The sequence below is a fragment of the Cygnus olor genome, chromosome 4 (genome assembly GCF_009769625.2).
Source record: "Cygnus olor isolate bCygOlo1 chromosome 4, bCygOlo1.pri.v2, whole genome shotgun sequence".
NCBI classification, from domain to species: domain Eukaryota; kingdom Metazoa; phylum Chordata; class Aves; order Anseriformes; family Anatidae; genus Cygnus; species Cygnus olor.
In genome coordinates this window covers 52988243-53244060 of record NC_049172.1, presented here as the reverse complement: position 1 = coordinate 53244060, position 255818 = coordinate 52988243, and the positions used below count along the sequence as shown (strand labels likewise).

General features: G+C 42.8%; 3 protein-coding genes across 32 annotated transcripts; 2 read left to right on the top strand and 1 right to left on the bottom strand.

Annotated features, from left to right (window-relative positions):
- Positions 1–38712: 38712 nt before the first annotated feature.
- Positions 38713–60583, top strand: NSUN7 (NOP2/Sun RNA methyltransferase family member 7). 6 transcript variants are annotated; one of them, XM_040556992.1, is made up of 15 exons: positions 38713–38868; positions 38996–39078; positions 40219–40282; positions 43304–43663; positions 44055–44113; positions 45707–45837; positions 47163–47315; positions 48644–48827; positions 50787–50997; positions 51681–51824; positions 52578–52679; positions 53204–53357; positions 56512–56629; positions 58332–58973; positions 60125–60583. In XM_040556992.1, exons 4-15 carry the CDS (start codon positions 43351–43353, stop codon positions 60137–60139), a joined length of 2226 nt encoding a protein of 741 aa, XP_040412926.1. In that variant the 5' UTR covers positions 38713–38868; positions 38996–39078; positions 40219–40282; positions 43304–43350; the 3' UTR covers positions 60140–60583. The 6 variants fall into 6 exon arrangements, with proteins under 6 accessions (XP_040412926.1, XP_040412929.1, XP_040412928.1 ...); XM_040556990.1 differs by lacking the exons at positions 38713–38868; positions 38996–39078; positions 40219–40282 and adding an exon at positions 40950–41293; XM_040556991.1 differs by lacking the exons at positions 38713–38868; positions 38996–39078; positions 40219–40282 and adding an exon at positions 40952–41293 and having other exon boundaries at positions 53204–53318.
- A 568-nt stretch (positions 60584–61151) lies between these two features.
- On the bottom strand, positions 61152–233414 carry APBB2 (amyloid beta precursor protein binding family B member 2). Of its 25 annotated transcripts, XM_040556974.1 has the most exons (19): positions 233205–233355; positions 215422–215561; positions 179163–179261; positions 166971–167080; positions 158148–158216; positions 152889–153689; positions 125181–125389; positions 120637–120699; positions 120144–120229; positions 119970–120030; positions 106623–106769; positions 102154–102281; positions 80233–80238; positions 70866–70980; positions 68174–68261; positions 67040–67123; positions 66445–66560; positions 65529–65708; positions 61152–64977 (listed from the first exon to the last, which is right to left on the bottom strand). In XM_040556974.1, exons 5-19 carry the CDS (start codon positions 158164–158166, stop codon positions 64810–64812), a joined length of 2271 nt encoding a protein of 756 aa, XP_040412908.1. In that variant the 5' UTR covers positions 158167–158216; positions 166971–167080; positions 179163–179261; positions 215422–215561; positions 233205–233355; the 3' UTR covers positions 61152–64809. The 25 variants fall into 25 exon arrangements, with proteins under 25 accessions (XP_040412908.1, XP_040412897.1, XP_040412900.1 ...); XM_040556963.1 differs by lacking the exon at positions 158148–158216 and having other exon boundaries at positions 233291–233414; XM_040556966.1 differs by lacking the exon at positions 158148–158216 and having other exon boundaries at positions 125181–125386; positions 233291–233414.
- Positions 233415–244583: 11169 nt separating this feature from the next.
- Positions 244584–249327, top strand: UCHL1 (ubiquitin C-terminal hydrolase L1). Its single transcript, XM_040556996.1, has 9 exons — positions 244584–244730; positions 244826–244837; positions 244982–245107; positions 246144–246294; positions 247606–247691; positions 247767–247814; positions 248198–248267; positions 248635–248693; positions 248906–249327. Exons 1-9 carry the CDS (start codon positions 244698–244700, stop codon positions 248990–248992), a joined length of 672 nt encoding a protein of 223 aa, XP_040412930.1. The 5' UTR covers positions 244584–244697; the 3' UTR covers positions 248993–249327.
- Positions 249328–255818: the final 6491 nt, after the last annotated feature.

The following is a 255818-nucleotide window of genomic DNA, read 5'->3' as shown; positions in this document are numbered from 1 at the left end:
GGTATCAGATGTGCAATAAATATTTTACAGTTTATCACCACTGCCAAGAGCTGACTTTTCTGCAGCAAGAAACCACTTGTTCAAAGTTTGGTGGCTGCATTTCATTCAGGAGATTATGAACCCCCCTACAGGTTGTTTGTTTGTTTGTTTGTTTGTTTTATATAGTGGGAAGCTATGGAGATCATGAGTGCAAGGTGTGTTACCCAATAATGAAATGGTTCTAAATAAGAGAAAACTAATTGGAGAGGTAAGGAATATCTGTTATTCTGTAATACTAATACTAATACTAATAATAATGAGGTTAAAAAGCCTCCATTTCAATTCTATATTTTTGTTTTGTAACACAAAATGTTTCCTAGTGCATGATTACAGGTTAAGTATTTGTACACAATTCAGTAAACAAACACAGTCTGCTATTAACCTTATATTTAAATCCTGCAGGTTTTTTTTTTTTTTTTTTTTTTCCCCAGTTAAAGCTGAAGGCTGGAGGACAAGAATTTTTGAAAGTAGTCTGTAATATATGGTGTTTTCCTAAGTAAAAGATCTCAGTATGCCTGAGACACAGCAATTTCTCCTCTAGAGAGGTCCTGCGTGGAAGCCCATAGGCATTTTGTCTTCTGTCTAGGAGAAGCATTAATGTGGACACCACCAAACGCATATGGGCAAAGTAGATAGACAGGGGAGTAAACTACATTTTTTTTTAGGTGAACAGGAAGTTCTTTACCTTGGTGATGCTGGAAGAAGGAAGAGCTGTGGGAGTGAGGGAATACCCAATCCCACCTCTTGCCTCCAGAGCCTGGAGCCCCGGACGATTACAGTGCTGCAGAGAGATGCATCCTGCCACATTTCCATGGAACTGCATTTCTGGGGAAGAAGAGGTGAGAATAGAGGAGGGGAGTGGAAGGAAAGACACCCAAGGAAACCCTTCGTGAATCTTCAGTCCCCTCCCAGGGACTCTTCTGTCCCATCAGCTTGCCAAGCCCAGCATGGCCAGAAGTCATCTGTTTGTCAGCATGGCTGCTGCCTGCAGGTTTAGATGCCTCTTTTTGACAAAGATCCCAATATCATGAATGCTCAGCTCCTCCTCAGAACATATTTACAGGTTTTTCGCTGCTGGTACCAGTCCAGAATTATTAAACTAACTCCTATCACTTGGGATGTGCACAGAGATGTCATGGCCTGGACACAACGCCCTTTGCTAACTAAACCAGCTTGCCTTCAAATCAGTTTCCACTGTGTCCAAAAGAGTGTAATCTGAGAATGAATTTCCTTTCACATGTCAAATCCAGACACATAATTTCATAAACAACATCACACACTTGCAGAGAAGAGTCTGCTCAGAAATATTTTATGGGTAGGATAAAAGTCTCGTCTCTTTTCCTCATGTAGGAGAGGAAAAGAGCTACAGCTAACCCCACGTTAACAAATATATTCCCCAAGCTAAAAGTAAGAAAAGCTACAGGTGTCTTCTTAAATTCTTCACTGAGCAAGCTGCAGTGCCTTTGATAGGAGCAGCTCTATTTTGTCCCTGATGCAAGCCCTTCACCCCAGGAAAATGGGCATGGCAGGTATGTGCTCCTGCTGCATTCAGCCACCAAATGCTCCTTGGGGGGCCCCGGAGCTGGAGAGGCACATTAGGGCATTTTAGTTCCCTAAAAGGGCCCTGTGCATGGTACACCTCTGCTCCATGTAAACATGCCCTTAGATAACCCTCGCTGCACCTCTAACCTCAGCCCTGGAGGGAGCTGCAGCACGCGGCTGCTCCTCAACCCTCCTGCTTTTAGTGAAGCTCCGGAGGGAAGGCAGCTCTCTACTTCCACATACCTCTTACAGCACAGAAATAAGAGTAATGCCCTTGCTGGGGTTTTTATGCTGAGCTCTCTCACATACGTGAAATGATTTTTCAGCCCTTACAATAAAATGAGAACCTGAAAATACTCAGATAAAAGCCTCTGAAGGTAGCATTGCTTCTCTCTCAATTTCCCAGATGAGAAGAGCGGATAGTTTGCACTATCTTGGATCTTGGAGATGTCTTCTGCCCTGTGAAAAGTTGTACATTCATAGTCTAAGACTTGGGCACAGTCTTCAAAACTAGTAAACTTTTCTCTAGCTCAAAACTGGAAGCTGTAGCTGGTGAAATCAGAAGCTGGGTCAAATCACAAGGCGATGTGGTTAGATTTAACCCTGGTTAAGAGGCGTGCTGAGCACTGGTCTGGTGTTTACTCTGCAGTCACTTCTTTTTGAAGGGAAGTGAAACAGGCAAAGTGCAGCAGAAGCATTTCAGCAGGAAATTATCGTTATTTACTGAAGCAAGCTCTAAGAACAGACAAAAAAAATCAAGACAAGAAGAATTCAGTCATTTATTAATCCCTGCAAAGGGGGAAAAGAAAACAAAAGAAGCTGTCTAATTTCACAATTTCTGTCTCCCAGAACAAGAGGCCCCAAGACAACAGCAGGTATTGCCACAGCACATGCACACACTTGTGTGCTCAGTGGGTGTGAGCTTGTGCAGAGGTCAGGGGAAGGAGAAGGAAGGTCTGCGCCTGTGGAGGCAGGGGGTGTTCACACACATCCCATAATAGTCACGGGTGGTTAGCCAAAAAAGTACAGGCAATTGACTCAGTGACTCAAAAATAATGAGAGCTGAACCCCTTCCACTCTCGGATGGATAGAAGTGCTCCAGCACGGCGACACGTGCTGCACACAGAGCCAGTGCACACACAGGCAGCAGGGCTGTACAGCAGGAAAACGGGCCCATGAAACAGGAAGGTCACCCAGATAGAGGGGATATATATTCCACACAAGCCTTATATTAATATTAAAAGGGTCTTAAAGTTTTTGTTTGTTTGTTTTTTATTTACTTATTTTTTAATTAGCATTTGCGATAAAGCCAGGAACATTTATTGCAATTCAGATTACTTGCAAGAATATACAAATGCATGATTTCTTGGACAGAGGAGAAACCTAACGATCACAAAACTGTCTCTCTCCACTTGCAGCAAGAGATCACACCGCAGCAGAAGGCCTCCCCGCAGGCTGTGGGTATGACTGTCCACCTGCAGTGCTGCACAGGGCGAAGTGTTTCCTTGTCTGTCCCGTGTATCAGCTCACAGCTCCTGAGCTGGGTGGTCTCCAGTCCGCCCAACCACCCTAGAATGACATTCAGATGAAGGACGTATGCCCAAAGATGAATTTCAGCAGGAAATTATCATTAACTTGGCTTTCAGCACAGCTCTGTGGTGATATTTGAATTTGTAACCTGCTCTTGTTTCTATTACCAGTCGTCACACAGGGGGCTGAAAGCCTCTGATAACCACCTTCAGGAAAGGGTGGCAGGCATCACATACCACCCTCCATGAGATCTAACTCCCTTTACGGTAATTCCTTCAAATATTCACATGGGGCACAGAAATCACACACTGGTCATGCAAGAGGGGAGGAGGAGGAGGGAGCAGGCTGCTGGGAGAGCCAAGCATCAGCAGTGGGTATGGATGGAGTGACTAGACATGACAAAATATCCACACACCTCGATGCTAAGCAGGGACAGAAAGCTGTATGACAGGGAAATTTTCAACCTCACAACAGTTTCTCTGTTTTCTCTTTTTTTTTTTCCTCCACAAAACAAACAAGAACTGCAAAAACAATATATATATGACGCTGAAGAACAAATTGTACCACAAGCCATTGTTAGAAATGGATTTGCACAGAACAAGCAAGCTGTCTCAAATCAGGTATAGCAGAGCTAAAAACACCCTGATTGCTTGTCAAGCCAGCTTGAAGCCTGGGGAGGTGACTAGCTCTGGCAGGAGTTCTCTGAGGAGCACTGAAATCCAGTTTTGCTTTGCCTCCACCTGCCCATAGAAAAATACAAATAAACAGTTTGCATCTGATTTTGAAATGTTTGGTACCTCTAACTTTGGTCTCCAAACCATTTGATTATTTAATTATTTGATTATTTATTATTTTACAACTGAACATGTGAGACAATGCCGGTGATGATTATATCACAACAACATAGTGTGTCTTGTCCCAGTACTGAAAGACCGCTAGCTCACCACCCCCTGTACACTGATGACAAGATGAACACGGATATGTGATTTTATACCAAAAAAAAAAAAAGTGTTTTTCTGTTTATTTAACTTTTTGTAGCATCTTGCAGTAAGCTAATGATGAGCATCTGTACGTTTCTATTTTTTCCTCTTTTTCAATATTTCCCAGCACCTTTTCAGCTTAATCTGAGGGTTCAGACAAGACTGCTGTAAAGTGGTATTAAATCCTCTGTGGCTGAAAATGTATTAAAAATGTGTAGTATAAAAGTGAAATACACTCAGCCAGTGTGAAAACTGCACGCTGTATATACATAAACAAAAACCACAGCCCATTAGTACTCATTCATTGTTTTAGACATAGGTGCAATGTTCAAAGCAATTCACTGTTCTTTAAGAAATAAACCTAGAAGCAATGATGAGGATTGTACATAACAAGTCATACATAATAACAATAAGATCAAAGTAAAACTATTGATTACACATACATAGTAACTGGAAGAATTTGTGGCACAGTCACAAACAGTGTCATGGACATCACTGGTCTGACTTTTATATAAATGTAAATATTAACAAAAAAGGTAATTCTTGTTGTATAACATTTCCAGTCCAGTCAAGTACTCTGTCCTGAGGAAGACTGACAAAGAAAAAAGACATTTTCTATTCAGAAGATAAAATCTATGGGGAAAAACACAGGATGTGATCCACATTTCGCAGCATATTGCGCAGCACCTGATCCGTGACCTAATGCCTCCAGCTCTCCTGCAGGACAAGCTCCATTAGTGGTAATGATAACCATGAGCTCTTCTCTAGGTTCTCCCGTCAGAAACCCTAACAAAATATTTGACAGCATGATTAATGTGATTTTCTAGGAGAGAAAGCAGTCTTAGCAAGAGAAGGACAAATAAATCTCTGTGGCCTAAAATTGCCTGTTACCAATGAATGTGGTGCTACTTTGGCAGAAGCACTGTTTCATACGTTGTTCTTTTGGTCCTGGCGGTGGAGTGGTGCACCACAGGCAGATATATAGTGGATACATGCAGAAGATGATGAGGTCAAGGAGTTTACATTTAACCTAGCAGTTCAGAAAGAAGACAGTACTAACTCATCTGTGCTCATTCACTAGATTAGCATTTATATGTGTTCATTAAATCAACCAGAAAGAAACCTAGAGCAGGAGGAATTGCTTCAGCTTAGTTATTGCAGACCTAATACTAATCAGTGCTCAATAGTTGAACATCTCCTTCATCTAGGAAACCAAACACAAATTAAAAACTACCTCTTATTATCTTGCCATGACCAGTCTCCCGGCTCCCCTCCCAGCTCTGCTCGGCAGTACGAGCTGCCACAGTCCTGATGACTTACACTGCTTGGAAGCGAGCCGGGAGGGTAATGGACTCCACCATCCCTGCCAAACTGCTCCTGCAAAAACAGAGTTTATATGAATTTTATAGGCCTTAATTGCTTTTTTAAATGGTATTAGCTTGGTAATTAGTGGTTTGTTAATAATAACTTTGACAAAGCCAAAACATCTACTGACATTACAGACAGAATTTAAGCAAGAGAGACCGAGAGGAACGTGGGGCACCCTGAGTCAGAGTTGCCTCCACTCACACCACTGTTGGCATGGCAGTGTTGTTAGCAGCACTTGCTACTACAATGGTATTGTGGTATTGTTTTTTTGTTGTTGTTGTTTTGTTTTGCTTTGTTTTGTTTCGTTTTGTTTTGTTTTTCCTCCTGAGATGTACTGTACTTTCCTCTATTTTTTTTCTTCTACTTCTGTAATTTTGACCATGTTTCACTTTTTTTTTTTTTTTTTTCCCCCGGCATATCCATCTAGCCCCATTTTATCTCAAAATTCACTTGTTTAATTTGGAGGCAATGGAAATCATAGACCCTCTGTGGTGAAAGCAGTAACAGATGTTGTGCGAGCAAGTGGAGACGACAAGAGCTGGGCTTTGAGCATCCATGGAAAGGTTGCAAACAGACAACACAAAAACCCAGAGGACTCCAAGAAGTACCTGTTCCCTCACCTGCTACCGTGCCTTTAGTACAAGTTGAACTTCAGGCAACAGAGAAAATCATGTAAGCACTGCCAAATGCAGTTCAAGTAAAGTCTTTGAACTCAGCTTAAATAGCCCTTGATACTGCCAGGAGCAGCAGGGGAGGTATTGCCCCGACATCAAGGCACAGCACCCACGTGGGCACACACCTGACCATGCACATGAGGTGCTGCAGCAGCACCAGCTTAGCACCATCACGCTTCTGGTCATACCATCAGCAAGCAAAGTTTCACTGTGTGAAATACTTGTTTCTCCTTTAGAAATGAGGATCTTTATTCAAAAATGAAATTTTCATTAAAGCGCATACTTGTTCTTAGTTTTCTGGTGGAAAATAGAAAGAAGAGTAATGCTGACAATTGTTTTACCTAAATCTCTAGAATTTAATTCTTCTCTAACATAGATTTTCTTCCAATGAAGCACATAAGGAAATAATCATTTTACAGGGCATCGTTGGGTTGAATTCTAACAAACAGCATTTTTTTCTCTAAACTAACGATGCAGAAGGATGGCTACTGTCATCCAGGCTCCAGTTCCAGGCTCATACATTACAGCTGTTACAAAAAAGCATTATCTTGAACAAGGAGCCTGTCGTTAGCGAAAAGCCTCATAGTAAAAGTAAAATGTGGTAAAAAGCCTCATAGTAAAAGTAAAATTTTTCTTCCTTTGGAATAAAATTGTCAAATATTGCTGAAAATTTTACATAAAGTGAAAACATTATTTGGGACCACAGCAATGTGGTTTTCCACACCTACCAATGAACTTTGCTTGCAGGCAGAAGGATGCTTTTTTCCTTAGTTGATTTTTGGAGTCCTGCAAAGAGCTGACTTAGAAAACCAAGCTGGGGTCCTTTTCTCCTCATGTTATCACATATTCAGAGTGCTGGAAGGGACTTCCAGGGAGATCATCCAGTGTGTTCCCTGCCTAGAAAAACATTGATTATTCACACAGTTTCTGACAGATACTTGCCCACTAGTTGTTCCTGTTGATAATGATCCAGGGGACCGCCTTGTGCCCACAGTGCTCTTAGTGGGGCTGTGCAGATGAACATGATTAGGATTTATGAAGCTCCTGCTGATGTGCAATATCATAAGGAACAGGATCCAACTGCCAGTTCCTTACCTGTGTTGGCTCAGAAGAAGAAAGATATACAAAGGAGAGGGAAAGGAAATGATTATTTACACTAGCAAAGAACCAGGATTCTGAACACGAAGGTACTTTGTCTTTTTTTTTTTTTTTAATTAGGATCACGGTTTGCTATAGTGATCATGGGAGCAATTCATGGCACTTCCTAGAAGAAATTACTCAAATTCCTTCAAAATTTTTTGTAGTATGCAGTTCTTTTGAGCATAATTGGCTTATACCCACAAAATTGCTCCTTGAAAGCTATCAGGACCTATAGCTGAGAGATTCAGAGGCTCAGGAAGAAAGGTTGACTTGCTATGACTTTGATTTCTGCTTCCTGGGCACCACAAAAAGCCGTGCAACAACCATGTGTGCATGATGGGTCCAAGCAGGAGGTTTTGCCATACCCATGTGGCAGCGCTGGGTGCTGCTGGGGACCTGTGTCCATCAGCTTTGGTGGTGATGGTTTATGTACAAGACGTTCCTCGCTGGCAGCTGGGGGCAGCCAAACCAAGAGGTGTCTGCTGTTCTGAATAGTCCCAGGAGCTGACTATGCGAGAGAGTAAATGACAGTATGAGCAGTGCTAGGAAGGTTGTCAGAGGTCTGAAGAAATGTCCTTTACAGAAACAGAAGACCTAGTGATGAGGGAGAGGAGGAAAGGAAGGAAGGTGAAGTGGCTTATTCAGCTTCTTCTGTCATTTTGGATAAGAAAAATATTTTTTTGTGTCAAGTCAGCAAAAGCATTTCCTGACATCTTGCTCTCTTTGCTTTTTTTTTTTATTTTTATTTTTTTCTCTTCTCCCCAGCTAAAGCAGCTTTCTAAAAGCATTGTAAGTGTGGGTTCTGGTCAGGGGAACATGTTCAACAAACTGACTCCAGGTCTCATGGTGACTCCGTTACCAGAGTACCCTTCTGCTTCCTACTAGCAATGGTGTCTCTGTGCAGAGGCTGAGATTTGCTTACGCCAAGCACTGGGGCAGGCGGGCGCACGGGGGGAAGGAAATGCAGCCCCAGAGAACCCAGCAAGCTGGGAGCAGGAGCAGAGGGCCTGCTGTGGGTGCCTGATTTAAATCTAACCCTGAGGCAGCTTTCACAGAACCACAGGATGGCAAGTCTGGCAGGGCCCTCTGGAGGCACCTGATCCAGCCCCTGCTCCAGCAGGGACACCCACAGCAGGGTGCCCAGCACCACGTCCAGGCGGCTTCTGAAGACCTCTGAGGAGGAGACCCCACAGCCTCTGTGGGCAGTCTGTGCCAGGGCTCCTCACCACTGAAAAGGGCCTGGCTCCATCTTCTTCGCACCCTCCCTTCAGGTATTTATAGGCATTGATGAGATCCCCCTGAGCCTCCTCTTCTCCAGGCCCAGCTCTCTCAGACTTTTCTGACAGGAGAGACGCTCCAGTCCCTTGACCATCTTGGTGGCCCTTTGTTGGACTCTCTCCAGTATGTCCATGTTTCTTTTGTTCTGGGGAGCCTGGAACAGGGCCCTGCACTCAAGATGCAGCCACAACAGTGCTGAGCAGAGGGGAAGGACGGCCTCTCTCGACCTGCTGGCAGTGCTCAGCCTAATGCAGCCCATGATATGTTCTCTGCAGCAAGGGCACTTTGCAGGCTCACGTTCAGCTTGGTGCCCACCACAACACCCAGGTCCTTCTCTGCCAGGCTTTCCTTCAGGCATCCAAATCTGATTCACGTTATGTGACTGGGTTGCTGAAGCAAGCGACCATACCAGCGCAGCTTGAACACACTGTGGCTTTCATCTCGATACGTATCCCTTGAGTGTGTACATAATTTCATGCTACAAAACCCCCAGCCAGCCACCAACAGCCAGCCCATAACAGAAGGGCACAGTCTGTGCCCACACCCCGGCTGTCCCCGCTCCCACTTTGATTCCCTCCTCGCCTCCAGGCCATCAGGGATACTGGGTACTCTCCGGGGTCTGCTCACCACCGCGTTTTAGATTCGTTATGCTGCATGAAGCAGCAGAGGAAATATTTCTGGGAGTGCACCAAGCAGCAAGGGGGGCGTGAGGCGGGATTTGCCTCTGCTGTTTCTGACATGGGAAAATGAAAGGGGATTTCTCCAACATTGCACTGGGCATAGAAAACCTTAACCAGTTAGAGCTGATTTTACTTCAGTAGGACGAATTGTAAATCATTTCAAACTTTCCTGGTTATGCCTTTTACTATGTTTTTAGTGAGAACAGGTGAACTTTTGCAGTGCTGTTGCCTAAACTGAAAAAATCTGTTTGCACAACTCCAAGAACTCTAGGAAAACAAGCTTGAGAAAAAACAGTAAATATTTTTAATTAATGTAAACTACTCCACTCACTGGTAAGGCTCAGGCCCATGGTTCACGCTTGCTCCATGGGACACCCAAAGCTGAGGCCAGCAATGAGGACATTTCTGGGGGGGAGGCTGGAGGGCAGGGGGTGCATGGGGTGGCTGCTGAGGGCACCAGGAACCAGGCACAATGCTTTTCAGTGCTGCACAGCTATCAGCAGTGTGTTGTTTGGACATGGGTAGCACTGACGCACCTTTACAACCCTGTGGTGAAACTGCTGTCCCTGCATGCCCTGAGCCAGAGCAGTATTTCTAGTCTGGATTGCTAAGCAGTGAACATCCTCTCTGCCTCCCCCACACGACAATTTATGCAATTATGTCCTATTAGGACACTCCAAACAGACAAATTATTATGAGCACACGCAGTGCCCTGGATGACCCAAGTGAAATCATCTCAGCAGGCTTTTATTTTGTTTCTCAGGGACGTTTAATACTCTTTCTAACACTGGACAGCAAATGGCAGCCGCAGCAATTTTCATCCTGCTGCTGAAATACAGTATTGCTAATGCATGTTGTGCGACACACACGTTCCCAGGCTGATTCTGAACTTGGAGTGAACCTGGTTCAACCGCACCTTCGTGCTTTGTGTTATAAAAAAAAATGCTAGGCAGCAGTGCCACATGACCTGGCGTTTTAAGGAGATGGCCATCAATGAAAAAGTCTAATGAAGAAAACAGCTTCCTCCAAATCTCTCCATTATGCACTGATTCTTTTTTATGTTCTCAAACTATGTTTCTTTTCCCTGTTGCTAATGAGCACTTGAGAATTTGATTTAGGTCCCTGGAATGACTGCCACTCACCGCTAGAATGTTAATCTGCCTAAACCCATTCAGCTCCACTTACTTGGAAGTCAATCACCTGGAGCCTGCATTTCAAAGAGGTGCTGGCTAACGCAGTCACCACAGCGGAGATGTTCTGGGGCAACTCCTACAGTTGGGAGTAATCTCGGAGAGTCGAGGCTACTAGACAGCAAATAGATCTGTGTTGATTCCCCACGATAAACAGAACTGGAGTCATCGCTGTTGGAGACTGGGAGCACCGGGAGACAGAAGACAAACACAGCACTGCTGGTCACAGAAGGGATGCTGCACTCGCATGTTGCATCACCTCCTCTTGGGGACAATCTCTAGCTCATGGTGAAAATACACACAGGGAGGATGTAGGCAAACAAGCACAGTGGAGATATGCTAGGACAGAGCCAGAGCTGTAGCTTTAGGGTGTCAAAGGAGGAATCTGGCTTTCCAGAGGTATTTAGAGATCTGATATATTTTGTTTTGTACTGGCCATTTTTTAACCCCTGTTTAGAGGGGGAGAAAATGCTATCTTGCATAAAATGTGTCATATAAGCCAAGGGAAGAGATTTCCTGATAAAGAGACAAAAAGCAATTACAACAATTTAATAGGAATTGGTTGCTTTACTGTTGCTGTAGAGGAGGAAACTGGGCCAGCGTGAAGAAGCACACTTGGGGAAAGAGGCAAATATTCAGAGTGGCTAGTTGCTCTTTGGACAAAACTTTTAGTACTTTCTAAATAAGGAATGTATGTTTAAGAATATATCTCTAGAAACTTTGTAAATGAAGATGTGCCAGGAAGGTAACAGCCTGTGTTCTGTCAGCATTTAAAATCCTTCACCAAGACAGGCAGAAAGAGAGCCGTGCTTTATTCAGGTGCTCAGCTGGCCTGTTGTCATATTTCAAAAATGGGAGAACGTATACAATTATAAGTTGAAAACATTATTGATTTATAAGCGAAATGGAAGATTATGTACATAAAGCTTAGAAATAGCATCTATACTGTGACCTAATGTTATAATTTCTTACAAAAGAACTTTGAAAAGAAACATGAGTGGCCTTATATACTCATTATAGAGTGTGATCAGAAGTATAATTTAGCTGGAGCCTATAAGGCTGAAGTATGCAGGCACTGTAATTACCTGGTACCAATGTTTGGAAGTAAACTTTCTTAAAATTACTTATTAGTTAGCAAAAGAAGTTTGAATTAGGATTGAACGCAGCAATGGCAGCATGGTTTCAAATCCTATTCTAAAAGTTGTTCACTCCAAGAGAAAAAAAAATGTAAATTTACTTCTAATTTTCCATCGACTTCAGGAAGAAAAACTGTGAGACCAGTGTTTTATCCTTTGTGTGAATTTCAACAGAAAATGGTGGATTCAAGACTGTGGAGTTATCAGCAACACCACCGCTGCCAGGTCTGGGGGGTAAGGCCCGGTGAACGGTAGCACCAGCAGCCTGCTATGACCAGGCCCAGCAGCCAGCAGCCAGCGCACGGCCATTTTGTCTCCTTGGCTGCCAGGACAACTGCAAGAACAAGATGTCTCCAGGAGTGAGGCTTTGCTGGAAAAGAGAAAAAACATGAAGTGCAGTGACTACCTTGAGCTAACGTGGATTGCTGGCTGTGTTTTGCAGAAGGCAGAAAAATCCACCCTTCACTGTGTTGAGGCCATATTTACATTGCAGCAAAAAAGCATTTCTCTCCTGTGAAGAAATGAATGCCTTCTCCGTTTATTCATATCAATTCTTGGTGAAGGGATGCAGAGATCATAGATACTTACATGAATACACAAGTTTTCTAAACTCCAAACTACAGAAGTTATTTTTTTGGATTAATTTACCTTCAGCGCACAGGTCCCTCCCCAGCAGTTCCTCCTGCAGCCACCCTGCCAAGCAATGGTCCCACCACAAGTGCGGCCCTGTCATCAGAAAAAAGAGTAGGAAGTCCAACTACATTTGGGTTATCCAAAACATGGCCATATTACAGCCTGCTTCAGCCAAACCATTTACTTAAATAAGAAAATGAGGCCTATGTGATACATTTTACCTGCAGATGCTTGGAACAAAGGCTGATTTTGAAGGAAGGCATACTGTGAGGGCTACTAGGTATTCTGAATCATTTGCATCACTTTTTTTTCCCCTCATATTCTCAGGATTTTCTGATGTTCCTGCTTTATCTTTTAAGTAAGTACAGGCACAGATGGTGCTTAAAGCTCTTGACAGCTTAGCTATGTTGTAAGAAGTGCAAAATTAATGACTTACCCTGTGCAAGAAGAAGCCAGTTGGTTGGCAATGATACCAGCAAAAGAATTCTTTGCTGTCTATTAGACCATATACTATCTATAGACAGTTTTCCTCAGCTTATAAACTATGCCAGCAATGAAATATCCCAACTATTTCAAACTACATCAATAAGAGGACCTGCGACTCAACAAACGACTCTTTCCTTCTAATGCATGCAAGACTTTAGAGAGGAGGTCACCTGCCAACCGTCACTCTGCAAGGATATTTGAGGTATCTAATTTTGAGGATCTTTAAAAAGTATGTCAGTCACAGACTTGATCTTTCAATATTATGCACCAGCCCCATTCCCTGAAAAGTAGTCGTTTGTTGTTAATGATGGTTGTCAATGACTAGGGTTAAGCTGTAAGCTGATCTGGAATTTTTTTAATAAAGTGCCTATTATTTGTGGAAAACTGCTGAGTAAGGCAGTTCATTTATATAATGCCACCCTATATTTAAAAACATCATAATAATGAAGAGCTAGCCATGCATTTAACTGTGAGGTCTTGCAAAGGGTATGCATCAGTCAAACTCCAGCAAGCAGTACAGATACAAGCTGTATTCCACTGAACCTGTGGGGCTGTTACAAGAACTGAAACCCCAGTGCAGTCAAACGTGACCGCTTGCAATTTGCACATATATTCTCCAACTCCAAGCAGTTTCTGATGTCTTGAAGAACAGAAAGATCCAGCAGCGCTGTCTGAACATTAAGTGTCTCAAAGTCTTCATATTGGGAAATTGTCTTCCTGAGTCTCAGCTGACTTACACGTCTGGATGCAAACTCCTTCCAGCTGAACCTGATGTCTCCAACACAAACTACTCAGCTGTGGGCCTGTAGTCTTCTGCTTATACAAACCTCATGTTTGGAAGCTGACCTCACTTGTATTACCTAAAGAGAAAGGCATTCTGGAAAAACAAAACAAAAAACAAACCAGAACCAAACAAAAAACCCAACTGCTGCTGTAGTTTTCTTCCATGCATTCTAGCCTGGTGGTTTGAAGCTATGGGCCAAATACCAGCTATTACCTTTGTGAGGAAAAAACAGAAAACCACAGACTTTCTGAAAAGTCTTATATTCTTCCTTGGGTTGCTCACCAAACTGTTACTAGCAGACACGAATGATGCTTGTTTTGGGATGTAAAACTTCTGAAGGAAATAAATACAAACAGAAACTGGTAAAATCAAGAGAGAAGGGAAAAGGCTTAGGAGGAAATATAAAACCCTGGAAATCCCCTTATTCTAAATGTCCCCTTGCTGGTGACACATGCAGGGAGAGCACAGAGGTGTCCAGGCTCAAGCTCACCCTAGAGAAGAAGGAATGGCAGGTACAGCCCAGCTGGAGCAAGCCGAGCTCCTGGCCCTCCAGCCTGATGGGAGAGTTGTGGGACATGTGAGGATGAGTTGTGGATGCAGGCCCACAGCCACCAAGGTCCCCTGTGCAACCTCCTCCTCCTGGTGGCACGTGTGACCAGCTTGGCCAGGGCCAGGAGGAGGCTAGCTGGGGGCTCCTGCAATGCTACAGCTGCCAGACACTAACATAATGAGATTTTTTTTTTTTTTTTTTTTTTTTTTTTTTTTTAAGGGTCTAAATATCCCCTCAAACCCTTTAGCAGACCATGGAAAGGCCTTTCTGCCCTGCTGCTATCCCAGGTGATCTCCCATGAACTCCGAGGTGTAATTGTATGGAAGAGTAGGACAATCCTCTTGCTTTCCTTCTCTGAGCTGGAAAAAGCTGTCTGGAAGAGAGAGATACAAAGTTAAAAGCTCTCTTTTCCTTTTCCCTACCCTATCTGATTTTCGAAGTGAATATTAGTACTGTTTTATTACTTCAATGGCATGGCAGAGCTGCTCAGAAGCAGCAGCTGCCTTTGTGAGTTCTCAGCAGAACATGAGCTCTGACAACGTAATGATGAGGCCAGAGGACACCCTTCAAATTTAGACCCTTTCTATTCAATACAAAACTGTTAAAAATTATTTGCATGGATTTTTTATGGCCTGTTAAGTTAGACTTACTAATGCTCTGCAGAAAAAAAAACATAGCTTACAAACTTCATGTTACAGGGAAGTAACCTTCTCTTCCTCATAATGAGCCATATCCCATAATAGTGATATAACTCACTTAGGTGACAGGGTAATCGAAACCAAGAGTGGTGCGTAACACTTAGTATTTTCTTTACATAAAGCTTTAAAATGATCATTCTTTGCTTTTTCTGCAGGCATTCAGTATACCCATAGCCAACTAGCCAATCTGATAAAGCGCGTGACTGACAGAAATATGGTTCTCATGAAGGACGAGAGACAAACAAAACAGGTGAATGAAAGCTTGTCAGGGCCCTCTTTGGCCTGATAGCTCTGTTTATAGATAGACAGGCTTTTGTTTAGGTTCTTGGCATTTTGCAACGGAGTGAAAGGGATCTAATATATAGGAAATCTAGAAGGTGGGGTTTTCTTTCTCTCTTTCTTTCTTTCTTTTTTTTTTTTTTTTAAACATTTTTAAAGCATTCCAAAGCATTGACCTGGATATAGATCACCTCACCTACATCAAACAATGAAAACACAACCACACAAAAAAAATCCCCCATTGTAAAAAAAAACATTACTTTTCAGTGTTGCAACCACATAATTGTATTAAACAATAGTGTCAAATTCCCCAGTTAAAGAAAGCATTTGTAAAGTATTTGAGGAAGCCTCGGTGAAAGAAAAACTTAAGACATACAAGACCTAGTCTATTAAGTTACTTCTCAGGGCTATAAAAAATACGCTGTTACTCTTTTCTTTTTTCTTTTCTTTTCTTTTCTTTTCTTTTCTTTTCTTTTCTTTTCTTTTCTTTTCTTTTCTTTTCTTTTCTTTTCTTTTCTTTTCTTTTTTCCTTTCCTTTCTTTCCTTTCCTTTCCTTTCCTTTCCTTTCCTTTCCTTTCCTTTCCTTTCCTTTCCTTTCCTTTCTTTCCTTTCCTTTCCTTCCTTTCCTTTCCTTTCCTTTCCTTTCCTTTCCTTTTCCTTATCTTTTCTTCTCTCTCTCTTTTTTTTTTTTTTTTTAAGCTATGGTTTTGCAGACTGTAACCATGCTCCTCAGACCCCTCAGCTGGCTTTAGGCTATGTGCTCATTTTCACTGAACAATAGGGGAAACTTCTAACCAGCAGCATTACTTGGCTTCTTTTCTTTTGTGCTGATTGTTGAAAGATCGATGGTGAATGCAGACAAGCAAACTATTCAAAGACAGCTCTAGGACAGATTCCTCCAATCCAGTGGAGTAGCAAAGGTCTTATAGCACCTCCTGCACCATCCTACACAAATTTGGGAAGATAAATATAGCTAGGGTTTAGTCTGATGGAAGAAGAGCGTGTGCTGGATCTAACAACGTCAGGCAAAATGTGGGCCCAGAAAATGCAGGTGAGACCATGTTCAGAAAACTGCATGTGTAAATGTGTCCAATATACACAGGCAGGTGAGAGGTTTCCTGCCCCAAGGTATCACTCCTGGTCACACACAGTCAATGGAAGAGTGCTTTCACAGGTCCTTGAGTGAGTCAGGCAAGCTAATATTTCTCATTTCTTATTTACATACGGGCATAATGCTACTTTAATTAGTAGTATAACGGTCTTTACTTGCTTATGGGGTTGTTATGTCATCTAATGAGGAAATTTTTGCTATAATATAATGCTGACTGAATATTCCTGAATTTTGACTTAAAGTGACCTAATTGTTTTCAAGAACCCACCAGATTTGATGAGCTGAAAAGTACCAAGCACTGCAGTATTTCAGGGAATTTCGTGAAAGTCACTGTGGGGATGAGATGGAGGAAGCTGCTTGCACCAGCATGAGTCCAGGAGAAATGTCCTCGGAACCATGGCCTAAGGGGTGACAAGATCTTTCTTCCATCTCTTTTTTGGGCTACGATAAGCAGAATGTAAGCACTGACACCCCTTCGCTTCCCTCTCTGCCTGACCGCTTGCCTACCTGCTGGCTGAATCCAGAAGGAATACATTTAAATGCAATGAGAAATTAAAATCTCTAAAATAACAGGTATCATCAAGCACAACTTTTTATAGCTGATGCCACATTTCTGCAAAAGGAAAATCTAAAATGAATACTAGGTCTAATTCAAAATTTCTATTCCATTAGAGCTGTGCTGGGTTGATTCAGAATGAAAAATACAAAATTTAAATGTAAAATTCAAAACGTGAAATTTAACTTTCACTGTTTAGGTAATTCTGCCTTGCAACTGAATTTCAAAACTTTACCAGAAACACAGTTCTTACCAGGCATACACTACACTGGTGAAATAATACTAATCCTCATTTTATTATCTTTCTTTGTCAAACAATGGATTTTTTTTTGTCTGATACTAGAATATTTAAATAAATTCATATTTTTAGAGAAATCTGTCATAACCATGTAATGCAGGTCTTCTACTTCACCAGCAGCAGATCACAGACGATTTAAACATATAGGAAACCAGGCCTGCAGATTTCTGAGTGCAACGTCAGGTGCCTACATTTGGTCCCTGGCTTGTATAAGCTTACTGAACAGGTCTGCCTTGGTTCTCCAAATGAGAAGCCCCTCCTATTTCCCAAAGACACATATGAACGATGCACTGGATGAGAACTTTTTTCAGCCCATCTCATTCAACCTCCTAGTGAAATCGAGCAGTTACTAGCAGTACTTGGCACTATTTGCGACTCCTTTATGTACCGCAGATCCTCTGGAAATCAGCGCAAGATTAGCTCTAGTCCAAGGCTTCAAAGCAGGGCTGTAGTGACGTGCAGGTAAAGGATGCAAAGACAAATAGCTATGGGTAAACATGGGAATACAGTTTAGTTTTATAATATTCCACTGTATACACAGAAACAGGCAGAGAGATTTACTAACTAACTGGGATCAACCAACAAAGAAGTTCCTGGGCCTATCTTAGTGATAATCTTAAATTCACCACACACAGGGGCAGAAAAAGGTCGCAAGGTACGACTTTCATTTATTTGTCATGGAATAAAGGTCCAGGGAACAGGACAGCAAGAACTAGATGGCATGAACATTACAAGCAGTGAAGAGCTGGCTTCACTGAAGCTGGCCCAAGGAAGCACAAACATCACGTCTTTCAACTCGCAAAGCCTCTGTTGGCCTATGAGACTTCCAGCTCTCAAATTGTTGAGCTTGCTCCTAGGAGCTCGATTGCATATGGCCCCGATATGAGGTGTATGGATCATTCCTTTTTATTTTTATTTTTATTCTTTTTTTTTTCTTCCAACCTTTTTTCCCCTGATTGTCTCTGGCTACTACCACTGGTTTCCTGAGCCCTCTTCTCTTCAGCAGAGGGGGTTATAGCTGGTTTACAGTTTCACAACTTCTGAGCAGTTTCTAACCACTTCCTCTTGATCTGGAGAGGAGGCTGGCTCTCCCTTCCTCAGGAATTCTCCATTTGTAATGCCACCATCACTGGGGACCTCCAAAGTTAAAAGCTCAAACTACTCCAATTTGGGCTACGGCAGCAGTGCTTACAGGATCAGCTGCAAATTTCTGGACACAGGGGAATGGACGCATAACTTCTTTTGGAAGCACAGTGGGTTATGCTGTATTGATTCACACCTGATTACTAATGACTGCTTTGGGAAACCGCTCTGAAGCCTGCCTTTCCTGCCACATCCAGGTCGCACTGCCCTGTGTTGCAAGCTACCCCAAAGAACCCTGCATGGCAGCATTGTGCCTCTTACACAGCCGAGATGGCTGGAGCATGAGAAGTGAGGAGCTGCTGGCACCCAGCCCTGCTGCCAGAGGAGAAAGGGGAGCTGGAGGATTTTCTGAAGGGCACCGAGTTGCACGGCCACACGCAGCACATGTTACCTGCAAACAAAAGCAATTCGTGGCAGAGGCACCACCGGTCTCTGGGGCACGGGGATGAAAACAGAGAACAGGGACAGCAGCAGGAAGCTCCATGCAGCACGGAAGGGGGAAAAAAACCTGCCATACATCAAGCAAATCTATGGCTTTGCTCTGTGGGAATGTGAAACAAAGGGAAATGCTTTGATGCTCCGCTTTATGTACCACTGAAAGCATCCTGGGAGTCACTGTAATTGTTCTCCCCAAGTTCCAACCACACGATTAGTGCTCTGCCTTCCCTTAATGTCAGCAAGGTGTGGCTTGCTAGTTTTGCAGCACAAAAATGAGGAGGCATGTTGATACAAATGGTGCACAAAAAGTGCATCTGAAAGTTCAGTAGAGATTGTTGTTATTAGGCACATTTTAAAGTTGCATTTAATAACAAGCGGCATTTCAATGACTCCTACTAAACTAGCAAAGCCTTTTACCCTCATGGATGTGTGCACGTGTGCGTGCATGTGTGGCTGCAATGATTTAAGGAATGGATAAGTGATTTTAATAGTTTTCAAGGACATGGCTGTATTTTTGACAAAGACAGCATTGTGCTTCTCGTTACGTCAGAGCAAAAGTGCAAGTGCAAAAGGTTATGAGGCAGATCACGAAACTAACTTTCTTGGTTAGCTACTCGAGTAGCCACCTAAATACAATTAAGAAAAAAAAATAGGATGCAGGATTTTTAATTGTGGTCCTTACTTAGAAGACATTAATGTTCAACTCAGCTTGAGAAGTCTGAAGAATGATAACCTTGCTCTTAAGAATAACTTGGAAAATCAGGTCAGGTACAGTCCAGATTGGCTATGATTCCCCCAAGAGTAATGTTACAAATGAAAATAATCCCAAACCCAAATTTATTATTAATTACCTATCAATGAGTTAAAGGGCACACAGTAAAGATAATGAAAAACTGCAATAAATACACAGTAGTAATTTATCATTTTCAGGGAAGAAAAAGGATTAGGGACTCTCTACCATTGAGCAGAGCATTGTCTTTCTTATTCTAGCAAAAAATGATAGAATAAGACTCCATTATAGATGGAGGTACCCTTTTACTACTTGAATATGTATCAAAACAGAATAGTTTCGCTATTCTTTCACTCAGTATTAAACCCAAGCATTCCTGTTTTGTTATATCTAGACAGTTTTTTGCGAGCTTGAGGAACATAATGATATGTGTGTATATATAATAAATATAAATATATCTAGCAATATTTCTTCAGAAATTTGACACGGTTGACTTTGTAAATTCTCCCACTCCTACTGTACCTTAAAAAGATTCAGATATTCTTTCCTTAACAATATTACCCATCAACGATGATGAACATATATTTTATGGCTTTTATTTTGTGAAATTGAGCAAGATAGAAGCCAAATTCATAGATCATCAGACATTCGATGATACATTTCTTATCTTTTCAATCAGACACCATATTACACTCACTTTTTTCTACATTTATTTTTATTAGCCATGGAAAAAATACTTCCTGTTTACATCCACATCTTCAATACAATTAGAACATCAGTGATGAAAATACTTGTCCAAACCCTAGACATTTTAGCCAGCAAATTTGTAATCCTTATTCTTAATTGGAATCTTACAATATAAATAATTATATTACAAAGATGGACAATTACTGACTGCAGACCTTTCAAAGCTACCTATACTGAAGCTAAGTCCATGGAGCAGGATTGCTGTTCTTACTAGATGCTAAAGCATGCTCTGTAGTGATCTCAGTGGAAGCCTAGAGCTATACTCAGATGAAGACAACTTATCCCGGCTTTCAAGCTGGAGATAATGTGGTAGTTGAAAAAATACAAGTGATGAAAGGGGAAGGAAAATCAATTTCTTTGTAGTCTGAACAGGGTGGCAGATAAGTTTTGTTTCAGGAGAGAGTAAACAAAGGAAGGGCTCTCAGAAAAATAGTGTGAGGAAGATAATGGCTCACATTCACCTCTGGGTTTCAACTAGACTTTGAAGTAGGACCAAGTCCCTGCATTTTCTGATGGCACATTAACTCAGGCACAGAACCTGGAAAAAGCCAAGTTGCCCTGACTTAAAAAAACTGCAGATATAAGGTGATCTCTAGAAGCAGTGCAACTCCTCCCCAGTGGTATCAAATGTAGATGCACTAATTTAGATCCACATATTTGTTTCACATTTTCAAATACCTGCATTTCAACACCTGGCCTGTTTGTGTGCGTGCAGTTATCAGGGTGCAACTGCACCGTATTTATGCCTCAAGCTTCACCTTTCTGTTTACAACCTAAGATTCTTGCTTGAAGGTGATCAGAAATGTTCCCCAAAAAAAGATGCCATAACCACTGGACCTGCAATTTCCTACTGAAACACAAACATCCCAAACAGTTTCACGGTGTTTTACATATATCAGAAACATGGGCAGGCAGACATTGGGGAGTTCCTAGAAACCCTTCAGCATGACATTTCTGAGCCATGGTCTCCCTACATCAGCTCCTGCTGCAAAAGCTTGGTGATTCTGCCTGGTGAGGCTGAGGAAGCCACGACCCAGCCTCCATTTTCTTCCTTTTCAGTCCCAGACTTGCACAGCTCTGCAAAGATTGCTTGTGGACTGGCTCTGCTTGTGGTTATCCCGTGTGACTGTCTCCCATTTCCACTTGATTGAGTAGCTCTAAACAAATAAACATGTTCACAGCGACACATGCTAAAAGTCCATCCTTTTGATTAAAGGAAGCAGAGGGTCTAATGTTATCACCTAGTATGGCATGGAAAGCTTTCAGGATAAGCTTCTGGCCTTTCCTCACCTATTCTTTGCATGGAGATTTCTCTGCCCCAATCTGACTGGAACAATTCCTGACTGTGTGTGGCAAGACCCACATAAATTTATCACCAGCCAAGTGGTTGCTAATGCATCTTTTGATCATATGAGGAAGTAGGCAGATAAGAAGACAAATTTCACCTCAGTAAAATTCTTTTTTATCTGGATTTAGGAACATGCCAGGCTGATATAACCAGTAGACAGGACAGTATAGCTGGAAATGAATATATTCTGCTGATTGTCACTTTGAGTTTTATGTCCATGTCCCTGGAGCTTTGAAGAAGTATTGGGCAAACCACCTGAAAAAGTCTATTTCAGAGGCAGCATTAACTGTAAAATTCTGGATCCATATCTTAACCCAAACTTTGCTAAAATACAGATTTGGGTGTTTTCTATCTGGCCTTGGGGCTTCTTCTGATCTACGGTTTAGATACACACCTAAGGAGGGAGGTCGTAGTCTAACACCTCTCCCAGAATTAGAAGACCTAGCAGAGTTGCACACCACATGGCCATAAAAGGCATTCAGGCAAAAAGTGTAAGTATCCAGTCACAGTGGGCCTCAAATCAATTTATATTCATTCCTTGTGCATGAATGTCAAATGCTTTTAGGAGCTGGACAGTTATTTTACTGTTTACTAGGGTGCCCAGCTTGCTGGATGAAAAATAAGCCTTGGTCTTACAAACACTTAATGAGAGAGGGAAAAAAGACCAGTGTGACACTGCACAGTTAGGGATAGAGTCATGAGGAACAAAGATAACTACCAAACCAGCCAGCAAAACCTAGCCAGAGGGAAGTTATTGGATAAACCTGATAAGAATAAGACCCACATCCTGCAGAGAGCTTTGTACTTACTAACTTAAAGCAAGTAAGTTGCCTATTTGCTGCCATTGTTTCCTAGGTCTACTCGCATTCCTAACACCCCACAAGTACAAAAGCGTTGGCAGGTACAGGTGTAGGACTGAAATCAAACCCACATAGACAACTTGTTGCAGGATCTGACCCCGACAGAGTACTACCATAAGGTAAATGAACAGTAAGAAACAAACATCCATGAAGGAGATCCAGGGTAGAGGCCAAGATATAACAATAGAATTAATACATTTTAGTAACGAAATGGACCAATATACAGATAAGGTAGGGGAAAACTGTATGCTGATGTCTTCTAGATTACTGATAGTAAATATCTATTGTTATACACGGGCAATGATTTTAAGCTGCCATTTTAAATACCTTTGCTTATGGCACGCTATTCTCTTTGTTTCAAAATACTCCAATAAATATGTAAAAAACAAACAAAATTAAACTTTCCTTTCAACCATATTCATAACATCAAGTCTCTTGTACCTGGATTGCACAGATGTCATGTACAGAGTTGCTGATGATTGAAAGCGAAAACAAATAAAAAAAATAGTACCCATAAGTACTGGAAAATCCTAAGTTCACAATGTATCTTGTACTCCTCAGCAAAACTGAGAATAGATCAGCAGACAGTAAATGAATGTCTCATAAATGTCCTACATTTGAACTATTGTATAGTACCTTAGAAAAAGGGGAACTCGCCTTACTAATAACTGCAGGTGTTTTTCTTGAGGATTAAGTCTGGGAGAAATTGGCTGCATTGTTCCTACAACTCCCCTTGCTGGACGAGCTGTAGAGATGCAGGGTCAAAAAAAAAAAGGTAAAAGAGAGTCAGTTGCTTCTTGCTCTCTGTGCTGTAAGCGACTGCCAAGACAAGTCATTTTCCCCAGCTGAAGGAAGCCTTTCATCATTTAATAAAGGGAAATTCCTGAAAATATATGCAGCCATAACGCAGAGTTAAAATAGCATGGTTATATGCCTCAGTCCTTCTGGCAGAAATATGTTGCCTTCTGGCTGCATGCTTGCTAAATACTAGGAGATGATACTATGGCAAGAAAAAATACTAAAATGAATTGATAATTACATTGATACATTCATCAGTACCAGCCCAAACATTTAGTTTCACAGCACTCAGATAAGTTGAAAAAAAAAAAAAACAGCTCAAAAGTCATCATCAATAAAACACCTATTCACATCGCAATAATTTTCCAATGATCAGTGGGACCCTGGATGTTGAATTGTTTACCCATTGAGGTCTTTGAATCTAGTTAAATTTAAGTTCATGATCCACATCCAGGAAGAAACAATGTCTGAGAAGTTTTGACTCTTAACTAGCATTGTGATTTCTGCTCTATTTCAGAAATAGCAGACCCACAGGTGTCTTTTACATTTAAAGTGTGCTTAATGAAAAGATGGTGAAAAGTGCTGAGCTGCCAGTCCTAAAGACTGACATATAGTATTTACCCAGAGGAAAAAAAGCTTCCAAAAATGAGCTTTAGTTTTGCCATAATACATTACAAAAATTTCAATAGATTAGTTTTTACTTCGGGAAACTGCATATGAAGCTACTGATACAGGAATTCTAAAATGCTGCCATAAGTTCAGGTATCTTTTTCTATCTTAGTATGTTTGCCTAAGGTGTTCAAATACATAGAGACCCTCAGCATGCCTTCTAGTTTGAAGTCCTCACATAAGCACTCTTTCTGTGATAGAGTTTGCAATGCTTCTTCCTCCAGTGTAGTAAGGCCATGGGAAATTATCTTCTCTTCCAGCATGCTGCCTAGATGATGAGTTTCTCTGCAGCTAGGGTATCTTTTGGCCTCTATTTGCCTTCTTCTTCATGTCTGCAAAATGTAATTTAAAAATCTAATTAAATGGCTTCTCTGCTGCTGTAAAACTGGGCATATTCATGCAACCAGAGACACAGAAGAAAGGCTACATAATGGCAACCACAGTATTTTTCTACTGGTTTTGTTGTATTTATTAACTACTCAGCACTTTAATGTTTTGATATATTTCTGAGATTTAAATAGAAAATGCATCTGTAAAGCTGTAAGGGGAAATGCATTTTCCAGGCTTAATGTTCAAATGTTTCATACCCAGGAAGTCGAGGAAGACTCAAACAAAAATGGTAAGTCTTTCACTCTACTTTAAATGAGACCAAGCTCTATGCATACTTTTGTTAAAAGACCCTAGGGAAAGGGGCCATACCAAAAGACAAGGTAGAAATCAGACAGAAAATAGTCGCAGAAAAAAAGTATCAGAGATTCACACTGCTATGGCTCCCAGCTGTATGTTGCCCTCTCTGAACGTGTTCTGCTGATTGAAGAGAATATGTGGCCATTTCCTGTGCATCCATGCAAAACCATGCAGTGTAGCTTGAACCACCTTCCACAACAGATAAAGTTAAGCCACCAGACTTTGCACAGACTTTGCTGTGGCTGAGGAGTGTTCGCTCATGCCATCCCACCAGGGGTATCTGGTGGAGCAGCGGTAATACATCCTGGGTGAGAGGTGTGATATGGCATTAGCTCTAACTCATTTGTTAAACATAAATCTAAGCCTAGCTTTATTTCTGTGATGGACACGTGGTGTGTCCCCAACACATTTTGGTTACATAGAATCACAGAATCACAGAATTGAAGGGGTTGGAAGGGACCTCGAAAGATCATCAAGTCCAACCCCCCTGCCAAAGCAGGTTCCTTGGAGCAGGCTGCCCAGGTAGGCGTCCAGACGGGCCTTGAATATCTCCAGAGAAGGAGACTCCACAACCTCCCTGGGCAGCCTGTTCCAGTGCTCCGTCACCCTCACCGTGAAGAAGTTCTTTCGCATGTTGGTGCAGAACTTCCTGTGCTCCATCTTGTGGCCATTACCCCTTGTCCTATCCCCACAAACCACTGAAAAGAGGTTGGCCAAATCCCTCTGTCTCCCACACCTCAGGTATTTATACACATTGATGAGACCCCCTCTCAGTCTTCTTTTCTCCAGGCTGAACAGACCCAGGTCTCTCAGCCTTTCTTCATAGGGAAGAAGCTCCAGGCCCCGTATCATCTTTGTGGCCCTCCGCTGGACTCTTTCCAGGAGATCCCTGTCTTTTTTGTACCGGGGAGCCCAGAACTGGACACAGTGCTCCAGGTGAGGCCTGACCAGGGCAGAGTACAGGGGGAGGATCACCTCCCTTGACCTGCTGGCCACGCTCCTTTTAATGCACGCCAGGATGCCATTGGCCCTCTTGGCCACGAGAGCACACTGCTGGCTCATGGTCAACCTGTCGTCCACCAGGACCCGCAGGTCCTTCATAGGAGAGTGGGACAGATGGAGAAGCAAGGGCAAGAAAAAGGAGGCTGTAGACCACTTCCCATTTGTCTTGGGTACTAGAGAACAAATACTGAACTTTGTTTGGAAGTGAGCCTGCAACATGAGGCGGATGGCTGAGGAAGTCCCTCAGGCAACGATGGCTACCCAGCCCATCTCGGAATTTGTAATTCCAGTGCGGTCTGGCAGCATCGCGCTTAAAGTCGACACACACAGAACACCTTAGCAACCTTCCCTAAAGGGCATACACCACAGCAACACCGCGGGCAGTCCCGCGGCGCCTGCCACACCGCCCACCCCAGGCTGTTTGGCAATGGGTAAGGAAATGGCCGCCCTGGCCGAGGCCGGGCCGCCCAGGCCGGTGTCCCGGCAGCCGCCGGCAGGTGGCACCGCAGGCACGGCCCGCGGCCTGCGGCCTGCGGCAGCTCCCCGGGACAGGCCGCGGTGCCCGGCTTGCACCCGAGCCGATTACAGTGAGCACAAAGCACCTAGCTACTTCTTCAGTACCCGAGGAGGTTTCTGAACCAGCTGCTGTTCCATTTGATTACAATCACCTGGAATTTTCGCTTAGCAATTGAAGCAATACGAGTGGATCAGAAATCTAGGGAAAACAAAACCACCAACCAAACAAAACCCACAACGAATTGGAATGTGGGGCTTGGAGATGCTCTGATTAGATTAATTTCTGTCAGAAAGAAGCTTAAGGCTTTTTATCATGTTTAAAAATTACATTCCAAACCTGAAAAAGTTGCGGTTTTCATTGTGAGGCTGAACATGAACACTAACACCAGGAACGACGTCATTAATTCAGTTTCATACAAAGCTCTGGACTGCATGCGTTGCCCCCTAACTCTGCCGTTACCATGTGCTGCCTCCAGTCATATTTTCTTAACAGCGAGATACAGCTTACCAAAATGTGTGCTTTTTTACTCTCAGAGATCACAGCTGTCATTCATTCCTTTGATCCAAGACTTTCAAAGAGTTAGGGAAATTCTCTTATTTGACTCCAGGGCTTGGATTTCAACAGGGAGAGATACAAAGACAGAACAAGGAGAATTTGGATACATAGCATTAATGCAATCAGATAACTGAGCTGTCTGATCAAACATTGCCAAATTGACCGTGTCGTCTATTGAATTTATATACATACTATGTGTAGTAAATTTAGTGCAATGTTACAGAATTTTGTTATAAAGTTTAATTAATTAAAAAAAAAAAGGTATTAATCTGGCAAAATTCATTTTTGGAATAATGTTCTTTCCTCTGGAATTTCTTTTTATGCTAAGGAATATCAGGTAGAATATTCCCATTTATACATGCTTCAGTTCAGGTATCAGGATGTAACTGTGACTCTAGCTCTGCAAAGTAAACTTGAAGAGTGTGAATACTGCCAGGGAGTACTAGAAACATCAAAAACTCAGCATCACACAGAATGTGATTTTAACTACCTTTACCTGTTCTCTTGGTTGTAATGAAATTACAACACAACCCATTTCTATAAATCTTTCAGACCAGGAAGCTAACTCCGTACTGCACAACTGTCCTCTCCACACATGGTGGCAGCTTTCACATCAGTGGGGGTTATTGCCACGTGTCAGAGCTTCAAACTGCTAAAGGAACATGAGAAAATTTGCCCTAAGTTCTGAATCTGTCACCTGACTGTTCACGCTGTGAACTTTAAAGACAAACTTGAGATAGTAAACCTGGAAGGTTTGTCAAGAGCAACGTGATGCCTGTTTAGAAGGTTCAGGTTAATCACTGGAATATCACTGAAATTAACCTTGTTGTAATTATTTCTCATTTTTACTGGTAGACCTCAAGTTACAAGGCACTAATTAAGTGGCATGAAACTGCTGGGTGAATCTCCTCAGGCAAAAGTAAAATGCTTTTCATTTGCTATAGCAACATTTATCAATTTTTGTAAATGCCGGTCATCTGAATGAATAAATTAAGAAATGGCTCGATTTCATGTAACAAGGACATGTTTAAGTCAGACCTTTAGGTAATACAGTTTTAGCTCAAACTGGGTGAGCTAATGCAGTATTTTGTCTGTCCAGGGCTTGCAATGATCAGTCATACACTGCTGAAACCAAGGGGAGGTGATCTGAATGGACAAGATAAGGATTTAATAAATTAGAAAAGAAAGATTACAAAATGGAGGTCTTGTTCTATAATTTAGGTATAAACTTATTTAAGATCTTGTTTCAGAAAAAAAAATAATGCCTCGACTTGCATCCTTTTCTTTTCCATTCATTGAGGTTCTATAGACAAGGGGAAATTCAGAGCCACATATAAAACTGCTGTTAAGAACAAAACCTTCAAATTAACAATAAATAAGTAAATATCAAACAGATTCATTTCATCATCAAAGTCGAAACTCAGAGCCCTGCATTAATACCATCACTGAGCTTTTTAACAACTGAAAGAATAGAACAGCAGCAGTTTTCTATGTACTTTTACAAGTTCATGTTATGATATGCTTCACTAGTGTAATGGAACAAGCTCTTCACAAAGAATTTGGTAGAGGCAAAGTTTTGGAAAAAGGAGAGGGATGGTAACTGTGCACTGTGCTTAGTCTTTTATTTTCTTACTCTTTATTTTGGTATATTCCTGTTAATTTCCTTGAAGTATTTTGAATAAAACCATTTTTTTCTCCCATCAAAAATCTGATTCTAATGGCTTTATGGGAACCCGTAATGTTCAAGACTGGTTACTCAGTTGTGAAATGCTCATGCACACAGTGTTCTTTTGCTTGAACCAGATCAGCATACAGATGCAGAATCAGTGAAATTTTACATGAAGCCAAAACAATGTAGTTGCTTTGATTTAGGACAGATAAGCTATATTTCAGATATTTCTGTTCAGGAAAGTTTTGCTCAGAGAGCTAATATGATCACAGTGGTATGCAATGGGATTCAGCAGCACTAGCTAATAATGCTAATGAATTTAACTGCTCAGAAAATGCAGCCTTATCACCAACATCAACTGAGTAATACAAAAAAGCAAATATAACATGAAGTGCAAGGTTCCATACCCAGGCCAGTCCACAATAAGAACAGTAAGAGACCAACAGCGTAATTTTTTTTATGCTAAAATCACAGGCAAGAAAATTGTCTTCTTCATTCCATGTTGGCCAGCCCAATACTGAATTGATGCCTTTGGCCTGCACAGAATGAACTGAAACCTGAAAATCTGAAATCAGCAGCTTGTAAAACTGGTTTTCTGAGCTTATCTGTATGTCTCCGTACTTCAACAGTGTGGTCACTTACATGTGTGTGGCACATATACTATTCCTCGCCTACAAGGCTACTATTAGATGCACGAAAGCAGTTGGAAGGTTGTGTTTTCTACACCTGCCTTATTTTGCAGAGTACTTAAACATTGCAGGATAGAGGCTAGGGAAGTGCCAGACTTTCTGTTAGGCCACTGCTGTTTGCTCCCTGAAAGAAACTAGACTTACAGTGAGGAACATAAAGAGAGGAAAGGATAGGCCCTGTGAAGACAGGGTCTAAGCCTTAGCAGTATCTATCCTAGATATCCTAGACAACAAAAAGCCAAGTCTGAAAGTCATTGGGGTATGCAGGTTACATGTTTCACAGACAATAGGTCTAAAAAGAGACACTAATCTGAGCTATGTCAGAAGGGAACCAGTGAAAAGTTTCATCTAATTTCAGGTTATATCCTGAACAACACTGAACTCCTGCAAAAGGCCAGAGCACAAACTGTGATCCCCAAACTCTGCGCTTCCTCTTACCAACTTTGATGAATACTCTTATGCTGCCTCTGCTTGTTGAGTGAATTAATTTCTTTTCATCCCTGGTTGGGAGAACTATTTCATTTTTGTTCACTCAGGAACATGAAAATGCAGCTGTGACTTGTCAGGACAAAGCATGTGCATTTTCATTATCTCTGTTTGCTAGGTATTGGTGAAAGTACTTATCAGAATGCAATAGACATTAAAAAACTTGTCAATTCATGTTATTAATGGAGTATTTTGTTGTTATTGCTCGAAAACCATGACAAATAATTTCGAAGGGAAAAATCCCATGCAAGGGCACTTCAAGTGAGCTGCAAACGGTAAAAACAACAAACAGTAGCACAGTGTGTTTCTTATTCCAATGACTGCATAATAGATCAAGCAACCTCATTCCCAGCCAAAGATTTGATAACGCATATGCACTGCCACAATAGCTGCATTGAAATTGTATTGCTCAAGAAACAGTTTTCACAAATCTGTTTCATATAAAATATATTTGAGAGGTAACTGAATGATCTTGTGAATAGGGCTGAGTTAAGTTAATTCTGAGACTTAAAATGGCTGGCATTATTCCAAGGAGAGTTAGACTCTTGGCTTTCTCTAAAATACTGTTATCTGCAGAGCAGTGCCAGAGATTTCTGAAACAGGGCTGAGCTTCCTCACCAGAGAAAAATATGTACAGGCACCACGATGAGCACTCTTAATCAGGAAGATAGTCTATAACAAAGATGTCCTGTATCTTAAATGGCAAAGTCAGCATGTTGACATTCAGTTGAGACTTAGCTCTTCAAAAAATAATTTCCAGTAGGCAAAGAAAGCAGGAAAATCATGACAAAGACGCCCATTTTCTGCCTTAGTTGATAGTTGAGAGCCTGATCCTGTGAAGTCTACTGGATTGCAAGAGGATTTCTTACAATAATGTGCCAAACTAGCTGAGGGTTTAAGCCCAGCAAATATGAATCTCCATGGTTTTAAGCTTCACAGATTTGTTTTATAACACTTCCTAATATATGACAAACTTTTAAAAGACACGTGAAAATAGCCTTGGCTGAAATATGTGAAAAGTATGTTGCTGGATGGTAATGAGTCACAGGGAAGATCACTGGAATGCAAGGGTCATCTGCTAAATCACCCCAACATCAGGCATGGGTGCCCTGGACAAACAGGAAAGTTGTTTGATCTGGCAGACAGGTCCTCTTAGCATTCTAAGGAAAAGGCTGGAGCCTCAGTTGGAGATGGAAGGAATTTGAAAAATTATTTGGGACAAATGCCATAATGCAGTAAGGATCTCAAAGCTGACATAATTGGTGGACATTAACTGGGCAGAAGCATGAGGCAAGAGTCTTGATCCTGTATCCCTGAACTCAGTAGGAGTGTTTAAATTTAGCTCAATGGGTGTAGGTTGTGAGAGGGAAGGGTGCCAGGACCCCACTAGCTGAAATCTGTTCTGACTTCTATTACTACCAGTGTGGGAGTACTAGAGAAGAACAAAGGGGTCCACTTCTGTACATCTGCTCTGTTTGTCCTAGACACTTGAGGATTGTCTCTGAACCTGAATTATAGGAGAAAGGAGCACAACAGACAAAGTGTTGTGCACCACATTAAACACATTCCACAAAAATTTTACTAACAAGGCAGGTTATAATTTTATTTGCAATTCTAGTAACACAAACAAATCTTTTGAGCTTCGCTTCTTCATGCGTTTATAGCTTCAGGGCCTTCCATTCTGTATAGATGTGCTTGCCATTGTACAAGATGAAATTAAATGTGTTGTTTATGTCACTAAAACCTGAACATGTTGTCCCTGACAGGTGAAAGAATGTTCTCTCTTACACCTTGCCAAACCACACGACCGCTCCTTTTTGTGTCAAATTATCTGACTGTGCTTTACTTCTCTTTACTGGATCTCTTTGTGTTCCTGGCTGACATCTTTGCAATTTTATTAGCGTATACATAAATCAATATTGTCTCACACAAATGGTTTCTATGAAATGTATGCAATGCTTTTGTTTTTCATGATAAACTATGAACATTGGCAATTGATGTGACATAGATTATATCTGTATTTTTGAGCTGTAATGAGATTACAGGAAGAAATATTTGTACTGGTTATTGTTCTCCTGTTCTTTACTTCAAGGACTATTATTATAAATGTAGCTACATTTATTTTAAGAACATCTCAAAGTTTTTTTTTTTTTTTTTTTTTTTTTTTTTTTTTTTTTTTTTTGGTATGGATAAGCCAAACTTCAGATTTGTTACACAAAATTATGTTGGGAATTGTCTACTTATGCCAACAGGAGTTCTTGCCTGTGATGGAAATGTTTATGAAAAGTATCTGTGAATAGAAAATCACCGTTGAATCCTAATGTTAGCAGCAATGACTGCCATATTAGCTAAAGGTCATAACCGTCAGGAACAAGGAACATAGCCTTGCATTTTTCTTGGTAAATAAGCACTTACATAACTTATAGACCAATTAAATTAAAGAGGATTGTTCCATGAATACTCTGACTACAGCGTTTCTACCAAAAATCTTAATCATACCCTTTGAAGACTTGGAAAGCTAAGGTCACTAGTGCCAAAATACATTAATCACTACTGCAATTACAGCCATTTTACCATGTTTCTTTGTGACTAGAAGCTGTGTTATTCTTCTCTGCTCCTTTTTCGATGGCCTCCGGATAACAGCTTTGGCTCTATTTGCTTTCTTACTCCTGAAGCAGTTCACTTTCCTCATCAGTTTCACTTCCTCACTAAGCCTCTACTCATCTTATGGGTAGACCCAGCAACTATTCCGGTGTCTCATGTTCTGATTTCTTTCTGAGATCTCAAATCAGCTTTCCTTTGTCCTTCATGCTTCAAATTTCTAAAATAGGGTTTTATTTATACTACTGTTTTGTAGCAGGATATTCATAAATCTTAAGCCTTTTCATTGTTCTGAACTGAGAACAAGCCAAGGTCCTCCAAGCTGTAAAAGAAATGGTTGTAAGAGTGAACAGGAAAAATTATGACATTCTGGATCAAAAAAACTTTTTTATTAATATTATAACACATAATCCAAGATTCTTGTAATCATTGTAAGAGAAAAAGTAAGTGAAAGCACAATGGCTGAGTAAATAACATATCTGGGCAACCATTTCAGTGAGCAGTTGACCACTCTGAAGCTGTTAGCAATTTTTGGACTTTTTTGGCCATTAACTTAAAAAAAAAAAAATTCCAGACAAACTGAATGTCAAAAATTGTTTTGACATTTTTAAAATGAACCTCTAACATATTTTGGCTGGATTTGCAAGTAGGCTGGAAAAGCAAGGGAGGAAGATTTGTTTTATCACCTTTCTTTCCTTAGTCCTATATTCTCAGCTTAGTTTGGAGGCCAGGAATTAGTTTATGTATGGTTGAATGGTATTTAAGGTTGAAGTTATTATACTGTATTCAGATTAACTTCTAACTCTAATGAAATACCGACTCTCTGCTCCAGTACTTAAATATTCCACCTCTGAGGTAGGAGAGCTGACCCTAATCAAGATACCAAAGTATATTTCAGAAATTTATAGTAAGTGTAATGCTTCAACAAGAAGTAATGGCATAAAAAAAAAAAAGGAATTTAAAGTAGTTCTCATATGTCTTTCCCCACTGTAGCTCCTTGAAGGCTTTAAATTTAAGACACAGTTCTTGTTAAATGGTTTGAAAGCAAAACAGACATCTTTGAGCCACCAAAACATTACAGTGACTCTCAGTTTTGAACCATCATATTTCTGAAAAATTCTGTAACAAAACTTGTTTTCAGATTGACTTAAACCACAGTTAACTCACAAGGCATTTACCGAGACAAAAAAAACCTTAGTTCTGTTAATAACTTTCTGTTGCTATATAAATAGATCTGTTTACAGATAAATTTTGCGACCTGTGTTGGGTCAGATAAAAATGTTATACTTCCTCATAGGTTTAACCTGGTATGTCTGACAGAGCTACCAAAACAGAGCAACAACACAAAGGGTCAAGTTCGATAACCACCAAGAACAATGTGATGCTAAATGCAGACATGCCCATGTTACACATGGCACTCTGGTAGCTAATATTAACAATGTCTTATTTACTTCAAGTAAACTATATACCGATCACTCACTATTAACAAGTTCACAACCTATTAAACGCAAGTTCCCATGAATGAAAAGAGTCATGAAACATCTCTTCTAGCAGGTGAAAGACGTGGATGATTGGAAAGTCACATGAACAGATCTCTTAGGTCTCGATACATTGTCTGCACCTGCCACTTCGTTTGAAAAATCAAATGTTTAGGGTTTCTTGATTTCTTTGGGAAATTCAACATTTCACAAATCAGCACTGACAAGAAGTCTGTGGAACTGACCAGTTTGGCAGATTTGGGTCTTTTTGCCTTTTTTTACCATATTTTGCCATATTTTACTGTACTTGGACTGTAATTTCGAAACAACAGGGATAAAAATGTCCCTGCACGGAAGAATGATTGGTGAAAAGATAGGAAGGGGAGATATAAAGGGAAGTCACCAGTGGAATTCTGCAGTAATTCATATTGGGATTTTCTTTTGTGTTCAGCAACTGTCTGGAAAGGGAGGGAAGCAATGAGATAAAATAGTTTGCTTATATATGAAGACATTAAGAGTAGTGAGGATGAGGGAAGGTGTTAGAAATGAAAGACCTTGTAAGACTGAGTGACCAGTCAATAAAATGGCAGATAAAATCAGTGCAGGTAAATGATGCACACAGGAAAAAGAGTCCTTGTTTCAAACACAGGCAGATTGACTCTGAGCTGGAATATGCCACTCAGGAGCAAGGTTTTATTCCCATCATTGACAGTTCCCATAAAAATATCCACTCAATGCACGGCAGCATGGCATTCAGAAAAAAAAAAAAAAAAAAAAAAGAAAAAAAAAGAAAAAAAAAAGAGAGAGAGAACAATAAAAATTAGCAGGAAGAAGTAGAGAACAAAGAAGAAGAAGAAAGACTTCCATGCCCCAGGCTCCATGGTTTGCCGACATCATTAAAACTACGTTTCTGATTCCATCCATCTCCAAAAGTATACAATATGGGAGGGAAACAATAAAATAAGCAAATGTACAAGATAGGACTTTTTATCCTGGAAAAAATTAGTCTTAGTGGAGATGCAAGGTTTCCAAAATCACCACAGGCATAGGCATAATGTTTAGAGACTAATAACAGTCTATTGCAATAGAAAGGAACGGGAGGAACCTACATCAGACGGAAGAGGCTCAAAGCAAATAAATTGCTCTTCAGACGATATGAAGAATCTTTGCTGTAGATGCTGGTGGATGCTAAAAGTTTCCATGGGCTTAAGCAGAGTTTGGAATAATTCTTGGAACTGAAATCCAATGAGAAATATGTAACATAAAATAGCATTGATGGCTCAAAGAGTCCTGAGCTGCAAATGGGTGGAAGAGCAGGAAGGTATCCAGGGGAGGTATTATGTGCTTGTCCTATTTTTATTCTATTCTCTAGACAACTGCTTTTTGCTGCTGTTGGGTACAGAACAGCGGAGCAGATGAACCTTTGGTCTGACCCTGGGCAGCTATTCTTCTGACTTTAGCATTGTTGCTCCCTTTTTGACCTGTGCAGTAAAGATGAAGTTTGGAGTCTCCTGTGTATATTTTCTGCAGTTTTGTTATGAGCTGAAATTGGTGATGGAGAGATTTTTTAAAGCAATTTTGCCTATTCATAGGTGTTTATAAAGTCTTGTTTCCCCTGCTAGTTCTCTTTTTCAGAGCACCAAGATTCTTACAACCACACTTTAGCCAAAAGCTCAGTGTCTCAGTCTTTTCTTAGGGACAAATTACTAAAGATTGTGTAGCTGTCTCATACACCTCTCGCTGCTTAATTTCTTTCTTTATTTTGCTACATTTTCTCTCTTGCAGATAAACAATTGCACTGTCCATTGCCATCATCCTTTTATTATATAGATCCCAGGGAAATCCTTGAGCCATCAAGTTCACATTTTACCGCATGCAGTCCTTGAATACTACCATATATAGTTTAAACCATCAGCTTACATAAAAAAGCCTAATGGCTTACTAATACTCATCTGGAATGAAACAAATTCAAGTAACAAGTTTGCTGTGATTTAAGTTAAACACATTTGAGTATTACAACTTGTGTAGGAAGGAAATGAGATTTAACCTTTTATTCTGACTCTTAATGTTCCATTTTAACTGTTAGCAGTTCATTCATATACCATTGAGGGGTCTGAGCCTGCAAACTGGTAAACCAGTTTAGCTTCCACTGAATAAACCCTAACAAGATTACTCAGCTTCCAGGAGATGCTAAACTCTGTGGAGAAAGGGCTCAGAAGAAACAGAACAATATTTCTACTTCTTCTCTTTTTAAAATTTTTGATCCGTGAATCAGCTGAAAGTACCCAGTATTCAGATTATTTTCAAATGTTAACAGCAATTTAGAAAATACTTCAGTGGGCTCCTGGGGAATAATATTTTCTGCAAAAGAGGAAATACAGGCTTCCTGACCTTTTTTCTCTGTCCATATGTATGTGGCTTCAATTCATATGGTCTCTAAGTTTTGAATTATAACACAGGCAAACAAAAGTATGACAGACTCATCCATGCTAATATAAGAGAAATAAAAATTAGTAATATTGCATCCTAACAAATGTAAAACAATATCAATGATTACAACATTTCAAAAAGGCACCTTCAAAGAAGTAGTTTGCATAGGTTAAATTATTGTTGTAAGATCTTGCACTTCCAATGTTCATCTTGGTAACTGTTTACAGAAACAGTACTGTGTATTCAGTTGACTGAACTGTGGCTTGGTATCAGAAAACAAAACTGTCTTTATATTCATGCTTTATTTCTTTAACACATAAATAATAAATGCCACAGGAATGGAAAACTGTTACTTGAATCTTTTATTCTGTGTTTACTAGTCCAGATAATGAGCCGTTAGAAGGAAATCCTCTCAAAGCATATTTCATTTTCAAACCAAGATGCTTCATTAGTACTTGATATATATGTATATAGAGGTACATGATACATATGAGTTTAGCAGTGTCAATAAACAGTATCAAATGAGGCTTTCTCTTTGTTCCAGAGAAACCTAAATCCAAGGTCTGGAGTAAAGAACGTTCAGGCACACCCCTCAGTGGGTGCTCAATGCTCAAAAATCACGTACGTTCAAATTTAGGATACGGAAGACTTAACATCCCACTCTGGCTCAAAGGTCTACCATCAGAAGCAGCAGTGCTTTTTTAAGTTTTTGTGTGCAAATAATCAGGAGACTGAACACTGCAGTTTAAAGCATCTTTCTCTGCCTAAGCTACTGCAGTAGTACTTTAAAATGTGGACATTAGGTTGTCAGAAAAAGAATTTTTAGATCCTCATCAGCCTCTCTCTGCTGGTTCCACTGTGCCCTTCTTCATTTTGCTTTAATTTGAAAATTTGTAATGATTTCATATCAGGCATTTCAATAGGAAAACTATTTCTTTTCCCTAAGACTTTTTCAATTTTCTGCTCATATGAATCTAAAGAAATTATTTTAATACTTTAACCATTCTGATACTTGCAAATGATTTGGTGTCTCCATTTAAAAGCATGTTTTTGATGAATTCTGGAGGGGCTTAATCCTCTGTTTTGTGTACAAGAAGAAATCCTATTGCCTTTAAAAGGGCAACTTGAGATCCATCAGTGCACATGGAGATCTTTTGTCATAAAACGAAAGGTGAACAAAAACTGGCAGGTACCTGCTAGAAGTATGGCTGTTACTGGAAAATTTTGCTATGGACAGAAAGTAAGCACGTAGAGTGCCCCAAACTTAAGAGAGCAGCCAGCTTTAGCCAACATCCAGTGGTAGCTACCTTGGTGAAAAGAAAAGCATCTGCATGTAAATGGCAAATTTTGAATGTGAAAGAGCAGTACGGAAGTGAAATCAGGCAGTGATTTCCAGTTAGGCCTTTTAGAACGTTCTGCCTTATTTATTTTGGCAAAAGGAAATAGCACAAAAAATAATTTCCATCTATACCATAAATAAGATAGTTTCCTACTGATCCAAACAACCTATTAATCACGTATTCCTGCTCTTCGTCAGAAAGGATTCAATATTTGTTTGAACTTCTGTATGCAAAATTTACCCAGCCTACTTGACTGACTTTGTAATTGCTGCTGTCGCAATTGCAGCACTGTTTCAGGAGCACGTAGCAGATCTGAAACAGTAAATCAATTGAAGTATCAGCAAACTAAGGATTATATTCATTTTTTAATGTCCAATTTTCTTCTAGTCTTGATGCATGCAGTTGCACAGAGCCCCAGCTTGGTTTAATTAGGTATCTGACAACACTGACTCCAGAAAAAGATCTGTCTAACGTCCACATTTTTGGCAGGGATAACAATGCTTTAATGAAGCTAGTTCCCCAAAAGGTCTTGGGCCTCAATTTGTAAAAATATGTATGTGCTAGATTTGTGCTAAGCCTTACTAAATATACTGTCAACCTAGACCCAAACCCTGGTTACTGTTTTTGTGCAGCACTACTGCAGAAGTGAGGCTAAATAACTTTCCAGCACTTCTGCGTGTGGCAGATGCTTACGTAAGGTGCAGGAAAGGACACACTGTCAGGCATCGTAGATTTTAACTGAATCACAGGGGGTTTTACTGTTTTCCTTTATTCAGCAGAATTTAAGGATTGCCCATAACAGCACTGATGTAACAGGAACGAGGTTTATGGGGATGAAGTAGATTTTTGACAAGGTGGTGGCTCAGTTGTTAGGAATAGTTTCTAAAACTGTTTGTGGGGGTAAACAATTAAAAAGCCTGGAAGTAAATAAAAGCCTGATCCATTTAAGTGTATCAAGGTGGAATAAAAAACGAGGTTGAGGTAGTTAAAAAGTTATCAGAGCACCTTGTTAATTTCAAGTGCAATTGAATAGTGAGTGCCTTATCTGGGCGGGTAAGCGGCGTTATGCGTGGATATCCAGCAATTTCCAACCCTGTGACGGGTGGTGGTTTTGATGGAGTAAAATGTGTGTGTATGAAAGATTTATATTTTAAAAGGAGACATTGAGTTTACAAGAGTTTGTGCTGTATGGGGATGTAAACGTTGAAAACAAAGCAAAACAAACAAAGAAACCACCACCACCCAAAACAAAACAAAACAATAAGTTAACCCCCACCCCAAAACCAGGAAGGAGCACACGGAGAGCTCTCGCTGCCCAGAAATGGGGCTTTTCGCCGAGGTCCAGTCACGGGCTCACGGCTCACACAGATCCACCCCCGCCGTTGCCAGGGCGGGTCCCGGCCCCGCTCCGTGGCGGTGTAATCCCTCACGCGGCTCGGGGAGATCTCGGGCTTTAAGGACGGCTCAGCCCGGCCCCGGCAGCCCGCTCCCGGCCGGCCCAGGCCCCGCCAGCCACCACCGGCAGCCCCGGCTCCCCGCCGCTGAGGGCCGGCGAGCGGCGAGCCCCGGCCCGAGCCCAACGGCCCCGGGCCGCCCGGGGGAGCTCGGTGCCCGCTGCCGCGGGCGGGGGCCGGCGGCGGGGCTTACGGGGCCGTGGGGGAAACTGCCCTGAGGGCTGCTGCCCTGAGGGCTGTCCGGCGCCTGGGGAGCCCATGGGGTGGCTGTGCAGGTGGGTAGCGTCCTGCTGGGTGGGTCTCTGTGCTTTCTGGCTCGGCATGTTTCTTGCGAAAATGGTGCTCGGTGATGTTCTTGTGGCAGGCTTTGGTGGTTTTTAACTAATCTTCCCTTACCTCCAGCTTCATTAATGGAGATTGGGATGGCAGGAAGCTTGGCAGTCTGTAGAAGCTCTGGGACAGACGGTCTCAGCTGATACTAGCAGGTATGGTCGTGCATACCTATGAGATTAAGAGGGTAAACTACAGTAGATAGCTGCCAAAGATTTTCTCTTGATGTATAAGGAACCCTGTCACTGCCCACAGCCACTTTGCATGAATTCCCGTTAGCATGAATTCCCAGTAACATGAATTAGCTTTGGGTGTCCTGCCTTTCCTGGCATAACACAAATGCAGAGGGGTTGCTTATTGCCTTTTCTGAATTGAGTCTTGGCATAGGCTTCCAAAAACAGGTGATAACTGAAGAAATAGTGAGTGTATTTGAGTCTATTGTGAGTAAATGTTATAGTTCTGTTCACTTGAGTTCATAAAGTCAAAGCTGGAGCTATCTTAAAAGCCAAGTGTTTATGTTACACTAGTTGACTTCAGCTCTAGGTGAAGTTACATATAAACTGGAAGTATTTATTTTTCTGATTTACTCTTCATATCGATCTATATTGTGTGCCACAAATAGTGTATTCGTCTAGTGCTGTTAATTCAGTTTGTAATTGCAAGACTGCATGGGCTTTGGGCAGCTTTGCTTGAAACAGAACATTCAAATAAATGAATCTAATTTTTCTTCATTGGTAAGCCGCCTGGTGGAAAGGATGGTGTGTACCTCTGGTGTTGGGAAGTGATAACTGAAAAATCTCTCAAAGATTTAAACCTGTTGGCCTTGAGACAGTTGTATTTGGTAGATATCCTGTGAGGGTACCTGACAAATGTTTGGTGTATCATTCTTTCCCAAATGGTGTAGAGACTGAGGGCAAAGGCCACCCCAAACTTGTTGTTCAAGAGCTTGAACATAAAGGCTTTATTCCCTCTCACCCACATTCTCTTTATGTGCTGTTCCTGGGACTTCCCTGTGGGCTTAGTCTTAGAGATGTCGAACCCTTCAAATATTTGAGTTTGCGCAGCTGAGGCCTCTACTCAGTCATTGGGAAAAAAAGAAAAAATGTTATTCCTCCACCGTGAACACCACCAAGCCTCTTAAGGTGCGCTGCCTGGCAGAAAGGTTATGTAGCTCAGTTCCCCAGCTGCCTTATTGCTCAGTGCTTGCCACGTTCCTACTCTACTACTGGAAACCTGCAGTCTTCTTATCTTCATTGCTGTTGTTTGTACTTAGATAACAGTAATTTGTGTTACAGGAGTCTGCCAGCTTCCATAATACAGATGTTTTCAGAAGAGAGGTATTTACATCCCTTTGCACAGGTAATGGACAAAATCAATACCTTTTTTACCTTGTGGTGCTACTGGTAGTACTCATTGAACTGTTGTGCTAACAGTGGGCTTCTTGATCATTGTTACTGATGTAGTGGATTATGACTTGGAACCAGAAGTGAGGAGATACTTTCCTGCCTGTTTTCAGTGCTTTCACAACCTGTGTTGTCTTGAGATGCATCTTTGGGATCTTGAGGGTTTGTTTTTTCTTTCCCCTCAACCGAGTAATCTGTTGCAGATTCATTTCTTCCATAGATAAATGGAATGGGTCTTTTCGCTCTTCTCTAATTCCTCCCAGCAGAGCTTCCTATTAATCAAGCTTGGTGTTCTCTGCTTGGCACACAGTTCAGTAATCCAAGCTATGATTAACAGTACCGCAACAATGCGGTGTGTCTGCACAGGGTAGAACACTGTCATCTCATCTTTATTAAGATGACATTTGTCTTTGGGGAAAGTGTATTCATCGAATCATCTTAATAGCAGTGTCAGCAAAGGCAGCTCATCAAAGAATTTACAAACAATAATCAGGAATTCTACAAGGCTTGAAAGTCCTGACACCACAAAAAGTGGTTCACCTGCCCCTTATTCTCAAAATAAATATTTTGTGTTCAGCTGGAGGAGGGGCTTGAGCTCCAGGTCCCTGTTAGGTGCTGTCCTCGTTTCTGCGAAATTAGGGATCAAATCAAGATCAAATCAAATCCTCAGATCAAATTAGTACAAAGTAACTTAACAACATTTCAGATTTTTCTTCATTCAAAATACAAGAGTTCTGGTTTCATTTAGGTAATCTGAAACTCTACTCTAGCGAAGAGTCACAGCTTTCTTCTGGTAGAACTACTTGCTAGGTTTCAATATGACATCATAACATAAATTTACATTTGCTCCACAGATCCATCAGTGCCGCCCCTAACACTAGACACGTTGGTGCTTGACTCTCAACAGACAGACATTCGTCTGAGCCCAGGATCTCTGTGAATAGACAGTACAAGATGCTTCTGCAGGGTTAGCAGCTTTCAGCTTTGGGGTACAAATAATGCATCCTGGACAGGAGAATGAGAAGTGGCGTCCCCAGATGAGCTGCCAGAATTCAGGAAGCAACACTGGTCGTTTGTCAGGAGAATTAGGGATTGCACTGGACGGACACTGACTTGTGCCCGTCTTGGAGAGATCAGGCGGGGATGGTCTGACTGTCACCAATGCTGGGAAAAGAGAGCTTGAACTGGGAAATGCTGGCTTAGCGTGGAGGGTATTTCATGTCTGCCTGCTGGAGAAGTAACAGTTTGTGTTCCTCCTTTATCCTTCCAACCCAGTGTGCTACTATCCTCATTCTCCACTATGCTTTGTGTGAATGGGTGGAGGAAAGGGAAGAGGTTAAAAAGGATGTTCTGCAAGTATTTTTTATCATGGGAGAAGAGGCATGTAAGTTGTACTGTGGAATGTGAGGGAATATGGGGAAAAAGCTTGAGAACTGTTGTACTAAACTAACTTACGTAACAAAAGATAAGATGCTTTCTGTTTGGTCAGGATATCACCTTTTTTGGATTTTTAGGCTGGCAGAAGAACAAATTCTCCTACTTTGTGCTGTCAACTCTAAAATATGCAGAGCTGTTTGTCAGCACCAGATCATGCCTAATTTTCGGTGTTACAGCTGCTGAATTCCTCATGTTTCTGTTGTATTCTTCCCCAGACAGGAAAGCTAAATATATATAATATATATATCTTGTATACATCTTATTTGTATCATGTACATAAGTGTATGTGTGTATATATATATCATTTTGTGTCTACATTTGTCTTGGCATAGTTAGCCCTGTTCTGAATGTTCAGCCTGACTTCTAAGTCTACAAACATTGTTACAAATGTGTGTTAGCATCCAAAACAAGTCGGGTAAATCAAATCTCTCTATACAATCTCTTTAGGAGCATTTTTTATAAAGCACTGGCCTCTTTGAAACAAGTAACCAGTTTTCTTTGTATCAGCATTAGCAAAAATAAATAAGGTAAGTGAACTATCATAAATACTTCTACTATATTTAAGATGATGTATCTTTTTAAGGTGTTACATATTTATCGGTGATCGGGATGAGGTGATTGAGTGCACCCGCAGTAAGTTTGCAGACAACACCAAGTCAGGTGCGAGTGTTCATCTGCATGAGGGTAGGAAGGCTCTGCAGGAGGATCTGGCTGGAAAACTGCCTGGCAGAAAGGAACCTGGGGCTATAGGTTGATAGCCAGCTGAACGTGAGCCAGCAGTGTGCTCAGGTGGCCAGGGAGGCCAACAACATCCTGGCTTGTATCAGAAATAGGGTGGCCAGAAGGGCTAGGGAAGTGATTATTGCCCTGTACTTGGCTCTGGTGAGGCTGCACCTCAAGTACTGTGTTCAGTTTTGGGCCCCTCACTACAGGAAGGACGTCGAGGTGCTGGAGAGTGTCCAGAGAAGGGCAACGAAGCTGATGAAGGGCCTAGAGAACAAGGAGCAGATGAGGGTACTGGGTTTATTTAGCCTGGAGAAAAGGAGGCTCAGGGGAGACCTTATTCTGCTCTACAGTTACCTTAAAGGAGGCTATAGTGAGATGGGAATCAGGCTCTTCTCCCAAGCACCACGTGGTAAGACAAGAGGAAATGGCCTCAAGTTGCAGCAGGGGAGGTTTAGGTTGGATATTAGGAAAAATTTCTTCACTGAGAGGGTTGAGAAGTATTACAATAGGCAGCCCAAGGAGGTAGTTGAGTCACCATCCCTGGAGGTCTTCAAAGCACATGTAGGTGTAGAGCTTAGTGACATGGTTTAGTGGTGGACTTGTCAGTGCTAGGTTAAAGGTTGGACCGGACGATCTTAGAGGTCTTCTCCAACCTAAATGCTTCTCTGATTCTATGATAGACTTACACAAGTACATATGTATTTGCAGAATTAGAGCCTAGAAACAAATTCTATTGAAAATCTGAAAATGAAGGTAAAAGTGTGTTCTACTGAAAGAAAATTTCATAATTCAATGCAAACTTTGTTTTTTGCAGAGGCAGCAAGACAGCGACTTGCACTTGCCCAATCAACAACTGGAAGAATGCCACGTTCTAAAAGTAACTCGGTGTCTTTTCATGAGGATGTTACAAATGATACTTCACACTGGAGTGAAATGAAAATTTCGGATGTAAGAAGATCTGTTGAGAAAAGAACAATGACTCTGATTGGGAAGAATGGCTGTCATGACTCCGTCTACATAAACGCCGCTAAGATTTTTCAAGGCATTCGTGATAAAAAGCCTAAAGATAAGATGTTAGTGCAGTATGGTGATGACTCAGTATCTCCTGTGCTAACTTTTAAAGATGAGTATTCCCAGCGTGTGTCTTACGAACTAGCTTTCAATGCTCTGAAATGTAAGTACAAAACTTTTCAAAGAATTGCCAACAAAAGTGATGTAGCAGGGAAAGGTGTGTAAAATCTAGGTGTTTAGTTTCTGCCTGGCAGCAGAGATTTGGGTAATTTTTTGCAAGTTAAGTAGTAGGTTACTACTAGACTGGTAGTATCCCTCAAATATTTAAGTATATCTAAGTGTCGGTAGTGTTTTGTGGAATCAAGCGTTTAAAATCCATGCTTTTTCATGTAAGGTAATTATGCTTAGAGTTGTTACTGTTTGTGAGTGAACTTGGCTTTAATTTTCATGATACAAACTTTCAGGCTTTTCTCTAGTAATTTATAAGCTTTTATTTTTCTTGCATATAGTAATTGTGTATTTTATAGTATAACTTGTGAATATTTTTTTTTCAGATCAAGAGCTCCTTGAAGAAATACTGCTGGACAGTTGTGTTTACCCATGTCAGTCAATAGTAAGTGAACATTTTTTTAAGGAAATGTATTTTGTATTTTCTGAGTTGATGTAATCAGAATCTTTTCAGAGGGTCCTGACTGTATGATAGCCTGAGGCTGAAATACCGCTGTCTTTATCAGTTAGTTGTCTAAAGCATTAATCTCGAAGCTACTAGATGAGTGTTGTACCTGGATGCTGGGAATTAAAAGCTTCAAAGAAAGAAACCAGGAGAGTGAACCATAATACTTACTGCAGTGTATTACCTGCTCTGTGATGTTGTCCACGAGCAAGGAAGAGAATACTAGAGATGATGGCACTCGACCAGGAAGTTTGACTCCTGGGTTGTGTATATTTGTTGTTATGAGGCAGTTCAAACTCATTTGCCACTTCCCAGGAGCACCCTGAGCAGCCCTGCAGGCAAGGATCCTTTTCTCTTCTTCCTCTTAGTGTGATGCTGCCTGTTGAATGCAATGTATGGCTTGTCCAGTTTTAGTGGGTTCAAGAGCAAGGTTGGCCCAAGGACAGAAATCAGGGCTTTTGAAGAAAGAAGGGGAAACTTTTGGATTCTGATTTAGTTTCTCATTGTTTTTACATTGAGTGATGCTTTCAGTAAAATAAATGACTTCCCTCTGTGCTTTCCTTCCCACCTGCATCCCCTTGTGAGTGGAGAGCATAGAGTAAACCCTACCAGACAAAAGAAAGCACTGAACCCAAGTTTAATTTCCTGGACAAACTGCATCGTGTACAACCATTGTACTTGTTCCGGCAACAGTAGGTCCAGCTTACTCTCTCATCATACTTCCCTGCTGTAATGAGAAAAGAAAATCTAGAGGTGGCAGAATAATCTGCTATTCCTTCTAGTTTAGTCTTCGATGCCTTTTGAAAATTACAAGATGAATTTGAACTGATGTTAATCATGAAGATTGATGTGAGTAGGCAAATGATCTAACACTAACGTTTGATTTTTCAGCTTATGCTTGTAAGGAAATAAGGAAATGAGACTTAGGTAATCACGTGTTATGTTTCACGGTGTGTCCCTAGTAACTTGAGTTTTCTAGCTTGTTTCAGTCATATTTATGTGAAAGTAAGATGTAACTGAAATGCTTCTAACTGCTGTCTTTAAGGAGATGTTGCCTTATTCAAACATTTAGACATGGGAAAGAAATCTTACATTTGTCCCAACTGCAGAGTTGTTTGAGCTCATCAGTTGCTATGTACCAAATAATCCCATAAGAGACAAGTTGTCAGGAAGTTTTTGTTACCTCAGTTACCTCAGTTCAGAGGGAGCTACTTTACGAGAAGAAAATAACTTTCAAGTTTAAATTCTGATAACAGTGAAAGTTTTTAAGATATCCTATGTTACCTGTGTGTATAAAGGATGTTCTTAGTTTTGATAAGCTACATAACACTGATTTTTTTTTTTTTTTTTTTTTTTAATTTTTGGTAGTTTACTAATTCTTCATGAGGAATTATTTTCATGTTCTTAGAAAGAAGTGTTTCATTGGAGTTTTTATACTTCATATGTGGGAGACTGCTGTTTGATATGAATCTTTTTGCAGAAGTAAGGCAAGCTTTGTGCCATGTTCTCTATCCAGTTGTTTTTCTGTTGCAGCCAGATGAATTAACCAGCTTGCTTGTTGTGATGCTCTATGACTTCCAAGACCGAAAGTTTGAAGCACGAGAGATTTTTGATGAAGAGGAACCTGTAGCAGAAGTTAGGAAGATAGAACATTTTCTATACAGGTATGCATGCTAAGAATTTCTTTTTTTGTGTTACATATTAGCAGAAACATAGGTTTTTATAACCACTACCTTTTTTTTTTTTAATTTGTGAATATCACAGATGCCTTTCATCTTGAAATTTTATGGACTTTGTTTTTAATTTTTGATGAGAAAGTGGTTTGAAGGGAAAGTTTCATATTCTTGTAGTTAAGAAAAATATTGCTAACAAACTATCTTTATACTTTACTAGATTATTTTACTAGAAAAAGTTATGTTATTTTGGAGTTGTTGAACTTTTTTTTTCATACAATTTTAGGAAAGAAGAAATATTTAGTAAACATTCATATTTGAGTCAAGAGCCAAAGTGTTGTGTAGTGGAATAACATACATTTATTTAGCTATGCTGCTATTTTGAAACTTCATTAAATATATATTATTTTAAGTAATGAGAGAAAAAAAAGACAATAGGTACAATAAACATTTTAAATAGTGTTAAAGTATTTGTTTCCTAAGTCTGTTGAAGAAATCAACTGGTATTTGGTAGACAAAATTGTTTTGCTGCTGGATATAGAGTAGCCCAAAAAGTTTGTGAACACCCTAAATGCAAGGTATTCCTGGAAGGCAGTAAGCAATATATCTTAATATTTGAAGTAGCTCACCAGCGATTTTTATTTGGTTTGAAGTATCATGCATCAAGATTAGGCATAAAGCTTTTAGGAGGAAGAGACCAGGAATATTTCATCTGACATTTCATTTAATAAAAGAAGAAAAGTTTTGGCTGCCTTATCTCTGGAAGTGTTTAAAGCCAGGTTGGATGGGGCTTTGAGCAGCCTGGTGTAGGGGAAAGTTTCCCTGCCCACGGCACAGGGGTTGGAACTACTATGTGGTCTTTAAGGTCCCTTCCAACCCAGACCATTCTATGATAACAAAACTGACTCCTGCTTTCCATCATAATTCTATTGTTTCTGTATGTGTTTAGAGGTCAGCTTTTTTTCAGATGCTCATTCTGTAAGTGCATGTGTTTGTCATTAAATATCTAACAAAAATGTGATTATATTCCACAGATTGCAGTTCCAAAACATGTTTGCCTTGTTTTTTTAAAGCTGAGAAAATTGTCTTGTTTTGGAGTCACCTGTCATAATTCCAGTCCTGTGTGTATTCAAATAAAATATTCAGCTATACCACTGTATAGTAAAATGCCTCTAACTATGTATTTTCTGTAACAGCTTACAAAGCACGGTCTCACTGTTGGTCTCTGAGCAAGATCCTATTGTAATGGAATTATTGCATGTCAATACTTGGTGCAAACATTGGTAAAAACTTAAGCCTGTGACTATGTTTTGTAGTTTTAGGATCAAATTGGCAGCTGCACTAGCAAGATGTCGCATCAAACATGATGCTCTTTCAATTGAATATGTTCTACCGGAAACCATACGGAAGCATGAACAAAGGGCTTCTGCCTTACCTTTATGTGTCTGGATAAATACATTTAAGACCAGGTAACATCTTAAAAGTATCACATAGTATTTAAGTTTTTACATATGCTATCATATAGGTCGTATACACTTGTTTTAGAATTTTCCGGTTATATTATTACCGGTAACTTAAGTTTCTTCTAGTAAATGCTGCTTAGTACAGTAACATTGCCTTATGCTTTTTTGAAGTTTTTATATGTTACTGTAATGGTATTCATAAACTGTAGAGTTTGCTATATTCTGTTGCTTTAGAAAGTTAAAAAGAATTATACGGATGAGCAAACTATATGATGAAAAATAGAGAAACAGGAAAAATTCTTTAAAAAGTGGGTGTATTGCTGTAAGTGATAACACTGTCCGAGGGAGCTGAGACAGATGCAATACTTAAAACTGGTGTTTATTCTGTAAGGGTAGCATAAATGTGAAATAAAAATACACTTCTTAAAATCATTAATCAGAGTATCACTCCGTATGTACGCTGGTGCTCCCAGACCAGTAGTGATAAGTTAACCATACTGGGTTATTTTGTTAACGCATTCTGTTATACAGATAATGCATTTCGTCATATTTTTAAGATTTTTTTAATACATTTGTCTTGGATCAGTATTTTGTGCTTATGTTACAGGCTTTTTAAGATAAACAGGTGTTTTACACCAGTTGTAATTTTGTAAACTTTAGCTAAGATTAAGCTGAAAGTTGCAGTGTTGAATCCGCATTTAAAGTACTATATGAGTTTACAGCACTATCTAAAATTGCATTTCAACAAACAAGTCTTGGTGTATATACCTTTAAATCTTCATTATATTTGAATTGCAAACCTCAGCATTTCTAACTTCATTATGTTTACAGAAGGATTACTTCAGATATTAGCTGTTAAATTCATTGGTGAGCTGAACTACTTTGAAAGCAGTTGAAAGAACCAAGCTATTTCAGCAGTAAATTTGCTACAGGGTCTCCAGAGCACATGGACGTTTGTGTATTGATGCTTTGAATCATTCTCTGGAGACACGTGCATCTTTCTTCATTTATGTTATCAGACTTACTCAGACTTACTAACTTAAATGTTTTGAAATGGAACTTAGATGTTTTAAATAGTGTGAATTCCCCTCCTGCATTAGGCAGTATTACAATTTTATATTTTTACATGTATGTATGTGTTCGTGTGTCTAGTCTGTAAAAATATAGGTTTTAGATACACATATGTGTTTTACATGCCCGCAGGTGTGTGTCTATATATAGTTACATATACACTAAAGAAATAAAAGGCAACAATGCAGATCATCAATATCAATGTGAACTATACTGCTTAAATAAGTGTCATATATTTAATGGTCAGGGCTGTATGTTGACAGCCTTCAAGATGTCATCAGAGATTTGAAGAATAAGGGATTCACAAAAGTTGAATCTGTGTCAGACTTCAACCGTTACACTTACTGTATGGACCAGCATTGCCATGATGTATTGTTTTTTCCTTCCTCTCTTAAAGAAGAACTGCTTAATTCAGATCTTTTTGCAGATTGCAAACTCTTACTACAGGTGAGTTCATGTCACTTTTGAGTGAGTAATACTAATCTGCAAACTAAAATAATGTATTAGAATGAAGTCATGTATTGTGCGACTGTCCTATTCAATCGGTCAGGCAGAAACACACTCTCAAAAGGTTTCTGATATTTTTAATAATCAGAAGTTCAGAAACCGATTCACTTATTAAATTTAACATGCAAATACTAGTGCTTATAGTTCATAGTTATAATTAAGTTTTTTAGTTTTAAAATTAATTTTAAAACTGTCAAAATAAACTTCAAAAGTGGTTGAAGAGGCTGCCTCACTTCTGAAAATGTGAAGAAGAAAGTTTCTGTGTAACTCAGCATACATTACCCCCACTTAGTAGATAGTGGTATGCTAATATTCATAATATGTAGTTGAAGGGGAATATTATGAATATTTGTAATGGTATGTTCTGTTCTGTTCATCATTATTCCAAGTTGGAAGGGGACCCACAAGGAGCATAGAATCGTAGAATGGTTTGGGTTGGAAGGGACCTTAAAGACCATCCAGTTCTACCCCCTGCCACTCCCACAAGACCAGGTTGCTCAAAGCCCCATCCAGCCTGGCCTTGAACACCTCCAGGGATGGGGCATCCACAGCTTCTCTGGGCAGCCTGTGCCAGGGCCTCGCCACCCTCGTGGCAAAGAATTTCTTCCTATCTACTCCAAACCTACCCTCTTCTAGTATAAAGCCATTATCCTTTGCCCTATCACTACACTCCCTAACCAAGAGTCCCTCCCCGGCTTTCCTGTAGGCCCCTTTAGGTAGTGTAAGGCAGCTCTAAGGTCTCCCTGGAGCCTTCTCTTCTATAGGCTGAACATCCCCAGCTCTCTTGGCCTGTCTTCATAAGAGAGGTGCTCCAGCCCTCCGGTCATCTTCATGGTCCCCTCCCCTGGACTTGTTCCAACGGGTCCATGCCCTTCTTGTATTGGGGTCCCTAGAGCAGATGCAGCACTCCAGGTAGGGTCTTTGGAGAGCAGAGCAGAGGGGGAGAATCACTTCCCTTGACCTGCTGGCCACGCTGCTTTTGATGCAGCCAAGTTACAAAGTAATTCTGAATATCTCATTTTCAGTATGGATTTGAATATTTCTGTGAATAATAGATTCACAGAAAAGAACTGTACGTGACAGCTCCATAGGTCATGGAAGAAAATTCTGAATGTTACTATTTAAAGATTTTCAAAGTGAGGAAACAGAACCTTGAAACGCTCCATTTCTGTCTAGTGGGGGGACAAGGTGGTTCTTGATTGATGTGTGTGTGTATATATATAGATACTAATGTGAACTTAAAGTGCTGCTCTCCCATCCCTAACATAAGTCTTCGCAAGATTTGGTCCCAAAGTTTGCACCTGTGCTTCATGTTTTAACTCTGCCATTTCAAGGAACTTGATAGAGATGTTTGATATATATCACTTTCCTCTTCACATCTGTAGTATGAGATTATTTGCACTTGTTGTCTCATCTTTCTGTGTGCAAATCTGTCTCTGTGTTGTCCAAATTTAAGCAAAATCTTACTCTTTGGTCTGTAAGGGCTTCATTTCTCCTATATAGCTCTCCTTCAGGAGCTGCCTGAATGGCTTTTCTTTGATAAGTTGCCCCTGAGGATGAATTTTGCATATTATGAACCATGTTGTCTTTTCTGGAGCTGTCATTAAGAGTTCCCTCTTAAGGGGGTAATACGCACACATTTCTTTTCACCTATAGATACTATGTTTTATTAAGCATTTGAGTCAAACTATTTAAGTTTAGTGAGTTTGACTTCAGATATTTGAGTTCGTACTTTTTTTTACGTTCTATATTAGCTATATCTGATTATTTTTTCTCCTCCCCTCTTTCCTGTTTGTCATGAAAATAGTGAAATAATTTCCTAATTTGGAAAAGAAGGGTGGCACTTTTAGAAACCAAATTAGTTGGTCGTATTTAATTTTTTGTCTCATTATTTTGTAGGATAAGTCTCGCAGTCTTGCTGTACACTCTGTGCAGGCATTGCTGAATACGGATGGTGACATTATAGTGGCTCATGTAGGTTCCCATCTGACCGTCGCCCATATGTCAGCGCTGAGAAATCACAGCATGTCCAGAGTTTTTGTTTGTGGTGTAAAATCTTCAGCAAAAGCAGATGAACTGAGGAACTTGTTCAATCATATGGGATGTGAAAGTATGTGTTTAAACAGTTGATTTGCATAAGGTATTGCTATATAGATGTGATACCTATCTATATATGTGAGATCTGTGTACGTTATGTTTGTGATAGCCATAAATATGACAATTCTATCAGAATTCAGGATCACTTGTTTGAGGATTTGGGAGGGTAGTAACAACTTATTTTTTGTCACAAGGTGAACTGAGAACTCTTCAGCTACAATCAAGCTCATCAAGTTTGCAGATTAATCATGTCATAGATTCAGACTCCTGATAGGTCATGGTGAAGTTCTCCACGTGAGCAGTTAATATATAATGGTTGGTGTCTGGGAAATTTGGAATCTGAGTATTTGGTGCCTTGGCTGTTGTTTTCAGGTTGATTTATACCTGTGAGAATGTTAATCCAAAATCCACGCATTTGTCCAGCTTACCCAGAGGACGTGATCAGAACAGACTGTAACAAGACTGGCACCCCATTATCAGTCTCTTCAGGGGAAGAATGTAAGGCCTAATCCTTCTAGCTGTTTGAAATCAGCGGGACATATTTGGAGGATCTGGTCTAGCAGGCTGTAGCTCTATGGAGTTTTGTGGAACACCATTGTTTCTTCAACCTTACCACATTAAAATTAGGCAGGCTTGCTTTCTTGTGGAACCACCGAGTTTCCTCCCTCCCACTATATATTTTTTTTTTTCTTTCAGATATTCAGTTGTTATATGAAGATTTTACTGAGATTCGACCAACAGATCCCAGACTTCAAAACGCGAAAGTGATTTTGTTGATACCACAATGCTCTGGACTGGGTTTTAGTAATCCAATAGATTTTATTTTAAGTGAACATGGAGGTAACTTTTAATACCATAGATAGCACCACATACTTGCTGGTAGAAAGAGTATTGAAGTATTGTGATCTGGACATAACAGCTGCTTCAGTAAATTGTATCATTTAAAAAACAAAGCAAAACACCCCCTTCCCCCAAAACTTCCTTTTAGATTTCTAACTACTATAAAACTTATATTAAATGACTTGCATAATTCTGTGTGTGTAACGGATTTCCACAGTAGTCTACTTGTACAAAAGAGAATAATGTAAAATCAATTACGATTTTTCCACATAAAATGAGTAGGAGTGTATTTGGCCTAGCTTAAGATTCTCAGCAAGAAAAAGAAATCCTTCTGTGTGGCACTGAAGGATTAAGAGCATTTTGTAAAAGCAATTTCAAGTCAGTAATATGAAGTTTGGGGGTTGTTCTGGGTGGCAGAGTATATACAACTTTTCCTAAAGTAAAAAGACTATAGGCAGAAAAATTTCATTCGATATACCAATGAGTATATAGTTTTCCATTAATCATGTTCCTTTATTGACTTTATATAAGTCCAAATTTCATTAAACAGAAACAAAGAAGAGGCAGTAGTAATTAGAAGTAAACTTGAGAGGGAAAGAGTTGTTCAGGCACTCCTTGGTATTGTAATTCATAAAGCCTACCTTCCCACTGCACCTGTAATGATAAAGTTTGTTACCAAAGCTTTTTCTACTAACTGAATCTTAAGACGCTAATAGCAGTAGTATTAATAAATTTACAACTCTTTGCATTTAGATGCAGGATTGCTAAGAGACCTTTTACAAGGATCTGTGTCTAAGGATAAACTCTGTAGTCTTGCTGAGCGGCAGCTTACCGAGTTGATGCATGCAATGAAATGTAAGTGTGCTAGCTCTCAGGCTTCTGAGGACGCCTGGTACTATCAGCTTCATTGTACTACAACCAGTTGTAATATTGTTAAAGATATGCTGATTATTCTATTAATTAACAGCAAGTGTGTAAGCAAAACCTCTAAAAATGATACAACGCTAAGGGTATTTCTGTTCTGTAATATTCATCAGCCATTAATACAACAATCTTCAGGTTTGTGTAGAGAGAATGGGCTGAGTCATACTTGATTTTGGAAGAGTTGTAAATGTAGTCTGACTCCATGCCGCTACTTTCTTCCCCCCCTCCATTAGCAGCTGTGAAAAGACTGGATGCAGCCCTGAATTTGTGCTGAAATCTGCAAATACTTGAAAAAGTTTTGATTATCCTCCTGCACATAAGTTTTTTAATATACTTTATTGGTAAAAGTGAAATACAAGCATAATTTTCATGTTGCTTTTGGTTCTTACTAAATCACTGTGTGTAGGAAGAATTTTAGCACTTTTTATTATATATATATATATTTATTTTTGTAGTTAAAGTACAAGCTATTGTTTACTGCACTTCTTCGGTTTACCCAGAAGAGAATGAACTAGTAGTGAAAAAAGCACTGGAATCTGGTGTGGAAGGACATAAACTAAAACGATTTAGGTATGAAATGAGTTGTTCTGTCTATGGAAACCTTAAAGCGTAAGTTTAAGTTGTAGCATAATTCTTGTCCTAGACTGTTCTGTCTCTTCTATTAGATTAACTTTTAAAATAGTTTTCTGCTGCCTCTGATTCTGTTCCTTTTGATGCTATGCAAGTACTAAGTAGTACTCAACTTTTTCGTCTATTGCTTTCACCCTGTAAGTAGCTTAAAGGAGAAAGAAGCTAGTTTAAGATAAAATGAGACTAGAAGTCAAGGAACTTGCTAGTTTGCTCTCAGCTTCTTACCCAGAATGATCAGTTCTAGGAAGAAGGAAAAGGAGAAAGAAGGTAAGTCTTAAAATGAGAATATAATATAGAACGAGAACCTCTGCTGCTCAACAGTTCGTGCCTGTATTTAGAAGGGTTGACTTTTGAGGGGGAAACATGTTCCAGTTACAGAGCATCCTGTGTAATCTTAATAAATGCAAATATATATAGATGAAAAAAGTATGTGTGTTTGTGTATACTGTATATGTAGTTAAAATGTGTCAGCTGTCATACTTGTCAGCTGAAGAAGTTTTTGGAAGTCTGATGGATGTTTTGATTTTCCTTTTAGTCAGTTGCATAAATGCAAACAGTTGGTACTTGCTTGCACATAGATAAAACAGTTGATTACAGGATGCAGGTTGAGTTTTTGTTGCATGAGAGAATAATACTGTATTTATTTTATTTATTAAACTATCCTAGATTAAGCTAATGATTGGCCATCCTGGGGAAAGGTACTGTGGTTCAAGATAGCATTCAGTGTATTTACATTTTGTATGATTAAAATGTTAAATGTTAACTATGGCCAGTCCAAAGACTTTTAAAAGAAAGATGTTACACATACTAAGATACAGTACAATAAAATGCATCTTTCTTGCAAGTCACCAGTAGAAAAGAGCAACCTGCTGGAAACTTTACTCTAAATGGTATGAAATCAGGGCATGTCTTGTCAGTGGTGCTGTGCTAGTCCAAAAGTGTTTGTGGACTCCTACTCTAAATTACCTTTTCCTTTAGGATTTGAAATTCTATTAGTCTGTCATGTCTTGAAGTCTATGCACCTATTGCTGCAGGGGAAGTATGAGGACCTTGGAACACAAAGGTCTCCAAATTATTTGAACATAAATAGTACATAGTTCTGTTATATAAATAATGAATTTAATATTTTTTTTTAAAAAAAAAGGATTCTTTTTTCATGAGCTTTGACTTTTTCAGGAAAAAAATCCCCCTTGTCTAAGACAAAATTCCCCCCCAAATTTTTCCCCAAAGTCAAAAACCTATTCTGTGTTTTACAGAAATGTCATGAAACTTGTCGTACCAGCAAATTACACTTTTACTTTCAAATCTCAGATGGTAACAAAGGGAAGGTGAAATTACATTAGAATTTTTGCAGACCTGAGCAAATTTGTGAGTGAAGACTGATGGGACTTCATAAATGACAATTCCAGAATCGGTTCATCCTTCCTTGTCATGCACAGATCTTGGACTTTTTTCATGCACAGTTCTTGTTGTAATAAAGCTGCTGGTGGCCATTGTAAACAGAGCAGTAACAGAACGCCATAGATAAAATACGTAGTGTGAACATACTTGTCGTAAGACGAAAGCTGGAACTGTTTATTACTTATGACAGTTCCTTATGCACCTTCCTTAGAATTAGTTAACGTTTGACTAAAATAATGCAGGACAGAATGAAAAACTGTTGCAGAACTCCTGGAACCTGTGCTGGGAGTAGTGGCTTTGAGAGAAACAAGTTATCTTAGTACAACATCCAATGGTATCTTTGCAGATCTACTTAGTACTAATTTTGTTTTCCAAGAAAATGGAGGACTCTCGGGATACTCTTAGGCCAGTTGCACTTCTGTGTGTTACATGTTTTGGAATTACTCTGCATTGCTGGAGTGGCGTCAAACAAAATGATAAGGCCATGCTGGAGTTTGGGGGTCACGCAGCCGGTCTAACGGCTGTGAAAATGTAAAGGGCATTTTCAAACGTGTCCCCACTTTTGACAATGAGCTTACTTTAAGGATATAGTTCATAGCAAAGGCTCTGCCTTACATAAGAGTACACATCGCAAATAGGTCTATGGAGAGGAGACTCTAAACCATTCATGGCTTTTTCCTTTGGCCATACAAACTTTGAGTCAATTTCTGCATTGATTTTCATGGTCAGCTCATCAATTAAATAGATTCATGGTAACAGTGACCTGTATACAGCAATCAGACTAAGGATTAGCACTCTTTGCATTGGATGGCTAGATCTAAAAGCAAGAATCTCCTATGGGTAATAGGGCATAGAGTTTTATTTAGTAATGCAAGGGGGTGGGCTGTGAGCCTTCTCTCTTACTAAGTTCCAAGTGCTGTACAAAAAAAAAAAAATCTAGGTTACGATGAAAACTTGGGAATAGTTTTAGTGTTCCCATTAGAAATGGACAGGCCAACCAAACGAGGATATTGCTTACAAATATTGAAAATACTTCCCCATAGATTATCTTTGAAAAAAGCTCTGCCTCAAGAGGATCAATGAGGAGGGGCTGTATCTTACCAGTCCACAGCAATGTGAAGAAGAGAAAAGTAAAAATTGCATAAGGACACTTCATCACATATTTCTGTCCTACAACACGTTTGCTCTTGACCTTACAAGCTAAGTCGTCGAGTCCTGTTCATAACAGCTGGACATCACTGGAATATAGGAAGAGCATGGGAAAAGGCCATTTCTTCCTTCCTCCCTCACTGACGTATTACAAAACTGTAATATCTGAAAAGCTGGAGCACTGGTTGTTGAGGATTAAAAATAAGCAAATCTTTCTAACCTATGATGTTTAGCTTACATATATTAAGAGCGTATACTTAATGAATCAAAGTTAACATCTTTACAATTTCTGCGTACTGTTGAGTGTTTTGAGAGCATTCCTAACTTCCTGGACAATGATCCAGGTATTACAGATCTAAGATGGAATGTAGTTGTTAATTATGTTTATATATATTTATTTATTTGGTGGTTAATATAATTAATTCTCATGTCTGTCTTGAATTGCCTTTTTTTGTTTTAAATTGAAAATAGGCTTCATAAAACTGTCATTGCAAGATACAATTCTGAAATTGCTTTTAATATATAATTTACTTCCTTTAATATCCTTAATAACATCTCTTGGTCATTTCTTTATTTTCTGCAGGCTTATTCCTCCTGTTTTTTCTACGTGCTCCAATCCAGAGTCCTGCACTGACTTTTTTTTCAGAACAGAACTATCAGAAATTTCTAGTGGCTGTTTCCTAGCTATTATAGCAAGAGAGGTAAGCTAAGAAAATTACAATTTAAAAGCACTACACCAAAAAAAAAAAAGAGTATTGTCATTTTCCACAAAAGAATGTATAAAATGGAACAGTTTAAACACACACAAAAACAAAAAAAAACCCTTGCTCATCATTGGATGTCTCAAAAAGACCAAATATCAGGGGAGCAATGCTGCAGATTTTCTAGAGGTAATTAATTGAAACGTGCAACTCCTAGGTTTTTATGCTGTGCACAGCTTTCCAATGTGCTTTTTATGTCAGAGCAGTCTCTTAATCTAGGTCTGTGTGAGGAACATGTTTAGAGGAAATACACTGTTGTTGTCACACCTTGGAATAGAATATACAGCTTGATTGAGAATCATGATAAATGGTGTCTAGGGAAGTTATTTGTTAGGTCTGTATGTATCACCAACATTTGCCAGTATCAAAGCAGGCAATGTCAGCAGTAGGGATTAAAACTTCATTATAATTTTACTAAAATAGGTATGAACGTTTCTTTCCAAAACTAAGACATGCAGATCTGGGTTGAAAAGCAGGAGGCTTTTGCTGAGTAAATGGAAAAGTCTTGGCGTGATTTCCTGAGGTAAGGCCTTATAGGGATGGTTTGTACCTCTTAGCATCAAGCTCTTCATCTTGTGGCTGAGGAAAGTAGGACTTTCTTCACCAAAAGAAGAAAGCAGGGGGAGCTACTTAGAAATTCCATTGAAAATTAACAATATGAAATCTTGGTTATTTGTTCCACTTTCTGTCATACTCCAATTCCAGTGCTTGAAAGAAGCTTGCATCCTGGGGATTTAATTAATTAAATTAATTAATTCCCCTTTAATTAAAAGGGGAATATCTTATTAGAGTGAGAGAATCACACTTGAAAAGCCATTCAGGTTATCTATTATTGACCTCTTTCCTTTCAATTTAGAATATTTTTTTAACCCGCCTTTCTGAGCTAGTAAGTTTTAGTTAATCATGGTGTGTACATCTGTCTACCCTATTCTATTCTCTCCAATCAGAGAAAGAAACACTTGTTTTAGGTAATTGATTTGAACCATTTTTCAGTGAAATTCTACTGCATGGAACCAATTACCCCTAATGGCAACAGTGGTCAAATTTTAGGTGACTCTAGAAATGAGGGTTTTCTAACAAAACTTAGCCTAAGAAGTTAAACGGCAGCCTCTGTTTTTCAGGTACCTACCCTTCTTGTGTAGTTTTAAATAGTTTCATCACCATTGCTTCTCTTCCAGTGTTTGGCTATTGACCTAGCTCCTAGTTAATCTAGTTTGTGTTCTTTGCTTATGTATTATGAGCAGAGAATTTCATTATCAAGAAAATTAGTCATGCTTGATATTATTGATAATATTTCTGTATTTTAGTAATTATTTTTGACACACACACACTATTATACTGTTATAGATACGTTACAGAGCAAATCAATAAGGGAGATGCATTAAAAAGTCCAGAATTAATTTCTACTCTTCAGGCCTGTAGAGAGCAAAGTCTGTGAAGAGCAAATGTTCAGATACCACTTTACACAACAGTCACGTTACTTATTTCTTGAATAAACAGTTAGTGTTTATCAAATGTGACTTAAGTATTTCTGCTAGATTCTCCCATACCTTTCTTGTGGGTAAATTCTGAGGAATCGGATCAATGGGTTGAGTTTACAGCTGTGGCGTAGATGTATTATTGTTTCCTTTGAAATTTTCAGAAAGATTCTTCTGAAAATGTGTCCGTTCAAGACGTTTTGGCTCGTGCTGCAGCTAAAGGACTACTGGGCAGCATTGCAGAAAAAACAAAGGACAATGAGAACAAGCAATGGAAAACAACACAACATGGAAATGGCGTTACTGGTAGCGGTACAGAGCCTAAAAGGGCCGAGTTCCCTCACCATAAGGATATATCTAATATTAATGCTGTGGTTTCAGTATCTAAAGTAGTAACTAAACTGAGAAAAAAGAATGTCAACCAACCAGTCAGTTACGTTCAGCTGAAGAAACCTGTCAGCCCAGCTGCAGGCACAGGTCTTCCTCGAGTGCTGAAACACACAGCTCACTTGCCGGCTGTTGGCAAGGGGCATGGAAGACAGATGCTTGCCAGAAAGGCGCGTGCAGAACGTAAGAAGGTTGTGTTGAAGCCTGTGCAAATTGTTTTGCCTCCAGTGATATCACCATATGTACGTCCCCAGCCTGGGATGCCAACTTCCAGTTCCTATTTTGACCGGACTGGAGCAAAGAGCTTGAGTGACAGGGCACTTCCACCGCCTCTGCCTAAAAGTGGTCACACCAACCGTGCTAAGGAATCGACCGTGGCTGTAAGGGTCCTTAAACTTTCCTCCAGATTTACAGAAAAGGTAAAGATTCCTGTATATATTCATTCACACACTTACATTACCGTTTATCTTTATTCAGGATAATCTTACTATGGGAAACATTATGGGATATCTGCATGGAAATTTTAGTCATTTAAAATCAGTAATTACATTTTTAAGTGAATGCAGCTCAGCTGCATAAAGCTGGTAGACCACTGGGGGAGTGAGGTAAAAACTACTACAGCTTCTTGCTCTACACTTTAAAACGAAAAGTTAAAGCATACAGTTTTCTTTTCCCCCATGACCTGCATAGATCTGCATGAATATTAAATATATATTTATATATTTAAGTGAACCTACATTTAGTAAATGATTGGTTCTGTTTACAAGTGCTAGAAACCATTTTTGTAAGTTACCTTTTAGACTGTGACACATGGAAACTAAGCCTTGCACAGTAAGCCAGTTAGGTCAGCTTTATTTCTAAGACTGGATGTGAAATTTTGTACAGCACCTGGCCAAACACACGGCTTGCTTTCTAATATTTATTCCTTCAGTTTTTACTCCCATGTGCTTAAAAGCTATCATCAATGGAAACTAGATAAATAATCTGATACTAAAAATAATTGTCATAATAATGTAATGTCAGACAATGCTCATGTTAGTTGTCAGAGACTCTTCTTAGTTGAAAAGAGGCATTACTGTCAAAGCAGGTTATTTTTATAAATAGTATTGCTAATCATCTGAATAATGACTAAACACAGAGTAGTTTCTTTCCCTAGAAATTAGCTGTGGGATTCTAACCAGCTCTCTGTTGCAAGCAAATGCAGAGTAACTGGTAAACACCTACACTTGTTTTATAGTCTGAGCATGGCATAAAAGGGACGCACACTTCTAATAAGTGATTTATTGTTAGATATGGACAATGTAAGTACGAAAACAGCAAACTGACAGAATGACTGTAAGAGGTAATTTGGGAATTGTTAGATTATATTGTTGCAGAAATGAAACAAACACAGCACAGCAGTCTAGAAGGGCAATGGTTCGCTGTGGCCCAGAAGAGAAACTTTCTTCTAGGCAACCATTTAATATACTCAGTCTGTAAAAATGCCTAGTGTCAGCAATATGATATGGAATCGTAAGGATTTAGACCCAAACCAGAGAAAGTGTTTTAACATCTGTATTTTTTCCCTTAGCACCAGCCAACGTAGCTGGATGAGCTTTAGAAGAAAGGATGTATTACACCACCAGTGTAGACAGCTGCCTCGTGTTCATCACGTAAATATCAGTGCCTCACCGAATCAGTGAACACTTCTTAGTGTTTTTAATCTGCACCAGCTGTTGTACTCGGTCATCACTCACCTGCTGTATATCCTTGTGTACCCATGCTCCTTACCTGTTCCAAGGAAAGGATAAGCTCTGTTTCTGGAGAAACTGTAAGGATGTATCTAGACCTGTGTGCTTGTAATGTATAGAACTGAAAAGAAATCCCCATTTTATTTCAAAACCATCTTAAAGGAGGATTCCACGCTAGACAAAAGGAAAGGAAAGGAAAGGAGTTTTTTTTTTTTTTTTTAAATACTGTTGTTAAATGCCTTAAAACTTAAGAGATTTTGTAGTTAGAGAAGTGAATTCAAATTAAAAAAATATATATATCAAAATCGGTGTCACTCATTGTCATTGAAATGACTGCAAGATGAACATGCGTTTGTCTTATGACAGGCATGCTGGGCTACTTACGTAACAACAAACATCATGATGTTCAACGATTGGCCTTATCTTGCTTGGCGAGGTTTGAGTCTCTGAAATGTTGTGGAGGCTAAACCAGTTATGAACTTGATCTTAGCAAAAATATCGAAGAGCTGGTAGAGAAGATTTTGATTGCGCAGGTCACCAGCTTACGCTGTAAGCACTGAACATCGCATGGTGGCAATATCTGGGGCTGACTTCAGATGTCTTGCAGATAGAAGCCTGAATGCTCAATTAACTACTTTAAAAGTGACTTTTTATGGTAAAATTGTATCTTATATAACTAGTTTTCTGCAATCTCGTTACATATTTGTAATTTTCAACTAGTAACTGTTAATTCAGCTTTCGAGATACAAGAAGTTCTATTGCCTCTAACCAACCAGTCTGTTTTTCCCTCCCCTCAGTCACAATTTGGAACAAAAAGAGAGAATTTCCCAGTTCCATGGACCAGTAACAGTTGAGACAATCATTTTATGCAGCTAAATTTATTCTCAGAACAGATTACATTTTAATGTGCAGAAGTGGTCAACAGCAGGGAAAATTATCCTTTTCAGTGTCAATTCGGTGCTTTATGCAAGACTGAGCTCTGCTAATAAACAGTGGCTGTTTCCTTCCTTCTTAATGCTGTTAAAATAAATCAAACTTACTTCTGCTGATTGTACAGCACAAGTTTTAGTAACGTATCGACCTGCCCAAGGAAGGAGTCATGGCATTACTGCTAACGCTGTAAAGGCTGAGCCCCGATTAGCTGCTGAAATAAGAAAGTTCCGTTTTCCGTGGGTGCTTTACTAACAACTTCACATCCCTAATCAAACATCTATGAAATGCTTGATAAAATTAAAAGAAAAGGGATGTAGAACTCTCAGCAAATTACACAGAACTGGCATAAGCTATTAGATACTCCACAGCTTTTCTTCCTATCACAAAAGGGCCTCTTGTTTCAAGAGGTACAAGGTGGTTCTGCACACAATGTTTATCACTAAGAACTCCTTTTATTGTGAGTGGATTCTATGCCCCTTCCATGCAATTTTTGTTACTCCCACTTAACCCCCCTGTAGGTGGCCTCTATGGCCTTACATCTCCCGCATCCCATTTTTCCCCTTCAAATGAAATAGTAAGTGGCTTAAATAAAACCTACAGCCAGCACTGCAGATTTCAAAAGAAAGGCTTTTATCTCTAGTTTTCAACTGTGAATATAAATCTCCTTGCTTCTGCAAGGGAGCACATCAATGACATGACTGACATGTGATACTTACCTCTAACTTACTACTTGCATTGAAAAAAATTAAGAAATTAGCTTTGCTTTACATGATTTTTCTACAGACTTCAATAAAAACGTGACTACAAATAATTACAAGGCTTGCCTTTTTAGGCAACCTATAGTATACAGAGTAGAGAATGTTACAAGATCACGTCCAGTAAAGACAATACATCAACATAATAATGCAGGATATTTCAGTAAAAATAGAATAAATAAAATAAAAATATTTTAAGCTGTATTTAACAGGTTAATTTAAAATATGGCATCAGACATACAAGGCATACTGAACATGGCTGCCTGCCTACAGAATCACTAGGTATTATAAAAAAATGCATAGATAACTGAAGGGTTGCTAGAACATCAACTAAAACAGTAGCAATTACTCAAGCACACGTATGGCATACATACATTTTTGGCCATGGTAAAAGTGTCTTAATATATGTTTAACAAAAGGTACCGGGCTTTGCAATATTAGGTTCTGATTTTGCAAACACCTGGGTGTGTTTAATTTTTTGGAAAATAAGAAGGTCTACTGCAACAGAAGGGCCAAATGTATTCAGACCATTTGGCACACTGCTTGGATATTTGCAAAATCAACAGCATTTTGGTAACACAAAACTCAAAACATATATTGGCAAGTGACTACAGCTTTTCAAATACCTGTCTTCTCCTTCAGCCCTTCCTGCAGCTGCATATTTTGCTAGTGAAAGCTAACTAGATGTTCTAGCCTTGACAACACAGATGTGTAAAGATTCTTCACCCAGGTTCTTACCTTTACACTGCTGTTTCCTAAGTGGTGGTTTAGTTTAAACACGGAGTCTGTATCTCTCCTGGGGAGACTCAGCACTGTGTAGATACAACTACCAAACTGGATTATACTGTTTAAAATTCTTTGTAGAACAGCTGCAAATCCAAATCCTAAATGGGGTGGGTTTGCCTCCTCTCACCTCCAGCTTTCTCTGTCTGCTTGGCATTACCTGTCATCTGCACGGCCAAGTAGCCAACTGGATCAAATTCAGAGACGTGGGTGATTTCTCTAAGTTTCTTCACATTAGGCTGATCTGAGTTCTCTTCCAACTGTACGAACAATAGATGTGGTCCAAAGGAGGCAGCAGGAAAGGAAAGAATTGCTCCACTGCCATGGGTGCAGAATCCCTGTCATACAGAGATCAGAGGAGGATCAGCTCCTCCAGTTTAGATGGCCATAGTTGCATAGTTAGCCTTCACCTACCCCTGCTCATACCTCAGGCTGGCTTTACTTTAATAGTTCTACATTTTCCATGCAGAAATGTCTTGAACCATCGTTCTTTCCTCCTTTATTCTCAATTTGCTTTGCCCAGGTGTTGCTGTTGATTTCTTCCAATAAGAAAAAAAAATAGCATTCTTTGTTTATAACAACCTAGTATAGTAAAATAAAAAGTTCTTGTAAAAACAACATTGACAACGTTCTTTTAGAATTACATTATGACCAAATTTACACACTTAGGAGACAGATACAGTTTGGAACATACCTATAAATGGAGGCAAAGCATTTTTAACGCTACTTAAAAATATCTTTAATTTTCCATTTCCAAAATTTGTACCAATCTGCAGGTCTAAAGAGAAGATGGCAAAGGGAGAAACTAAAGATATGTAACTGCAGTTGAAGATTAGCGTGAAGTACAATTTTAAGGGGCAATACTGTGCTGACTTTGTCAGGATCTGCACTAGTGTGTGGATCAAGGCAATTACAGGAGGCCTTTGGAGCAAAAGCATTGAAATTAAGTTGTCCCACTTGAAGCACTGTCCTGTCAGAAAACATATCTCCCATTATTTTGTCACATAGCATTAAAAGTAAAAGAAATTTCATTGAATTGTGCAAATAAAAATATGATTGTTCTTTTTGTGACACACTAAGTGTTCAGCAACAAAACTGAGGGGAAGGGGGAGTTGTGCAACCAGATAATTAATCGAACATATAATCAAACACTCATATGGAAAAGGTAGGTAACATTTTAGTCTCTGTAAGAGTTTTAAGACAGTAAAACTACCGATTCTTTCTTATTCCTGGTTGGTATGAGCTCTATGTGGAACAAATTGTATTTTTGATGGATTAATGACAGATTTGGGACAATGAGTTTAACAGCCAACATTTGCATTTGTATGTTTAAAAATGAAAAGCTTCAGTGGGTCACCCTGTACTCAATTACTGAAAACACTCCTGGATTTTTCAGCATTGGTTTGGTATCAAACATGATTCTTCTCTACAACCATAATGTATAAACAGGCGATCAAATGACGCAATGATTCAAAAGCATGTCAGGGAGATGGTGCAGTGATTGCTAGACCAATGCTGACAAACAATTTAAAACTAACAGGTGTAGTTCAGTAAAAAATAAAACTTGGTATTTAATCTACAGTAATTCAACGGCAGCTGATCCTTGGTACCTACTCCAGTGTTGAAAACTGAGCAAAGTGCGGTAGGATTTAAGATTGGTTTGTGGCAAATCCAGCTCGAGACGGTGAACCTATCAACTCTGGCATCATTCATTCCAAGGACTTTAGCATGAGTTCACTGGGAAGGACGTGGCCATATTCTTTTTTTTGTGTGAGTTTTGGTAACGTTCATGTATTTACAGTCAAGCAGACCTTCCATCGCTCATGGTGTAACTCAGTGACAGCAAAAAATTATTCATGCTTCTTTTCATATCACACGATGGTGGCAAGAACGAGAGAACATGCTTGTCTAACATTGTTTTGATAAGGATAAATTCTCTGAAGACAAAGCATCAGCAATTTGAAATGGAAGGCCAAACATTGTCAGTTCATTTTCCTTAGTGTAGCTACTGTTATCTGCAGTTAAATGTTAGGAGAATCTTCTCTCTTACGCAGCTAGGGCATCTCAGTGACAGGGCGTTTCTGTTTCAAAGTGTCAATGAGGGACAACACTCCTCTTTTCACATTAGTTGTAACTCTTCTCGTCACGGAATCTGCAGGAGGTGGGGGTGGCCGGACTTTCTGTGAAGGTGGTCTGGCTACTAAGCACTTCTGATACCGTAACTGCAACAGAGCAAAAGCATTCTGCAATCCTCATTGTATCCAATTCTTTCAGAGCATTTAGAATACATTTTTAATACTTTCCCACGAAATACAGTCAAACCTCTACTGTGACAAACAGCCCTACCGAAGTCAATGGGACATGGGTCTGTCAGGCTCCTCTTTAGCACGTGACAGATGTGCTATACTAAGTCATAGGAACAACCCTTTGAAAACTGAAAAGTAAGTTTCCTGGATTCATCTATTCTTGAACAAGGATTATTTTTCAGTGCATTGTATAACACAGCTGGGAGCACAATGCAGCATTAGATAACTTCTGTAACAAAGGAAGAGATCTCTACCTTACACAGGCGTTGAAGAAACATCGGTGGAGGTAAGGTGTTAAAGGGGCATTGCTCACTAAATTGACATTTCAAACTCATTAAATAGATCAGAATCCCAATGTGTGTGTTCTTTCTACCTCAGAAAATTAATAGAATTGCAAATTTGGAAATACATTTATTGAGCTAGTAGAAAATCTAAGTACTGTTAGGTGCCTTTTCAAGGTCACTTACCATACAAGCAGCCTGAACAGCTTCTGATACGTTGCCTGCATTTGGCTCACACCAAAAAACATGGCACTCAAAATGCTGGTTTCCTGTATCCATAATGAAGGCAAATGTGTGAACATCCTTGCCTACTCCCATGAAGGACAGGAACCGTACACGACACTCCACCATGATTTCCTCTTCATTCTGGTTATGAATGAAATGACTGTGCGTTACTATGGGATATTCTACAGAACTTTACTTCCAACTTTAGGTTGAAAAAATGGGGAGGGAACACTGATGGAGTTCCTTTTATCTGTCTACGTATACCCAGTGTCCAAAGGCCTGTGCTGGATCTCCCCTTCTTGGCTATCAGCAGAGCACAAGGGCTTTGAGCGTCAGCACGGAGCACCTTGTGCATTTTAAGTACTGCAAGTTTAAAACTGATGTGGCAATTTCGTGAAGAATGTATGGCTATTGTGACTTCAAAGACATTCCCTTATCACTGGTGTGTAGAAATGTTGCTTTAGGACCTCATCAACAGATGTAGATAAAAGGACAGGATGTGAAACAAATTGTAGTATTACCTTTGACTTCCATACCAAGAATAAAGAATAAAGTAGGATTGCTACTTAGGGCTTACCCTGCAATATTTTAGGCTCAAAACTTCTAAAGAGGATAACACTGAGTTTGTTTTAAGTATCTAATGAATACTTATATTTCTGAGGATATGCTTGGAATGGTAAATAAAGCCAAAGCTGACACAAGCAGTAACAGCCTCTATAAAACAGAGATGTGTGCAGACTCACAGCCCTGGAAAGAAATAAAATGCAAAACAAGCAAATGAATTCTAGTAAAAACAAATACTTTCTTCTAGAGCTTATATGTTCCTGGTTTTCAACACTCATGTTAAATATGTTTTAAATAAGACAGTCTGCCTTACTCTTTCGTTGATGACTGTGACAGTAGCGTCAGCAACATTCATGGTAACTGGCATCCAGTCCTCCCTGCTAGAGGAAGCCATCAGACTTTCAATAGCACTGTTCAGAGTATCCATCCCTGAAACAGAAGAAAATGTGTGTAAGTGAACAATAACAATTTTATTTGCACATAGTAGTACAGAAAGCACATTGTTTTGGAATCATTAAAAAAAATTTGATGATGGGTTGTGAAGTTAGTTTTCTTCATCTGCAAAAGCAAAACAGGTGCCTCTGGCTTAGAAAAAAATGGGATAGCATCATGTTTAGCTGCTGCACCACTTCACTTCTCCAAAGCCCTTCTCATTAGTAGGAGAGCTCATATTCAGAGAAAGCAGTAGAAAGAAAATGCTTTCTTAGCAGCTCCCAAAATACCCTGGTTGCAAAACACACATTTATGTGAAGCATTGAACACTAGATGTCTTCACGTCTGGCTGTTATGACTGAAGTTCAAGAATTGCTACCCTTTGAAAATCATACATTTACACTTGGAGAGACAGAATCCAGCCCTGAGAGTTTATGGGAGTTACCTTTGAAGTCAGAAGTAACAGTGGTACATACCCACAGGTTTAGCTACAGGCAGCATGCCCAGGTACTGGACGTGGAACTTCTGCACCAGTTCTGTCTTTGGTGTTGGGAAATCTACTACATGGAAACAAAGATTTCTGTTTATCACTACTCACAGCTGGGAAAAAGACTTTTATTTCATCAATAGCATAAAACAGTTTACCAAGTCATTATACTCTGAAGGTATTGTATTGATTAAAACAAATCTACACTTCCTCTGACAAGAATAATGCCAAATAATTTCTAAGCGAATTAGAATGTTGCATCGTCCAATTCTTTACTTCAATTCTTCTTCATCTACACTAAAAATAGGGTCACATTATATTGCTGACATATTAAAAAACACACAGAGAATATAAATGAATGCACCTCTGAGACATACAGACACGAGTTTCACTGCATAACCATATAAAGTCTGGAAACTGTTTTAACCATCCCTGTTAATGTATTAAACACAGGCTACAAGTAATCAATACTTCTGTCTGAGCAGAAAATTACACAAGTTGATGGATTAAGAGTAAGGCATTTAGTGTGAACTGGTGGATCTAAAAGCATGTATTTTCCTGCAAGCTAACACATAGTACATTTGTTCTCATGGAATACTTTCAAAACAGCAGCTATCCAGCTACAACTAACAAAGGCATGCAAAGGCAACTTTCTTTTACCACGCAGTAGAGTGTGCAGAAGACCCTTAGGTTGGATGACAACCCACTTGCACCTCTTGCCTTGGAAGTTGCTAAAATTGATGATAAAACCTAGGGGGAGGAGTCCTACAGCTCTTCTGAATCCATGTGATTAACTGGAGCATAGTCTGCTTTTAGGGCATATTTGGCCGGTTTGTGCAGTCTATAGCCAAGAGTGTTTTGATGCGAGCAGGATATACATGCAAGTAGCCACAAGTAAGATTTTGTGTTTGCAAAACTCATATTTTGGAATGCACAAGCTGTTATGACTGCATTACTATAAACACGACCAAGAATTAGAAATGTCTAATACAATACCAGCTTACCAGATAGAGTAGTTAAGACAGGATTACACTCTCCATGCATTTTGGTCAAAAGCAGCAGCAGAAATGAAACATATCTAAAATAGCACAATCCCAAGGATTTGAGCTGTAATATATAGTACCTTGCAGAGGAACATCAAGGGTGACGTTACTCCTCTCTTGTACTGAGCTGCAAGCCATAGCTTTCGCATTCTTCCGTTCAGCCATAATCTGAATAAGACAGTGATAACATGACATTTTTTTCAAAAATGTAGTACAGTAGTAACTCCAGGCATAACTTTACTCCTATTCCAGAAATTACTCCCTCATTCCAGAAATTAGTCAGGAGTTACATAACTAAACAGGTTATACTTTGTAAAGAACTTTAATTTGCTGCCAGTTTATTCACCATTCTTCATCTACATCAAGAGCTTAAGAGACGCCCGAGCCTAAGTGAGAGACAAATGGAAGAGGAAAAAAAAACATAGCCATTTTTATCAACAGAAAAATTGCAGGGAGGAGTAACAGAGCAAGAAATATAAATATTTAATGTACAAAGAAGTGTGTTCATTATTTATGTTCCTCTCTGATCTATCTTCTGCTACGTGTCATTTTTTCCTCCATTTTTATGTTTCTTCTGGACTTAAAAATCCCATGCAAAATGCAACATGTTCCTCCCCAAAATGTGTACTACTAGCACTAGATGAAAACACTTCAAAATAGGCACTTTGGACGATTATTTCCTAAAAACGTATGACTGAGGAGGGACCCAGGGAAGCTAAGGGAGTTTTTCCAAAGCTCATGTATGAAACATTTTATCTGCTTCTTTACACTGATGACTATTAATTGCAATTAAGCTGTAGAGATAACTAGTGTTCCAGCAGATGACACTTGGTCTGAAGATACTTCTGGCAAATTTCTTTTTTTTTTTTTTTTTTTTTTTTTCCTTCTAGGTTTCATATTTGGAAGTATTTTCTGTTACAGGGACATATGACAGTACTCCCCACGAGGACGAAAAATGATACGCACTAGCTTAGGGATAAGCCCTGACTCAGCAAAGAGGTCCAGTGTGCCAGAGAGCACGTGCCAAGTGCTTGCTGAATCAGGATTCTACCTATTGCTGAACTACGAAGGAACAGGCTCTGCCCAACAGCACAATCCTATTGCATTCCGTGTTACACTTAGCTACAGCTGAAAACGCTCAGTTGCTCTCTGATCCCAAATTATTGCTGAGAGCTTTATGTCACAATTACACACGTGACAGCTCTGCTGCCCCGCTGACAGCACAGTCAGATACCCCTGTGTATAGCCGCCGTGGCATTTCCCAGCTGCTGTGCTGACTGGATAGAAGCAGCTGTGGCAGGGCCCACGTAGCGCTTCTTTCCCTGCTAGACTCGCTAGAAACACCTGCGAGAACCGAGAGCTGGAGAAGGACGAGGGACACAGCAGGTCCAGGCTTCCCCAGGCTCAGCCCCTGCAGCTCCCTGCCAGATCTGAGCATGTCCCCAGGCAGCTTCACACACCAGCAGGACGACCTTCTGCTGCTGCCTCGGGCAAACCCTGCTGCCCGGAAGGTCACGGTAATATACACAGTGTAAATTTGCACTTTGTTGGTGTGAAACATCACAGATTCTGTAGCCATGTCTGCAGCGTTGCAAAAATTAAAACTTTTTAGACTATACAGCTGGCTACAGGGAGGAACTTGACACCCCTGACCTTCATTCACTAATGCGAAGACAAAATGTAAAAAGCAAACAAGCACAGGCATAAAATAAATCAGCAGAATTTTAAAACCCAAGGGTTTAATAATGAGTTTTTCTGGAAGAGCCGTGACTCATGAGCAGGACAAGTTACACAGGGAGAACTGATCGTGTTCTTCTGTCCCCACTGTCCCCTCTTCCTCTGGTGCAATCTGACATGTTTTAAGGAAGAACAAAATGAGCAGCGTAATATTTTTAAAAAAGCAAATATAGCCTCAAGTTCACCACAGCTCAATAATAGAATTTAAAATAGTTTCAAGCAGTCTGGTATAAGTTTCTTGCTATAAAGCCTTTCAAACAGATTTTCCTGCTGTAAAGGATGTGCTGCCCTAACACTGCATGAAATGACCGTACAGAGGACACTCGTGAGCTGACCATTCAAGAAAACCAAAATTAGTAACCAGGGAATGGTGGCAGATATGTAACGTGAAATGACTGAAGAGCACAGTCCTCTCCAGTACTACAGACAGTACTACTACAGGAACCAAGATCCTTCATTTATTTGTAACTACAGTAGCTTAGCTCCCTCCTTCTCACTGATTTTTATTTTTTTTTAATTCACAGAATCATTTAGGTTGGAAGAGACCTCCAAGATCACCTAGCCCAACCTACGACCTAACACTACCAAGTCCTCCACTAAACCGTATCACTAAGCTCTACATCTAAACGTCTACATCTACATCTAAGCTCTAACTGAGCAGCATCATGTTAGCAACTGTTTTCATGCTTGAAGAATACCATTCAAACAAGGTCTGATATGAAGTTTCATATCACCATTTCTCATTCACTGAAACTGCATGTTCTTTTTCCATTTTGAACCTACATCTTTTATTACTCAAGAACATTTTCAGTCTGTATACACATTTGTCAAATCAAAAGCAAATATTACCCTCAGCTCCAAATGCTCACCCTTCCACTACTCCCATTCGTGTCCTTTCCTTTAGAAATTCTCTACACCATTTCCTATTGCCAGAGATAAAAACTAAACCAACAGTGCGTAAGATCACTGATCATACATGTATTATGCTCAGGGACCTCTCAACAGACTAATGCAGTTGACTTTAAATCCACTTGCCTTTGAACAGATTTCGTGTAAACTTGTGGCGATGGCTTTTGCTGGTGTGTCACATCGAAACACATGACATTTCAGAATTCTTGTGTCTTTGTCTCTTGCCACATAAGCAAAGTCTCTGCACAGACAAAACAAATTAACACGTTAGAAACAGTAGTACCTGCAAAACATTAAGTCCTGCTTTAATTTAACGAGTGTTACGTCTCAGCTGCCAGAGAATAAAGCATGCCTTAGAGAAAGCAGATATACAAAATTAATAAATTGCATACCCCTAAAACATGGGTAAGGTTTGATGCTTAACCTATATAATTAAAGAGCTCATTACAGTTTCATAACACTGGCAATTTATTGAACTTACAACCTGTAATTCCAACTGCATTTGTAAATACATAGAAAAATTTACTCAGATATTTTATTGAAGACAAAGGAGAGGAGAGTTGCAGAATAAGACAAAAAAGAAAACACACGAAGCTCTTAAATGATAGAAAAGCTGAGAAACAGCATACAGCATTCTAGGTAGAGAACAATGTATTTCACAGGACTGTATAAAGTGTTTAAAATATGCAGATAATAATTAGAGATCTGGTTGCATAAGGGAGATGTGAACCTGCTGAGCTTTGCTCACACTATAATTGGCCTAAATTTCTGACCTTATTTTTTCAAAAGTTAAATAAGGATGCCCTACAAAAGAGATTTTTCGCACTGTACCAACCAGTCACCACAACATGGTATAGCTGTCTAGCATGGGGGACGGAAATGCCAGGAGTATGCTTACTTGTTCTCAGGCTGTTTAAGAGTTTGAGCTCTTATCAAGTCAAAGGGTGAGCATGGTATAAAGAAAGCATCAGGGTTTTATGATACATTCCAATTTTTTGGCTACCAAGTTCAGGGCTGCCCCTGCTCTGAGAGCCCATCGCCATGGCCCCGTGTTACTTATTTGCCTTCATGACCCTCCTAGGCCAAAGACATCCATTAACCCCTTCACAGGGGGGTGCCTGAAGCTGGGTCCGCAGCATGGGAAGGCATGCAAGCCAGGCAAAGCCAGGCTTCTTCCCAACACTTCTTGCTATCTAGCCATCTTTGTTCCGTACCAGACACTGCACTCCCTGGTTTTGCAGCTCTGCCTTTTCATGTCCTCTGAGCAGCCACCACCCCATCCTACTTTGTGACCCTCGTGCTGTCTGCAGATTTCTTTGGGACTTGGCCTCTCTAGCAGAGTGATGGTGAGTAGCTAACTGGAATTAAACCTGGCCAGGGAAGCTGGAGCCCCCAGCAGCCTGTTACACCCGAAGCCTCTTTTCACTGCATTTCCTCTTTACATATAACCAATTGCCAGCAATACCCTAACTGGTGAAGAAATAGGAAGGATATCCCATGTGGACAAAAAGAAACATAATGTCCCTTCCCTCCTAAACCGTGTGATTTGTATATAGGAATATTTCAGACTTTAGTAAAGTTTGTAGATATCCCTAGCAGGGTTCAACTCAGCATGAATTGCCGATTTCTTCATTCCCTCTAGAAGCTAATTGAGTTGAAGATGTTTGTCCTGAAGTAATCAGGGAAAACCAGAGACTGTGGTTTAGTCCAGTGTAATAGTCCCAGAAGGTGCTGTCTATTAAGGAGGATGCCTGGAGCTTTCCTAGCTCCAGCCTCACGCTTGACTACCTCAGCCACAACCCGCAAGAGCCTCCCAGCACCTTCTTCCCTTGCACTGCACTGCAAGCTCACTGAGGCACTGAGTGTCCTGGAAAACAATGATGCTTCTTTGCTTCTCTGCACGTGTGCCAAGCCTTGCTTTAAAAGGGTTTCTTTCCTCCCCTTAAAAGGGTTTCCTTTCCTAGCTGGATGGTTCAAAAGCAAAACGAAGATTCCCAGCTGGACTCACGTGCACGACAAACTTGCTGGCAGTGACCATCGCTGCAGGCTAACGAAGATGCACAGACTGGCAGCCTGCTGCACACACCTCACTGCTGCAACAAGCTTATTCTTTCAGAGGACAGATGTAACAGCTGAAACCAGTGTTCACATTAACTTAAATAGCACTGAAAGTCATCTGCGGTACCATTAGTTACACGGCTATTTATTACCATTTACGAGCATTAACCTCAAATCAGTAATATTCCTTCGAGGACACGTAAATCAGTGATTTATGTGTTCCTTTACAAGATGATCCCAGGAGAAGCAGCCTGTGTTGTTTCGCTGAGTTGCTCGTGCTGTGCAACCCACTTAAAGAAGCAGCAACCTGCCCAGCCCCCGGAGCACTGTGCGGTACCAGGATCAGACAAAGCCATCACCTCTGACAGGCCGCACAAATGCCGAAGATAACTCGCACCTTCTGGTAGCCCGAAAGCCATCAGAAACACATCATTATTGAAAAACAAGATGGGACAAAGCTACCAAAGCAAGTCACGGGGGCTTGGAAGACGTAATGCATTGCCAGCAACTCAAGTTTTAACAGCCTCAGAAACTGACTGTGACTGCCACAACCAACTACCCAGCTCAGCAGCAGGACACCAGGCCAGGCAGGGCTCTGCCGCTGTGCCACCCAGCCCCTGGTGGGTTTTGCAGACCAGCCCCCACAGCCACATGAAATCTCACCCCGCAGACGGTTTCTCTGAGGCCCAGGATCAGCTGTGAGGATTTCAGGCCTTAAGGGAGTCTGTAAAGTAACACTACATGCATTTAGCCAGCACCTCACCTCCCAGTGAAACGCTCCAAGCACTGCAGAGGTAAAAATGAGCTGAACGATGAAAACGGTGTTAAAGACTGAGTTCTGTCAGGATCAAAGACAAGATTTCGGTCATGAAGGAACAACAATCACAGCTGTGCCCTGGAAGTGGGAAACACCTTAGGTGAGAGTATTTTCAACAGGCTTTTAAAGGGAGAGGCAGGGACTGGAGGCAGCCCGCTGAGCCTCACTTCTCTCACAAGCATAAATTCAGTTTTCAGACCAAAGGAGAGCGGTGTGGAAGGAAGACAGCACTGGCACTTAATGAGCATGCCTGCTTTTCAGGGAGAGAACCAGAGGTGGCATTTCTTTGTCCCTGCAGGCCTAACTGCAGCCAAGGGACCAAACTGCCACACGCATGGTGAGAGCAAGGCGAGGGGGCCTGGCTACGCACGTGCTGCCTGCAGCGGGACACGCTGGGTGACAAGGAGGCTCACCTCCCTCTCTGATCCTGTTGTCCCTGTGACAGAAGGATGACAGCAGTCCTGAGGGGAGCTCGCCAAAGGGCAAATACTGCCCACAAAAATGCTCTTTTTAGTCAAAACACAATGCTTTCATTTTCTGACAGAGCTGGTAGCAACCCCAGGTCACCTAACACTCCCCACCACGGACTTCTTGAAGAAGTGTTAATGCCTCTCCGATCTTTGGCCTGGGAAGCCCCCTAAGCTGTGAGAAACATCTTTTCTTTGTCCTGCGAAATCCCGCTCACACTCTGTCAACCTGAAGAAGTGCGAAAAGCAGCACTTCCCGATGTGGATACTGCCGGTGGGTGCCGGGATGGAGCTGCCAGGAGGGCGCTGACCCCCCCCCCCCGGCTCAGGAAACGCGGCCTCCACACAAACACTTCTCACAAGCATCTCCCGACTCCGGCGTTTGGTCCTGCTGCTTCTGTAAATATTTCTGTGTGTAACAGCATGAATGTGCAAACAAGGCGGTATGAAATTACAGCACCATTAGGGCAGCAAGTGAACCACCAGCTAGTACATCAATTTTGACTGAGCTAATAAAGCCTGCAGAGCGGTGTTTCAGGCGCACACGCCAGTGTTTCACTTTAAGTACCTGAACAGCTTGAACAAAGTAAATCAGCTAATTACATATGGTAATTGTGAATATGCATAAATCTTTAGATGATCAGGGCCCACGTCTGTAAATCTGCTGAGACAGAGGAGGAAATTTGAGTTCCTCAAAACCGGCGGTAGTGCATCATCCACAGCCCTGCCAGCACCATCTGCTTTCAAGTCATCGATCAAAATTAGCTAGCAAGCCACCCTCTTCCATTTTGACAGCATGCAAACAATACTTCTGATTTCCTTAATTCCTGAAGTCACCCCGATGCCACACTCCCAGGAGCACCCCCCCAGGGCAGGCCAGCAGCAGGCACCTGGAGAAGGCTGCACAGGCTGGTGGCTCCTCCATCCCCAGCAGCAGCCTTGCTTCAGGCATTTCTGTGTGCAGGGAGAACAAAGCTCTCCTGGCAAACGGCATGGCTCTGAGCACTCTGCAGTATCTGTCCCAGCATCATCGGAAACAGAATAAAACTTGGGAAAAGCCTTGTTTTCCCTACATAGGGCCAGAAGGCAACCAACAGCTTGTCCAAAGCCTTGAGTACCAAGCAAGCCCTAAGACTGCTCTCTGATACTTCTTTCGCTTCAGATCCCTTCTGGGTCGCTTACTCTGTAAGCCTTCATTCGAGGGCAGCTCACTTGAAGCTGATTAACATTTAAGTGAGATTTATGTGCAACCAGCCCCTTTGATAATGAAGAAGTGCCAAGTAACATGTTTGTAATAGAAATTTATGGAAAAGGGCAAATGCCTCCTCTTACCATTCTCCTGCCTTTACACCTTGCTAGGAGAACAAGAAAAAGAAGAAAATGAAAAGCCTTTATAAAACCCGTTGCTCGATACAGATTACAGCACAGGAATACAGCAATAGATCACATCTCATCCAGCTGGAGTCTTACCCATCTCAAAAGGATGCGTGCGCATGTGAAATTTGCAGATTTGAACCACAGCTCCTGGTAAAAGTCCCTTCATATCAGCAAGGAGAACAACAAGGGAGTTTAATGGGAGAATAGTGTATTTCATTGCAGCAAAAAGTTCTATATTTACTGAAAGTTCACAACACAAACACACTAGCTCTGTTGGTACAGGATTATAGAGAAGGGGACTGCATAGATTGGATTATGTTTTAATCATTTGCAAGTGTAGAACAAGATCCACCGGTATCTTTCAGGATATAGGAACTGGGTGTATATCAGTACTCTGGAAAAAAAGCCAGAAAACCAGAAAAGTAGGTGAGAAATTTATTTTGCTGCACAAGTGGGTAAGACTGGCTCTGCTGAACAGTTAAAAAATACAGCAGAAATTTCTTATTTTTTCATAGAGTGCAGTGCTACCGAGAGACATTTTAAAAAGCAGTTTAGAGAATTGCAGGGGCAATGTAAGGTGCTAAGTAGAAATGAATTTCATTTTTATTTGCTCTTTTAACCTCCTTAATTGTTGAATGTCTACAGTAATTGACTGAAACTTAGATAGCCATACCTATTTAACACCTGGCTAGGCATCACTTAGATGCTTAACCCTGGATGAATATCATCACATTAAATGTGATTTATGCTAATGCTGTCCTGTCTGAGTAGCAGTCACGGCCATTTGCCACTATTAGGCTGAAGTCCTAGGAGACATCCCAATTAAGTACAGCCTGAAAGAGCAGCACATCCTCCATTACCTTCTCACTATAAATTTACTTTTCCAAAGGTGTGTAGAACTGCATTAACCCACTTTTTTTTGTTTAATAATAACAATAAAAAAGCTAAGAGCCTAGTCTTGAACCCTGAAATAAGGAAATTTTTACTTTTATCAATCAAAATTGAATTGCGTCTATTTTAAACAACTGCGTTAAAATGATACCCATGCAAAAAATGTAAATTGCTTTGCAGATTTATGTATTGTAACAAGAATCCTCAAAGCAGAAAATGATATCCTCTGGGCTTGGCTTAAAATTGATTCCAATTCACCCAAAAGAGCCTACAGAAAATGACTGTTGATTTCTATGTCCCGGTGTGCACCACACACGCGCCCATGAGTGTGGGGCCACAAAGCACAAGACCATGCTCGTTAGGTTTTTCTGTGACACACAAATATTCTAGTATCACAAACAGCAGAGACGTTGAGGTGCAAGCAGCTGTGCAGCAATATATATGACAACAACTAGAAGGCTTCTGGATTAACGCTTTAAATCTTTTCCCGAGACTGCTGTTTCACATAGGATGAAGGGAAATGATTTATAACTGAAACGAAGTGTGGGATGCTGCTCAGGCCAGTTGTTTTTAGCGGGCTCACATCAAGTAGTTTGCAATGTCGGGGAGAAAAATCCAAAGGCAAGAAACCAGAACTAGATGAAACAACATTGACACAAGCTGCAAAATCTCTTTGTAGAAGATTTACTGAGGACCTTTCAACTTCCATTTCACCTACCAGACATCAGACACTGAATGAGACCATTGCTTTCCTTCCACTCCCTTCAAAGGAAACTCATAACCCTCTTCACCAAGTAATTATATCATCTACTGTGGAATGAAATCCTGCGTGAGAAGGAAGAAAAAACCCCACTCACGAGTCTTCTCCTTCCCATTTCCACCAGACAGTCTCTGTGCATTTAACCACATATATTCCTCTCCCCTCAATGACTAGAGTTGGAAAAATTGTGGGACAGGAGGAATTTTCCCAAAGTTCCTGATAGTTGCTGGCAATCCTAAAAATGTACAAAAGCCTTGCAATTTCTCTTCACTCCAACAACTCCAGCCTACAGAGCTCCTGTGCCTGTTTGGCTGCTCCCCAGTTGCAACCCAGTATGGCAAGCTTCTCCACCATTACGTGCCCTGGGCATTCATTTCTGGCCTAGGTAGTTAAGCAAGCAGAGACTTCTAGGAGACTTCTTATTTCAATCCTCACACAACTTGAAGAAAGAAAAAAGAAAAAGAAGGGTTTCCTTGAAGCAAAACATCAGTTCTGCACTTATTAAATTCTCCTCAAAGGGTCTGGCGCTGACAGAGTGTAGCTTGTTTTTCTAATTCATGCATAAAATGTGTAGTGCAAATTATCCCCTGCTGGAAGGCTGAGTTTGCTTCGTTCCTTGATAACGTCACTTGCCAGCTCTTGAAGAGGAGCCGTGGCTACTTTGTGCGATACTCAGAGGCTTTCATCTGGCAGACCTAAAACACAGCCTGCCAGTTACTCTTTGATGTCTTATCGTTGCCACCGTTCTGCGCCCTTCCAAGTTAGTTTGTTAAAACCCCATGGAGCCGATATACGTCTGATACCCAGCTCGGCCCTCTGGAGCCCAGTTCTTCAAGCCTGAAAGCATTTGCACGACTTTCAGTTTTCTTTCCGGCACGTTGATCCTCACAAAGCTGCAGAAGAAGCCCCGAGACGTGTTCCCACATCTCCAGGCTGGCTGCCACCTCCTCTTGGACAGGGCTCCCCTCAGACTTGCTGCCACTGCCTCCCCAGCCAGAGGATGGCTCTGAGATGTTACAAACCCTTCCCATTTTACTACCAAGGGCTGCAGAGGACCACAGATTTACATATACAGAGCCATGCCAAGGTGCGGCGTTATATATGAGCTCTCCAGATCCCTCTGCTGTGCCGACACAGGAGCAGCAATACACCTCGTAGAGCCAAGATTCATGTTCCATGCTGGTCTTCCTTCCCAACCTCACCTCACAATCATACAGCTGAAGCACTACTTTCATGAGCAAGGCGAGAAGGATTGCCTATCAGCCGTGGTCACCACCAGGACCACCCTGGAGACTCCATCTCGTAGTGCTGGCAGTGTGCTGGTGAGAGCAAGCCCCGGGGTGCCAAGCACCTCCACCAGAGCATGCAGGACCCCCATACCACATGCCTGCAGGTGGCCACCAGACTGCCACATTGGGCTCGGGGGGCAGGTGGGGCTCACAGCTGCTCTCCAGCTGCTGGATAACAGGGCAGGCCGAAAAGTCAAGCAGCAGCTCAGGCATCACTTGGTTTTTAAAACGAACGTAAATGAAGACAGAACTTCAGGGACAGATCCCATGAAAACCAGTGGAGACAATGACCACTGACACTGTATTTTATTTTTCAAGGTGATTTTTTTTAATTGCTTCACAGCGTTTATGAAATATGCTTGGGCAGGGGGCTGCCTTCTGACCCTGCGCAGCGTGACTCTCAAGGAAAGCACACAAATGAGGAAGCTTGTCAAGCCCGCTGCAGTTGCTGCTTCTCTTTTGTAGCAACACAAACTGTTGGTTTAACTCCTCGGGATGGCCAGTCTATCATATTTCATGAATGCTGTATTTCCTTAAAATAGACGAATGTGTTGTTATGCCTATGAACCACTTAACAGCCTTTTTGCAATTGATCCTGTAAATTTGATTTCAACAAATTAGTACTTAGATATTTTTGACAATGCTTCCGTCTTCCAGATCTAATTGGAAGATGTAGGCCTCTGTTTACAGGGAATATTTAACGATTTAATAAAGAAATACATCAAGTTGAGATGCTCAAAGCACTGCTGCGCATTTAAGTGAAGACAGCAGACTACACCAGAGCAGTTTATCTCTCCACTGAGAATCGTTTTATAAGCAATGCTCGCTGGTTCTCCCCTGCTCTTTGTTATGCAGACAGAGAACAGAGCAGTCATGCACAGACACTACGCACGAATCCGCTTGCAGCACATTTCTGCCAGTGTTCGTCCGGGAGGATCATCGCTTCCCACACGCATGAAATCTACATTAGATTGCAAAGCCATCATCAAGAAAGTTCAAACATTTCCCTAGGCCAATGCTGCCTAAAGAACTGATTAAAAACCAGCCAAGCCCGGAAAGCGTCCTCTTTATATTCCACAAAGCAAACCTGAGCAACTGCTTGCATCTCTAAACCACTCTTCCTCCACCCAGTCCCGGCATCAAGTCTTAGCAATTTAGAAGAGCAAACAAACCCACATCTCATCCGTGGGATACGATTCCATCAGCAGGAGACTTTGGCGTGGCTGCAGCCCTTGTGCTGCAAAGCACGGGACTACAATGCCTCGCTGTGTGCGCTCCCACACACGGGAAGCATTGTCCAGGATCCCAAACGGTCCCTTTGTACGTCCAAACAAACCAAACGTACCGGTGAGAACTTTTCGTCCTGCTCTAAGGACAAGCGACCGACCCAGCTGCATCCGAAACGAATGCAAAAAATGGGAACTAAGTATCAACATTTCCAGCTGCCACTACAATTAGCTCTTATAACCCCTTGCTCTTAACATCACACTTTTTATTTTTTTAAATGAAGGATGGTATTATAATATAGCTTTTCTGTATTTCAGATTACAGAGAACAACAATATCTACACCAAAAGCCAACATCAAAGCCCACTGTATTGCATGACTTTAAACTGTGCTAATACTTGAGGGTTTGGGTCCTGGAAAAGAAAGAAACAGTCAATTCAACTCGACAGTACAGTTAATAGCAAGCTGAAAAGGTGACAGACACGTGAATTCACCTCGCTGAAGTTTAGCTTCTGTACGACAGCGTTCACAAGCAAACTGATACAAGCACTGTTTGGTGCATGCCAGGAGGATAAACAGAGAATAACGGGAAAATGAAAACCATTTACCTCTCTCTGAATCCGGGAAAGCATGAAGAAAGAGAAAGAGCAAGTTAGAAAGCACTCACGCAGACAGATCTCCAGCATACGATGAGACAGGGTAGCTGTAAAGTGCTGTACATTTCATATTCACCACTTGTTTGTAGCACAGCGTATCCAAGTGTCCTGCAACTATTTCCTTCCAACACTTATTTTGGTCGAATCCTGTTGCTCTGAAGTTCGTATTTTTGGAAACATGCCGTGAAGCCAACAGGCATCAGCTGAATTTAGAGAGGCAGCACAGACATATCAACACTGGGAGGTAATGAAGCTTAAAATACCACACACAAATAGGGGAAGTAGTACGCGGTAAGCAAAAATGGACAGACAAAGTGCACGAACCCTCCTTCTTCTAAAATAACTCTACTTAAAGAAGACACTGACAAAACAAACAATTTTTCAGGCTCTGAAAACCTTACAGTTGTTTAAACTGAAGGAGTATATAGATCTGCATGAGTACTTTGAATGCCTTTTCCACAAGCTCATGCTCTGCAGTCGCTTGGACTGCTCCGGAAGGCGCACCCTGCAGAAGTTGCAGCCTGGGGAACCACCTCGCACAGGCACTGAGCTGACGGTAGAAGCACAAAATCCCTGCACACCTTCATACCCGAGGCACCACAGCAGACACCAACTCTTTGCACACCCCCTTCCTGAAGGCGGGCAGGACAGGGACGGGCTTCCCTGGCTGGGGCTGCAGCCCCTTGGCTGGGACACGGCTCCCCAGCAGCCTGCAGATGGGGCAAGAAAAGGCACAGGACCTTGTACTTCCAGGGGTGCCACGTGCAGAAAGCAGGTGGTTTCACCTGACATTTCCACAAAGCAGTAAGTGCACCGGGAAGCTGGGTGGGTTGCTGCCTGCTTCTCCCCACCTCTCCTTGAGAACAGGACAGAGCTTCCTGCAACGCACAGTGCCACTACGCAGATAACAGCCATTGTGGAGACGGGAGCTGCTTTCTGCTCCTTCAAACGCTAGGGAAACACAGGCTGAGAAGCCATATTTGGCAGAGCACAACCGTGTATCCAGCTTTCCAACAGGTCCTTGCAAACAGTCTCCATTTGCTATGCGGTCCGGTCCTCCGCCCCCATGCACCACAGACCTCAGGTCTCTTAAGGATTCATCTCCAGCGACCATCTGAGCAAGACTCACACACAGCACAAAAACTGTGGGACTCTACTTCACCCTAGTTAGTTCTGCCTCTGAGAAACGAGTAGTGGAGTGGAAAAGTCACCCTGTCTACTTAAGGGTGGGATTAAAGACAGAACACTCTGAAGGGAAGGGATCCAATTCCCATTAGACATCTCACTTTAGCAAGCTTCTGCAGCTTACACGCGTTGATCTGTTGCTTAGAAATGGCTTAGCGAGTAGATCTGGAATAAACATAGGCTTTCTAAGCCAGGTTTTAAGTAAATGTGCATATGGTTAACGAATGCGCCCATCCAACATGGGAGTGCAAGCACACATGGGTGCATATGTCCAGAGCGAGAGGTTTAATTGCTGGATATGACTCCATGAGCCTTCTGCAAAACTAGCTGTGGCACTTATATAATGTTTAAAGGAACTGTTGGATTTTAAAATTTTAAAAATTTTAAAAAGACAAGAAACACCCTTTAAATGTCATAGCCTGGAATATAAAACTTCAGGCTTACCAGAAACGCACAAAAGTCTGCTTCAGCTATGACTCTTGAGATGAGCTAGTGACAATACCTATGCAAAAAGGACCTCTACAGATCCTATCTTCTACACCTGGCAAATCTCAAACTATAAAGCATGAAGTTCTACAAAGATTTCATATTCATGCCTTAGAAACATAGCACACACGCATACATGTCCTTTAAAGTTGATGTTTTATATCTTAAATGAAGCATTCAGTACATCTGAGTACTCAAGCGTAGTTTATCCTTCTTGTTTTTGCCTAAAGAAGGAATCCATTTTACCAATGTAGTACCTAGATTGTTTGGGAAAAACAGATACACTCACTCCAGAACAAAATTCGTTAAAAAACAAGCAAACAAAAAGCTTGACTGGTGCAGTTCCTAACGCTCGACCTTAAGAACTGTTGAAAATCTAGATGTTATGATTCTTACCCTCCCTCACTTAAGTTTATTTCCATTATTTTACTCATTTCTGCCATCACAATGGCAAACATAGGTACCTGATAGAAGTAACATCCTTGGCAAAAGGATTATTGCTTGGATCATAAACATTTTTACCAGGACAGCACAGCAATATCTACAAATCCTAGTACGTTAACTCTCTCCCAAGTTTTCTTCAAACACTTTTGTAGTATTTTTATTTTGGCACTACTTGAGCACGTGCATTTTAAAAGCTGATCAAACTTGTCACACACTGCACAAACTCCAACATATCTCAGCAAACACTCCAAATGTAGGGATGGTCCTTCAGAGACTGCTGCCAAGTGTCAGTGATGATGCAGGGGCGAGCCAAGCTATAATGCAAACCAGAACTGTGACACAGCAAGCAAATGGCCAATGTGAGCTAGGACTATTCACAAAAATAGTGTGTGAAAGTATGCACAAAAAAGAAAGTGTACCTAAGAACTCCTCAGCCTCTTTTAACATACCCCACCCTTTTCTTTTTTAAGGCAAAGGGCAAAGACCACCTTGCCCCTCTCCCCTGGCACCTTGGCTGCCACACTCTTGTTGCCAAAGCGCAGGGTCCATAGTTTCAAACATACTGAAAATGGCCTGAAGCATCAGTTTTTCTTTCTCAAATGAAACCTTGTGATCAGTGTCTTCTCATTCCTTAATATTTTATTTCTTCATGTGCAGGACCCACTTTCTGATCTCTATGTTTAAGAACGAATCCAGGCTTCGTTTTTCTCCCGGACTCGCTCATTCCGTTTTGTGCAGAGGGCCAAGTTGCCAGTACAAAGAAAGGCAGCAACTCCTTAAGCTGCTCGCATACTGTTGCAGTTAAAACACAATTCAGCCCTGACCTATTTTCCTTGTCAAAAGAATAGAGGCTGCTCCTGAGAGAAGCTGATGACAAATTGCTCTATAAAGGCTTGATTCAGGCATTTAAATAATTGTTATGGTTTCTTTTTGATCCTGTAATGGATTTTTTTTTCTACTTACAGACTCCCTCATCTTAGTATTACTGCTTTCAGCATAAACAGAGTAGTGGTGTGCCTTCCGTTGTCCAAAACACTCCACAGCGTAGCTAATGAGAGCAGCCAAGCTGGACACAAGATCCATATTTATGAACATAGCAGACATCCCCAGAAATGTTACAGTGGAAGCACAGGCCACAGTCTGGTTGTAAAGAAGAAATAATACAGGGCCCTCTGCTCTGCTTCTTTCCAGGTGGTGAACTTGGGAGTTCTCACTTTTTGATAGCCAGTGGTGAGTGACCTGTGGAGAAGTCCTCGAGCAAAACCCCACTCACACCTTCGCTCCAGCTCCACGGGCTTTCAGCTGGGCTGAAAAGGATTTCACCAGGCTACTAGCACGTAATAAACTAAGAGGTTAGAAGTAGATCTCTGTACTGCAAATACTGAAAGTTTTTCGAGCACAGACAGCCCTTGATTCTGTATCTCAATGCCAATTTGAAAATCAGAATAAAAGAATAGTATCATTTGTATTCTCCAGGAGAATACAGTCAATGTGTCCAAGCAGTATGAGCAGCAGAACAGGTATCACCTTCTCCACGCATTAACCACTGGCTTTATATGAAGTGGACATGGAGTGATTGCCTCTCAGAACAAAGCTTTATATTGGAAAAATCTTCCAGCAATTTAGACACAATGTGCTAGGGAAAGAAAAAAAAAAAAGAACAAGAAGAAGAAATGCCTTGGACCTAGCAGGTTTTGAACGTAGTACAATTAAACACAAAACGTGACCTGCTGGTGCAAACTCTTGAAGGGAAATCCGTTAATTTCCCTGTCATTGTGCAATATACACTTGTACAGAACAAGCACACTGCAGCTGCAAGTGCAGACAAGCAAAACAAAACAAAACAAACAAAAACAGAGAAGGAAATTCAGGAAGGTGAGAAAAACACAAGCAGTCAGGCTGCCGGACTTCCCCAGGCAGCGAGGAATGAACAGGGCTCTGGCTGTGGGATGCACACGCATCCAGCAGGGCTGCATCCTGCTTCTAATCAGTTAATTACAGCTTCCAAATTAATCCAGTAGCTCTTCATAGAGTGCCTTGCAATTAATGAATTAATTTCAAACAGAAGACTATTTGCCTGTGTTCCCTTCACATTCTGGTAGCTCAAATACAGTTGATCATTTACCTTTAAAAAAAAAAAGAAAGAAATGCACCCCAAGGATAGAAAGCAGCCATGGAAAGTTTTCAGTTTCCTGGCAGATTTTATTGATGGCTCTAAGTGCCAGAAATGCCATGAGAGCAGCTGTGCAAGTTCCTCAGTACAGTGCTCTATACATTCTTTTCCAAGCTGACTGAGTTAAAAGGGGTCAAGCCAGAGCCTGCCTATATTGGGAAGATGATACCTAGAAAATACTGTCAGGGCTGCTATGCAGCATTTGAGATTCATTTCTGAGGGGAAAAGGCCAAGTCCTCTGCGGAAAACAGCCTGTTACCTCCCAGCCTTCGGGGATGTGAGGAAGGAGCATCCCTTCCAGGGACAGCCCCCAGGGGATGCTTCCTCCCTGGGAAGGAGGTGATGATCTCTGCCAGGCCCATTTATTCTGGGTTGTTTTCTGACTTCCAAGACAGCACACTGCAGTTCTGCCAAGGGTGCCTACTCCCCGATCACCCCCTTTCATCCTCTCTCCTTTCGCACAGCTTCGGCGCAACGCGTCCTTGTCCTTGCCCGTCCCAGGAGTGCAGAAATGCATCAACCCACAGCCCCTGCTGAGTCTCCTGCTTCAACAAAGCGGAGCCACTGTGCAATGGAAAATAAACCACGGCGAGAAACTTAGCAGGTTTTGCTCTTGCTGGCATCTCTGGTAAGCTACTAAAGAAGCAAGGTAACGCTGCTCTGATCGAGTAATGCTTTTGTGGTCACTGCACTGCAAGTGAGAGCAGTAGGAGTCTACCTCCGTGTGCCCGGCAGGGTGAATTTAAGTACAGCCTGACCACTTGGGTGTCTGACACATTCAGCTAACAGGGCGAAGAGGTTAACACTTGACACATCTTCATTCCCGTAGCTTCCCCCGGAGCCTGGCTGACTGCAACTCCCCCAGTTATCTTTTTTGAGCAGATCAGAAAGGAATCAGGCTGCCACGTGTCGCCTACGCCATGCACAAGTACAGAGGTCTGCCCTCCGACCTCCACAGCCCTCAAACATCCCCTCGTGGGACTACACACGGCACAATCTGCTCTGGCCATCTCTCAGAGATAATGACCAACCGAATTTTCTTTGCTTTCAATTACTGGAAGATTTTATTTCCAGGCACATTTTACTTGGTTAAAAATAATGATGCGTGGCACAAGCCTTTCTTCTTTATTTACAGTTGTAAGTACCCATCCAGGCGTACCCTCTGAGGCACAGAAGAGGCCCTACTCTGGTTTTCTAATTTGTAATTACGAAGTGTAGGAGCACTTTATGTAGCAAAACGTTTACGTAAAATTTACTTACACCTCAACAACATAACATGATCAAATAAAGGAAACAGCCTTCATTGCCATGCATTTGGAAGTCTCTCTGTCGCTTAGAGAATGATTATGTCCTTCCACTTATGTATGCTATTAGAAAAATACATTTGTTTTTGCTGAATGTAAAATGTCAGCAGCTTACAATATTTCTAAGGGTTCAGTAGCTCCTTAACCTTTTTTTTTTGTAAATGATCCTTAGGCTTTTTGTCTTCCAAAAAGTATCGGACTGTTCCAACAAACCGTGGCCGCTTGTTTCTGGGCCCCTCTCACCACCAGCACAGAGGCCGAGTAGAAGCACAGCTCAACCCTATAGCAGCAATTCCCTGTTCACCGTGGGCCAGATTGTGCCATCAATTTTTAAGCAATTCACTACTGGTAGCAAAGAAGGTTTCTGCTTAAAAATTGATGGCTTGATCTAGCCTTCTGTTGCTAATCATATATTATGAAGGCTGCAATAACCTAGTCAGGTTCTATTTTTAAAAGAACAAGAAAATACGAGGCAGCCTGCCGCATCAAATGAAACCACGTTTTGTAATGGTTGAACTCTACCCTGAAGACCAGAGGCTCTGAATCTTTAAGTCCCACAGTTGGTTTGGGTGCTAGACTTCACATTGGCATCTGACAGGCAAGATGATTCCTTGTTACTCCTCAAGCCCAAACCAAAAACAAGCACAGAGCAACCCCAGGTCACTCTACCCCATCTTCAGGGCTTCCCTCACCTGTGCACAGCGACTGAAGCCCTGAGATGAAAGAGATGCTGCCCTTACAGCCTCCTGCAGCACACGGCCACCCCAGGCACTTGCTCACCTGATATAAGCCTACACGGGGGGGGCTTTTTCTAACCCACTGCAGACCACTGCCCTCCCTCCCCTTGGGAAACTTTATGTTTGGCTTGTTAGGAACCTGGCAGCATGAAAAGAACTTTGAACGGCAGGCCACTGTTCCCACAAATCACTAGATCACCATTTTAGACAGATCAGTTGGGTAGGAGATTTTCTGTTTTAATTTTTATAGAATTATTGAACCCAGCCAAAAAGATATGCCAGCACATCCATTTGGAAACTTCTTAAGGTACGTAGAGAAGAATTTAATATTACCTCAAAATACTGTAAGAAAAATGGGTATGTTTTCTTTGGCAGACACCAAACCAAATTCAGGGACACGCCACTTATTTTCTAAAACGAGGACATGAAGCTGAGCACTTATTACTGAATTGATATTCCCTGATTTAAGTTTTTGACCTGGCTTAACTTCACCCAGAGAATAAGGGCATTTCAACCTATCTCAAACTCCACTGGAGCAAAGTCTGCACTCGATCGCTAATTAAAGGTCTACAGAGCAGCTGAATCAATATTAGCACTCATATCAATTAGATCAGAGCGGTGTCCACAGTAACACAGAGATTTCACGTCATGAAACACAGGAAAGTCTGCATGGCAAACCAGAACGGCCTGCTGCACAGGATGCCCAACGGCCTGTACCAATGCAGAGCCATCCAACAGACACACCACTTCCTCACCCAAAATACTAACTCACACAGTTTGTCTGATCCTCACCTGTATTTCAACTGAGCGGTGTTTAAAATAACTTCATACACAGGGTATTTAAAGTATTTATATACATCCACTGCTGTAGAAGGGAAAACTAATCTGTACTTTAAAAAGCAAATCTAACTTGCGTTACATAATAAAGCCACGCTATCCTCCTCTTTCTTCTAAATCCTTATGAAAATAAACAAGTCATTTTTTACTGAGAAATGCTCCAGGGCTAAATAATATCCTTTTCCTCACTCCCAAGTTGTTATATTTACATTAACTGTGAGGCAACAGCTACACAACCGTAATTAAAGCCATGGTTTTAAGCGATTAAACAGTTCATATATTTCACTAATAAAGATCAAGACTCAGCAGTGTTCAGTATCCTTTAAGAAATAAACCTACTGCCCAAAACAGGGAGAGCAACGAAGCTCCATAAGGTGTGAGAGACCTAATTTAAGAGTGAAGCTGCTGAGTTTAAAGAAAAAGATTAATGTGCTTGTCTCTCTTCCCTCCCCTCTGCACCCAACGTAACGAGGATTCAAAGCTATATATCAATTAACAAATCAATGAAATTCCTCCTGCTGCAAATTCTTTATGAATACAGATAGGATTAAGCAAGCCCAGAGACCTCAAGGCAGTATATTACATTTACATCACGAAGTTTCCTCTTCTGTCAAAAGAGCCATTAACCATTTCACTTCAACTAAACATATTTTTACATGCACGTATCCCTACACACAGCGCGACACTTCTGTCCTAAAAAATGCTTAGTTCTTTTGGACTGCCACAAAGATTTCACATTGAATGATGCCCATTGACAATTATGGGCTGAAAGAAGAAAGCCCAGACTAGCTGGCTAGAAGTTAGCTGGGAATTACACAAAAATCATTACATAAGCACTGAACGTTTGAGTTAAAACATAGGGAGGTTTCTTCTTTTTCAGTACACGAGGTTTCTGCTATTCACAACTACAGCGCCTATTTGCCCATTAATGCAACATTAGCAGTGAAACCAAATTATGATTATCCTCTACAGACTCAGGCTGGTCAATATGCAGCCAGTAACTGCAGCTAGCTCAGGAACAATTAATTTTGAACTGAATACAGACCCCCCCCAAGCCCCTTAAACACCAAGGTCCATTACTTACTGCCTACTGCTCAAATGAGCGCATCTGAAGGGAGAGCAGCATCAAACACTCACCGCTTTCCACACAGCCCAGCATTTCTGCTACAGTGCTCTCCCGAAGGTCGTTAAGCGGCAGCTCTTGGAGAAAAGAGATCTGACTTGCCTTTGTCACGCCAGGAGCTGCAATTTGCCTCGCAGGCATCCACGCAGAGGCTTTAGGCTGATGGACCGCGGCTTTGAAAATACAGCTAGAGACAAAGGCTACTACCAACGCGAGATTGTTGTCTGTGAGGGGGCGGATTTTTCTTGCCACTTTTTAAGTTTCTTACCTTGTTCCTGCAGCGAGCAGGAGCGGAACTCCAGGCAGGTGGCACGCGAACACCCAACCCAACGCTCTGCCCGCTGCCGCTCTCCCGCAGCGTGCGTCCCGGCGTCGGACGATGCACAGAGCACTCGATGCAGCCACGCAGCGGCTCTCCATCAGCGGGGGCCGAACGCCCCCGAGAACAGCAGCTCGTTCATTTTGCAGCGGGCCTCAGCACAGCAGCCCGGCTCCCCCTCTCCCGACGGACTGGGCGCGCTTGTGTTCGCCCGCTCCAGCCGCGAGCCGGCGGCGCTTCCCCCGAAGGGCACCGCTCTTCTCCTCCCTTCCCGTTGGCTTCACCGTGGGCTCCGACCCCGAAGGGCACCGCTCTTCTCCTCCCTTCCCGTTGGCTTCACCGTGGGCTCCGACTCGACGAAGGAGCCGCTCTCCTCCCCCGGCACCACGTTGCCAGCCCGTGAACTTCCGAGGGCGATGCGCTCTGACAGCGGCGATCTTCTGGGGGATGCTGAGGTGCGCAGGGACTCTTCCCCCGCAGTTTCCCCGACCCAGTGCAGCGCGTTCACAACGTGACTCCAACCGGCTGCGGCGGGGAAAGTCTCTTTAAAAGGCCGCCAAGATTTACTGCCAAGCCCGAGAAATCCGGCAGAAGTACAACTGTGTTTACTTCAATGAAATTACACCTGCTTATGCTCGGAGTGAGATTTATCCCTGAGCCGTAAAAACAAACACGCCAAATAATTTGATTTCCCGAACTGCCACACGCAGTAACAGTAAATCTAATTTAGAGGGGCTGCTTTGCTCTAAAGGCGACATGAAAACCAACGTCCTGCAGCTCCGGTTTTTCTTCTCTTTTGGCAAACCCCAAAGAGAAAAGTGGGTGCCTGGGGGACGAATGGCACCAGGACGGGGGGCTCATGGGGCCCCCAGTGCCCTGTGGCAATGCTCCCGCTGGCTGTCCCCCCACGGTGGGTGCTTGAGCCCCTTCCCGGGGCATTTAGCAAGCATTCACAGGTAGGTCCACCACGGCAGCCCTTGGGCGTCTCACCTTCCAGACACAGGGGTGGGTCATCTCCCTGCACCTCGCTCTCTTCCACCCGTGGGTCTTTCTCCTTCACACATGCTGCTGGTGGGATCCCCCCCTGCCCGCCTCATGCCCGAGGAGTTCATGGACAACACGGCAAATGCCTGCCACCCACCCTCTTACACCGACTGAGCTGAACGTGAGTGCCAGCAGGGCAAGGAACACAACCGTGGGTGTTCCCCCCAGCAGATATGAGGGTGAAAAGCAGTCAAGGACGGCTTGCCGGCAGGCGTTTCTTCCAGCCGCCCAGATCTTTTTGGAGCAGGATGTTTGTTCGCAGCCTAAAAATACCCTGACAGTCTACAGAGGTTCCTTCCTTCCTTCCTGTGTGCCATCAACAAGGTTTGGCGGGATGAATTATGCAACGTGTGCCATCCCGAAAGCTTTCTGTTGATTTCCATGGGAATAGCAGGTTGGAATTTAATAAACAAAGCTGTCCATGCTGCCTAAGAAGAAACAGACCCAGCTCTTTCTTTCTTGGATGTGCTGGATGCCCAGCACTAGCAAGAATTCAAGACTAGATAATAATTTTGGCACTGAAGTAAACAAGTTATGGTAAATCTCGATACCAGTATGGAACACATTTGTGGGGACAGAAAGGGGCATTTTCATGGACAAGCAAAACAGCACCTAAAACTAGTTAAATGCTGTACTCTTTTTTTAATCCAGGTTGCAATACATTTTCAGCATAGCTCATTTAAACTTGAAAATGAAGACAATTAATCTGATAGCGATGACAACTACTCTCTGCTGCTGTTCCCCTCCTTCACTCTCAGCAATTAGAGCACTACAGGCCACGGTGTTTTTCCAGCTGGCCAAAGGACAGTGCTTGTGAGAACAACGTTAGACACCAACTTGAAAGTCTTCTAAGGACAGAAGCCAAACTTTGCTGTTTTAATATGCTGAAACAGTTTGTGGGAGAGAACCACTGTTCCCCGAACTTTGAAAATGTGTAAAAATTAGCCTAATGAACACCACATCCCAGGTTTCAAGTTTCTAGCTGGCTATCCAGTAAATGAACTGGGACCAAATTCTAATCCCTCGTTGGTTTTTTTATTTTGGTACATGATAGTTACGGTCTGTGCACCTTTCAGTAAAGATATGGCTACGTAGGAGCACGCTGGCTCCACTTCTGAGCCCTGGTATCAGCCTTTCAGCTTCCCTTCCCCTAGCCCCACGCTCTCTGCTCTAAGTTTGTGCCTGCTAGTTGCTGTCTGCGGAAAGAGCAATGGGTTCACCTCTGCCACCAGCAAGAGGAAAATCTCCTAGGGTTTGGCCAACAGGCAGTTTCCAAAATTGAGAAAGCAATTTGGGTCCATCGTCTTCCATTTTGTGCACACACAGCTTGCTTAGGAACCACAGCCATACCTCACGCTCACAGCTCTGTCAAAACCTAACTTTGCCAATCCTCAGTACAACCCGAAATTGTGAAGTGACTAACCTTAGACATGAATTTAAAATTCCGTATACATGCTTTGGAGGGTGGCGATTCTCCAAGGTGATTCCTTAGAGTTCATTCAGTCAAATACATGCATTCTGGAAATGAAAGGCGGAATTCATACAAAAGTTTTCTTTCACACGCTGGGTTTTTAAGAATACTCATCAGTAACCAAAATTTTGACACAACTCATGGAAGTTGCAGCGCTCAGCATCAGCTGCTGCTGTGTTTGGCTGACAGGTTTTCCCAGCAGCAACAGCTATCATAAACCACAGGAGCTATCACAAACACTTCTAGCACAAACTGCACCAAGTCCTGTTCCCCACTGCCAGCCAGAGGTGGGAGCTTGCACCCAAATCCCTCATCAGGAAACGGGAGGGCTGTCAGTGGTCCACTTTACCTACAGGCAGCAGGGAAATTGAGCTTGCAGCACATAATGGGTCAACATGTTCCCCACTTCCCAGGAGAGCTCTCAGCACCCAACAAGTTCAATTCCTGCACTGATAAATGTGCTAAATTCATGGCAGCAGGGATGTTTTGGGGCATGCCTGGTATGTAAACTCAACACGTCGTTCCAGCCTCTCCCAGCTATCACGTGCCCCCTCTCCTGGGTCTCCAGTTGGGTTATATATCCCCAGGCTGCTGTGTTCCTCACTGGAGATAAGGTTCAGCCAAGATAACAGTGAGGGAATGGATATTTAACAGGGAAGAATCTGGGCAGGTCTCCATGCACTTGGCAGCGGTGACGTGCCCAACTCCCCGGTTAAACTGGCAGTGAACAGCAGGGCAACCGAGCAAACGAACTTAGCTTATGCTCCAGGCACAGGGACGGGACCACATTCTCCCCAGACTGATCAAATATTCCTCTTGCACAGCCAGAAGCTGATTTAACTCGGAGCAAAACACCACGCATCCCAACGCACACAGCTCCGTAATGCCAGCAGAGCCGTGGCTGGACTATAGAAAGGCAAACAGCATCAGCAGCCGAGATCCTTGCTGCACCCACCCTGGAGGTACTGGCAGATCTTCAGAAGACATGGATTTGGGGAGCGTTGTAACACACGGCTGCAAATCCAAAGCATGGCGGATCTGGAGCCCTATTCTAGCACATCTATCTAGTTTCATCACAAATTATCAAGCAGCACAGCACAGCCAAATTTTACAATTTATCTGAAATTTCATATTGCTTTCAAAAAGAGCAGGGAAAAAGTAAGGGAAAAGCGAGGGAACATTTCATAAAGTTTAAATCCTGGATGTAGACAGGGATCTAAGAATCTCCTTACACACTGCAAAACAAACTTCCAGCATCCATGGATAGATGAGGGACGTTTGAAATACTACCTTTACTCCTAAAGGCTCAAATGTGACAAAATGATTACCATTTGTGAATGCCTCAGTTGGCAATATCCCAAAATCCAAAATCCCCCCAAAAATTTGTTTGCTTTTTTACGCTGATCCCCCTGAAGCCACGTATGTACTTCAGAAATGAATGGAGGCCACGAGCAAGCGTTCAGTTTGCTTTGTCTAATTCATCTCATTATGCTCCTATTCGAAGTTGAGCGATAGCAGAGATTAAAAGCAATTTTCCTAATTAAATACACACAGTGCCAAAAAAAAATCTTTCTTAGTGCATCTGTTTTCTTGTGGGTTTGGGTACTTTTTATATCAAATGTGTATCTACATTTTTGGAGACATACACGTAAAGTTTATTTAGACTCTTCAGACCACACCAAAAGGAACAGACAGAAGATAAAAATTCTCAATCAACAAAGACTGATGATACACAACTACAAAACAAAAGCAATTCAATAGATCCTTAGCCAACTGAACTAGACCTGCTGTCGGCTTGCCCGAAGACTTTCACCATTAAAAGACTGCCTGCAAATGCAGAGGACAGGCCATAATGACCCACATGGACCCTTCCAGTTGGAGCTACTAGAAAAATTATTCCTTAAGTAATCTACAATTCCTCTTTATGCATCTTCTTGACAAACACAGCATCACACCAAACACTGCCATGTGTCAGTAACAGGCATCCCTGAATAGAGGCAAGCTTAATTTCACAGGTGCTTGGCTAAAGCAGAAAAAATCACTTACTTCATCCACGTTAAACATAAGGTCAGCAGGATACCAGGTCAAATACTGATGCCAGCCATCCTTCCTGACCTTGCAGACCCCAAGCTCCTTTGTACTCTTTTAAGATTCATCGTTTGCTCCTTTCTTTTCTACCAGTTATTTTCTGCTATTACAAGAACCACCCTAGCCCTGCAGGGAAATAACAGCTAAACTATCCTGCTGCTCCCCGAGGTATTACATGATTGTACTCAGCATTGCCCAGGGTTTCCAGGCCCGCACCTGTAAGTTATGGACTAACCCAACTCATGTTGAAGTTAATGAAAGACTTCCCATTAATTAAAAGGGGAATTTGGTCAGACTCAGAGGGCGCAAGGGCGTACTTCTAGGCAGCTTTGAAATTTATCACAGTGCAGAAAGGGGAACTTCAAGCAGTACATTTTAGAGGCATTTGAGTTCTGTATTTAATGCGTCATTCAAATTATAAATTTAACTTATTTTTAAAGCATTAGATTCAATTAAGATGAATAGCATTTATGTGAAATATGAAAGATATAATGTACAGATTTTTCAGCGTCATCAAATTTTCAGTGTCATCAAGCACAATTTTCTTCTTGCAAAAACACAGACGTTCACGTAACACTAAACACAAAACTGAGTCAGTCAGTAAAAAAAACACTAAATGTTTAAGACACTTGAATCGTCTGCTGAAAAAATCTTTTAGTTTACTCAAATTAGTGTTTAAGTTTCTGCTAATCAATTTGCACATATCAAAGAGACTTGAGTAGGCTACCTATCCCCATTGCCGGAGGGCGAATTGTGCTGAATACCACAGCCAAAGGCCCTTCCCCTGTGGAGGCAATATTAGGAAACAAGCCAACACATCCTTCTCAGAACTATGAGCCTGAAGTGAAAACGGTTTCTATGTACACGTAATGGTTAAGGCTGTACATGCTCCGATTTACATAAAGACGTACTGCATATAAATATTTGAATCGTAATCAGCTAGTAGCGAACAGGGAAAGGGATCCTGAGGCAGACACAGCGTTTAAATAATTGAAGTGGTGAGCTAAGAGCTAGCACATCCTCTTGTGTTTTAGAGGCACGTTCCAAATTATTATACCGGTGCACTTCAGTAAAGTTTGTGACAGTGCTCCGAGAGACAAAATACAACATTTAGAGCTTATTTTACTCTAGCATATGTTGAATTTCAGAAGACCTTCAATGGTTTACAAATACATAGGCATTTCACAAGTTCCCTTGATATCAGAGTATAACACTGATGCAAACTTTACAAGTGTGTTTATGTAGGTGGATGTAAATATTTACACAGTGAAGGCACATATAGAAACGTCCCATCTATACCTCTCCAGTACAGTACGTGAACTGCTTGAAGACCAGAGACAAGCAGAGAGAATCAAATTAAACCCTTTCTACTGCCCAGGAAATTTGCTCCTCTGAGTTACTTCTCCAGAAATGACTTGCCCAGTACACTAATCATTTTTAGGAAGTCAAGTTTTTGCCTACGACACAAAACAATGAGCGAAGAAAATCTGTCTTACAAAACGTTGACCTTTTCAAATAAGCTCCCGCATGACAGAGCGTCTGTTACTGCTCACACAGACATGCTGTAATCAAGGTAACAGAGAGCTGTGTTGGGCATTTCAGCCAGCATGGGGCTTTTAAGTATTCTTAGCATGATTTTTCTTAAAACACTGCTCGTTTCTTTGGTGACCTATGCTCTCTGCGCCTTTTCTGCTCAGAAGTTTTTCACGTGCCCATCTTATTAGTAACTGAACAGCTTCAATATAAAATAGACCAGCGAAATGAAAGCCACTAGTGGACTCGTTTGATTTTGTCTTATCTGCTACAGAAACCTCAGATCATGCAAAGTGTTGAGATCAGAAAGAAAGAATACTGTACATACTTTTTTTTTGGGGTTGTTTGTTTGTTTTGTGGTTTTTTGGAAGACAAATATTATCAAATTGGGAGGGTTTGCAGCCCTTCATAAGGCTGTCAAAGCCCACTTCTCCCGTGAAACTTTATTCCGCAGGTGGCTGCCTCTGTACACAGTCTCTAGTGTTCACGTACCATCTCAGGGATGTACAACTAACAGTGCATATCGAGTGTGTGCTGCTGCAGATGAAGGGGTGAGAGGCAGGCACCTTCAACCGACTCTGGCTGGCTTCTGAAGGAGGATGCTATTTTTTAGTGCAGTCTCTGCACGTGCAACTGATTGCACGTGCACCCATATGCATGACAAGGCAAAGTAAATAAATTCATTTGAAATCACCTTTAATTAGCACTTAAGACCCAAGTTTCTAGTCGGTGTTGAAAACAAGGGGGATTGCAGAGAGCTTGGGAGCGGGACGGTTTCTGTCCCATTGCTTTCCTGGAGCAACGGAAAGCAGCTGCCTTCTGCATCACTTGCATCAGTGTTTTGCCATGGAGTTAAAATAGATAGATATAGGAATTCAGCCTGCATGTAGCACCTGTTTGAATAACATACAGAGAAAAGAATAACAGAAGAATAACAGAAGCATCAGATTTCTACCCTACAACAGCAGACAGTAGCTCTCCTGAGCCAGAGACACTTTTCACAGGCAGTCCAGCTATTATTGAGGGACCTGAGAACTTCCGTGGCTATCACACAGATTACCCTAGTTGTATCCTAAATCCTTTGAGTTTAACAGCTGGAATCACAGGCAGTGCATGGAGATTTTCTAGCACAAATCTGTACAAACACACTAAGCCATACTAAGTCATTTCACCATCTTTTCTACTAATTGAGATAACCTGGCTGCATCGCTGTGGCTATTTGTAGTCCAGGCTCAGATAGACAATTTGACTTAACTGTGAGTAAGATTAGCAGTTCAGCAGTTCCACGTGTCATTTAAAAAGTGTAACATCCAAAAGAAGCGCTAGATACAATTCCCAAATTATATGCGATATTTCCTATTAGTTCTAGCAAATAAATCTAGAATACTAAAGACATGCTATAATAAAATACTTAGACATGGTTCTGTTTACAGTGACTAAGCATTCAAGGCCATGCTCTGCCACTAATGCAGCAAGTGACACTTTTTAAATGGTGCCTGGTTGTTTTTCCTAAAGAGAAGGGCAGCCTCCTGCCATCTTTGTCACTTCTTCCCAAGCCAGTGCCACAGCACTGTCCTAAGCTCTCCGCCCCCACAGAAATCCCTGCAATTCTCCTCTTCGGTGTTTGTCCCAGTTCCCTTGCTCTGCGAGACTTCTCTGCACTTTTGCTAACCCACTGCTGCTGTGCCTCTGAGCTGCTGTTTCCGCATTTAAGCTTTTCAACGATTACCAAATATCTACAGCTCCACGGCCAAGATTCTCCCCAGACATATCCTTTTTTCTCAGCTGTTATCAAAGGGTGAATCCGTTGTTCCCAAGCACTTGACGTGCTCACAGGCGTGTCAGAAACAGAAAAATCCCTTGTTGTCACACATAATCATTTTTCATCCCATTAGTGGAACTAGGCAGAAGGGATATTAGAGATGCTGCCCTAACACAGTGTAAAGCACTACTGATACAAAACCACACATTAGTGCAAAACTACTGATGCTTATTTCAAGTTAGTATGGCCCTACTTCAACTCACCTTCAATGTACTATGCCTTTTAGGCTAAAATTCTGAAACTAAAAGCACACCACTTTTGTTAACCAAAATAAGAATGCACACATTCAGCTTTTTGACCCCACTTTTTCTTTGAAAATACGTTTCCCTCTTCACAGCTGCATTGTTTCCTTACTCCTTCTTACAACACACTGCACCTGCAAATAGTCATGACAGGCCTTATGGGCATTACCTGCACTTTTGTACAGAAAATCATCTAAACTATTGTATAGTGAGAGGAAAATGCTATCAAAATACACACACAAAAAAAAAAGATATTCAGATGCAGTTGGCTTAGGGAAAAGGAGAAAGGAAAAGATTACTTACAACAGCCAGCAAAGAATACGGGTCAGAAAAGCCAGAGCAAGCCTTTTCCCCCTCATGTAATCCCTCACCTGTGCCCTATTACCTGATTCCTAACTGCACGCTTTGTCCTTATTCCAAGGTTACGCGGCCCAAGGGGAACAGGCAATATTGATTCACGGTGTCTCCGAGTTTGAAGAGTTCAGCTGGAATTACACATGCTTTGAAGGGTGTTATCTTCTCAGAAGAGCAGGTGCATGCACCATCTCGGTTTTAATTTATTTTATTTTCAGCTTTTCTTGACCATGCCTCTTTATGCGGAAGAGAAAGTTTATTACTTGTTATCTCGCACAGCTCGATAAGCTTCTCGCACGGAATTGGAGAAAGACTCGACCCCAGAGCACATTCGGGGTTTTAATCACCACCTTAAAGGAAAGGCAAATCTAAAGGGCCTTCAACACCTCCCTGAACGATGCAATTATAAGCCACACTACATCACTGGAGCCTGATGTTGTGTTGCTTGTACACAAAATATTTTCTGAAAGGGGGAATGATAAGTTACAGATACCCCAGGATATCCCAGGCACACTAAACTTACCTTTATTGTACACACTTAGCTTTAAATTGCCTAATTAAGGCCACATACCCCTCCCCAAATCTCATGCCTATGTGATAGATGTGCAGTGGGGCTCATGCCAGGTAGTTCACGTAAATACACAGTCTCAGCCAGGAAATATGGGTTATAACTCCACGAGAAGCCACCCTACCTGCAGCACAGCCTCCAGGTTCCCCAGCCTCCCCCTTCTCTCCTCTAATGAACCAATTCTTGCTCAAACCTGTCTTCATCCCTCTTAGCTTGACATGCACTCACAATAAAAAATAAAATGCTTAACCTGCTGTAGCAATGTTGTTCAAGTGAAAACTTCAAAATCTGGCCATCTAGAGAAAGGTTCCTCAAGCTGTATTTAGCAATTTGATTTTCAAAGGCACTGCATACACACAGATCCCCCTGAAGTCAGTGGACAGTGTAGGTGTCAAACACCTCTGATATCAGGCCGTTTTTATTTAGCTATTGAAACAGCAGGATACTTTTTATAATTCCCCATATTTTGAGGAATCTGCAACATCACTTTAGGCCACATTTCCTCCACATCTTTCTATTGGTTTGTCCCATTTTCCCACTTGCATAACTCCAACTATTTTCTCAGCTCTTGCCTTGTCAGCTCCAGAGGTAACCAAGCTCTGGTAGTTCCTCGTTTGTTGTTACAACTTTCTTCTCTTCCAGCCTTACAGGATTATTCCCATCTGACTTGGGGTGTCCATTCATTTTGCTGCCTACCTCCCATCCTGAGGCTGACTGTGCCTTATTTTCAGTGTGTGCATCGTGCCACTTTCTCCAGCCTGGTCCTCCCCTCTGCCCCTTTTTGATTGCCAACCTAATTTTAGTCCTGATATCTAGGGAGCAATAAACCACGAGCAGTCCAAAGAAATGGGGGTATGGATATCCACACAGCTGCAGAGATCCTCGCCACCACCACCTGCCCAAACGGGTGGTGTTAGGGCAGAGGAGGCAGCACAACACTTTGGCACTGTCTGCTCATGGATCGTAAGACCATAAAGCCCCACTACGAGAATCTCCACCATTTAAGAACCAAAAGCTACTGCCCTCCCTTCTCCGCCTCTGCAGAAACACACAGACCATACCATAAAAACAAACTCTTGAAAGAGGTTTTAAAAGCTGAGCTGGGCTTTGGGTTGGTGGAAGAGCAATGAAGATAGAGGAGGATTCAGGGGATGTGCTAACAGAAACTCTTTTACAAAATGGATGGGCCGTTACCTCCCTTACTTGTTAGAGCGGCTCAGAAAGCAAAGGGCATGCACCAGCAGTTGAGAAGGGGACACAAAACCCAACCTAAAGCATGATTAATGTACAGTCCTGCAGCTCACAACTGAAAAGAACAACCCTGGCACAGCTTCAGTAGGCTGATCTTTTCCACGATGCTTTTAACGCCCAGAAAAGAACACGCCATGGCCTACTTGTTAAGAAGCGACTGTAGCACTGACTATAATTCTGGTACACCTGTGACACCACCAATCCTCTGTGTGACAATGACCTTACTGATCCTGAAGTCACACAATTTAACCAAGTGCTAGGATTTTTCCCTTATTTACAAAATAATATTAAACGAAATATCACGGATCTTTGTGGTACAGGCAACAAAATACAACGGCTTTTACTCTTAAAAAAAGTCACAAGATGTTGCCTAAGAAACAGTCTGCCAAAAGGATGGCCAGATACAGTATATTTATTTTCCTTCATTGCCCATATATGCATATCAAACACAGGAGCTCAGAGTCTCCACATACGGACATGCATGCATAACCTCCAGCTTAGCTTCTCTGGTGGGAACCTGCTTTGGTTCACGATTTTATGAAGGCACTCTGGTCTTTCCTAAGGTCAAACATACCTTACTAAGTGATTAATTTGAAACAAGGGATGCTACTTTTCAAAACATAAAATCACCACACAGCTTAGGTCAACAAAATGATGGAGCCTTTGCTTATCACACAACTATTTTGTGTGTTTTTTTTCGCTCTTTTTTTTTTTTTTAAAGTAACTCTAGAGGTCATGATAACAGTGCAATGTATGGAGAGAATTATTACAGCCTCCCAGTAGATGTTTCTGCCTGAGGTGAGCTGGCTGACATATCCTCAGATTAAACTTTCATCAGCAAATCGCTGTATTTCATCAATCTTTCATTACGGCATTGCTTAGAAAATCATCTGGTTAGGTGTCATTAGAAAACCTTTTCATCTTGCAAAGCAAGATCTACCCAAAAAAAATTACTACAAGGAAAATGCAGTTAAAAATGAGGGCCAGTGGGCCATTACAGGTTTCAAGAAGGTCAAAAGAGAAGAAAACATACATTTCTACAGTATTTAAACACTGCCTTTCAGAACAAACCCAGTTAATTTTATTATATGGACTCTTGGAACACAAAAAGTAGCTAATTAACAACTTCCACGTGCAACAACTTCTGGGCAAGTTTCATGCCAGAAAGTGGGATTTTGTCACCATATCAGACAGTTAATCCACTACAAACAGCAAGGTGTTCCCCTTACTTTTCTCTAACGATGAGAAACTCATCATCAGGGAAAGCTGCTGTTGCAGTTCGTGAATGACTCTGGTGTTTCTTACCTCAGGACCACAGCTAATTTTAGCAGGATGAACCCAAGGACTGCATTCTAATGCGTACAAGAAGAGAGATACAATGCAATTTCCCTTCCAACTCAACAGTGAGGTTTTCTCCTACCCCCAAAAAGCAAAACAAAAGCTGAGATGATGGGCTCTGTTTTGGCCTTCCATCACAGCTCAGGTTCTCTTCTCACCTGAAGCGTTTTTCTTGCGTGTTGGCACTTGTTGAGCAAATGTTACATCATTTATGCTACCCTCACAAAGTGTATTTCCCACACTGACCCTCTCTATATGCAGAACACATTGTACATCTGACTGCTCAGTCAGAAGTTTGTACTTTCTGCTTGTCTTTTAGATCTTCTATCTGTTAATTAACATCATGTGCAGTCTGAGTCTACTTACAAATAAAGGACGCTCAGTTTTTCCAACTATCCTTTTTTTTTTTTTTTAAATGGGTTAATAAAATGTTAAATGAATTGCATTTCAAAAAGCTTGGGCTCCAGTCCCGAAAGCCATAGTGGACACAAAATATACATTAAAGAATCCATCAAAAATTATGAAGGAGTAAGAAAAGGAAATCTGAAATCAAACTTACTCTGGTGAAAAAAAAGAACAAAACACAAACACAACAGATTCCAGTAAAAGTAGTGTGTTATGTCTCAAACATGGACACAAAAAGCAGCAGCTCTTTAGCATGACTCAGTCCTTACTACCTGGGATGGGTACTGTCTGAAGATCCTGGAATTGCTCTATGTGAGTGGAAATATTCTGGACAGATCAGAAAGCTCAGTGGGACAGGAAAACAGTTTGCTATCCTGCTCTAAATGAGGCACCTTCACGATCCTGTTTCCACAGCTGATGTTGCATGGAAAAGGATGCTCCCAAAAGGTCAGTCAAGAACAAGAGCTAATGGAAGACAGGCTCCTGTTCAGGAAGGCCTTTAACCACGCATTCATGGTTACTCCCTAGGGCAACGGAGAACTTCAGCTCACTGTCAGTCAGGTGTCAGTGAAAAAACTCACTTTTCTGCAACACGCTTTGGAATTTTCTTGCATCAGAATCTTTAAGCAATAACCATGGAGTAAAACCATTACTTTTCCCTCAGTCAAATCAAACATGCCAAGAAAGTGGAAACAAACGCACACAGTCATGGAAGAATAAGGAGCACAGTTAATTTGCAGCAGCAGGAAGAGTTTTTTTCACACAGCCAGGAGAACTATATTATGGGCCCTATTTGAAAACATGGTTTAATATAAAATGGTATTAAATACACAAACGAAACAAAATAATATTGCATGTGCCGTTTTATGTGCCTAGCTGAATTCATTTGAAATGTTTCCCAAGCACAGGTTTACCAAAACAGGATACAAGTGATATGCTATGAAAAGCAGAGATTTAAAAAAAAAACCACATAACATGAGTAAGAAAAAGAATTTACCCATTGTCTCATCATCCCCAGGACACAATGACCCAACCAAATGAATAGCTTTGATACCTAACTAACTCCAGATATATCCGCACTCCTGTATGTGTATGTAGCAAGACGTGAGAAGCACCAGGTCAATAGGAACAAGGACTGTGCAGACTCACCGGCCGTTGTCGCGACCCACTCCCCACACTCTGATGCTCACGATGGGCTGCGAGTGAAGAACTGTGCGATCCATGGGGTCGATCAGGTTCAGCATGTCGTTCTCCAGGATCAGATACATGTCTTTGCCCTGCAACTCCAAAAAAGGCACAGTTACAGAGTACGTCCCCATCTCAAAACTGGGATCAAGGTGCTCTGCCTACACTGCTAAGCCTACATCTTCTTGGGACAAACTGAAACTCAAAGTTTGTCCCGCTGAAACTCAAAGTTTCAGTTTGTCCCAAGAACAATCGAGAACCAGCTTGTTCACTTCTGGTGTGAAAAAGATCTACAATAGCATTTTGCTACTATTATATTTTTGAAAGATCCCGATTACAAAAACCTTTGATATCTTTTAAATGCAACTGTTTGACTCATTCAACCACAAGCTATTCAGTTACTCAACAAATTATTTGTTTATCCTATCTCTAGTAAATTCTTCTAATTATAACAGAAGAACTGTGTTAATAGTAAAGGATTGCATCAAACCCTATATACTCTTAGGGCAAAGTTCCCTCCTTCAAACAGTATGTGCTTTGTTTCCATAAACTTTAGCCAGTGGGTCATGGGAACAGACAGCAGTTTGTATGTGCCAAAGGATCTATAGGATACTCTTTGAAGAAAGATTAATTAAAGGGAAAAAAACTAGCATTAAGACATGAACACAGATTCTGCCAGTGACTGCAGAATCCCAGAGCCAGGATTTCTCCCTAATTTTTCTGGCATGTAAGAACATGGAGAATCCTTTTTCCCTTCAGAGGAAATAAATTTATGGACCATTTTCCTTTGGATGCTAATTCACAAGTGCTAATCTTGCTCCTATCGCTAACATCTGCAGAAAGGCTGTTGCTTCTTCTGCCACATTTAATAGCTCTCTTCTCAGAGGCTGCAGACTGTGGGATCCCATGGAAATGATCCTGGACTTATTGCCAGAGACACAGACAAGCTCCTGCTGATAAGAAGGTGGGAACTATCAGCTAAATATAGAGTAGTTTGTTTCCCCTCTATTGTGCCAAAGTCTATAAATGAACAGAAAGAATGGAAAGGGTCTGACTTCCCACTGAGAAGTATTTCAAAAACGACCTTTTTCTTCACCTCAATGACACAGAAACCCTCTCCCTGCCTGGTTACAGTGGCTCAAGTTTTAATGATGTCTAATTTTGTGTTTGTGTATGACATATATTGATGTCACCCCGCCCCCAGGGTTTCAAGGCCAGGCAGCGAGGGGCAGGCACTGCCCACTGATGGGGGAAGGTGGTGAACCACAGGGACCCCAGCCTAAACCTTCTGCCCCACGTGGGGCTGACCACCTTTCCCCCCCGAAATCCCCTAATAAGCATTCAAACTGTGGCTGTGACACAGAGCTGGCAACGTGAGCTCTGAGAGGGCTGTGGGAGAGGAGGGGGAGGCAGGCTGGTATACCTGGTGTCTGTACAAAAACGTCGTTTAGCTTTGATAACCATGCACGTAAATGGGGCAAAACCATGGGAAATAAAAGACAGAAGCCAGGATAGCGTAGGTAGACTGGGACGATGGAGGAAACAAAACTGAGAACAGATTCACCGTAAAGAAAAAAGGGTGAGAGGTCAGAAGCAGTAAATAGTTTGTGTAAAAAATGTTACCAAGTGCCACAAGATTGCTTTTTGGACCCATTTTCTACTTATGTATTTATTCCAGAAGAAAATTATTACACAAAGGTAAAATCGGTTCATCATGCAAAATACACTGGGATTAGGGTAATAAAACTAAATCCAAATTAGCTGGAAAAGATTGGAAAATGGACAGATAAGGAACATAAATCACAGGAAATTATCCTTGCAATGCTCGAGGGACAGCTTGGCCACAGCCAGAAGCAATATATTTTGCTAAGCTTTGTTGCTTTATTATATGAAAGCTATTTTAAAGATGGAAATACCACACAGGGCATGGAGAAATGATTTAGACACACGCAGAACCTGATTGTCTCGGATGGCTGAAGAGCTCCAGAGACCTGATGCTCCAAGCTGAGGAGGGCTCTCGCAGGAAGGACCACAAAGGGAAAGGGAATAAAGGAAAGTCTCAGACCCAAAAGCATTTCAGGGACGTGTTATGTATGGTGGTATAGAGGCCAATGGCATCAGTACATCTTCACTAAAGTGATTTTGTAAGGTAAAGGGATATAATGCATGGCAAAGTAGCGATACAAACAGGTGAGTTGCATTTTTTTTCCTTAGATTCTAGAGAAGCGTGAAAGTTGGAAATTTATAGGGAATTTGTCTTGGAAGGAGGCATGAAATCCTGTACCAAAGCCAGTGACAAAGCTTCTGTAGAGTCAGAATTTTATGCAGGGTGGTTTGTTTTTCTATTCCTTTATTTTTTATTCATGAAAATTTGGGGATAGTCCTAGTCCCAATTTCACTTTCATTACATTCTAGCTAAAATAAATCTTAAGGCAATCTTAAAACCCCTATCTGCAGTCATCAGTTCTAGCTTTGTAATAGATTTCTGCTGTACGTGCTCTGATATGACAATGACAACCACATTTTTCAGATTCCTCACTAAACCATGCCTCTTCCAATCACTCTTGAAACACTACATTGCCAGCAGAAAAATGTGGTTGTAATGATTTCTTTTAAAATCAAGAAGACAATTTACTTCAGGGGCCACCTACTCAAGCACAGCATCTCTACTGCTTTGTCGTGCTGATTTTTATTTTATTTTTATGAATATCATGACGAATTAAAAATTCTTTTCCAGGGAACCAAAACTTGTCACCCGTTTGGCTTGAAAACTGGGAAGAGTTTTGAACAAAGAACAATGGGATTGACAGAGGCGAATAAGGAAAAATCTGAACATTAAATTTTAAACAATATAAAACGCATGATTTCAAAGTATTTCAAGTTCATCAAAGTTCTGTTTTCTTAAAAATAGATGGGATTACACACATTTGAAGAGAGTGGTGGTTTTTTTTTTCACCCCTGCCAGGAACAGCAGTAAGCCCAAAGTCTACAACTGACTCATCTCTATTTGCTTGTCTAGGTATGTTAACTGAATAAAACCATTTCCAGAAGTAAGGAAAAGGGAGACCAGAGTTATCTTGCTTATTTGTATGCATAATACACATTTCTTACATTAAGAAAAACACATTCTTAAATTACTTTCTATAGATGGGGCACTTTAAACGTGTGCCCCTGGAAATATTATATTCATTTTTAAACAGGTTCTTCCTCCCAGCTGCTCCTCTGAAGGGTCTCTGTGTTGCTGTGGTTGAGCCGGGACTGAGAACACAAGCCACAGTCTGTAGAGAATGAAGGATTTTTCCCCAATTCATTTCTTTATTTAACCCAAACAGGCAATTCTCTTCTTTTTGGCAGTGCTGTTTCGCTACGATAAATACCAATGAAGCTAACAACATTCATTCTTGCATCACTTTTGCATTCAGATCTCGTGTAGTAAATCCACATTACTGTAACTCCCCGGAAAACAGGCCAGGAAAGAGGTTGAAGATGAGATGTAACTGAAGTGTAAGGATGTTGTTTCATGAACAATCAAACAATGAAGACTGATTTCCTGTGGGTTTGTCTCGTGCCCTCTGTACATCCCACCAACACAACACCAGTTTTTCCTGTTTTCTTATTTCATCTCCTGATTCCTCCACACCTTTGGCTCTTTCATCCGACCCCAGCACACCTGCTCTCCACACCACACCACCTCTGCCTGCCTTCATGTTTTCACCTTAGCTCCCACTGCGTTACTCTGTATTTGCTGCCACTCCAGAAATACAGCACAGACCTTGCAGCATTCAAGTTGATGAGGGCGTACTGCTTCATCAGCAAACCAAAGCAGAGGAGAGCTGAGCTCTCTGATTTTCCTTCAGTTTGTGGGAATTTGACACCCTTCAAAATTGAACAACACCGGTCAACGCATTCAAGAACTATTAGAGAGGAACCAAGAGACAGACTGGTGAAATTCATTTCTTTCTGAAAGACTGATAAAATAATCATCCTAAAATAAGCCATCTGTCCATCCCTCTCAACCTTCTCACCCATGTTAGAAGCACAGGTCACACCAGCCAGGGTTTCCTTAAAGCCCTTTTGTCCCTGGGAAACACGTGAAGATGCTGTTTCAAAGCATCACATTAAAACCTCTGGTCAAGAGAAGGATTTAAACAGTTTTTCTTGCATGTCCCCAACTCTGATATTGTACAGGCGTGTACTAGTAAAGATGTAAATGTTAAGGTGAGGTCTTTGGGGCCCCTGCTGTCCTGAGTGGTTTGGAACAAAAATATGTCATCACTGTCATTGAACCCTTTCGTGTTTTCTAGCCGGGTTAGCTGGGATAGGGATATCCCAAACACAGAACATGGATATATTTGCCTTAGAGTTCTTCTTTCGAGCTGTTTTAAAACTTGACAGGGATGTTCTAAGAGGACGACAAGTTTATCTGTTCTTACCTCTCCCCAGATGCCAACGGTGTCTCTGATGTCGTTTTTACAGTAAGAGAGTTGTCTGATGCAATTGTTCACAGCAACACTGCTTTTTCCAGGAGCAAGATCTTCTTCTGCCATTTCTACCCAGCCCAGAGAGCGCACAGCAAAGCACTAGAAAAGAAACCAGAAAATATCTGAACACGGATCACAGCACACAACAGTGACTGCTGCAACACAATCACAGACACACACACACAGAGGGAAAAAGGAAAAAGCCCAGATACAATAGAAGGAAATTTTAGCAAGTATCTTGAGCTCTATTTGACAAGAAAGAAAATACTATTGGATTACATCTGCTGTGAAATTCACGCTCACAGTATATCTCACTGACTGGCTTCTATCTGGATTTTTTTTTTTTGTGTACGTGTGGATTACAGCAATCACTTTTTACAGTAAGTTTAATTAAAGTAGCCAGCAATAACAAAGTTAAAGGACTAACAAAATGATAAGCTACATAAGAGGAAAGCAGGCTTTTCCTAGAAGAAATTAAAAATGACCTTTAAATCCAAACAATTTAATTATGCAGTTTTTTAAGCAGAAGGATGTTTAGCCAACCAGAGCACGGAGTTGGCAGAACAATCCAAGGCGGCATTGCTTTACACATATGGTGCTTTTTGCAAACAAAACAAAATGAGAGAAATTGAATGGCACTATTTTTACCCTACATTTACCAGGGTAGAGATTAAACAAAAACAAAAAAAAAACACCTTTAACTTTTGAAAAAGAAATACAAAACCACACCGTATTTGCTCTCAAGGTTTTACAGCAGGTGAAGTACAGACTGCACACTAAAGCAATGGGAGCTTGTCTATGAGACTAAGATTTGATCCAGAGAACATCATGAGCATTTCACTCTCATGTTGCACCACACTGCCAGCAAAGGATGCACAACAGATGTACCTGCTTAACAGATACACCAAACTTTTATGATGGTCCCAAGAGGTTCACCAAAAATAGCTCCTGAGCCACCCCGTATACAATTTCTGCTCCCTTCTCGGCATTTAATATGGCAATGGGCACCAAACACTGCCAAATCAAATCAGATTCCATCTCTGCACTCCAGTTTCGCCGGAGTAACATGAAAAAAATCTTTATTCAAGTCAGATTTGGTAGTGCCCCAGGACTGATGCAAGGCTGCACTCAGTTGCTGCATTCAAACCCTCTTTGCCAGCCTTGCTGCCACCTGTGGAGGTGCAGGATTTGGCAGGCACAAGTTACAAAAGCAAAGGTGAGACAATGAAGAATTAATCACTGAAAATCTGCCATTGTCCGTCATCGTTGTTCTTTCAGCCTCAGCCTCCTCCTTCCAAAGTGGGTCAAGGATTAACATTAATCAGCACTGAGCCCTTGGTACTCTGCTTTCCCTGCAGTTATCCACGTTTCTTCCAAAACGGTAAACTGTCCTGAAATACTGTGTTGTTCTGACTTCACTGACGGTGAAGCTGGTGAGTAGATCAAGGTGATATACCATCACCGGTACACCATTTGGAACCAACGTCCTCAAATAAATAAGTAAAATACCAGACCCCCGAACACGTACAGAAAATGTCAACTTTGGCAAACTAAGGATGAATAAAATCCACCACTGGGTAATGAGATTAATGACCTTCTCCCTCCTTCCCTTTCAACTTCTCTCCTCCTCCAGCCTGCTTTCAGCTCACACAACATCCAGCAGACTTCAGCCTCACCTGCCAGCTGTGCCCGCCCAGCAGCACAGCACAGAGCCTGCCTCTCGCACCCCTGAAATTACTCCAAGGACTCACGAACGATGCTTCTCATCTAAGGCAGCAGACAACAAGCGCACTGTGCAAATTGTGCTAAACTCCTTTGTGAGCGTGGGTGAAAAATGAAAGCCTCCCGTGCCTCCACATTTTTCTTGTCTTTTATTTTTTTGCCTCAAAAAGAAAGAAACCAATATGCAAATTCTCCTACACAGCCTGCTGCCTGACCCAGCTCTGCTGGGAACCCACAGAGGTGCTGGCTTTCAGGTTCAAAGAGAGATGAGGAAGAAGGTGAATGAGGAAACAGTGGAGGGGTCACCACTGGGGTCGGTCCTCTTCACTTCAGGGCTATACAAGCTATCAGCCCCCCCCTTCTTTTTTTTTTTTAAGCAATTATTAAGGTCATCTAATCTTAAGATTGCAGAATTGTTTTTGGCACATCAGATGCTCATGAATCGCGCTAAAAGTGCTGTGATGCCCATTCGGGTATTAAATATTTATCTTCGCAAGCTTTTTAAATACAGATTTTTTTTTACTGGGCCAGAAGGCTTTTTTGTTTTGTTTTGGCTTGGGTTTTAATACCAGTACTTCAATATTGCACTGAGTATAGGATACTAGCAGCAAGAATAATTTCCTAAATTGGCTGAGGAGAAATGAAAAGCTAAATGTATGTAATAAGCATATTGCTTCCTCATTATTCTTCATATCTCAACAACATCTGCAATCTGTTAGCTGATTTCCAAACACAGAGAGAAATTCAGTCCTTGCACTGAACAGAGTATGTATCTTAAGGCCAAGAACTGCTGAAAAGCAACCAGCTCAAATTGACAGCAGGCACAGCTCTTATTAGTAAAGAAGGTGAAGATGGTAAACTGTTATCTTTGTTTTTTTCCTTCTCTTAGACATTATTATTCTATGTTTTAAATTCACCAGTGGTGGCACCTACTGCATTTCTTTCCCTTTGTAGCCCGCTGACATGACAGCACAGCGAGCTGAAGAGGATACTCTGCTGTCCATCCCAAATATTCCCCTTCACAGGGGGAGCTTGGCATCCTTCCTCACCTCCAGTCCCTCTCAGTGCTTCCATGCCAGGTAGACAAGAGAAAAGCAGGCAGCTTCTGGCACCTGGCAAATTTTTGTGTGTGTGGTTTAACTGAATACACGTGCTGGTCTGACTCTGAGGCAGGGACAGACTTTTCAGTAGATTTCTGCATTAAATAATATGAGTAACATGCGATGCATACCCTGGTTTATTTATCATGAGTGTAACAGATAACAGAAATATATATACATGCACCTGTACAAGGGGGAGGGCAGTAGAATAGAGTATGTTCACGCATGCTGCATGCCCCTCTTGTGTATTGCTAGTAATTGTAGAAAACAGAAGATCCACTTGAAGTTTTATCATTGGTGGTTTTTTGTTTTCTTAATTATTTCGCTCAGAAATACTTTTTAAAACAAAAGAAACAAAACACAGCATGAGCAACCCGCCCAGTCTCTCCAGTTGGGTACGACCCAGTCGTTAAATCAGGGTTAGCTGAGTTGGCCACAGCAGCAGAACTGCTTCATTAGCTAGCACAGTGTCACGGCATCACGGTTCCCCAGCTCCCCCCAGCCACACTCTCAAACCAAGAGAGAAAGTGCTTCCTTGAGCTGAGCGAGCTTTGCTAATGCAGCCTCCTTTCCCCTGGAACTAACATGTGGAGTCAAAACCAGCCGCACCGAAAACCAGAGTGCGGCCCTCCCTGACTAAGAGCTTATGAGCTCGTTAAAACAGACATCCCTGGTAATGCCAGCTAGGTAAGTCCCTCTGCTCAAGCCTCACAGCTAATTATTGGCAAATGATAATTTCCAGGTAATCCAGATGCTAACTTTAAGCCTACAGAAGTCTACCTCATTATTCCCCCCTCCTTCCTTAGGGAGTAAACAAACAGCCTGTGTGTCATGTTACATGTTTTCACCATTAACTTACAAAACAAAATCTTAGTTTTCTGTGACTGGTCAGGGCTCTCTGCATTATCTTAATATCAAGTCCCTAAAAACGATGGTTTAGAAAAACATATCTGAATAAATGAAGCATGATTTTCCTGCCTGCTTGAATCTAATGTCCCTAGACTCCTTCCAAGTCTTCCAAGTTTTCCAAGTGCTGGCAAAGACAGCTAAGTCTGAAGCAAACCAAAGAACACATACATAGGAAGAACGACAGGTTTAAGAAGGATGTACTACATTGGAATCATTTGGCCATTGCTGTTTGGGATGGGGAGAGATCAAAGATACTACCATGAGCACTGCGTGTCTGAGGCAGCTAACTGAAATGTTTAAATCACATTATGGCAACAACTTTGTACCTTCATCTCAGCTGGAGACTTCACGTCTTCTGCTAGGCTGCATGGGATGTTGTGCAAAGAAAACACACAGCAAAAGAAAGCCACCTGAACTCACACTGCCCCATGAAAGGACAGGTGAACAGCAATGAAAACGCAGGTATCCCTGGTCAGTTTTCCAGTTCCAGAGAGCATTTGTTTGCATAGCTGCAAATCCAATTACTGTTTAAGAGTTAATGGTCTGTAGTCAAAGAACCAAACTCATAAATGCTGTAATCCAAACCCTGTAAAAGGCTGTAAACCTCTCTCACAGTGCAGTTCTGACCTAAAGCATCACATAAAGCCGGATAGCTTTAGAGGTTTGAATGAATTCAGTGAATTGTGGTTTGCCCTCCTGCTCTTTAGCCTCACAAACGCCTTCACAACAGGGTACGGTCCCGCTCTGCTAGAACTTTTCCAAGAGGATCATCAGCAGGAGTTTTTCCAGGAATGTAGGACTGTGACATCTCTGCACGTAAGCAAACACCACGTTCTAGCTGTTGCCTCATGTAGTGCTAAACAGGCAGAGTTATTAAAAAATAAAAATAAAAAACCCAAAGGAAATGCAATCCCCTGCTAGGCAGAGGACAATTACACAAGACTGAAATCAGAGCAGTATTGGGACACAGGTAGACAAGACCCCATGACAAGGAAAAATTGCTTTAGGACATCAGCTTGAGTACAACAAACTAAGGGACATGTTGAAAACATAGACTCATTGTTTTTAGGTCACACAGCTGCTGGTACCCACTATAAACTCGACCGCATTTGGGTACGTGTTCCTTGGTGATTTATATCTATGCTACTGATTTCTTCTCTGCTTCTAGAGGACTTTAATTTGAGCTTTCTTCCTTCATTTCCCTTTATGTTTTTCCTTTTTAAAGGCTGTATCTGTCTGCAGATATACGTAAATCACTACAGTGTTCAATAAGGCCTTTTATCACAGGCCACTGAGCAGACTTGTGCCTGAGACGCAGCATGTAGATCACATTATTAATCGCTTCTTATGCAGCCAGCACAATCTTGAAAATTCCAATTACTTTGTCTTTAATAGCTTCAAAATAAAACAAGCTATCTCATTGCTTTATGTTTTGGAAGTATCATAAAATACAGCCACGGCATCCTAGGAAAGAAATACGTTCCAGTATGTTTGCCTGCATCCACCAATTTGCATCGATTTCAGATGAAAATATTGGAGATGATCAAAGTCAAACCGAGTAACAAAAGAATAAAGAGATGCTGCTATGCAATTAATGAATAAACAAACACTTCCATTTAATTGCTGCAAATAGACTGCGTTGCATCCATTTTCTCATAGAAACACTCAGTTGTCACATAAAAATTCTTAATTAACAAAATTCAAAATGCAGAAACAAACCCATACTATTAAGCTTTTTCACCATTTCCAGCTTTCTGTTGCAGTTCATGTGGTATTATCTGAACTGCTGAAAGTGTGTATATCACACAGAAATGCACACACATGTTCAAATCACAACAGGATTCAGAAATCCACTAGTAATTGCTATTGCAAGGAGATGGTTATAAATTCAACTCTTGCGGAGTACAATGTGAGGGCTTTACAAATACTGTAAATTAACTTTTTAAATAAATTATATCTCTAGAGCATGTCAGTATTGAACTCTCTGCTTTGTCAGTCCCTTGCTCATTCTCCAAGACACTACAGCCTCATTTTTTCCAGACACTCAGACTCCAACGCGTAGGATGACAGAAGTGGCTCTCTTCTTTTCAGTTTAATACTTGTCTCAGTGGTGCCTACTGGCTCACAGCCAGAGGTCAAATCTACTCTATCAAGACAAGAAAGCCTTGCAGGACCATCGTGCTGGTTCAAGATTTTTATGAATCCCATTTTTTTATTCATTACTACATTTCTGATCAAGAAAAAAGCCTAGTCAGTTGAGCAAAATGGAATAGATGCTATTATTCTCAACTGACACCCATTTGCTAAATACAGTTCTGAAGAAGAAATTAAGATTGCCTTTTCTCTGGTCTTCTCAGTAAAGAATAGGCTTTGATTTCAGATGCTTTGCAGATACCTTAACTTCTTATCCTAAAAGGCTGGGGTTATGGACTTTGTTTTGAGCTACTGATGATGTTTTGGGTTTTATTTTAATATAGGGAAATAACAAATACGCTTCCTCTGTGAAGAAAAGGCGGTCACTTTGTTCACCAGAAACTAACAAAGGATGATTGTTACAATAATGCTCAAGTTAGGATCTATCTTGCAGAATAACTGACCTGTAAGATAACTCAAACAGGTTTTATTATTCTGCTACACACAAAAAAAAGACACCAGCAAACACATATTTACATTGTCAGTGAAGACAAGCCCTGCAGGAGTTTACAGGTTATGGAAGAACGTGTGTGTTCATTTTTTCAAAACTGATGCTCTGCAGTTGTTATCTTTAACCTTAAGTGTTATATAGTTATTCTTCTGATGAGGGCTCTTGTGCAGGCTGATGGATGTAAGAGGTTCTAACACAGCCAGAAGTACTTTATTCAGTACTGTTGTTGTATATAATTTCAAAGGTAGTATGCAGGACATCCAACTAAAAAAAAAAAAAAGGATAAGCCTTTAGGTGAACTCTCAACCTTAATGAAACAATGGCAAAAAAACCTGCCTTCAATACAGTCAGGATTTCAGGTCTCTTTAAAAGCAACATTGTTAAGAGTAATTTGTTTTCTGCAGTGATTACATTTAGGACAGGACACAAAGTCAGTGAAGTTCAATCACTGCTGATTGATTTCACTCTTTTCTTTGAAAGCGACTGAAATGAAAATGAATCCCAAGTCCAGAAATCTCGACTCCCAAACCCTGGTGGGCCTCCCATATCTGAGGATCCACTTACTGTCCCACTGCCTCCCTGCGGCACTGCGGAGCTATCGTCTTCAAGCATATGGAATATTGCATATCTGAAAATGTAGCAACACGGCACTACAATGTATTGCATATCTCATGGTTTTACATCTCTTAAGTGGTAAATGTTACTTCCTACTCCCTTTTCTCTTTGCTGAAATGCAAGAAATGTTGACACCGAAGACCTCTGCTCCTTTAAAGTGCAATCTAGAGCTAGAACTAATACCAAAATAAAAATGCACACAGGTTAGAACTATCTAAATATTGCTCTGTCATTCAACGCAATGTTCCATTTAAATTGATTTTTAAATTAACTTCCTCCATAAATCTAGCTTTCAGCAGGTCCACTATAGACAAATAACCTACCAAAGTTTTACCATGCTGCTTTCAAACTGTGTATAAATAATATATATTATGTATATACATAACATACATAAATATATAATGCATATATATATATAAAATATCTCAATATGCACTCTGTGTTTTTTCATTAAAAATCTATGTAACATAATGATAAACTTCGTGACACTGCAGACAAGCACGGGCTGCTTCCCTGAGCCGCCCTAAACTGGCAAGCTAATATAAATAATTGAAGAGAAGCACAAAAATATCATCTGATCAGTTCATTTTGTAGCAGCAACATGATGAACAGATATTCCAGAGGCAGTTCACGATCAACAGTCTCTTCTAAAACTGGAGCTGGTGGAGGCTATATATTGTTTTAGAGGTAAAATAATCAGTCTCCAGTGGGGAGTATGAAGGGCTGCAAGCTGTGATTACTTTAGCAGTGTATTAACAAAGCAATACCAGCAGAGGCTGAGCTAAACGGGGAGCTTCCCGCGTACCAAATCCATCGATCTGCAGAACAGCAAGAGGAGCTTTCTGCCATGGGACATAAGTATGACGAAGATTGCTTCTTTCCCCAGTTTCTGCCCATTCCCAAGTACTCCTTATCAGTCACGCATACAGTACTGCTGGCCCAGGAAGAGTTTATACTGTGTTGCGCCCCACAGAGCACTGAGTAAACTGTGATTAATTAAAAATAAGAAATAAAATAAGAAACATTAAAATAAAACCCACGACGCTTATGTCGTTGCTTCAAGGGAAAAGTATAATATGAGACAAAAGGGTTCTCATATTTTATCTTCTCTTTTCCCACTCCTGTAGAAATTCAGCAGCCTATAGTGCAAACCCTTTGTCCATTGTATCTCAATAAATAAAACACCGATAGTGTCCCCAAATTCAAGACATTATTATTGCTCTACAAACCTGGAGACTTACGGTAGATTTTAAAGCACCTTCCATTCTCGCTCCCGTGAGGAATGGCTTTGTGATACCTTTTTCTAAGAAAGGCTTCAAGAAAATCTCTCCCTACATATCTCTTCTGCTGTTCAGTCACCCATGTCCTGATCTGCCACAGCTGACTCGCATCTAATTAGATCCCAGAGAGAAGCTGGATTTCTAGGAGTGAAAGACATGTAACATTTTGCAGGATCTAATGATAAATCTCAGTCTTGAAGGGTTCAAGAAATTAAACTATATTATCCCAGATAGTTATATTATACGTATATTACAATAAGCATATTGTAGCTATGTGTACCACTAAAAAGTCAGTCGCTGAGATTTGGGTAAAACACTGTCTTCCTCTTTCTTGGGCTAATCTTTGTGTTTGGTTATAACTAAGACCCAACTTAGGGACAAGGTGGGAGAAAATATCCCATAGATGGAAATCCATATTATGATGCATACCACATCACAACATTATCACTTATAACATCCCCTAATGACACAGTAGATATTAGTAGTATTTATTAAGACTTTATTTCCAAATTACCATTCTTCCCTCTGAAAGTCTAAAATAAGCCAATACCAAAAGGAAACACATTTTTGGAAGTACTTAACTCTTATTCTAGTTCTTCTGATTTAAAACATTCCCAAGTATCATTTAAGGAAGATCCATGAGCACTGAATATAATCTTTTTTCCTGCATTTTGAGCTACCATTTTTATGCTATTTCATCAAAAACAACAACAACAACAAAAAACAACAGCCTTTCAGCCTTTTCAAAGATGTCCTTAGGTGTTCTATTGGCTGTCATTTAGTGTTGAAAGAACTTTGTACATACTCTTTGGGCTAACCCCCCCAATACAAATTTCTGCTGTTCACAAGAAAACTTCAGCTTCTAGCAAGATTACTTGAAAAAACAAGGCTCTCCCCCCCAAGTGATACTGAAATTGAGAACTTTTCTTCCGTTCCCTCATCTGACGAGCACTTATAAATACTGCCTATAATTATGGCTTAAGTTGCAATGAAAGGGATTACAGGCAGAAGCTGAAAATGTAAATGGAATTGCATATCAAGAATTGCCCAGTAGGGAGGATGGCTATTTTAGATCTCCTCTACAAGGTATTGGAAAAAAATCCATGCAAAGTAACAAACCAGTTCAGCTGTAGTAAAAATTAAAGGCAGAAAACAACAGAGCTGCTACAATAGTCAGGGAAACAGGCACTCGTCTTATAAGAAGATGGCAACCTCAGATTTTAGTTGAGATGGACTAAATCAAAGCTTTTTGTAGAGTTTCGTGTGCTCATGAGAAGTTTATATACAGGACTGTGAAATTACTGGAAAAGCACTGAATGCTCCCTGTTTATACCAACAATTTTAGAAGCTACTCTGAATTTGAGAGAGAATTATAGACTTTAACGTGGAAAGATCATCCTTTCTTGTAATTACTTGACAGAAACTACTGCTCTCTGGTTAAGTATTCACTTGCATGAGAAATCAGACTCATCTCCATCATTAAGGAGACAGGCTGATTGCTAGAAGTCCTGTGTCTAGCCAGGATATTTGCTTCTGGAGAAGATGAGAAGCAAGCAAGAACAGGGTGTCTCCAAACCACATGTACCTACCTCCACAGCAAGAGAAGCAGCACAGAGATGGAGACTAATTCTTTGGGGGCCACTTAGTATTTTGTAAAAAATATTTCAATAGTACTATTTACAGGCCACTTTCAGGACAGCCACAAGTGGCCTGACAAGCCACGTTGTCAGAAACATCCCTCGCATCACTCCAAAAGGCCCAATTGCATAATCCTTAATGCTCAGGTAACACATAGGAGATCACCATCAACTCATTTTCTGTGTCTTCAACTGAATTTTCATTCTCCTGCAGGTAAGTCATTAGATTGAAATACTTGGCATCAGCATCTCCTGCCTCTGCCCAACTTAGAAATGATCTCCTCTTCCTTTCTTTTGAGATCCTGAACATTTACTGATGTCTATATTGGAAAACAGACTTTTGGAGCAATCGCCTAGCACTTCAGCAGGTATAAACACTTCTTCCATTTCTTAGATATCGATACATAGCTAGTCTAAAATGGCAAAGCTGGAGAGCAGAGCCCTGCTGAACAAGCTAATGTAGACCGGGAATTCGAAAATCCATACAGAAAGACTACATTAAGCCTAAGCAGAAAACCACATTTAAATGGAAAAAAATAATAGCAAGTCCAAACGTCAGGCCAATTCTGTTCAGATTTCAGAGAAATCGAGTCCTGCTGCTCTTCCATCTTTCAGCCCGTCCCTGGGGATGGAGACAGATTTCCCGTGAGGTTCAGTTTCTTTGCGCCGCCACAAGGAAAAAATTTAGTATCTTTCTACTCTTTTACACACAGCCATCGTATTTTACAACACTGTAAAAAGAGACAGGCCAGAGAAGTTTACAGTCCAGGACTGGTAAAAGTATCTTTTTACCTCCCTTGAAACTCAATTAGGAAGGCACAGGTTTCTCTATAAATTAACTAGGAAGGTTATGATCTGTCTCCTGGGAAGTACCAATTCAAAATTCATTTCCAGTTGTGCATGTTTCACATGCAGAATTAGTATCCCTGTCAAGCGCAATGAGCCATCTCTTCAAGAAATTCCTACCAAAATAAATCACTGAAATTGAGAAGCTGGATGTAATCATCCTCCCCTTCCTCCCCCTTCCCCTTCTCTTTTATGGTCTTGTGCAGACAACCTGCACCAAATGCCAAGGATCTGAAGCTGAGAACTGCACCTTGAACACAGGATATATGGGGAAATGTTTGTTTATTCACAATTTTGAATGCCTGACTGCATTGCTGTGTAAACCACTTTTCTTACAGGAACTATGCGAATTCTATGACACACTTTTCGCAACACTGACATTTTTGCAGTGCTACAACCTTTACAGACTCTGGGGAAGGTAACTACTTGAGCTTTCCACAAGGTGGCACAGTTCCCTTTGCTGAAAGATAGCTTTACTCAGTGCCACAGAGGGAATTTATATATTTTTTTAAATGTACCGGCCATTACCATGAACAGGTTTAAAATCTCCAAAATATCTCTAACAAGGTTTATTTTAACAAATTCTTCCAATAGAGAGTTCAATGAGTTAAAAAAAGCTTCCTTCTAGGCTGTAATGAAAGAAAAAAATATGTGCTTGCTGCCACACAAAAGCAGGCATCAAACAAATACATTTCAGGCAAGTCATGTGGCAGAGGAGAGGTTAAAATTCTGATTTATACAAGTGTCAGGTCATCAGTTTCAAATCTTATCACACTTTTTACTCACAGTATTTTGGGTACAATGGGCTAGGCAAGGAATTCACCTACCACACACCCTTACCACCCGTGTGAGCATTAAAGATCCCACAGGTAATGGGATCTTCCTGTTGTTTCCTGACCATCTCCCGTCCCTGCAAAATACGGCTGTGCAGCAGCTGCTTGTCTGCAGCTGCAAGCTCTACCCACAGCCTCTGGTGCTGCAGAGCAAGGCCCAAGCTGCTGACCCCCACTGGCGGAGCCACACGTTGTCACTGCTACACAACAGCCCCATCGGGCAGTGACAGGTAGTCCTTTGAGTCAAGAGATTTAGAAAAACATACAGTACATGTGTAATTCCTCCTCTATTTCTTGTCTTGCTCCTCTCAGTCACTTCTCCCGTGAATGTTTCAGTGCTCAGCTATTACTCATTTAAGTGTCATCAGCATGGTTTGGCCTAAACAGGAGGAACACGAACAGCTTGATATAGACAAGCTTTTGGCTTCAACCCATTTCACAGATACCGGATGGGTATCGGTTCCATAAAACTTGGAGTTAAAAAGCTAGCCAGACAGGGAGGAAGATGCTGACACGAGTATTCCTTGTCCACACAAGCACTGCCACAGTTCTCCATGCAGGAGGGCTCCCTAATCCTACCCTGCACAAACCACCTGGTAAAGAATCAGACTTATCAAAATACTGCTTCCCTGCAATGCTTTCCACACCCTAAGACTTATCTTTTAAGGGACAGCTTTCTGGTTCTGAGGACCGGTACCTAATGCTCATCACTCCCCCACTCCACTACTGTGCCTGTCATTATAACGAGCACTGCTGAAACCTTGCTTTTTAACTGCCAGCCTGCTGAGCGGAGCACGCTTATTTACATCTGATTTAAACATCACAAGCCAAATAATCAAGATGACAAAGACGTTTAAGTACCCTGATCAATCTGTTTTCTCTCCTAAAATATATCATTAATGCTATTATAATTATTAAATCTGTTGCATACTGTCTTTCTGCATATAAGTAGCTTCTGCTCCTGTCAGTCACTGCAGTTACATGGCACAGCCAAAACACTTATTGAAATTACTTGGATTTCCAATTATAGCATTTCACATACATCCTTAAAAATGGATGCAAGCACATGGCAAAACTGTCAACAAGACAAATCTGGAGATATGTATGCAAGCATTCAAAACCTTCTGCTACTTCTTTCCCCTCAAAAAGTTTAGATTACATCAGTAAAGGCCCTGATTTAATTATGGTACTTGCTCACATAGTAGTCTCATTTTCCTTTACAAATTTTATCCTCAAACTAAATTGCATTCTCTGTTCTCTAAAATACAAAGTTCCTTGTTCTAAAAAAGCAAATTCCCTGTTACTAGCTGAGAATTCAAGAAGCCACATGAACAAGAGTATTTAAAAAGGGGACCGACTTGAGAATACAGAACACTGTCACGGAAAGCCCCAGGAAGCTATCCAGCCATGACAAACTACAGATCCCTCTCATATTTAGGACAGAAGACTTGCTTGGTTGTGCAAGGGGTCATTTCTTACTTCTGGACAGTAGAATCTTCAGCTGTAACACTGTCACACTTTCCTGGCCAAACTGAATGAAGCAAATCTGCAAACTTCTTTGATGGAGTAAGTCTTGAATGGTCAATCTACACTGTGCCAAAAGGAGGAGTGTATTTAACTTCGCAACCAAGGAGACATTCTGCAGCGTGCCAAGTTATGTTCACAATTGCAAATTTTTAATCATTATGCCATTTTGTGTATCTTGTTACAGACCTTGGCTTCTGGATCACTGTTGATGCTACAAGAATCATCGTCATCAGATTGAGGAGCATTTCTGTTACAGAAAAAAAAATAAACAAAAAAATCAACCTTAAAATCACAAAAAAAAATTTACAGCAAAGCACGAGATGGATCTGGTCATTCCAGAGACTTCTGAAATCACTGTACCTGAGCTTCAAGGAGGCATAGCGCAACGTTGCTCCTTCAAACTCTTTCAGACTTGGGTCTGGGTTCACAGTGGCTGCATGCAGATCCTAGAGATAAAGGTAGCATTGTCAGTATAGTATTAAGGACACCACCACGTTATTTCTTATTTCAAAGGGAAATTAAATCCTCCCTGCAAAGAAGCGATAGTATTTCTGGCTGAAGTTGAAAAGAGGCATGCATACATAGTCTCAAGCTGCATTTCATTCAGTGCAGGCATCTTATTCATTACTTCATGGCAGTTGCCCTGCAAGTTTAGACTGAATCCATTCCAAGTGGAAAGATCAGAAAAAGCAGCATGTTTGTGAGCTAGACATCCCTAGCAGTACCCCCATTCACTTCAGCCTAGGTTATGAATGACATTCATGGAAAAATAAAAGGGGAAAAAACAGCCACTGCCATGCAAAAAAACAAGGGTAATAGTATTAAAGGTTCTAAAATCTGACAATATACTTGCCTTCCAAATGTCACTATTAATCTTTCCCCCATTCAGTACAGCAAAATCACTCCATGGCTGTTTCTAGACACATAATTATTCACACAGGAAGAAGCACATTGATAAAAAAAAAGAAAAAAGAAAAAGAAAAAAAACACAAGACACCGTTGTTAGCATTGATATTTACAGGATGGGTTAGGGAACAGATCACCTCAAACTTCAGATAATTACTGTATCGTGGCATTTGGAGGAAAGGGGAGAGAAGACATGCCTCTAACAGTTACTTACCAAAACAAATGATTGAAACAAGGGAAGTTAATATAAATTAGGAACGGACAATGAAATTACTCTTTAACTATGATCTTAAAAGCAAGCAAAATGAATCTGAATATGAATGTTGGCCACAGCTGCTACAGCCTTTGATAAACAGCAATTAAGGGGAAACATTAGGAATTCCATTTGATTGGCACATTTGTTAGAAGACTAACACTACTGGAACTAGGTATACTGAAACACAACGATATATACAAGGATAAGGTACATACAAGGTAAAGATCAAACACTTTCTAGAGAAAAAGCACAAGAAATGGACAGTGAAGGGAAGGAAGATTAGTAAGGAGTACAGAGAGATTTCTGGCTGAAGAAGTAGTTTTGTAAAGTCTACCAGCCTTTAAAAACAAAAACAGAACAAATAATAAACCAACCAAATAAACAAAAAAACAAACCACCCACCCTCTCATTTTCTATTCAATTTTCTTTAAGTTTCTGGAGGCCTTCACTGGTGCAGTCAAGAGAGAGGAGCGGGTTTAGCACCACAGCAACCTGAGGTTTGCCCTCTGCAAAGCCTGGGAGGAGCAGCTGATGGTGGAGCTGTCCCTCTGCTTCCCCATGAGGACAGGGAGCCCCGAGTCCTGAACAAGAGCCGGGTGGGACAGGAGATTTGGGTGCTGAGATGCCCCTCTTCATAGCTCCCCAAATCCTCGGGCAGTCACTGCTGTAGCTAACGGCCCTCTCAAGATGAGCCCTCCCAGGTCGCCCAGCTCTGAGCCTCTCACCTCAGAACAGTTCTCAGGATATCCCCCCGGAGCAATTATTTGAGAAAAACAACTCCCATCAGTAACTCTGCCCAAACACACCTCTGAATTACTTAACAGTTGTTAGCTTTTCCTACCAAGCCCCTCGTTTTTAGTTATTAGCTGCTAGTAGCTATGTTACCCACGGAAGAGCTTCTAGAGGTGATGCAGGCCTGGGATGAGTCAGACTTTAAGACGACTGACTACGGCCACCAAATCGGGCTGGGACCTCAAAGAAGCTCTTACTGGAAATTAAGGCCCATGTCTCTGCACAGGAGATGGGGAGCAGGCAGAAAAATCTCCTCTAACCTTGGGAAGAGAATGCACAGAAGACGAGGATTTACAAAGGAAGTCATCCAGCGACACAGAGGAGAAAAGAGCCAATTAAAGCTAAAGCAACTTTAACCAGCTGTCCAAAACCAACATACATTTTTCTGCTTTTAAGGCAGAGGAAGGGAGGGAATGCTCCAGGTTATCCATATTTAACATTTATTAGCATTTCTCTTAAATATGCAGAAATTCTGCATAATGCTTAACCCGTACTTGGTTTGGATTGAAATTTACTGATTGTCTTGTAAAGAAAAATTGTTTTGCAGCCTGTGCAAAAGTAAGACATCTTTGTATTTTTCCTTTTTAAAACCTGTTTGCCATTTGTACACATTATGGCATCATTTCTCCCTATTCATTTTTTCTGATTCTCTGTGCTAAATACCCATAAGAAGGTGAGGAATAAAACTGTCTGACTTTATCTTTGTTGACCACCTTCAGCTGTGAGCCACCTTCTGCCAAATGAAACAAAGCTTCTGTATGTCCTATCATTTGAGAGACAGGGACACAAAGTTCAAAATAAAATAAAATAATAAAATAAAAAGAAGGAACAAGACAAAGGGTGAAAATAACAGTAGCCTGGGAAAAAGAAAAAAAAAAAGTGTTTCTAAATGTTTATTTGACAAACCCAAAAGCTGAAATAGCCCAAACAAACTCATCTCAGGTCTAGGACATGATGCTTCACAGAAAAATGTGAAAAGGATAAAAAGACTTTTAGGGACTCATGGAAGCCTACTGGGACAGGTAAGAAATGCTACCCATGCTTCAATCCTAGATTATAGTCTTCCATCCCTCTAAAACCTCAGTTTCCCCAACCTTTTCAGAAGAAAGCAACACAAATTCCAGCACATGGGAACGAGCTAAAAGAGCCCTTCCGAAGCAGACGAGCTCAGAGCACAGGCTTCCAACAGCTCTGTGGGAACCAGCAGAGCACAGCTCCCGCAGGCTCCAACTTCGAGCTGGAACCCGTCCACCACAGCTGCTGCTGCCAACGGCAGCACCAGGATAAAGATGCTTGGGAGCCCCTATCCTAGATCAAAATCCACATCTTTTGTGACGTGTCAGATTGGCCAGACCACAAATTACCAGATCAATCCTATCAGTCTGCTGGTATTTTAGGGCAATGTTATCTTAGGTAATGTCTAAGTCAAAAAAAAAAAATCAGTATTATTTAAATAATGGTATGTTAGAAGCTTATAAACAAATGCTTTGGCCTATACCTACAATTTAAATAACCATACGATATTATCATATTAATATAAATATTAGAGACTTGCTTATTTTCTGCATCATCTTTTAAACTGCAGTGTATGGTGTTGATGCTGCCAAAGATCTGCATATGCATACAGGGTGGCTGGATCTAATTCTCCACTGCATTAGCACTTGCACATCAAAACCTAAATGAGCCTACTGTGTACTCATATATACCACGTTTTAGAATAACTCCTCAAATGTATTATTTTATACATCTGCACTGTATTAAAATCTATGTTGTTACAATTCCTACGTTTCATACTCTTGATGGTAATGCTGAGAATTATCGTTATTTATAATGACAAACGATTCTCTTTTTAAAGCAAACAAAATGATAAAAGGTTAAAGGTACATCTGCCACATTACCAGCAGGTCTGACGTTTTCATTGTAAAGACATTTTAAACAGGGGTAGAAAAATACTTCAAATGAATATATACATTCTCCCTCTGCAGTTTTGCCAACCAAACTGATTTCCGGGGGCTCTTGAAAGACATCTCTAACTTACAAATTGAAGCCCTGTTGTCCATATCCTACAGTACAAGAAATACTTAATGGTGAAGTTATATCCCTCACTTAAACATTCCAGGAATTTATATTGGAAGAATGTGCAGCACTCTACATTCAGCATTTCTGGATATTTTTCATGTTCTCTACGTGACTGATACAAATTGCTGTCTTCCTCCATGAACCTCTCAGAAATAATTTCCAATGTGTTTGGTGCACAGTGCATTCCACAGGAGCTCGACTGTGAACTGTAACTGAAATGTTGTGGTTGTTTGTAACCTTATGACTAACGTTTATGAACATGTGGGAGCATTCCTTCTGAAATAAGCAACAAGAATGTACATGTTTAAGCCTATCTGGGATAAGGGTCAAGACTGTAATACATACTTAGATGTCCTTAATTGCTCTCAGCTTTCATTTAAGTTATTTTGGTTCATGTATCAACAAAATCAAGAACAGAAGAAATGTCATATCTAAATACATTTAAAAAATAAATAAAAATCAAGGATTGCCTGGTCCAAAAATCAAAGCTAGTACAAAGACTTCCATTGATTCTGTAAAAACTGTGCACATTCTTCTGAAAGGTTAGTACAAAAAAAAGATTACATTTCAAAATAATTTGATAGTGTTAGTACTTCAGTCCACAAAAATCTTCCCAACTTATAAAACTAAAGTGATAGCACTTTTTGAAGCATACTCTTCTTTCTGAGGATTTATTTTATATTTCTACATATACGACATCAATCAACCTTCTGGATTGTGCCTACAAGGATTATTTTAAGAGGCTGTATCATCTATTGCTCTTTCAGCCCATGTGGAAGAAAAGAGCATGTTTCTTTCTGTTTTTAGTTAAAGACTGACTGCAACACAGTGATCCACTTGTGCAGATATTTTGTACTCATGGGATGTTAAGAGGCTTATACTTGAGAATATTTGACGTTTAGTTAATAGAAACTACCCTGTAAAGGAACTGGTGCCTCAAATGATGACTCAGGTATCTTTGTGTGCTATTCCTACCACGTGAAACAGAAAGAAGATATAATTACAAACAGTCTAGCAAAAAAAGACTGCTATAACATGCAAAAATTTTACGTATCCTGTACCCATATAATGGAGTAATGCTTCAGCACATGCTAGAGAACTACAACCATTTCACATCAATCACATACTAGGTAATTTATGTGAGATGTCTGATTTCATCCTACGCATTCAAGGTTTAGGATGCTTCATGAGGCACAGCTAGTACAAAATATACATCAATATATCATATATCAACAAATAGCTATGCTTTGGGATAATATTAGGCCCCATATTCTAAAGTTCACTTTAGGTAACAACATGCGATTTCACAAAAAAATTGACGTAACTTTTTGTAGTATGTAGCACATAACAGGACAGTGTGTTACCTCAGTTTCTGGAGTAGGGGATGGAGTAATGGAACCAAGTGATCCTTTCCGTGAGCCCTGCAGATCTGTTGGAATGGACACCGGACGTTGCCATTGAGTTGTTCCTGTTGGTATGTGCCAGTAGTAGATCCCAGCAATGTCATTGATCTTTTTCCAGCCAGGTGGTAAGTCGGGGTCTGTCTGAAATGATTGATCACTCCATATATCTGCTGGGAACAGAGAAAGAAAAAGGAAAAAAAAAAAAAAAAAGAAAGAAAATGAATCAATGTTATGAAGATATGAGCAGTTTTTTCATGGGCATTCCCCGTGATGCAAACAATGCACAGCAGGTCCTGCTGATGTACTGCTCTTGTGAAAATGAATACCAGAAAAACTCACTGAATAATTGAGTCTCACAATATGGTGACAAAGCCTGCATGGCTTCAATTAGGCTATAAAGAGAGGGAAATCTTACCAAAGAGCTATTCCAATATGGGGGTTACCTAATGCCATCAGATAAACTAGTTCTTCTAATAAGGTTTAGCTGCAACAACAAAATAACAAACAAATAAAACAATAAAACAATTGGACAACCTGCACTGGCTTTACTTGCAACGTCCAAGAGACTGCTTGCTCAAAACCATGTGAATAAAAGAACACACTGATCATTTTATACATGACCATGACTACCACAAACATACTAGTTTGAATTGGTTTTATAATGGGGTAAGAAAAAAACAAAACTCATCAACAGTGCTAGTGCAGGGAAGATATACTGGCTCTTCTGGCAAATCTATAAATTTAAGAATGTGCCAGCAATTCGTTATCATGGTCAGACATTCCCAGACTATTGTGGGATTATAGATGCGCATATAAGAGATGTCACCAGTGGAAAAAACAGTGCTTTTTAGAAAGGCAGGGGCACCACCTGTGTGCACACCACAGGACAATTGTCTTCTGAGGGATATGTGCTTTCCAGAGGCTGGGAAGGGAGCCAGTGCTCTTCTAAACCTCGCATCTAAACTGCTTTGGATGTGTCCTTATGTTTAGTGCTATCAACCAGCTGCTATGCTGTACTCCCAAGAACTGCCAAGCTGCAGGGAAAGACAAGTACCCTCCTGGACATTTCACCAGCACTCAAGCAGACATGATGAGGACTGATACTGGCACTCTGAACTGAGCTAGTGAGAGAAGAGAAAAAACAAAAAAAAAGGAAAGAAAGCAAGCACCGTACCAAGGAGCAGTGGCTCATCTAGTCCAGCAACTTTTCCAACCTTCAAAGACAGTCCTCAAAACACCCAGAGTGGAGGGCAGATGAATAACCTGACTGGGGAAGAAGTCCACCCCATCAGAAGCACTGGAATTCGTTTAGGAAATTGTTCTGAAGCTGATAGGAGAAACGTTCCATTATTTTGACTCCTATTAAATTTATGGAAGCTAATGGAAGGTCAATAATTTAAAACTAATGGACAACACATTCTACAGAATGTTTTCTTGCATTTATTGTGAAAAAAGGGCCAACAGGAAAAGACAACAGAACACCTTAATATCCTGATTTATACCGTTTTATATCTCTTTCATGTCTTTTTTGAATTAAAAGTTTCTTGTTAGTCTGACCTCAAGTCTCTTAAGTGCTTTAGCACTTCTGTTGCCCATTTCTGAATCCCTCTCATTTCTGCTATCCATGTTTATGCACTTGCAAGCACACAAACAGCATGATAGCCTGATCTGACTCTTATACTTTACGACACAACCCAGGTTATTTCTCCCACAAAGCTACTTACAGTTCTTAAGTTACTGATTTACAACTTCTAGACTAATCTTAGAAAGCTCTGCAGAGAAGAAACATGACAGCATCATTACACTTAAATTCAATAATGAGCCTCACAGACCACAATTCATGGCCCAATATCTGAAAACAGTGACATTCAAATAATCAACTCCAAAAACTCCCAAGCATAGCGAACACCCACTTCTATATGCCCCCCCCCCTATATTCTCTACTGCATTCACCCATGTAGTTCCTGACTCCAAGGTCTTACATGTTTTAAAGCCCCATTCACCTTCAGTCTTGCACGTTTTATTTTTCCAGTCGAACAGCTTACTTGCACTTTTCCCGACCATACAAAAATAAAATAAAAGCAAAACACTTTCAGTAATTTGACCACATCAGGCAAAAACTGCCAGGTACAAATACTGAATGTCTAAATATCACACCAAAGTTTGTGTGGTGACATCTGCAAATCCGTAAACACGTGGGTAAGTTTAAATAACTGGTCCATGGAATTCCAAAATATCACAATAACGCCAGCGTTCACAAAACATACATATTGGGCCTTTCAGTGCATGCTGGAACAGGAAAATAATAAGCCTTTGTTATATAGAGAGGAGAATTTCAGATTAGTTCAGGTTCATACAGTTTATGGTATTAAACAATCATATTTCAACACTGCCATGACATGAAATGCCTTTTCCTTGCTTTAAGGTAGACACTGTTTCTGTCCCTGTTATACAGATATAACCGTGTACACACGTATTTACACATACAGTTAGCAAAGTGTTATGCTATGCCTGTATTAAATTATTTCTTTCAAACCAATCAACCAAAGATGCAGAGGAAACAATGAACTTATTTATTCTAATAACAGTACCAGACAGACCTAAACAAAATAATTTCAATTAATACAGCCCAGGACATTCAAAGAGCTGTACTTCCCACACAAAACCACGATGTATGTCTGTGGGTGAGACACTCGTTGCTCGTGTCCAGGTACTCCTCGCGCAGAGGTACTGGGCTCGGACCACGCGATGAACACGGCTGAACGGGACGAAGCCAGACCCCGTGTGTTCACACCGAACCACTATTTGCCAAACCAGTCAGCTAAGGGAATAAAAGCTGTGCAAACCTACTTGGAAAAACGCAGTGCGCCCTCCACCTACAGCCTGTTTGTGAACACACTCGGGGCAGGCGGCCTGACAGGGCTAACCTTTTCACGAACTACAAGTTACTACCAGCACGAACTAGAAAACCTGCCTAGTTGAGTGACTGCTCTCGGAGATGAAAGCATTCATCGTGCAAGTCAAAGGCAATGAACCATTGCAAGAGATACAGCACATGAGAGCTGGAAGTAAGAGTCAACATACAATCTGACAGGGCATGGGGACGCACTGTGGCACCAGAGACCTACTACAGGACACCAACACATTTTCTTTACTTCAATATGGAATTTTAGGTAGTAAAATATTTTTTCTCTGAATCCCAAAGACCTCGTTAAATAGCATGACTTCGAGTCAGAAAGTCTACTATTTCTTGCACGGGCCGCTGTAAGAATGGTTCCTTACCAGGGCACAGGAAACATGAAGGCACCATACTGATACCCTCCTACACCCAACGGTCCTTTCAGTCCCAATTTTCTTGTAAAAGGGAAAGTGCCAGCCACAAGACAAGGGAGAAAGGAAGCAGGTATCTGTATCTATTCAAGCCAATTCTGTTCACTTGGCATCAGGCAACTTGCATGTAACAAAACCAAGAGAAAATATAACCGAACACCCAGAACTTCATCCGAAACTGAGAATACGTTTTGCGCCTCCAAGGTTCTGGAGCTTAAAATATTACATGGAAACAGTTCCTTCTGGTCTCTGCACTGATTTGCTGATGAAAGGTTCTGGCTTTGACTCCATATACCAGTAACTGTAGACCGCCGATACAAACTCTTATATCCTGATGACATATGGTACAATCGTGCCTTCCAAAAGGCGGATGTAAGGCCAGAAAAGGTAAATACGCTCCCTCTAGAAAGACTTTTTGTGAAACTAATAGCTGAAATTTCTTCTGTAAAACAGAAACGAAGCACGCCCATCACAGTGAGAAACAAAAAGCACAGATATGCTCAAAGAAACAGGACTATGTGTGCTCATAAAGCCTCCGTTTTTGGAAATTGTTGTTGTTCTGATAATATGAAAAGCATGGCTTATAAAACAAAATTAGAAGACAATTCAAGAAAACGTGTGTCCTTTTGTACCACGGTTGGTTTATTTTCCAAGCATATTACAGAAAGCCAGGATCTCCTAAAAGGCTATACTGGAAGAGGTTTCTTGCATGAAATGCGTAAAGCAACAGGAGTAAGAAAAACAATTCTGAAATAGAGTAAGGGAAAGCCACTACAGCTGAACTGCAGGAAAATATTGATAAAATATAAAGGAAAATAAAAAAATATTGAGTTGATATTGAGTTTAAGAAACCTGGCTTCACATTACCTCTATAGCTTGTCTCTCTACAGCAAGAAAGATTCAAATCCTGATCAGTGGAAAGACAGCTTTGAGAAGCAACCATTCCACAACTGCACAAAAGAACGAGCTCTATCTTTACCTAAGCCATGCAGGTTCACACAAGGCAGCAGATCTTTGAAACCTCCATAAAGACAAATACATTTAGCTGGTAATTCTGGCTAGGAGAGCTTTGTGAACACATTTTGCATTCTGAAGAAGATACAATAAAGCCCATAGAGTGTACTATACTGCTGCTTGTAACTCCCTTTTCCAAATGTCAGCCTCTGCCAGTTACCTGACAGACAGCACTAATAAATTCCATGCTGTAGCTACAGTTCAGATATTAAGTCCGGCACAGCAATTAGAAAATTTAGTAATTACATTGTTATATCAAATTAAAACTATTTTATTATCTGGTGCTGATCTAGGAAAACAGTGTTATGATACTGAAAAGAGATGGTAACAAAGAATACATTTTACTGAAGAGCATATGCAATTGGTGAGGAGGTTCTTTTGCAACAGTAGTACTTTCAGCATTTATTTCACCGCTGTTTCAGGGGAAAGAGAGTATTAATCAAATCGCTGGCATTACGAATCACTCTTTAGCCCTCGTTCGATTACCATTCAGCAAGATCCTTCAGAGCAGACAAACTTGTGCAGTAAATGGAGGCCATTTGTTTCTCCATCCTTTTGCAATGCCACAGATGCGACCATTCCCTCGCAGCAGTCACCCCATGCGAGGCCAGGGGAGTGCTCACCGAGTGCAGGTCTTATCGGTGGCACCACAACAGATGCAAACAGTACGCCCTGAACCTAAACGCAGCGCAGCCTTCCAGCTGCTGCTCCCGACTCTGCTGACACTGTTTGCTGTCGGTGTGTCATTTGTGGACGTTTCATAATTACTAAGAGGCCAAGTGCCATGAAGCAGGAGCAGCTTTTAACTAGTTCAGGCCTTCTGCAGGCAGAGCTAGGAACCACTTTCAGTGGAAACCCAGGCAAGTCGCTTAGAAACAAACACAGACTGGAAGAAACTGGCTGGAGCTCTGGAGGAAATTTCTAGAAGAGCAGGAATGCAAAGGTGCAGCACAATATTTGTTAATTAAAGAGTAAGTTGTGTTAAAGTTTCCGTTATATATATATATCTTTTTTAAGAAAGATCTATACTGAAGTAAAATGTTCAATCAGGGATGATCTGATGCTACAACAAAGGTGAAATAGGGGAACATTAGCCATACACTTGATTTCCTATGGACCACATTCTGCTATCCAGTAATCCAGTATCTCCCCTGTCCCTTGTAAAGCTGGTATTTATCAGTATAAAACAAGCCAAATACTTCACCCACCACTGTCGTCAGTTGATTTATCACCAGCCCAGTACTGAAACTCAGGCTGTATGGCATTGTGTTTGTGCGAAATTAAATAAATCTGGATCTCTTCTTGACAAAGGCTAGAAATACCACCTCACTTCAGTAGCAAATCTCAGCACTCCTGGCTGGAAAAAACAATCTAGCTCCTTCCCTTCCAGAGGTAAGGTAGAGGAAGATGACTGGTATATTTACGGGTTGCTTAGGCCTGGAAGAAAAAGATCGCATTTCATGATACAAAGAAAATCTGATAATTGATACCTCAGGGGAAAATCCACCAGCAAGGAAACCGTACATGAACATAAAAAATAATTTAAAATAGACTAGAAGCACCTCTTCTGTTTTCCTTTAGATAAACCAGTCAAAGATGGATAAAAGCAGCAGCTAGGTGTTATCTCCATTTCAATGAAAACTTGGTGGTGATGATAAACACGGCACTGTGGATGGAGACAAAAGTCAGTTACTAATTTTTTTATTTTTTTTTTAAAGGGATTCACTTCCATAGCCATCATTTCTTGTACTTGGAAGCAGCTGATGATGTAAACGCAGTCACCAGCTGATGCAAATGCAGCTCCACTGGAATCACTACAAGGGCTTGATTTTCTGTCACTCCTTTCACTGTGTGGCAGCTGAATGACCCAGTGAGACCGTGTGCCCGCAAGACCCAACAATACCTGCAAGCACTTGATCCTCATTATCTAAATAGGTTAGGAAATAAAATACCCGTACTGTGCGAAGATAAAGATGAGAGATCTCACTTTTCTCCTTTCAGAAAGTAGGTACTCCTGGTTTAGCTCTCTCAATTCTTGTTTTGTATCGGCTCTTCCTAAAATAATCCTCCAAAGAAAAGGGATACCATCCAACTGCAGGACTTGATCTAGACTTTGATTACCTACCCCTCTCAAAAGCATATTTCCACACCGAAAAGTTAATTGAAAAGAAAAGGAGTGTTCAGTGTCCAGGCTGGAAGCACAATGGTCCAAACAGGGACACAGTCAGATTTCTCCAAGTCTAGAAAAGTAATCTGGCCACCAGTAAATCCACAAATCCATTTTTTCAGTCTCTGGCCCTTCCATTGCTCACATCCCAGCAAATACATTGTACACGAAGGAATTCAAACTATAAAGGCTCATTTTAAAGCAAAAGATCTGCAGCAAAGTTCCTAATGGCAAAAATTGCAAACAACGGGATGGGGACAAGATCCAACAGCGTGCTGTCCCAGCGTTCAGGCAGCAGTGGGAAACAACTACGTAAAACCTGATGGCTTCCTTCGTTGCTGGGGTGAAAGCATAAGGAAAGAGCAGGCTCATAACGTGATGTGTGTGTCGCAGATACTGTACTTCTGGGCATGCAAGGAGAATAGGGAAGTGGGAAAGACAGATTTTATTAAAAATGACAGGAAGGATAGAAAGATAGAAAGGCTTTATTAAAAATGAGGGGGGTGGGGGTGGGGGAAAGCATTTCTTCCTCTTCAGAGCTTCTAGGATCTTGAAATAAAAAATGTTTTCCTTCTATCTCCTGGGCCTAAACAAAGGAAAAACAACAAACAAAAACCACAAACTCAATTTTCTTGAGAAGATCCCACTGATTTCAGCAGATTTGGCATTTGACCCTAAAGGAAGTGTATTCATTCCCCCCTCTGCCTACCCCATGTTCACACTGAAGATCAAGAAAGGCTTCGGAAGGGACAGGAAGACGTTGAATTAATGAGTGAAGGCAAAAACAAACGAGCATCCTCCATTAAACAGCACGACAGAAAGAACACTGCCCCTGAATGTTTTTATCCCATTCATTTCCTGTAGCGGGCTCAATGCGCGAGGTTCAGCTGCTCGGGTTTGACAACGAAACACACCCAGAAGACAAATTTTCTCCTCACTCCACAGGCATTACAGCACTGCTGATGGTACCACCCGTCCTCGCAATTCGCAGCAGCGATGGTCGGCAGGTAGCCACTCCGAGCATCGCCGCGAGAGGCACGAGTGTTATCTCAGAAACAAACGCGGCAGAACCGCAAGTCACTGGGACGAGGGATTATAAATCAAGCAAGCCTGCCTAATTTGGGGAGCGTTGCTCGACGAGGAGTGATAAACAGGCAGAAGCCGGTCATTCGGTGTCATCTTTCCTCGCAGCATGCAGCTGGTTGGCATGACAACCCCGTCCTCCTCCTCGCAGGACCGCTGAGCCAGCCGCCTGCGTTTCGGGAGCTCAGAGGAGGGAGATTTCCAAACGGGTTCGGGAAATGGTGCTGCAAGGTGTACAGGCATACCTGTACCCAGGCACGATCCGCGCCAAAAGGAGCTGCCATTTTGGCCACCTGTGATATGAACCATTGCCAGAAAAGGCTGATGATTTAGAAATCCTACGGAAGCTTGGGATGAAGTGCTTGTGCTGTTCTCTCTTAATAGGCTTTTAAAAATATGATGTGATCTTTGTCCTGCTATATAAATAATGAGTTACTGCAGGCACACAAGGCGTTCAAGCAGAGATGACTAATCTGAGGGAAGAGAGAGGAAAGCAGATTAGTCAACATTCAGAGGGAAGAAAAAAAGCATTAAACCCACTTGTTTGCAGGTCCTGCCTGGCACCTTCTCCCTTCCAACCACCGAAACCTAAGCTGTTGACATAAGAACCAAAGTAGCCACACAATAACAGAGGAAAACCAAGGGCAAGTGACTTGAAGAGAGAAAAAGCTACACCTTCCAAAGAGGGATGGAGATAGGCTTGGGGAATTACTGTTCAGACAGTTTTCCTGTTTAACAGGAGCCCGTGAAACCATGGGGCAAGAAAGCCCCAACCAACAGCATCTGCCTAGAGGATGTGCGTGCACATCCTCTGTGTGCATGCACACTGTTTCTGTCTTCACTCTGTAGGATCGTGGAAGGATTTGGGGGAAGAAAGCTTTGGGGTCCTTGAGATATCCGTTGATGGTGGCTCTGGATGAATATCCAGGGCAGTACCGCCTGTCCTGAGTAAAAGGGAGAATTCAGGGGCTCTGCGAGGTCTCTGGAGAGGGGGAACACAGCCTGAGGGCTGGAGGTGAAGCTGCGAGGAACCAGCCCCTCTGCTTGTTACTAATAGAAGTAGCAGGGAAAAGTGCCTCAGAGACACCGCAAGGAAATGTCCATGTGCTCCCTACAGGAAAATGGGCCAAAATAGGTAAGAACAGGAGGACTGACCCATTGGTTAACAAGAAATCGCCAGCCACAAAACCAGAGTCTGGCAGAGGTAGGAAACGAGACTTGGGGGTGCCCTGAAGGGCTGCTGTGGCAGAAGCTGTGGTCCAGGAAGAAGCAAGCCATGATCTGGGAAGGCTCACCCCACCTGCGGGGAGGAGGAAGAGGAGGATGGAGTGATGGTGGCACAGCAAGGCACTGGGAAACTGTGGCATGAGGATGGAGCACCTCAGCAAAGGCTGGTGAATCACTGCTTGAAGGCGCTATAGCGGGGGCACCTCCTACAGCTCTTGCAAAAACGTCTGCATCACTTGATTCATTGCTTTCCTTCGCTTATTAAACCGTCTTCATCTTGACTCACGACTTCTTCTTGGTTTTGCCCTTCTGATCTCTTCCTCACCCTGCTGGGAGGTGAGCAGTGGCGTGGCTGCCAGCCGGGGTCAACCCAGCACCGAGACACTCAAAGCATGCTGCCCAAGCCCAGCAGCAGACACAGGGGAGCGAAAAGGAGCCCAAGCAAGAGAGCAGCACACAAACAAACACCCTTTGTTCACCAGCTTTGTGCTTAGATGAGATACAGCCCTAGATAACACGTGAACAAAATGCTCCATCACCTCGGAAGAGTTCTGCTTCTAAATTCCACATGAAATTAGAATAATCTGCTACTGTTTCAGCAAGTTATCCGTGCATGTAAATACACTTTGTATATGACCAGTACGAGCGGGTTTCTCGCTTAGTTGAAGTGCTAGTTTTTTTCCACTAGGTGGCAAAAGCTTTTGCTTGAAAAAATAACAATAGGTCAGCACCCAGCAGAGTCTACCTCTAGGTCGCTCCAAATCCATGGTGAGCGTGCATTGTGCTGCGCCTCAAGAGATTATAAGCAACTAAACTCATCCAGACCAGCACCTTCTTCCTCAGCAGCAAAGCAGTAAACGTGGTCCCGTGAGTTAGCTTTCAGGGCTACGACAATCCGGCAGCAGCAGTTTGCATCTGCTTTTCTGATTTTTGGCACAGTATCTCTCCTTCCTACCCCTTTCCCCACAAGATTGCAGCATGTGCTCCCGTGTTCTGGGTTCATATCCCATTTAACTACTTTGCATTGTTTTAGAAGGGGGTTTTGCCTGGTCGAAAGACAAAAAAAACGATCAGCCATTTGAGAGAAGGGACTGCAGGACTCAGGCAGCAGGGTTCCCACTTGCCCTGCCGCACCAGCGGGCACCCTGCCCAGCACACCCAGGAAAATCAATCCGTGCATGCACAGAGCCCAGCCTCCTCACCTGCCCACCTCCCCCACCCCCAGAAAATTCATCTGTCTCAGCAACTGCAGCCAACTCTTTGGCAGAAAAAGCAGGGAAACATCAGCTTGGTGGCACCTCTGAATTTATGTGTTTCTCTGCTAAAAGACAGCCTGCGTCTCCTGTCTGATCAATGTGAATCCATATGTTAGTGTCCAGCCATTCAGAGAAGAAACCATTAATGATTTAATTTCGGGCAACGAACAAGTATAATCTGGGATAAGATTCAGGCTGTAAGTGCTGACACAAAGAGCAGTTAAACACAGAGGCCTTTCTGACTGCAAGATGCCCGCAGAGGGGAAGAAGGCGCTGTGCACAGAGGGACCGTGCTTGCTGCAGGCAGCGCCTTGGGACTGCCCAGCAGCTGCTGCCGCACCGTAATAATGCTTCATTTCCAAGTAAAACCCTGTTTTACAAGTGCCAGACATCACCGAGTTCAGTATCTCCTGACCCCTAACTCTCTGCTTACCTGGACTGGCTGCGGGCACCAGGGGGCCTGCCTTAGACCTCCTGCTAGCTGCCAGCACTGCTTACCCTGCCGCACAGCAGGAAGGACGGATCTTAGTCCCTTACCTCGCTAGGATACACCTGCCATCGAGTACTGAAGAAGGGCAGCAGGCGCAGACTCCACAGTTTAACAGATTTGTTCCAACTGAGGAACATAAGGAGCCTCAGGAGTTTAAATTTGGTGGCATTAGCGAATCTCTTTTTAATCCGAATGAGAGTAAGTTAGAGCATGGAAGAAGGGATCCAACACAGTCAGCACTTTCTTCTCCCATTAGAATATGAACTGCAGAGGAAAAAAAAAAAATGGCCTAAGAAGCGAGGTGCCAGGCAACTGATAATTTTCTTGATGTAAAATACAAGGAAGCCTACCAAATTCAGGGGGGAACGAGGCACAGAACCAAGGGCAGGACTGTACTTCTCTGGAGAACGTATTGTATAAACACACTGACGTAGCCCGAAATTTTAAAGAAGTCCTCATTAGCGGGTTTTGTGCCTATGATTGGCTAATTAAGAGCCAGTGAAGTTGGCCACTGGAACAGACAGTTCAGCTTGGCCAAAACTGCTTTCCTTTGACGGCTTCATTCACAGCCCTGTGCAAATGCACTTGAAAAACCTCTTTTTCTGAATTTAATGATTCAATGAAAACAGAACATAAAATTGAATTACAACCGTGTTACTCTCCGAAATTAAATGTTTCTCTTGAAGAAAAAGTAAAACCTGCAAGAAGAGCCATTTCCTTCCTCCGGCACAAGGTCTGCACATCCTTCAGTCAACGCGGATGCATGGCAAAGCGTGGCGGTTGTTCCAGAGCACCACAAACGCAATGAGTTTATCTTCATAGCAGCAGAGCGTGAACTCCATTTTAAACACAGTGAGCAGAGGTAGGAGGAGAGGTCTGAGATACACGAAATAGCTTGCCCAGAGCCACGACCAGGCTTTGTATGCAGGCTCCCCACACCCCAAATCCAAGCAGGACATGAGGGTACACAGCCACAGACTGGTGTGGTGGTTTTAACCAGCTGGGCAGCTGAGCTCCACCACAACTGCACAACCCCGTCCTCAATGGAAAAGGGGGAAAAAATATGATGGAAAGGGCTCAAGGGTTGAGATAAGGACAGGGAGATGACACAACAATTATCACTGCTCCTTCACGGTCACTCTGCCCCTGCTCCACGTGGGGTCCCTCCCACGGGATGCCGTCCTTCCCGAACTGAGCCTGCGGGGGCTGCCCACAGGCAGCAGCTCTTCAAGAACTGCTCCCACACGGCTCCGTCCCACGGGGTCCATCCCCCAGGAGCAAACTGCTCCAGCACGGGTCCCCCACGGGCGGCAGCTCCCCCCAGACCCCCTGCTCCTGCGTGGGCTCCTCTCCACGGGCTGCAGCTCCGGCCCGGGGCCTGCTCCTGCGGGGGCTCTCCATGGGCCGCAGCCTCCTCCAGGCCAGAGGAAAGCACGCTGGTAGAGCAAATGGGGCTACCATAGCCTGGAGGTTTAAGTATTTCCCGTCTCTACATCATTATAAGATTTCTATTAAGACTTTATTCATAGCATCCAGGTATCTTTAGGCATTAAGCAAACTCAGAGAAATAAATCATCTCTGAAAGCATCCATCCAGCACAAGCAAAGTCATTATTTGCATTCTTGTATCTATTTCACGTCACCCCAGCACTATAATTTTGTATTTATTTTTCATAGGGATGGATTTATGGACATAATTGAAGCTAGGTTCAGAAATCCAGACATAAGGACACAGAACTGGTATCAGCGAGATAACCACCAACAAGAATTAGAAGAAAATTCAGAAAAATAACTTGTGTCACAGACTGTCCTGGCAAGTCCAACAATAAATGGTAGCCAGGAACAAAGCTAACACCTATCAGCTGGAGTCTTATGCTGGACAAGCACTTGAGAGGAAAAAAAGAGAAAGGTGAATTCTGCAGAATCACAACAGAATTTCGCTTGCAATTTGCACCTCCTGCTTTCTTGTTTGATGCAACGTTTATCATCAAAACAGCTACTCGCTTTGAAAAATTGGGGACAAACTCTCCTTAAAGCTGCACATGCCCAGAATAGAACAACCATCGAAAGTCTTCTTCATTGCAAAACCTGAGCTAGAATCTCCCTCCAACCAAACACCTGCCTGGTAAGAATGTAAAAATGACAAGATACAGTAAAAACAATACACAAAACATCTCCAGCATATGACATACCACAGGCCATCGAGATCTATTAGCACTATGGAAAAAACATGGCTGATTGTCATCCCAAGTTGTCACAAACAGTGAAAGATCAAGATATGTATGGGGAATAGCGTGGTCCTCCCCTAGCTGAAAACATTATCTGACCTTCGGTGAATATGCTGTAATTTGTGGATGAGCCAAAGGGCTGCAGGGGCTCAAGGGAAAGCCATGGTTGTGTAGGATGAGAAGTTTTCCCCTTCTGGATTTATATTTACCTGGTTGCTGTGGAAAAACAAAAGACTGCCGAAAGGCCCTCCAGGATTAGGACACACATGGCTTCAAGAGCAGCTTTTCTAATGCGCAGCCTTCGGTCTCCTGACCAGATGGATTTCCAGGTCCTGGTTTTTATTAATTTCTCAAAGTTCCTTTACTGTTACTCTTCTGTTCTGCTACTTAAACTGCTCATACACAGTGACAGGCAATCAATTACCTTCTGCCACTCTGGAAGGACCAAGGTCACTGACAAGCTCTTTGAAAAGAGCAGCGTGACTGTGTGTTAGGAAGGAAGAGCAAGACAAAACTCCTTATGCCTGCGGTTTTAATGTACAGAGGCACTATCACGGGACTAGCGCGCACGCTTCCACACAGCCCATTATAAAAAAGGACGCAACAGAATGGGAAAAGGCATAAAGAGAGATAAATATAAAACTGCTTCTGCAGGCAGAGCCACTGAGCATGGTAGGAGCCTGGAACGACAGTGGGAGGAGGGAAGGAAGTCACAGAAATCTGTAAAGTCACGAATGGTGTGAAGAAGGCAAGGATGGAAAGGAAATGAACAGTCGCTGTTATTTACTGCTTCCTATAGCAGTAAAGCAGGGGGCACCTAACGAAATTATCAGAGAGCAATTTTATAACAGAGGGAAGTACTTTTTCATACACCACGTAATTAAATTGCGGGACTCCTGGTCACAGGATGTTGTGTATGCCAGAAATACAAATGAGATCAAAAATGATTAAATAACTTCATGTTAGAAAGGTCTATCAAGAACAATTAAAGAAGATAACGTGAATGGCGTACCAAGTCTGAAAGCCCTAAATCCACCGACTGCTAAAAGTGAAAAGGATATAACAGGGAGAGGACTGCTGTAGTTAGCCCTGTTTTTTCTTGCTTGTTTTTATTTTTTATTTTTCCCATAAATTTCTGCTGCTGACCCCTGTAAAAAGCAACCCATGAAGAACTGAGTCCAAGGTCTGCTGGATATGGCCATTCCTACAAGCTGATGTACTGCCCAGCGAGGTAGAGAACTGAACTGTAGCCCCTGTAACCTTCATAAGGGAGCTCAAGCTTCGAGTCAGCATAGCGTTTGCATTGGAAATAGTGGATTTAACAACAGTACTGAAAGATTTTGATAGCAGTAACCGCAACAATTACACCGCGTCAGATTAAAAAGCCACATCAGATACAAGAATCTTCAAACTGTTATATCATATCCAAGCTTCCTCTGAGGGGTATATATTCCCAGAAGGAAAATCCACAAAAAATTGTTCTCATAAAGGTACACAATGACTTGATATGACAGCAGCAATGCAGGAGTTATGGGACTGAGTATCATTATCCCTACACATTTTTCACCTTCAATTTTCTATCAGCACATAGTTAAAAGGACGATGTTACTACACTAAATTGTACAGAGCCATTTAATGCATGGGAATTTCTTCACAAGCAAATACATTTATCTGGTTTCAATACCTTGATGAATATGGAAAGAGGACCGTACTAGAAACACCACGAAGAACAGGCACTATAAGAAGCTCTCATCTAGTGATTAGTGTAGAGCCCATTGCTCTTGAGAGACACATTTAGGTGTTTGGTGGAGAGGGGGAGCTTAACCTCAGCTATTTTCCTTTACCTGACTGCAATTAATGTTATTAGCTGCTTAAACTACAAGCTTCTGCGTAACACCGTTATTATGGTTCAAGAGAGCTATGTCAGTAAAGGTTTATAGGCTTGCTTCTCGTATTATTTGTATTCCATGAAAATTAAGAGATAGAAAGGAGAGATGACAGCAACATACTGGATGTGAGGTGCTCCTTAGGAATTCACTGTTCCTGCACCGATGGTGATTTCCCAGTGAATCCTGTCACCTTCTGAAAACAGGATTAGCCTAGATAAAAGACCCTGGGCAGCGCAACATGCAGCCCTAGCACAGCACCTGTAAAGCGATAAACCGAAAGAAAAATAACTGAAGTCAAAAAGAACCTGATGTGGTGGCCTTTAAACTGACCCGTTTGCAACAGCTTTACCAAAAGAAGATAGTTTTCTCTGTCTTCTAAACATGGACCACCACCTTGCCAATCAGCAAGTCATAAAATACAAGATCTTTAGGCTATTACCAAATGAAGTTCCAGACTTGTTCATCAATGCAGAACTAAAGCTGCAAGGCTTTCAGAAACTTTACTTTTAAAACAATAAATAACAATAACCATAAAAGAAATACTACTCTTGTGAACGTATACTTATTTTCAACACTTTGACAGAATTTTTTTTTTACAATATTGTGTCTTGTGATATTTGGTGTTTAAGTCCCCAGCTTCTGGAATTAAGAGAAAATCTAAAGATAGCCCACAAAAAAGGAAAGGTTTCACTAAAAACCACAGAATCTTCCCTGTCTACCAAAAAAAAAAAAATAAAATAAAATTAGAATAAAATCTTAGTCTAAAAGATAAACAATGACCTAAATTTAATTCTTGGTTTTGGAGACAAATACTTTTTAGACTACTGCTTGGTGCCTGGGTGTATTTATTTCAAGAGGAAAGTTACAGCTCTGCTTTCATATTATTTTTAACTAGTTTCTTGGTGTAAATTGAAACAACCATTCTTATTCATCAGTACTAACAAACAGCCTTTACAAATTCAACATACCTATAAGCATTCTTTTGTAATTAAAGTGAGGATGTGAAATAAATGTGCTGTTAATAAAACAGCAAACATTTGAACACCCTTACCCCCTTCTGAAGAGCCTCTGTGTCCTCAGTGTTTTATAGTGTACGTTTGCCCTGCCTGCAGCAGGGGAGCTCCAGCAGACGGAAACAAAAAAGACCTACTTTGGAAATGCTCAATATAATCCCTCACTTACAGTGAAGCATCTTATGTATATGTGAATATATAAGAAAAGGTTTTAAAAGGTTAAAAAAAAATGCAACCAAGAATTACTATCACTAGTGTTTTTTAGGTGTGGTCTGCAGGGAGTGCGACTTTTAGATCAGTGGTAGATTTTCTTTTTTTTTTTGCCCCCCCCCCCCCCAAAAAAATACTGTCAAATATCTATTATACTGAAGTTATCAAAATTTGGAAGTAGTGGTTGGTCAAACGTGTAGAGAGCATCTCTTCCTACTTCTGGCAGAGAGACTTCAGAAACAACCCTCCCTTCTGCACCACTCTTGGGAAACCACCACTCTTTTTGAGGCACAGCCCACACGTTTATTTGGGATTGCTATAGCTGAAGCTCGTCACAGACTAAGAAGAGTGGCTTGCAAGTCTGAAGCTCCTGAACACCCAGGTAGTTTTCCTCTGGGAAGTATTACGCATGCTGAACTGTGCACCACTGTTTTCTGGATCAGCTCCTCAAAACTAAAAAAAAAAACCACAACACAAACAAACAAAACAAAACACTAAAAACCACCCCTAAAAAGTGGACGTGCACACAAGTCACTGAAAGGAACAGAGAATGGGGCAACTTCCATGGCACCCTACTCCCTAAGAAGCCTTCTTAAGAAACTGCATTTTCCCTATGAAGCAATTTTAGAGTTGGATAATCTCGGAGTGGAGAAACTTCTGATAGTTACACACTTAGTATATTCATAACTGTACGCCAGACTTCTGTACGTTAAAATGAGAATTCCACTATGACATGGAATCAAGAGAAATACAGAAAAGACGCTTGCTATTAATAATTCATTTTGATTGTCATTAAAGGGACTTATTTATTATATGTATCCAGAATGCAATTTTACAAAGCCTGACACACCCATTGCAGAAAAAAAACAAAAAACAAACACAAAACCCACCCTACTCCCCCCAAAAAAACTACCAAAGTCACCAGTACTTTATGAAATAAAAAAGTCAAATAAAATTCTTGCTCTATGCAAGTAAAAGCTTGGTCCTAAAATCTCTATTTTTCATGTGTCTTCTTCCTACTCTTTAGGTCTCTGTTAGCAAAGCGTTGGCTATGTTTGAGCACAATTAACCAAGGGAAATTTGCATAGCCAGGAGCCTAAAAAGTTCCTTAGTCAATCTGCTGAAAGGCTCCAGGGGCAAAACAAGGAGCCTCATTATTCTGGTTTGGTTAAGCACAAGAGAAAACAAGGTAATTTAAGCTTAACAAGAATTATTATCTGAAAACCTGCTATGGCTATACAGTGTGACAAGTGATGTTGGCTTACCTACAAAAAAAAAAAAAAAGAATTGAATTTGAAATGATTTTTACAAAAGCCAAAACAGATCACTATTTCTTATTGTTCGGCTTTGGAAGAAGCAAATACAGTTACATTATTTAATTACAATTCCACAAACAAAGACAAAAAAAAGTTGTGTGTAGTAAGGTTTTGTGTGGACCAGCTTCCTGACCAAAGATCATTTTTCTGACCCAGCCAAACTGATCGATTTAGGACTGGCAAAACTGGTGTTCGTTAAAAACAGGCAGAAAAAGTTTCCGAGATATTAGTCAACACTTTTTCACAGATTCCAATCAAATAGTGGCTATAAACCACCTTTCTAACCCCCAAAATCTCACTCAGTATATCAAAAGTTGCTTTACCTTGAACTTCAGGGAACGACTGCAGGTACTGCTCTAGCCAGATTTCCCCCCCACACCCCTCCCTCGGCTGCATTAAATAAAGCAGTCCCGGGGGAGGCATTTGTGACACGTGAAGGAGAAAATAAAAGTCCAATTCACAATGGATTTTAAACCTATGTAAAAACCTTCACGCTCTATGGATCACAAATCTAAAACATCACTTGTCAGTTCACTCCTTAAATGACAAGCCAAGCATCCAGAAATGACACCTTTACAGTATTTACACCATGCACTCTGCCTTTGTCAGGTATCAGCTGATCTTCCACTGAGCTCAATTTTTATTAACGGATGAACTAACTGTATTCAACACCCAGAGCTAAGAGACGTCATAAACCAGAGCTTGGAAGAAGTAGAATAAAAAAGAAAGTGTTACTTACAGTTACCAGATGCTCCCATATAGTTCAACACGTACTGATCTGCTACCAGCATCCTTAAAGTTTGCTCTGTACATGTCCCGACAGCTTCATATTCTCCTTCTGTGTAGCACCTCCAAATCAGTTTCCAGCTCAAATATGGGAAAACACACTGCTATACTTAAACAGACACTTACTTAATTAGTCTAACGAGGAATGGTGCTTTGGGTGGGAGAAAGGACAAGCCACCCCTATTCCACTGACAGTAGATATAACAGAGGAAACACCACATGTTGACCACATAAATGACTGCATTTTCTAGGAAGCCAAGAAAAACAGAGAGCTCGCTATAGAGGAATTGCAGCAGCGTGTGCATACAGTGTATTCTCTACTGAATTGATTCCAGCTTGCAAGACATTGATTTGATATATTTTCTGACTGACTCTGCTCAGGAGACAAGCTTTTGAAACAGTACTTTCAGCCTGCAAGCCCCTGGATATCAATCACATCAAGATTTAATCAGCTCAACTTTGGACCAGAACAGCCCCTCACCCTGCAAATCAACCCCGGAAATATACTTGTGGTTTTTTTTTTCTTCTTTTTTTTTTTTTTTCCTTAGCTGCCTGTATAAACATGAAAAGGTTTAGAAAAATGTATGGCAAAGATCCACTCTTTGAGGACAAAATTCTTCTTAAGGCTGCTAACCTCTAACTCCCCGAAGGTGCATTGCAGCAATGGTAGAAATTGATTTAGTGAAAGGCTTCTATTAGTGAGAGCGCTGTTCTCATCACAAAGTCCCTCCCCTTGTTATAATCAATAATTTAAGCAAAGCCAAGAATCATGTCAGCCAAAATGACCAGGATAACTGACTTTCTCTTTCTTGCAGAGTAAAAGTAAAAATTAAATTAAGGTCTGAATGGGAATATATTCTAATTCAAAAGCTAATCTGGACAATTTGAGACGTGCATTCTCTAATTGGCTTTCATTTTGAGATGGGGAGGAGAAAGGGCTCTTCTGTTCCTTACCGAAAACTTCTCAGGTTCAGGGAAGAGCCAAAATCTACTGCTTTTACTTTTTAGAAGCCATAACCTTAGATTTAGAGTATTTTATCCTGTGGTGCTTGCTTATGCACAAACAAGAAATGCACCCTACAGTTTTACTACTGTTATTTGAGTATTATGACAGTGCTACTGTACCCACGTCAGTTCACTGCAACTACCTCTGAGTTTATAACTGAAGAAGGGCTTAATTTTTAAATTTAGCCCTGCAGAATCTGAATTGAAAAGCTATTAAAAAGAAAATAATAGGAAGAATTAGTTGAATTAATGTTAAATTATGACACTGTTTAGGAAAAAACAATTTAAGACAGTTTCTTGAATAGTTCTAAGACTGACTACTTCATATTAAGTTACAAATTAGTCCAAAATATCAAATGATGTACGTATGAAACGCCTACATAACAAGTAGTGGTTAAAAACAACCCCTGTAGTATAATACCATATAAAAACAGATTTAAGTTTCAAATGCCCCAGACACAGCGAGCACACAGCAAAAACACACCCTTGAGATCTGGAGCTGTTCTCCCCCTCAACCTGAGGATTTCTCATCTCTGAAGTATCATGGATAAATCCACTGTGCAAAATGAAGGACATGCTCTGCTGGCTTTAGAAATCCAGATCTCAGACCCTACAGGAAACCCATTTAATGTCATTACCCTGGGCTCTGTGGCATCCTGGTATTGGACATTTACGGCCTAATGCTGAGCACCCAGGGGCTCCACACATCTTGATATCAAGCAATTGAGTCTTAATGGCAAACGTACGTGCTTTCAGGGGATTGCTTAAAGAAGGCTTCACGTCCCTTAAGGCAGGGAACAAACATCCACTCTCAAGAGAGGCCTGAGTTCAGAGCAAGCTCTGTGAGGCATGCCAAGGCCCATCACACAAATCCTCTCCTGGCCTGAGGTGATGGCTCGGTCCTGCTCCTAATCTGCCCGCCATCTCCTGCAGCACCAGCTAGTCCCCTTTGTGGTGGCACACGCTGTAGGTTTCTGTGTATTTAATACCACAGTTGTGACTCAAAGGATCCACCACCCCAATTCAGCCAATCCCACATCGTTAATCAAAACTGAATCAAATTTCCGTCACTTAAAGCTGAACAATGTGAGAGGTATGCACATAAGGAACTGGTGCACTGAGAGATTGGGGTCTAAAGGAGCCACGAACTTGGGGAGATTAAGAGAGAGGCCTACAGGTGCGGATACACCAGGGCAGGAACTCCCCCAGGTTAGGTCTGTGCTCCTCAGTGCAGTTAAATCTCCTTCACCACAGCCTAAATCCAACCCTGAGTGAGGATTTCATTTTCTCTTAAAGGTACTTGAGGATTAAAAAACTGTCATCCAAAGCTCCTCTGGTTTTGCCTGCTGTGAGTTTTCATAACTTCTGTAAGAAACTTTACTTTTCTATAAGAAAGTGCGAGCTTAAGTAACTTCTATAAGCCCAGCTTGAAGCACATAGAAAGCAACAGGACCAAAGTATCAGCTCTTCCTGACAACCCTCAGTGGAGTAACTGGGGCAGACTGCTGTGTTCTGTGAAATCCAGAAATAAAGGGGGCTTGGATACTTTTTGCACAGGTTTATACACGCACCGGCAGACAAGGTGGAAGAGAAGCAGGGCACAGTCTGGCAGCATCTCAAACTCAGCGGAATGGCCACGAACTCATCCACTCATTCAAATGCCCTGGAGATCACTGTGATCACTGAGAAAGAGACGGCAGCGCTGGAGGGACCTATTTCTGAGACTTCTCAGCTCCCATAGACAAACCCACTATACAAATCCCTTCTGCTGCTTTACCCTCACTCTTAGGCCATCCTCTTTATACCACCTTCTCTGTAGTTCCCAATACTCCTGCTTCCAGCTTCTGCTGCCTCCAGCTTCTCCCCCAGCTTGTGCCGAGTTCTCCTTTATCTCCACAGCTGCAGTAATTCTCCCTTTGCCTCCCCCTCGAGCAGGTCACCTCCTCTCATCCGCCTCCAGGCCATCTTTCAACCCATTCTACCTTCCTCCCCACCCCACAACTCCTTCTCCTCCACCTGAGTGCCAATACTGTTCCTTTATCACGTCTACTGCAGCTGAGGCACGGGAGCACATAAGGTGGCAAACCAGGACCTGGCCCACTCCAGAGTGCCAGGGCAGCACGCACAACCCACCCAGCCCACCTTTCTCTGCTGTCAGCTACTCTTAAATATTCAGTTTGCCTTAAGGAACAGTGGTATGCAGGTTAAGAGGCCTTCCGAAGGCAATGATGGGTCTTCCTTCCCTCCCCTACAGATTTCAGCACCCATTTCAAAAGCATCAGTCAGGTGGACTGAAATTCGGCCTGTGTTTTATGCACCATTCAGAAGTGCTGAGGCAGGCGTTTGCTGGATCAATTTTGGTCTTAATAAGCTATTACTTTTATAGCTTTATGAACTGAATCTTTTTTTTTTTTTTTTTTAAAGGAAAGACGGTTAGTCTGCTATTAATGGTAGATTTTCTTCTGCGCAGCCTCCTTCTTTAACATCCCTCTGAAAGCACCATTAGGAACCTGACTTTTTCCCATTACCTCCTCTGAATTCCCTTCCTGAGTTTGTTTTCCCTTCCTCTTTCCGTGGTCATGTGTCTGACTGAAACTGAACTCTTTTCCATAGTCTCAGGTGAGAGAGACTTGTACATCCCTGAAACAACAGAAGCCTGAAAAGCTTCCAGAAATAATTTGTCAAGTAAGAAACATTAAGCTACCCATCCATCACTCCTGGAACCCAAGTTTTCCCTACAGATGCTCAGAAGCGTCTTCTATACAATGAGCCCTGAAAGGCATATCCAAATGTCCCTCAGCATTACAAAACAATGTAATTTACACTGTCAGGGAAAACTTTTGGAGATCTAAAGATCTTACAAACCACGCTATAGCTTCCACTCTGGTGGTAGTACAATGCCAGCATTCACTTTCCTACATTGTCTCACCACGATCTCCAGCTACACAGGCATTAGTTTACCTCACAACTATATATTTTACTGAGTGGAAAAATACTGATTTTAAAAAACTCACTTTTAAAAAACTCACTCTTAAAGCAGCACTCTGCTTTTATCCAGATCGGGAATTGCGTGCTTTGCTACACCACCACGTAAGACATCCACAAAAGGACAAGTAGTGAACAAGGAATGATGTATCACAGGCAAAATAAGACAGCTTGTTAAACTCCTATTGAGTGGTCAGAAGTTCAGCCAGAAAAAAACATCAAAATTAATGAAGCTATGTCAGCTAGGATGGGTCCCTATTTGACATTATTTTGGGCAAAGCGCTGAGCTGGCATGGTGATGTGTTGGTAGCCAATGCACGGCCAGTAGAAGACGACTGTCAGCTCGATGTTCCCCGGCCCCGGAGCACTCAGATGTCACGCTAGAGAGAGCTGTGTTTGCAAAGAATATGACAAAAACATCCCCGACCCCATAGGCACCATGTAGCAGAGGTTACCAGGGAGCGATGTTTAAAACAAAGCCAGACCCAGGAAAGGAACAAATTTCTTTTCTGCACTGCAGGGTAGATGTTGCAGGTGCTATCCAGCTGGTTAATACGCTCTGCGAGTGCTATTTGATGCATGTCTTGCTTAGCCTGCAGTCGCTCCTCCACAGCTCAAGCCCTCGTTCCTGCCTCCGTGCTCACCTGGGACACCACCAGGCACCTCAGGGGACGCGAGGCAGGCAGCTGGATCAAGCCCTCCCTGGGGAGGAAAATCAATGGGTCTGACAAAATAAAGAATCTTTCTTCATCCACCTGGTAAACAGCAAGGAAGAAACTACAACTGTGACTACACAACATGTCCTGTATAGCCCCAAATCCCCAGTGGTGGAAACAGTTTGGGAGAGGATGCTCATCACTGCTGTGTAAAACATCTGTTCTCCAATTCCTGAATTTATGCACGTTAATTCAATTTATATACCTATTTTTATGAAGTGTCCATTATTAAAAGGGTGCTGATCAGCCCTCTTTACCTTGAAAACTTTGGGTTTCAAGTCAGAGCACTTATCTGAGTACAGAAGCCGGGGATTTAAGAACCCCAGGAAGACTGACCTGACTGCCCCAAGGCAGCACCGTGTAACTGATAGCTGCAGCGTGTGCTCAAGAGGCACCTCTCAAGTTCAATTTACTACCAAGTTCCATTTATTTTATGGCCTTCTACCAGTAGGCCCTGAATGCTGATCATTATTGTGGACGTTGTACAAATAACCACATGGCCCTTCAGGTTTCATTCCTTTTAAACCAGCTTGCATTTTCTTCCCTAAAATCCTCTCAGATGGGGAGCTAAAAGGAATATAAAGATGCAATTAGTCACTCCCCATACAGAACATTACCTCTACAAATACTGGGGGTATGCAGCTCTTCTGCTGCAATCAGCAGCAAACGGTCAAGTCAAGCCCGAGACTATGAAACCTGCAGTGCTCTTGACACATGGTTATCAGCAACATGCAGGATTAAAAAAAGACATCTTGGTATTACAAGTTGGCAGGCCATTAGGATGCAGAGTGTGTGTGAACTAGAGCCTCTTACTCCTGAAAGTCAGTGAAAATTGGATGGTTACTTGGAATCCTACAACTGTTTAGATGATAGTATATTCTGTCCCCGGCGTTACAGGACTTGGGTTTAGCCCAAGCGTAATTGACTGTATTTCCACTACCATAAATCTTTTTCCACACTCAGGAACAGAGAAAACATGTTCTGTAGTAAATAACATACTTGTTGTCTGTATCAGATAGGTACTGCAAAGGAAAACGGGAGCTTTTAAAGGACATTCATTTTAATTTTGTCAAAGACGCTGGTTAAAATCAGGGGCAGAACCGACCATTGGTATAAATCTTTCTGACTAGTTCATGATTTGCTGCAATTTTTATTGTATTAGAGGGCTATTCCAGCCAGACGCACTATTATTTCAGAATAGCAGGCTCTATTTACAAGATTCAAACTCCCAATCCCCAAGGGCCAGTCTCATTGCTGTCATTTCTGCACTGGGCTGAACTTGTTTATTTGTAACCAGCTATTAAGCTGACATCCTGCATTTGCTGAGAGAGCAGCAGCAGGCAGGCGCTCGGTGTATGGCACTCACATACAGCAGCAGCGCTACCCGAAAGGAGGAAAATTGCACTTTTGACTCCCCTTTGATTGATATTTTCATGCAGGGAGAAACAGCACACTGCGTGAGCCAAAGGCTGAGAAGCTGGGGAGCAGGGGGAGGCTGCTGTCCCTGCTCAGCCTCAGAAAAAAAATAAATATAAAATAAAGCTGTAGCTGTACAGACCCCAGGGGCCTTCCTCCTCATGGATCAGGGGTTCTTATTCTCCTTCCCCATTTTCAGGAAGGTTCAAATGATGATGAAACAGGAAGCAAAAATCAAATTCCAGTATTTTTCTTGGCTTTGGGGCAAACGGAAATGATTTCTTCCCCCCACTACCCCACCCCGAGAATTTTCACTCTCATTATTAAATAGAGAGCCGCGCTTTGACAAGGAAAGATAGTTTTCCACTGAAACTATTTTTTAGGTGATTGGAAGGTTAAGAAACACCTTGTACAGTTTTTCTGGTAAGCTTCATCCCCAAAAAAACAAGCCATAAACAGAAAACAGCACTACCACCAGCCTCATCCTTCCCCACGTCTGGGCACCAGGGCGTGCTCTTGACTCCTGCTGATTGAGCCACGCTTACGAACGATACGCAGGTGAAACTGGTGCATGGCTTACAAATTCATAAAGGAAGAAAAAGAATAGGTAGATGGTGTAATCACACCAGCTGCGTTTCCTTTGACAGCCAGACTGCATAAATTTTCTGGAGACCGGGGGGAAGCACTCCCCGTGATTTCCGAACCGCTCCGTGCCACCTGCAGCTCGGCAGGCAGCCGGAGCCAATTGTTGGTCATCCACGCCGCGTTCTCCAAACCACGGCAGGGGCAGCTGGATACGCGCAGGTCCCAGGGAAGATGTGGTGGCTGAGGGCAGCGGGGGAAAGCTCACCTGCCTGGGGAGGACGACGTGCAGCGCTGGGCGTCAATCAGCTCTGGGAAAGGCTGCATGAAACCCGTTCGGGCCTGACTCGTGCTAAGCACCTCTGGCAAAGTATTGGTTTGTTGCCTACAGCTCTTTTCTGCTTCTCAAATCAGGCTGGACACTTTCTTTTTTGAAGCACCGAATCTCAGTAAGCAGGTTAGAAAACTGTAAGACCTCATAAAAATCTCTGAAAGCTGAAGTCAATCCTCTTCTTGTCAAGCTGTGGGTACGGACAATTTCTTTGAAAGAGAAAGGAGCGTCCTCAAGCCACAACTCTAACAGCGTACCGTACCGTGCTTGTGGTGTTCGGTGCCCCTGTCATTAATTGGCTCCATTAACTTTGTTTAACAATATTACTAATCAAGCACATTGACGTCTGTTTAGTATCCAGCCAGTTGTTGACCAGAAGCTGTTTTGCTTCCTTAACTTGGGCTGTGTTATTTTTGCCTCCTCACTCAGAAGAAGAGGCAAGTCTCCTGAAGACACCTTTTCACGAGACCACAGATACGAGCCTCTTGCCGTAGGGAGAGCTCAGGAGGACTTTGTCTAAGCCGTGATGCATCCCTAGCGCACGCAATTAAACTTGAGAGTAAATTCTTCAGGGTTGTTGAATTCCATACCTCCAAAAACAAGTAAAAGGAAACAAAACAAGAAAACCGCCAAACATTCAGTTATCCAAAATTTGAAGGAGTTGCGTGAGAGAGATGAGAAGGCCAAAACGATTCAAAAGACCTGAAAGCAGTATATTGCAATTTTCAACCAAGTACTCTAACGTACCCGGTATCTCTGGCTTGGACATTAATAATTCTCCAGGCATCTGCTATCACTATTTAATGGATTAACTGTTCTTGAAACTGCATCTTTTTTTTTTTCCTTCCCAGAAGCCGTATAACTAAAACTGTCTGCTTTTGCAGATTTTTCTTCTGGATGCCCTTCTCCCTTTGGTCGCTGCCGTTCATTACGGAGGCATGAGCACAAGGGTTGGAGGACCACATGCAATGCACTCCTCTTGCCCAGGTGTCGTGGCAGAGAGGAGCCCTGGTGGTACCCATCCTATCAAGTGTGAGCAAAACTGCCAGCCCCCAAACATAGCCCAGAAAATCCTCTTTTCTCAGTGCTGAAAGAGCCTGGACGTCACACAGGGGCAATACACAGCTTTAAAGAAAAAAATTAAACACGTTAATTAACAGAAAGAGAGACAAAACTTACACTAGCTCATCCTGGGTGACCCTTATTTAATTAAGTTACTTGGAATTATTCTCATTTAGTTTTCACTGAATGTAAATTTTCTACCCACATTTCTGCCCCCAAGCCTGCGGCAAGTACAAAGACAGAGCTAACACACTCAGCACTGTTATCTAAAAACCTCCTATTGATGTGTTCTCCAGCAAATGTTATCAGTGCTGCCACACACATTGAATCCATATTATTGCTCGGGACACACAAGCAGCAATCTCAGAAAACTGAGAACAATTTCGTTGTGCACGTGAAGAGACGGCTGCACAAAAGTTCTCTGAACAGCAAAAGGTTTGTTACACATCAAAAAAGATCAGAGGATCCATTGTATGTCACACAGTGGGTGGGGACTTCTTGCTGTGCGTAGAAAAAAACCACACTAAAAAGCCAACTCACTACTGTTATAATCACACACACAACTGAGACTGCCACAAATGCTACAGACACGTAATAAAGCTGTGAATTTGGATGATTGCAACCTCCAAACAGTACAGCACCTCTATACTGTAATAAATGAAATCACTTAAAATACAAACAACATGCGACAAATTTGTTTAGCCACACATCACCTTGAGAATCGCACTGCCTGCCCCCATTTTGAGGGTCGTATCTTTTTTTAGATCCAAGTCTACATACAAAGTCCATGAACCAGAATAAATGAGATCTCCGCAGTTTAAAAATAATACGGGTGTGTTGTAAATCACAACAGAGCCCGTGCAGAAGTCACCATTACTGCTCAAATAATTAATGAGCCCAGGCTTTCAAAAAATGACACGCCACAATTTCAGCTTCTGAATTACTGCATGGAACTGCTGCGTGAAAAAACCCAAACACATTAGTTAAATGACCCAAGTTAAATGATATAAAAGTATATCAAGTGACTGGGAGTGGAGCGGGGATGCTCACAGAGTTGAGTTAGAAAACTAAAATCTCTGAACCTGAAAATCCTTGCTCAAAAGCAACAGTTCTTACTCAGAAATGTTTCTGCTTGTCATCTGTAGGCAAATATAAGGCAATGATGCCTACTAATTACCAGGCATCTCCAGACAATTAGGTACATCTCATAACACCTACCCACCAAGCAGAACACCACTTACAAACTAGCAGTGGTGAGTTCACGTATTACTGATAGCGTCGAAGCAGTTTGGAATTACTGTGAAAATTAAGGCCTCTTCATTTTCAGGCCCCTGCCTACAGCATCTGATGGTGCCCTTCCTAAAGCAAAAGGCAAGCCACTAGGACCAAACAGGAGGCTGCCACGCGTTCCCAAAAGGATGGGGAGCTGTATGGTGGCCCAGCATTTGTGTTTTAACCACTCCCCCAGTAAAAGCAGTGCTGAGTTGCCCCACTCCTTCCAGCCACCAGCTGAGAAGACTCAGCAACACGTTTCCAAAACTACAAGCAGCTTTTGCTCGCCTACCTGTCTCGTCGGGTGAGCTCGGCGAAGCGCTGTCCTGGGACAGCGTGGTCCAGCTGGAGTCCTCATCGCTCGGAGCCAGGTTTTGAATCCTGTGGAGCGCACAGTCTGTCTTGGCCCCCGTTTTCGGGTGGTCTTTCTTAGTCTCGGGGCTCGAAGACACCATGGCAGCTTGGCCATCCTCTGGGCTTGACTGCTTGTTTTGTTTCCGGGGCAGGGCTTCCCCATTGACAATAATGGTAGAAGCCTGGCTGTTGCTTTGTGCAGATTTATCCTCCACAGCGACAAAACTCTGCTCTAGCTCTCTAGTGGACGTCTCCAGGTCTGCATAGTAATTCAGGAAGCTCTTGGTCCTCCTGGGCTGCAAGGGTAATATTTCACAGCCGGAGGAATCCTGCGGGATTGGCTCTTTACCTTCAAACTTCTCAGAAGTTACGTTCACGCCTGCCGTGGTACTGAGGTTTTTGTTGGGATCCTGCTGTCCCTGCTCCGCGGCTTTCCTCAGCTGGTTTTCTCCATTCTTCACCAGCTTTATGTTGGCAGAGCTGCTCCCCAGAAGGGGCTGCGCTGCTGGGTCGGAAAGGCCCATGGCCGTCTGAATGTTAGTCAGGGCGTATTTTTTCCTGCATTTGGGGGGAGTGCTGTTCTTGCTCTCGGTGTGCCTGATCTCCGCGTTCAGAAGCTCATTGTGAGAGGAGCGCAGGTTGAGGGTGTTCGGCGGGGTGGCGGGGTTATTGCGATTCACAGCGTCCGGCGCGCTGCTGCTTGCCATAAACACCGCCAGCGCGTCCACACTGGAATCGACTGCAAGAGCAAAAAGAAGCAGCCATGAAATACGTTTGTTATATGTTATTTTGCCAGGGCTTCTGGTGAAGGGATGCGGCACTTTATATAATCGCTTTACAGTAGGAAAATTACCACAACCTAAGTGGGTAAGAGAATAGACAAAAGCTTTGCTTATTTAATAAGGAAAAACAGAGGCAGAAAAATAGAGAGAGATCAGGACTGTGAAGCTGAGAAACAAGCAGAGAGCTTGACCCTATACAATGGATGCACCTTTTTGTTTTTTTTTTTTTTATGTTGGAGCTTCTGTGGTCCAAGGGGACTGCAGGGGACAGGAGAGGAGCCCATAACAAACGCCTTGGAGTCCAGACGCTGCCCACGCTGTCGTTTTATTTTAGTATTGCACCACTACCACCTCAGAGGAGGAACAGGGTAAGGACCCCTTTACGGCTTGTCACTAGGAAGCAGAAAATTTGAGAAACTCATACACAGATTGCAGGCAGATGCTCCTTTCTCAATTACTGCTGTCAGCCTGACTGGCCAGCCTGCTCCTGCCTCTTCACATCGGAAGTTTCTCTGCCATTTCTTTCTTTTCTTTTTCTTTTTGCGGGAAGGAGGGATGAGGGTCAGAGAGCAGAGAGGAGAGCCATGGAAGACAAAAAGAAGAGGAAGCAACCTGGATGCTTTGCTAGACACAGCACCGCACTACACAAAGCTGTATTCAGTTTCTGGGGGGGGGGGGCGGGGGAGATGGTTATCAAAAATCACTCGATAATGTCGTGCTCTAGTTCAATCCGCTTAAAAAAAAAAAAAAAAGACTTCTCCAAAGATGAAGACAGGTCACTATTTCTACAGCTCACAAACTTCAAGGTTAAGGATGCAATGTACATCCTAAGAGACAGTACACATTTCACAGTTAAATAAAAAGAGTCATTTTTTCCTACTTGTGGACAAGTTTCTGATTTTAATTAGCCAGGGTACTGCTCGCATTCTGAAAAATTCAAAGTTTTTTTTTCAAAGGGAACAAATTTTTAGACTATGAAGAAATGATTTTTTTTTTAAAGAAATATCCCATGTTTCTCTGCTGCCTGTTCACGGCTCCCACTAATCTGCACAAACACCCCTTGAGCACCTCAGCTTGCACACTGCAGTGGTCATGGTTGTCTGACACCTGGCAACCAAAGAAGAGGCCGATTAATAAATGGCTCCCATCTGCCACCGCACGAAACACCCTTTCTGTTGGCACAAACTCTCAGCTATCACTGACTGCTCACACTGCACACGGGAACATGTTTGGGGCTTATCCAGGAATGAAAAGTTACAAGTTGAGCTAGCTGACGAGAGAGAATTCCAGCCGAGCTGTGCTGCATCCTTGTATGTTTGATACAGGATGGATCAGAGTGCTGTATAGATTTACAAGAGATTAAACATATTGGTTTTAAACAAATATCTATGTAAACACACAGTGAAAAGGAGCACTTCAAGGTGTTAATAACCGAAGGCACAGTTGCCTTCCCTTTCATGGGCTTTCAAAGCTACGTGCTCCCAACCATCGCTCCACTCCATTTAAAACCAAGCAGACCAAATTTAAACTTTCTTCTTTGAATCACTCACCTAGAATAACTTCTAAAGCTTGTTCAAAACAGAATTTAAACTGAATTTTACAAGTTTTCACTTCTGATATTTCCTCAAATACCTCTCTATCAGTCTAGACCAACTGCAAATTCTTCAGTAGATGGAAAACCCTGCGCACACTGTGCACCAGCCTGTGTGTCACTTTACGTAACAGGTAACAAACATCCTATCGACAATTCCAGTTTTAGTCATGGAAGACTTGTAAAAGGCAATCATCATGTAATTTAAAGCGATTTTCAAGTGTACATCCCATAAATACATAACAAATGTTGCTTCCTGAATCTTGCCTAAAAACAATGAAGTCCAGTGCAAGCAAGGTCACACCTGATCCAACTTAATTTTACCAAAGCACATTTTAATCTAAAAACATTAAAAAAACCTGTTTATAGACTGACTGCTTTATATTTTTTTCTGAATCAGTTCAAGTCTGACAATTTGGAAGCTGCATATAAAAATACATGTACAGAGCAGAGTAATTTTCATCCATTGCCTGACCTTTGCAGTGTGTGGAATTGCACGGTACCTGCGGATTTCACTAGATTAAGTTTTACTTTACATTTCAGGAAATTAAAAGAAGCATTCATTTTTTCATCAATAAATACAACTGCCACAATCTGAAACAAGACCGAAATTTATTCTTGTCATCTGTTGAGTTGCTGCATACCGTGTTTGCCACTATTTTCTACCACAAGTTTCTTAAAAAAAAAACAAAAAAAACAGTAATAATCTTCCCAGATAAAGCTTAAGTATCTGCCTGCCAGATTATCTTTAGCCAACATCCTGCAGCTGGAATTTCACAGATCAAAAATACTGTAAGAATAAGCCCACAGAGACGCAGAAACAAGATGCACTATCTTCTGCTAATCTACTTGATGAAGCTGCCCGGTTGATTTATGACAAACACCGGCACGTGGATCGACGACTGAAGCAAAGCCTCCAGAGGCTCCACGTGACACCCTGCCATGTTGATGAGCTGGGCACTGAATTGGGCTGCTCATAGCATGACTGTATGCAGGAAAATGTCAGTGGGAACCTTTCATTAGGTACCACCTCCCCTCCTGAGGCCGTGCAAATAAGCAGCACTGGGACGTGCACACGGAGAGGAGCATCCTGTCCTCTTGCTGGCCGTCACCTTGTGAGCCAGGCCAGGCTCTGCAAGAGGCCCAGCCAGCACCATCCTCTCTCAATCAGAAATAAAGGTGGGAAGAAGAGAAGCAACAACAGAGGTAGAAAAAAAAAGAAGAAAAACAAATGGCAAAGGACAAGTTTTGGGTCTCAAGGTCAGAAGTTGTTACCAGCCCAGGACTAGGTGAAGGGCTGGAAAACATTTGAATGCAAGGAAATGCTTAAATACACAGAAGAAAGCCTAAATTGCATGGCAGAACAGCTTAAGGAAAAAGAAAGGTTGCGTGTCCCTCCTCCTTTATACAAGACACCACGATGCTCAAAACACACCTTTATTCCCAATGGAAGCCCATCCCAACTTTCTATTTAAAAACTTCAAGGGAACGCAATTTCTTCCTGTACTTCTGCTTCTACATGAGGTGAAGCAAACAACAGAAACAAAAAGCAGCTCCCAGCTAGGGCTTTCTACAAAATTGCTGCATAGCGTCTGTGCTGAATCAGAGTATCCCCGCCTGAGATCTGCTATCTGCACCTTCATTGCCTTTGCTCAGAGGCTGGAGAGGAGCAGAGCTCAGCCCTAGATTTCCACACTTGCCAGAGCACCTGTGCTTCCTTGTAAACAGGCTTTACCTCTCTGCTTACTTCTGAAACGTGTATTACTATTTCTAATTTTTTTTGGTGGCTGATGGTCATTTCTTCCTATGGAGAGCTCTGCTTTATGTCTTGATCGAAACCAAACATCCAAGTGTCAGTACATGCCTTAAGCGGAGTAAGAGCCTCCTATCAGTCCTGTAACATTGGCTGTTTGGTGGGCCCTAAGGCATCTGGGCGTGGAAACTGACTTCTCAGGAGAAGTCTGCCAGGCTAGTGGCTGCTTGCAATTTGTCCAGAGATGGTCGTTACAGATGTAAAAAGCACTCCATTTTACAGATGTACAAACTGCACCCCAATGACCCAAGCAGCAACAACTATCATCACTTTCTTTAAGCTAAAAAGCCAACAAAAATGGACAAGCAGACCAAGAATTACTGAGTTGATGCATACCGTAGCTAGAGCAGATCAACAGCACTAACTTACGATACCCTGGTTTTACTCGTTTAGAAGAAAAATATTGGACCCTGGCAAAAAACTGAGAATAACAAGGATATTAGAAAAATTTAGGTGCTTTAAGACAGCACTGAAGTAGGTAGAGGATCGGTCGTAGCAATTCATTAATGATTCTAGTTTGCTTACTATTAAAAAGAAATCAGTCTCAGCTGCATACGTCTGATATATACAAACATAGCTATAGATATAGATTAATACACTTTCACCAGCATAATGTGCTGAACAGGAAAAAGCCCCAATTTTCTAAGCATCATAATAATATAAATAACACTATTACTTGAATGGCTTTTATTGATGTTTCTCAATCATGTCACAAACCCTGCAGAGCTGGAAGGAGGAGAGAGAAAATGTCATTACAAACAGAAACAACATTAGTACATGACTGATTTACCTTTAACTGAAATAAGAGTTTTTTGCATCATATAATCTATAGGAATAGTTTTTTAAAAGCTGAACAGAATTTATTCGAAAAGGCACTGTTAAAAAGAAATGAAAGTCCTTGCTCTTTTTCATTTTTAAGTGCAGAATGAAAGCGAAAAATGGGCCTGGGAAGAAGAAGAAAAGCAAAGTTTCATATATTTGCATAGCAGAATCTTTTAAAGGGCATCTGACCTTGAAGTACTTCTGACATGGCTCACGGGGCGTCAGCAATGCATCAGGAAATAGATTATAATTTGAAATCTGAAAAGAGGGATCATGTAAGAATTAAAACCAAAGGAAAACACAAAATAAGTATTTAAGTATTCTAAACAAACCCTGATAATAATAACAGTGATGATCTACTGAGCTTTCAAAGCTATTAGATAATCAAAGTATGGGAGACACTGGTCTACAACCACCGAGAACAATTAAAACTAACACAGACATAATTTTTCTTAATGCATGTTTTATTAAGAGCAGAAAACATCATCAGATTAGCAATTTTTTTTTTTGCCAATTACTCTACCATAACTTACTGAGGAAACTACACCAGCATTGGTTAAAAAACAAAAAAAAAACAACCAGCAGAACAGCAGTAAGGCATATTCACATCAACAATTTGCAGAATGAGATCCAGCATATGAAACCAGTAAGTACAGCCCACAGGGCAGATCCAACTGGAGGGAATCACAAAAAAACTAGACAGCTGCCTCCTGTACAGGTCCCTTTCATGGCCATCTTTTTGGAGGTAAGCCACTTCTGCTGTAGTCTCTGGTTTGGATGCAAGTGATGCATACGCTGGAAGCCAAGGCATTTCTGTGCACCTATGAGTACTGCTGCTGTTGTGTCGAGGGAATGTAGGAAAGAAAGAATACAAACCTCTTCATAAAGCAGATTTCCTTTCTGCAAGGCTGTCTGCTGATGACAAAATGTTTAATGACAAAATCAAGCTGTGGGGCTACGCCCACAGGTCCTGCAGACTTCACCTCATTAAAGCCTAAGCAGGTGGAGAAAATGGTTCCAGCTTGGCACTAGCTAATCCCCCAGCTTCAAAGGGTAAATGGCAATGTTAAAGCATTAATTCATAATTAAGTATCCTAGCACAGTCTTCTCACATCTCCATTTTTCTTCAATTAGAACCAGCTAAATGGTAATAAACAGACTTCAGCTGAAAACCTCCTAATGAAGTCTAGACTTACATTAACGCAGCTGAAATCAGAATGGAGACTAGAAGATCTCAAATCAAGTGCTCCTTTTAGCCCATGTACCTACACAAATTCCAGGGGATATTAAACGCTTTCAGAAGGGAAAAAGGAGAGGGAAAAAGGCTTGGATGAAGTGCTGCGGTAAACGACAGCAACCACGGGTGTTCCTACAGCCAGTGGCCTTCTTCCCACGGCTCCCTCCAGCAGTGACATCTCTGCTGGACCAAGCCTGGAAGCCGGAGGGAGAAAGCTCAGCAAAGCCAGCAAAGCAAGCTAAGCCCCGCACTCTGAAAGGGCGCGGAGCAGTTTTGGGAACACAAGAGCGGGAAAGGAGCAGGGTTGCAAGCAGCTTTCACGTGTGCCCTCACACTCATCTGCAGACTCCTCCACATGAATCTCTGAGCTGCTGAGGATTAGAGGGATCTCTCGAGACCACTTAGTCAAGCTCAAGCAGGGCATCGCCACCGCCTTCTCCACCCACCGTGGCTCTGCCCTCACACCACAACAAAATCACCTCCCCAACCTGCTTGCTAATAATGCAGCTTCTCCCATTTCCAGCCGCTTCTGCCCACGTAGCCCCACTGAAACCACCATCCAGCGACCAGCTTTCCTTCCTGGCTCCCGTTTCCCCAAGGAGCCGCCTGCCAGCCTCTGCTGCCACAAAATTACATTTCTCCCTTTAGAGCTGACCACGCTGCCAACTGACTGCAACAGCCCAGCAGCAGGGTTGTGTTCTCCTGATTATGAATGGAAATCCATAATGTTGATCTGCCTTTCCATAAGGCTTTTATGGAAAAGACAACTTAAGGTCCTGCAAAGAGTTCTGGCGCTTCAGTGGAGCACACCCTCTCTTGTGCCATTTTTTCCTTCCTCCTTCCCATCCTTCCAGTCCAATTCCTCAGCGAGCAAGAAGCAAGGTACAAAATATCTCACAGAACAAATTCTAGCAGCTACAAAGGAAAAAAAAAAAAACAACAAGAAATATGCTAAATGTATTGCTTCTTTCCTTACACTTTCATTAAGCTTGACGCACGTAAATGAGCAGTACAGGTTTGACTAAGACAAACGCCGTGCTGCAGGCTACCCCAGGTCATCTCACGCTGCTTGGAGTGTTCTTCAGCCAAGCGACCCCACGGGGGAACAAAGAGCAGCACTGCCATTTACAGAAGGCGTAACCATGACACGCCATCGGGATTAAGCCAGCATTTACTAAGGGGAAAAACAAGGTACCAAGTCTTCTCCAAATTCAATTTTCTTCCCTTAATCAGATTTTCACCCCTATGCAGAATGGAAAAGTCTGGCAGGCAAAACCAGGCTTGTCACAGCAAGGAGACGGAGCATGTTTTATCTTTTGGCTACAGGAAAGCAAAGATATTAAGACCTTCTGCCATCTGATCCATGAATTTTCAGACATTTATTAACTAAACTTCAGCCTTTTTTTTTTATCCTATAGTGTAAATTAAACTCCTGAGCCTTAGTTTCTTTTATTTATTTTATTATTACAGGTATTAACCACTCAATCTCTGCAAATAAAGATCATACCTCAGACTAGCTGTTAATTACAAACAACCAACCCTACTTTATATGTATGCTTTACTCTAAGGAGCAAGCATTCACTTCATTCTCTCTTACAGAGACTGAGACAAGCTCAGAAATAGTAACTAAAGTTTCTGCAGTAGAGACCAACAAAGTAAGAAGGACTTGGTCTTCTAAATCCTGCAACTTCAATCTCAAGTGCCTCCCCAAAACATTTACTAATTCTGAAGATAAATATTACGTAATCAGACCTGATCAGAATTATGAAAACCAAAGCAACCAAAATGCTATGCAGGACAGGCAGTCTATCTGGGTGCTTAATAAAACAACAGAAGGGAATCAGTGGTCACAGATTTGGCACATAAAATGACTTAAGACTGATTCAGGCTGAATGCAGACCAGGGAATTTTGAGCCTCCACATAAACTTAACTTAGATCATTTGATAACCCCTAAACCAGGAAGCAGATCTATTAAAGAGATGATTTATTCCTGACCAGGGTTAAAGAAGCTGGCCGGATCCACCGCAACACCGGCGTCCCACCTGTTCGTGACGGCACCAACTCAGCAGCACCAGCCTCTTGGGTCAGGAGGCACAGGCAACAGAAGTAGAGAAAAGATTTAGCACGGGTGACAGCATTATTAACAGAAGGAGCAAAAAAAAAAAAAAAAAAATTAACTGACCCCCTGTCAGATGTGATGGATGAGCTCAGTTCCAGCACAGCATCTGTGCTGAACAAGAAATAAAAAAATTATGATTATCATTACCCACCTCTCACACATCTTGTCTGTGAGCCTGCTGTTTGCAGTTTGCAAACACTTTACTATTCCCACAAAGCCTACAAAACATACTGCATATGCCTGAGCACAAACAGCTTCTCCAGGAACAACTAACTGTATATACACAAACGCAGAGAGTTCAGGTTCGCTTTTTAAAAGAATATATTTTAACAATTAAGTTCCTGGTGGCCTGGAATCAGGATTTCACCTGCAACAAACTTCAGTTGCCCTCTGAATTACATATAATAAATTTATGGCTAGTTATACATTAAGCTCTTATAAGGTTATCCAGAAATGTTTTTACCCTCAAATTACCCAGACTGGCAGTAATAGTTCTGAGCCAGCAATTACCTCATAGCTGATAACTCAAAATACATTTGAAAGAGCATGGTACACCTGCACTGTTTTCTTGTTACTATAAGATTGTGCTTAATGTCAAGTTGGGCTCTAGAAATGTAAATGTGAAAACTAAATAAGTGGGACAACCTCTCAGAAAACTCTCCACAACTCTATATGACAAAAAGAATAAATGTGTATATATTTTTAGACTCTATATAAGGAATCAACCCCCCTAATTTCATTCATTCATGGTGTTTGCAAATCATTTCAAATTGCAAACAGTAAATTGAGACAAGTGAGCAAAAAAAAAGTACAAGTCTTAGAACAGAGAATTAAATTGATTGCCAGGTTTTGTAAAATGAGATGATCAGAGCTATCAAGGAGAGGGAACTACAGATTTTGCACACTGACAAAATTCATTCTGTTCCAGAAAAAGAGGCCATTTCTCCATTAGAAACATTTTGTATCTAACCTAAACAAGGTGATTATATGTACACATCTGCTAAAACTGTCTTAAAGTTGGACCCATACATCCTACCCACATAGCCCTTGTTCCCAGTAATGGAGTAAGATGTATTTCAGAGCAGAGGATGCATCAAACCAGAAATCACGTCCACATTTTTAGTTTGTGATTTGTCCTTCCATTAAAAGACAAACTAAAATAAGGCTCATTACGCAAGGAACAATTTCAGCCAGACTCAAGATTTGCCAGTAAAACTACGTATTGTCTTCAACCAAACCTTAATGGGACAAACAGGAAATACTTCACCACACGGAAACAGTTTATATACCAATTGCTGCAGTACTGCTTAAGCTGACAGACAGCTGCGAGATGATTAAGAGGGCCATACCCCACAGTAACTCCCCTAAGTGTTATTATGGTACTAGAATATAGAGATAACTTTAATTTTGGCCTACTGAAGCACGTAAAGTTCCTTGAGAATGCTGCTGTACTACAACGAGAAACTTTTACCCACAGAACTCTTATATAAAACAAAAGGGCATGCTTATAAATAAAATCAATGCTTTATTGCATGCCTATTTTCTTTATGGTCCCCATAAACTAAACAGATCAATCCATAATAAAGTGGAAGGAGAACATAATAAAAAAAAGCAACGGCACTTACTGACATTTATATTCCTCTAAAGTGTGGCTAAAAGTGTGTTCAGTTTCAACAAACTTGGCTGTGAAAGTCTTCAAACAAGTGGAAAAGAACAAGCTGCTAGCATTACTGGCCTGGATTTCAGCAGGGAGTCTTAGGGTCTCGATGTGCTAGCTATAATACTCTGCTCCTTCCTCTTGTGCTGTCACCACCCACAACTCACAGACCTTCACGAGGTGCTTTTACACTGAGGGAATCAAAGTTCCCGTGAAAGGAGACAAGCACACAACGCACAGCCCCATAAGGTGGTGGTCATCCATGGAAGTCCAGCAGAGCTACTGGGAAACCTTCAGCTTCAGGGAACTCTTCTCCAGTTTTATTGTTGAGAAGAAGTGGGCCTGTCAGGGACCTGGTGTATTGCAGTGACCTGCAAGTATTTAACCGTGGTAAGAAATAAAGAGAAGTGACAATAAGCATCCATGGTTCGTAAAGGAAGGTTTTTCTCCACAGGCTCCAAGTCAGCTGGCAAAGGAGGTCAGTGCTACAGACATAACTTCTTATCTGTGGGATCCAGCACCTGTCCTGGGGCTTTGCCAGGATTTCCCAAGGGACCTTGATGAAGCTGTCACGCAAGACTCCACAGAGCTTCCTAAGAAAGGTAGGAACCTAAACGAGAGAGGCTTTAAGGGGGGAGAGCAACGTATGTGCCATTGGGTACCCTTGTAAGTTGTACTCCTTGAATTGTATTCCTGCCTTTTCCTCATCTAAGATACAATGATTTTATGCAGCTTGTCAGCAACTTTATGAGAACTGCGCCTCCTGAGCATGACCCGAGCAGTGCTGATACCTGAGTCTCACACTAAGATCTCTTTACACGGAGGTCTGGAAAGGCCAGAAGATACAGGACAGGAAACTGCAGATCAAATCAAAGAGCTCCTCAGAGTGACTTACGCGAGGCAGACGTGGTGCTGTCTTCTGCAGAAGGAAAGGACGAAGACGGAGCCGCAGGCGTGAGCAGGTCCCTTCCAGCAAGTGCCGACATGGGACCGTGCCTCCGCCCTGGCATACTCCAAAGGTCAGCGAGTACCGAAACTAGCTCCCAGAAATTCCTGCATTTCCTCGCTTCTCAAGTCTTCTGAAAGAATGAGGGCTTGTTTTTGTTTTTACAGCAATCTCAGAAAATACAACTGCTGTGCATTTAATTCTAATTTGAACCCTGCCCAAGCCTTTGAGGGCATGCAGGGCAGCAAAATGGCACTGAAATCAATTCCAATTTCTCAGAAATTCTTCGCTTCAGCTTTAGTATTGTACAAACCACTACAAGTAACTAATACAAATTAACTATTATTCCAGGGACAGAATATGCACAGACATCACATCAGAAAGCTGTATCAGACATACAGAAGCCTTTTGCTCTGGTGTGCAGAACCAAAATTTTAGCCAGTGTGAAAGAAAATTTGAGGCTACCTAAACAACACAACTCTTGTGTTTCCAGGAGGGCTGCTGCAGCCTGTGCAGAAAAGTCATTTTTACGAGCAAATATTAGAAAAGATAAAAATATGAATGAAGATTACAAGAAATTCATGAAGGAGAAGTCTGTTTACAAAACCTAGCTTCTCAGTAGCTGGAGATTTTCCACATTGTTAAGTGTGTAATTTTCATAAGAAAAGCACAGAAAAAACCACCACCACCAAAACAGCACACAGGGGAGGCTTCCTGTCGAGTGCAAAGTCAAGACAAGAAGTGTTAGGTAGAGACAAGGAAACACCCAAGACTGCTTTCTTCACAGTAGTAATCAAGAGACATCACTTCTCTTTAACTACACATTTAAAAAGTCTAAACTAGCAGGCACCTGTTAAATTCACCACTTCCAATTTTACATTTTAAACATCTCGCCTCTTCTATACCTTCAGCATCTGTATTTCAAATACATTTCATTTCCTAGCACTGGACTTCAAATAAGCTGTTTTCTATTTAAACTGTTACGTTTCCTTGCATAAAAAACCTTCTGCTCCTTTCCTGACTACGCAGTACGTTTACTAAATTTATGAAATAATTCAACAAAGCAGTCAGTGTCATAAATGGCTGAAAGGTCATCTTACCACCAAAGGAGCAATACAACTGGCCACACGCACCTAGTTCTTCCCCTCACAGAATTTATCTACTTACAGAAAGGTGGCTATCTATATACATACAGACAGACAAAAGAAAAGTCAGAGACAAAGGTTTAAGACTGCACCAAGTCCTTAACAGTACAACATGAAGATCAGAAAACGAGGGTAAAGCGATTCCTTTATTTGCAACAACTGTGATGCCTGAAATACAGTAACTGAGATGCTGCAATTACTCATTACTTACACGAAGACAATGTATTTTGCCAGTACTTTCACTAGGATCTAATCCACTATCAGAGATGTATTTCCCAAAGACTGGGCAATTTCAATGCCATTACTGTCGGATGCCCAAAGCCCTTATCGTGCTAGGCACCAGGAAGTCGCACAAGTCATACAGCAGCAAAACCAAAAAAAGAAAGCAAATTTCCTGGCTTAGTGACCACGACAGGTTAAGGGAAGGGAAAACTTGGATAAACTAAAGAATAAAGCAATCATGAAGTAGATGTTTTGATATTCCTGTCCTCAGACAGTAGCTCTGGCATCAGTTGTTCCTGACACAAATCTCTGACTTGGCAGATGACAGAATAGAACAGTTCAGTTGGAAGGGACTTTCAAGGATCATCCAGTCCAACCACCTGACTGCTTTAGGGCTAAAAGTTAAAACATATTATTGAGGGCTTTGTCCAAGTGCCTCTTGCACACTGACAGGCACGGGACATCAACCACCTTGCTAGGAAGCCTGTCCAGCGTTTGACCGCCTGTGAGGAACCCCAGAGGAGAACCCCATTTTCCCCAGGCAAACAATTCCAGTTCTTCACTGTCTGCAGCTATTAAACTAGACAACAGGGAAAACATCCTAGGCTCTTCCGGCAATAACTTAACGTCCGTTACTTGTTCTGTCTAGGTAGAAATGGGAAACACTCAACTACCTACCATTACAAAGGATCATTTCAAAGCTCTGAGCTTCAAGCCTGCGCTGGGGCATGGATATCATGTCTTGCAGGATACATGGAGAGGCCAGGCTTGAAGGCCAGTTCCTAGATCATCAAGTGATTCAAAAAGATCAGTGCCATCCTGCACAACTGCCAGAGACGTATCAAAGCTGTAACAGCCACTTCTTCCCCCAGTTCTAGCACTGACAATATCCCAACATTAATAACCAAGACAAACTCTCTGAAAAAGTACCATCTAAAATGTCAAAAGAACCATTTTAACATATTCCTCCATGACACCTATGACTAGTCTGCAGCAGAGAATAAACATGTTTTCCAGAATTTAGCTTTGGGGTTAAGAAAAACTCCACAAAGTCAAGTTCTGCATACTGGACCTCACCATCAGTTTCACCTTCTTGATGGCTAAGGACCCCCTAGGAAGCCCCACTTTTACAGCAGACAGCCTTCAGTACAAGATAATGTACTATCATCCAGGAGGATACAATTCAGAGAAAATGCAATGTGAATAGTGTACAAACACATAAATAGTCAAAACTGGGGCTGTTAGTTGCAGTTATAAGCAATTAAAGCAATAGTGCACTGTGACGCTTTAGGATAGGCTTAAGCTGTTTGTTAACTTGAAGGTATGCGCTACTAAAAACTTGGGATGGGAGCGAGAACGAATAGCAGCTAAACTTTTGAACCCTGTAATAAATGAAGTTGGAGACCCTGAACACAAAACACAGCACACGGCAGCAGGCTTGGTCAAGTCAAACTGTAAGGGGGTCTTTTGTTTTACTAGTTTTTTTTTCCAAAGTTCTCAAAAATGCCTTTGCAGTTTGAACATAAATCAATATACTTACCATTTGGGTAAACACACAGGAGAGCTGCGTGTATCGATTAGAGTGTGCCAGCATCCTTTTACAAATAGTGTTTCAAAAAATTATAAACTTAGCGGTCTTCAAAATTAATAAAGCGACAAATAAATTAGACCAAGTGCATACGTACGTGAGCTGCTTGGCCGATAGTGAGCCCCCGGGTACCGCCTGCCCATAGTGCCAGTCAGCACATTACCGCACGCCGTCAGCTGCTCTCCCAGTATGGATCGAAACGCCTAGCTGGGGGAGGAGAAAAAAACAAGTGAAGATTTAGTACAACAGCTGTATCTTTTTCATTAAAATGCTAATGACCCCTACAAATTTCAGGATAACTACGTTTATAAATTATTCATGGTCATGTTGTCAGAGTAGATGAACTGCTGTGCTATACATGCAACATAAATTTATTATTAGCGCTTGGCCTCCATTAATAAGCTTACATAAATTTTAAGGCACGCAGAAGTCTCAGGTCATACAGCAGTTTAATTTGGCCCGCAACACCAACAGAAAAACAAACACTGAAAGAGTATGCTTTTAGCTTTAAATACAGGCAGCCAGCAGGTGAGACTAAACAACATCTTAATTTTTGTGAAGCAATCAGTAAGCAACAAGTTCGTGAACAGATCACTATGGAAGCAAAACTTATCCATGCAACAAGGTAATTGCTTTGAATCCATCTCTAAAACCATTACTGAATTTACATGAATGCAGTCTTATACTAGTGCATCAGTTTTCTTAAAGTATCAAAATCCCCAAGTGACCAAGAATTGTACAACACATATTAGGGTCAGCCTGAAACAACAAATCACAAATTCAAAATCTTAACCGAAATGCTACCAAACCTGTCAAATATCAAGTGTAAAATCTTCTAGCCTAAAACCAAAAAGTCCCATTGTTTCCATCTTTAGTGCAAGGTTTAGTACAAAATCTGAAAGTTAATTTTCAGCTTTACCCTTTTCTCAGACTACCTGAATAACCTTCACGTTCCCAGATGTCTCCCAATACCCACTACCCGTCAACCACATGATTTATAAAGATACTTTTATTTTTATTTCATTCTCCCCCTTCCAGGTGTTGCTCTACATCAGCTTCAGTCAACCCAAATCCAGCCCGCTGTGTTTCCCCGCTTCTTCCTCCTGCTGCCATTAGCATCCCTGCACTTCTCTGGTGAGCCGGTCCAGGAGCCAACAGAGCTGAAAACCCCACACAAAGATGCATTTCAGGCACATCAGGTCCTGGACTGGCTCAACGGGGTTGCAGTAGCATTGGTGCTCAGTGAGGGCAAGTGGAGCAAATGGGGTCGCGGCAGCCCCGTGCTGAAAGCAACTTCAAATGCAGTAGCAGAACATCATTACAGCCCCTGGGGATTAGCTCTGAAATACAGACACCTGCAAGGCTGTGTATTTGACAGCACAAAAAAACAGGTAAAGACCTCCACTGTTTGCCAAATCAATATTGAAAAATATGCGTCCTGTTTAACTTTCCTTCTTGGAGAAAGTTTGGTGAATCAGTGAGCCCGTACACTCTTATATCTGAAAAGGGGAAGTCTGGTTGTTAAGATGAAAAGTGGGCTGTAAACAATAAAATGAAGGCGTACACTTTTTTAATACAGTAACTCTCACTGAATTATAGCCAACGTCTACATTTGAGACACTGCATTCCTTCCCTCCTTAGCAGGGCAGCGTTGGAGGAGGCTGTCTGCATCATATCATAAAATAAATAAAAATTCCTAATCCCCATAACTATGCTCTTAAACAGCTGAATTACACTAGAATAAGGTTTTCCTAAAGAAGTATGGCCACAACGGGAACAAATCACTCCTAGAAGAGGCCAGGTAGGGACACAGCTGTACAACTGTTTTAAAATATGACATTTTAACAATCCCCAAACCTCTAAAAAAGACGACATGAAGATACATTCTCAGTAAAGCAGAGGTTTCATCAGTTTTTGTATAAAATGAGAATGGCAGAAATTTACAACCTGGATGAAAGTCTACCTATCAGAAGTCAATCGGGAAACAAGTGCCACACAGTCAGAGTAACTCAACTGCCCTGGAAAACAACAGGGATACTAGACTGTACGTGCCAGCAGGAACACGCCAAAATTAAGATAAATGAAGAAGCAGCTTGGCTTTTTGTTCTTTTTCAAGAATTGTCTTTGAATTGTGAGCAGAATAAACACGCCTTTCACAGTAGGATATACGCGGATATGTTTATTCAATGTACACAAACTAGATATCCACAACCGCACACAAAGCTGAGGTAAGCCTAAGTGTACCTAATGCATCAGGTCAGGTCTTCAAAATATTAGTTTTTAATCTGCTTTTTTTGTTTTCTAACAGCTGTTTATTTTGTTTTATTCTACTGCAAAAACACATTAAAAATCATGCTTTATAGTAACTTTTACATCATTGTAGTTAAATGAAAAACTATATATACACACACACACACGCACATATAGTCCAATGATTTTTCTCCAATAAGTGTTTTGATTCGACTCTGCCTGAAGAATTATTTTTGTCCTTTCTTGGTGAGCTTCCACGATTTCTCTCCGAGGTGAAGGCACGGAGAAGCCCCGCACTGCGCACGCTTGCGGGCAGCCATCACACAAAGCCCGAGCAGCACCATTTCATCCCCGCCACCTGAAACCAGCGTCCACCTCACCTGATGCCCTCACATTTCTAATAGCTGCAGTGACAGACCTTAGAGCCACTCACCACCGTGCGTAAACGAGGGCATAAATCACCTTGCAAAGAAGTCTGCTCTGACTTTCTGCTGAGGCTGTCACCTTCCTAAATCATCTTCTTTACAGGGCTTGTCGCAGCTCTTCCACGTTTCTTAGTGTTTATAACCGCTGCACTATAGTTTCATTTTACTTGTATGAATCTGACACTAGTGAAAAAATAAATACAATTCTGTGCTTTTTTTTTTATGTGTTTTAAATGCGTATCAAAGAGTTATGTCCAAACACTGGGTGGATAGGATCGAGTTTGCTTCACTTAATTCTGTAGCACAAACAACTCATAATCCAACCTCCATACATTTCAAAGACATTAAACCTTTTTTACACTTCAATTTGTTCACGTATGCTGCTGCTTATGAGAGTATTAAATGGCCAGTTGACTCCTTCACCTTCCCAGGATCCCCTCCATCAATATTTGCTATAAATTACATCTGCATTCAAACAATCTACAAGGTTCTGGTGGCCAGCGCGTATGTACAATAGGTTGCCAGCAGATGCCCAAGAAAAAGGATATGAAAAAAGACAAAAGACTGCAAATTACCTACGGAAGTCACTCAAGCGTGACTGACTCCATCATTCAGCAGCCACGAAGAACAACTACGCGCAGCAGGGAAAGGAAAACGGCATTACATGAAGTTTCTCAAGGGACACCTACTCAAAAAACAAGATCCCATTCCAGTGCTCTCTGGGTGATATTCTGACAAAATGCACCGTCCTTCCTTTAAAGTGTGGCTTTGAATACCAGGAAATGCTAGGGAATGTGTAAGGGGAATGCCTTCCATAAAAATAATAATAATAATAATAAAACACACAGCTTTCCCAGCCAGCTGCTTTCCAATCTGCCAGCACGCAAAGCTCAGAGGGCAGTGACCACGGCGTGTGTGCACGCAGACCTCATTGCATGGAGAAATCATCATCAGCTACCACAGATCTTCCAGCAAAGACTAAAACGAGAGGGTTACAATATTTAGGGTTACAATGGCAACTTCTGAATCTCATTTGCACCAAGATCAGAGAAGAGCGTTTTTCAAAGCTGACTGGCAGTAATTCTGTGTGAGAAGGTGTTTGTTTCTTCTGAAGCCGCAGGCGCCACTGTGCCTTTGTTTTCCATGGGAAGCTTTTCAAGCACAACCGGGACTTCTGTTACAGCATTTCAGCACTACTCTCCACCTTCTTCCTGTATATTGTAGGAACGAACACAGTGTTGCTGCTGTCCTTCTAAGAACGGATGCAAAATTTGGAAGCGGAGAGAAAAATAGTACTAGAAACATCAGAAAATGTCTTAATTTCGATGCTTGCCAGCTCTCAATTAACTAATGGGATGAGCTACAATTTCCTTCTCCAAACCGATGCATCTGCTAAACCCAAAATGTTCATTAACTGCTCAAATGGGAAAACAAAGCCCGAATGACCACATTTTTCATTTTGCTGATATCCTTCATTAAGTACTGAAACATAGCAAAGAGCATGACTGCGTTTTATTACTCAAGACAACCTCCCAGTTCATTCATCCACCTTACCCATTCACATCCATGTTCTCTAAGTGGCTCTCCCTGCATTTCACCCTTCCAAGGGCAGCAGGGAGCAAGCAGATCCCACCTGCTGCCAGGAGAGCTGGACTTCAAGCCAGGGCCATTTCCAACTCCCACGGTTACTAGAAGGCCCTCAAAAGACAAGCTGAACATAAGATGAAGCTGAACTCAGCTGGTTTCCAGAGTGCGAGGACAGAAAAGCAGCAATATAAACAAAAACCAAAAACGGTTTCTTTAAACAGCTCCTTCTGGAGTTGTCCCATTACCAGCCACCACAGATACCTTCTGCAACTTCCCTTATCGCTGTCCCAAGCAGCCTCCACTCTTTCTACCTTTGAAATGAAACACCAAAATAAAGCCACAAGAATTCTGTTCAAATCTTATTACTCATTCCCCCTGTCATCAGACTTTCAACTCCTACTGCTATTTAAGTTGGCGCATTACATCCCCGGTCTGCAATGCACCAGAGCCCCGGCACTGGCTGGTGCTGCTGCTGCTTGGGGACCCGGCGGTAGCAAATGCAGGAACAAATTCAGTGAGGGCTGTGTTTTGAAACCTCAAGGCAGGGATCCTTTTCAAAAAAGTTGAGCCCTACCGCATATTTATCTATACAGATCATGTTTATCAGATATATATCCATACAGATATACACACACACACACAATGGGCTAAAAAATACAATTTATAATTCACAGCAGAAGACTGATGTTGAAACAAAAGTATTTTAACAAAGTATTATTTTACTTGTGGCAATGGAAGGCTGTAAGACATTAGCACAGGCTTTCTTCATACTTGATTTTGATCTCACACATACAAACTTCAGCAGCCCAGACAAGCCCAGGCAGCTTCTAGCAGCGTATTTTTCTAAGACCATTAAAAAAACAAAAAAAAAAGACTTAGGGAATGGACAATTATCAAAGATATCAAAGAACTTGGATGCATGGAGGGAAGAACAAAATGTTTACCTCAGAGGAGGTAACGAGACTGAACACAAGGAAAGATCCTAACAAATGGTTCAGTAGAAGCAAACTATGAACTTCTGGCCACAATCAGAGGGGAAAGGAAATACAGGTTATAGGAAAGGGTTGAAAGTACTGGACGATAAAAGGAAATTGCAATTCATATTATCATTAATGACTTTGTCATAAAAGGTGTTAGTGAAATCTGCTGGTGGCACAAATACGGAAGCTCTTCTGCAAGGAGAAAGATGCAATCACCAAAAGGAAAGCTGAAGCCTGGGAAAGGAACATAATAGAAAAGTAATGAAGTGAAATAACACAGAGCACAAGGTCTTTCATTCCGGGAATTGCTAAGAAATTCTGCTATCAGTGCTGGGCCGTGATGCAAGCCTTTGGAAATGATGGAAGAAAGAGACCCAGGTACATCAGCAGGGCACTGACCTACGCTGTTTCCAGTGCGATGCATTCACAGGGAAGGAAAACGTGCTGTCAGGTTCCAGCCCCCTGCAGAGCATTTGTACAAGGTAATGCCCAGACCTCATCCAAGCAGCACAGCAGCATCTGGTCCCTCACACACCGGAGTGATTAATGGAAAACACGGGAAATTGGACGATAATCAAGGTAACAGATTTTTGTCTTGTACGGGGATATTAGGAGTTTGGCTTACAGCAAAATGACGGCTGAGAGAAGCAACGAAAAAACCGTAATGTTGGCACAAGAAGAAAGCGCACCTAAAGCAGTCATTACTAAATTTAGGCTGGAAATTAGAACGTAGCTAACATCAGAGAGATGTGGTCCAAGAACAGCCTTCTGAAGGGTGTAATAATTAGCTAACAACAAGCTAATGGAGCTTCATCGTAAAAGTCACGAACTGCATAACACGCTGGGGTTAAGCATTTGAAAGGGAGATGCTTCCCAGTGGTTTAGTCCTCTTAGGTGACTTTTTTTTTTTAATCCATTGTCCACAATTTATCTGTGGAATTCACCAAGAGGTGAACAAGCATCTAAACCACAATCTCAGGACTAGAATTCGGCAGGGTTATAGAACTACAAGACTACTGAATAACAAGCGTATCTGGAACACAAAGTTAAAAGAAGATAACTAAGATTTGGGGTATCAAGTTTCAAAGCATAAAACGACTTTCATCTAGTAGAAATCTGGATGAAACTTTGTAAACAGGTTACCCAATCTGCCTTCTGCACAGTTTCTGACTTCTTACTGCTCTGAAGCTGCTGAAAGCAGCAACGACTGAAAGCAGATGAACCATTTCTGAGGCAGGATTCAGGATATTATTTACACTTTTTTTTTTAAAGCCCTTTGTCTAGGCGCCATGAACAAGTGAGTATCTGAAAGTCTCAATATGCCATAAACTAAACAATAGCCACAACTCTAACTTCATAAACAGTAATTTTTTTTTCTTGGACTGAAAATGAAAGAAAGGAACAATCTTATATGTAGGAGTAGGCAACCAGTTTACATTTTGGAAAAGAAAATAATTCAGACTCCTTTTTTGAAGGAAGGGGGGGGGGCTGGTGGTTTTTTGTTATTGCTTTGAATTTGAGGGGGATCGGTGTATGTGTCTTTTTTTCCCTCCTCAAAGAGATATGAAAAAATAAGAAACTGAAAGTCATGAGGAACTTACACAGAACTGCACTGTAGAATCCAAACAGAGCATACACAAAATAAAACTCTCCTTGGTTTCCAGTTTTGACAGGTTTTATGAATGAGACATTAGATACTTCCATACAACATCAAGGCCAGGCTGGATGAGCCTCTGAGCAACCTGGTCTAGTGGGGTGTCCCTGCCCGTGGCAGGGGGTTGGAATTAGGTGACCTTTAAGGTCCTTTCCAACCCGAACCATTCTTCTGCATGTTCAAACATTTGTATTGACTTCACAGCTGTACATTAGCCATACAATCTGCAGCATTTTAGTAATAATTAATTTTTCCAATGACGCTGCAGAAATTACTCCTAATATTCATGACTAGTTAATGAAATAAGGAAGGAAAAAGTTGTGTTTTTTTTTTTTTAACATCTTTCTAGAAGAAAGCTACAGAAACTACCCCTATAGTTCTACAACAAAACTTCACGATTTATGTACCAATGTCGTACTGAAATACTTTGGAAAAAGTTTACCAAGTAGTAATCACACTGAGAACAATAGAGGAGTTTTTGCCAGAGTACTTCTTTAACCCCACCATCTCTCAAAAATGACGACTACAAGAGACAACCAAACCAAAGCATGTTGGATTTGTGGTTTCACTTAACTAAATGACTATTCAAAACCCATAGCTAGTATATTGACAAAAAAAACCCTTGGTAATCCTTTTTTCTATGTTGAATTACGCAGTGGGCACGATCCTCTCTGCCTGTTGCTCCAGCTCCGTACTGGCATCAGTCGCTGCAATCACACACGTGAACAACTGCACAGTGGCTGTGAGACAGGCCCTCATTTGGGGCTCTTTGATTCTTTCCTTGAAGATAATGATGAAATGCTTTTAGAATAATGTAAGCACATTCCTGGATACCTCTTTCCTCTTCCATTCACATCCCATATTAAGCTTTACTGCAACACCCGTCAGTATAAGTTGTTCCTAGGTTGACAGGCCACGTGCCACCTTTCTCTGCCACCATGCAGTGAAAAGGATTCTCAGCATTCAAAAGGGAAAAAATATTACCTGAGACACAAGTCAAGATACGGTTTATTACCTGTAGTTATCACATAAAAACTTCCACCTTTCCTGAGTCTGATGGAAGAACTTATTAGGAAAAAATTTTTAAAAATAAAAATGTCTGAATAATCAGAATTGAGTTTTATGTTGTGTCTGATGCTTCCTAATCCTGAGCTATGAACAATGTTGTTAAGTAACACAATACTCCATTAAAAACAATAATAAAACAACCACAAAGGATTATCTTTAAACATACTTTGAACATTCTTTTAAACATACTTTATAAAAATACTGTACATTTCTACCTCATGGTACCAATTTACATACAAAGGAGATGAGTCTGGTGAAAAAAAAGCAACAAACCACCAGCTCAGACTCTATTTTTTTTCCTAGGTCTCTCCTCTTCACGATGCCCTCCCCCACGGCGAGAGCCGTGTCCTTGGCTCACAAGGACGATTGCTATCAGTATAGCACGAAATTTATTTCTTTTTGGAAGTATGATATACCAAGGTTGTAAAAATGGCTGAACCATGTCCTACACTACCCACTGCTACATCTTCTGCTGCCATTACCAGTGGCAAAAGGCGACGATGAACGATGACAGCACAAGCGCAGCCCACGCCACGCACCTGCTGCAGTTTGAGGAGTTCCCCACAGCTTCCTTCCCAACCTGCTGCGTAGTGCTGCTGTTAGGAGCCGCATCGGGCACCAGAGAAGCAGCCTGATTTTGTGAAAAGCATCTTCCACAAACAAGCAGCTATTCTTTCCAGTCTTAAGTGAAGATAACATACAGCAGAAACTTTTTGACAGCCTCTTATGCCATGGAAAAAGACTTGCAGGGCCCAACTGGGGAGCTACCACCACGACTCTGCAACCACATTTGCCAAAACGTTGTTAGTGCTCCAGATCATCCCCTGAGGTTCCAGCTGAAAGGGCAGAAACAGGCCAAAAGGAGGTCAATCACAATGGGACGCAAACTCACCTTCTCACCTCCCCATGAAACCTCACCAAGTACCCGTGTTTTGGGCCACACTTGGGCCAGGAGGTCAGACTCAACCAAGTGCGTGGCTTTGTGCCCAATAGTTTGAAATGACTCTCAGTAAGAAACCGTTCAAGTAAAGAGGGGTCACCAAGTACAGCCTGAGGTGACAGCAACCATTGATTTTCTACTAAGCCCGCAAAACTAATGATTCTGGGTCAGCCCCTAACAAAGAGGCCCGCACGTTACAGAAATTAATGTCTCAGCAGAAACGCAGTCGTGAAAATTGAACTCTTGTTATTCACTGGGCCATGGAGGAAGATGCTGATGCACCTGAAGGACAACCTGAGCCACTGCTGTGTCCACACACAGTTTGTTCTTGGCATGGACTTTGATCTTTAAAGCATGTTCCACAGACATGTTAAACAAATGCTTTGCTTTTTATTAAGCACGAGCAACCAAAATTATTATATACACAAATATTATATACACACAGTAAACACAAGATGTTGCGGTTACAGGGTGTTTTTATCAGAAGATGAAGTGCCTGGGAGTGGAGCTCATAGCATCACGTGAAGCCGATCAGCACTGCTGCGTGTTAGGTTACGTGAGAAAAAGCTCGTCTCCACAACGAAGCTCAACGGCAAGTGAGGGAATCCCAATTACCCCAGAGACACTAACCCAGCCCCTGCCAGGGCTGTCCCGGGGTACCTCATCCCCGTGGGCTGGATGTGACCTCAGACGAGTCAAGGGAAGCAGCTCTCCAGGTCAGCCCTTCAGACTGAAGAGGGTCACTGCCTACAGGAATAGGGAACTTGCACACGCAGCCTGGCTTCACCTATTCAGCTTTGTCTTGACCCACCGCGTTTTCTCACCCTTCCACTTCCCCATCCTGCTGGGGGGAAAGTGGGCAAGCAACTGGGAGCTTAGCATGTTTCAACACATGTTTCAGCCCCACCTTCCTGCGAAGGATTTGGTGCTTCTGGCCATCCCCTACATCTTTTGCCTCTATACCCCTCTAATTCCTTCTTTAAAACTCAAATGCACCCTGCAAATACCTTAAATAGCACACGTGGTGCATGTGTAAATATTACCAACAGCACACACAGCTGCACAACCCTCCAGCCAGGATCCGGGCACATTCCTGGGGTGCTTGTGGCCCGCCCTGACCCCAGGAACGTGTACCTATTTCCCACTAACAGCTCTCATCCTGGTCAGCCCAAGAGGGGCCTGGGCGAGCGCACTGGCTGTGTCTGTGCTTGCACAACCGCTGAGTGTTCCTGCCTGTGTTGATTTACGCAGCCAGATGAGTGTGTTTGGTTGGCTGTGCCCCTGTGGGACTGCGTGCTCAGTCTTGCTCCCGGTTGGACCTGGGATCTTGGAGCTGCAGGTCCACGGAGGCTCTGAAAGCCTCCATCAGGCTACCGGATTCTGCAACGCCTAACACTGCAATCAACAAAGTCAAAAGTTAGTAATCTGGGGAAGTACAGGGATTCAAGCACTCCCTTTGGCAGCAAAACCACACAAATGCTCCAAGGTAACGCAAAAAAACTTGATGTGAGACAGCGAAGGGAGCTCAACAGCTCCAAATCCCAGCACCTCCTCATTAGACCATCACAAGAATTTGACCACGGTAACGTTATCAGATAATAAGACCAGAGGTAGACAGGCTGCTGCACAGCTCTTACTTCCTCCCTTTCTCAGTCTGAAAGCATTCATTAGCAAGGAGGAACTCCAAAAACATTTACTGATCAAATTAATCATTACTCCTTTAATAGCTTCCTAGCTGTGAGAAAAAGAACCAAATTATCTCAAAACTCAAAAAAAAAAAAAAAAGTTACACCAAGCAAGAACCAGCTAAATAAAACACTGTTCTCCAAATTATTAAAATCACATGGCCAGGTCTTTCCACTCTGCCTGGAAAAAGGGGTCACATAACCACTGTGCCCCAGCAGGAAATTGCAACTCGGAACCTCAGCTGCTTCACCTCATCTGGAGAGCCACTTACCCCTGGATTCAACAGCAAGCATCATCCCCACACATGACGGGCATCAGTTTGTGACTTTTTGCTTTGGACAAAAAATTAATGACTTCTGCCACAAACACTGGGTATGACAAAGCCAGGTTTCCTATGATTTGTACTTGCTCCTATTCTGCTACCGAATGTGTCAGCCTTAAGTCTTCGGCTCATAAAAGCCACCACCCTGCTTAGGGTTACCTTAATTAGGAAACTACGGCATGTAACCAGGAAGCCACCAGCCAGGGCTTGCACGCCAGGCTCCTAGAGTCAGATTCCATCCTTTCCCAACTGCAAAAGCCTATAACCCAGCCAAAGATTACAACCACCACAACGTGAGAGCGACAGCACGCAGCATACTACAACTCCAGCTGGTTATTCGGTGCCCGTTGACAGCTAGGAACATGGTTTGACTTAGCGTACTGAGGAGTAAATAATCCAAATACACATATAATTACAGCCCATAACTACAGTACACTGAAAACCAAGGGGGGCAGCAGTGACAGTTTTCCCAACGTGACAGTCAGATGTCAGATTCTGAACACAGATTTTGTTAAGAACGAAAGAGAAAGCTCCGTTTTGAAGGAAGTTTCCTCAGTTGCATGCTCACGAGAGCCAGTATTCTCCTCAACGCACATTTCCTGGGTTTCCTATGGGGGAAATCAGGCATCTTCACAGCTCTAACTCCAGCGATAATTAAAGAAAGACATAAATGGAGCCCAGACCTACAGACACGCTTAGCCCAAGCCTCCCAGCTATCAGCACTCTCCATGGACAGACAATGTCAGACCTCTCAAATATCTTCCGTCTGAGGATGAGAAGCCCCATGGCTTGCCAGGTGTGGAGAAGCATACCCAGCCTGTCGGGTTGCTGGAGCAGGAAGGGAAAGCCATGGTGCCAGAGGCTGCTAAGTCCCTTCACATAGATAACCTCAGCCAGTAACACACAGCAGCTGATGCTGTCTCTCTCCCACTTCAAAGCCCACCCTGAACTGTTGCATACATCACAGGAAGCCACGCTTCTGCTGTAAAGTAGACTGAAATCTACCAAGGGTGTCCACGTTAGCAGATTTACTGGCACCACAGAGGAACAGCACTACTACAACACACCTTGTTCCATACAACCCCTTCTCAAGTGAGGAGGCAAAGCTGTAGTGCTTCGTTGCACAAACAGCTGAAAAAACCTCCAATATGCAAGACTAAATAAACGAATTACTGCTCTTGCTGGAGTAGCAGAGGAGCTGGAACATCTTTGTTAACAAACTTCACGATAAACAATGTAAGTAATAAGTAGAAATACAGGCACCTCCTGTCTGTGCTGGAAGAGGTCAGAGTTCAGTGCTTGAGATGTGAGGTGAGAGAGGCGCAGAAGGAACTCCCCCACCCCAGCAGATCCCTGGACTCACAGCAGATGACTTACCCTCCCCAGCTCGCTGGTGGGAAGTCCGTACTGGAGCACTAAGTCCTCGAGACCTTGGCACCAACACGCGCTCAGGTCACAATGAAGAAATGAGGAAAGCTGCAAAACAAAAACACGTGGCACGTTAGAGGTTTTGTTTATGAGGAGTCAAGGAGGGATTAATGAGAACTGCTGAGCTCCTGGAGGTCAGGGTTAATGGAACAAATGCACACAGCCACCCTCCACTGCACCAGGAGGTGACACGAGCCTGGGAACCAGAAGAGCAGTGCAAGTGACCAAGTAATCCCAACATCATCTCCAGTTAGTCCCCTAAAAACTACCAGCTTTTAGCAATGCGTTCCAGGAGAAGTAAAAGCAGAACAGAGGCAGAGACCCCTGGATCCTTATATTACAACTCAGGGATCTCCACAAACCGGGCAGGTGTCATAAGCTGACATTGGACTATGACAGCTCGGCACGTGAGCCACAAGCTACAAAGCACACTTTAAATTCTCTCTCCCTCTGCACCACATTACAGGCCTGTGGTTTTCCCCATGCATAAACACTGAATATCTGTGAGAAAGCACCTTTAGATGAAGAGGAGCCCTAAATTAGGAAAAAAGCAGCAAGAACTCCTCACCACACAGCACATTCATAACCTATATCAGAAAATAAAGTGAAAAATCTTCTCTGTTATGCCTGTGTTCAGCAGACACCAAGCATATCATTTATTTTTGCAAAGTCTGTACACTACAACAGTCAGACCTCAACCTTCCTGCCCTCTGGTAAACAATTACGTTAATGCTGTGGATTTTGGTTTTGAAAAATATATTGGAACTGTTGCCACATAGCGATAGAAGCGAGGTTATCTCCCCATCAGGAGATACTCCATCAGTGGCAGCAGATCTGTCAAACCATGCTCTAGGATTCAAGGTATTATTCAACTTCATATTTCTCTCCCCATCTGGAGAAAATAAATATGCAAGACTGCAGATACAAATCTCATCTGCTGTAAAGCTTCAAAAATTTTTTTTATTAAAGCAAAAGCCAGTCTAAACCAAGCCAAACTATATTCCATTTTAAAGAGAGCTGTTCTTTCCTGTCCTTCTTCTAAAAGGAATTCAAGAACTATAAATCCCAGTAAGTACCAAGACAAAACAGATCACTTAAGAGAGATAAAAATGTTCTCTTTCAATTTGTACTTCTCATTTGGAAACTTAAAAAATGAATCTTTTATAAACAAATGAAAAATAATTTTAAAATCTAAAGCTTTTTGAAGAAATTGAGAAAATACACTCATTTTTATTTCAAAAATGAAACTGATTAAAAAAAGCCACCTCTTCCAGTGGGCAGGAAGGAAGCAGCACAATGCTTCGTGCTCGTTAGCCTAATATTCTAACCCAATTCAATGGGCACAGTCGTGTGGACTTTTGTACCAGATGATCAGATTTCACTGAGAGAGAAAGAGAGAGAACACGCTATGTGAACACCCTCGTGCCAGCAGTGCCAAGAAAGTAGTCATTCCCTTCTGTCTGAGATTCACGGGTTCCATATAAACAAAACTTCCTGGGGTAAGCCTTAAGACCCCAACCTGCTGCACAGACTGGGCACACAGGCTAGGTTTTTTTTCCCCCCTAATAATTCTAAGGGGTTGCTTCCTGAGATAAACAGATGCTGGCATGGCCGTTGTTATAATTAACCCTCTTCATCCTATATATGAAAACTAATTTGCTTTAGACCAAGCCTAGTGTAACTGCAACAGAAGCAGCGGCTAATTCAATAAAAAACAGACAACTCAAAAGGCATTTTATGTCTGGAACGAGACGAATTTTCTTCTTGCCTTCCCTCCGCAAGACACAGAAGGAAGACGATGGTTAAATCACAGCTTCCCCAGGAAAGGGGATCCGTGCTGGTGCCTTTAAAAAGTACTCGGAAAATTCTTCCTAGCAGGAATAACTGTTGGTAGGAAAGTGCGAAACAGTTTCAGCAAGAGCCATCTGACTTCAAATCCAAAGAGACGCTACCGCTGACACCAGCTCCCGACACGGTGCTGCCGCACACCCAGCATTTTTTATTTCCCAGCGGAGGACGTTCGCCCGGCCCAGCAGCCCTTCCCAGTTCCCCACGTCCTGCACAACACGTCCACCTCCCCACCCACATTCTCGCCACGCTGCCCGCCTTGAAAACTGGCAGATTTGAGAACAATCACTGGGGGATGAAGACAGGACTGTTGTGTTTTGGTTTTTCCCCCCCCTTCCTGCTTACATAACTTAATAGGTCAAAGAAAACCTCAGACAGCCAACAGCGCAGCAAGCTGTCTCCCAAACCTATACGAACGAGAGTAATTAATTTAGGACTTGATTAAAAGCAGTAAATTGGAAGGCAGATAACACGCAAGCACAGATAGCATCCTTCAAAAATGAATCGGCAAATGTTTAACGCCCACAAAGGACAAAGGAGGAACATACCGTTTCAATTAGAGAAATAAACAACTGGCTGCTTGAGGCAACACTAGGTGCAAGCGCAAAAAAATTAAATAGTCTCCCTCTCCCTCCTTTGCAAAGACAGGGCGACAGCTGCGTACACTTCAAACAGAATTAGATAGCCCTGGTTTTCCACGGGACACAGACCTGCAGTTCACTCCTCAGCTAGCCTCACAGGTGCCACCACGCAGCAAAGCCTTGTGCACATGACAGCACTTGAGTTAGAAGTAATAAAAACAAGCAGAAAACACCAGCTGGCCAGGAAGAGATCAGGGAGCTCTTGCCCCTGTTGAGATGCTAGCACAAACCTCACTTTCTGTTTTGAGAGAGCTACAAAAGTAACATCTAGCTGACGAAGACTCCCCGTGATCTTCAGCGCCTGACCCTCAGACCAAAGCCACTTTCTTGAGGTTAAGCAGGTCTTTGTGAGCAAGGAACCACCGCAGCCCTCCTCCCCTGCCCCACCGCAGACGGCATGCGCCCGGCAGCTCCTCGCCAGGAGCTAAGGAGGTCAGCGGCTCTGACTGCTCTCCTTCCCAACCACCTTGCTTTACAGAGGGCACTTCAAGTTAAATATAGAAGAGGCAGGTTTCCTATCGCCAAGCTGGAATAATACAGTCTGAAATAGGTATTATGCTTCAGCAATTCTTATTTCCCCCCCTCCACGAAGGCCACGTTGCATATACGGCATGTTCAACAGCAATACAACTGCACTTTTGTTCTCACTTTAAAACTGGGGAAAAAAATCTACACAAGTGCAATTTGCGGATGTGCAGGCGAGTCTACTTCTGTCAACTCCGATTTAGATCGGCTTCATGTAAAAACTGACACCAAAACAAAAAGAGATTCACCAGTTCCCCACGTAGGCTCCTCGGACAGGGCTCAGTGCTGGCACATCTCCTCACGTGAGCAACAAGGGGTCTTCCTCACCTCAGAAGCTTCTTTTGTAGGAAAATAATAGCATTAGGGAATACGAGTTTTAGGGAGTACATCACTCTGGAGCACTCCCTGCTGCATCTCTGACAGTAATGGCCATACGCACCTAATAGCCCGCGAACCTGCCGGAGTTGGGCTGAAACTTCGAAGGGTGTAAAGTCAGCAACGTGCAAGTTGGCAGGGATGCAGCTGCTCTGGGAAAAAATAACTACAGATTCCTGAATTTCTGTGCTTTCAGAACTGAAGTACATATGAATTTATGCATGGAGACTGAGGATATATATTACATATGTACAGTACTCGTAGCGATGAACGAACCGTATCACTACGAACCCTGTAACAGGTATCGTGCTCCAGCCTTCCCCCTGCACGCACAGACACAGGCTTGCTGCATCTGGGCTGTCACACTGGGAACTCTGCCTTAGATGTCTTTTAAACAGGGAGAGAAGGATCTCTCTCACTCCTCTCAAAATTTCCACCTCTTTCCCCCAGTTTAAAAATACTGGAATAGAAAGAGTCCAGCACAACATCAATATTTAATAAGTACAACGTGGTCACCTATTTTAGGGATGGATTATTCTCTTTCCTTCCAGAAAGCCAATGATCAGTTCCTAACTGTAGCCTATCAGCCTGCTGGTAAGTCTCCTGCAACCACCCCGAAAACACAGGCTGCTGGAGGTTTTCAAAAAGAAAAGGAAAAGAGGAGGATGAACTGAGTTTTGTTCTGCTGTTTCTAGGACCCTTAGCGTGTAAATAGTTAAAAAAACAAGCAAACACAGATTACGATTTTCTTAAAGCAAGAGAAGTGCCAGTTGCATTAACAAGTTGCGCTTCAGTCTGACACGAGTGAAGGATGCTCATGACATGCCTGAAGGGTAAAAGAGTCATTAAGAAGGGGGTAGGGGAGAAAGCTGCTGTCACTGCCTCAAGAATTTCCTGACGGTTTTAGTATCTACCTTCCTTTGTCTGCAAAGAAATCTTACCTTCTTTGACAGTAGATTTTGCCAAATCCATAGAAGGGAGCATCTTATACATTAATTCACCGAGTGCCCTAGAGGGCTGAAAGTCAGAGAGCATCCTTTAGACGGCATTTCACCTTCCCAAGTTTTTGAGGGTCAGGAAGATGTAGTGGGAGGGAAGGTTTTCACTTATCCCGTCATGTCTCAGTACATTCAGAAGCATTTCTTTCACAATTAATGGCTAAAAGTGAAACACGTGTGGCGCTGTATCAATTATGAGCTCTGACAAGTACAACAAAAATGAAGAGATGCAGTTATCCATTATTTGCAGGAGGGGCCCCACCCTTCCCCTTCCTGGTTAAAAAAAAACATTCTGGGCAATGACCTTCTCTAATCCAACCTGTAGGAATTATTAGGCTTTTTGAAATATAATCCCTACATTACGTGCCAGGAGCTACTATCCAGCTCTCACCCACCCAGATGAGCAGCCCGTCGCCAAGCTCCCTCCCTCTTTCTGGCTCGGCGGGTGCCTGCAGCAGGCTGTACCGCTGGGAGGGCTCCAGCAGCCCCCCGTGCCGTGCCACAGGGCCAGGACACGCTCCTGGAAAGGGCAGAGGGGGAGGTCAGGTCCTGCTGGGCCAGGACTGAACGTGGGGATGGGTCTCCTGCCTCCCCACAAGGCATGTCAACCATGGAAGAGACAGGGAGAAGAGAAAGGCTTGGTATTCGTGACCGATACCCAGGTCCGTCCCCTCCATTTTAGTGATTCTTTCTATGAAAAATGTCCAAAGTGGAAGTTGGAAGGTGGTTTTGTCTTTTCCTTTACAGCTTTGCACAAAGGGACAAGGGGAAAAAAGGGCAGAGCTAACCAACTTGCCTTTCACGCTGCCCTGGACCGAATCTGTATCCTCATTTTGGCAACTGCCAGATGTTTTGCATCCTGCCCAGGGCAAAGGACAAGTCTGCTGCTCAAACAGCTGCTTCTCAGCTCGCTCCAGCTACAGCGTCAGCACGAGCTGCTCGTTATATTTCTTCCCATGTTTACTTTAAGCTTCTTACCCAGAACTTCCTAGTGCCTACCTTGTGCTCTTCCCTCACGCCTCTGAAATAAAACCACCGGTTGTTTTCTGGCCGGCACTGCAGCTCTGTCCGCGTGAAGGCGATGTTGCCCGAGGGGCTGCCGCATGCTGACTCCCTGCCCTAGAGCAGGGACTTTACCCTCCAGGCAAAACCCGGGGAACCCTGCACACAAAGGAGGTGCAATCGAGCCATGCGGACCCATTGGTGGGGGAAGATGAGGAGAGCCCAGAAATGTCCCATACACAATTCCTATGCCCTGAGAGGGGGTTTTGCAGAGCACTCAGCATCCCCCGCAGGCAGCATGAACCCTTCTCCCCCAACTTTCCGTCCCCAAGCCCGTCCCTTTCCTCCAGCTTTCAGCATTTCTACAACCACGACTGCTGTTCAACTTGCGGCAGAAACCAGACAAGTAGAGTAGACAACTAGCTGCGATTACGAAACTGTCTGAGGAGACATCTGGGCTGAGGCTGGCGGCTCTGGGTTGTTGTGCCAAGAAGCACAGCACGGTCCCCAAAGGGGTACGTAGGTATTGCTCCACTGCGACTGGCAGGGCACAGCCCCAGCACCACTGCAGCTTGTCTTCCCCCCAGCGGATGGCAATCAAGTCGTATTTTCTGTTCGCTTACCCCTCCTGACCCAAGCTTTACCGTTCACAGAAGCCACACGTTTGATTTGCTGCTAACACTTAAGCAGCAACACAAGTGTGCTTTGAAAATGCTTAAGTTGGAGGAGCTGAAGAGGAGGGGAAAAAAATAAACGCAGAAAGGAAGAAACCTTAAACAATATTTGAAAGCAAAGGAGCCTGGAATTCCTCTCAGAGATCTTACTCTTAACACTCCACCAACGGGGTGCACCTTACCTAGCTGAGCATTTTTCCAACTACACGTTAAGCAGCAAAACTTACTTTCACGCAAGCATCAAATGTTAAGGAAGGAATTGGAAGCCTGAGAATCCACGCCGATACGTGTGACAGAGGGTAAACCACGAGGGTTAGAGGCAGCTAAAGATGTTCGTCCAGAAGCTGCTGGAGAGAAAAACATTGCCAAACGCTTCAACTTCTCAGCAGACATACCATACTGGAGACCAGGTCTTATCTGTCACTTGGAGAAAGACCTGAGGGCGATGAGTATTCAGGTCACACACACCTTTTCTGCAGCAACCCGCAGCACTACTATTCATGTGATAAACACCCACGGCACAGCAGGAGCCAGTGGCGATGAATAATGCAGGAGATCCAGTCGCTCAGCCACGTATCATACCCATGGGATATGGAGGCAGCATTTTAGCCTAAGCCATCCTTCCCCCCCAGGGCACAACATGCTTTTTCATTATTTTCTCTCCCCTGCCTGTTCCGCACATACATTCGCAGGTCAAACCCAGCCAAACAGGACGGGCTGTTGCAGAACTGGAGACACCAGCAGGAACGCACTGTACCCTCTCACAAGGTGATGTTAAAATACTACATCACCTGCTCAACGCAGGAGCTCCACAAGCCAGAAACACAGTTTTCCCAACCAGGTACTCCTCTGTCCACATTCCCCAAGAGAAGTGCTTTCCCACCACTAAGACAGTAACTCCACACGGCATTAGCCAAACCAGGAGAAATTGAAATGGAGCCACACGCGGTCTGGACTTGCAGCCCCACCTGAATGAAGGCAGCTCCCTAAAAGCGCGCTGCAAAACTGCACTGAAATCTGAATCGGAGCCAACTCCAGGTCTACAAACGCGTTATCCCTCCGCTCTAAGCACCAGCTCTCCCAGCTACCGACTTCAGGTGTTCATCCCTATTCTGAGCTCTGTTACCCCTGTTTAATTCTCCCCAACCCCTCTTCTTGATACTCTCTCGTACTTTCCCGTGTACGCAGCGCACAGCAGGATGCTTCGCCTTACAGCAGCCTTGATGCCTGCCGTGTCAGGCAATTCAGAGCTCAGGGTGCCACAGGACGAGGCACTTAGCAATGCCAGCCTGGCTCCTCTGCCACTTTCTGCCTTTCCACGTCCTGCTTGGCCAGGCCCTCTGCCAGTACTGCTAGCCTTCACTCAGTTTTCACATCAGCCTGGGCATCCACTCACTCTACACATTTATTATGCCATTAGAAGAGCGTCTTTGTCCCACATCTGCATTATTTCATACTGTTTCTTTTACGTTTATTTTCAAATATTCAAGAAATCTATATAGGCATATTTGCCCAAGAGGAGATTTGAGGAAGTTCAGGCAGACTCTCGGACTGCACACTTCGAATGAGAGCACTGAAAAAACGCAAAATAAAAGGCTCAAGTCCCTCTCCCGTTTTAGTCATAATCAATTTTAATGACGCTGTTACAAGCCCTCCTGAATTTGGCTTCAAAGCCAGCCAAGAGCCAGCCAAGAACCCTTAACTGCAACTTATGCAGTGTGTGCTACCAGAAACCATACCGAGTCTGCACGCTAGGACAGCGCATCCAAAACTTCTCAGGGAGGAGCTGCTTTGCTGCAAGGGGGATCTTCTCTTCTACCTTACAAGCCCTGGCCATTTCAGTTCAGGAGGCACGGGGGGAAAGACATCGCATTTTTTCTATACCTTAAAAGATCTTCTGCAAGGCTATGAAGGATTTGGGATGTATCACTTATATATGTGCTCAGCGGAATTAAGGCAGAACCGCTGTTAGAATTAACTATCACACCTGTTCCATCGCCATTACCTCAAATAAAACAACCGATTTTAAGTCAAAAAAATAAAACAAAAAGCCAACAAAACAGGGTCAGCGAGTACTGGGAATATTTCTTGCTCAGAATAGCTTGTGGTTAATAGAAAAGTCCTTATTTAGCTTATTGCTTGATTTATCATTTTTGCTAGCGGGCTGACTCACCATCCAGGGTTGATCACTTCAGGAAGTAAAGAGGATAAAAAAATACAGCAGCTGTGATTTCACAATTCTCACCAAGATAAATATATTTAGATCACTTTTTTTTTTTTGGTTATGACCGCAGGTCTAGTGCTCTGAAGTATTTGCTCAATTCCTTATCTCTGATAGGGAGATCTATCAGTGGAACAACAGCCTGATGAAAAGAAAGGTCAATCTTTTGATCACCTTCCAAAAATACAAACTTCATCTTATTGCATCACATAATCTGCTCTGATGCTAAAACCACTTCACTAGTGTATGCTGTTAGGTTTTGTTTGTTGATTTTAAATATACCAACTGGAGGCCACTGGTAGAAAAGATCCTGCAGTTTCTCCTGCGGAAACACTGACGGACTCTTGTAGCACCACCAGGAAGATACATGCTTTCCACAGAAGAGAAATTAGGAAGACAAAAGGTACAAAAGCATCAGCTACAAAAAAAAGTCATGAGAACCACTGCCTAAAGAGTAAACTGCAAGAGGACAAGAAATTTGGTACTTACTTGACAGAGAGATTATTTGTGCATCTATGCTTGCTCCCTGTTTAGGCAACGACTTGCCATTGAGCTTAGGATTACTTCTGACTTGAGAAGAGTGTTCACTAGGCCTTTGCCATAAATTATACAAAGTTTTCCTTAATCCTACAGGCTTCAGAGGTTTATTCCCTTAAATTTAGCCAAGTTCCATCATGTAACACACAAGCACAGTTCTTAATTCATTTGAAAGACAAAGAATAACATTTGAAGAACTTCATGCTGTAGGCCTGCACTCAGTGCTTCTGCTTTGTTACCGAAAATTAACATTTCCCAGTGATGACTTCTGCTGGTGTACAACTACACAGACGAGAAATACAAGTCAGGATACGCCAACTCATCATCAGATTAAAAAACTAATTTTTTTTTCTTTTTATTTATTCAAAAGAGTAGGAATTAAGTTGCTTGCTTTGGAAGCTCTTTCAAAAGACCAACACTACAAATGCGTTTAACAAATTAACGACGGTAGGCCTGCAGGTTAATTAGATATATACTATGCCCAAAGCGTGCTCAGTTCGGTTCTTTTCAGGTTCTTCATTCTTAAGGTCTCAAGACCTGGATTTCATTAGCATATGGTGTGTGGTGGGATATTTTTAACTAAAAATCACACAGACCCAAGGCGGCTACGTCTTCATTATAGCAAAAGTCTCTAAATGAACTTCCTCTTGAAGGGGAAGGAAGTTTTCCTACAGGACATTACACACACACGCTGCCAAATGGTTATATTTACACTTCGTTCCAAAAAGTGGAACTCCAGAATTAATACGCTGCTGCAATATTGTTGAGCCTACAGTAAAATGCCCTGCACACTGCTACAACCACTTCCATTAAAACAGAGGAAATACCACGTCAGGACAGACCTGACAGCAGCTATTAGCACATGCTCCAAAAGGAAGCAACAATAAAAAGAATATTAAAATTCACCCAGATAACGTTCCCTGACCCTAGCTCACTTATATCCCTTCTCGTAGCCAGAAACGACTAAAATCTCCTGCCACCCCCGTGTTTTCAATAAGGCCTCAATTCCAAAGAAGCACAGTGATTCCCCCTCACCTCAGGATTTCCATTCATGCAAAGCCATCCAAGACCATAAGAAACCAAAGAGCATCATTCATCACAGCAAGAAGGATCTCACCTACCAATGCAGTGCTCCACATTAAATTCAACATGGAATAAGACTGATTTTTTTTTTCCCAAATAAAGGATTTTCCTGGATGCACGCTGCCGTGCTTTGTCCTAGCACCCACCAACTGACAGCACACCCATTTGTGCCGCATCAGGAATGCGAGCTATGTTCAGCATCTTGCTTGGAGGTGCTGCAGGAATTTAGGGTCAGCAGCAGCCAGGGGCTGTAAAATTTACTCAAAACGGTTAAGTTAATCAATATAGCAAAAATGCGACCTCTACACCAGAGGCAGAGGGGCCAGACTCATTAACCGAGTACCAATAACAACCAGAAGCATGAGAACAATGCTGGTTTTGACAGGGAAGTTCTGGAGCTTTCTGCGTATTGATCTTCAGGCTGAACTGTGACAAAGATGCCAGGTATTACGAAATTAAAAATTAAAAAGAAGGTGCTCTACAACAAGAAAAAAAAAAAGCATGTAATACACAAAGCTAATTGAGCTGAAGTACTAATGCAGAAGTCTGAGGAAGCCTGCAGTAAAACAACTGGAATTTAACCACTGATTTCACAGAACCGAGACAGATTTCGCAGAATCTACACGAGGTCTTGCCAAAACTGAAAAATATGATTTGAAATCCTGTTGGAGCTTAAAACAATTTTTCCCTCAGCCATGGCACCTCCAGGAGGTACTCTGGTGGATTCTGAGACAAGTGCAGGATTGCACCTTTAGGAAGAAGGCCCCTGGCCACAGCAGCACCGAGACTTAACAGAGGTGGCTGTAAGTCAGAACATCACAACTCTATACCAGACACTTAAAAAAAACCCTAAAGCTGCCAGAAAATACTATGAGAAGTGAGCAGCCACAGCCTCAGCTGAAGCCCTCAGCAGCCAGGAGGAAGAGCTCCCATTGTTCGCAGTTTACCCAAATAGGAAGCTGGCTGTGCTCAGCGCTCCTGCTCAGAGCCGGTGGCTCCAAGGCTTCCTTCTGAAAGTAAGGGTGTGTGTGTGCAGGTCTACAAACATACATATAGATGTGTGTATGGACCTGCACACACATTTTAGATGCCTAGAAAGCCAACCAACTTTGAATCTTCATTTAAAAATCAACTTACTCCTACAGTCAGTAATGACAGGGAAAGTTAGTATCGCGTTTAAGTTTATACTGAGCTTACTACGTGCATAAATAAGAGCTGGAAATATTCTGGAATAATTCTGCCTACTTCGTGTAGGCAGAATTTAAATGGAATAAAGAGTGCCGGACCCAGCAGCATGAACTCTGAGTACGACTGCGCAGTGCTCACCTCAGCGTAAGGAATCGTTCCACATACCTTCAGCTGCGAAAAGCGAATGCTGCTGTTCCACAGTCAGCAGAGTCAAATGCTTCACGTAATGGTCGGGTTTCACATCCACGCTGATTTAAGCCACCTGTCCCTCCCAGCAGCAGCTGGCCTTTGGATCAGCTCAGCTGTCTCACCACAGTGACACAGTCAGAAGGATGCTCGCTGCGGCTGCTTCAAGTCCAAGCACCACCACCCCCAGCCTGCCCATCCCCGTGCTCTTCCCCTCTTGCTGGCAATCCCTCTCCCTGCTCCAGGGAGGAGATTTCAAAGTGATGCCTCGTCCAGAGCTGGGTTGTGGTGATGCTTCTTGGTGGGGACAGAGCGGCCAGTGCAGGAATCCAATAGTTTCTCAAGGGTCAATCTCCTGACTCGTGCTCGCTCCAGGGCTCCCACGATGAGTCGGATCCGTGCTGGGCAAGACCAAAAGCTCTCCTCTTCTTTGAGGGGTTAGTTTTCAGCTGGGTCCTCAAAGCAGTCAGCTTGCGCAGGAGGCCACGAGGGTGCCAGGGACAAGGAGAAGGCGTGCTGTAGCAGCTTGAAGAAAAGGGACAGCCTTTACCAGCCGCTGTCAGCAACAGCCGTAACACTGATTTTGGAGCAGTCTAAAGCGATGTGAAACCGTGCCCATAATCTTTCACCGCGCCTTTAAACCTTACTGAAAGATGTCAGATCCAACGCCTGCGACAGGCCAAGAGCACCATCAGCACAATGACTCAGATGACACACGTAACCTCACCACCGCACCTGACTCACATCCTGGCCAACCGCGCTTCCTTTATTCATTAGTGCTTTAAACCACGGGGGAGTTCTCACTGGAGCCTTCCCTGAAGCTCACAGGAATCCACAGAGGGGCTCGAATAAATATCAGTGTTCAGAGAAAGGCAATGAGGAGCCTGACCTAACTTCAGCACAGAAGAACGGGTCCTTGCCCTCGGAAGGTCCAGAAGGAGGACGCAGCAGCTGACACAGCCCTGCTCGCATGGGAACAGCACAGAAGGGTGACCCCAACATCTGCCTAAGCAAAAGAGCAAAAGCCCTCTAAAAGAAACTAAAGTTTCTGGCACACACAGCCCACAGTAACAAGCTGCAAAGAAGCATTTGTTAAAGAGAGACCGTATGTCAGAAACATCAGCTGGGCAATGCCCAGAAGTCCTGCGGCCTTCAGCAGGTGCAGGGGGTGGAGTGCAGCAGGCAGCAATGGGGTTTCGCTTAAAGAAGCATCACAGGAGTCCCTGTACACTGGATACCTGGTCAGAAAAATACTTACCTGGCAAAGAGGTGCCAGCGCTACTGAAGTTGAATAGCTGATGCAAGAGTCACAATAGTATTAGAATGCACCAACACTGCATTCCAAAGACAGCCAAAGATTAAAAAACATAACAGAGACCAGGGATTTGTTCTGCATCCCTTCCCAAGGGAATTAAAAAGCACTATGGGCAGAGGGATTTTCCATCACACTGATTTAAGCGTGGTCTCAAATCAGTGCAGAGTGCTTTGGTACAAGCCAGAGGATGACCCTCTTCGCAGCAGCAGTCAGCAGACAAAATCTGTTCCGAGTGAAATCAGTGGGTTCTGCCCGTCTCTGCCATCACAAACACCAGTGGGTTTTAACATTTCTTTTCACTCACGCGTACACAAGCTATCAAATGTTTAGAGAAGTCAATGCACTAAACAGGTAACAAAAACCCCACAACGCACCTTACATATAATATGCTGAGAGAGATGTGTGCTTAAAAACCTGGTTTGAGAGAGCACCTTAACGCTCTCAGGACGTTCCTGCCAGGAGCCATCTGCCCCCTGCCCCCTGGGGTGCTACTGACCATCCTTCCAATTAACCCTGCTTGTCTGTACTTCTAACTTCAAAACAGTCTACTAAAAGAAATCAAGTATCAAATCTATTTCCAGCTAAAAAATAATCCATAACTACTTCAGGTCAAGCATTCTGCTCTACGTTTAAAGCTTAAGCCTCAGCCTTAGCTGAGGACATGGTAGTTCACCTCACATCTAATGAGGGTTGGCCACAGCAGCTTGCCACAGACTGAAGAAGCACTTGCAGAGTAGACGGACCAAAAAGCAGAAGCAGCAGCAGCTTCTTTTCCCACTTCTGTACAAGATACATGAAGAGAACAGTTAAAAAAAAAAAAAAAAACACCACCACACAAGCACTTGCCTTCTTTTTCACAAGCAGGTTTGTAATGCCCCAAAAACGTAACTGGGCTAATTCTGTGAACCCTGACAACTAGGAAAGGAAGTGACTGTGCTTTCTTTGCATAAGCCAAGCAAAGATTTCTATTTTGATGGCTTAAATAAAACAGGCCCCAGGAGAGGAAATAAATGTGAAGTGAGTCATCTGGCACGTTACCTCTGTTGCAGGTGAGGCAGAGAGCAGCACTCCCATCTCTGCACGCAGTAGCGGATGAAGTGCCCAGACAAAAGCACGCCTTGCCAGGGTAGCAAGAGAAGATATCGGTGAAAAACGACCCAAAACATCTTCCTTCTTCAGTAATTTTGGGACAGATTATTGCTGACTTTAGAATAGTCTAAAAGACTTCTGAAGGGATACCTTTTAAAGAAAGCGACGCTCCTGGTTTTCTTCAAGTTGGTCTCTTTCTGCAGTTTCTCCAAGGTTCACTCCCGGCCAGCTCCTTTGCCAGAAGTGACGCCAGGCACTCTCACTGGCCAAGGCTACAAGTTTTCTAGTGTTTTTGAGCCCCAGTGCCATTCAACAAGTTATAAGCCAAACTGTTCTTATACTGTAGGTAGCCTAGCCACCAGCAACCCAAGTATTAATCTCTTTCTTAGGGTCAAAAACAGAGGGGAAAAAACCACACGAAACCGTAGGTCATTCAACAGGAAAACAAGAAGCAGAATTCACAGAGAACTAAAGCTCATGCCATCTAATTAGTGTTATTTTCCGTCACAGCTCCAATTACTATAGATACTCTGCATTGCTGACATGGGGGCTCGCTGTCACAGTTACAGACTAGACTCTATGTTGTGCTGCACCTTCCAAGAACCAAGGATACAAAGTAAAATACAAGACTTAAATCTCAGTACAAAACCTGTTTCAAAACTCGTTCTTGGAGAGCTTAACCTACATTGAAACAGGAGGCGTCTGCTCAGAAACACAGTGCATCAACATGCTTTTTCCAAACATATGATATGTTTCCTCTCCAGCTATGAGGTCTGGTTTAAAATGTCAACTAGAAATTTTGTCATCTATGATTTTCCATTAAGAAGGTACAACTGTTACTTTGAAATTAACAAATTGCACAAAACACAACTGATGGTATAATTTATCCCAACTTAGAAAAAGCCCATCTCTTCCTGATGAAACATGAGGCGCCATACAAATTTAAAATACTCTATTGCCTTTGCGTATTTACAACAAATGCGGATCCTTTACAAATAACTGTTGAAGACGGTTTTCCTTCTGTATCTGTCTATTTGTACAAACTTCATTTTCTAAACTTCACCGAATAAATTAACAAATTGAAACTAAATCTAAAAGAAATCGCACACACCCTTTTACTGCAGACCCTACTGGCGATACAGACGTCAGTGTAGGCACCCATTACCTAGATGCACCAGGGCCCAATTCAGAGTAAGATTTATGGTCAAGTTTTATGCAAAAAGAAAAGTGTGATGGTGACTACTGCCGGTAACGAAACATGGGAACAGTGGTTGGGGAAAAAAAGAGAGAGATACTATAGAGGTTTTAAAACAATTGAATTTATTCCACCTGAGAGCACAGAAAGATCAAACTCTTCTTCTGCACTTAAATTTTGTTTCTAAAGACTCCGTCTTTTCTTCAGAGACGCAGTTTAGCAGGGATAATACGTTTCCTTTAATCTCCCCAAATATAAAGGGAGTAGATGGCAATTCCAGCGAGCCTCAGCCTTCCTTAAGCTGAATCGCTCTCAAGTACAGTGGGAGGTAAATATCTACAACCGTGCAGCTGTGCAAGCTGTATTCCTCCTAGTTCGCTACAACTGCCTGGGTACTTAGAGGTACCTGTACTTCTTTTTGGATCCAGCTGAACCGGTATCCCTTAAAGAGATTTCTTTAAATACTAGGTCAGTGAAAAATGATAACTGAGGCCAAACACAAAGCGAGAGCTCAGAACTGGAAGATCAAGGATTTTCTTTTACTATTAACAGCGAGAGTAGCCTTGTACAAATTGCTCACACTTGCCGTAAAACGGGCAAGAAAGCTACTAAAACACACAACCACCACAAATACCACCCGCGGCTTCTTGACAGATGTGATAAAACAATCTGGAAGAGATAACACCTAACATCCTTTAAATAACTCTTTTTGACACTGCTTAGAGACCCTCCATTTAGGTTTATCCTGTGCATAAAAAACGGAATTAGAGTTCTCCTCTCCACAACTTTCCACAGAGAACGACAGCAGGGTACAACAAAGCGATAACCAAGCAAATGGGACACGGTAAGAGCCATAGAAAAACGAAGGCACCTACTGCTCACAAGCAAGAAAGCCTCGGCAGTCAGAGGAGCTTCAGGCTGACAACTCTCGAACCAAACCCCTGCAAGATCAGATGCATCTTCAGGACTTCAGCCAGACCTGCCCACGAGGCAGGGAAGACGAGCCAAGAGCCTGCTGTCATCTCCCCCTGTAATGCGACTTGCTGCCTAGAAATGCACAGCTTCTGGTGCTCTTAACCCCTAACTTACAGGACGAGACAGGCTGTTGGAAGCCCGCGTGACATCTCCAGATCCACTGATAAAAGATAATACACAAGTACGTAAGCAAACATATGCTACACGCGTTTTTTGTTCTTCTGGTTTCCTTCATTTCAGGTCCAGGTAAGGCATTTTATACCGAAAAGCTATATAAAGATTGTTTTGTTTTATTGTGAAGCCTTAATTATTGTGTAATTTACGTGCAGTGTTACTCGTATCCCTTGGAAGGTTAGGAGGTAATAAATTTGGCTCCATTTGAGTGGAGCACAAAGCTTCCATTAATTTTACTCACAGAAAACCCAGGCGCCTATAAATGGTTGCAACCAGCAGCAGCTCTTCTCAAGCGACCCATTTAGCTGCTCTGTTTGGTGGAACAACTGCTAACAACAATAAACTGGAGACTGAGCAAAACTGCAGACTAAGGAATAACACACGTACCGTAGCCCATGACTGAAGAGTGTAAGAAGCTTCCACCTTCCTAACAGGGCATGTTTCAAATAACTGCTGCACCAGCTCGTTAGTGTGAACGCTGCAATCAACAGAAGCAACTTCCATCAGCCAGACCTCTCAGGACAGGGCAGTTTGATCCTCAAATCCTTACTGTGGGCAAACATGCAACAACTTAGCTCAACTTCTTGCTTTAGATCCAGAAAAACTGCTGAATCCCGATCAATTCGTAAGACATCAAGAATCACTATTTTCCCTTAGCGATTACAGTGAAGCGATGCTCAGCATCCTTTCAGGACAACAGCTACGAGAACCAAATAAAACCACAAAGATGCATCTACTTAGACCTTCTGAAAAACCTGTACAACACTGATGCAGTTGCACAAAGGTCTTACAGCTGCGAGAGCTGGCTGCAGAAGCGCTGCCAAATGCAGTGATTGATTTAGAGCTGATAGCAGCTACAGCGGTACTGCACAGCACAAAAGCTTTGTGCACATGCCTGGTGCTTGCGCTAGAGAAGCTTTAGTAACATTTATTCTCAAAGTCCATCTGCATTTTGCAACACTTTCTTTTCTGGCAGATTTCTGCAGTACAAGTACATATTTGATGTCTGTAAAAACCCAGGGCCAAACTGGTACCAAAGGTCCTTGAACTGGTGGTGGGAGAGAACTGCTGCAATTTACAGTGACTGAGGAAACGGCACCGTGTAATCAACGTGGTGGTAATCAGTGTGTATTTACTTTGTCAGAGGAAGACAAACAGGTTCAGTGAAAAAGGCTGGATAGCCACTTTGCTGCCGGGGAGAGAGGGTTAGGTACACATAGGGGATTTCTCTTTCTGACAGGGACACAGGCAGGAAGCACTGAAGGAAAACCCGGCCGCTCTGGGTACCTCTGGGAATCCACGCCAGCAGCACAGGCGTGAAACACAGCAGGGCTACCAGTCAACCAGCGGCACAGATCACAAGCAGCAGCAATACACTGCAAGACACTAAGGATTCGAGAGCAAAAAGCTTCCTTTTTACCTACTGCAAAGTGCTGAACGGAGATGAGCGTCCATTGCATTTCAGTGTCTTTGTTCAATTCCAGCTCTCAGGAGCCCTGACAGACCATCCCTCCAGCATCCCAAGAAACTCGTGATATTTCTGAAAAAATAAAATCAAATGCACCCCAAACCTGATGCAGCTGTGCCCAGTGAAAGAACTGTAGCGGCTCCGGTACCCATTTCATTGCGCAGGGAGCCTACACAGGGAAATAACCCACCAGAACCCCAGGGGAGCAGAGGGAGTAGGACGAGCCCTGATGGTGCAGTTAATTCCCAGTGTTGAATCAAAAAAAAAAAAAGTGCCAGCGCTGGCAGAAACAAGGAGGCAGGGCCACATCACACAACGTGCAGAGGGAAAGAAAAAAAAAAAGAATATGGATAGCCCCTTTCAGCAGTAACTTACCAGCTTCGCTTTAACGTTAGTTTTCCTCCCACACAAAGGCATTTGGCTAAAAGGATGTTCTTCATTCTGTGAGAACTCCTTTCCCAGAGAGCCTTCTGTACTAATATGCACTCATCCTCCCTCCCTTTTAATTAAAACTGAAGCAATTCAGTGGAAGCTCTTATTTCTGCAGCGCTCGGAACTGCACAGCTTACACAACTACATGCACTTCTTACAACCAAGGGGCTGCAAAGTTCAGTGATTGCACGTAACGCTCCAATAATTAAAAAAGAAACAAATACAGGAAAAAAAAACGGTATTGTTTCTCTGAAGGCAGCAGAACTCCACCTCCCCACTCATCAGCATCACGTTAAGTCATTTCTGTGTTTCTCATGGACACGGCTCATGAGTTTGGAGGCAGAGCTTGCATTGACCTCCCTCCTTTCATTTAAGTCAGAAGCTGGGGACTTAAAAAGTTCATCTTTATTCTCCAGCCTTTGGCTTAGCACTTCTGCACTGTTTTGCGAATCTCAGTTCCTTTGAAGAGAGAAACAGGCAGAGCCCTTGACCTCAGAAACATTTGACCTTAGATAACTGAAGAAGAAACTGAAAAATAAATAATAAACGTATTAAATATTAAATGTTAAATTCCTTTATAGTGAGGGAAAGAAAAATAGCCAATAGCCACAAGCACATCAACAAACACTATGTGCAAGCCTTAAGTAAAAAATAAAAAATATTAGTTTTCAGCTGAAATTATTTCAAATGCAATTAAGCATATTTCAAGCAAGATTTATATTAGTGCACAAGCGCTAGACTATAATTAGTTGGCAGCATTGTATCTAAATTCAACTTTTCTTTATCACGTTAAGCCTTAATGAGAACTGCCTGCAATTTTGATGACTTGGTGGAGGAAAAGATGTGCAACACCGTATTAGCACAGTTCTAAGGAAAGAAGTGCTTAGCTCAATTCTACCATCTACTATTTTTTTGCAAGCGTTTAAAAACACAGCCACTAGGCAACTACTGTAACAGTTGCTAGATTTACTGAGCTGGCTGTTTTAGAGAGCAGGACAAGAAAAAAAGAATTGTAGATCAATTAAAAAACACAGCTGAGTTCAGATCAGCTTCTTTCTCATCACAGAGGTTGGGTAAAATTGCAAGTGAAACAACTATTTCTCTTTTGGCTGAACATCAAGAAGATGGACTCAAAACATCAACAATTGCATCATGTTAAAAAAGAAAAAAGAAAATGAAAAATGAAAAAAATGTCCCCCGCACCCTTTTGCCCTCAAAAAGCAAGGGTCTCAGCCTAGTGACTGATGGGCTGACAACCTTCAAGGGGAAAGCACAGTGCAGGCATCAGTATAAATGCAAGAGCCAGGTTTTGGCCTTACCTGAGCCTTTGAAGCACCCTGAAGCCTCTGGAACCATAAAACAGGATCAGAAAGGGAAGAAAACAGTTTGAAGAAAGAGCGATGGAAAAAGCATTCAGACGAAGCACAGCCAAAATGAATTTTGAAACCTGCTGAAATCCTGCTCAATACTAAACCTTCACCGTGTCAAACTGTAAAACAAATGTAGAAAAATTAGTCATCATCTCCCATTCGTCCTTACGCAATATCATCCCACTCATTAGAAAGGTGCCTGCTTTTCTGGACCACAGGACAAATGCGGCAAAACTGGCAACATCTGCAAAAGCCTCAGCTCTCCCCAGACAAGGGGTCCCAACCACCTCACTCAGGCAGAGCCGCTAGGGCAAGGTGACGAGCACAGGCTGCAAGAAGAAAACAAGAAAAAAAAAAAAAAGGAGTTCAAGAAAGCATCAATACCCTGCCAGTCCAGAATTACTGCTTGGTTTTCTCCAAACCTACGCCAGGGTGTTAAGTAGCAAGGGAGGTGTCAACACCCGAAGAAGCACTGCACAGAATTATCTGACCTAACACCTGAACCTGATGTAGACCTAGGAACTGTAATTTGTTTTAATTAGAGATGACTGGTAAAGCTGATTAGGAAGCTTCCAAGAACACAGCATCTTAGGAGTACCTCCACACTGCTCAGAGAGCAGTGAGAAGCTGTATCAGCTCAGATTCATCTATTTAAGAAAAAAACAAAAAAAAAAAAACATTTGCCCTTCCATCATATGGTGCAGATGCTTTTTGGACTCCCCAGCTGTGTGCTGGTGTAAGGGCACAGCTCAGTTATCTGGCTCTGCAGATCAGTAAATTTCCATTTTGCTTTTTAGATCCAATTTTTAATTATCGTGAGGGTAAAAAAAAAAAAAAGTCCTCCACTTTGTAAAAATGCAAAACATTTTTATTCCTGTTACAAAGCCAAAAACAACACCAGATGGAAACTCATTTAAAATTCTTACATGCTTAGCTGCCTTTCTACAAGAAGGTTACTACTACCAGCCAGACAGCCCTAGGAAAAAAAAGAAAAAAAAAATCAATGGAACATGAAAGTGATTTACATGATATCAGATGACTGGAAGCAGATGAAAACTGCTGAAATCAGTGACTGCTTTCAGAAAATGCCTTCATATTTACTTTGATAACAATGAAAAGTGATGAGAATACCACGCTGCCACAGGTAGACGGACAGGATTTGCTCTTGCAGCAGATCGCCTCGCAGCCCTTCTGAGCACCCAGCAGTTCCCACCAGAGGAGACACACATCACACGTGTTCCTAGGGGCAGAGGGAAAACCTGGCGAAGCTCTCCTCTCCTAACAATGCTGGGTCACGAGCCAGCTTGCCTTAGATCAGACCAGCCTGAGGAGTGCCACGCCACTTGCAGAGGACAAAGCAACCCAAATCCAAATCCAGCTCCCCCCTTTTCCCCTCTGGAGCTACACAACGAGTGGTGTGAGAGAAGGGGAGGGTCTGAGAGGTACCCAGAAAAGCAGGCACTTCCAGGCTTCTTCTTTCCTGAATTTCTAGCTGCAATTTTAAGCTCCTCTGCATGTCTCCAGGTCTCATTTCGCACTGGAAATGCAGGACCAGCTCTGTAGGTGACTCATTCACAATTCACACAATCTTGAGTGCTTTGCAACTCTATACAAGAGCACAAAGCATCCTTTCTGGTCTCTTATCTCTGCTAATCTCAACAGCAAACTGATACGAAAATCAGTAACAGAAAAGTTTTCTAATATTGAAAACACTTTGCAAGTAGTGTTAATGCAGCATTTCTACAGCACTTTTATTCTGAATACGTGCAATGGCCCTTACCTGACCCACTACTACAGAAATCTGAGCAATGGCATGTCTTTTTAAGAAAGTGAGAGCTGTAAAAGTGCTATATTTACACTATTTGCAAAGCACTCTTTATTTAGATTTCTATGGTAACTGGTGAGAGGACTGCAGTTCGCATTTCGAATGTTTTCATTCCCCGTGGTCTGACACAGTAGAATCACTAAAAAAAAAAAAAAAGAGTTGTGAAGTAGGAAGAAAAGACTTGACTTAAATAGAGCCAAGTCTTTACTGAACAATGAGTTTGAGTTCTCCAACACAGTAACAGCATACTCATGTAAGTTACCCTGTTCATGTGACTTACTACAAGAACTAGAGCCAGGTATGCATTACACACCAAGCAAAATGCATAAAAACTGCATTTCTGCTGTGACATCATCTTACCTATCTGCCGAAATACAGCTTGTGCAGAGGAAATAGGCACAACCTTGTTCTCCTCCTGGCTCATAAGGGATCAGGGACTGGATACGCTGTGGGGAACCAGTACCTGCTGCAGGAGTACCGCTACCATCGTGGGGAGCACTGCTCATTATTAAACACCACTAATTAATCTGGGAAGAGCTGCAACAGGGTACTGTTGCTACAAACACTGCAGCTCCAGAACAGCCTTTGGCTAGGCTGGCTCCCTTGCAGCTCCTGTCTCCTGTAAGCACCACAGGCCTGGAGGGAGCATCTCCAGCTCCCCAACCTACCTTGCACTGCTGGTGACCAGTTAACCAGTACAAGAGCCACCACAAGGGAAGAGGAAGGTGAATCAAACTCTCAGGACCATGGAATACCACTGCTCAAAGATATTCTGAAGTTACAAAGCCAGGAGAAAAAAGTTTAAGAAAAACACAACAAAACAACTGATACTTATTTCCTTAAAAACCACAGATACAGAAGTGTATTTTAAAAAACAAAACTGCACTTATTGATGGGGTTTGGTTCAGGAATTTTAAGAGAATAAACAATGAAGGAAAATCAACTTTCTTCTGGTTTTGCAGCTCTCCTGCAAAAGCTGCAGGGAATTTTAATGAAGCCACATAGTTGAGTTAACATTACTGAATAAACGGTGATACTGCTGAACTAGAGCTTTGCAGTATTCATTTTCCCATCATCTTCATATCTTATTAAAGTCTAATATACTAAGATATATATTATATATCCATTTCCAAAGAGGATGCCAGCCCCAGGTACTAACTAATCTTTAGCCTCAAATACCAGAGACTGGTTCCCAAACTATCAGAGCAATTATTTCAGTCAACTACACCTGGCCTTCATAGGATATTTCTCTCCCACTTTCCCCTCTGCAGCTACTCTCCTCGTGGCCTTTAGTCTGCTAGAGGCTGTACAAAACCCATTCCCTCTGGGAGGCCACAAGCAAGCCTGCAGCAAGCCCTTCTCAGCAGGACGAGTTTTGCCCAGTACATTGAGTCAAGCTTCTGGGAATTCTGATTCCTCCTTAGGCTAAAGGCTATTTTTAACAGTGAGAGAGGAAATCCTCCCCCTTTCTGCTGCAAGTTTTATAATACATTCACAATTCCCAAGTGAAACTAAACGGGACCTTGAGAACTATTCCAGTTCAGCAAGAATACTTGACGGTTTACCTCGTAGCAAGACAGGCCAAAAGCAACCAGAGGAAAGCAAACACTGAACTCGGCACAGCGAGAACCCTACAACACCACATTCCCGTTCTCCGTGCCCAGAGGCCGGATGGCACAGAAGGCAGCCAAGGCACCCTTGCTCAGTCACACCTGAGGGCTGCTTTAGCCATGCCGGCTGAAACTATTCACCACAGGACACAAGCCTTCTACCACAAAAGCTTGATCGACACAGGATCAGCCTGGACGGGCTGAGGGGGGACAAGCAACCCCACAGCGTGCTCTCACTACCACCCCAAGATGGCGAGGAAGACGCCTGAGGTACCTCAGGCTCAACTGTGCAAAACTCCCTTGAGCGCTGAGAGGCAGCAGCTTTCAACAACTCAGGCGATTCACAGAGCCAAGAAAATCAGCAGTGAAAGAGCTGGGAAGGTATTTACTAGCAGGGCCCCATCAATGGGGACCATTTTGCCTCGTTCCTCCTGGGGCCTGCAAGCACCAGCCGTCCACTTCCTCCCGCCAATTCCCACCCCAAAATGGCACCGTCTGAGCGGGGACAAAGGCACGCTGTGTTACCTCACCGCTGTATGTCGAGAACATGAAATGGCAATACTGGGAAACAGTCCAAAAAAATAAGGGAAACAGAAATTCTGTGGAACAGAAAACACTTGCAAAGCACCAGGTTTCTGTGGGCTGTCGAGGCCAATGAATGAGCACTCAGTTTTGCTAAAACGCTTACTTCAGACTAGTAAAGAGTAACATTACACAGTAGAATAAATTTTTAAAATAAGAGCTTGTTAGATACAGCAAAACTGGGATACATTTTCTACCCATGGCTTATATTCTTCCCTTGGTTTCATAAACCCAACTAATTTGAACATCGCAGAAGGAAAAAGTATTTCAACTTCCTGACAATCTAATGCGACTAACTAGTATAAAAAGGAAGAAATCACAGATGAACACCTTGAGACACACGTCAGCCAGCGGTATGCTCCTTGCGAACAGAACCACAGCGTGTTGGCCTCTGCACTTCTAAACCAAGTCCTCTGGCACGCTCTTCACAGCAGATCTTTGTTTACAGATTTCTATTCTTCTTAGCATGAGCTTTGCCGAAATATCTTTTGAAAAGCACACTGCAAAGCTCGCAAATATTTCCTCCCTCTGCCCTTGGACATGTTAAATCATGCCTGAAAAAAAAATAAAACAAAATCACAAACCACAATTTAGGTGGGCACTCTTTGCTATGCTTTCTCCAAAGCAGTTACTCTGGAGCAGTCCCCTGCACTTGAAGTACTTCTCTGCCTGACTGTGTTAGTTTAAAAACACATCTCCTTTACATTCACCATACTGCATGCTAAAGCCTTGAAGCAATTTTAAACTTCAGGCCACAAGCATTATTTTTTTTTAATATATGTTTAGACAAGTTTATCTAGGGAGGAACAGTGATTATATCCAGCTAACTCCTTTTTGCACTTGCTGACTGATTCCCAGCCTGTCTCACTGACTTTGGCTACAGCTTCCTCAAGAAGCATACCACAGCGGGATCATCCCTGTTCATCCCGTACTTGATGACTAGGCCCAGACTACCCCTGCTGGAGCTCAGAAAAGGCAAAAGTAGTGGAAACATGAAGACCTGAAAGAGACATCCAGAAGGTTTTTTTTATTAAAAAAAAGTCCAACAATATTTTGATCCAAAATACCCTGATGGCCTCGCAGATGTTCAGCAACAGGCAGCAATATCTAGAAGTCTTCCTTACATCCTGCTTAGTTCCAGGATATCTTCTCCAACCTGCTCACTGACCTGTTAAGGACAGGTCCAAGAACATTAATTCTGTCTCTTTCTGTCCAAGTATAGCATCCTTAATCCAGCAGTAAACAGCAGCTGGGTCTCCCAGGATCACAGCAGTAGAAAGGTCACCATCACTACCACCACAACAGGATCTCCCTGCTTTTAGCTCTTCCTCTGGGCTTCAGTGTCCTTCGCTAACTGGAAGACACGAATGTCAGTGAAGTGTCTTTAGCAGTCCACCATCATATACATAAAAAGGAAAAAGTACTCCGTTTCTGTCCAGACGCTTGCAAGCCAACCTTCCGTTGCACAAAATATTGCAGTGTGACAAACGTCTGCAAGGACATAGGCTTGTGAACGCAAGAGATTATGGCAAAAGGGGGGAGGAAAAAAGCCTACACAAATCTATGATGATTCCTTTCCACATTTTATAGCACAGAAAGATCTCCATAAGATGAAAGACTGCACATGCATAGCAAAAGAGTGGCCAGCTGTCATCCTGCCCATCTTGAGCAGTTACGCCAGTCTGGTACTTAGCTCTTTACGCCACGGGAGTTACTCTGAAAGAAATGCTGTCAGCTGCAAAATGCTTAGATGAGCATCAGAAGTCCTGTCATCTTCTTACTTGGCTCTTGTTCAAAGTGGCTGTAAAAGAACTAAGTCCTTTAAAAACAAATCACTTCCCGCTTTTCGGTTTGCAGCATACTTTAGCTCCTGCTCTTTGCTCCAACAACTTCATTCCTGAACCGCTCAGAACTCCTCCTAACATGGAGTTAATGTCACTGCTAACCAATGGCTTAGAGTATATAGAAACCATTTGGACACACCAAAAATCCCTGCACAGTTCAAATTGTTCCACATCAAAAAATGTACCCAAAGCCCCTCAGACATATCTCTAGCTTACAGCTGCAATGAAAGGAGAGCACATGGACGCACACTTAAGCTGTCCCAGATAACAAATGGCAGGTTGTTTTACGTGGAAAAAAAAAAAAAAAAGGTAAAGCCAATTTTAATTAACCACAGAAAACCTGGGCTAAGACCTTAAAAATAAATAAATAAATAACAGTGCATGACCAGGGCTATTCACAAGGAACACCACACCAATGTTTTGGTGCATTGTTCTTCACTAGGGGTTTGGATGCAGAGGTTATATATCACCACCCACAAAGTCCCCTGATGAAAGTGGAACTGAACACCAGCAGTGGCCCCTCTGTGCTTCTGCTGGCCTTATAAAAAACACAAGCCAGCTGTAAGCAGTGTGAAAGTCCTACAGCCATATATCTGCATTACAGAAATTTAGGTTCTTCTAATGTTTGAAATATCCTTAAAGCATTAATGTTCTGCTTCTGTGAACTATTTCTGTCAGCATCCATACAGCACCATAAGCTATCTAGAGAGAAACGTATGTCCATTGCTGGGATGGAAGGGGCAATTTTGAAATGCAGCAGCAGGTCCAGAATCCGCCACACAACCTGCTGCTCTGCAGGGAAACAAACTGCATTCAGACCATTCTCTGAAGCATTTCGTAAGCCACATACCTTGGGTGCCCAGCTTCTTCACAGCACAAGCAGGAACAGGGAGTCTTCCTTGCTTCTCAGCACCAACCTGAACAGTCAGGCTCTGTTTTGTACTATCAGATAAGAACCAGCTTTTGGAAAGTTAGAGTCTGACAGCTAATCAAGGAAATTCACCCCGGGGAACTGAACACTCAGCTTCTCCAGAAGCCGTGAAACACGTCCAGTTGCTCCCAGCACAGAAGTCTAACTAGGCAGCAACCCGCAGTGCTAAGGCTGTAGCCTAACGCTCGCAGCTTGCCCACGAGGCATCACTGCCACAAGCGCCAGCTTACGCTGGTGTGCGCTGCTGTGAACAATGCCGTCAGAGCACAATCTAACAGAAAGAAAAGTACCCCTGCAAACTGCCAAGCAGAGACATACGTGTCAAACCCTGAAAGGGTAAGAGCGTACATTCTTCTAGACCCGGCTTTCACCGCGCTGACCAGTGACAAGACCTAAGAGCTAGGAACGCAGTAGGGGTGTTCTCTGAGTATGGGCTACCACAAAAAATGCAAAAGGCCTCCAGAAAACCCCTACTTAGACCTAGCCAGAAACGCATACCACACAAGCACTGTTGTTCCACTAACAAAGCAGCCTTTGGGGTGGTTTTGTTTATGCACCGATTAAGCTGTTAAAAGCATTCAAAGGTACCCCACCTATACAAGAGTGCATTCCTCAGGGTGTGCAAAAACAAAAAAGCCCTCTTTCACTGAAGGTCTCTAAAACTGTAACAGAGAACAGATTGTTTCCTAACATCTTTCACATAGTCCTGCTTGTGTTTCTAAAACTCCAACACACAGTTGAGGAGACTTAGCTTCCTCCTCATCTTAATCCCTTAGATTTGATGAATGTATCAGCAGTTTTCCCCCCCACAGAAACCCAAGGTGAATTTATAAAACAGCAAGGCTTAAAGACCTTGAGGTATAGTGCCATAAAATAATACTATAGCAGAGTCTGAGCATTGTTGTTTACATACATTCCAACTTTATTTGCCTTATAAAAATGAAAAAGACAAAGCCTGGACAAGTGACTTGTCGCAAGTGATTTTTTTTTTTAAATATATAAAGCCTTTCTTTTAAACAGTCTTGTAAATGCAAAAAGAAGAATTAATGCAAGTTACATCAACTAAGGTACAGGATCACATCAGAAACACCAGCGATGCTGATTCTAAAGTACAGAGATGCACCCTGCCATAGCACCAGCCCAGACTGCTAAGGGTGCATGTTGCTGATATTTATTAAGCAAGAGAAGCTGTAAGTTCCTAATTCTCATTTCAGTATACCAGCTTCATGAAATTAAACATTCTGTAGCGAGGCAAAGGAAGAAAGAGGACACAACTCTTCAGACAGCTGGCAGTCTGCACATGGTACATAGGTGGGTTATGACCAGCAGTTGTCAAAATAAGGGCACTGCAAAAAGTGATGGAGGTTTGTTAGTTTATCCCCACACTCCCCACAAAAAAGAAAAGACATTTTGGATTGTCAGGATATGACGGGCCTTCTGGGTCCAACACCTAAAGCTCAAACTGTGTGAAAGCCCAGTGCTACTCAAGTCAGCAGCAGTTCTGTCACCCACTCAGAGCACAGATAAGGTTCTACCAGCTCAGGTGCCCTAATCTAGTTCCCCATTTACTACATCGCACTGCTCTTCAATTCTCGCATTTAAAACCTTTAAAATGATCCTTGCCAGAGCACGACCTTCAAAAACAGCAGAACCATGCTCTGGAACCATGCTCCCAGGAGAAGACGCTGGATCAGGTTCAGATAGGGCATATGCAGAACTGTAACTGTTCTTGCCTCCAGTGGGGCCAAATTCAAAGCGCTGTTTGGAAATGTTATACAGCCCTGCAATAATCTCAGCCAGGGGGTTACTGCCCTGCTCGCTCGTATCCAGATGCAGAGTCAGGAAAACAACTTGCTTGCATTGTTGTGTTTCTGTACCTTGCTGCCTGAAGTCTGCTTGCTTTACTTCCCAACAAATAAAGCCTACCTCAGAAATAACATTAGTTTACATATCTAATACTAATGACCCTCACTTTTTTTTTTAACCCTTTCCTAACTCCCTCACCCCAGTTAAAGCTCGGGTTTAATTTCTTCCCTTCCCACACTTCTGCTGCATGTTGGCTGTAATTTCCCAGAAACACGACCTACCCCTAAAGTTGTAGCTGTGTGTTTGGGGAGACTCTGGAAGTTGACCTACAGCTTTTCAAGAAGAAAGTGCAGACTGGGCTTCAGATTTGAAAACTCAGAGTAAAGGTATTCCAGAGCAAGAGTCTGCTTGCAGGATTCCCCTTCGCTTTTTCCATTTAGCATACACTGTTATAACAAAAATTGCCATGATCCTCTTTTTCCAGACACCTTCATCTGTACTGTACAGCACCAAGTGCCAAACATGCGATTTTCAAGCACTGCAAAGGAAAGAAATAACTGTACTATCCTAAATGACCACCACTCAACTGCACAGGGAGAATCACAAACACAAGCCAAAACGATGTTCATGCAACACAACACATTTTCAATGCTTCCGAAGTAACTGGCATTGACTGTCTTAAGAAAAAATGACTTAAATTAAGAAGAAAGTGGCTACTGTCTTGGAAAGCACAAAAATAATGGGTACAATCAGCACGCTAAATACAGAAACAACTCGAGCATATATTTGACCCACACGTATAGAACTGTTGACTAACACTCAATCACCATTTGATCTCAGCAGTGTGCTCATATGCTGCTTGATAAACTTCCCCAAAGTAACACACATGCCATTACCTGGGCTAATCTTCCAATCGTTCATCAACTCAAGTAATTTTTACAGAGAATGCCCTTTTTTGACTGCTTGCTTTTTCTTACAAACTCATTTTTTTTCTCTGTCCATATAAGCACTGAGATATTAACGTGTTGATGTATAAGCCTTTTACACCCCTTTTATGTAAAAACAGTGACAGAAACCTGAAATTCTGGCTGTCATTTAAAAAAAGGTGATCATGCTGAAGGTGTTTTGTGGTTTTGTTTTTATTTTCATTTTTTGGTTGGTTAGTTTTTAGTTGTTTTCTTTCGTTGTTATTGTTTTTTTTTTTTTTTTAAGTGTTATAATGCTTCCTTGCCTTCACATTCTGGCTAAAACAGTAAGTAGAAATGACACAAGAAAGGGTGTTTTTTTAACACCATTAATTTTAAGCCAGAACAGAAGCAGGAAGCACAGGAAGTTTCACAGGAAAGCTAGTCAGTTTAATTTTATTGTTGGAAACTACCCCAAAATTTCTTTTAACATTTGAATAGAGAACAGATAAGAACCTTTAAAAACTGAGGTTCATACCCACCAAAACCAGAGCTACGTGTCAAGTGATGCTTTTATCAAGCCAAACTCCCACCACCATAACACCAAGTTCACCACATATATATGGATTCTGATGTGATGTTTTATTTAATAAAACCATAAAGCCTTGGTTCCTCAGGATAGGGAGCACACATTTTGAGAGAAAAATGCCATTGTGGGTCAATAAAAAATAACACTGAACTATCTCCTCTCCTCAGCACTCATGAAACCTTTTGACTACAGCACAGAGAAATACTCGGAAAGCTGTATTTCAAAGCATATGCTTTTCAGTCAGCTAACTAAAGATACTGAAGTCATAACAAGCAATTTTGGACCAGGGGATGGGAACCAGCACCGTGCTGGATACCTGAGCGCTCCCACTTTGCAGCTCTGAGTGTCCGCCAGCATCTGCCAGGTGCCCAGCTGTGCAGCCACACCTCACTGCCCATCAGACCCACGCTCCAGAAATTTCAACTAATATAAATTTTCACACCATGGAATTAACCACACGCTTTCATCGTTACTGATTAGTGTTAATTCTAAATAGAGGCTTTTTAGAAGTTAGTAGTATATAAGCACATGTGTATAAGAGGTGGGCTAAAAATGAAAGGAAATAGAGTTCTCACGTCTGAGTCACCAGAGCTGATGTATTCCTTGGCATAAAGCTAAGTAAAGAAGGAAAAGGAAGAAGAAAGGCTTGAAGATGAGGTTGGAACACACCCAAGCTTTCCATGTTTCTAAAGCAATTGACATTTACTGGCCAAAGACGAAAATTAAGTTAATCTCAGTTAAAACATTTTTTTAATTATTATTTTTCATAGTTCTTAAATAACTAGTCACTAAGCCAAGACTCTGGACTACTTGCCTGAATTGCCCCTTGTTCTTTGAACTACTGCATTACACATACAATTACCAATACAGACATATTTTACAAAACGAATTAAAAGCACAAATGAACCCATACTGGACTGGCTCTGGGAATACCACCAAGACCTGCAAAGCGAGCCCAAATTTTTCTGGTCACTACATTAAATGACCCTGGCCAACCACAACACACACCGATTTTTAAGAGCAGCTTTGACATTCGGTATTTCCTGAAGTGTTTTGAACAAGGTGTGCTTTGTGTTGCCTACCCGGTCAAGAAAGGATGGAAACAGGGATTACCACTTGCACTTTCCCAGGTGATGGATGGGTAGAGGGATGCGCATATACTAAACCCTGGTTAGGAAATCACCAGCAACAACGAGAAAATAAGGGCTCAATATGAATGGTAGCAAAGGTTAGCAGCAGCCTGCCTCCCATACCCTTGTGTTTTGAAGTATTTCATAGTTCAATGAACTGAAAGCAAGGATGGAGGAGTGCGAGCTTAAGGGTAGTAACATCAGCAGCTGACATGCTGATGTAAGGCAATATCTGACAGGACTGTCGTTTCTCAGAGAGAATTAAGTGATATGGATGGACAAGGAATAACACCAGTGAAATTCAGTATTGACAAATGCAAATTAATACACACCAAATGCAAACTTCTACATTCGTTATAAAACCTCGTATGATTTTTAAATAAACCATTAACTCTAGAAAGGAACTTGGAATGGCTCAGCAAAAATGTATGCTCAAGATACAGCTACGGTTTAAAAGAACAAAAAAAAAAAAAATCGAACCACAAATTCCACAGCCTTGCATGAACAGACTTGAGATAATGAATGATGTTATTCTAACTATGGTCTTCCAGAAGACAATAGTGCAGGCTCTTCTAGAATACCGTGCTGTGCTAGCCACCCCAAAAGATGCTGCTAAACCCACCATGGTTTCAGAAACAGACAACGTGTCTGGCTCTGGGAATGGAAAAACAAGTAAGGACCAAACATATAGTGCCAAGATCCAGAACGAAGACCATACAGTCAACCTTAAAATGCAAGCTTTTAGAGAGGAAATAGTCTGTGACCTAGCGTTTGTTCACTGCGCAGCCCACCAGAGCCTCTGACACTCATAGAAGGAGGGAAGACACCCCACACAAACAGCACCCAAGAGCTGCTCAGAGAAACTGTTAACTTTGCTTTGAGTGCTGTCTGATCTCAGACTCACCTCTTACATAGCTCTAGAATATGGACTTTGATGATGTTTTAGCGCATCTCCTATCTGGAGATCTGACAGCCACAGAGCTCTCCTCCTCCTTTTGTTGCTCTACAGATAAAGGACACAACAGGACACTCTGCATAAATTGCTCAAAGCTTAAACTGTTCTGAGAATTGGATACTAAGCATCGGAGAATGTACAATTTCCTTAATGATTATCTCAGGAGTGCATGTGTTGCTAAAGACATCTCAACCCTTTCACCTCAGGAAGTATATATTTAGAGTCATGTGTGGGCAAAGATCTATTTTCTCAGAGAACTTAATGTCCTGGCTTGAAGTTTAGATAAATCAATACCCCATAGATTAAAGCACCTCACTGCCCTCTGAGAGGAAACCAGAAGAATTTATTCCCCACTGAAGAAAAATGAAGGCTTTATGCATTTCATAAGCTAGGGAAACACGATCAGCTCTGAACACAGAGAAAGTAATTAAGTTCTCTTTGGAGGCCAAGAATTTAGCCATCGAGATTTGTTATGTTTCTGAAGTGAGCCTCGTGTCTTCAGGTTTCACCAGGCAGACCGGTACAGCCATCGAGCCTCCAGCCTCCACTCCTCCAGGCTGGGAACCCTGCAGTTTTCCGGCTGCAGTCACTGCTGAGACACACGGAGCCGTCTGGAATTTGGGCCTACACAAGTCTCCTTCTAGGAAACCGTGACACTAACCGACTAAAGCAAGGCTTAGTGGCAACTTCTTCAAAACAGTTGTTTTTCTACCCAAAGGAATCACTACAGAGACAGGACAGAAGGAAAACCGTACTTATATAGCATTTAACAATCATGATAGGAAGGCCCAAGTATCTGCCTTTCTGTCCCAGGAGAGTAACCAGTATTGCTGTCCAAGTCCCTGCTTTTCCAGGCTGTTAGCTCTCAAGTGGGTAACCTCTTCCAGATCATTCAAATCCCATCTTCTTCACAGGATCTCCTTTTAAAAATCGCCTTGACCTGAGACATCAGCTCAGGAAAAGTAACCCATTGGAGTCTGTGTGGGCCTACTCATTTTCTTGCATTACTAAAGACTCAGTCATCATCTCAGTGCCAACTGTGAGATGACGACCAGGTTTTCTCACTCTCCTGATACCAATTCCATGGAGCTTAAGTCCTTAAATATGACGAAAGCCACTCCATATTTTGGAAAAAACCCTCAGTGGCTACCTTCCAATAATCCACCACGCTGTGTTAAGACAATCCCTAGTGGGGGATGGAATATCAACAAGTAAATAATTCAACACCAATTATTTCAGTATAGATGCTACAGAAGTGCAATGCCATCAACAAGACTTATGTACATAAAATAGCTTGTCATTTCCTTCCTTCTTTCCTGCACAACCGTGAATTACCAACCCTCAACAGGTCTGCCTGGCTGGAAGACACAAGTGCCATCAGTGAAGGAGACGCATCTGAAAATCCTCCACTGCTTCCTCTCATCAGCTCCAGTCACAGAAAGCACATGCCACCTCTTGCAGCTCCCCGCTACGTTCACCTCTGGGCAGTGTTAGATTTTAAGGCCAGGTTGGAGGTGTCCCTGCCCATGGCAGGGGGGTTGCAATTTCATGATCTTTAAGGTCCCTTCCGACCCAAACCATTCAATGACTCTAAAGGAGAACATTTCAACATACCTCAAATCCCAGCCATTGCAAGGACCTGAGACACTGGCAGATCCCACTCCATTGCAGTGCCTCATTAGTCCTGTCCAGAAACAAACACAGTTTGCTCTTTCCACTACAACAGGATGACAGCTGCCTTTACACAGCTGTCTCGGGCAGAAGTTAGGGGCCAACGCTCCCATTCAGACACCAGCCATGTTGGGGAGGCAGGGCTCCATCGGAAATTGCTAACAGCAGAGATCCCTTAGGTATACATGTGCGTACTAACCCAGTTCCAAAGTTAAAAACAGAGGACTTCTCCCAGTTTTGCCTGTATGCTTTACTCAATCAAAACAAAAATAAAATCTAGTTGGAGATTCGTTTATTATTCTCACTGCTATCATAATTGGGTAGCCTAACTCCTCAGCAGATTAATTATTCCAGCGATCCAATTGCACTGCAATACAAATAAAGATATCTGCATAAAGTAGGCTGCAAAGTACTAAAAATTAAGACCTAATTAATTATACATTTGTGCAGCATTGTCCTCTATTAGAGTTTAGAAGACTGAAGGCAACATGCTATTATACATCATGTGCTATTATTCACATAAGTGTCTAAATTACAGAGTTTGGGAGATAGTAGTTACAAGCTTATTAAAAAGCCATTTAATTCACCATATAATGAACAGACTCTGCTAGAGATTGAAATAGGAAACATAAAAGAAGCATCTGAATAGCAAGTCTCAATCAGAAATTATTTCTGCTGCCATCATGACAGATTTTCCCTCCAGAATTTGGTTTCCCTTCTCACACAGAGAGAGACAGCAGGCGCTGGAGAAGCGTTTCTGGAGTCTGACTCATGCACTTCACATTTACCTTCTTAAAAAAAAAGAAAGAGCATGCTGAGTACAAACTGTGAGGGGAGTTCACAACTCCTCAGACAGCTAATATAAACCAGATAAGGACAAAGGTAAAGGACCTGAAGAAATCACATTTAGTCTGAACGTGTAGACCAGAAACTACTGGGGAAGGAGGTGGAAAAATATCTACACTGGAGATGGCAGCGATACAGGTCAGGCTATTTTAGAAGCAGAGAACATCTCTGGATGTGCAAGTAGTTAAATGTGGGGATAAAAATCAATTACATATGTGTAATCTATGCTACAGATGCCTTTGGCACAGCTTGCTCGCACACAAATGAAGGTGCTGAGTAGCTGTCAATCATACGGCCCTTAATAAATCCCTGCCGATGCATCAAGCCCAGCTATTGCCTTTTGTATTTCTTTCCTATCCTTTTCACCTTGTGACCAACTGATTACAAGCTCCACTAGCACTGGAATTTGTTCGGCTTGATGGCACACTGGGCAGGAGGGGAGCTCTGGGGAAGGGTTTCAGCTGAGTGGCCAGCCCTGGGCCAGGTGGCAGCACCCTGCCGGTCCCACCTCGAGCAGAGAGCAGGGCTGGGGACCGATGCAGGAGCCTGACAGGCTGCCCAGACCTGTGCATGCCTCCCCTGGCCCTGCACAGACCAGTCACTTCTAAATAAAACCGTTCCCATCCTGTGAATGCAAACTCCCGAAAGGCAAATTCAAGGTTTTATCCACTCAGCATTTCTGAAGCCCTTTAATGTCAGAAATAGCTTTCTGAACACTCCCTTCCTTTTCCCTCAAAGGACTTCACACAGCATCAGGAAGAGTGAAGAAAACTTCCTCTCAGAATTTGAAGTATTTTTAAATGTAAATACGTAATCAAAACAGGCTCAAAATATTTAAAAGAGTTCCTTAACTGTGGTTTGTTTCATGTGAAGGGATTTATGTGCCTTTATCTTAGAAACCGCAGCTGTTAAGTTAAAACAGTATCTAACATTCCATTTTTCATCTCATCATTATTCCTTCAGCAGCAATTCAGACTAATCACAGCGTATCTTTTAACAGTTGATAAGATTTCCAGAAGTACAAATTTATACAACTTATATTTGAGTTAAGAAGGCTACTACCATCTTCATGTCCAAGACAGATTAAACTGCAGCTGTCCCACCACTGCACAACACAAAAGTGACCTAAGCAACACCTTTCCCAAACTGTTCATCACTCAGTATACATGCCTTCAGTTAGCAGCCCCAAGCAGAAAGGAGCCCTGCTCCACAATCTGCTTTTACAGCAAGTGTGCCACACACTGATTTTGTAACTGCAAAAAGTGGCACTGAGTTCACCACTATCTGTAACTAATGTATACATATTTGTATTTTTGTGTACATATTTGTATTTATCATATACATATTTATAAAATATAAAAATATAAAATATAAATATGTCTCATGAGTCTGCTATTATACTAAATTACTTTCTAGTGTCACCTTCTTCTGCACTTTCTAGGTGCTGTGCAACTATCCCTGCCAAGTTTGGCCAAAAAAGTGAAAATAGGTAACAGGAATTGCATCACCTTCATCACGTTCTACTCTGCTCTAACGACATACACGTTGTTGTTCGTTTCACTTCTCCACAAATTCTTTCTGCTTGTTCTCAGTGATGTGTGCTTAAAGCTCTTGCAAAGCAGCAGCATGAATATAAAATTACATTTAGCCTGAATGCGGTCTTTGAAGGTTTCCAAGCCTGCCTTTTTTCGGATTCAACTACTAACTCTTGGAAGAGCTAACAGCAGCACCTTTCTTGTATCCTTGCAGATGAGATGGCCACGACTACTGCTGTTACCCAAACCTTCGCCTCAAAACCTCACCCTAGTTTCTGTGCAGAGGAAAAAAAGACAAAAAAAAAAAAAAAAGAAACACCACTACCCCCCCCCCCAAAAAAAAAAAAAGTCTGGAGAAAAAAAGGCTAAAAATTCCCTTCCAAATTGTTTGCCCTTGTTTTGACCTGTCTTACTGTAAATTAATTTAAAACTATGAGTGCAGTTGTCAAGGCATGATAAAACCACCAGAACTGAACTTTTCCATTAAGGAGAGGAAAGAGGCTGGAACCAAGTATCTGAATATCAATGCTTTTAAAGAACTGAACAGGAAACTTATGAAATGCAGTCCTTAGCCACAAACATTTTGTTCTCATTTAAGCATACCGATGCATCACAGCTTTGACCAAACTTTTAACAGCACATATTTTAGGGAATCAGGCAAGTCTCAAAAGAACCTAACTTACATTTTCAAGAAAATCTTCTCATTTCAACTTGGAGAGCCCCAGCTCAGCACAGTGCCAGCAGCAGTCCTCCAGAGCAGCGCAGCTGCTTGAGTTGCAAACAAGCTGGTGGGCTTTGCCCTCCTCTCTGACCAAAGCGATCACTGAAGGGGAAAAAGAAAAAAACACTTACGATTAAACATTTAGTGATTAAACACTTGATTAAACACAAAATGATTAAACACTTAAGCAACTTCAAGCAGGGCCTCGACAGCTCTTTCTGTTGGTGACTCCAGGTCACTTATAAAGCCTTTTCTTGTCTTAAAGAGAAAGATTCTGTACAATAAAAGGGATGAACTGCAAGTAACCAGCCAGATGAATTTCACTTGTGCCAACTCCTGGATGTCAGACCACGTCCATGGATATATCCACCAACATGCAAGTTATCATCTACACGACCAGCCACTGCCTTTCAGCTGCCATTCATAACGCCAATGCTGGCACCCATGGCGCTCACACCTTCCATCTGAAAGCCAAAACTGAAGCCAGGTTAACAGATAAAACTACCACACAGGTAACTGTGGAAGGGGGATGTGCACAGCACCACAGAAAGCATCCTCAGCAGCAGCAAAGCAGGAGCTGAGAGAGGAATTCACCCCTCCAAGGTTTTGAAGGGATGGAGGTGGAGAAATCTCCCCGGAGGCTATGGAAAATGATGCCGTGGGACGCCTACGTCTCCATCCCACTGTGACTCAGCAAGAAAAGACAGATGCGTATCGAGCTTACTACCGACTGCACGGCATTACTCAAGCCGCCTCCCAAAACGCATCAACGCAGTTACCAGATATTTAATACATGCAGGAATCCTCGCATAAGCCAGACATTAGAGCACGTCTTAAATTCCCCAGCACCACCAACATCCGCAGGCCCTCTCGTGATGAAACACAATTACACAGTTACGAGGGGAACTGGAGACAGGCACCTTCGCGGCACAAATCTGCAATACCCGCATTGTTCTGATACCTCGTAAGGTGCTACACGGTTGCCTTCACAACATAAATCTTCTCATTGGTCTTTAAATACTATTTTTCAACATAACGTTAAAAGTGTTCCACGATAAAGTGTTTTCCTAAATATAAAACTTGCCCCAAACAATGCTAAGAACACAAGTTAGGCAGTTTGATACAACCAGATGATTTAAGAAAGAAAATCAAAGGGCATTTAATAACAAGGTTGAATTACTTGTTTTTACAAAAACATTAAAAAAAAAATCAGAACATCAGCCACACTGAACTTTCCTATGCATTTCACCTTGGAGGGAAAAAAAAAAACTGTGCAGCTGGAAAGCCTTTATTAATCTTTTTTTATACTTGTGCTCACGCAGGGACACGAGCAACGCTGCGAAAGGTTACCCATGGCAAGGGAGATGTTCCGTCGTGATCACAGTCAAAAGGTATGTCTGCACAGAAAAGCCTCCAATACTCTGCAGGTTTAAGTTTTCCTTGGCAGGGAGCACAATCTGCAGGGGGAGACGGAGGAGAGATGTTTATGGCCCAACCCACCCGGAAAGACTGAACGGGAGCCAAATGGCACGCGTGCCGGTGCCTCCTCTGCTCTGCGCCACTGCTCCCCTGCCTCCGCCCGCGTTTAATCGTGCACAGAGCCATCAGTAACCTTCCACGGCTGTGCTGCTGCTTTCCATGCAAAGCCACGCGGTTTCTGAACGCTGCTCTGCACCAAATGCTGCAGTCGGTAAGCAGACGCCGGACACTTGAGTCCAAATACAGCCGTCCTCCTCCACAAAGCACTAGAGCCTGCTTCGGAAAAAACCTAAGAGTCAATAAATCTTTGGCTTCCGGTAATTTTGCCTCGTGTTCTGCAGTTTCTTTATGGCAAGAAGACACACTGCTTGTCAGAGCTACAGAGAAAATGTTTTCAACCAAAGAGTATCCTGACCTCAATCCTTCACCAGCCTAATTCAGCCCCCAGACAAACAGTTTGACTTAGGTCTCGGATACGCATCAATTTTACAGAAGTACCAGCTGAGCCCTTAGAACCGAAAAGCACACATCTGAAAAACAGTATCCTCAAACTACAAAGGTCAACCTGTCTGCCAGGAAAGGCCGTCCAAAAGGCGCTCCAACCCGGCTGGTGCTCAGGCTCTGTCAGCCCACAGCCAAACCAAGAGCCAGATGCTGCCTCTAGCTCGTGATCTTGGGGATCCAATGACCCAACCTCAAGGCACAAGGGGTAAAAAAGGGCGTAAATTCACCTGAACAAAGCGACGTGCCTTTGAAACATGATCCAGACCTCACTCACCTCAGAGGGAAGTACTTCAGCCCACCTATCCCATTAGCATCAGTGGGACAAGAAGCTGGCCAAAAAACGTGTCTTCAAGGCATTAAACCACAAAAACAAAGCAATGTCCAGTTCTTCTGCTAAGTAAAATGAACAAAGTCGTTTTCTGGCAGGTAAAAACATCTTCCCAGACCATCAAAATCCCCGCAGTAACTGAATAGCAGCATCCCAAACCATTCAGACCCATAGGCCTGAGGAGATTGGAAACAACATCTCTTACAGAATTAAGCATGCACGGTATTTAAGTCATGATTTTAAGGGCCCCAAATTTAGCACTCCACCTCCCAGCCAGTCCTATCTTACCCCAGACTCCAGCGGGTTACTTAAATAACATACTAAGCATCATTAACAGGGGTGGTAAACGCTTTAGTTTACAGAAGAAAAGCGTATTTCCTATATACCGCCCTTTGACTCTACTAAAGCACAGCGCTTACCACCTGAATAAAAGGTTCACCAGTGGCTCTCTGGATAAAATCTCAAATTGCTGCCCGGAAGATTTTCAATGCAGCAGAGGATTTAGGGAAGCCATCCCTCCTCCTTGCCCTAACATCCTCCCTGTCTAACCCACAGAGCTGCCTTCATTTACTGTGCAGTTCTGCAAGGAGTGAGCACAGACACTATTTGGATCATTGCTCCCTGTCTCTGTGGGATGGGGATGGAAGAGGCAGCTCCCAACTTCGCTACCAAAGGAAGAGGGCTGGTGATAGCAGGAAACTCAAACTGACCTCCAAACACTGCTTGTCCTTCCCCGGTGCTATGTTTAAAGATAAAATCACTTACACAGAAGTAGGGCTGTGCTGACATTTAAAAATCAAGGCAGGAAGATGGCGTGTGTTATTTTTATTTATTACGACAGACAACTATAAAGCACAAACTAAGCCTGAAACCCAGTAGGGCTTCAGGTTACACACAACCTGAATTCAGTTCACAGTCAAATATACCATTTAATTAATAGAAATGTATGAGGTAACCACCTGTATTTAATGTCCTGTTACTACAATCACGTAAGCAGTCAAGTCCTTCCTCAAGTCTTTGCATTGCAGCAAGCAGGGAAAAACCAGAACTCTACCAACGCCTCGTGAATCCACCTCACGGCAAGGTATGAGAGGCCACATAGAAAGCTGCATCCTCATCCTGGGAAAATATGTAGCCACAGGCAGTCCAAAGACCAAATCTTTGGATTACAGAAACCTTATATATAGACCTTTGGATTATAGAGACCTTATATATAGACCTTTATATATATAGATCCACAGAGAGAGACCTCGTATGTAGACCTTTGGGTTATAGAGACTTATGGAGACCTTAATCTTTGGATTATAGACCTTATAGAGGTCCTTCCCTTTCCCAGGCTGAGTAAACCAGCCCAAGTTACCTGAGTGCTGCTTCCAAAGACGATTAGCAAAGTCTAGCTTCAACCAGCTTTCCAGAGCCCCGAGCAAAACAGAGCACTGTGCTACTTTGTGAAGAGAAAGCGTGATAAACATAGGCAAACTGAGGCAGAGCTGGAAAGGAAACTAGGAAAGACCTGAGAAAACATGAGACGAGAAAGCCCAGAGCATCTCCCCGTGAAAAGCTGGGTACTACTTGGGCCACAGCCAACGAACGTGTTCAGTACGAGGAGCTGCCTTTACACGGAATCTCAAATCATCTCCTTCTCACTATCAACATGATTCACTTCTTCCTAGACAAGACCTCAGCAGCACACTACATAACGGCTCGATACCTCGACATGCCTACAAACATCTTGCTGAATACCGGCACGATTAACACGTCTTCTGCGCGTTCCTAACTTCTGGTTGCCAAAGCTCTTGTGAAGATATCCCAGCACGAGTCCTCCTCCAGCCTAGGGGGCTCCTTTGCTCTTCAGCCTCTTATTCCCCCTTTAACCAGGCCTTTCATCACCGTAACGCCTCTCTCCCGCGGTTTAGCGTTTTCCTCTTCATGCCATAACAAATGTTTTCTTATAGACCAGATAAACTTAACACATTGAACCCAACTCACAATTCAAGGTGGAAGGAAAAAAAAGTCATTTACTCTGGCACAGCCTATCTGTGGATAAACTTACGTTGCAATTTTTCCCATTTCCCTTCATGTTTTTAGTTATTCTTTCCTCCAATATTTGTTTTAAAACTTTACATATTACAAGACTGTTTCTTCTGTAAACACACAACACCTCATTTCAAACACACCAAGGCTGCTACCATTTAAGAAAATAAATAACTTGTGCACAGGTTCATGTTCTATTAGAACCAAAACCAAGAAATAACAAAGAATTAAAAAAAAAAATAATCCTTCAGGGTGGAAGTTTAAAAACTGTTTCAAAGCTAAAAAAAGCAAAATGCTGAAAACCCACAAAATTCTCTACAAACAGGGCTGATGTACGAGTGGAAAATAAACAACTTGCTTAAGTCACAGAAACCTTTTCTAGAGCAGGGAAGTGATGCCCTGCCGCGAGGCTCTGGAAGAGGCGTTGAGATGCCCCGTGCCGGGGAAGGGGCACGTGAGGCATCCTCCTCCCAGCTCCACCGCTGGCACGCCACGCTCTTCCTCAGCACTTCCACACGCCTGTCCCAGGGTGACCCAAGCACGTGTTTGTGCAAAGCGGTCACCGGCATGAAATTAAGCCAAAAGGTTTAAGCCAGTTTTGATACCCAAGAGCATGAGAACACATCCGGCATAGCCAAGTTCTCAGGTTTACATGCCAAGCTTATTGGGAGCAGCAACTATAGACTTCCAGCTATTCCACCTAAAAGCTCATCTTATTAGCAGCAACTCAAAAAAGAAACAAAACAAACAAACAAACAAAACAGGTACTATGCTGAAAACACCTGCTGGGGTGCCCAGGCAATGTGTAACTTCCCTTCCAAGCCAGCCAGAAGTGCTGCACACAGCCAGAGGACATCACACACAATTCAAACACCAAGAGTTCCTTAGCAATCATATGATCCCAAAGCTGGTGGCTGGTCACAGCCAAACGAAACAGAAGAGCAATTAGCGATTTACACAAAAACAGGATGCAGGCTAAAGGTAAGATTAGTTTAATCGAGACAAAAAGACAAAAGGACCTTAGTGATAACACTTACCAGCAAATATCCAGCCTAACAGATCCCTTTTGCTAAAAGCAGCCTTGAAGGAACTTGTGTGCTACCATCGCTCCTGGGTCCTAGTTTTATGCTACATTTCTTTGCTTTATATTTAAAGCATGTAATTAAAAGACGTTAACCCCATGCTAACAGTGCGAATACTTTGCTCTCTATCCTGTAAGAAAAAAAGGTGTTTTCAACACAAATTGTTATACTGTGAAATAGCACACAGAGGCCTTAAGACCGCACCTGCTCAGAGGCAAGAAAGCAAGTAGCCTGATCTTGGTTGTTACAGAGAGCTTTCTACAGCGACAGTTCCATTTCTGAAGCCATCTCTAGTGCTGCTTAAGGTAACAGCGTAGAATTAGACCACCCAGTAGCGGCTTGGGGTTGTGTCGCACTTCCTGGTCCCCCCATCGCAGGGGATCGGAACCATACTGTTACTTCACGGCAATGGTTTGTCTCCATCAGCCTCCTGCAGCCGCTCAGTGACCCCAATCTGCTCCAGCTGCATTACTCCCGCCTTGCAGAACGGAGAGGTTCTCCATCACTGAAATTCCTTTAAAGTAACTGTTTTGCTTCAAGTTTAAGCGTTTTGTTGAGCTTAAGATACTGTGGTGCTTTCAAGTTATGGCTAACAAATAGGAAAACATCCATTTCAAAAGCACAGGTAATTTTACTACCAATCTCCATACGGCAAGCGGATACTTTCAGTATCAGATTATAGAAAGCTTCTCTGTAAGAGCCAAGTTTTAACACGTGTACTGCTCTGCTTTAAAAAAAGGTTCTTTCATGAGAAGCTTTTGAGAAAGGCAGAACCGCTGCTCGTCCCTGAGCCTGCCACATCCAAATAACATCTTGTTGGAAAATGCCTGGTTTTGTTTTCATTTTTACCATCCAGCTGTGGCCGTTTTGCTAGCTTTATACTGAATCTCTCAAGGCCTTTTAAAACTTCCTGTTGTGCTGTGAAAGCAGTTGAGTTATCTAGCACTTTTGAATTAAAAGTGAGAAATAAAAGTTACGGACACCACACTACATTAGGAATTGCCAAGAAAATGCAAAGGAGCATAGCTCGAAACTCCCAGACCCAAACTTAGTTTCTGTGAAACAAATCAGCTTTATTCTCAAATGTAGATAATTTTAGAATCTTTCCGAACAAATCTAGGCCTTAAAACAAGTAAGGAGAGGGGAAAAAATAAAATAAGCCTAGAAAACATTTTTAGGTGTGTTTACGTTATACTTGGTACAGAGCATTCCTCCCCACTGCTCCATGGCGGAGTGCTATTTCAAGGTTAGTGCCTAATTCTGCGCAAGCGATTTAGGCTTATTTTGCTCCTGGGTTTTGCAGACGATTTCATCATCTACCTCCTCTGTGTAATTAAAATTCTTCTTAATCTATTTATATGCTAGCTGCTGCCTCCACCTGAGCTCACTGGCACTAGCCTTTCCTGAGCCATTGTTTGGGAGCATTGATACCTTCGATTTAGATTCACAGGGTGTGTGCATCACTATCCTTAGGTATCCTTAACCTCTGCCAGTTTTTAAAATCTAAGCAAATCCAGCTTAAGCCTTGCTCTTGCGAGATCTAGAATTTCCACACCTCCTCCTGCATGGAGGCTTCACATCCTGCCATAGCAACACATTGCATTCACCTACGCCAAAACCATTTTCTCGCAATCTCGATTCCAAGAGCGACCCCAAAACTGGGAAAGCCCAGTTCCCTGCTTGAGGAAGCCCTGTAACACTTCCACTCAGCAGCGGGGAGAGCCCAGGAGGTGCTAACATCCACCTGCCAAGCAAAAACTCCACAGGAGAGCCAGGTGCTGCGGGACCAGAGAGGGACACCACCACCAGGCGTGGGGCACAACCGCAGCCCCTATTTCCCTGCCAGCCAGCAGGGCACACCAAATGAAAAGCGTGTGACTTTCAGCTTCGATGGCCAAGGAGCAGGCAAGCAAGTGTGAACACAACGGCTTTAGCATCTTCATCCCTCCACAGGAGCTCTCCCGGCAGGGCACACAGAACACAATTATCAAATATAAAGAAAAGGATCCTTCAGTGGGCAACTTGGCTTCATAAAGTCATCCTTGAGTGTTTTTAATCAGGAATACTAATAATACTAGTGAAAACATAAGCATCGTGTGATTTTTCTGTCCCTGTACAGCAGGCTAGCAAAAGCAGTATAGGCAGCAGGAGTTAAAGTTGAACACTGGGTAGGTCTGAAGTTAGATAGGTCGCCCGGTGTCTCCTGAATTGATTCCACACCATCCACTCCTGGTTTTACAGCTGGCGTGTTCTGTGTATTAGCAGTCTTATTTTAAACCTTGGCACAGGCGGAACTTAAATAATCCATGGATTTAAAACATCCTTAGCGCTTACCGAGATGAACCTTAACAGCTTTCTGGGAGTAATAGGATTTATCAGGCCAAAAATTAAGGGGTTACAAACCCAAATTTCTGATTTATAGCATAGGCTCATATTTCTTAATTTAAGTCCTAATGTGAGCTGGAATATTGTCAGCCAGCTCAAATGTTATTTTTTCCAGCTCTGTATTTACAGTTCAAGGATTATTCAGAAGCACACGGCAGAAGCAGAGAAGCAGGCCAAATCCCTCAAAGTGAATCTTCCAGGGAGGGTTCAGAGAAGCCCGGGTTATCTGTCTTCAGAGGGGTTTTCAAAGTGGCACAGATTTAGACGTCCATGAGAACTCAAGGAAGGAGAATGCGGGCTTTAAATCTAGGAAAATAATCATTTTACCTTGCACATTCACAAAAACTTGGGCAAGCGTTAGGAGGAACATGGGTTTCTCTTCCACTGGAAGGCTGAACAAGGCACAGCTGAAGAATTTCGGCCTCACTCCTGTACAACCCGCTATGGATTTGGACAGATCCCACAAAATGTCTTTCTTCCACGCAGGCAGCACTCCTACCTGCCGGGCTCGGGCAGCAGCGATATGCGCTGTGCTGCAGGGTGGCAAGCGGCCAGGCACCAGCTCCTGTGTCTTCTCAGGCACTTGAAGGGTGCTGGGCTCGTTACAGCACGCAGGTTACTGCGAGGCAAGGCCCGAGGGAGCTCCCAGCGCCACCACAGTGGCTGCTGCCACAGGAAACGTTCCACACAGCTCCCGCCGGCAAGGTCGGCCGCAGCGGTAGGGACGTGCACGCAGATGTAACACAACCAGGCCGTGGCAGTGCTGGCTGATTCTCAGCTTAAACCAGGTTGGGAAACAACCAAAGCTTGACTCCCACCTGAGGTACAAAGCCATTAGTGATGTTCTGATGTTCCCATTCCTCCTGGTCGTCCTCGGAAGCGAGCCTCACCGCAGTGCTGACGTCCCTGGGGGCCTCATGGTTCTCCCTCAGGATCCTCCTTCCCCACGCAGATCCCTCACTGCGACACCTGAGCTTTCTGTGGTTATTTTCAGTTCACCGAACAGCCTTCCATCTCACATCTTTCAGCGTGAGGGCATCGAGGTATCAGCACGCTGTCAGGCTGCAAAGAACCTTTCCCAGGACCACGGATGCGGTTGCCCTGATGAACAACACCCAGCTTTGTCACCTTCACATACATCAACATTCATCTTCAAAAAAGACCTACTGGCCTCTAAATGCCCATACACCTCCACTAGCCAACTTCCTGGATACTGTTTTGCCATGTATAATATCCCGACCATTAAGTTAATTCAATTTTTTTCCCCAATCTGTTCTTGCATCAATTGGAAACATACAGGATATTTTACTGAAAAGAGTTTAGAATTGCCAAGAATTGGCAAAAAAAAAAAATGCAGTCAGATAAATGCTGCTGTAACAGCATGCAAAGATTATAAAAATAAGGTTAAAACACACGTATATAGTCAAGCATTGTTTGCTAGCAGTTCTTGCACATGTTTAAATAACAGCACATGTTTGAAGCAAATACTGTCTTGTCACCAAGTTATTTTAATCTCCTTGGGTAGTCATCTTATCAGCCCACAAACTTATATAACAACAAATCCAAGCTCAAATACTTCTGAAAAACAAAGATGGAACAATTGAAGCTATTTTCACAGAATCACAGAATCATCTAGGTTGGAAGAGACCTTCAAGATCACGGAGTCCAACCTCTGACCTAACACTAACAAGTCCTCCACTAAACCATATCACTAAGATTTTGCTTTGTTAATACTTGTTTCCATATACACAGGTATCAAACATTTTTCTTACACTTGATAGCATTTTAAGCATTTATTTTTAAGCTTTTAAGACCTCAAATTCTTCCAAAAATAAACGTGTTTATCAGAATACACACAGCTTTTCATACACAGATGTGATAGTTAAACCACTCCCTTTGCTGATGGTCTCAGAGAGTTTCACTGCTTTCCTGAAGTGTGTTGGGAAAAAAATTCAAAAGAAACAAAAAAACCAACATGCAAACAGGTTCTTGTTGGACTCTAAAAATATGAATTATTTCCCAGGCATGCAGTTCTTATCACCTGTCAGATTTAAGTGAAATTATCTTCATAACCTTTCCTTTCCTCTTTACCCGTCAGTATATATGCTATTTCTATTGTATTTTTAAGCCGACTTTTATGTCTGTACCTTTGGGAGAAAGCTAATATCAAAACAAAATTTAATGTTTTTAAGGGCAAAGGGTTTTTGGTCCCAAGCTTCCCCACCTCGGGACGCAGAGCCTCTCCCCGTGCCCCACCTCAGCCCGGTTACAGGGGGTCAGGCCCACGCAGCTCTTCGAGGGGCTGTGCCGCAGGAAAACACACTCAGTGCTGCACACACCCAGGGAAAAACACCCAGCCAGGCACTTTTAGGAAAAAACAGCAAGAGACACCTACAGAAATTGCTTCCCTTTGAAGTATTTGACAGTGTTCTAAGAAAAGGAGTTACCCAAATTTAACTCCATCCCGATACGCTTTGATAGACATGAAGATCTTTTACCCTGGTGAAAGCATCGCTCCGGCAATGCACCCAGCACCGGGCACTTTGCAGGCCTACAGAAATTCCTGTGACAAAACCTCGGGGACCATCCTCAGAGGTCCCCAGGCGCAGCCCATAAGGGCACCACCTCCAAAACCTCTCTTGTAACCGCATCTCACCAAGACAGGGACCTCCCAGTGCCACCTCCCGCCTCTCCCAGCAACTTGCACGTTGATTCAGTTTGACAGGAACCTGAAAGCAGCCTCCTGCGAGGGGCTTTTCCCTCAGAAAACACAGGGTTTGGAGCTGACTTCGCACCCTGGGAAGCCCAGAGGCCCAACATCCCACGCATGCTCCCTTCTCTGCTCCATTTGAACCCGCAGGGCCTGCAGCAGCCCCCTGCACACCAGGCAGGCACAGGGGACCACTGAGACCTTCCTGGTGTGCCCCGGCGAGGCCACAAGCTCTTCAGAGAGCCAGCTGCTCATCCTGCTGCCCACCAGGGAAGCTACACCCAGGGCATGCAGGATACTTTGGAGGCTCGGCCATCGCACGGCGCTTAGGGCTTTGTCCATACCGTGCAGGCCACAGACAGCTGGGTTCCCCGCTGCGCTGTCTTTCAGCCACATCTTGCCGTCAGTTCAAAGCTCGTGCCCCGTATGTATGCACCTTCATATCATTTAAATAACCCAATTAAACTATCCTTCTGTTACGCTGTGCTTAAATCCCCATTTTACCAGGCAAACGCTGAATTCTGCGTGTGAGAGCCTCCCTCTTCTTTATTCCTCCACCTTGCGACTCCCTTTCATCTTCCACAGGCACACAATTCAATACCTCGCTAGGAAGCATCCCTTCCTGACAATAATCCTCCCCTCAAACAGAATTAGCTAGGCAAATGTAAACACTGTAGCAATGAATTAGTTGCCATATTTACCCAAACTACTGCTTCCAGGTCCTTACAATGAATCTCTACATCAAATACATAGGATGGCTTAATGTCGAGCTCCTAATTTTCTGAGCTAGGCAGCTGGCCAGCAAGTGCCCTGCAGCATCTCCCTCCATCCCATTTGAGAAATTATACTTAAGAGGTTCCCGATAAAGGCTTAACTAAATCATGCCAATATTAGTCACACCAAATTATTGTAATTTAGTAACTGTTTGGAGTGCATTCTACCCTGAAAATGCTACAAAGAAATGGCATGTTTCTACAAATAGACAACAACAAAAATATGTAAAATTTCTGGTGGGTTATTCTGCTCAAACAAGTTGATTCATAACAGTAGAGAACATTTTGTTCCCGCTGTTTTCACTCCCTTTGGAACCAGGAAACCTCCCTCCATAGCCAGCTAATACACATAAGAAAAATTAGTCCTGACTGAACTACGTTTTAGTGCCCATATCCAGTCCTTGGGGCGTGGTGTTTTTTGTTTTAAACACTCCTACACGGATATCTGCAGAAGTTTAGAAATGTTCCTCTTGGTGCCTTTGAAAATTAAGCTATATTTGCATTAAAAGAAAAAACCACAACAACCCACAACCCTTCAACAAAGGAACTCAACACTGCAAAACTGGTTAAAAGCATGTCATCGCAAAGCATGCCTCGTGCTTCCAGAAGGAGGCTTTTCCCCAGGGCAGGCCGAGCTGATGCTTGTCTGACGGGATACATTACCTGGGGAGCAACACAATCCAGCAAGGAAGACAAAGGAGAGAGAAAGATTCTGCGAGATTTCTACAGGGGGAAAAAAAAGGGACAGCCAAACAATAAGAGCTGGGAGACTAAATCAGCAGGTTATTACTCTATTTTGGCCAAGTTGGAGAGGGACACCACTGAGATTTCAGCAGAGGTTTTTGAATCGTGAAGTCCAAAAGATTAAGCTGTCAATAAGAAGTCTGCCAGAAATTTGCCGAGGAGTACTTTAGCAGCAGCAGCACTATTCACTAGGTAAAATAAGCCAGAACTACAGACACCGGCTATCCCACACTGAGATCAGAAGCAAAAATTTACACATTTTTATTTTGTAGCAACCTTCCTCTGTCACATATCATTACTCTTACTGTGCTACTACTGATGTTAATCGTTTACATTCACGAGGAAACATCCTCGAGTAAATCGCACCTGACTCCATTCATCTGAGATCCACGGTAGGTTTCTAGGCGTATCACACGCAGCACGCAGACTACTGATAAAAGCAGGAATCTGCATCTTTTTAATCATCCTAATTGTTACAGAGCACTTTAAAGGCACTCATCAGCGTAATACACAGATGCAAAGTTTCTTCAGCAGTAAAAAAAAAATAAAAAATGAAAATATCTAAGCAGTTACCCATGCGAATGACACATTTTCAAGGAAGAAGACGGAAGCTCAGCATAATTTGGTTTTAAAAAAAATGGATTTGACTGCAGGAGACAGAATTAGAGATCCACCTTGGACAAAAACTAAACTGAACCTGACTTTTATTCTTTGGAAAGCATACGAATGCCCAGGCACGGCCTACCACTGTCTGACCGACAACGCGGGCCAGGTGCCAGCCCTCCTTGCTGAGGCAGAGCCCTACACCCCGTGAGGCCACCTCGCTGCGGGCCTGCCCTCACGGCCTTGGAGACAGGCTCAGGAAACCAGGTCCTCAGGCCAGGCAGAGCTAAAACAGCGGCCATTAGAAAATTTCCATTAGAAATCCCAGGACGCTCTCTGGTCAAATCCTTCTGCCAGAGCTCCACTTGAAACGTCCTTTGCAGCGGGGGAACGGAAAGCGGCAAAAGAGGCGAGGATTTCAGCAGGGCTTCGGGGAGGCACGGAACTGCGCAGCCAAGCACCTCCGCTGCGCTCAAAATGAGCTTAACAGACGCTGGTAATAAAAGGGACAGAATTTTAGAAAAGTCAACACGGTTTCTGGAGGAGCGGCGCTGCTTTATAAGCCTTTCAGAGTTGGTACCAAACGTGGACACGGGTATAGCCATTTGTTTCAATCTCCTTGAGTTTCCGAAAGGACTTACCAAACAGGTATGGGGTTTCTTATGGGACTAAGCTGGAAGAGGTAAGAGGAAAGGTCTTATGTGGACATGCAGAGGGTTGGAAAATAGAAGCAGGGTAAGGATAAGGGTAAACAGTCTCTCTTGGAGCGACCAGAAGTCACCAGTGAAGTTCAGCAGCAACCTGTGCTCGGACTCGAGCTGCCTGAGACGCTCACGAGACCTGGAAAGGGGATGGAGCAGCGGGCTGAGGAAGTTTGCAGATGAAACGTTATTCGGGCAGCAAGGACAGGATGTGAAGAATTCCAGACAATCCTGCGAGACTGAGTCAACAGCACAGAGATGAGAACTAATGCAAATAAACACAGCAGATGTAAGGAGATGTACGTGGGAAAGGCACAACCGCGGCTTTACGTGACTGATCGGCCCCAAAACGATCGTGCGCCGGAGCAACATCGCGAGGTTACGATTGCACACATCCATGAAATGAGCTCATCGGCAGTCCAAAAAGCTCGTCAAATGTTATAAATCACTACGAAAACAAAGCACGGTTATGTCACTGCATTGCCCCAGAGCTCACCTACGTGTTGAAAACTGCACGCAGTCCTGATCCTCCCACCCTAAAAGGATCTTTAGAGATAGGAAGGACCCCTGGAAAGGGGTGCTCAGAGTCAGGGACAGCCTCTGCACAAAGAACAGATGAGTAGGCAGCTCTTCAGTCAGGTAAAACTACAAATGGAAGAGGAAGACAGAGGACTACGAAGTCACGAATGTCATAATGCAGGATCTCTCACTGCCTCTGCCACACGGGAGCTACAAGCCACCAAAGGAAGGAATCCAGCAGAGAACAAACGGGAGGGAATTCTTACACAACCAGAAGCAGGCCTACAGACAAGCAGTGCTCCTGGGCAAAGGCCGTGGAGGCTGCAATAAGGTCCCAGGGGGCTGCAGACAGATCAGACAAGCATTTGGAACAGAAAGCCACCAAGCACTTGGAAACAGGCAGAGGGTAACCCCAGCTCTGCCAGTCCCAAGCTGAAAACAACTAGAGCTGTGGAAAACATCTACAGAGGTGGTGTTGTATAAGGTCACCCTAATCTTATTTTTCCTTGGGCATCTGCTCTACAAGTAGAAAAATTAAAAAAAGATCAAGAAGGAGGTTGAAGGTGAAGGTTTTTTATTATTATTATTTTTTTTTAAAGGAAGCTGAAGCAGGACACTACACAGAGCGCTCCCAACTCCTTACAGCTACGGGACAGCAGCCAGCAGTGCTCACCCACAGTGAGACCAGGACAATGACACGGGTCCAGAGGTGCTGGGATGCTGCCCATCAAGGCTGGGGGCCATCAGCCCACGGAGCTGCAGCCAGCTCAGGCAGAAAGAGACCGTGCAGAAGCATTTGGAGGCACCCAGGAGTGCTGCTCGGAGATGAAGCCAGCTGGATGCCACATGGCTGGGTCGAGCCCCAGGTGGCTACTGGGGCAGACAGGTGAGCCCTTGCCCCATCACTGCTGCTCTTCCTTTTTTATATTTATTCCATCTTCTGGAAGCTGTCACGTACTTCTGACAGTCACAGGACCTATTACGCAGTATCTGCAGCTGGTTGTGTTTTGTGCTGCACACCATATTTTTAGAATGGCCTACAGACTTCTGTACAAGTCGAACTGCTATAACCACCACTCAAGATAACTCTCAGCCGTTCTGCATAACAGCAAATGAAACAAACCCCATAGACAAGTACATAAACTAGACTTGTCTTCAAAGTTACTTTAAAGCCCTCCAGTCACAGCGTAGCTGGGAGCACTGGTCTCAATTCGCACCATCTGGATCGGCTGTCCCCTCCCAACTCCTGTTTTTACAGAATTTATTGATTATTTCAATCAAGGAACACTTTTTCTGCAGTTTATTTTGTAACCTGAAAAATAAGCTCAAACAGCTCTCGCACCCAAAGTATAGTCTTTTGTAGGATTTTCACATTAAAAAACAGATGTTTCCACATAATTAGATACTGCTGTAAGCCAATACAACATTTTGGAGGAAAGAAAACCTAAACGTGTAAAATAGTTCAGAAAGTGGCCGCTAAGCACATCACAATCCTTTCTAAGCAGTGATACGAACTGTAAAGCAAGCAGTTTATTCTGATGTCAGGTCTGAAAGTCAGATTTTTAAAATAAGAAACACTAACACAGAAAATCTGTATTCAGTTAACTCATACGTACAGAAAAGGTTTTCCTGAGTCACCGAGCCTCATCTCTTAATACCACAGAGCCAAGCACATGATAGAAACTTCCTCAATATATCTTTAAGAGCCAGTCAGGGGTCTTGCTCCCACTTCTCCCCTTTGAAGGTCATTCCAGAACCTCACTCCATTTAGGGAAGAAACAAAATTCCAGCCGAAGTTTATTCATGCCAGTTTACATCCATTTGTTCTCGTGCCAACATTGTTCTTTAGTTTAAATAGCTCCTCTCTGTTTCTACTGTTTATATCCCTGCTGTATCTGCAGATTGCAATCGTATCCCCTCTCAGGCCTCATTTCCTAGGCTAGACGAGCCAGGCTTTCCTCGTCTCCTCTGGTGCAATTGTTTCTTTACCCCAGCCACTCTCCGCACCTGCTCCACCAGAAGCACAAGTGAGAAGATGTGCCCGATATTCCCCCGGAGCTCCCACCCATCCCACCAGTCCTTCCTGCCAGTCTCCTGCCCAACACGCCCCACCATCCGTCACCTTCTCCGTGGCAGCAGGACAGCAGCAGCTTGGCCTGTAAGGAGCTAATGTGCCCTGCACATCTCCTCCTGCTCTGGTGATCCCAGCAGCTGAGTTCCTTGCCTACAGCACAGGACAGAGGCAAACCCTTGCCTTCTACCCAAAGGAGACATACGGGCGGTATAGTCTGGTTTCAGCATGGATTTCAAGTGTGATTGCACATCCTAGGTCAGAAAAGCATAGATCTGTCATCTGACAGAGATGCAATCAGTTGATTACCTACCATCACCTACCAACTACCAGGATTCATTGTAGTCTTCTCCCAGCCTCTGGTAAGAAATCCTTACAGCAGGCAATCTCAAGTACTCACATTCCTCCTAACTAGCTCCTAAAGTCACAACTCTCTTCAGCTCCAACACTGCAGCAGTCCTCGCCACACATCCTCAAGCATTTCCTAAGCACGTCACTGTCCCTCCTGACCAAGAGAACAGCAGAATCCACCCAGTGCCCCACCAAAAAGCGATCATTTTTGGTCACTGGTTCCTTAGCTGCAAAACTGAAAATAACAATAACAACCCAGGCTTGCAAGTTACGCATCCCCTCTGCTAAGAAATGATTCCCACACTGCTGTGACCCACTGCTTAGACCTTCTCCTTCCTCACTGAGGGCACATTCATTTGTGCTGCTTCAGTGTTAAGAACCGTCGTCCTCAATACAGTAAAGTCACATATTCCTCGTAACGTGCAACAAAACCAGCATTCCACCTGAAGAGTCCTCTCCAGATCTTGATTTCCCTTAAACAATCAGGAAAGAAAAGAAGCTGAAAAGTGTTCCATCGAGCACTCATTGCTGCAAAGGAAGAACCAAAATTCCCATGCTTAGCACGGCTGTTCTACGCAAAGAAGTTAACCAGCCAAGATTTTGCCACAAGGTCACCGTAAGAGGATGTCTCCCCCTTTAAGTGCTAAAACACGTTTCAACCGAACCTAATTACGCCGGCAGAAAATAGTTTCAAGCGCAAGGCAGTCAACTCGCTGGGGCTTCTGGAAAGCGCTAGAGCATGAGACGGCAGGATGGTGGTATGCTGGATGAGCCGGAGGGGCACGGTGACAAGCCCGCAGCCCCGCTCCTGGGGTAGCGCAGCGCATCCTGCCCGGCGCCCCAACCTGCTGCAGGCGCTGCCATCCCGCACAACTTGCGGCACACGGCGGGGCCCTGCAGGACCGCGCAACAGCGGCAGAACTGCGCCCTGGAGGCAGTTTGGGGTTTATTTAGTAATTTGGTGTTTGAGGGGCAGAACCGCACGGGTGCTCCCCAGCAGGCAGGGGCCCAGCCGAGAGCAGCAAGACGCCACGGGCAAGCACGGCCACACACCGCTGTGCTTCCCCTTCTCTGCCTGCCCCAAATCCCTCCCCGGCTGCGGCTGGGAGCAGCTCCGCCGCTGCCCGGAGACCGAGGGGAGAAGTTACAGGGAATTAAGCGGCTCCACGCCGCGTCCCGAGGGCTGTTCCCCCCGGGCTCCCACCCGCACGGCCCCCAAGCAGCAGTAACCGGCGCTGAAGTCGCGGAAAGCCCCAAACCCACCGAGAGCTCCCTGCCGGGGCCGCTGCACAGCCCCGGAGGCGGCCCCGCCGCAGCCCCCGGGCAAAGAAGCGGGGCCGCGGCGGGCACCGGGGGCACAGCTGTCCCCAAGGGAGGGCACCGGGGCTCGGCAGCCCCGCACCGCCCCGTCCCGTCCCGTCCCGTCCCGTCCCTCCCAGCCCCGCCGCGGTGAGAGCGCACCTGCCCGCCGCACCGCGCCGCTCCCGAGGCGCCCGGAGCCCGCTGCGGGATGCAGCCAGCCCTCCGGAAACGCTTCCCAGCCTTACCCAGGAAACGATTCCGGCCGCCGGCCGCCGCCGCCGCCCCTCCTCTCCTCTCCTCTCTCCTCCCGTCTCCTCTCCCTCCTCCCTGGCCGCCGCCCAGCGCCGCGGCCCGCAGGGGGCCGGCCGGGCGGGGCCGCCGCGGAGGGCGCACAACATGGCGCCGCCGGTGCCTCAGGGCGGCCGGCTCTCACCTGGGGCCCGGGGAGCGGCTCCCGGCCGCTGCAGAGCTTCCCCCTGTGGTGCCCGAGGCTGAGGTGGCCTCCAGGGCAGGTTTCCTGACCCCAAGGGGTAGGGTTTGTGTGGGGAGGCAGCCGTCGTTTGTGCTGCCCCGGGGGAAAAGGGAGAGTCAGGCGGCTGCTTGACAGAAGGAATGCTCTGATGCTGCTCCAGGCAGCCCGGTTGTGGTGGTGGGGCTCCAAAGCCACCCAGCCAGCACAGAGGGAAAGGTCCAGGGTGTGTTCCCAAACGTGGAAAATGAGCAAAAGGACCAGTCCTGGAAACCTCGCTGCTTTAATGCACCTGCAGAACAACAGGAGCAGGTTGCGAGTGAATCCCTGGGCGTATCTTGAGATGAAGGAGCAGGGGATCACAGCAACATTGTTGGGAGTTAGTAATGAGGCTTGAAAGAGCACACCAATGAGAAGCTCCTTCTGTTTAAAGCCTTACCAAATCTTTGGGATTCTGTCTTCTCAACGTAAGCTTTTGAGGTTACAGGGGAAAAAAGTGTTCATTACTGAAGCAAAAAAAATTAAAATGGCATAGTAGTTGAGTGGCAACTGCAAGCAGATCTTTCGTTCCTCCACCTAACAATCTTACGAAGACTGTGGAACAGCAGATGCAAAACAATCACTAATAAAATACAGTGCCTTATCAGAGTAACCAAAGATGCACTAGGAGGTCAAAGAAGACTATTACAATAATGAAATGGCCAGTCTGATTTTCTCTTAAATTAAAACACATTCAGCAATCCTATTAGAGTGCCCAAGTCCGTTTCAAAATTTATTGCACCATTTCTAATGGTGAATCTGTTTATCTAGAAGAGATGTTTTTTCCTATGCATTTCCAGAACCTTCACTATTTTGTACTCTGGGTTTATAACTATGCCCCTAACAGCAGAACTTGGATGGAATGAGTACAATTATAGGGACAATTAAGATGAATAAGAATATAACATCTTTAATTAGAAATATTCATGTTTTTAGAAGATCATACTGACATCCATCAGCCTAAAGAACAGGAAAAAAAGCAATTACGAGCACTACTGTGATGAACAAGAAGAAGTGACAATTAGACAAAGATGTCATAGTTCAGAGCAAAGCACTTGGAAATTATACTTAATCACTTAACAACTTACTCCTAAATTTATTGTTCTTGTTTATAGTGGTACGTGCATTTTTCTCAAATGTGGACACGATTTAGTCGAGATTTGTATAAAAAGAACAATACTTCCTTATGCTAAGACTCACATTTTAATTCATTCTTTCAGATCCAGAACTATGGTGAACATCCGAAGAAAACCCTCCAAATAGTCCTAATTATCTGTGATAGAAATGTATCGTCTTGATCAGGTTAAGAAGGACTGATGACCTCCTGAGACATCCAAAGGTGATTCATCAAATTCCAGTGTCTGCAAATCAGGGTGCGTTCCTCTCCAAGAAAGCACATCATCCAGCAGCAGGGAAAGCTTTTATGCAGAGACTTTGAAGGCATAATGGAGCAGAACTCTCCCTGGAATTTGCACTTGGAGAGATGCAAGACAACTGTTGGGTTACCCAAGATTATGAGTGAATAGCCTATTAATATGGTCTCCTGACATCAGTGGCCAAGCAAGACAGTCATAAATTCACATTCCTTTGATGAGAAGTGTAAAAGCACTGCATTGTGGTTTTTGCTATGTGGTTAAAATTATGATTAACGTTTAGTTATATGGTCCATATAATGCACTTTGGTTTGCAGTATAGTAAGCAGAGTCATAAAAATGAAGTGTTGAGGAAACTAAATAAGGAATTTCATATACATCTTAAATGGACAGCAGCTCAATACACTCAGACTTCTCAGAAACATTTCCACGTGGATATACTGCTTGCATAGGCTCAGCCAGTCTCATCAAATATGGATCTCTTGTTTTAGAGCTATCCGATGTGTTAACTTTCCGAGTACAATGAAATGGTTCCTGCAGTTGTGGGCTTAAGGTACTGATACAAAGCCCTCACTACCTCTTTATGTAAGCCACAAACATCTACTGAAACAGCACTTCTAAACATTAAAAAAAATAAATAAATAAGAGGAGAGGCCTTTCTATATTATCAGTTCATAACAAAATCATTTCATCATCATCTTGCTGTCTCAATGTTTGAACTACAAATGCAAATTGCAAATTTATTTTGGTCAAAGTCCATCTGACTTTGCAACAAGGAATGAGCAACCATATGAGTTTCCACTGGCAAATATCTGCTTGCAAGCTAGCTTCCTCAGTGCAGCATGGGTTTACAGATCCTACTTTGAGATTGACTGTGCCTCTGATTGCTCTCTCAGGAGAAGTTAATACAGTTTCTTCCTCTGCCTTCTTTTATATCCCAGCTTTTTACTTAAGGGTTATTCCCTGTAGGGGGATAGTTAAAGTACGCAGCAATCCCATCTCATGAGAAACCGTTTCTCTCTGCAGATCAAAGTAGAAAAGAGGTGAATATGGAATAAGCAAGACTACCATCTAGCGGTGCAATCGTAGTTTAATATTTCAGAGGAACGTACACCATCAAATAACCTTTCACTGAATATATTATTCCAAAAACCGAGCTTAACATAGAAACTTAATGAGGAAAATTCAGTTATAGCAGAACATTAATATGCTTTGGAACTGAGTCTCTTAACATTTTCACACTGCTCACTGTTACATCAAGTCTCCATCTCAAAATGCTAAATCAAATAATTTTCCACAAAAAAAGAACACCACCACACACACATACAGCCAGAAGATTCAAGAATTAGACTCACAGGATATCTCTTTTCATTACAGGCTTATGATCTTTTAGATATTTGACTAGATATAATTCTCTGATCCATCCTTTCCCTGTCTGTTGTACAGTGGTATACAGGGATTTCCTGAAGGTGAGGTGAAGGAAAGGTGGCCAACCACTCATCGAGTCTGGGGCAGCTCCATTTTTTTATCATTACAAGTTCTGAGGGGGGCAAACAAGGTGATGGTGTTGGCTTGAAAAATATTGCAATATTTGAAAAAAACATTTAAAATGGAAGAACCAGAAGACTTTCTACAAGTGATCACTGCAGGAAAACAACACATTTTGGACTTCCTTCTAGCTAGAGCAGCCAAGTGACGGAAAACTGTAGGAAAAAATGCAGAGTTTCTAAATCCTACAACAGCTGCTTAGGCACTGGGACGGAAGGCAGTAGGTGCTTTCAGAACTGACTTTTAAGCAAGTTCCATTTAATGTTTTATGTGGCTCTGGCACACAAAAAATATTACAAAGTCCTGAGAAAGCAAGGGCTGTAATTAGTCGAATAAAGAAAATAGCTCAAATTTGCAAAGCTAAAATGTATCTAGTCTTGCCTTGGATGTTTAAAATGAACGCAAGAAATATACCTCTGCTTTGTGATGGCCACTGAAACATGATTTGCAATACTCTCCTATATCTGAAAAGTGGGAATACAAAACAAAGATTTGGGAATGCTGCTTGCCTTTCAGACTACAATTTTTCCTTATTTTGAGAATACGCCAGCAGCTGCTGGCTTTCAGCCCTGGCTCTCTCGCACCTTGGAGCTTTCGTTGGAAGTGCTGCTGGTTCCGCTCCCGATGGACACCCAAGGTGGTGCAGCAGCATAGCTCCCAGTGAGGCTATCAAGAAACCCAGGTCTCAGGCCAGAATGGCTATCCCACTCATTTTCCATATATATGCATGTTTACACATTCACATCCACTAATAAACATGCATTAAGTGGTGTAGAAAGCTAAGACAAAGATGGAAACACTAAGCTTACTAACAGGAGAGCTTTGTCTCTGAAACGAGAGACAAAAGTCCAGTGTGTAGTGCTCTAAACACAGCCAGAAAAACCCAGACTGCAAATGCACTCGATGGGAATTTTGCCCTATGTGTACAAACATACACTGGAAAGCGTGGCATGTTTTGCATTTGTATTTACAGCTGCAGAATGCGATACAGTCCCGTTGTTTTTCTGATCCATACTGCAGTTCCCCTCACCATCTAAATACTTTTCTCCACTGAGACAGGGATGTGTTTCTGCATGCACATTCCTAAACCAGACACCTCCACTGAAACAAGTAAGGCTTGAGGGCCAAGTGATGGTGTTCTTCATAGCTACGTGTGGCCTGGGTAAACATTTCAAAACAGTGCTTGTTAAACTGATCTTCAGGAAAACACTTTCTCCATCAGCGACAAACACGAAACCTTTCTCTGCAGGTGGGGGGTTGGAATTGCTCTCCTCCTTGAAGAACGTGGAAAAACTCCTGGAGCAGAGAGGAAGAAAAGCCTCTGTCTGCTCCCCACTGCTGACGCTCTGAGATATGACCAGCCTCTGGAGATGCAGAGGTGGCACCACAGATCTCTGCTCTGAGAGCAGCTCAGGGCAAAGGCAGGCCTACAAGGGACAATTGGGCTGGTTTCACTGTGTTTTAACACTCCTTGCTTGCAGTTGAACCAACCACAGCTAATAACCTTCCTCCAGTGGCATGCCCTGGGGAGACAGAGCAGTAGGGCCCCGGCGCTGCCGCGTCCCCCAGCCGGTGAAAGCTCCACGTACAGCACAACTGCTTTTCATTAGCAGTACCCTGGGTGGTCACCATATGTAGAAGGCTTTGTGACAGAATTAAAGCTGAACTGAAGGGGTATGTTCCGCCAGATGTACTTCTGGAAAGTGGTTGTAAACGTGGGGTTAAGTCTCTCGCTCTTACATATTTTGAAATCAAAGCCTTGTCTTATAAGTACAAGTGAATAGCTACTGTTAATCTGTAATTAACACGGGAGCTGGTTCCATTTAGCAGATCAGAAAAGCAGCGCGGATCTAGGCCTGCGAGGCTTTGCATCTGCTGCAGTCACGCTGAGAAAGCGTCAGAGCTGTGCTGCTCTGAGTCATTCCCAAGCCAGCGGCCCCCCAGAGCTGCACACCAAAAATACCTGTATATTTATATGGCTAGGAGCTCCAAGATACGCCATAGGCCTTAGGAGCGATGAAGAGGAGGTAGTTGGGACTGGCTTAGATGCAGAAAGTGAACTCACGTTTGAACTCACAACTGGCCTGTGACTGAAGATTTAATGCGGGGTGCTTCCCTAATGAAAAACAAAATCCTCACACTTCCCAAGAGTGACATATAGGTCAGAAGTAAACGCTTATTGTGGTGTGTCCCCGTTGATGTACCGAATGTTAGTGTGACTTGTACTGCCAGAGACAATTTCGCTATCGAAGCACAGCTTTCAGCAGAATATGTTGAGCTGAGCACACCTTGCTTCAGAATTTATATGCGGCAGTAAATATATATATAAAAATCAGATGGAAATGTTTCACCAGAAGACTACTTGTAAGATACTGCAGGAATACGGAACCATGCCAGTTGTCTGGAACAAAGCAGGCATCTTTCAGGATACAGTGACCGAGTTAAGCTGAACGGCTTTTTTATGATGTGGCTTTGTTCACTTATTTCCATTGTCAGCTACTTCAACATTCTGCTAAAGGTCTCCATTTGTATGAAAAGATGGGTTGGAGGACTGCCTTTTATATCTGGGTTAATCCCCATCACTAGCCCCTCTTGCCCCCAGGAAAAAAAATAAATAAAAATAAAAATCTGACCTTCAGGATAACAATGCAAGATGGTTTGTGCTGCTGAACTGGAGGAGTGACAACATTTCAGAAAACAAAAACAAAGACAGAGGAAGGAAAGATAGATTGTTCTCCCCTACAGACTGGAAAGATGGATTGTTCTTGCCTATAGAGGAAGACGGGTGGCTTGCTAATGTCACCCAAAGAAAGCATGTAAGAAAAATGAGACATAACTGTCCATGTGCCTTCCTCATCCATTGAAAGCCCAGCAAGCTTTCATACCAAGTAAGAACAGATAGTATATCATTTGGTTGGAACTAAGAAACCCTTGTCAACAGTTGTTTCCCTTCTGCCTTTCCTCGTGGAAAGAGAAAGGAGTCACTCCTTGTTTGTCCTGCTTCTACCATGAAACAAAGCATCCTGTCGCTGTGTCTCTGACAGACACCATCGCCATACGGTGGACACAACTTTGCAGAGGAGCAAGGTGAAGAATCTCGAGCATCCTGCCAGACAAATCTGAATCCTGGAAAATCACGGCCACACTCTTCAGAGCTGAGATGCTGAAGGCAGGCCTTTAAAGCTACATTTTAGCACCTCAGGGAACACTTCCACCTACAGATTTCCAGAAGAGCTATTGCATTCTGTAGAGGCATTTTTTTACATGCTAGAGGACTTGGCTGTAGTAATTGCAGAATCACTGCTGGCACTCGATATGCACAAAGGTAGTCCTTGGCAGAGCAGCCTCACCATCCTAACCCTTTTATCTGCATAGCTTCAGTGGTGCCTGCCTCCAGTTACCAGATGCCTCCTTCATCGTATATTCAACCAAGAATTCATATGCTTCAGTCTCTACCTCAGCAGTCCCTGCTCACTCCATCTCCTGGCCAGAACATCCCCTCCTTGTGGAGGAGGGAACAGGAGAATGCAGCTCTTCCAACCTCAGCAGACAACATTAAGGAAAGGAAGATTTTTTTTCCCCCTATTCCCAGCTCAGCTCTGACCTCCTGTGAATTTCTTTCACTTCCCAGCCTTACTCCTGCTTGATTTTTGACACCGTGGAGACCTTTTAGCCCAGATTTTCTGTCCCACTGACCCGGAGACAGTCAAGTGCTAAGCAGTAACTGTCCTTGCATTGCCCCTCAGTGCTGGGCTGCAGTGTTTAAATGAACCTGGCTGCAATTCAGAAATTCACACACTTCTGGTCCTGCTCGAAGCTCTCATGGACACAGGCCCTTTATAATAACAGTCTTCTGTGCTTTCATTATTGATCTCTCTGATCTTCTAGGGGCTGGGGCACTAATACAGAGGAATTACTGCTGTGGTCCATGCAATTTACCAGGAGAAAAGGGAGATATTACTACCTTACACAGACGCTAGGTGCCCACTGTCCCTGTTACGGCCTCAGAAATATTTGCCATGTTTTATGTCTGGTACCTTATGGCATAGTGTACTAGGTCTGGCTGGGATGGAGTTAATTTTTTGCACTGCAGCTCATAAAATGTTGTGTTGTGGATCTGTGACCAAAACAGTGCTGATAACGCATCCATGTTTGAGCTGTTGCTGAGCAGTGCTTCACAGCCTCAAGGCCTTCTCTGTTCCCCGCTCTACCCCCGCAGCCAGGAGCACAGGGAGCCAGGACAGCTGCTCCCAGCCGGCCAAGGGGATATTCCATACCCTGTAACGTCATGCTCAGCAATAAAAACTTGGTGGGGGGAGTTTTCCAGGAGACCACTCTTCAGGGGCTGGCTGCCTATCAGACTGTTGGCGGTGATTGTTTTTTTTTGCATCATTTTTTTGTTGTTATTATTTTTTAATGTCTTTTTTATTTTATTTTTTAAGGCCTTTACTTATTAAACCGTCTTTATCTCAGCCTACAGTTTTTCTCACTTTTGCCCTTCTGATTCCCTCCCCCATCCCACCGGGGGGTGGTGAGCAAGCTGTGTGGGGCTCAGCTGCCCACCAGGGTTTACGCACCAGACACGGGGCTTTCTCCAGCATCTAATCTGGGAGAAAGGCTTTATTTCTTCAGCAAATCCCAGCTTCTCATTTTTGAAAAGCTATACACATTTCGTGGTATAGCTGGAACAGTGATACACAGAATATAACATGTGCTTGGTGGAACCTGTATGCAAATGCAGTTGAGGGCAATTCCCTTACATCTGTCCTTCACAGCGATGCAGACATTGACAGGTGTAGATACCCTGACAGGGAAAAAGACAGTGGTGGAAAATAAGACTGTGTTTTATTAGCTTTCCAATCACCTACTGCATACTTGTTGCTAAGTGATAGGAACTCGTCTTGTTTCACATACCTACCAGGCTAAAAGCCTCTCATGCTTACAGTAGGTTATGCACGCGGAGCCCTTGCAAACCTTGTCTTGCCTCAGCAGGCTTATGGCAGTCCTGCTGACTTTTGGGAAATTCCAAACCAGAAATAAAGCCTGTCCTTGCTATATGTCATAAAGCACGCTCAATCATACATTATCATAACGTTAGCTATGGCAAGCTACAAGGATTTGCTAATATCCGGGCAGATAAGGTTGGATTCATCCATCTAAAAGTCACCTGAGCTGGGTCCCACAGGCTTCTTTTATGATTAAGGGAGAGAAACTGGTGTTTCCAGAGCAGTTTGTCTCTGCCCAAAGCTAACATCTCCATTTGGTCCACTGAGTTATGCTCTCAGATTTCTTCTTCTTGCTGCTGATTATGAAGGGAACCTAAATGTCCCTACGATAGTAGGAAGGGTATCAACATAGCTATGCTGTGAGTTATGTCAACACTGGCCTTAGCAAAAGTAGTCCAAGCAACTCTTCAAGGATGCTGCATTTCTGTATAGGTCAACCCCTCTCTCTCAAGCACACTACTACGATATAACTGAGCTGTAATAACTGCTCTCAGGCAGGCTTTTACCCCCAGCCCAATAAATGACTTACAGCAAATAATCACAGTGACTCCGATGCTTTCAGCACATTGCAGTGTAAGTGCATACGGGCAGTTGCCGAGAAATTGCTGACATGTAGCAATGGGTTCCTGTGGGATGCAGCGGTGCACAGATCCACCTGCCCTGGGCACCACCAGCAAGCCAAGGACACGGTTTGTCTGTTTGGGAGGCAGGGAGTAGGGAGTTTAGATTTCCAGGAATGGGTTTGGGGTCCTTCTTTTGGGAAGTGAATAATATTATAGGAAAACAGAAAGGCACAGGTCTGAGATGCTTGGTAGGGAGGTGTGGATAATGCAGCTGAAGGTAGGGACTTGGAAAGCCTCGGGGCTTAGCTTCTGGCAGAGGAATAGGAAAATGATCTTCTAAAGCACAGTCTATGACCTCAGTTTCCACATCAGGGGCTCTGCATTGCGTAAGGCCAGCTCCATCTCCCACACCACCCTGCTTGTTATACTCACTCCTGTTAGGAGTGAAAGCTTTACTCGCAGACAGTGTTAAACACCACAAGTTTTATTATATTTGGACAGTGCAAAATGTTTACAAATATTTCCAGTCAATTTTTCTGATGAGCTGATTTTATTGTAATAATGGGAAAGTATTGGGTTAAATTTGCCATATACATCTACCTGCACTGAAGAAAGATGGTAGAGACTTCCTCTTTGCAAGGAGGTAGATGGGTACTGGATATGACACAGCACTCGTTTTTACGTGGCTTCCCAGAGGCAGACATCTTTATGCAACTGCAGCAGATTTTTACCAGTTATATTTATTGTTTATTTAAGCGTAACGTATTGATAGATTTGGCAGATCATCCCTTAGAAATGCTATGGCCCTTGTGTGCTGCTTGCGCAGATGTCGGGGCCATCCCAGGGAGATCAGTAACCCAGAGATCTGAGCACTGCTATTACTCCGAGGCAGGTTGGAGTTAGAACCACCATTTTCCACTGAGCAATTCAAAAACAGTATTTTTCTCACCATTTCTAGCCATCCCTTTTCTAGGCTGCAAGACCTGTGCTTGTCATCCTCTCAGAGGAGCTGCATGCAGTCTCTCCTACGTATGTATCAGCAATCGTTAGCTTCATACTTGTTGATTGAAGTCGCTTTGGGATACTTGTGTCTTCCAGTGCAGGCAGAGTAGATCACAAAAAGCATGGTAGTCAAAGGTACTGTGTACCCAACAGACGTGTTGGGCTCTCGGATGGGTATCAATGCTTTCAGCCAAAACCTAAGGGAGAAAGGCAGAGATAAATGATGCTGTCACTTACTGTGACATCCCCCCCCAAAAAAAAAAGAAATCCTTGGTGTTGATCAGTGTATACTGCCCTTGCCTTTACTGTGACAGAAGGAATCACAGGATGTCTCGGGTTGGAAGGGCTCTCAGGATGTCTCTAGGCCAAGCTCCTGCTCAAAGCAGAGGGGTTGCTCAGCTATGAGATCAGGCCAGGTTGCCCAAGGCTTTATCCTGTCTGGCAGCACCCCAGCTTTGCACAAGAAATACAAAGACCTCTTCGCAATCCTGCCTGTTCTTCACCAAGCCTTGTTACAGGTGACACCGGCTTGACACAGTATCTTGAGCCTGTCACAGCCATATTTCAAGGACTAACCAAGAAAATTCTTTCCCTGAGAATTCACTGTAAGCTGAGTAAGGTTGATAAATAGGCCCCGTTCAAATACATATGTGTATTTGAACACAACAAACTGATGTGGATGATCTAACTCTAACTTAGAGTGCAGTAAATCTAAAATTAATATAAATTTACTTGAAATTAGGCATGCACTTAGAAATTTTGCTGCACTGGTTTCCAAATCATTTTGAACCAGGGTGGAAAACAAAGGAAGAAATTCACCAAAAATAATCAGGTTGCGGACATTCAGCTGACCGCTTCCCTCAGTATTTGCATTGTTTGAGAGATAGCTGTGCAGCATCCCTCGGTTGTTCACAAGGCTCTGTCTGGCTGTTTCCCAGCAAAACCCGGGGGGCTGTGTGGGTTCGGTGAGACTCCCGGTGTTACAGAAAGGCTGGGTTTGTTGCTGTGTTCACATCTGAGGCCAGAGGCACGGGATGGAGAAACTGTCAGTCATGAATAAAAGATAAAAAGCCCAGTATTTTATAATCAGCTGCAGAGGGTTCGACTTGAAGACAGGAATTGAACTGAACTGCAGAGATGCAATCAGCAGGCTGACGACAACAGTTTTTGTTGTATTATGATTTCAATTTTTTGTCGTATTACTGTTTCAACAGCACGTAATGCCTGCATTGAACATGGAAGCCGCCAGACGCCTCACACACGGCAGGGCCTGGGGTCTGGGGCACACAACACTGTGGACCAACACCTTTAAGCCACACAGAGGCTGCTCCACAGAGCACCTGCCCCGTGCTGGCCCTGGGGACAGTGACAGCGCCCCTGGGGGGCAGGTGGCAGGGCGGGACCCGGGGGGCCCTTCTAGCACCTTCCCCACAGCCACACCACAGGGGCCGGGGTCTCCCCCCTCTCCCCCGCCTTGGTCTCGCCCCGCTCCTCCCTGTCCCCCCGCCGCGGCGCCGCGTGGTCCGTCCCGCCGCTATATAAGGGCCGGGTGGGCGGCTCCGCGCCACAGCGCTGAGGGCGGCGGAGAGGTGAGGGGTTGCTGCGTGAGGGGACATCGCCGCGTGAGGGGACATCGCCTCCTTCCTGCAGCCATGGCGTGGCAGCCCATGGAGATCAACCCCGAGGTGCGCGCTGGGGACGCGGGGGGGGGGGGCGGGCGGTGAGGCGAAGCGAGGCACTGAGGTTTCACTCAGCCCCTCTGCCCCTCGTTGTCTTGCAGATGCTGAACAAAGTGAGTGCGCGGCCGCCGCGCCCCGGCCTTTCCTTCTCCCTGCCCCCGTGTGGCGGCGGCGCTTTGCGCTGTGTCACCGCCCCGAGGCGGGTGGCGGGGCCCTGAAGGGCAGCGGCCGTGCCACCCGCCCGCTGTGCCCCGCAGGTGCTGGCCCGCCTCGGCGTGAGCCCCGGCTGGCGCTTCGTCGACGTGCTGGGCTTCGAGGAGGAGGCGCTGGGCGCCGTGCCCAGCCCGGCCTGCGCCCTGCTGCTCTTCCCCCTCACCGAGCAGGTAGGTGGTGGCCCCAGCCACGCCACGGGGGTGGTGGGCATCCCCTGCCCGTCTCCTCCATGGTGGCTCCGCCAGCAGCAAGCCTGCAGCTGCCCCTGGTGCTTGCACAGCAGCCGGTGCTCTGTGGGGTTTCTGCAGGCTGGGCTGTGTCTAAAATGAAATAAAGAATGAGCTGACAGCCTATAACCTTCCCGTTTAGTAGGGGGTACCTTTCTCTCTTGGTAGGGCTGCCATCTGGGCAGGCATGGGTCAGATATTGCGGAGTGGGGTGTGGTTTGGTGGGTGTCTGTTCTCGGCCCTCACCTCCAAACTGTTTGAGCTGAGACAAAATAAGCAAGAAAATAGGGCTTCTTATTCTGATAGACCTCCTATGCTTCGGTTTGTGTGCCCGGCTGAAGAAAATGCCATTTGCAGGCTTGAGCGTGGGGAATAGCAGTTCAGCCATCATGCTGAATCATTGGTCGGGAAGGCCTAACCCACTCCTGGGTGATTAAGGTGCTTTGTCCGACTGATGCTGAAGAAGTGAATGAGGAGGTGGTCTTTCAAACAAAAGATGCTTAATATTATTTAACCAAAGGGTTATAAGCTCTCAGTAGTGATGGGTTTTACGCTAGTCTATACACCCTAATGATGGGGAGGGGTTCATGAAGGGAAGTAACCTAAAGGTACGAAAGCAAGCTACTACGGAGACATGCTGAGTAGTCTCATTAAATAGGCAAAACAATTGAGAGGATAAAAGAGCCTATCCATTATGACTTCCCCCCAAGCTATTTCCAGTGTACGACACAGATGGAGAGGCCAAGAACAATGTTTTTGGATATGACTGAGTCATGCAGGTAGTCCATTAAGGCTTGGCCTGCATCCAGGGTAGGCATTACAGTGCTTTACTGGACCCATGCCACAAAGATGACTTTCTGTGCAAGCCTTTTCTGTCTAGACCTGGTATCGGTTTTCCTGCATATCTGTCTGTGTGGCAATTTGCATAATAAAGAGGTAACACTATAGTGAAATGTTTGAAACGATTGCATGTTTACAGCATGAGAACTTCAGGAAACAACAGACTGAGAAAATAAAGGACCAAGAAATCAGTTCCAAGGTGTATTTCCTGAAGCAGACTGTCAGTAACTCGTGTGGGACAATTGGTCTGATACACGCAGTTGCTAATAATAAAGACAAAGTGAAGCTTGGTGAGTATGAATGTTCTGGGGTGCTGGAATTTCCAGTGTTCTTCGCAACAGAGGAAAGCTGAGTGGGTGTGAGCTATAGTAGACATGTTGTGCTGCTGCTACTGGTAAGTGGGCCTTCTCTCTGTTGGAGAGAGGCATGAATTGCAGAAGTGAATGTTTTGACTCCTCTCGTGACTGCAGAGGTACCCTAGTGAGTATTGTGGGGTAGGGGAGGATGCACAGCTGGACTGGCCAGCGTATCTATAATTGGGAAGCATCATGTTCAGAAGTGGCCACTGACATCTGTGTTGATGTCAACTGAACAGATAAAATGATTGACAGTTATGTCTGTTACAAAATGTCAGTTACAAAATTATAAACAGACTTGCTCAGGGCAGTCTGTAAATCAATTTAAACTGGGTTCATTTTTCTGTGGGAAAGTAATACAGGATGATAGGGATGTGGAATTAAAGTTCCTATAAAGGACAGTTTTGATTTCGAAAAAGATACAAAACTGGCCTAGGTAACTGGTGACTTCAACCTCCTGTTTCCTAGCAAGCAGGCTTACAAATGCTTGTAAAGAAAGCCTTGTCATTGGGTCAGGAAGTACCTTACTGTACCTTACTGTTCAAACTGCAACATACAGCAACTTCTTGTCACTGTCCCTTGAACCTGAAATCCCACACCACCCAAGGGGTTCTTACACCAAGGAAAAGGATGTGTGGAAGGCAAGATTGAGACCAGCTTTGCTTTATTCTTTTTGAAAGCCTTCTTGAAAGGCTTCTCTGAGATAGCACCCTGAGTGCTACGGCATCCTTTTCTGGTAAGACTAGGAATTCAGTGTCTCCCAGTACTGCACTACTGGTTTATGCCCTGGAAAGACAAAATAAGCCTAGCATAAGCAAGAGCTATGTTCATCTGCAGATTCTCAAAGGACACAACTTAAATATCAATTGACAGAATATGGACAGATAAAATTGTGTTTTTGCCCCTGGTACCATTCTTTAAGACACACGGAGACTGTAAGCTTCTGCCAAGTCTGTGGGGGAAATCAGGAATGCCAAGTCCCATTTGAAAGTTCTTTTCAAGATGAGTCTTCAGGGTACCCTGAGGCACTTGAACTCTGGCTGTTTGTGTAGATTGTCATCAATAGCTTCTGGATAAATACTTAACTTCTACTTCAAGTGGTAGTTGTAATATGTTTATGCTGGAGACGGTTCCAGGCTGAATACAGTTACTCCTAGTTAGCACAGTGAGCATTGAGTGTTGTAAGCTGTCTGGTCTGTAACTGGTTCTCTACCTCTGCTGAATAAAATCTTTTATCTTGTGCAGATGAGGGGTCTGCCCTGAAGAAATTCCTTGATGAAACAGCTGATCTCTCTCCTGAAGAGAGAGCTAAGCACTTTGCAAGTAATAAGGTATATGAACTACACAAATAGCTGATGGCTGTCGGCGCTTAAAAATGTAGTAACCTGTATCTGCTTTCTTGTCAGGCTATACAAGAAGTCCACAACTCTGTTGCACAAGAAGGACAGTGTCGGGTAAGATATGAATGGATAAAATTTTGGGAGAAGAGAATATAGAAGGTGGTAGAGCACTGCATGGTTTTGTCTGGCAGATAGCTGTTATTTCTCATGAGGCAGGAGAAACAAATGACTTACAGGTGAATGCGCAGGATTTCTTCCTCAAACAGGGGTTGGAAATTTAGGTTCAGACTCCCTGGATATGTTCTGAAAGTGTTGCTGCATGTTAGGGCTTCTGGCAGTTTACCTTTTAGAAGCCTTGCAGAGGCCTCTTCACCTGGCTTGTTAGTGCTTCGCTGTTGTTTCTTGCTGACGCTGGCTTTGTCTTGTAGTCACAGGTAGGATTCATAGTGGTAAGCTTTTTTTCAGTCTAACTAATGTATCTACTGGTCTGTCCGAAGGTTGATGACAACAGTGTGAACTTCCACTTCATCCTGTTTGCCAACGTGGATGGACATCTGTATGAGCTGGGTAAGGTCCTGAGAGCTCTGGAGTTGGAGCGTGCCTGCTTCACGCTGTACAGCAGAGCTGGTGGATCTGGCTAGAAACTTGCTGCTAGTCAAGCTGTTTACTGACATCCTCAAAGCCAATTTATAGCTTTCACTTTTAGATTTTAATAGAAGGTGAGTTGCACTGAACACCTACATTCCCTTGGAAAGCACGTCATCTCCGGTAGAGCTGGGGGAATACTTGGTCCCCTTCTTGCTTGAGCATGTATTGACAGTTTATTCTGGCCTTCTCCAGATACCTTTATGTACTTATTTTTTGGGCTCACTATGCTGAGTTCTGCTAATTCAGAAGTAGTAAACACGATGGGTGATAGGACTTTCTTTCACAGATGGGCGTATGCCGTTTCCTGTGAACCATGGCACAAGCTCAGACGACTTGCTCTTGAAGGTAAGGCTTCTCGCTGTTTCATTCCCTGAAAATGAGCCTCCTAAAAGGCTGAGGGGTGTGCTTGCAGGATATAGTGGCTGTACCTACCTGCTGCGCAAGCTGCTCCTATTAGTAACTTCTCTGTGGGGACGCAGAGGAGCTGCAGAGACTCCTAGAATCTCTACACCAAGTTTGATCCAATCATCTAAACAACCAACCTTCTTTCTTTTAAGGATTCTGCTAAGATCTGCAGGCAATTTACAGAACGTGAAAAAGGAGAAGTTCGTTTTTCTGCTGTGGCTTTCTGCAAGTCTGCCTGAGACTCCGAAGAGGCGCAAGGAAAACAGTTTAATAGCACACAGTAAATGCAGTCTAAACTCCAGTGCTTCAGTACTTGTTAAACACAGCTGTTCTGGTAACTTAAATTGTTTCCACCCTTTGCTATACACAGGAGCAACATCAGTTGAGCTTATGTTAAAGGATGAGCTCAAGTTTTAACGTGAACGGTTTAGACACATCAGATGTCTTTAGACTCTGTTTTTCACATGTTAAGTAGAAAATGCTTAACAGGGCTTGTTTAATCTGTGTCTGTTAATTGAGCTGTTGGTTGATATTTCCTTGTCCTTAATGAAAATAAAACTTTCTGCTGGAAGACAAAGTGGAGTTAAGTGTTCACTGACTTTCTCCAAAAGGAGTTGCTTGTGACATCCTATAAATACTGTTTTCAAAGGAGTCTCAAAGTCCTGAGTAAATAAACCAGCCTCAGGTGGGTAGGGTAGTTGCTGCTTTTCCTTGTGTCTTGAAGGCCTTTGCGGGTGGAGATGCCCTTGTGTCTGGATAACGTGTTTCAGGACTGCACTACTTTCTGCTGAAACTCAAACTCTTAAGTTGTGATTTGACATCACGTTTATTTCAGTTTCAGGTATGGTGGTAAGGTGGGATAAATGAGCACTCAAATGTAGGCTGGGGGTGTCTGCTTCTTGTACTGTCAGCACTACAAGCAACAGCATGCCAATGGAATTGATTGTCCTGCTTCATCTCCTGGTAGGAGGCAGGTTTTTCTACCTGTGGCAAAAATCTGGCTGCTGAACACCATCCTCAGCTAGCTAGTGGGGGCTTATTAATTTGTTACTGTGTTAGGGAGATCCTTCAAAGAGGTTATATCCCACAGTGACCTTAAAGGGGGGGGAAAAAACATATTACAAATGAGTTTTGAATTGCAGGAAGAAATTTCAGGTTGAATGAGCACGAAGAAAGTGGTAGGGAAATCTTAAGATGAAATAAACACTCGTTGGCCTCAACCAATTGACCTTCAGTAGAAAGTACTTTCTAACCTGCATCTAGCTGCTGTTTATCTGCACCTGTTTATCTGTACCTCGCTGCCCATACTTCAGGTAGCTGTAACAAAGGATCAAGTGCCCTTCAACTAAGGCCTTCTAAACACCTTGTCCTAGGTGGTGCCAGCCAGCCTCGCAGGTTTCTGTGGTGTGTGGTAACTTTGTACGTTCTGTGGTGGTTGCTGCTACCTGTATGCTGCAAAATTCCTGGCTTTTGGGCTTCTTTGAAGGTCATTCAAAACAGAAGCTTTGCTTAAAGCCGTGCGCAGTCTGTGTTCTGTATTGGACCTTATTACTGCTCATAGCTACCTGATAGCTGAAGCTGGCAGGGGCTCACAATGCTTTTTAATAAATTCAGGTTCTGGGGCTTAACAAAAGATCAGAGTACTTCAATTCTAAGCATCAGTGACTGTTACCAGGAGGGTGACAGCTTCCTGCCAAGGAGAGAACAGTTGCGTGTCCCTCTCCTCCAACAGCACCTCCCCCTGGAGCTGAAGCGAGGTGGAGGGAGGCCTCCTGTGGCATCCGCTGCAGCCTCCCCCTTGGAGCAATCTCCTCTCTGGTCCCCGCAGCTCAGGCAGCCTAGCAACAAAGTCTGAGGAGGGAAGCTGCGTGTGGTGTGAGCATGGAAGGAGCAAAAGCAGTCGGGTGCGCTAGGAGGGAGAGCAGAGCCCAGTCGGCTGCGTGCTGTACCCGGGGGAGCGTGCTTTTGTTCTGCAGGGACTCATGTTGTTAGGTGCTGCCTAGGGCACCTGCTGAAACTGTGCCTGTGAACAGTTATGCAGGTAATGTTAAAGCTGCCTGAGAGCACCTTTGAGTTCCTACTGTATTTCTTAGTCATTGCAGCAGTGTTTTTTAACCTAACAGTACAAATCCAGCACTAGCAAAATTATTCTAATGTCTCAAACTTTTTCACTGCTCGGTTGAAGCTTCTGAATTCAAAAATCCCTGAAAGGCAAATATGCGAATAATTTTGGCTCTGTGGAAAAGCAGGCAAAGGGTTGTGGCAGCCCTTTCTTATTTGCTCGCCCTCTGGTCCCAGGTACAGTTTCAAAGGATGGAAGTAAAGGGCACTAAGGAGCGGGTGTTATCCATTCACTCGTGTACATCGCTAGCAAGGCTGTTTTCCCTTACTAAAATTAGCACGAGTGCCTGGCAAACAGCTGGGCTTTCATCTAAACAACCTGGTTAGAGGAAGATGAACTGTTGGGGATTGTTCGGGAGCTGGGATATGGGTTGCCTCTGGTGAAGGAGGTAAGGAACGGGTAAGAAACAACGGGTGAGGATCTGAAAGCTGAAGAGGTGGAAACTGGCAACGTTAACGGTGCAGCTGTTCCAGGTGTGTCACTGGGTTTTCATTGTGACAATTACTGAAGCAGGCAGGTAGCTTGTGAAGCCTGTTAGTGTTTCATGTCCCCTCTGAAAGAAATTGGTGACTGGTTATTGCTGCTGCTGCTCTTCCAGGCACGTCAGGAGTTTATTAAGCAGCTCACTAAATTTGAATGAACAGGTTGCTGTGGCTTTTGTGCAGCCTAGAAAGGGGTGGACTCCCAACATTAAAGAACTGGGAACTTCTCAACTGGGAATTTTCCTGGGAAATGCTTGAGAAATACTTAAGAATCTCGGGTAGGGTTTCAGGTTTACCTGTTTAGAACTGTACTTCGTGCACTGTCGATGCTGGATATGGTTTTAAGTTAGCAATCTCTCATTTTCCTACCAGTTCTTTGCTCTGCGTAGAAAGCTGTAGGCAGCCTGTTCTGTAGGTGGCAGCATTGGGAAACTTACGGCTCCGAGTCTGACTGGGGAGCCACCAATGGCGAAACAGACGCAGCAGCACTCTTGTTTGAACGCGTACATAATGTGAAGTCCACGCGTAGCCCTGCTGCTTTCAGTGGGACCGCTCACATGCTAAACGCGTTTCTGGTTGCAGAGCTCAACACCCAATCCTCAATTTAGTCAACTGTTAACTTCGGCGTGATGTAACATCCAAAGCCTCCTATGCATTTCAGTAGCCTTTGGCTTAGGTCCACTGGTTATTTGCAGCTGATATAACACCCGCTGCCTCTTCAACCGCTGTACAATACATGCACCGCTATTTCCATGTTAGGTTTCTTCTTTCTGGGAGTAAGGAAAGAGCAGGAATAACTCCAGTAGTACCAACTCTTGATGTGCAGACCAGTTTACCAATCTATAAATACAGTCTATAAATAGTTAAGATGGAAAAATAACGTGAAAAATTGAACTAGGATGTACTAGTGTTTGCTGCTTTTTGATACAAAGGCACAGGGGAGTTCAAGCAGCCAGGCCCCCTGGCCTGCGTGCTGGGGGAAAACAAGGAGGGCAATAAACCCCATAGCCACAGGTTCCCTCTCCTGGTGTTACTGAGAGCCAAGAGGAGGCTGATGGCGGGACTGCAGCTCAGTGAGACTGTGGACTGAGTGGGAACAAACGAGAACCTGGGAAAATGCAGCCCCAGTCCTAGCACTGAAAGCTGAGTAACAGCAGTAAAACTCCTTTGTGACCAGAGGTATTAAAACATCGCTTGCATTTTGTCGTTTTTAAATTCCTGCCCGGGTGATGTTAAATCACTGGGAGTGCTTCGAGGCACCAAGTGCTTCAAACTCCGAGGACCTCAGCAGATGAGGGGACGGGGCCAGGAGCTGCCCCGCGGAGCTCGGTCTGACGAGGCGCTGAGCTCGGCACCTGGCTGGAGCCGCTGCGTGTGTCTGCGTGGGCTGCGAGGCGACAGGCCCCGGGGCTTTATGGCAGGTGCCAAATTGAATATAAGCCCGCGTGCTGTGTGCTCTCATCGCGAGGAAGGCAAGCTGGGAGGAGCGAGGCCGGCAGAAGGAGGAAAGTTGTTATCTGCCTCCACCTGGCACCGGCGAGGCCGCACCTGGGGCGGCGTGTCCACTCCTGGCTCCGAGGAGGATGGGGAGGATGCGGAGAGGGCCCAGCAGCAGGCAGCAGCCGGAGGCATGGAGCTCGTGGCCCACAAGGGGAGGCTGGCGGAGCTGGGCTGGGTTAGTCCGCCAGAGAGGAGGCTTGGGAGGATCTAATTATACCCTGCGACTACTTCAAGGGCAGCTGCGAAGATGACAAAGCCAGCTTTCTGTTGGTGGCATCAGATGGTGTATCGAAGGGCAGTAACCACAAACTGCAGCTTGGAGGGTTCAGTTTGGGACATTGGCACAGCCAAGCGCTTTGGTGGGAGGCGGTACAGCCCTGCAACGAGGCACCAGAGAAATGGGGCACTTCCTTCACTGCAGTTTGGCAAGGATCAGCTGGACAAAGCCATGGCTGACCTGGCCTAGTATGGTCGGTGGTTCCCTGCTGAGCAAGGGGCAGGGTGAAATGATCTCCAGAGACCTAATATCTGAATATTGCAATTTACCCTTTTTTCATATGGCACGGCATCGAGGGGACCAGAATTTAACAGCCAGCATTAAATGAGGTGCTGGAGAAAGGCAGAGAATGCTTAATGGATAAAATGGGAAAAGGAGAGAATTCCTGCTCATTTCTAAAGTGTTTTCCTTCCAGCAGCATCGTGGTAAGGTGATTCAATGACATTTCCCAGATCCTTAAAAAAATGCATGCGTCATAAATGTAGTTGTAGATGAAGCCCAACGTAAGGATAACAAGCAAGGTACAGCTGATGTGGAAATTTCTTACCTACTTTTTGCTGAGATGAGTTTCAGATGTGGTTAGCTGGTATTGCAAGGCCTGCAGCAAGATATAAAAAGTGAGGAGATCTGCATGGTGTTGGAGGAAAAAGACAGGGCAAATGTGTTTCAGTAGGTTTAGCATTTCAAGCACAGCCCCATAAAAAACAACAAAAAACCCCAACCAACCAAACAAAAACAAACAAAAAAAAACAAGACAGTCATTGCTTAAGATCATTCAATATCAAGCTGAGAGGCACTATTTCTTATGGCACTATGGAAAGACCAAATTGCATTTTCTTTTCAAGTCTTTATGCATGTTAAAACCTTACCAGAACAGCTTCCGCTCTCAATGTGTGCAGAGAGGGAGAAGTGGGGTTTTACTATCCCCACTTTGCAAGCAAGGAACTGAGACACAGACTCAGTGATTTGCATAAGGTGATGCATGAAGTTGATGGCAGAGCTGGAATTAAAGCTACCTATGTCTTGTTTTGTTTTTGAGGCAGTTTTATATTTACACCAGTTTGGCTTTTGGCCTGAGTTAATATTCCCTACTTCATAGCGTGGCTTATTAGCTAAGCTCAGCGTTAGGCTATCCACAGCTCAGGGGGCCTGGAGAACAGTCAGGTGAACTCGTGTCCACCTGCAAAAGGGGGTCTGTATTGCCATATAATCCCCTGAGTCCCTTTTAATACCTCAATACATTTTTCCCACAGTCTTCTATTGCATCATAATTCAAGAAATAATACTTTCTTCTTCCTTTTTCCCTTCCCATCCCAAAGAAAGTTTAGGTCCACAGGGAAGTTGAGGAGTATTCATAAACCTAAATTTGCATATTATTATAGAAAAAAAAAAAAAAAAGATTGGTTGCAGTACTGAGGCTGACAAACAGAAGATTCGGGCGGCAAAGCTGTGACCATGTTCTTGGTGGTTTTACAGAATGAAGAGGTGCTGATGAAGGAACAAGGTCACTGAGAAAATACCGCTATCTGGCTGCCTTGATGCTTCCTCTGACCTCACCAACCATTCTTTCTCCCTTCACTGAACAATGAAACTGAAGGTCAGGTCATGCCATTTATTGTGACAGGATCAATTCTTACTGAACAAAGCTAGAGAAGGGTTGGATACCAGAGAGCTAATTTTTCCCTACCTCAGAAAGCAGCTCTTAGAGGTTCCTGCTGCAGCCCAGTGGCACGGTGGGCACGGTCTCCCTTAGCTACGAGTCACAGCTGAGGACTTGGCTTTCAGTTTTCTGTATCCCAACAAGACCGTGGCAACAAGTCATGAAGTAACCTCTGCTGCGTATTGGGAGATGAGTGGCACAGGCAGCAGTGCCGACAAACTTTCTTGTAAACGTGCAGATCTTTTATAAAAGGTGGCGAAGCCCTCTGTTTGGCATGAGTCGGTCCGATGCATCTTCATCACCCTGGATGAGGCTGTGAGTGTTTAGAAAAGTTTTTATGTGGGTGCACAGCTGCTCTTTGGGAAAGTGCAGTGTTCCAGGGCAACAAAAAACTGCTGCTGGAACAGATCTTGCGAAACATGTTTTACAAACACAGCCTCATTTCTACAGCCCGCTATGCCATGGCTGCTGCAGGGATACCTGCCTCTCAGAAGACTGCTTCAGCCCTTTGCTTAGCCCCTGCCTGGATGTTTGTAGCTCACGGCTGTCCCCACTGAGGTTTGCAACCAGAGGGAGTCCTGGGAGAGCGCCGTGCCCGCTGCCTGCAGGGAATAATACGCTTGCTGTTGTGAGCAGAGCATTCACAGACAGGCTGAAAAAGCACGGGAAGAAATGGAGTTTAAAATCTCTTTGATTTAAAAAAATAAAAATAAAAAAATGAGATATTTATCCCAGCAGCAGCTAACAATATGCTTTTTTTTTTTAAAAAAAAAATTTTTTCCCCATAATCTTAGCTGGCACATCTGAAGTGTAAACCCACCATCCCACTGGGCCCCTGTGAGGTGCAATCGAATGGGGACACTCACTCCCCAGCCCTGTGTTTATTACTGGCTTTCATCTGATACGTGCATGTCAGGAAGTGTCGTTTTATCTCTTTGGCAGTAGACTCCATGACATTTGGTGGGGCAGCTACAGCACAGGGAAATGTCCTCTGCTCAAACACTGAGCAGCTCAGTTCATCTCA

What these genes read in the sequence shown, in the direction of transcription:
- NSUN7 (XM_040556990.1), top strand. An exon ending in ATAAATACATTTAAGACCAG is followed by an intron (nt 47,316 to 48,643) that starts GTAACATCTTAA and finishes GTATGTTGACAG; the next exon opens with CCTTCAAGATGTCATCAGAG. An exon ending in GTTGATGCATGCAATGAAAT is followed by an intron (nt 52,680 to 53,203) that starts GTAAGTGTGCTA and finishes TTATTTTTGTAG; the next exon opens with TTAAAGTACAAGCTATTGTT.
- APBB2 (XM_040556963.1), bottom strand. Translation starts at nt 167,016, where the DNA reads ATGGGCAGGCGGTACCCGGGGGCTCACTATCGGCCAAGCAGCTCAC. An exon ending in ACAGTGATCCAGAAGCCAAG is followed by an intron (nt 106,770 to 119,969) that starts GTCTGTAACAAG and finishes TTTCTTTTCTAG; the next exon opens with TGCTTTGCTGTGCGCTCTCT. An exon ending in GCCTGTAGCTAAACCTGTGG is followed by an intron (nt 66,561 to 67,039) that starts GTATGTACCACT and finishes CTTCTGTTTCAG; the next exon opens with GGATGGATACTCTGAACAGT.
- UCHL1 (XM_040556996.1), top strand. Translation starts at nt 244,698, where the DNA reads ATGGCGTGGCAGCCCATGGAGATCAACCCCGAG. An exon ending in TAAAGACAAAGTGAAGCTTG is followed by an intron (nt 246,295 to 247,605) that starts GTGAGTATGAAT and finishes TATCTTGTGCAG; the next exon opens with ATGAGGGGTCTGCCCTGAAG. An exon ending in AGCACTTTGCAAGTAATAAG is followed by an intron (nt 247,692 to 247,766) that starts GTATATGAACTA and finishes CTTTCTTGTCAG; the next exon opens with GCTATACAAGAAGTCCACAA.